Consider the following 288358-nt stretch of genomic DNA (forward strand, 5'->3'; position numbering starts at 1 on the left):
AGTGTATTAGTTATATATAGTATATGTATGTAGTATATATAAAATTGCTCGGATTCCGAACCTTTGGTTTACGTTTTAGGCTTTCATTCTAGCAAGTTGCAAAAATATGAAATATTCGGTTGCGTCCGAACTTAGCTCTTCCTTATTTTTTTTTAATATGAACATTTGTAATCAAAAGCACCAAAACTCCACGTTTCTTTTTTAAATATATGACCTTTTTAATTAATAAAAAGAGCTCCCCTAAATACCTAAACCACAACTTCTCATAAACTTGACATTTCTTAAGGAAATATCGCAATGATTCTTGCACTGCATCGCTCTCTTTATTTTGTATAAAAGCTTACCAACTTTACCAATCCAAAACATCAATCATTCAAATGTTAGGTTAGTGAAAAGAACTCATTTAAATATTAGGTTGACAAATATCTCCCTTCCGCCTTTTTGCTCTTTATTCAATGCTTTATAAAAAGTGTTACAGTAATCAGATTTAGTTCAAATATGCGCCGTTTCGTTCGTTAATCTGTTTCCATCTAGACGGCAACTTCAGAAAACCCCCCTCGTAGAAGCACCCCTCCTTATTAGCGAAGAACTGGGACAGCCACTTTGCACAAGCCTCTTTTGAGTTCAACTTTACACCAACAAGCGCGTTCGCCATAAACAGGAACAGGTACTAATCACTTGGCCCTCTATCCGGGCTATATGGTGGATGCGATAAAACCTCCCATCAGAGTTCCCGTAGCTTCTGACGAGTCATCAAAGAAGTGTGTGGTCTGGCGTTATCCTGGTGGAACACTACTCCCTTCCTGTTGGCCAATTCTGGTCGCTTCTGGTCGATCGCCTGCTTCAAGCGCTCCAGTTGATCGCAGTAGATGGTAGAATTAAGCCTCTTGCCATATGGGAGCAGCTCATAGTGCATGATTCCCTTCCAATCCCACCAAACACACAGCAAAACCTTCCTGGCTGTCAATCCCGACTTGGCCACTGTTTGGAACGATTCACCGGCCTCCGACCACGACCGTTTTCGCTTGATATTGTCGTATGTGATCCTTTTATCATCGCCAGTTACCATACGCTTCAAAAATGGGTCGAGTTCGTTCCGTTTCAGCAGCATATCGCTGGCGTTGATTCGGTCTAGAAGGTTTTTTTGCGTCAAATCACGCGGCACCAAACATCAAGCTTTTTTGTGTATCCAGCCTTCTGCTGATGGTTTAAAATGGTTCGGTGACTAACTGCTATAGTATCTTCTGGGCGATGTCACAAGATGCCACATGCCGGTCTAACCCGATTTTTTCCATGATTTGATCGGTATTCGTCGTCACAGGTCTTCCGTCTGCTGGCTTATCCATGCTGTCGTTTTCACCCGCTTTGAATCGTCGAAACCATTCCTCCGCAGTTCGAAGTGATAGAGTACTATCCCACAAAACACCATTAATCTCACGGAACGTTTCTCTAGCGGATTTGCCTTTATCGCAGAAAAACTTTAAAATAGCGCGAATTTCGGCGTAAGTGAACTCCACGTTTACACGTCTATAACTATTGGACGCAATATCCAAATTAATCATGCATAGCGTCGTTTTGTAGGTTATGTCAAGACTTTTCCAAAGATGTATAGTATTGCCAGATACGAGCTCTGTAACGCTTTATACATAGTCGCGAAATTCAAAAAACAAAAAGGCGGAAGGGAGATATTTGACAACCTAATATCTAAATTGGGTCAATTCTTCAAAAATAGAAAGGCTAATCAATTCATAGATTATTTAAGAAAAACACAAAAGGCTATTTAAGGAAAGGAAAGATAAACACTTTAAGATAGGTACTTAAAACTTTTTATTCAAAGAGCGATTCCTCCGAATAGAAATATTCTTAATTAAAATTAGTAGAATGTCTTGCAAACTACATCGATAAGTGGATACGTTAAATTCTTCTGAATATCACTAGCTATGGGGTTAATGGCAATTACCGCGATTTGGAAATGGTCGCACTATTCATAGCTTGTAGTTTACATACTATATATCTGAGAAAAGAAAAATCCCAAAGAAAAATGTTTAATATCTTCTCTGCTCTCTAAGAATAAGAATAATTTTCGATATATGTATTTCTAAAAAAAACTTCAAAGAAAAGTTCGGGCATACATTGCTCATATGCATAAAGGTAAAGAGCAGAGAATGTTTAACTTCTCAGGCAAGTATTGCGTCTTTTTAAATTAGCTAGGCGAATTATTCGCTCCCGAATGATGGAGAGCTTTTAGTTGGTTGTTTTGTTGTTAAATTATTATTTGAAAATATAATTTAAATACATTATAATTCAATTTACAAAATTTTTCTATGAACAATACTTCTTTACTTTGTAGTGCAATAACACCTGTTCTTGTGGACTTTATTGGCGTCTTTATTTATAAACATTTCATTAATCTTATCTTGTAGACATGTGACAGGTTAGTGCTTTTTTCAGTTTGTTCATTCTTTTCCTTTGTTTTCTAGTTCAAAGTCCAGTGGGAATTTCTAATTGGACCTGTTGCCATTCAGTCAGTTAACTAAAAATACAATTGGTTGCATAGACATTTTGTTTTTGCTGATTATTACCCAGTGAGCAAAATAATTGATTTCATATTTTTAGACATTTTTTTCAATATTAACAATAATAATTGCTTATATATCGAATGTACAAATATATTTGAGAATCTTAAACAACAACTTAAAATTAATTTGGTTAATAGTTTTACAGACATGGGCGTATTTGTAATTTTTGTTTTAAACTTAGTGTAAAAGGCTCCCAAAACGACGTGCTTTTCGCACAACACTGTTTCCAAAGTCCGAAAGGACAATTTCACCACAGCTTAACCGATCGTTTTGAAGTTCAGCTGTGAGGAATGCAAGTGAGGAAAGTTTCCTTACTGCCATTCACTTGAGAGAGGCCATAAACGATTCTTTTACATATGACTCAAGCAGCAAACGACCATAAATCTACCGCTAAACCTTTCTCTCGAAAACTCGTAACGCCGACTCGTCTAATGTTATCATCAACAATGCCTCTACATCATATAGCAGGACAGGGATAATGAGTGACTCATAGAATTTGGTCTTTGTTCGTCGAGAGAGGATTTTACTTATCAATTGCCTACTCAGTCCAAAGTAGCACCTGTTGACAAAATTTATTCTGCGTTGGATTTTGAGGCTGGCATTGTTGTTGGTGTTAATGCTGGTTCCAAGATAGACTACGAAGTTACTACTGTCAATAGTAACGTAGGAGACAAGTCACGAGTGCGATGACTATTTATATGATGACAAGAGATATTTTATCTTGCTCTCGTGCACTGCTAGACCCATTTACTTTGATTGCTGGTCCAACCTGGAGAAAGCAGAACCAACAGCGTGACTGTTATGAACAATGATACCGATGTCATCGGCGTACGCCAGCAGTTGTACACTCTTGTAGAAGCTTGTACCTTCTCTATTTAGCTCTGCAACTCGAACTATTTTCTCCAGTAGTAGATTGAGGTAGTCGCGCGATGGGGTCTCTCTTTTTGCCTTATCTGAAATCTCTTTTTGGTATCGAACGGCTCAGAAAGTTATCCTTCCCGATCTGACGATAGCCATGCAAGACATAGCGGCCTGAAGGGCAGCTGTTCAAAAGGGCAAAATCGGCCAACTTTCAAATCTGTCAAAAGCTACTTTAAATCCTCTTTTCTCGGGTCTTTTCCAAGATTTGGCGCATGGTGAATATCTGGTTAGTTTTTGATTTTCAAGGTATAAAGCCACACTGAAAAGGTCCAATCAGTTTTTTAACGGTGGGCTTTAATTTTCCACACAATACACTCGATAGAACCTTATATGCGATGATGAGAAGGCTTATCCCAAGGTAGTTGGCGCAGATTGTGGGGTCTCTCTTTTTGTGTATGCTGTTTTTTCTTTTCATTTTTTTTTGGTATTTTTTTACGTGGCTAGTCCGAAACCCAGCGCACAACCCGGAAGAGGGATGTATGACACTTTAGCTCATCTTCAAACGGATGTTTTTTGGCTGCTCAGAAGATATTTAGCCTCAGACCGGAAGCTCGAGCTGTCCACTCCCAAATGAACGGCGCTCAGAGAACTTTTCTCACTTGCGTGAACTTCTACATATGGCTCCATCCTCCTTTCTTTCAATCAACCAACAATTTTATGCGGTTTTTCTAATATAACTTGTAACCTTTAGTTCCTGGTAAGACTACTTCCCATTTTTGGGTCCATTTATAATAAAACCAACGATTTTTCGTACTCTCCTTTCTACTCTCAATTTGTTGATAAACCCACAAATATGGTTTACTAGGTTATTTCTGATGACTCGGACGATTTATTGTTATATTTTAATCGCAGGCGTTTTACAATCCATTAACAGTTATCACTCTCAACAAGCTATTACCAATTAATCGCTATGTGTACAACAGGTATATGAAAGCCTAAATACATACATACACACATAAATATAAGTGATATCACCAGAAGTCCGGTGGTGTGACTTTTTATTTGTATTCCGGTTAAATTTCTTAAGGCAAACTTCTTTATCTTTGCTTTTTTACTACACATATCCTTCAAGTACACACAATTGTTCATATTATATACATATATATAAATACGTAGATAAGCAAAAATTATGAATAAGCAGCCTTGAAAACATTTCACAGTTCATCGTTAACAATTATATTCGCAATAAAACAAATACAAGGTGCTTTCCAAAGTAAACAGGTCTTAAAAAAGCAGAACAAATGGTTTTTTCGGCAAAATCAATTTATTTTATTCAAAATTGTCTCCTTCTGCTTCAATACAGCTTTTTGCACGGTCCAAAAGCATGTCGAACGAGTGTTTTAGCTCGTTGGCCGGTATGGCCGCCAGTATGCCGGTGCAAGCCTTTTGAATGGCCTCTACGTCTGCATAACGTTTTCCTTTCATGGGCAAATGCATTTTTCTGAAAAGGAAGAAGTCGCACGGTGCCTTATCAGGTGAATACGGGAGTGGTTAAGGGTTGAAATGTGATTTTTGGTCAAATAATCGGTCACAAGGTGTCCTTCGAATGTTGGATTCTGAGCAATTTTTGGTCGTCAGTCAATTTGTGCGGAACAAACTGTGCACACACCTTTCGTAAGCCCAAATGTTCTGTCAAAATGCGATAAATCGATGTTTTAGAGATGTTCAATTCCATTTCCATGAATTTCAATGATGATTTCGGCTGATTTTTGATGAATTCACGCACAGTTTCGATGGAATTTTCGGTGATCACGGATTTTGATTGGCCCACTTGTTGATCGTCATTTATGTCCTCACGACCATTTTGAAAACGTTGAAACCACTCATGCACTCTGCTACGGGATAGGCAATCATCGCCATAAACTTGTTTCATCAATTGAAACGTTTCGGTAAAAAGTTTACCAATTTTAAAACAAAATTTAATGTTGGCTCTTTGTTCGAAGCTCATTTTTGCACCGATAACACAAACATACTGACACTTGAAACGCAATAACTTCACTTCCAATCAATGAAATGTCATGAAACTCTCACTGGACAATCGATAAAGATAGCAGATTCACGGCGCCGCCAGGGGCGCTAGATTCAAAAGGTCCTGTTTACTTTGGAACACACCTTGTATTGCGATATAAATATTGTTAGCGATTGAACCTGCCCGATTACGAATTTAGTGGCAGACAAAAATGTTCGACCCATGAAATTGTTCGTATCTTCCATTTGTGATCTTTCTCAAAGTGGAATTAAATATCCGAAATTATGGATACTCCACTACATATTCTCCTTTTAATTCGAGAGCCTTGATGCAGTGATGTCTGAACTTCTTGAATCCGTCGGGAAAAAATGTTTTTTTGGAGATCTCGTAGTAGACGTTAATATCATCACTCATCATCAGCCAAATTTCTGCCCGTCGGCGGACTTTTTCAAGTGTGGGATATACTGAAGACTGATAGAATACGGTCGATGTGGTGTAGTTGCGATTGTTCTTCGGTGTTCTCCAGTGAATCGATGTTTCGTCTACGGTCACGAAACGATGCAAAAAATCCTTTGTATTACGCTTAAACACTGTAAAGAAATAGTCTCGTGGTTGCGTTTGTTATCTGTAGTGAATAAAAGAAATAAGCATCGTGTTGACCGCTTCATCAGCTCCAATATTTAATTTAGGATAAGAACTATACGGTTTTCTGCGATGCCTGAGCATTACGTAGTATTTAATCAGCGATCTGCCAATACGAGATCGTGAATTTTTGTCACATTATTCTTCGTGGTAGCCGCTTTCGGGTCTGCTAGGTCTGACACATCAGAAACCAACATACGAAAACCCATTAAAGAAATGTTTGGCAGAAGAAGAGCTGCCGTATATAGCAGAATCGTACAAATTCGTCTTCAATTCAGCATGCAATTTTTTGTCTAAAATCAAGAATTCAACAACCAAGCGATATTGCGATTTCCTTTCTTATACTTAGGTCGAATAGAACTGCTATTGCATTCGCAAGAAATTTTGTGAGAAGTCATCTATAGTATTTTAATAGACGTTAGAAAATTCCTCTTGCAATAGTGTCGACATCGATCGGCTAGGAACACATTTACCGCTATGTAAACGACTATAATGAAATAAAAACTAGATCCCGAACACACAAAGTATTGACGACACTCGATGCGGTAGTATGGCGTGTCTCTAAAATAAATCGTGTTAGTACAGATATCAAGAAGAATTCCAGTACTGCTGGATTCAGTTGAAAAAACTTATGGAGTCTTGATATTTTTGCTGAAGGATCAGAGTTGGCTTCGTGCCCCTAAAATGCTTACTTCTTACTTTTAAATAACTCTCTTTCAACTGCGAAATTAAAGTGGTAACCACTTGATTGCGATACCTACAACCTCAAGATAAACTTTCATTTGCCAATAAGTGTACCGAAATGGGTTTGTATGAACATAAGTAGATCGGATGTTGATATTTCATTAACATTACATTAAAATTATAAGCAAAAAAAAAAGATAATTGTATCAATAATGTGACTGTACGAAGTCTCTGTTGTGAAACTACCGACAAAGTGCATAGTTTTTCAGCGTAGTAAAATTCAAAAAGCCCATAGACCTTTGATCTAGTGGTTTGTGAACATAGGTATATTGATTACAGAACTTCCTTTTCAAAGCTATCGCAAAAACTTAACTAATGACGTTATTGAACTTCGCTAACAATATTGTTGCAAAAACTTTATAGAAAATGGAAGTTCTATTTATATTAAAATTTAAAAAAATGTATGCAACAACTTTTTATTGTTCAATGTATGGAGTTAACACTATGGCGAAAACTACACAAGTTGGGTAATGCTTTATAGTTTTGCTATACAAAGTATAATTGCTAATTGAAAGCACGTAAACTCATTAAATTAATTAGCTAAGCATATAACCATTACTACCTGCTAAATTAAAAAAGGTGTATATTTAGATAAGGCCATCATAAAATATCTGAAAAGGCAAAAGAAAGTGGCGCACCTTGTACCCAACCCGTCATACGAAAAAATTAATAATCATTCGATGTCATATTACTTTTGAAATATGGGGGGTTACTCATTCAGAATTGGTTGACGCAACACTTTGAATATCTCTTATCTTTGTTATACTTATTCTGAAAGGTTGGACTAGTAGAATCTAAAATATGCTTTCAAATAAATCGATCTAATTTAGGATCAAGCATCTACCTAGAATGTAAATCAATTGTCGCTTAGCCGGTCTACAATAACAATTACAGTTCTGGAGGTACTTTACAAACTGTAAGCTTTCGTATTTTTATAGGTACTGAAAATACTTCTTCTTTACTGGCGTAAACAGTGCAGTTTACAACAGCGCGCCAGTCGCTCTTCCTTTTCGCTGTTTCATTCCAAAATTTCTTTCTCTACCTTGTCTTTTCAACGGACTATAGGTTCTTCTCTTCCTCTGCCCGGTGGGTACACCATCGAATACTCTCAGGGCTGGAGTGGTTTCAAACATTCGGACGACACAACCTAGCCAGCGTTGCCGCTGTCTTTTAATTCACTGAATTACATTTGTCAATGGCATCGTATAGCTCGTACAACTCATCGTTTCATCGACTGCGGTATTCGCCGTTGCCGATACGCAAAGAACCATAAATCTTCCGCAGAACCTTTCTCTCGAAAACTCGTAACGCCCACTCATCAGATGTTGTCATCGTCCATGATGTTGAGGGACTTACAGAGTTTGGTCTTCGTTCGTCTAGAGAGTACTTTACTTTTCAATTGCCTACTTAGTCCATAGTAGCACCTGTTTGGCAAGAGTTATATTCTCATCAAACGTATTATTACTAGAGATGAGTCTTGGATATATTTTTACGACCTGGAAACAAACGAAGCAGGTCAAAGCAGGTCAAAAGTCAAAATTATGTTGACAGTTTTCTTCAATTATCGAGGTGTGGTGTACTCCGAATGTCTTCCGACCGGCCAAACTATCAACAGGGAATACTACGAGGGCTGCTATATATATTCTGGTCTAGGCAACACTAAGTGTTGCCAGGTGTAATCTACCATTTCCATTGGAAAGTTTGACATTCTTTAGCATAACATCACTCAGAACGTTTTGTCATTTAATCGTGAATTGTTTTATTTACAGGAAATTAAAAAATTCATCTCGGCCAAAAAATGGAATTAACTCGTGAACATTTTCGTGCGATCATTTTTCACAACTTTCGACGTGGATTATCACGACAAGAATGCATCGATGAACTAAAATCTTTGTATGGCTATGAAGCACCATCCTATAGCACTGTGAAAAACTGGTACAACGAATTCAATCGTGGCCGACGCTCGCTCAAAGACGAATTCCGTGAAGGTCGTCCAAAAACAGCCGTTGTGCCAGAAAACATCGATGCCGTACGTGAACTGATAATGCAAGACCGTCATGTAAGATACCTTCAGATAGAGGCATGCCTATGCATTTCTCCCACCAGCATACATTCCATATTGCATGAACACCTGGCCGTAAAAAAGGTTTGTTCTCGTTGGATCCCGCACAATTTGACAATCGCTCAAAAAAAGGCTCGTGTGGATTGGTGTAAAGAAATGCTGAAAAAATACGATCGCGGTGCTTCAAAAGACGTTTGAAGCTATTCGCAATAAAGGGACTGAAATATGGGCCGACAACTCTTAGTTTTTGCACCACGATAATGCACCGTCGCATACTGCATTGATTCTTCGTGAGTTCTTCGCCAAATTTTAACCAATATCGTGCCACAACCACCGTATTCGCCTGATTTTGCTCCATGTGACTGCTCCGCTCCGAGGAAACCATTGAGAAACCAATTGCAGGCATTAAAGGTGAATCGCTAAGCGCATTGCAGACTATTCCGGAAATTAACAACTGTTTCGAGGATTGGAAAAAAAATTGGCACAAGTGTATTGGGGCCAAGGTCATAGATTTTGAAATAAGAATATAATAAGAATTAATGAAAAGAATTATGAACGAAGTCTTACAATATTTTGCTCATAGTTGTATAACTTACAAAGGAAATTTAATATGTAGATAAAGATGATCTACATTTCTGATTCATTATTTCAGCGATTTCTTAAATTTTATTAAATAAACTTTTAAGTCGAGTCAAGCCAATACTTTGCAACCCTGTTTTGTGCAATAAATAAATATTTTAAATGCGTATACAGCAAGGCATATATACATAGTATACCTATGTTAGCTATTCTATCGCAATTATACACTTGAATTATATTATTCTACTTCCCAGCAATTTAAGTGCTCAACATGTTCCTATTTCCGTATGTACTGCATACAAACATATGTATACACTATGTACTGTATATATATCCATATACAAATCAATACATTATAGCAACTAAATCAATCGAATGTATGTACCATTTACATAATTTAGAATACGAACAAACAATAATCTATGCACTGACCCAGTATTTAATAACCTAAAGTAAATAGAACATAATAATATATAATTTTCGCTTTATTCCATTTTATTTTATTCTGTGCTTGTTTCTTTTACATTAATTATCTATTTTTAAATATTTAATTTTAAGTTTATTTGTTTTATTTATATTTTTGTACCTTTAGCAAGTTGTATTAACTTTGTCTAGATATTTATAACTCTCAGAAGGAGCATGACGAGTTGAGTCAATTTAGCCGAATCAATCGGGGAGTGTGTCCTTACGCTAAGTAGTTCTTCAGTTTTTGACTGACCTTTACCTCCGAGATAATATTATAAGAAGCCTTTAATTGAGCTGGGATCGAAATTGGACGACGGGCGTGCCACCGCCGACATATCTTTGAGTGTGAAAATGGGCGAAATCGGACTATAACCATGCCTACTTCCTTTATAATACACTTTTTTTCCTTTCGAGTGTACAAATCAAGAATAAATTAATACAATAGGATAAAATATTGGCGCAATAAGTCCTTTAAAGTATGCCACCTTATTACCAAAAATTGCCCAAACCAACCAAAACTGTTCAAGCTACTTGCTACCGAATATGTGGACCACAGTATCTATAGTTGACTTTTGATCGGCAATATCGGTCAGTGCATGCGATATAAAATTGATATTCAGAGAGAATCCTTTCATGTCAGTAATAATTCTGTGTATCAAAAACGGTTTGAATCGGGTCAATACTTCCTTGAGCCCCCATAAACCTAATATAAAGATTTTCCAACTTCAATGTTACTTTATGCTGGATGTAACCACCAACATTTGAGTTATCTCAATGAAAATTACAAAGCGTGTTTTACTCATAACAGTGTAACTTTGTGCCGAAAATAGATAAAATTGGGTGAAAACTTGACCTAGCCCTCATATAACCAATATCAGGATTTCCGAACATCTGGCTAGCTTCATTCCATATATGATTATTGATTGAATAAGAGGTACCTTAATGAAACCTAGGGTAAATTTTTTTATACCCTGAACAGGGTATATTAAGTTTGTCACTAAGTTTGTAACACCTAAAAGGAAACGTCGGAGACCCTATAAAGTATATATATAAATGATCAGTATGATGAGCTGAGTCGATTTAGCCAAGTCGGTCCGTCCATCTATCTGTCTGTATACATACGAACTAGTCCCTCAGTTTTCAAGATATCGTTTTGAAATTTTGCAAACGTCATTTTCTCCTCAAAAAGCTGCTCATTTGTCGAAACTGCCGATATCGCACCACTATAACATATAGCTGCCATACAAACGGAACGATCGGAATCAAGTTCTTGTATGGAAAACTTTCACATTTGACAATGTATCTGCACCAAATTTGGTATAGATTATTTTCTAAGGCAACAATGTAATCTCCGAAGAAATTGTTCAGATCGGTTAACTATAGCATATAGCTACCATACAAATTGAACGATCGGAATCAAGTTCTTGTAAGGAAAACTTTCACATTTGAGCAGATATATTCACGAAATTTGGTACATGTTATTTTCAAAGACAACAATGTTATCTCCGAAGAAATTGTTGAGATCGGTTAACTATAGCATATACATAGCTTCCATACAAATCTGGACACATATGTAGTTACGTTATTTCTTGTTGTGAACCGATTTCACCCATATTTCGTACATGTTATTAGGGTGTTAAGAAAATATTAAGAAATGCACCTGTGAAGGCCATTTCTTACATTAGCTTCGGTGCAGTCGGAATTAACATTTTTTCTTGTTTAGGTATGATAAGAGTTAATTCTTATGGAGCCAAGAAATACGTGTACCAAGTTCCATCATGATATCTCAATTTTTACAGCTAAAACTGGGTCGAAACGACCGGATTTCAACTCCCATAAACTATTTTCGTTTTTAGTTTTAAAACTTATGTCAAATATAATGTCCTTAGTTTGTGTATAAAAAGTTATATATAGTACATATATACATATATAATTGTTGGGATGCCAATCCTCTGGTCGATGTTTTACAGCTTAAGGTATTTCCCTGACTTCGATTCTTGCAAGTTGCAAGAGTATAAATGTTCGGCTGCACCAGAAATTACCCCTTCTTTTCTTGTGCTTTATTTTTTTACTTTGATTTCATTTGACTATTATTTTAATATTTTTATTTATATATTTTAAGTTTATTATAAATAAATTTTGTTTTGTTGTGAGTTCTAAAATAGCTTGTCGCTTGTCTCGTGCTGAAAACGTGACCACTAAGGTAATTTCTTGAGTTTCAACATAAAAATAGGTTTGTTTACTTTATTGAGCTTCTATTTCCCTACATTATTCTAAACAAATTCTCAAATTACTCACATTCCAAAGTGCAAATAAGCAAACAACATTTTATTTAATTATTTTTTATTTTCATTTTTATTCAATCTCACTTACCGTAATGCAAAACCGCCTGCAACGCGTGACACTTAACAAAAGAATTATTCATAAACATTGCAAACATATTTTTGCACATACATATGTACGTTTAGTATAAGAAAGCAACAGCGATAAATAAACAAATTAATCAGCTAATAGGTTTGCATGGCACGGGTAAGCGCTTACTTAATACTATATATTTTGAATTGATGCAGTCGCTGAAACAGGTATGAATGCAGGTATGTGTGTGTGTGATATCGCACACCTCATTTCAACTCATTTCAACAGCTGAGCCGCATATTTTTCAATGTTAAGCCACAAATACAGTAAAGCGAAGCTTCAACGGAAACCGGGGCTTAGCAGCAAATAACGGCATCCACAAACAAGCTGCATAGCGCTAGACACTAGCCACAACAGCAGCTAGTTTCCAACATGCCAGTCTCGTTTTTGTTTTGGTCGAGGCGGGTATACGGAGTGACAAAAAAAGCTTTGAAAAACGATAAAATTAGAATAGAATTAGAATTATAAATAAAGATTTTCGAGAAAAAATTGTAAATAAATAATGATAATTGTTTAAAAATTAATTAAGCGCAATTTCTAAATGTAAGCAAGAGCTAAAATATACAAAAAATATCTAGAAGTGGTTATAACGAAAAACATATATGTGTATATACAGATCTAAATACATATACATACATACATCGGAATAAATAACTTTTTTTCGCGCTGCGCTCTAAAATAATAAAAAAAAAAATCGGTAAATGTTAGAAAAGCAATAAAACAAAGCAAACATTAACAAAAAGCAACAATAAAAAGCTTATAAAAAATTCTAAAAAGGCATTGCCACCCGTTTGTGTTTCAAATTGTTGCTTAGAAATGTCACCAAATATATAAAGATCGTGACATGTGAAGCATCTTAAGTGTTTGAGTGTGCGTGTCAGTGCAATTAAGTGTGTATTTGTGTATGTGTAACCGGCATATTTAATTAGCTTAAGCCAGTTCTATATGATTGCACGAAAAAAAGTAAATATTTGACGAAAAAAATTAATTATTCATAATCCAAATGGGATGTCGGGTGTTTGGTTTAGGAATTCTGGGACTTTAAGTGCAAAGTACAAAGTACGAAGACCTAGTCTGTTATTATAAAATAAAAACAAAGCTAAGAAATAAATATTTTTCTACAAATTTAAAGTCGTTTTAGTTAATTGCGGTCGCAAAAGAATTGAAGCGAGAAATTATGCTTGTGTGTGAGAGAAAAGTTAAATATCATGCTTTGAGGAACATGTAAATTGCCATTGAAGCAGTTATACACTTCACAGTTGAATTTATCATCGCATAAATTTCCTTAAAAGATCTTTACCTTGATTTTGATCGCCCAGTTTGTACAGGGTCCGACACTCGAAGTGTAAATGTTCGAGAGCCATTGTGTGGTCGTAATGAAGTTCGGAACGTTGTTTTTCAGCCATTCTTGGTTCACTCGCGCTTTGTGAGACGGTGCTGAGTCTTGTTGAAACGTTCATGGTTTGCGACCGAAATGTTTGTTTGCCCATGGCTTCAAAGTAGAACACTTTCCCGGTAATCCCCACTTTGTTTTGTTCAGCGATTGTAGCATGTAAAATTTGGTGAAGTTATCTCGTTAAGCAAAAACGTTTTCCATACTAAGACTAAGACTCTACAAATGGCAAGCTTTTTGGAGAGAAAAGGACGTGTGCCAAAGTTCACATCGATATCTCAAAAACCCATAGACTAATTCGCGTACTACAGACAGATATAGCTAGATCGGCTGAACTCGTCTTGTATCTTCTTCTTTATTGGTCCTTCTCCGCCTGTTCTTTCCAACGAAGTGGAGTTCTTCCTCTTCATTTGCTTCTCCCGGCGTGTACTGTGTCGAATACTCTCAGAGCTGGAGTTTTTCATCCATTCGGACGACATGACTCAGCTAGCGTTGCCGCTGTCTCTTAATTCGCTGAACTATGTCAATGCCGTCGTATATTTCGTTTATCGTTTCATCGACAAGGACCATAAATCTTCCGCAGAACTCTTCTCTAGAAAACTCCTAACGCCGACTCATAAGATGTTATCATCATCTATGCCTCTGCACCATATAGTTGGACGGAGATGATGAGTGATTTGTAGAATTTGGTCTTTGTTCGTCGAGAGAGAACTTTACTTCTCAGTTGCCTACTCAGTCCGAAGTAGCACCAGTTGGCAAGAGTTATTCTGCGTTGGATATCGAGGCTGACATTGTTATTGGTGTTAATACTGGTTCCAAAATCGACGAAATTTTCTACCACTTCAAAGTTACGACTGCCAACAGTCACGTGCTAACCAAGTCGTGAATGCGATGACTATTTGTTTGATGACATTAAATATTTCGTCTTGTCTTCGTTCGTTCGTCTTGACTTCCTTATTCAGTCTGAAGAAATCAGAACTAACGGCGCGGTTCTTGAGAGCAATGATATCAATAACATCGGCGTACACCAGCAGCTGTACACTCTTATAGAAGATTGTGCAGTTGTCAGGTGGGTCTCCCATCCGAGCATGTTTTGGCGTTACAACCGTGGATCGGTGTGGTTCAAAATAGCCTTTATCCTTTGTGAAGTCACGTATATTGTACATTCCAGGTCCCTAAGCAAATCCTACCTCATTGTACCCTTAAGTTAACATTTGAACAAAAATATTTTCTTGTTCGTCCCAATATTATGTCAGATCTCATTGGGCTTATTCTTTCAAACGAAAGGACCTTGCCTAATTCAGCTATCTTAAGAATTTTGAATGAAGCCTCCGCGAAAATGTCTATTATTTTATGTTACATACAGAAATACGGCAGTCGAAAACTACAAGTGTGAAAATTTTATGTACTATTATTAAGGGGTCAGTACGGTACTCTTTTTCCATTTTTTTTTTGCATTTTCTGTTCCCTTATACCCTTAGAATTAATGTGGAAGTCAATCCGAGTCAATTCCGGTGCGTAGAACCGGCTGTCGAAGTAGGTAAGAATAAATTGAGTTTTTGTGTTTCAGATGATCCAGACATGAGAAATCGTGTACCCCAGTGAAAAAATTCCATTTCTCCGACAGATGTCATCAAAAAATTCCGAAAAAATTTGTTTATACACTCCACGATATACCTCATGATATGTGAAAAAGTTCTATTGTAGAATAAAAATTTCTATGAAAAAAAAATTTCAAAAAAAAGAGGCCAGATTAGCCTACTGACCCCTTAAGAATGACATAGATTCGGAAAGTCACTCTCAGTCTCAGCTGTTTTTCAAACAACTGTCCAGTTTTAAGTAGATCGTGTTTGTGTCCAACCACAATTTTGAGTTCATTGTTTTACCGGCATAATTTTTTGCAATAGGTCATCAGTTGATATAATAATATATGTAAATATTATTTTCTAATGCTTTACATATCCATCTGTTTCGATGAGATCTATAATATACGATTTTTATAATCTCGCAACAAAGTTGCTAAGGAGAGAGAGAGGAGAGTTCACATAACGGTTGTTTGTAAGTCCTAAAACTAAAGGAGTCAGATATAGGGTTATATATATCAAAGTGATCAGGGTGACGAGTAGAGTTGAAATCCGGATGTCTGTCTGTCCGTCCGTCTGTCCGTCCGTCCGTGCAAGCTGTAACTTAAGTAAAAATTGAGGTATCGTGATGAAACTTGGTACACGTATTTTTGCTCCATAAGAAGGTTAAGTTCGAAGATGGGCAAAATCGGCCCACTGCCACGCCCACAAAATGGCGAAAACCGAAAACCTATAAAGTGTCATAACTAAGCCATAAATAAAGATATTAAAGTGAAATTTGGCACAAAGGATCGCTTTAGGGAGGGGCATATTTGGACGTAATTTTTTTGGAAAAGTGGGAGTGGCCCCGCCCCCTACTAAGTTTTTTGTACATATATAGGAAACTACTATAGCTATGTCAACCAAACTTTATACAGTCGTTTCATTCAGGCATTTCCATATACAGTTCAAAAATGGAAGAAATCGGATAATAACCACGCCCACCTCCCATACAAAGGTTATGTTGAAAATCACTAAAAGTGCGTTAACCGACTAACAAAAAACGTCAGAAACACTAAATTTTACGGAAGAAATGGCAGAAGGAAGCTGCACCTAGGCTCTTTTTAAAAATTGAAAATGGGCGTGGCGTCGCCCACTTATGGACCAAAAACCATATCTCAGGAACTACACCACCGATTTCAATTCAATTCGGTATATAATATTTTCTTAACACCCTGATGACATGTACGAAATATGGGTGAAATCGGTTCACATCACGCCTTCTTCCAATATAACGCTATATCGAATTCTATCTGATGCCTTCTCTGTATAATATATGTATTTATTAGGAACCAATGATGATAGCGGAATAAAACTTTACAAAAATACGGTATTTGAAAAATATATAAATTTCGGATAATGAAATCTCGATTATCACTTTATCATGAGAGTATAAAATGTTCGGTGACACCCGAACTTAGCCTTTCCTTACTTGTTACATTTCGAAATCATACCACATAAATATAAATAATAAATTCAGCCTATGCCAGCGAGCTGAGTAATAAAGGCGTCGCACTGTCTGACCAAATAAGACAAATCTACACTTCTGTATAGTTTACAATGCAAATATTTACATTAGAGGTGTGGCATATTTCCACTGAATTGGACTTTGGAGCAAAGTATGTAGCAACAGAAACAAAGGAGCTCCCATAGGTAAATACTAACTACATAGCCATACTATGATTTCATATTTTTCTGGTAGTTTTCTTCAAAATTTTGCCAGCTGTTATATAGTACAAGTATGTAATTTGAGCTTTGAGCACAATCTCGCAACAAAAGAGACGCTGACACGTGAATGAGTAATCTATTGAAAACCCATAGTTTCTAGTTTTAAGAAATATTAAATTTGACCCGAACTGACAAAACAAAAACTACGTTTTTACATATTTTAATACAAAACTTTATTGTCGCCGTCAAAATAAAATTCGTATTATAAGCCTTGGCTGGATGGCCTTCAGTAATTTTCGGGAGATTTTAGTTTTGACTCGTTTTTGAAGACGTCTTGATGTTGATGAGTATAGAGTCCACACTTGTCAAGCAGCTCCCTTGCGACCTCTACTCGGCGTCATGCTTCAAAATATTGAGGTATTTTGGTAGCAGTCAAACTCCTACCTTGTACTAATCTTCTTCTTTAATGGCGTAGACACCACTTACTTGGTTGTAGAAAGCAGAACTAAAATCTAGAAAAAAAATCGCTTCGATTTGTGTGGTCAAATTTGATCTGATGGTACAGAAAGCATACCAGGTCTTCCTAACAGCTGACTCCGGATCTGTTTTATGACTGATGAAGAAATAATTCCAAATTGGAATCATATATAAGTTAACTCTCTACGGCAATAACAATCTTTAAAAAAATTGAGTACCCGTGATACCCCTTAGCTACCTTCTTTGTACCCCTTGTACACACGACCATGACGTTTTTCGTTCTGCTGCTTCGCGGCATGCAACGTTGAACTAGTTTTATTTTTGTTTACAAATCAATGTCATAAGCCTTCAACAACTGAAATTTATGCACATAACAATGTTCACGGCTGCACCGGGCAATTGACATTCGTAAAACTAAGTATTTTGTATAAATAAAATATACACTAAGCAAAGTTCATTAAATACATAAACTGTAAACGAAAAGTGCATTTAAGGCATTCAAGTGCATTAATGCGCACTAAAGGCTTATTAAGAGGGGTTTTACAAAAGTTCGTTGCTTTTCTAAAGTAATAGGAGCTCAAAGACAATCCTGTCTTATGGCTAGAAACTAAATCCCAAATGTCGTAGCGTCCATATAATTAGTGAGAAATGATTCTTGTTCAGGCAGGCAAGGAGTCAAATCATCCAAGCCATACAAGGTCTGTCGCAAAAGAAACAGAACTTTTTAAATATAACTGTTTCTGGTGGCGCCACCTATTGGTGGGTATATGAAATAAAAAGCTTGATCTCTTGTTGACATTCCGAAAAAATTTTAAGACAATTGGATAACTACAATCGATGTTATCGATCAAAAAGTGACAGCAGCTTTTGGGCATCGGTCGTAAGAAGCCGAAAACAGTCGCCTTCAGAAGTCAAAAATAAAGACAATGCTGATTTGTTTTTACGATTCCGAGGGTATTGTACACCGAGATTTCGTCCCACCTGGCCAAACGATTAATGCTGTGTTTTACCTTGGTGTTATGAAGCGTTTTTTATCACGCTATTTGGAAAACTTCATTTGCGCATGAAAGGACACTGGTTTCAGGACATTTCAGCTATCCAAAAGGCGACGACCGATATTCTCAAGAGCATCCCGAAAAATGACCTTAAACACTCATTTGAAATGCTAATTGACCGGGCTAAACGCTGTATCGAAGCACAGGGAAACTACTTTGAATAAAAAAATATAACTTTTGAAAAAAATTAATTTTTTGTTGTTTCTTTTAACAGTCCTGTTTCTGTTGCGACGACCTTATATAACTATGGCTCCAGGAAACGAGTTGTTTCGAAAATTAGGTAGTAGAAATAGAGGCGTTCAGTAAGAGTTTGGTTTATCTAGCCGCTGGCTTTCGTTGCATCCTAATATACATAATAATTTGGATGATGATAGAAAAATTTTTCGTTTTATTTATAAATTCCCTATTCTTGACAGGGTCCACTTCTATATATAGGTCTAGTTCTATATATAGGTCCAAACGTATTTGATCAGGTATTATATATTCAACGCGCTAACCCTACTTAAATCAGTAAATGCTGGTTAGGTTAGGTTAGATGGCTGATCGCACGTGGACTACTATAAGTAGTCCTTTGAGAAGAACTCCTATGTTCGAACTTATAAATTAGGAAAACGCTTAGCAACAAACACAAATTTAACAAACGTTTATTTCCATTCCCGAAAGCTCGTTGGTATGTCGGAAGGTATGCGCTCTCAAGTGTTTAAGTCTTGACCTCCCAAACGCGGGACAGTCAAAACGAAAGTATTGAGTTGTTTCCACCTCACATTCTTCCATTCAGCTTCTGCAGATGGCGACTGGTAGAATTCCCAGCCTTACTGCGTGTATACCAATAGGGCAATGGACTGCTAGAAGCCCCAAAATTAGAGAGGCTAGCCTTATTGATCTTTTTTTTGAGACAGCGCATGAACCGATGGTGATCCACCGCTGGGCAAGCTTCCGCGAAGCCTAGCTATTCAGTAGTAGAACACAAAATGATACGGGAGCACCAGCCCTCTCTCATTATACCATAGCGGTTCTAGGGTGCCTTTTCTTGCTAGCTCATCAGTTTCACAGTTTCCAGCGTTTACGCTGTGACCTGGGACCCATTCCGGTCGTTTCTAGCGATTTTAGCATTTCCTGTACTGGTTTGGAAGCCAAGCTAATAGCATTTTTGTTTCCCAGAATACCATTCTGGCCTACAATATACGCAGCGTCCACACCACAGCCATGTGATATTATTGCTTTAATTGCCATTCGGCTTTCGACTTCAGTTTTTCTGTCCAAAAAAGTATTCAAATTGAATAGTTGTGACGCTGGTCCACCGTAATACTGAAAAACTCTTATGTATTGATCAAAGAGACCTTCAAAAATCGCCAAGGCGCTTTGAGCCTGTCAACATTTTTTTGAGGCTGCTAACATCGATTACAGAGCTTCAAGCGCTTATAAAGCGTCAGTTTTACCGGTTATATCACCAGCTTCATCAAGATGTGACTACCAAGATATTTCAACTTAAGTCTCAAAAAGGCTTGACAATAATCATGCAAAGCTTTGAGTATCCACCTCATCTTCCTCTATACTATTACACTTTAATAGTTAGCGTCCTACAAGATTTTCGGCCTCACCGCATATATGCCTATTAAATGTAATACAATAAGAGAGCTCCAAAGTGAGACAAGATGAACAGTGCTATGAGCAAGTAACTTAGTGAATCTTCTGAGCTCTACTCTGAGCCAAAAATATATCGCAGTTGACAGGAACTAGCTATTAACCAGCGCCTACTAAACTAGTTCAGCGATCCAGCGCTAGAACTCTAGAGAACAACTAAGACCCAGCTCATTCCCAAACCAGTGTAATCTTTGCAGTTTCCAACGACCCAGGCATCCAACGACATTTTGATAACAGTAAAACTTTCCAATGAGGTAACAAATCATTAAGGGCTCAAGCTTTGATCAGATCTTGGTAGTTTTTCGAATTCATTCTAAAATGCTGTACATTTTAATACGAATCTCAGAGCAATAAAACCGGACATAACTTAAAAACCTATAAATCTGCAATACATCATTAAATGCTGAAGTGAGTACAATAAACTGTCGTGCGGAATATAACGGATTCCATTAAAAGCTTTGCTGCCAGACTCATTTCGTTAACGATTGAAACGTGTTGAAAGCAGTAATTATTTTAAATAATCATCTATATAATTAAAGAATTACAGATCTGCTGTGAAATAATACTCACAAGCGGGTAATAAGTATAAGCAATTAAAAATAAAAATTATGTAATTGTAAGGAACTTGGATGGAGCTTTCATTAAGCGTTTAATTAAGAAGCAAGTAATGGAAGCAATACGGTAAATAGCAAAGCGGTTGTAATTCAAAGTATAAGGAATATTATGTAAAAATTATTAAGCAAAATGTGAGACATTTAATTGCCTTTTGAAATGTTACAATATAATAATCTCAGAAATGTTACACAAAAACATATATATTTTAGTAAATACATATATTCTACGATTACTTATTTATAAACGCGTGATCTCAGTTTTAAATTGCTGCTATGACAAGCTCTTTGTGTAGGAGTCATGATACGTATGTACTTAATATAGTTAAATATTTACAATGACATAAATAGACATATAATGATGACTAAACAATGGAACATCGAAGAATAAAATGGAAGTAATTATATAGATTAGCGCAATTAAGAAATGAAAAATAATCGATTTGGCAAATAAGTTCACAGAGAGCTACGAACATTTTTTGAAGCCCTTACGGATAGAAAACAATCTTAGAAAAAATTAGATTTCCTACCTGAGTATTTTAGAACTAAGCTACGCTTTGTGAAACTTCAGAATATACAAAATTTATTTTTCATGATGTTCACATTTGAAGTCAAAAACAAGAAAAAACGTTAACTTAGGCTGCACCGAAGCTAATATACCCTTCACAGGTTCATTTCTTTTAGTAACTATGTGTTCAGTTTGTATGGAAGCTATATGCTATAGTAATCCGATCTGAACAATTTTTTCGGAGATTACATTGTTGCCTTAGAAAATAATCTAAACCAAAGTTGGTGAAGATACATTGTCAAATGTGAAAGTTTTCCATACAAGAACTTGATTCCGATCGTTCAGTTTGTATGGTAGCTATATGCTATAGTTAACCGATCTGAACAATTTCTTCGGAGATTACATTGTTGCCTTAGAAAATAATCTATACCAAATTTGGTGAAGATACATTGTCAAATGTGAAAGTTTTCCATACAAGAACTTGATTCCGATCGTTCAGTTTGTATGGTAGCTATATGCTATAGTTAACCGATCTGAACAATTTCTTCGGAGATTACATTGTTGTCTTAGAAAATAATCTACACCAAATTTGGTGAAGATACATTGTCAAATGTGAAAGTTTTCCTTACAAGAACTTGATTCCGATCGTTCAGTTTGTATGGTAGCTATATGCTATAGTTAACCGATCTGAACAATTTCTTCGGAGACTACATTGTTGCCTTAGAAAATAATCTATACCAAATTTGGTGAAGATACATAGTCAAATGTGAAAGTTTTCCATACAAGAACTTGATTCCGATCGTTCAGTTTGTATGGTAGCTATATGCTATAGTTAACCGATCTGAACAATTTCTTCGGAGATTACATTGTTGCCTTAGAAAATAATCTACACCAAATTTGGTGAAGATACATTGTCAAATGTGAAAGCTTCCCATACAAGAACTTCATTCCGATCGTTCAGTTTGTATGGTAGCTATATGCCATAGTTAACCGATCTGAACAATTTCTTCGGAGATTACATTGTTGCCTTAGAAAATAATCTATACCAAATTTGGTTAAGATATATTGTCAAATGTGAAAGTTTTCCATACAAGAACTTGATTCCGATCGTTCAGTTTATATGGCAGCTATATGTTATAGTGACCCGATATCGGCCGTTCCTACAAATAAGCAGCTTCTTGAAGAGAAAATGACGTTTGCAAAATTTCAAAAGGATATCTTAAAAACTGAGGGACTAGTTTGTATATATACAGACGGACGGACGGACGGACATGGTTAAATCGACTCAGGTCAACATACTGATCATTTATATATATACTTTATAGGGTCTCCGACGCTTCTTTCTGGGTGTTACAAACATCGTGACAAACTTAATATACCCTGTTCAGGGTATAAAGAGAGTGGCGGAATGCGTGAGTACGAAGAACCCTCAGTGGTGATATAGTGACGGATACCCACAGCGTACTGAAATTATGGAGGAAAATTTCACCACCTTGCTTAATTCGGCGGAGAATAAATGGTAAAGAGCATGCATCAAACTCTTTGTAGAATATGGTCGGACGAAAACATGCCCGACGATTGGAATTTTAGTGCGCTTAGCCCAATCCACTAAAAGGGATACCCCACAATCTGCGCCATCTACCGTAGGATAAGTCTCCTCAACATCGCATATAAGGTGCTATCGTGTTTACTGTGTGAAAGATTAAAGCCCACCGTCAACAAATTGATTGGACCTTCTCAGTGTGACCTTAGGAATTGGAAATCAGCAATTGAACAGATATTCACCAAGCGCCAAGTCTTGGAAAAGGCCTGTGGTAAGAGGACCGGCACACATCACCTCTTCGTCGATTTCAAAGCTGCATTTGACAGCACGAAAAGTAGCTGGATTTATTGCGCGATGTCTGAATAAACTGACGTTGAGCAATACCAAAAGCTATACGACGAAATTTACATAGTTGACCGATTAAGGCACACGGCTGCAGTGGCTAGGGCAGGTCGTCCGAAAGAATGAAAACACTCCAGCACTGTGAGTATTCGACGCAGTACTCCCTCGGAGAATCAGAGAAAGAGAAAGACCAGATTGAGAGACCTGGCAGCACTTTGAATCTTCAATTGACACCAAACAGTGAAAACAAAGAACGACGCACCGTTGTAAACTCGGCTATAACTGCGTAAGCGGTGTCCACGCCAATAATGAAGAAGAAGATATGTTATACATATTTTAAAAGTCCCACTTTAGAAGCGGTTGAAAAAACCATCTGATAACCATCTGCTCAAATGCTCCTGAATTCAGGATATACAATACGCTAAAACATTTGAGATGTATGCCTTCTGACATTCTTGATTCAGATTGCTCAAGACATGTCTGACTTAAGAGGTTATATCCACATATGAATTTAAAAAAATCGATTTTTTATATTTCGAATGAGGTGTTCCTGGCTGCCCTCGAGTGGGCCAACTTATCTGTCTTTTCCTATATATCTGGGTACTTAGATGATAGCATAAGGGGTTTCGTAGGTTTACGGGTTTCAAAAAATCGAATTTTGTTTATGGTCTTATTAAATTTTACAACACCTCTAGAATATTGTCCTAAACTTTCAAGTTGATTCGAGTAATATTTTCAGAGATACAGCCTTGATAACTTCTGCGCTCGAGGCTAACTAGGCTAAGTGCGCCGTCTTTATACGCGAAACTGTGTTTTTGAAGTCGGCTGTAAAGATTTTTCGAGAACCACTTAACCGATCTTCATGAAATTTTACTCAGATCTTTGAGATACAATTCTTAAAGCCTTGGACGAAGGATTTTTTTCGATTACAAGTATTTGAAAAAAAGTCGCGTAATTTCAATTTTTTTGTAAAAATGTCTGCCAAAAAACCAATTTTAAATTTTTTTTCCTTCATCCAAGTTCTAAGTTAAGGTTTTAACTAAAACTCGTATTTTTCACTTTACATTATCCTTTAAAGAAGTATCATGCCAACAAGGATGTATCTTTTTTTTCGAGGAGTCACCGGAAAAGACCGAGTTTTAAATATTTTTTTCAAAAATTTCAAAATTTCTTTGTAATAAAATGTTTTATGTTTTATATGAGAAAAAAAATTTTGAAAAAGTACAAATCTTCAAAACAATCTTACGATAAACAGGTGTACTTCATTTGAAGGAACTTAAATTTATATTCAACGGATGCATGTAACCTCGATAAGCATTGGTACTTCTAGTACAACGAAACAGCAAATATTATCTGATTATAATCAAAAACTCTCCAGTTTCTCCACACAAGCCAAGTCATCGTTTTATCATACTTAAACCTATAGAATTGACTGAGCCAATAATACAAACTACAGAACATAAATTAAAGTCAGTGAAAAATACGTCGTTACACTAGGAAGGCTTTTATTTCTACATGACCCATTTAATACGGGTACATACTATATTATATGCGGAGAATATAGTATTCAAATTGACACACATACATATCTCCATGACCACTTTACGCCTTTTGCGATTAACGCCAATTAATGAAATCGTCTATTAGATCTCACACGTCAAAGTAATGTCATCACCTAATAATATTTACTTATAATAATGCAGGGGTCTTTTATGACCAATTAACCTTGTGTGTTATCAGTAGCTAGGAAGCGAATTTATTGCCTATGAGCAATCTGATAAGGCAATTTGAACAAAGCCTTTTATTTCACATTGATTATATAGTAAATCACTTCATATAATATAGTATATATGAATAACTGTATTTGTATAATGTTTCATTCACCATTTGCGATATTTCTATACCCTCAACATGGTATACCATTAAATTTACAACGAAGTTTGTATCACACAGAAGGAAACAACGGAGACACTAAAAAGTAGATTCGGTGCCGTTCGCCTGGAACTCGGACTGATGTATGGAATGACTTGACGCATTTTACGTCAAGCTCTTAAATTGAAAAAGTAGAAAATACAGCATGTGCGAGAACTGAAGCCGCTCGACCTTCCCAAGGTAGCTTCGCTCTATGTGCTCTTGAAAAGTTCCAAGAAGATCCCACGTTTTCGAGCCAACTTTTATTAAGCGATGCGGGTCATTTCTGGCTCAATGAGTATGTTATATCTAACAGTAAAATTGCCGCAATTGGTACGAAAAGCAAACTGAAGAGATTCATCCAGAAAAAACAACGGTTTGGTGTGGTTTGTGGGCCGGTAGAATCAGCGGTTCATATTTTCATCTGAGTCGACGATATACTTTTATCTCTCCGTCGGTCTGTCCATCTGTCTGCTTGTATATACATAAGCTAGCTCGCTAGTTTTCAAAAGATTGGTCTGAAATGTTTAACACGTCCTTTTCTTCTCAAGGTGCTACAAGTTTGCCGGAACCGCCGATATCGGTGCATTTTAGGATATAGTTTTCATATAAACTGATCGATGGTAGTCAAATTCTTGAATGGAAAACCTTATTATTTTATTTGTTTATTTTACCTGAATTTCTTTACGAAATTTCTTCAGATTATTACCCAAAGCAACGGTAAAATCTTCAAAGAAAATCTGAAGAACGGACCACTAAAGCATACAAACTAACCAATCCAAACCAAGTTCTTGTAAGGAAATTTTTTTTTTATTTTTTGTAAAGGGTATTTTTGCTTGGACTCTGCCGATCTTTGTTTCTGTTTTTTTTTATACATATGTATTTACTATCATTTTCAAAGTCTCAATAAAAATATTGACAAATAAGTTTTACAGGAAGTAACTTAATAACTCTGACGTAGTTTGTTGTATAAAGAAATTAGAATTCCGCGCCACCAGAGAGATCAACAGTAAGGTTAACTAAAAATAGTGTGGTCACGTTTTTATTTGATATTTTCGCCAATTGTATGGAAAACTGCTATTGTAAAGAGAATCAGATTGAAAATTGCAAGACCGCTAGAAATTTTAGAGGGTATATTCTTCAAAAATTACATACAAAAAAACAGTACAAAATCAGTCTCTCACACGTCGTTCTCAAGCATTGGACATCTCTGTGACGTCGTTGAGATCAAATTGACGCAAGAACTGAAGCCGCTTGACCACCAGAATCGTCGTATGTTCATTAATTGGGCTGAGCAACAACTTGACATTGATTCGGATTTTCATCGAAAAATTATCTTCAGCGATGAGGCTCATTTCTGGCTTAAAATAAGCAAAATATGCGTTATTGGTCAGGCAGCAATCCACACGTACTTCATGAGTCACCATTTCATCCCGAAAAAATAACGATTTGGTGCGGTTTATAAGCCGCCGGCGTCATTGGGCTGCACTTCTTCCACGATGATCAAGACCGACACGTTACTATGAATGGGAATCGCTACCGCTCAATTATAACCGAAAATTTTTGGCCCGAATTGTATGATATGGACGTCTACAATATGTGGCTCCAACCGTCCCCTGTAACAAGCCACACAGCGAATGTCACAATCGATTTATTGAAAACCAATTTTGGTGAACGTATTATTTATGGTCTATGCCAACAAGCCAGTGACGATTGATGAACTTCGTACGAATATCGAACGTGAAATTGCAGCAGTATCGGCTGATTTATGCTTGAAAACCGTCAAAAATTGTGTTTACCGTCTAGACTCCAGCAAGCGTGCCCGTAGAGACCATGCAAAAGAAGTCGAGTTCCATACCTTTTGGCACCGAATGTACTTTCACAGGAATAAAGAATTTCATTAAAAATAAAATTGTCTCAAATCTCAAAACCAACTAAAAGCATTATTCTTTTTTTATAAAGTTTTTTCAAAGTGGAAGATTCCCAAAAAAGTCGTTTCGTGTAAAACAAATTTGGAGTATAGAAAATTAAAACTGTTATTAAAATATTATTCCTTCGATTATTACCTACAATAAGAAATAGTAACTATATCTGGGAAAGTTTGCGAAAATTTCGAGTCTATCGATCCTCACCAAAAACGCATTTAAAGTTCTAACCCAAAACTTCCTATACCTTCATACGTAGTCATAGTTAAAGATTGCAATGTTGAATTTTATAGACGAGAGAATAACAAAAAGTTGAGTGACAAATATGTTTCCAATTTTTAAAATATTTCTCACAAAATGAGAAGTTGATTTTGAGTATTTTACTTATGACCTTTCAGTGTTTTGATATTGTGTAAACGAATTAAACAATATTACTAATTTAAATTTGCATATTTAAGCATTATTCTTCACTAAAATTTAGTTATAAAAAATCAATAACAATCTTAATAACCCATTTTCGATTAAAAAACCTGTAAAACATGATTTTTGGTAAGCAAAAGCAGAGAATAAATGCTCTTGAGACAATGACAAGACAAAATTAAGATACTAAATTTGTTAATTATTTGGCTGAAGTACTGGTTTTTATACTATATGTCTTTGTACATATATACAAAAATTTAATATTAATTATATACTACCATATGAATATTTATTACATATTTTAGTAAACCTAACATACGTAAACAAACACTTCAACATATATGCACATACATACAAATTTACTTACACAAACAAGAAAACGAAACCGTCTCCAATTAGTGACCGCCGTCTAATGAATTGATTCATTTAATCTCCAATGAGAAAATCACGTTTCAATGAACTATGCAAAGTCACCTGCACTATGATACATACATACACACATATGGTGATGAATTTCACAAATTCGCTGTGTTATCAGTAGCCGACAGCAAAAGTTCAAAAACCGGCTGCACTTTTCCTCACTCAATGCTTTTTTAGCTTTTTATTTCACATGCTTCGGAATGTGTGCATTTCGACATACATGTGCATATATTACATACAAACATATGTATGTATGTACATATTCATTTGTATAACAGACGCTGTGTCTGCTGCTTAATATGCCATACACACATATATACATACATACGTACACATTTGCACTTATGTATATAAAAATTAAGAAAAAAATGCCTTCAAAGTTATGCTACGAAGACAGGCCTCTTTTGATGGCACCTAGTGGATATATAATAAGTATTTTTGTTGTTCGATATTCATTGGTACATAACCGTCAATGATCTGCCGAATTTTTAAACACCTTTTACAATATTTTATGGTGTAATTTAATAGCAAATTAGTATTTAACAAAATGAGAGCGCCCACCAAAAATTCACTGATTTTAGAAAAATCTTTATGGCATTAATTTTGAATTTCTTAGAGAGAAACTCGAGGCCACATTCCACTATCTTTCTTTCGATTTGCTCCGGATTTTTTTACAACTTCTTAAGGGGTTCCTTTCGTCCACGTAAAGTCGTAATAATATCCAACAAATCTGGCTTTATTCACAGTATATGAAATAGTATAGAATAAGTCGCCTTACATACCAACTACTGGGGAATATGCACATAGTCGTACCCAAGATCACGCTCCTCTCATTTGGCTGACCTTACAACGTGGTATAGACCTGGTTCAAACGGATGATCCAAGCAGAGGTACTTTTTCAATAGCCGCTTTTTAACAGATCACGCGATGTCGTGTCAAGCTGTCATGTTATTTTTGGTCAGTATTGTTTGGCATTTCATCATGGAAAGACTTACGTCTGAACAATGTTAACGTATGGAACGATTAGGCGAATTTTACGTCGAGATCTTAAACTGAAATACAACTTGTGCATGAACTGAAGCCGTCCGACCTTCCCAAGCAACATCGCTTCGATCTAAGTATCTCCATCTCTTGAAAAGTTCCAAGAAGATCCAACGTTTTCAAGTCAAACTTTGTTCAGCGTTGAGGCTCAATGTGTAGATAACAAGCGAGATTGTCGTATTTGAGACGAAGAGCAACCTGAAAGATACAAGAGCTGCCACTTCTTCCAGAAAGAACAACGTTTTAGTGTGGTTTATGCGCCGATTAAGTCATCGGTCCATATTCAACGGATAATGGTGATTTTTGGAAACCATGTTTACTGAAGCCAAATTAAAACTGAACTTAATCTACATTAGACTTACCCGTAAAGCAAGAATTGAAAAATGTTTCCAGAACACTAAAACGGAAACCTATTTTGTTTGAAAATAATACACTGGTCTAACCCATTAAGCTTTGAAAGTAACATATCGGTTTAAGTGAAAATATTAAAACCAAATTGCTCAACTATAAAAAAGTAAGTAAAGAAGACTAAATTCGGGTGTAACCAAACATTTCATACTTATTAGGATCAAAGAGGTACGAGTATCCTCAGGTTTAGGCGAAATCTTAATTTACAATTGTTGCGAAAGAATTCAGCATTCATTGTTCGAGGAAATCGTAAACGGATTACAATCGAATTTGTGTCTTATTAACAAATATACGAGCCTTCAAAGACGGTCGAGAGATCGTTGAAGGCATGCCTCGTTCTGAACGATCTTCGCCCTCTTCAACTGATGAAAATATATCATAAAAACGTGAAGGATATGGCGCTTGAAAATCGTCAGGCAAGTTTATGAGAGATGGGATCAAGGTATGAAACGCGTTCTTGCTTGACTCATTCCGATAAAGCTGAATTTTTTCAAAAAGAGTACATGTTTACAAGTCTCTTTGGACATGCATGATCGTGCGAATTCCGATTCCACATTCATGGAGAGCATTCTAACTGCCGCTGAGACATGGGTTAATGACTTTGACATACAAAGAAGGCAACAATCATCGGAATGGAGGGAAAAAAACGAGCCGAAACCAAAAAAACCACGCCAAAGCCGCTCAAAAATCAAGGTTATGCTCTTTGTTTTTTCGTTATCTGTGGTTTGGTGCATCATAAATTTGTACCGGAGTACCAAATGATCAATAAGGAGTTCTATTTGGCCGTATTGAGGCGTTTTCGTGAGAACATCCGTCGAAAACGGCCGGAATTTGGAAGAATTTCATAGAACTTACACGATAATAATGCAAACCAAATTTAAGACGTTAATGTTACCAAATTTAAAACCAAAAACGCAATGAATACCATCGACCAACCACCGTATTCACCAGCTTTGGCTCCGTGTGATTTTTTTATTTTTCCCCAAACTGAAATTGCCGCTCCGTGAAACCCGTTTTCAGTCACTCGAAGAGATAAAACAAAATTCGTTGAACGAGCTGCAGGCCATACCAAAAAGTGCTTATGAAAAGCGTTCCGAGGACTAAAAAAAATCGTTGGCATAAGTGCATTACATCTGGCAGGAATTACTTTGAAGGTGACAAAATACATATTAATGAATAATTAAATATTTTTCGTTTTTTTTTTTTAATTTCTGGGTACCTTTTTGCCACCATGTACATAAGTATATATTTTTTTCGACCATAGCGCTTAATTAATACATAAGAGCAATGACCGAGTTCTTGTGTTGACTGCTCTCTCACGTATTCGGGTGCATTCTTGAGGATTGTCAGTGCTGTTTTGATAATGTCTTTTTGTGGTTTTCGTATGTAAGCTGGAAGCTGTTATGGTTTGAAATCAATAATTCATATTAAATAACAGAAAAAGTGTGATGAATATTATCTGTGAACGCCGGACAAAACTATAGTTCGCGAAAAATGCTTTGGCTCAAAAATGTACATATATCTTACGTTAGTTATTGAAATATAAAAATATAATTTTGTATACGCGCATTCTTTTAACCTTCTATCCCACCACCAACAACAACAAGTAAACAGTGCAGGTAAAATACAAAGATCATTCATAACCACTAGCACATTAGCAGTCTTCTGGTACCTGCCAGCACCTTTGCGCATATTTTAGCGGCCACACGCCACAAATCGCTTGATTTTAAGATTTACGCGTAATAAAAGTGAAGTAAAATGTTCTCGAATAGCAAGAAGAGGTCAGGAAGGTTAAAAGCGATTACTGTGCACCCTGAAAATCAGCGAGATTTCTAGCAAAACTATGAATTTATGTGTGCAACTTCTAACTCATTGCGTATACGAGTAGGTAAGGAACTTCTTGGCGCACGCACACAAAGTCAGTTCAGCATCAAAGGCCAACAATAACGCACACACCTCAAAACCGCGCTCGGAAAAAATATTATCAGCATATATTTACAGGCATGCTTATAATTTAGAATATAAAGGAAACGAAATAGTGAGAAAAATTGACACTGCGTAAGTGAATAGCGAAATAGCGCTTGTTTGGAAAATGATAATGCATTATACATGTATGTATATATGGAAAAGTGTATGTAAATATGCATATTTAAGTGACGATAAGAAATAAAAATAATTAATGCAAGTGCTTGTTATCGCTTTAAAATATTAAATCGGACTAAAGTAATTAAAGTGCATAATGAAATGAAGTGCATAGATGCAAAGTCAACAAAGTAAAATTTTTAATAAAGTGTAATGACAATTGGAGAATCAAGCTCTAATTTGCTGATGGGCTTACTATATGAAAAATATTACTGTTATTTGATTATAGATATTAGTGTAAAAGAAAGAAAAATCGTTGAATTCAGCCGCATAATACCCTGCACAGGTGGATTTATTATTGCTTATAGCAACTACATTTTTCGATTTTCAAATTCTGCTTGGCCACTTTGTTTGATATAAACCAACTTCAAGTCGAATGATGGCTTATTAATAAGAAAAAACAAGAAAAAACGTTAACTTGGGCTGCACCGAAGCTAATATACCCTTCACAGGTGCATTTCTTTTAGTAACTATGTGTTCAGTTTATATGGTAGCTATACGCTATCGTTAACCGATCTGAACAATTTCTTCGGAGTTTACATTGTTGCCTTAGAAAATAGTCCATACCAAATTTCGTGAATATATCTTGTCAAATGCAAAAGTTTTCCATACAAGAACTTTTTTCCGATCGTTCAGTTTGTATGGTAGCTATACGCTATGGTTAACCGATCTGAACAATTTCTTCAGAGATTACTTTGTTGCCTTAGAAAATAATCTATACCAAATTTGGTGAAGATACATTGTCAAATGTGAAAGTTTTCCATACAAGAACTTGATTCCGATCGTTCAGTTTGTATGGTAGCTATACGCTATAGTTAACCGATCTGAACAATTTCTTCGGAGATTACATTGTTGCCTTAGAAAATAATCTATACCAAATTTGGTGAAGATACATTATCAAATGTGAAAGTTTTCCATACAAGAACTTGATTTCGATCGTTCAGTTTGTATGGCAGCTATATGTTATAGTGGTCCGATATCGGCAGTTCCGACAAATAAGCAGCTTCTTGAAGAGAAAATGACGTTGGCAAAATTTCAAAACGATATCTTAAAAACTGAGAGACTAGTTCGTATATATACAGACAGACAGACAGACGGATATGGTTAAATCGACTCAGCTCAACATACTGATCATTTATACATTTAGTTTATAGGGTCTCAGACGCTTCCTTCTGGGTGTTACAAACTTCGTGACAAACTTAATATGCCCTGTTCAGGGTATAAAAATATGGTTTATGCAGTCTTGACTTTCTGATCAGTTTGTGTGCCATAGAAGTCCACTCCGAACAATATGTTAGGAGATTATACCATTATCTGGAACAATAATCTGTACTAAATTTCGTGTAGATATTTTGTAAATATAGTCTTCCATACAAGGACTACATTTCGATGGGTTAGCATGTCGACTTATTTGAGAAAAATGATGTGTGCAAAATTTCCCAAGAATATCTCAAAAATTAAGGTACAAGACTTAAATAGTAGCGAACAGCATAAACCAGTTGTTCCAGCAAACTGGCTGCAGAATATCTCTTGCCAACATGTGTTACTTCGGACTGAGTAAGTAATTGAAAAGTAAAGTCCTCTCTCGACGAAAAAAACCAAACTCTTTAAGTAACTCTTTATTCCCGGGCTGCTATATGGTGCAGAGGCATGGACGATGAGAACAACTGATAAGTCGACGTTGCGAGTTTTCGATAGAAAGGTTTTGCGAAGGATTTATGGTCTTTTGCGCATTGGCCACGTCGAATATCGCATTCGATGGAACGATGAGCTGTATGAGATATGCGACGACATTGACATAGTTCAGCGAATTAAAAGACAGCGGCTACGCTGGTTAGGTCATGTTGTCCGAATGGACGAAAACTCTCCAGCTCTGAAATATTCGACGAGGTACCCACCGGGGGAAGCAGAGGAAGAGGAAGACCTCCACTCCGTTGAAAAGACCAGTTGGAAAAGTACCTGGCTTCGCTTGGAATCTTGGCGCCACATTGCGTAAAGATGAAACTACTGGCGCGCTGTTGTTTTGTTCGACGAGAGAGGACTTTGCTTCTCAATTGCCTACTCAGTCCGAAGTAGCACCTGTTGGCAAGAGTTATCCTACGTTGGATTTCCAGGCTGACATTGTTGGTGGTGTTTATGCTGGTTCCCAAATATACGAAACTATCTACAACTTCAAAGTTATGACTGTCAACAGTGACGTGAGAGCCGCAGCAGCTGTACACTCTTATAAAAGATTGTACCTGCTCGATTAAGTTCTGCAGCTCGAATTATTTTCTCCAGCAGCAGATTGAAGAAGTCACACGATAGGGAGTCGCCTTGTCTGAAAGCTCGTTTGGTATCGAACGGCTCGGAGAGGTCCTTCCCGATCCTGACAGAGCTTTTGGTGTTGCTCAACGTCAGTTTACACAGCCGTATTAGTTTTGTGGGGATACCAAATTCAGACATCGCGGCATAAAGCCAGCTTCTTTTCGTGCTGTCGAAAGCAGCTTTGAAATCGAACACAAGGTGTGCGCCTTAATTATATTTTATCAAACAACAACACCAATAAATATACATACATATGTACATATTATCAAATTACTTACACTTACAAGTACTAATCGACTAATCGACCTCCACAAAAACTAAGTCCGTACATACAAATACATATGTATGTAAGTACATGTATGTACATACATACATACATACATATATGCTTAGGGACAAACCCACTTTTTTATCTCTGAATGAGTTTTTGTTATGATCAAGAGTAGGCTCTATAGTACATATCCTGCTATCAAATATACGTGTAAATATATTTATGTATATTTATATAAGTACTATATCCGCATATGTATGTATGTATGAGAATAGAATTGTAATTTGACCTAGTAAACAATGAAATTATTAATCGCACATTTTTGATAAAAACTATTGCGACTCTTTCTCTCTTTCCTTTCAGATCTTTTACAATTATAAAATGCGTAATTTAATAAATATATAAATGACAAAGCAGAAATAAATCTACTGTGTATGCACATATTTACAAACATGCATATACATATATACACTAATGCATTATAATTAAGAATGCAGTGGCTGCGAGTTTCGCAATACAAACTGTGACAAAAAATAAAACAAAAATAGTGTGTGTGTGTAAGTAATAATAGAAAATATATACAAATTTAAAAATAAATAAATTAAAAAACTTGTTTTGTCAACAACACACTGAGCCGCCAACAATAATTAAGTAGTGAGCGCAACAAGTGTAATAGCCAGATCAACAACACACCCACTTTACTGCAGAGAGAATGGTGGGTGTGTGTGAGAGCGTGTAGTGGGAGAAGTGTCCATTATACTTGTAGTTATGCGCCACAGCTGAGCAGTTGCTTGCTGTTCATATTACAATAACAATAAATATGAAACCGAAATATGTAATTCACAGTTGCGTGCAGAAAAATAGCAGTGAATGCGAAATTATTTATGTAAACTTTATGCAAATTGGGAAAAATGGTACTTATTGTACATAAACATAAAATATAAGAAAAAAACATATTTTTGAAATAACAAAACAATAGGAAAAACTCTAACCAAGCTTTCGTAAATCATTTTATCTTCAGATGTACCTTATTGGAATTTAAAAAAAATGTTGTTTTTTATTAAATATTTAAATTCTTATGAAGAGAAAGAAGATCAATAATGGAAATGAATTATTTTCAAATTAAATAAGACAAAGCATTACATAATTAAACAGATTAATATATTTTTATGCCCTACATACATACATATTTTATATATACATTGTTTACATACATACATATGTACATACATATGTAATTAAACTTTTTTAAACACAAACATTTTGTAAATTTTTTACGTTTTTGCTACCATAGGTATGGAGAATTTATTTTTCTTCATAGTTTTTATTAATAGGTAGCGTCGTAAATCGAGTGTCTCAAAATCAATTTAATTGTTTTACTATTATCAAATATGTATAAATATACCCTTAAAATTTACAAAGGATTAATGAAAACGTTTTTTTTTGTTCCCAAAAATCACCCATTTTTAGGCTGTAACAATAGGTGTGGCCTTAAAAAGCCATATTTTTTGAACAACTGCTATTTTTCTGCCCGCAACTGTGAAATTATATATTTTCATTTGATTTGAATACTAATTAAACTAACAGCAGTGTACACTACAGTGAAAGAAAGTGTAAAAATCACAAAAGAACAATAAAAAGTATATTTCTTAGCAACGAGAAAAAACCAAATAAGAGCCAAAGCGAAAATGAAAAATTCTCTGTCAAGAAATTTCTATAAAAAATCAATAACACAAAAAGTAACGGTTACATGCAACAAACCAGCTGAAAGAACAACAATAATTACCTAAAAAACAACAACAATAACCTACAAAGCAGCAACAACTACCAGCAACCGTGAAGACTTAAAAAACCCACTTCAAAAATCGCTCCAAAAAAGTGTTTACAAAAACTCTTACAACGAAAAAAAAAGAAATACAAAAAGCAATCAAACGCAGAAATAAACAAAACACACACAAAATAATCTAACGCCAAAGCCAAAAAATAACCAATTAAATTATCGCAGCAAACGCGATAGAAGTAATACATACTGGCAACGAGTCAACAACAACAACAACAGCAGCCAATGTGTGTGAGAGCCCGCTGTCGACGCAAAGCACTACGCCGAAGCCAAAACAACAGCACTAGCCATTAGCGCACAACAGTCGAACAAGTCCGGCCGTGGCAAATAGTCAGACAGCACGGGCAAACGCTAGAGTGTTATATTTAGTAAATTTCGTGTCAATATTTTTAGTGTTATTACAAATTCAATTGAGACGCGCTAAACTTAGTACACAGAGCAACAGAGTAAGTAGGTCAGTTGCTTAGACAACGACGCGGCACAACCAGCTAAGGAAGAGGTTTCATTGCAAGTTTCGGAGTTCGTGAAGTCAACGAGTTGTGGAAAGGAGAAATCAGCAAAGCGAAGCGTGAAGGACGGCCAGTTTTGCCGACCAAAGGCGCAGGTGACTTACAGTGTGACCGCACATAATTGGTGGAGCTGAAGTTTGGTCGATTGTGCGTTCGTGTTACAAAATATTAGGAGGAGTAATAAGCAGCAAACACCAGACTGATCCAGAAGATTGAAAGCGAGTCGCAAGTTTTTACAGCGAAGTTGTTACTACGAATGTAATTGAATATAAGGGAGTTTTTGAGCGAGTTTAGTGCTAGTAACTTCAAGGAACCCATAATAATCTACCAAAATCTGAAGTGTAAACCAACGGGGAGTCGGTCTGAACAAGTAAAACTGAGTAAAACAAATTCAAATTACTTAAAACACAAAACCTCTCCAAAGCACCAAATAATAGGCTGACTAAAACGCTGTTACAATTCTAACTTAATATACAATAACTTTAGATATCAACGATTTTAAGATAATTTTAATTTATTAATAAAATATATGCCAAAACCGACGTTCAAACGAAAAAACCAAAAAATAAACGCTGAGTAGTAAAAAAACAATGTATCATTCGATCGTATGATTTATTTAATTGTCTCATAACTGCCCGCAAAGTAACGTGCCGTTAACAGCTGATCGCTAAAAGAGCGTAGAGCAAAAGAGACAACAAAAAACACGCCATATTACAAGAAATACCGCTATTTACAAGCGCAGAGTCGCAGAAAAGTGAACGTGAAGACAAAATACGAAATAATTAATTTTTAAATTGAAAAAAAAGAAACATTTTGCGTAAACGTCAATTATTTGTGAGCTTACCAAATAAATTATCGCAAGATAAGTGGTAAATGCGCGTGGCAATAATAGTGTTTTAGACACACATACAAACATACAAAACTAGTGAAGTAACGTGAAAAATTTGCACAATTTTTTAAACAAAACAACGAAGCACACAAATTGCCGAAAATTTTAGTAACTTAATTGTCAATTAACTATTTTTACCTACGAGCAACTGCTACGAATAATTCTTTTTTAATTTCCAAAAAAGAAAAAAAAATACGAAAAATAATAAAAAGTGCACAATGTCACCAACGCACAACAGACTGCAGCGCCTGCTTGCTAAATACAGCAACAACAGTGTGCTGACATTTCTCACAGTTCTCTTGGTGCTCTTCGATATGCAGTTTAAGCGAGCGGAAGCGCTCAAAGTGACGGTAAGTTGCAAGCGATTGTTATTTTATTTATGTTTTGTTGTTATTGCACGTAATTTATGCATTCCTTAAATACCGCTGATTACGTACCTACAAACATTACACGAAAGTAAAAGAAGTATGGCAAAAAAATAAAAATTCAAATAAAATGCAACGAAAAGTGAAACAGATCAAAAGGCAGTAAGATAGGCTTAAGTGCGGTTGGTAACCGAATATTTTATACCCACGTACCTTGCAGGTACATAAAAATAGTTTGGAATGCTTTTTAAGAAGTTGCATCAGTTTAGAGCTCTTAAAAAACACGCAATTTTGATATTTTACTCTGAGAGTAAGGAAAATAGAATAGATTTTCTATCTTCAGGCTTTACTAAACAGTTATTTGGGTGCCTAAAATCATTACTTGTCGACATTTTGATATAAAATGAGTAAAGCATCTGATTTCTTCAAAGAGAGAAGGAATTTTTCGAATGAAAGTTGTTTTAAAGAAGATACCTAAGTGTGGTCAGTGATTTTAAAAACTCATGTTTGCACTATTCTAACAATAAAATAATATTTTTAGGACCCCAAACGGTAAATTAATCGACAAAAAAATTATATATTCCTTCTATAAGTCTAGCCTTCATTTTTGCAGATTTTAGAGATTGTTTAACCTAACAAATAATTGGTATAAATGAATGCTATATACTGGCATAATAAAAAGGAAATAGCATGGCAAGTGTTCATACGATTTTAGCGCGATATCCACATATTTATTGGTTCTGAATACACCTGCAAACTGTGCTGTTTTTTAGTAGTTAATTACTAGATAAGAAAAAAGAACTCGAAAATAGTGCGCTGAGAAAAACCGTATTTAATCACGTGTGTTGGCGTTTAATAACCTGTCAAATCAAAGTTTGCTAATTTCATGTGCATATTATCAAATAGTCGTAATCAAAAAGATTGCGTATTAATGAGATTTATACATACATATGTATGTATACCATACGTATGTGTCATTTTTTGAGAAAATATACACTCAATATTGTTCATATTTAGATAAAAAAGTATGCATATAATGCTATCCGCTAAAATTTTTACATCCAATAGCTGTTTTCAACAACTTAATTTTATGAAGGCCTCTTACAAATTCATATATTTTTCCTGTCGAAAGGTAACCGGAATATTGACTTCGGTTCCTGGACCAAACCGATTTTATACACTTCATTTCATAAAAAAAATCTCAGAAGTTTATCTATATTTTCGCTATAAAGTCAGCTATAGGCACTAAGACCGGCATATTCAGTATCTGAAAGCTTGAAAAGTTAAAGCGCGATTTTTTAACTGTATTTCGTAGGCAAACAAAATTTAGAAAACTCATTATTGTAGGAATTCTGAATTTTGTATTAAATTTTTCAACTATTCAGCATAAATGGAAAAAATTATTTTAATGCATTTTTAAAAGGGTTAACATAAATACAAACAATAATTTTCCCGCATATGTATGTATTTTCATTTTTCATATAAAAGTAAATACTTTTCTCTTATCAAAACTTTTGTGACGCCCAATACGTTTTTGTAAAGGCGCATAATCGCTGTCCTTGATTGCTAAATTCCATTGATACACACACCCATAACCATTGCAAGCAAACAAATATGTAAACAATTTTATAACACCCTATGCAGCAACTAGCACTTGGCTAGAAAACAAAAACAATTTCAAGTACTTCCATTTCCTGTTGACTGCTACGGCTGCTGCAGCGCAATTGGTTGATATTTGGGGGCCTGTTCGTTTACATGCGCACACACGTACACACATGCATAGATATGCTATTATGCTCGATATCGCGTGTTGTGCGAGAGCGACTCTTGCCTACAAGAAAAGGTCGCCACTTGACGTGTAGCGAATGATCTAGAAAATATGTGGTCGTGTGACTCGTAAACGAGTTGAATGAATCGGTCTTACAGCTCATGGTTAATATGCATGTACTATGTATAGATGTACATATACATATGTGTTGGTATTCTTATTTTGGTGGAAATATTTTGAATGTGTATACATACTAGTTCTTACTCGAAAACTCACGATAGTTATACATATTTATATGTGTGGCAATATCAGACATATTTATGTGTGAAAATAGGTAATGAAAATACGTTTATGTTGACAAATGTTTGAAATACCTACATATACATATATATTATTTATTATTTATTTTTTTAATACTTTTGTATAAAAATGTCAAATATACAGTATTATGTATGTATGTAGGTATAAAAATTAAAAAAAATTGCTTTAATTTATAGTTAACGACGACCAATCGTTTGAAATACATATGTTACATATGTATATGCATATTTATTATTTATTATTTATTTTTTTAATACTTTTTCTTATACAAAAATGTCATAATATACAGTATTATGTTATATGTAGTCGCTTGTCACCAAAAAGCGACTGTATAAAAAACAAAAAAATTATAAAAAAAATACTTATGTAGCTTAAAAAATAATTGTTTTAGTTAAACATATAGTATGTAAAATCTCCGATGGCGCTGTAAAACGACTTCAATTAACACATTAAATTTTACACTCATACATCCGCCTATGTAAAAAGTTTAGTTTTACATAATTTTGGTAGTTTTGGCCTTCCAAAAATCGATTTATGATCGGTCGACCATACTAAGGGGAACTCTATATAAAACATGCAGATGCCGATCATTTATTTTCAGGTAATCACTGAAGGAAGTTTGAAAAATTTAGTTTTTGGAAAATATAGTTTTTTACATAAACTGATGATGCTAATTGAACTGAGTGGTTAAAATTTAGAAGATACAGTTTCAGAAGCTACTTGAGATATTCATTTATAATTTACCGAAAAGTTAAAATGAAAAATCGATTTTTTTTAATTTTACCCTAATCAAGAGTGCAAATTTTATAATTCAAAAATTTTGCATTAAAAAATAAATTTTAATTAATTTAATTTAATTTAATTTTAAAAATTGATTATTAATTAAATTAACTAATTTTAATTTTTTAATTACATTAATTTTAATTTTTTAATTACAACTAATTTTAATTTTTTAATTACATTAATTTTAATTTTTTTTAATTTTTTAAGAATTTTAATTATAAATAATTTATTTACTTAATTATATGTTTAATTTTAAATTTTTAATTTAATTTTAATTGATTATTAATTAAATTAACTAATTTTAATTTTTTAATTACATTAATTTTAGATTTTTAATCCCGATGTTGGTGTTTAAAATTAGATTTTAGTTTTTCTCCTCATGTTGGAATTAAAATCTATTTTTTTTGTAATCCAAGATGTTTGGGATTAAAAATTTAAAATTTTATTTTTTAATATGAATGAAGTACGCAAACGCGAAGAATTTTAATTATAAAAATTTATTTATTCTTAATTATATGCGGGGTAAATTAAATTAAAATTAATTTTTTTGATGATGTAATTCAAAAATTTTGCATTAAAAAATAAATTTTAATTAATTTAATTTTAAAAATTGATTATTAATTAAATTAACTAATTTTAATTTTTTAATTGCATTAATTTAAATTTTTTAATTACATTAATCTTAGATTTTTAATCCCGATGTTGGTGTTTAAAATTAGATTTTAGTTTTTCTCCTCATGTTGGAATTAAAATCTATTTTTTTTTTTTGTAATCCAAGATGTTTGGGATTAAAAATTTAAAATTTTATTTTTTAATATGAATGAAGTACGCAAACGCGAAGAATTTTAATTATAAAAAATTTATTTATTCTTAATTATATGCGGGGTAAATTAAACTAAAATTAATTTTTTTAATGATGTATTTTTCAGTTAAATCATAAATCGATGAAACTCAAGAGATTTCGAAATTATTTATGAACAAATTTTAGCTTTTTGAAATATTTTAATTTTTTTACTAATTTCTTTACTATCTCATTATAAATATTATTTATTTTTAGAAATCGTCAAATTAATAATTAAAAAAAAAAACAATTATTTTACTTCGAAAATATATTGTATATTTAGAAATGTATTTTAAAACTAATTTCATGAAAACTTTACCTAGAAAAATAATAATTAAATTAGTTTTTTAATCACAAATTCAAAAAAATAGTAAATTGTGTTTTTTTTTGTTTAGAAGCAATTATAAAAATAATTATAAAACTACCTTTGATGAACCGAATTTCAAAGAAAAAATATTTTCTTTTGATTTAGAATAGTTAATTATTGCCAATTTCCACACTTTGCATAATCGAAAAGCGTGCTCTTTCCAAAAACTGCTACAACCAAATATAGCAGTTTGTTTCTATTTCAGGAAAATTCTGACATATGTTTATACCTACAAAAATATTTATAATTATTCGCTAAAGTATAGGTATTGAAAATTAATTTCCTGCGCGCCGATTGCTGACGACAATTCGCTAATATTATTTTATATTTAGTAGCACTTTGCGGCAACAACTCATTTTGAGATTTGAGTTTTTATTCTCGCATGAGAGAAAAATATTTATAAGCGTGAATTTTGCACACATGAAGTGTAAACAATTATTATATGCGATTCGCAGTGAAAATTCCAAGTAAATAAAAATAATAATAATAAATTTTGTAAACAAATATGGAAAATAGGGAAATACTATGTGGCTTTATATGTAAGTTATGAAGAAAAATAAATAAAAGTCAGAATAAAGTAGCAACAAGAATAATAAACAAGCATTTCCTTATAAAACGTAAGTGATAAGTGATAGCAATTGAAAGGCAAGCTAAGAATATCAATTGATATGAGGCTTGTGTGTATGCTGTTACATACACAGATATGTACATAAGTGCAAGTAGGTGTATGTATGTACATACATAGGTATCAAGAGTAGTCGTGTTAATTTATGTTTATTTCTCTAGAATGTTAGAAAATATTAATACCTTGCTACTTTTTAAAAGTTTTCTGACAAGTCATAAGGCATATATGAATGTACATACATACAAATATATAGAAAAATAAAAAATACGCATACATAAAAAAAAATAAATAATTTTGATAAAAACACTTCAAGGTCATGTAATACGAAAGAAAATATGAAAGGGTGCGATAATTTGTACGATTTCTCCTATAGTATAGATGTATGTATGTATGTAAGTATGCATCTACATATATATACTATAATATAATATATATGTATATATATATATGTATAGAACATAATGTACATATGCATATATACATATAAAAATTGAAACTTGCATAAAATAAGAGTAATAAATCCTAACAAAATTGCATAATTACATAAATACATATTAGCATATGAATATTATATGATATAAACACTTCTATATATTCATACATACAAATATTCTAATAATCTAATCCACAGCAGAATATTCACTGCTAATCTCTCCCATCACCTTTCTATGAATGCTTCATAAATTACTTTTTTATTAAGTTTTTTTTACACTTTTATATGTACATACATACATATGTCTCTTAAACTTTGCTCCTTTGCGAAAAAGTCGCACGCCACTTTATCTAAATATGAAATTATCGAAAAAAGTTGGAAGTGCGTCAAAAGGAAATTATAAATACGTACATATGTATGCCTTTACCAGGTTTTATGACTTGTACATATGTATATGTATGTGTATATATAATATGTTTGTGGATATGTATGTATGTTATCCGTCTTAATTTGCCAATGTCACGATGATCATTCTCATCGCTATGTGCTTACATAATTACGTGCACATGTATGTATATACTATATAGTAAATGTAAATATATATACATACATATATGTATATGTAAATATGTACATACATATGAGTGTATAATAGTTATGTATGTATGTATGTATGTCTCTGAGCGCGTTGGCAAACTAATTTTTTAAGCTTAAATACTAATTTAGATACATACATACATATGTATGTCTGTATATATTTACTTTCGCGCACATGCTCCAAAGTGCATATTTATAAGAAAAGTTACAGTCTTGCGAAAAGTTTTTGAATAGATCGCCGATATCTGTTGTCGAAATACCATATGACATTTTTGTAAAAAAAAATCGGATTCAATATTAAAATATCAATCAGTCTTATAAAAAAAAATGGACAAACTTAAAAAATTCACCAAAATTAAAAATTTTTGTAGTAAAATTTTTCTTTCCTTTAAAATTTTGAACTAATTATTTTATTTGCGTATTTTAAACCAGGTGGCAGCACCATGAAGCTATATTTTTACAATAATATTTAGTTGTGTGCTATACATCGATAATATCATGCGACATGAGAATGAAATAGTAATATAGTACATATATTTTAAAAGTTGGCAACTCTGTTACAAGCTGCACAAAAAAATATTTTCGAATTGTGATTATTTAAATGTTCGTAATTAACATACATATGTACATATGTATGTACATATATACCTTTAGTTTCACTTTTATTTAAAGTCAGTTGGCAACTCCAAAAACTATACTGAAAATTTAGTGTGTTATTTGTCACTAAAATTGTGCCCTTTTGGCACTAATATTTAGTTTTTTAATATTTAACTTTTTTATTTATTATTTCAGTTTTCTCAATTTAGTTTTATTAACGCGTGGCAACATTATGAATTTTATAATTAATAAAATACATTTATTTATATTTATTGTTTGACCTCAAAAAAGCAACTAATACATAAAGATTCCTAATTATTTTCGCTGCTATTTTTTTACGCAACACTGTAGACGTAAACAAATTGATTTCTAGCGTTTAAGTCATTGCGAATACAAATAGTCTGCAGGTGTTTAAACAAAATTAGCCAAGAAATTGTTTGATTAGCGAAAAAGTGTGGCAATAAAATGAATTTTTATTGCTTTAAAAAGAAAATTAATTGAATGAACATACACAGAGTTACATATGTATGTACATATGTACCGATGGTACATACTATATACTTTGACACACTTGTGCGCAAATTATATGTATTAAATATTTAAGGTGTGAAAAGCATTTTGTTTTAACGATCCCCCTTATATACATATGTACTTACATACGCATACATACATACTTATATATATAGTACATACATATTTTCATAGATTTATATGTATGTATATTGTAAAATATTTTTTAAAATAGTATAAATTATAAATTTTCAATCGATTATATGCATATTATAAACACAAGTTTAATAAATTACTGAGACTCTTTTGATTTAATCAATTATATACATATGTACATACATTTATACATAAGTACATATGTATATGTACATATTGTTGCTGCAATTAGGTTAGTAGTACGTATGACTTGTAGTAAACTTTATTTCACAAATACAAGGATTTTTATAGCAAAAAACCACATCAAGAAATTTTTTAATACTTTATTAAAATGCATTCAACTTAATCTTTTTATGAAAAAGTATTTTGTTTGATATACATACTTATGTACATATATACATACTTATGTATGTATATTATTATTTAAATCATTGATAAAATATAATATGTATGTACATAAGTACATATGTAGATTATTATAACGTTCAATAATTTATTATTAAATCATTTGAGATAAATTAATCACAGCTGTGCACTGCCGTGCTCTTGAAATTGTTAAGAAAACCAATAAAAATTAAATAACACCGCGATAAATAAAACAAAAACACCAACGAATAGTAGGAAATGACATAATAACTAAAAAATAAAATAAATAAAATTATACTCAAGAGTGCACAGCGCGTGAATATGTACAAAAATAAAAAATACGCGAATAACGTTATTTGTGTGCATGTATGAACACGCTACGTCACATAGAAGGTGAGAGCAAAGCTCAACTGAGCCCGTGTGGCCAGTGTGACAAAGGTGTATTTGCATATGCACACTTACATACATACATACATAAATGTAAACAAATTTAGATGTAGCCGCATAAATAGACGTCTGTATAAGAATGTCTGTATATACATATACAGATATTTACTTCCATATATACTATACATCATTTGTGTACTTCCTCTCGTTTTTTTCTTTCTACTCTACCCTTTACTATAAATTGTCACAAACATTTTGGCACCTTTGCCATAATTTTAAATTGCTCGACTCGCGGCGTGCTGCTTGGACTTTTGGCCGAGCCCCCTGCGCACCCAATGCCTCGCACACGCCACTCTGCATATGTGATGCGCCATGTGTGGTTTTTTATGTATGTATTTATTTGATTTATTTTTTGGTTTCGCTTGCTTAGCTTTCGCACTTGGTTCGGCGCTTGATTAGTAATCGTCAGTTGGAAATTGTTATTGTAGGAATATTTTATAGTGTGCGCGACTTTTTGGCGAATATGAGCGTGCATTTACATGAGTATATGTATGTTTGTATGTATGTTTGTATGTTGTGTATTTCATATTTACATAGTATTTATATATTCATATCTATGCATGGGCACATATTTTAATATGGCGCTGTTGTATAATTTTTTTTTGAACTTGGGTACTTTAATTGCGGCTTCTCTTGCGTATTTTATTTAAACACTTTACTAAATTTAAGTAATATACATTTTTTTATACATGTATGTATGTACGTCATTCATATTTTATTGTGTTGTAATGACTGTCTGCTGCTGACTTCGGCATTTAGTTAAATGAAAATTTAATAGCGCTCGTACATACTTATGTATTCAATTAAAATGTAACGCGTCAATGATTTTATTAAATTTTTTGAAATATTTAATGGGGTTATTAGCCTTCGTACCTTTTAACGAGCAACTTTAACCTGGTATATCAAACACTTCTCAATAATTAATATGAATAAAATTTTTAAAATTGATACAAAATAAATACTATGTAATGAAAATACATTATTTATAAGCAAAATGTTTATATTATAAAAAAAAAATTTAAAAAATTCTACATTGTTGTAGAAGGTGTTTATACATACATACATACATACGTACATATGTATGTACATATGTATATGTATATGTTTTTTTCAGAATTTCAGATTTCTTTTATTATGAATCTTTATACAAAAAATACGATTACTTCTACTGTTTTACTTAAATGTGCAGACATTAATTTTTTATGCCATTTCAACTAATTGTCAATAACCTTACCAACAGCACTTAACCTTTGGTTAGTGACGCCTTAGAGTAATCCCATTAACCTCTATATTTTACACTTCTTTACTTGAATTAGAGGAATTAAAAAATATATTTACGCAACTACTAAAAATCATATTTAATAACAGGAACAAAAATATAATTAAATAAACTGCAGAATATAATATTCTCATAATTTAAAATAAGTCAGGATAGCAACAAAACAACTCAAATTTGCTATTTTGATAAAAATAAAATAGAATCAGTGCAGTTCTCAACAAAAGAATAATCATTGAATATGTCATAAGCTCATGGAATCTCTTTTTTTCGCTTTCAACAATTTTAGCATTAGACTAAATGAAATATCACTTTCATTCAACTTTCATATCGAACCAAATTTAGACTTACATTCATATGAATATGTGTATGAATCTAGTTAGTAAATCTAACTGTACTTAACTGCAATTTTTAATTCACTCTTATTTCTCTCTTCCCTCTCTTCCAGGCCAAAATGATATCCAACCACAATTATCCAGTCGAAGAGCACACAGTACACACACCCGATGATTACATACTCACCGTATATCGAATACCCGATTCACCAAAATTGCGCGGCGCCGCCAACACAACGGCCATTGCACGCACCTCCAAACCGGTAGTCTTTCTACAGCACGGCATACTCTGCGCCTCCGACGATTGGATACTCAACGGTCCAGACACTTCGCTGGCGTACATGTTCGCCGATTCCGGTTATGATGTGTGGCTGGGCAATGCGCGTGGCAATACATACTCGCGCCAACACAAACACAAACATCCCGATTCATCCGATTTCTGGAATTTCAGTTGGCACGAGATTGGCGTCTACGATTTAGCCTCAATGCTGGATTACGTGTTGGTCGAGACAAACGATACAGCGTTGCATTTTGTTGCGCATTCACAAGGCACCACCACATTCTTCGTGCTCATGTCCACGCTGCCGTGGTACAATGAGAAAGTGAAGACGGTGCATCTATTGGCGCCCATTGCCTTTATGCGCAATCATTCGTTTATGCTCTCGAAATTGGGTGGACTCTTTTTGGGTTATCCGTCGTTTTTGAGTTGGGTACTCGGCGGTATGGAGTTGCTGCCGATTACCAGCATGCAGAAACTGTTATGCGAATATGTGTGCTCGGCGGAGTCTAGATTTCGGTTTCTATGTTCGGGAATTTTAGACTTTCTCGGCGGTTGGGGTACGCGGCATTTGAATCATGTAAGTAGAGGAAATTTATGTAAGAAGAAAGACATGAAAAAATTAAAGAAATGAATTGAAGAGAGATCTGAGCCCTATTTATAGATTTAATTACCAAAAATTAAAAAAACCGTCAGTTTTGCTTCATGAATCTATTTGAATTGAATTTTTTTTCAATACACTGAAAAAAAATTAAAAATTTTCTTTCCACATATTTCAGAAGAAAATTATTTTAAATTGTTTTTTTCTTTTCTTATCTTATCTCACATTACACTGAAAAAAATGCAGAAACTTCTCTGCCATATTGTAGAAAGCCTGAATTATTTTTTTATGTTAAAATGCACTGAAAAAATAATAATTTTCTTTTAGATATTTTAGAATAACTTATTTTAAAATTTTTCATATCTTATTACACTGAAAGAAAAGACAAACTTAATTTACTTTTTATTCTTTTTCATATCTTATTTTACCTTACACTGAAAAAAATAAATGCTTTTCACTCACTTACTTTAGAAAAAGTACTTTTTATTTTTTAATGGCTTGAAAACTTACTTACACTGAAAAAAATGTAACAATTTTCTGTTACTTTATTTAAATAAATTTTTAATAATTTAGTATTTTATTTTACATTACACTGAAATTGAAAGAATTTCCTCAGACATATCTGTCTACATACATACATATGCATGTATGTATGTCTTTCAGAAAATTTTATTTAAATATTAATTTTTTCATTTTTTATTTTTCATTGCACTGAAAAAATGGACGACTTTTCTAAAACATTTTTGTAAGATCAATTTTGAAAATTGTTTTCTTCCTTCTTCATGTTTATTTTACATTACACGGAAAAAGTAAAAAGAATTACCTTAGAAATGTTCAAAAAATATTAATTTCTTATTTAACAGTACACTGAAAAAAATTAAAATTTCTGCTTGTCTAATATTTTATTTTACACGGAAAAATTAAAAGGAATTTCCTTAAAAATATTTTAAAAAACTGTATTTTTTATTTTACATTACACTGAAAAATTTTTTTATTTTTCAAATAAATTTATAAATGCTTCACTTTTTTATTTTTATTTGCAGACACTGCTGCCACACGTTTGTGAAACTCATCCCGCCGGTGCCTCCACAACACAAATTATTCACTACTTGCAGCTGTACACATCCGGTGATTTCCGTCAATACGATCACGGCATCGAATTGAATAAGAAGTACTATCAACAAGAGACACCGCCATCATACAATGTCCACGAGATATCCAGCTGTGTAAATATGTATTACAGCAACAATGATTACATGTCCGCCGTTGAGGATGTGGAATATCTGGCAACGCTGCTGCCTTGTGTGGAACTCTATCGTATACCCTATGACGATTGGAACCACTATGACTTCTTGTGGTCAATCAATGTGAAAGAAGTGATAAACGATAGAATAATTGACAAAATCGCCAGACATGAGCTGCAAAATTTGTGAAATTGATTTTCCTCTAAGGAAAATGCTGAATAGTCACAAATAAAGTGTGTTCGTTGTATAGGTTTTACCATAAGTGATGTTTGTAAATATTTTATTTTTTGTATGATTCTAGTATTATTGCAATATTTAAGGTATATAGGTAGAATAATCAAGCTAAACAAATTAAAAACAAAACAAAAAACGAAGAAAAAATATTTAAATATTTAATTAATATATGACATTTATATGTACCTTTCATAAGCTGTGAGACCAAAAAGATAAAAACGAAAACTAAGTGAAGGAATTAAAAGAATGGCGTTTTATATACGCAAATACTCAAAGGTTTGTGAACTTTTCGCTTAAGAAGTTAGACAATATTATTTAGTGTTTATTGAATATGTATTCTAAAATACGTATGCATGTGCGAATTGTATGTACTTGATGTAGGTATAACGAATAAATTATTTTTAAGTATTTACGCTGACTAAATGAAACGCTTTTTACGAGTAACTAATAAAAAATATATAAAAATAAATTTTTTAATAAATTCCGGTTTTTTATTTATGAAAATAAATTAAAAAAGGATTGTACATTTGGTTGAGTAAAATAAAATACTGGTTCTTCAACAATATGAAACCTAGGAAAGTTGTGAGAGTGAAATTGATTCCAGGTTTCCGAAAAATAAATAATTTCTACAAAAATTCAAAGCTTTAGTAAGGTTATCGAGCGAAATTGATTGCCACATTTATGAAAAAAAATCTAAGTTATTAATAATATTTGTAGAGCAAAAATTTGTCAAAAAATAACATAAAAAATAGTTTGTTTTCCATAATAAAAAAATAATAAAAATATAATAAAAATAATAAAAAATATAATAAAAAAAATAACAATAAATTTTGTAAATTTTCACCATGTACCTACCTCATTAATAAAAACAGAAACGTTCGTTGCGTAACTTGCTGCTGGCAATGCCGCATTCGCTCAGTGCTCTCCCAATTGGAAAATCAAATGAAATGAATACACACAACGAAATTGACGTTTGCTTTATGTAGTCTGCCATCTTTGATTTTGCACAGCTAGTGGACGGACGGGTAGATTTTTTAAGTGTAGAAAATTTGATAAGCATAGATTTTTCACCAATACAAAATTTTAAAAGTGTAGTGCATTTGGTGAAACATGAACTTATGAAAAATTCATATATAATTTTTTGCAGTGCGATAGTTGTTTACATTTTTTTCTATCATATGTGCACGTTTGTAACTAAAAAGAACGCGTAGACATGGAAAATACAACAAAATAAGTAAATACAAATTATATTGTGGAATTTGCGTATTTTGCTTTTAACGCAAATCAGGCTTTAATTAAGCAAAGTTCTTATTAAAGTGTGGAATTCGGTGAGCAGCAGGTATTTATTGTTTAAAGAACTTTGGTTTAGTTAACGTTATTAATATGAATAAATGCAGTAAATGCGGCTAAACAATGTTATATATGGATTATAGTTAAATTTATGTGTGTCCTTCTATACTTGTACCTCGCAACCTTTAAACTGTTGAGCGCGAAGCTGTATATTGTTTGCCATTGTGATTTCAGCAACGGCATCGCAAATCAGCGACACCACAGCAACCAATATGGCAGCTGCCAGTACGACTGCAGCAACACCAGCTCCACCATCAACAAAATCAATGTTAGTGCAATTGACCACCGACGGTGTACCCAAGCTGCATTGTCCTGTATGTGATAAGGCATTAGTGTCGCTAAGCGGTTATGTGAAGCATGTAAAGAAACATGAGCCACCCGGTGGCTTCCTCTGTCGTTATTGTGACGAACGCTTCTGTTCGGAGGAAGAATTGAAGAAACATCGGGACAAAGTGCATACAACAATCGTTTGCCGGCTCTGTACAGAAGTCACTTTTACAAACGAAGATGACTATCGTGAGCATATACGGGTCGTACATAATGGCATCGATAGGGAAATGCTGAAATGTGACAAATGTGGCGCAGAATATAAGACAATTTATCCATACAAACGACATATAGAAACGGAGTGTGGCAAAATTAAACCTCACAAATGTGAGCAATGTTCAATGACTTTCGTAACAAAATATAATCTTAAACAACACATGGTGCTGCATACTGGCGAGCGGAAATATTGTTGTAGCTATTGTGGCAAGAATTTTCTGCAAAAAGGACGTTTGGTGGAGCATGAGCGCTCACACACGGGCGAGAAACCGCACAAGTGTGATGTTAGTAAAAAATAATTTTTACATATTTAGATTTTAAATATAATTTTGCTTTAATTTAGGTTTGTGGTAAGTGTTTTGCTCATCGAGAAAGTATTGTTACGCATTCCTCGATACACACCGGTGTGCGTTTGGTGGAGTGTAAATGCTGCCTTACACGTTTCTCTTGTCATTCGAATTTGATAAAACATCGACGTACGCGACCAGACACCTGTGGTCTACCACAATTTGATCCACCCAAACAGCGCACGCGCACGCATCGGCACAGAAGTAAGTTTCAACATGCAGTTTGTACGATATTATTTTATTCATAAAACTACAAAAATACTTTTCAGTACCACCAACACTTAATCCTACCTCTGAAATAAAAGTAAACAATTCCAATCGCATTATCAAGCCAGATCATAAAGAACAAGTGCGTAAGCCATACGCAAAGTTAGATGTAGACAGTACTACACCCACAAATTTGAACGCCAAAAATCGTGCTAATGGCAGACCAGGCAAAAGAAAGCGGAAAATATCTGCTACAGATACGGAAGAAGACGATGAATATGAGCAGGAGAAATGGCTTAATGAATGTGTTGAAAAAGTGGAAATTAACGGGCTTGAGACTGCCACAATAATAGAAACGCAGGAAGCAACTAACCCTGCTCCACCGCCCAGCTTACAAAATGGTACGGAAGAAAAAACTGTTACCGACGTCGGTAAATTCGAAACAGACTCGGAAGACGATTATGCCGATTTTGATCCAGCCGAAGATAGTGCTAGTGAAGATGAGCATAAAGAGAATGTACAATTAACGCTTGCAAAATTGAAAGATATCAAAAAAGAAGAAAACATCGCAAGAATTGAAAACTATATGGATAATGCATATGATGATGACGAACTAGAATTTATCGACTCGCGTGAATTTGTTGGTACCGAGTTCGAAGTCAAATCAGAAGATGCCAGTATTTTCAAAAATAAAGATAAACTGCTCGATTCGCTGTTAAAAGATAAGACGACGCAAAGCGTTATGAAGAGAGAGCAAGCGGGCTTACATGAGACTGAATTGATATTAATCAAAGCGGAGGATAGCGCCGACTATGTGGAGGAGACCGACATTTTGGACGTTGATAGTGATGTGAGCTTGCAATAAATAAATATAACATTGCAATTTTTACAATTATTTGTATATATTTTCTATAGCATTTAACCGCACCACTAGCTCCTTGTAAAATAATGCTACGAGATGTACGCCAACGGTACCCCGCATTGAAGGATGAGTCGAGTGTGAAAGTTTCACGCAATGCTGTGCCATTCCCCCGCCCAAGACGTCACCAACAAACTGCAGATACGGACAACGAGCTTGCAAATGACGCTGATAGACCGGATAGCGCATTGGAAGCACCGAAAAAATCACGTAAAAGCATCAAAAAAGTTGCACAGCCGCAAATTGAAGATAATGCAAAGGTCACGAAACGTGGACGCAAGCCACGTCAACTGACGGATGACGTAAATGTGCCTAATAATGCCGATGAAAATGTAGAAAGTGCAGTCGCTGATGATGAGGAGACGGAAGATAAACAAAAAACTGGTAAAACCTGTAAGCAGGGACGTATGGCTAAGCTTTCACAAAAGGAACTGAAAGCGCGTTTGAAACTATCAAGGCGCGGTGAGAAGCCTTGGCAGTGCCCATATTGCATAAAAGTATACCACATACGCAAACCTTTTGAGAAGCATTTGCGTGACGATCATCAACGGCCAGAGGAGGAAATCAAGGAGACTTTTAAAACCGAAGAAACGTCCATTAATGATGGTGAGGTCTTCAAGTGCCATATTTGCGCCAAAATATATCTGATGGAGAAACGTTTGACCAATCACATCAAAATGCATGGTGAGCAAAACATAAATAATCTTTGAATGCAGGGTTGCAATTAATGCATTAAAAAATTATTTTATTAACATTTGAATTAATTTTTTTATAAACCGTAAAATCTTTACTAAAAATAATTTTTAAGCCCAACTATCGGAATGAAAAATTAAAAAAAAAGTTTAATGCCAAATACCGGCATGAAAATTAAAACAAAATTTAATTCAAAAAATCCGATTAAAAATTTAGAATTAAATTTTATAATTTATTTGTAATTTAAATTTTATAATTTATTTATAATTTATAATTTTTAAATTATTTTGTAATCCCGAAAAGTTTAATTAAGTTTTTTTTTTTAATTTTAATCCAAATACTGGAACCATAAATTAAAAAAGCTAATCCAAAAATTTGTACTAAAACTGTTTTTTAAACCTAAATAACGGAATGAATTTACTATATACATACATATGTATATATTTATTTTTTTATTTTTTTTTTTTTGCGCAGGTCCCGACGGCAGTTTGACCTTCAAGTGTCCCTGCTATTGCTCCGTGTATTTCGCAACCAAGGACGAGGCAACTGCGCATGCGCGCAAGGAGCATCGTGATCTCATTTTTTGTAATATTTGTGAAAAATTCATGACCGGTCATGATTCGTTGAAAAATCACATGAGAAAACATGAACAGGAGCGAGACAGCAAATCTGTGGCGAATAGAAATTTTGTTTGTGACAAATGTGGTAAGAAATTCTCTGGACGCACCTCGTTGACCGATCACGTACGCTCCGATTGTGGCCGTAAGCCGCTTTATCAGTGCAATGTGTGTGGCAAGCATCTAACCACAGCAGGTATATTGAAAACACATCTGCTTTTGCACAAGGATGATACGCCCTATCAGTGCGACAAATGCGGCAAGACCTTCAAAGTGAAAGCCCAGTACAAGACGCATATAAAAACGCGGCATACGGACTTCAAACCTTTCCAGTGTCATGTAAGAGACCGAAATTCGTTTACATGTGCTTTTTTTTTATATAAATAATATAACTTAATTTCCATCCCGCAGCTGTGCCCTAAAGCTTATCCCTACCGCGAATCACTGCTCACACACATGACCGTGCATACGGGCATCAAGCGTTTCCTTTGCAATGGCTGTGGCAAACGTTTCACTTGTGTTTCCAACCTGCAGGCGCATCGTAAAGTGCACTCGGATACTTGTGGCCAATTGCCACTCAATGCAAAAGCGACACAGTATATGGGCGTGCAAAAAGGCAATCTACTTTTAGGCGCTAAGCCAGAGGCTGGCGTGGATTATAAGGAAACCAATACGCTAATAGCAAAAGAAGTAATTGATCGTGATCGTCCGATGGCGCAAGAGATTAATTATCCCTCGGAACCGTCTGCGCCTTTGGCAACTGTGCCCCTAAACTATACACAAACCGCGACACCACAATTATTGCTGCCACAAGTCATCACGCAATTTATAGATGATACGCATACATTGGCGTCTACGTCGACCGCATTTCCTTGAGTGCGGAAGTGAGGGCATTATTTAGATTTAATTTGTATGTTTAGTTGTAAATTTAAGTTGCTTTTAAAGTGTCATAGAGTTTGTTAGTGATACGCTTAACTTAAGCAAATTTGCATTTTAAAATGTATTGTTTTTAGTTTTAGTCAATAACTGCTTAAATATGTATAGAGTTAAAAAATATATGAATATTGAAATAAATTTTCTAATATGCAATAAAAAATAACATTTTAGTAAAGTGCAATATTATTATGCATAAAAAAAAACACTAGTAAACCTTGTTTACAAATGCCTTCAGCTAAAATTCACGTTGCATGAGTAGTACCAGTGTATAATAACGAACGCCTGTCAAAACAAATAAAATTGTATGTTTACTTTACAAATGCATACACGTCAACATTTTACTGACTTTGCTTTAATACATTTTGCTTCGCTTAATATATTTATAATTTACATTTAAACATACAATACATCTTCATGCCTAGACTTATTGCTAAGTTTTTAGAAACTGCTAAATTAACTTTAATGTTTATCATATTTGTGTGGAAGACAGCCTTTAATTTAAGCGAAAGTATGGTTTTTGAAATTTCCCTATAGGCATACGGCCACGTTGTCGTAAGCGGCGCACCGCTTCACGTAAATATTTGGGCTGCAAAGCGCCGATCTCACCTCCCGACTCCATAACATCTAAAGCTGAACATGTAAAAGTGTACATGAAAATAAATGTTTCAAATAAAGTAAATTTTTGGCCGGCTTACCCTCCTCCACAATTTCACCAACAAATACCTTCGCTATACCCGACATAGCGATCACAACATTTTGTGATACGGAGCAGCCGGTTATGGTTTGCATGAGGCGCTTCACTGCCGCTTTGGGAAATGCCGAACGGCGATACATTTCATAGCGATCGAGCTGCTCTTCGGTGAAGTTGGAAACGAGCACTCTACATTGCAGTTATAAAAAAATTAATCTACATTTTTATGTATTTCCAGGTGTTTACTTACTGCATTTTTTCGCGCTCCTCTTCTTCCAACTCCTTTTTGGTTTTCTGCTTTTTGGATGGCGTATCATCGTTTAATTCTGCACCTTCCAATTTTGGCTCCTTCATATCCATTCCAAGCTCATCTTGAAAACGTACCTTGTTAGCACCTTCATCACCGGAGTGATCGCTATTAACATTGCCATCACCATCGACATCGCGCGTGCGATTTTCCATATCGCTGCTAATCTTTGCTTTGTCAAATAACTTTAAATCGACTTCATCGTGTTCGGTTTGCTTTTGCGAACTTGAATTTGTTGTTGTCGTAGTTGAGACAGTTGTTGTTGGAAGCAGTATTTCATCCATTAGAGTTAATTTATTTTCAATAAATAAAACAAGTTGCTTACATATAAACAGTATACAAAAGTATACTTTTTTTCTGCAGCCGCTAAAACAGCTGTTTGACAAATGTCAATATTTAGTTTTATCTACAAAAGCAGGGTTGCATGATTTCTTTTTTTTCTTAAGTTTTACAATAAATTTCAAAGAAAATAATGGCAATAGAAGTGTTAATAAAATTCCAAATATGATTTTAAAAGTTACAGGTTAACTGAAAGATTTTCGTTTGAAATAAAAACTCATTTAGTATGGTTATGAGCACATCTCGAGTTAAAAATAATAATTTAAAATTTAGTTCAGCTGCCACAGCACTGTCGGCTGTCAAATGCATTGTTATTTTTTTGCTATTTTCGCACCGTGCCTTTTTGTCGTTTTGACAACTACCTCGTGTTTTTGTCTTCCCTTTTTCTGCAACACTCATCCAGCACGGAAAATTTTACAGCATTACTTTGCGCAAAGTTCATTTAATAACCAAATTGGATATTCATTGTGGTTGTACAACAAAATGTCAGTAGAAGTAACAAAAGTGGAAGCCACAGTCAATGCGGAGGAAGACGTAGAAAATGCGGCAACCGATGCGACAACTCCTGCCGCAACTGGAGAGGAGGTGAAAAAGCAAAAGAAGCCTAAACCAAATAATAAGAAACTGCGACAAGGTAAGCTGCGCTACAGAATGGACAATGACTTTTTTTCTAAATTAGATCACCTAACCCTAATGCAATTATCACACTCTCTGCGCTAGCTGAGGCAGCGGCGAAAAAGGCAACGGATGGTGAAAATAGCGAAACAGTAAATGCGGTGGCTAACGGTGAGTCCAAAGAGGAAGTTGAAAATGCCACAAATGAAGGCGATAAAAAATCTGCATCTAAGAAGAAGAATAAAAACAAAAACAAAGGCGGTAATAAGAAAGTGCAAACGGATCCACCGAGCATACCAATTGCGGAACTCTTCCCTGATGGACAATTTCCAGAGGGTGAGATTTTACAACATCCCACACCTAAAGATCTGCCCGACGATCGTACTGCCAAGGATCGTTTTACATCGGAGGAAAAACGTGCTTTGGATCGCATGCATAACGATATCTATCAGGAATTGCGTCAGGCTGCCGAGGCACACAGACAGACCAGGCAGTACATGCAACGTTACATTAAGCCGGGCATGACTATGATTCAGATTTGCGAAGAATTGGAGAATACAGCACGTCGTTTGATTGGTGAAAATGGACTGGAAGCCGGTTTGGCATTTCCCACCGGTTGCTCGTTGAATCATTGCGCTGCCCATTACACGCCTAACGCTGGCGATACGACTGTCTTGCAGTATGATGATGTTTGCAAAATTGATTTCGGCACACACATCAAGGGACGCATTATCGATTGCGCCTTCACGCTGACATTTAACAATAAGTACGACAAACTTTTGCAAGCTGTGAAGGAGGCCACCAATACAGGTATCAAAGAAGCCGGTATTGATGTACGTCTATGCGATGTAGGCGCTGCCATACAGGAAGTTATGGAATCATATGAATTGGAGTTGGATGGCAAAACATATCCAATCAAGTCTATCAGAAATCTAAACGGCCATTCCATCAGCCCATATCGTAAGTCGCAATCAGTGCTTTACATATTTGTGCGGGCATATAATTGCTTTCATTTTTATGTTGTACACAGGTATTCACTCGGGCAAGACTGTGCCAATTGTCAAGGGTGGCGAATCCACACGCATGGAAGAGAATGAGTTCTACGCTATCGAGACTTTCGGTTCAACCGGTCGCGGTCTAGTGCATGACGATATGGATTGTTCGCATTACATGAAGAATTTCGATGCCCCGTTCGTGCCATTGCGTTTGCAATCATCCAAACAGTTACTGGGCACAATCAATAAACATTTCGGCACATTGGCGTTCTGTAAACGTTGGTTGGATCGCGCCGGTGCCACTAAATATCAAATGGCGCTGAAGGATCTTTGCGATAAGGGTGTTGTGGAGGCCTACCCACCACTGTGCGACATTAGAGGTTGCTACACAGCTCAGTACGAGCATACAATTATGTTGCGCCCATCATGTAAAGAAATTGTATCGCGTGGTGATGATTATTAGTACATACACATATACATACAATAACACTTGAAGAAGAATGCAAATTCTAAATTGTTTTCATAATTATAATTTTATCTAGTGCTCAATGGAATTAACACTTGAAATTTACCCCAATTGAAAATTATTTTCCTTAAATGTGTATAACACTCAAAATACTAAGATTTGGCCAAAGCAAACAAAATAAGCTCTAATCATCTAAAAATTGCATACATTGTTAAATTATTATTCGAATGAAAACTTCTTTGCGCCTAATGTACCAATTCGTTCTAAAAAATGTTTATATCTGCTTCTAGTAATCGATTTTGTAATACATACGTACATACATAAAGCATTGAATTTAAAACGTAAAAGTAAAATAAAGCATGTTTATCAAAAACCCAAAATAAAAAGTTACATTCAAAAGATGACAAGAGTCTCAATTTTTTTTTATTTTTCAGAGCCCACAAATAGGTTCCACAGCACTTTACTGATGATAAAGTCCACTTTACGGTAAAGAGAATCCACAAGAAAAAAATAATATTTTGATATTTTTAACAAAATTCATATTTACAACAACAAAAAAAACAATAACTAGAGTCAAATAAAAATCAATTAAATTTACTGCGAGAGTATACATTTCTCGTTTTAGATTAAGGACACCGATTTACAAAATGTCAACAAATAAGAAGAGACATTAAAAATATGTTCACATTTCTGTCGAACTAATCACTGAAGTTGAATGACAACAAGTCATCATCTTTTTCAGCATTCTCTTGATCAGCGAAAAAATCCTCATAGTTGCTGTTCGATAAGCCGTTATTTTCAGCAAAATTCAAATCGAACTGCAGTAGGTCGCTGTCCTCCTCAGTGGGTGACAACTGCAAAGCAGCGCTGTCATCATTGCAGCCCTTGAGGGTCTCGCGGAAGAAACTCTCAAAATCCATTGACGACTTTTTACCCCTGCGTTTAGATTTTTCACTTGTACCCGTGGACTCATCAAAGCTTAACATAGCATTTGGGTCTTTAACGGCATTTGTACCCACCTCGGAATCTGTTTGAGAGGTTTCTACGCTAGATTCCTTCAAAAAGTCGTCGAAGAAGTTGTTACGGTCTGGTATTTTCTGTTGCTTTCGTACTTTTGGTATTGGGGGTGTTTTGAACACTTTATTCTTGGTCGACTGTAAAGGTTCTATGGCAATTGTTGAGCTTGTGGTTGGGGCCTGTGGCTCTGGTGTGAGAACTATGGGTAATTTCTGAAAAAAATCAATTTAAATTATTAAAAAACAAGTAAGTAAGAGCGAAGTTCGGGTATAACCGAACATGTCATACTCTTGCAACTTGCAAGGATTAAAGCGAAGGCAGTACCTTCAGGTACGTAAGGCCTGTTAGTTATATAGGGTCTAGGCAAAGTCTGATTCCATCTGCCTGATTTGTATTCTATAAAGGGAAATGGGTCTGGTAGTAAACGAGGGAAAGACGAAATACATCCTGTCATCAAACAGTCGTCGCACTCGCGTCTGGGCTCCCACGTCACTGTTAACAGTCATAACTTCGTAGTCATAGATACTTTCGTCTGCCTTGGAACCAGTATAAAGACCAACAATAATGTCAGCCTGGAAATCCAACGCAGAATAAGTCTTGCCAACAGGTGCCACATACTTCGGACGGAGTAGGCAATTGAGAAGTAAAGTCCTCTCTCGACGAACAATGACCGAACTCAACAAGTCACTCATCATCGTCGTCCTGTTATATGGTGCAGAGGTATGGACGATGAGAACATCTAATGAGTCGACGTTACGAGATATACGACGACATTGACATAGTTCAGGGAATTAAGAGACAGCGGCTAAGCTGGCTAGGTCACGTTGTCCGAATAAATGAAAACACAACAGCTATTAGTATTCGACGCAGTACCCCCCGGGGGGAGACAAATAAAGAGGAAAACCTTTACTCCATTGGAAAGACCGGATGAAGAAATACCTGGCTAAACTAGGAAACTCCAATTGGCGCCAAACAGCTAAAAGGAAGAACGACTGTCGCGCTGTTGTAAACTCGGCTATAACTTTGTAAGCGGTGTCTACGTAAGTAAACAAGAAGGAAGTGAAAGAATCAGATTGATTTTAAAAAGTTGTTATATGAGAAGTAGGCGTGGTTGTTATTCTAGTTTCACAGATAATGATAGGAATGTTTGGGAGGTAGGCCACCAGATTTGATTGGAATTCGTCACATAGTTCCTGAGAGCTTTTTTGTCTTAATAATATTCTCCGTTATACACTTTTTTGCATGATTTTGAACCAATTGTCGCAATACTTTTGCCACACTGATTGGGGTATCTCAAAAATATGCGGTCTGAATGCTTCAACCCCTCTTCAGATATAGAAAAATGATGAGCTCTTAGATTATTTTTTACGTCAGGACTACGGTGGATGATTCATCAAATCGATGTTTTGAGTGCTCAAAAATTGTTTCAGTCGAACTGTGAGAGCTCGCATTGTCCAGTTTTCCCGAAAGCAAAGCAGGCAACTATTTGCTTGGAAATGCTTCGTTTGCGAAGAACTTTTGTCGCATTCGGCTCATCTTGAAACCCCCGTAGAGTCGACTGATGTTTACCTTCGGGCTCATACGAGAAAATCTACGTTTATTCATCTCACACAATTTCATAGAGGTGTATGGAACCACCGTTATCGTACAAATGTTTTTTACAGTGGACGTCCTTCCCGAAAGGCTGTTTGCTTTTCATTGGGGGCGTTTTTTAATTGGCGGGTCCCAAATCCAGCGCAACCCTGGGGAGGGTTGTAAACTTGGCTATAACCGTGAAAGCGGTGTCTACGCCAATAAAGAAGAAGAAGACGTTGGCGAAATTCGTTTTGGAGTGATCTACAACCTCGATTGGATTTACCATACCATCGATAAACACTGCTTCTTGATGGATCTTCATCGAATAAAGTTCATCGATGCACTGTGGCTATGTTAATCGAAATAAATAAAGAAGTTTTCAACATGCTTATAATCACTTTGTATGAAGAAATACTAATAAGCTTCTTATCATCAAGTTTGGAGCACTGAGCAACACTATCACCTCTCATTTGGGACGAAGAGCAACCTGAAGAGATTCAAAAGCTGCGCCATTTCATCCAGAAAAACAACGATTTGATGTGGTTTGTGAGCCGGTGGTATCATCGGTCCATATTCTTTCAAAAATGATATCGGTGAGAAGGTAACCGCCCATAGAGACCGTTATCACCCCATGATAACCGACTATTTGATGCCTGAAATTGAAGGTCGTGATCTTGGCGACATTTGGTTTCAACAAGACGGCGCCACTTCCCAGACATCGCATCAATCAATGGATTTATTGAGAGAACATTTTGGTGAGCATATAATTACACGTTTTGGGTCGGTCGATTGGTCACCATGATCGTGTGATACCAAACCGTTAGACTTTTTCTTGTGAGGATATGTAAAGCCAAAAGTCTCGGCGGACAATCGCGCTTCGATTCAGACCTTGGATCAAAACATCACGCGTATCATTCGCCAGTTACCAGTCGAAGTGGTCGATTAGTTTTAGGTGACAAAAACAACCGTTAGGTGAACAAAACAATATTACTCTGTGTCCACATGTTGCAAAAGTATAAAAATATTGAGATAATATTAAACAGCAATTAAAATTAATTTCCCCAAAAATTTGATTTTCTCATAAAATACAAATATTAAATGAATTAACAAAATGATAAATTTAAAAAACCTCACCGTCGGCAATTTAGTGCCTGCTGGTTTAATGATACGACATTCTCGAATTTCGATTTTTGACTTTTTTTCGACAGCACTGGAAATCGTGTGCACTTTGCTTTGCCTTTGCGAACCCTGTAATCTTGCTTTCCTGAGCAATTTCTTCGCCGTAACGAATTCCGGCCTGGTCTGTTTCTGTCCGGATAATTCTTCACTGTGCGCGTTCTTATTTTCATTTCTTAAGACTTCATCCGTACTGAAAATTTCAATGGTCTCAGTATCACCATTAAATGTTGGCACGTTATCATCAACCAAAAATGTATCATTTTCAATTTCTTCACCGGTTCCGGCAACAGCATCACATTCAAGCGGATTGAAGCTCGCATGGCGTGTTGAAATGAAATCCAAATTATTCTCTACACTTTCGTGAGTGGCAAAACGTACACGTTTTTTGGGTATAAAAGCAGCACCCACATCCTCCGCAATATTTGGACGTCGCAGTATGGATTTTGGCCCACTTTCGGGTATTGTATTCGTGTGGTCCGTTTCAGAGTCATAGCTTACAGTCAAATTTGGAACGATGGAAGTGAAATCAGAATATGCAGTAGTGGTTACAAGCTCTTCGATTTGTTTTTGTTTCTGTAACTCCCACTCTTTGAAAAGATCTAAGAAACTGATTTCTTTCGGTTTTACATCTGTGTTCGCATTAATGGTATTTCCAAAAATAGGAAATGCATCAAGCTTCGTAGCGATGGATGGCGTGAAATCGTCGTTTGTGGCGGTTTTCTCTAGACTCGGCTCCAACTCATTTGCATTGACGTAAACGGGGAGCTGAATTTTAACGAAGACTTGATTATGTATACGGAGTTTCATGGTGACTTTACTTACCTTCGTATTGAATGTCTGCATTTTTGAAATCAATTCCTGCTTTTGTGCCATCAAATCCTTTCTTTGGGCATTATAAGCGTTTTCCAAAGCTGCAAGCTGGAATATGAAAAGTGATGTCGTGGTAGAGTTTAAATTATGACTTTACAAATCGGATCCACCCTTGTCAGACAGATTTTCCGCGATCTAACTGTTTTAGGATTGGTAAGCAGTAAGTTGTAAAGAATATCCAAAAAATCCGAAACCCATGAGTTCGCTGTTTACTGAACTGAGTTTTTAACTGGCGAAAACTGTCCGAGGGTACTACTCACTCTTTTTTATGACTTTAATAAAAGTTAGGCAACGGCTCGGTAAAGTAATACGTGAATTGCACCCAGCGGGTCCGGGGATTTTGGCTTGGAATACGAAGAAGCCGTCCAGGACGGCCAAGCAAGTTTGAAGATGGGGAACTGGAAGGGCTGGCCGTATTTATGAAAGTCACTTGAGCCGCAATTTCAAAACATTTAAAAGCGGTCGGATATATTCAAAGGAAGGAAGCTGAGAACATTATGACAACCCTGAATGCAAAAAATCATATTTGAAACCTGGCCAAACGTCAAAATCAACGGCAAAGCCGAATATTCATGACGCAAGCAAAAAAATAATTTTCCATCATGACAAAGTTCAGCTTCATGTTGCAAGACCGGTTAAAAGCTATTTAGAAAACAGCCTCACCCACCTATAGTTCAGATTTTGCCCTTTTTGACTACCACTTGTTCCAGACGATGGCTTCCTTCATTGCTGTCCGCCAAATCAGGGCGGTCATTTTGGAATGGAAGCCAAAAATTGCCAAAAAGATGGAAAAAAGCTACAGCTTAAGATAGGTAATACTTTGATTAATACTAGTGGTCATACATATTTCTTAAATAAATGTTTAAATTTTGAAAAAATCTCACGAATATATTTATGGATCCATTAATTTATCCTTTTCATTGATAATCAATTGATATTTTTTATATTTACCTCTGCTTCTTTTTCTGCTATTTCTTTGCTTCCTTTTACTAACAAAACGATTATAGCATTTTGTTCGTTTTGAACCTTGTCTAATTGCTCCAATAATTTCCTCTGGTAAGCAGTAGCACGTTGTTTAGCATTGTCTATTTTTGCTTGAATGTTGGCAACCTCTTTTTCAGCAGCACGCACTTTTTGAACTGAAAGTAAAATTTTTGTTAATTATAACATTATAATGTGATATTAAAATATAATGAATAAATAATAAAAAAATTAAAATAAATAAAAGTTTAAGATAAGGAACTTTTTTTTTTGATCGGTTAGTTTGTAAGGCATGCTATAGGTATCCGATCTTAATAATGGATCGGTCAGTTTGTATGACAACTATATCATATATAGGCCTGATGTCGCCAATTCCGACAAATTAGCAGCGTTTTGATGAGAAAAGGGCAGACGGACAGACAGGCAGATTTGGGTGAATCAACTCAACTTGTCACTCTGATCATTTCTATTGATTTAATTCACAAAAGTCCTTTTTTTAGGCTGTCGGAGTAGGCATGTCTCTTATTAAAAACTATAAACTTAAATAAATACTTATTAAGATAACCAAATAAAATCCGAAAAACAATCAATAAATCTAAATTAATTTCTAACATCCAGTCTCAGTGTATTATTATCGCTTAATCATCTCTAGTTAACAGTATAAATAAAACCATACCCACCTATTGGCCGCTGTTCCAACGCTTTTCTACGCTCCTTTTCCTCCTCATATTCTTCGCTCAGTTCGCGTATCTCATTCTGACACTTTAATTGCAGTAGTTCCAGCTTACAATGTAATTGCGAATTCCAATCAATATTTTGTACTTGCACACAAAATTCGACAGAATGCTTGTAAACGGTTAACATTTCTTCTTGTACCGCGCATTGTTGTTGGTATTGCAATTTTAACTGTTTCAGAATGCTTTCCAATTCATAGACGTCCATTGTGTTGATTAGCGTCTCTTGTAATAATTCTAAGCAATGGTTGTTGTTGTTATTAGTTGCAAACAAATTTCAGTTGTGGAAATATGTAAATAATTTATTATGTTTTTACTTTATCTATTAATTTTCCTTAGTGCTTACCATTCTCCAGTTTACGTTTCTCTTCTTTGCGCACCAAACACTGTGCCGTCTGGGCCAACAGTTCTTGTAATTTGCTGTTGCCTACCGCTTGCTGCTCCAAATAGTTGATTAATATTAACGAGTTCATTTTTCTGTGTGATTTATTTTCGTATACACAACAATTATGGTAAATAATTTTAATACCGAACAAATAATAGCCTTGTACGAAAATGCTATATTTGCACAATTTTTCACCATTTAATTTTGAAAGAGTGAAATTGAAATTAACAGTTCTTTATATCCGTTCGGTTAGCTTGTGTTGCCAGACGGTTGTTGCGTTAAAAATAAAGCAGGGTTGCATTTTTATTCACAAATTGTGATCAACATATAAAGTTATTATAATATTACAAATATCAACGGAAAAAAGATATTCAGCAAAATAGTACTACAATAATTATTGAATTTAAACATTTGCTTTTATTGCTTAAATTTTTTAAAATTATTTTTATATATTTTTGAAACAAATAAAAGATTTATAGTTTATAGGTTTTTAAACGTTTAGAAAAACGAAAATCATTATGCATATGTAATATATGGAAGCGGGGGTAATTCATGGACCAATATGAGAATTTCGGCATTAAACTGCCTTAAAGTATGTTCAATATTAATGTTCAGAAATAGGAAGTTTGAAAATTATATATTACAAATATTGGAGATAGAGGCAGTATTGACCCGACTTTATCTATCTCTGGCATTCCTCTTCTTCTTGATTGGCGTAGACAGAGTTTACAACAGCGAGCCGGTCGTTTTTTCCTTTTCATAGTTTGGCGCCAATTTGAGATTCCAAGTGTAGCCAGATCCTTCTCCACCTGGTCTTTCCAACGGATTGAAGGTCATCCTCTTCTACTACTTTCCCCGCCAATTACTGCGTCGAATACTCACAGAGATGGAGAGGTTTCATGTTATGACGGTCAACAGTACCGCTCTGTAAGTGTTGTGCATATGCGGACGACCTTCTTCTTATGGTCGAAGATCACTCTAGGTCTGCGCTAGAGCGCGCGGGAGGACATCTCTTAGAGATTGTAAATACTTGGGGTGTAGATGTGGGGGTTGACATATGGAGGGAAAAAACGGTGGCAATGCTTCTTAAGGGCAGATTATCACCGGCTCGTCCACCGATTGCCCATGTGAATGGGGTCAACATCAGATATGTATGTATGTGATGCAAGTCAAATATCAGGGGCTGACCATGAGTGAAAGGATGTGTTTTACTCCACACTTGGCGAATGTGAAGGAGCGACTGCAGGCAACCGTAGGCAAAGTACGACGCATTTTGAGGAGTGATTGTGGTCTCAGTCGTCGTGCTGTCCGCACCATTTAGCGTGGCTTGTTTGTGGCATGTGCCACAAATGCAACCGTTGTATGGTGGGAAGCAGCCACGACTGTCTTTGGGTGCCAAAAACTCCTATCAATTCAGCGTTGTATGATGCTTACCTGTATGTCGCACTGTCTCAACGGACGCAGGTTTTGTTAGGTGCATGTAACCTCTTGATCTGATTGTCATACAGCATGCTGTTGCATTCAGGTTAAGAAGGGGCTTCAAATTTTTCTGCGAAATGATTGGATTTCCGACGATGATGTGGAGAGGGAGAGATATCTAGTGAGCAAGAGGCTTCTAGATGCTATGGGTTAGGTGTAGGTAGCAATAACGTTCCTAAACGAATCCTAAGGGCCGAGTGACCTACGAGTACATTCGGGACGCTGGGTTCGTTGAGGATAACCCAGACTTCAGATTTTGTCTGAGTCTGTGTTTTCTGCTTACGGGGCATGGGCCTCTGAATGCATTTTTGCATCAGAGGCACCTACATATCTGATAGGTTGGGTTGTTTTTGTGGGACGGGGGTAGAGGATTGGGTGCATTTAATAGCTGAATGCCCGTTGTGCTTGGACATTAATGATCTAGGTAGTATGGAGATTAGCTAGACTGATAGACGATTAGATGTTAGTGGTGTGATCTCCACTAGTCAGAATACCGAACAGTTAGGGTCGTTTACGTGGGTTAGATTTTCTATGAGTGGTGTGTGTATGGGGTCCAACCCCTGGCCACCAGTCCAGAGCCGTATGAAAGCTCAACTGATAGTAGCTTCGGCTACGAGGTCTGCTCGAAGACTTAATTCTGGTACCACAGGGAGCAGGAGCCCTTGGAGTTTACTCCTGGAGTTTTTAGTTAAAATCCAAATGCGGGAAGAACTGACTTTGTCAGCTAAACGTGGAGTTATATTGCAACAAAGTGGTTAGTGTGTCCATTCCCCACTGCCAATTGGCATTCGCAGGGCGCTGATCAACGCATTGACACACCGGACGTTGTCAACAGTAACATGGAAGCCAAGTGCAAGTGCGACGACTGTTTGTTTGATGACAAGAGATATTTCGTCTTGCCCTCGTTACTACCCATTTGCTTCGCTTCCTTAGCCAGTCTGGAGAAATATCATCGGCGTACGCCAACAGCTGTACACTATTATAGAAGATTGTACCTACACGATTAAGTTCTGCATGCTCCTTATCAGTTCTTCGCCGCCGTGCTTGAATAGCTCGGCCGGCAATCCATCGGCCTACGCCGCTTTGATGTTCTTCAGAAGGGTAATTGCCATTTGAACTTCTTCGTCGTTGGGCAATGGAACGTCTGCTCCATCGTCATCGATTGGGGAATCGGATTCGCCATCTCTTGATGTTATGCTGTCACTGCTAATCAGCTGGCTAGAGAAGTGTTCCCTTTTTAATTTTAGTATGCTTTGGGTATCAGTCAGTAGATCACCTTTAAAGCTTTCTTTTAGTCGCCGAATCTTTTCCCTCTTCAAATCTCGGTTCAGGCATTACTATAAATTTTTAGCGCAAAAATATCGTATCTGAGTTTCATTAGGCTATCTCCCATACCAGCGCCAATAAGGTACGAGTATAAAGTCAACTCGATGTTTGAAAACTCTGATATTAATTATATACGGTTTAGATCAAGTTTTCACCCAATTGAATAATATTTAGGCACAAAGATACATTATTGTTAAAAAACTCGCTCTCTCATATGCGGTATAAAATCACCTGGAAGTTCGAAAATCTTTATATTAGGTATATAGAGGCTAAGGAGATTATATATTGATCCGATTCAACCTATATTTGACAAATATGTCTGTCTTTAAAACATACTATTATCAAAAAAGGATGCTCTCCGAATTTCTATAATATATCCCATAGATTGACCGATATTTTCGATCCTCCAGCAGATCATTTACACACACATACATATATAATTCCATAACTAACTTCATTGATGTTAGGCGTACAAATGTATTATACTCTGTAGCAACATTTTGTAAGAGTATAAAAAAACCCAAAAATAATCTTGTCCCAACAAATGAAAGCCCTAAGTGATAAAATACCACTGGCTCTTCTTCCAAGGGACCAAGATTTTACGATTGCTCTAATGCTAATGGATAGTACTCACAATCAAGTGCCTCGAAAACGTCGGAGGAAATTGGAAAATGAGTCGCAGGACTGCGTACCAAACTCTCCATACTTATGGGAAGTTTTCATCTTCCAAACAGGGGTCTTTTCTATAAGTCGGTATTTAGAAATAAACTTCTGAGGCAACTATCGTAACGAAAGTATCGTCATACTCAGCAATAGCCAAGTGGCACTTAAAGCTATCTCTGCTTATGAAAGTAAATCGCTAAAGGTGCAGGAGTGCATAGAACGGCTGAAGAACCTATCAGATTCTAACCAAGAACACCTTATCTGTGTGTTAGATTACAAGGATATAGCCTAGAATGAACTGGTGTCCCGCTCTGCAGCTTCCATTGGAATTGTAGGACCAGAACCCTGTATTGCATTTGGTCCTCATACCTAAATAAGCTTTTCTATATGGAGGAAAGAATAGGCAGGAAGAAGTAACGACAACAACTCCAAGGCATCCGCAAGGCCAAGTTGCTAATGGGTGGTTACCAGCTCAACAGGTTTAAAAAGGTAATCAACATCGCAAGAAACAAATTCCGATTATTTATTGCACTTTACCTAGGCTATTGTAAAATCAAGAAGCAGTTATTCAGCATGGGCCTAGCCTCTTGTGCAAGCTGCCGGTTCTGCGACATGGAGTCGAAAATTTGCAGACTAATCCTTGAATCCATGTTTCCGAATAGGAATCACCTATTACTATATTGGAATTTATCAATGTGCTTGGGCTAGAGAGTCGTTGTGACAGAGGGAAGGTCACAATAGATCTTATGTTGCGGTGCAAGCCGTTGCAAACCAATTCAGCCACAAAATGTCAAGACCAATTCGATCCCCTCTGTCGTGCGATCCCCGCTGTTGTCTCAAAATGTTTGCTTTTCATCGGCCTTTTCAGGCAAGGAAAAAAACAAGTCCGGGGGACCACATCTGAGCTGTAGGACGGATGCGGACACTTGGGATGGGATGCCGGCCTTGGTTAGATATACGTAGTACAGTCGCGGTGGAAGAAAATCAGTCCTATTACTTTCTGGAAAACCCTGTAACCGTAACAGAGACGGATTTATAATCAGCCATCAGACAGCAAACAGCAAACTCAAACTTACACATCAAAAATTTTTGTAAACGTGTACATTTTTAGGTCAAGGTTTAAATAAGTCTTCATATTGTCACAATATAGAACTTTGATTTATTGTATTTTTCTATTGGTGCCAACATTTCTCGTTTAAGATTCTGATTTTATCAAGTGCCATGCTAATAACTATCATCATAACGATTTTGCCATTTAATATTCTTTGGGTATCTCTCCAACATAACAGTTTTCGGCTGCAACTCATTCCAATACAACGAATATACGCGGTTTTCAGCGCTCTTCTCCAGCGCTCGGCTGTCACGCCGCTCTTTCGGAATATACGCCAGCTGCCAGGCCCTATATATAAGCACAAACCACTTACCACTCATGAAGTAGAAAATCTCGACATAACTTAGTATGCTAAAGCCGTAGAAAAGCGATAGAATGCCACCGAAACGGCCTGGAATACAAAATTTAAATATTTTCTTATTTTTTCTACTTTTATGTTGTAGAACACTAGTGTGTGGTACTCACTCAACAATGCAACCCAATCGCCTACAATGTCTATGTACGTCGATTCCGCATACAATTGCTTGAAAAATAGTTTCACCAGTGCCAACGGCTCATCGCTAGTAAGACCTTCTCTATAACAACAAATAAAGTAACTATGACGAAATCTCGCATAAATTCTGTTACGCACAGCAAACCAAAGGTGTACGTATCATTGCCGTGTTTTTTACGCAGTGGTAGGTAATTCAGGTAAGTTTTATAGTCGACACCCTCACAGGTCGGCATACAAGAGTTGCACTTATCGAAACCATCCGGTGGGTCGACATACTCGAAGTAAGACCATTGATTGAACACACGCAACCAGTTTGAGAGGCAAGGCAACTGCAGTAGAGTGCAGACGCTCGCATTGATGAGTGGCGGCGCGAGGAAGGGACTAACACAACCACAATACCGTTGCATACTTTGCATGCGACAAATGAGTAGACATTCATCATGCGAATAATAGGATCTGAAAAGGTCAAGAGTTAGCAGAGAAATACTTAAGTAATTATAATATTTTAAATAAACGATAAGAGACGATCGAAATTATTCTAGAATAGATTCTTTAATCGCTATAATTAGGAAGAGAATACCGTTACGTTCAGTATTTACAGATCCTTCGAGTGACCTAGTAAGCTGTTTCAGAAAAACCAAAGTGTTTTGAGGCATATGGACCGCTACAAAAGGTCTCTGTGACTTTTAAAGTTAAATATTTATTGGGTTCGGATACTACTACGGTACTTGTTTGTACTAATCACGCGATACAGACCTTTGGAGCATAACACTACGCCCACCGCGTACGCGGTTATAGTCGATTTCACAACAGCCTGCCAGTCGTTTCTTCTTTACGCAATTTGGCGCCAATTCGAGTGCAGCGAGGTCCTTCTTCACCAGATCTCTCGACCAGAGTGGAGTTCTTTCTCTTCCAGAGTGGAGTTCTTTCTCTTCCTCTGCTCCCCGGCGGGTACTGCGTCGAAGACTTTCAGAGCTGGAACGTTTTCATCTATTCGGAAGACATGATCTAGCAAGCGTAGCCGCTGTCTCTTAATTCGCTGAACTAAATATGTCAATGTCGTGGTTTAACTCATATGTCTCACCGTTCCATCGAATGCGTTATTCGCCGTTCCTAAAGCGCAAAGGACCATAAATCTTCTGCAGAGCCTTTCTCTCGAAAGCTCGTAGCGTCGACTCATCAAATGTTGTCATCGTCCATGCCTGTGCACCATATAGCAGGACGGGAGTAATGAGTGACTTATAGAGTTTGGTTTTTGTTCGTTGAGAGAGGACTTTACTTCTCAATTGCCTACTCAGTCCGGAGTACCACTTGTTGGCAGAAGTTATTCTGCGTTGGATTTCGAGTTTGACGTTTTGGTTGGTGTTAATGCTGGTTCTAAGATAAAATAAATTATCTACGGCTTCGCAGTTACGACTGTCAAGAGTGACGTGGGAGTCTAGTCGCGATTGCGACACTTTTTATTTGATGACAGGATATATTTCGTTTTGTCCTTGTTTACTATCAGATCCATTTGCTTTGTTTCCTAATTCAGTCTGGAGAAAGCAGAACTAACGGCGCGGCAGTTGAGGCCATTCATATCAATATCATCGGCGTACGCCAGGACCTGTACACTATTATAGAAGATTGTACCTGCTCGATTAAGCTCTGCAGCTGGAATAATCCAGTAGATTGAAGAAGTCGCACGATAGGGAGTCGCCTTGTCTGAAACCTCGTTTGGTTTCGAACGGCTCGGATAGGTCCTTCTCGATACTGGCGGAGCTTTATGGTATTGCTCAACGTCAGTTTACACAGCCATATTAGTTTTGCGGAGATACCAAATGCAGATAAATATAGCGGCAGCTATAAAATCGACGAAGAGGTGGTGTGTGTCGATCTTCCTTTCACGGGTATTTGTCAAGATTTGGCGCATGGTGAAAATCTGGTCGGTTGTTGATTTTCCAGGCCTGAAGCCACACTGATAAGGTCCAATCAGTTTGATGACGGTGGGCTTTAATCTTTCACACAATATGTCCGATAGAACCTAATATGTGATGTTGAAGAGGTTTATGCCACGGTAGTTAGCGTAGATTGTGGGATCTCCCTTTTGTAGTTGGCTCTATGATAGAATACAATACATTATCTATTTCTTCAGTTTTGAACTGAACTATTTGGAATTGGAATCAATCGTTTCAGTAGCTAGTGATGGAATCAAAGCTGTCTCCCAAAGCCACTCTGAATTGATTACAAATACTACTAACTGTACTAAATATTAGGGAATGGCTAAAGCTTCTCTGAAAATCTCATTTTATAACTGTCTTTGAGGTTATACATAATACAATACGATTAGAGCCCCTATCGGAATATAAGGAAATGGCACTATAGAACTCAGATATATATGAAAAAATAAATATATTTATAGAATATTACTCTGCCTTTAGTGCAATCCCTACTTCCGAAAAACCAACAAAATATAAAAAAAATCCAACATTAAATTTATATGAACAATAAACTAGTGACTTCATGGCATGACTCACTTATTTAACAAACGTTCTCCCTCATCCTTAAAATAACATTGCCTTAGCTCTGGTCTAAAGTTGCGTATAGCATCAGAGGCCTCATAAAATGTCGGCTGTATTGCAATCTCTACTAAGGTTCTACGGTTCACCAAAATCTCACCCAAGGTATTTGTCATTACGGTTGGATAATCGTTTTGTAGAAAAAAATAAAGCTGTGAAAGAAATCGCGAAATTAAGTGAACTATTTAAACGCGCTCAAGTACTCACACGAAATGCATAACTGGCGAACTCGGTATGCCAAAAATCATTCGAATCACTGTGTAAAACAAATTGTACCGAGCTAAGCAGGGAATTAGACTCGAATGTAACATTTTCCAATAACTTGCTATTAGCCTTGGTAAAGGCAGCTCTCATGCTGAAATACAACAATAATAAAATATGCACATTTTTTTCGTCTTACTCACATACCTATTCGTGGTGTAAGTATCGCGACGATAGTTGAAGAGGCAGCACGCACCCACCGATATCGAACGTTTTTGAAAATATTTTGTTATATTTATTGGCTTACCGAAAACCATACCGCTCATGATGAGTTCGGGGCAGTCGGGTGATAAGTCGAAAAGTATGTCGCGTGTGGGATACTCACTACCATTGTACATGCTCGTGAGTATATTATGTAGTTGATCAAGTCGGGGATCGTTATCGGTATAGGTGTCCAAAGGATAGAGAAAGAAGCCGGTAAGCAGCTTCAAATGTTCAGCCATTTCACTGACGTTTGTTGCAAGTAAATCGGGTTGAAATCTTTGCTGAGCTTCGTAGCTAAAAATATGAGTTTGGGAAAAAATAGGTTTTGAATTTATTTGGAACGAAATTATTTAGAACAAAAGCATATTGAAAGTGCATAAGATGGAGTAAATAATAGAGTTATGAGTACAAACGAGAGATTTTACTCGTATATTAGGTAACCACAGAAGACAATATTTTTTTATCATGACAACGCTTGGCTTCATGTTGCCGGTAGATAGGTAGAGTGGCTGTCTGACGATGCACCTAGGCCTTTAGGAGCCCATTATGAGACTTGGCGTTGTTCTGAGAGCTCCCCTGATGCATATACTAGCTGCTCTTTATATGCCTTCCATACGCCTTACCGCGTATTTCTTTGCCATTGTCCAAAGCTTGTTTTATTGAATCACGCTATTAGTACTACATATTATCTATTATTTGAAAAATAAATTATTCGAACCCAAAATAAACTAACGGCATTTTCTAGTCATGAGTATGATAGATGCATATATACATTGTGACAAAAAAGCAACCGGAAGTTGTAATTAAATTCGCCAGGTAAATAATTTTTAAAAAAATGTATTTTGCTTAGTGTGTAGGACTGTCCTTAATTACTATGCCAAATATGAGCGCAATCTGTCCACTAGTTGGTTTACAGCAGCTGCTTAAGTGAGATCACCTCAGTAGTGCGTTGTGGTGTTTTCAATAGATAAAAATATGGAACAAAGAATTTCTCTAATTTTGTATTTCTAACAAAATTTCGTCTGCGGAAAAGTTGCAAATGTTGAAAAAGTCTTACCGTGATTCAGTTTTATCAAAAACACAAGCCTGCTGGTGGTACAAAGTCTTCAAAGACGGTCGAGAGATCATTGAATACATGCCAAGTTCTGGACGACCTTCGACCTCTTCAACTGATGAAAATATTAAAAAAGTGAAAGTAATGGTGCTTAGAAATCATCAGGCAAGTGTTAGAGAGATGGCAAGAGAGCTCGACATTTCTCGCGAGTTCGTTTGAATGGTTTTGATGGATATATTGGGTATGATGCGCTGTTGCACGACTCTTCCCAATAAAGCTGAATTTTGTTCAAACAGAGCACCGTAAATAGATCTTTTGGGACATGTTTGATCGTGTCAATTCCGATCGCATATTCATGGAAAGCATTATAACTGCCGACGAAACATGGGTTTATGAGTTTAACATGCAAACCAGTCAACAGTCAACAGAATGGAGGGAAAAAACGAGCCGAAAGCAAAAAAACCACGCCAAAACCGCTCAAAAATCAAGGTGAAGGAAAGAGGTTTTTTCGATATTCGTGGTTTGGTGCATCATGAACTTGTTCCGGAGTGACAAATGGTCAATAAGGAGTTCTATATGGCCGTATTGCGGCGTTTGTGCGCGAACATAGGTCGAAAACGGCCGGAATTGTGGAAGAACAATTCATGGATTTTACACGATGATAATGCACCATCGCATCGAGCCACGATTGTGACCGAATTTAAAGCCAAAATCGCAATGAATACCATCGATCAACCAACGTATTCACCAGATTTGGCTCCGTGTGATTTTTTCTTGTTCCCCAAACTGAAATTGCCGCTCCGTGGAACCCGTTTTCAGTCGATCGAAGAGATAAAACAAAATTAGCTAAAGGAGCTAAAGCCATCTCAAAAAGTGCTTACGAAAAGTGTTTCGACGACTGGAAAAATCGTTAAAATAAGTTTATTACATTTGGTGGGGCTTACTTTAAAGGTGACAAAATAAATATTGATGAATAATTAAATATTTTGCGTTTTATTTACAATTTCCGGGTATTTTTTTGTCACAATGTACACAAACATCTAGCTAACTCTATATGTTTTATAAATTACGATAGTTTGATAGTGAATAATTAATTTATCTACATTCATACAATTACATATATGTACAATGTACATATGTATATACACTAGGGTGTTTTTTTTTTTTTTTTGAACTATTAATTTTTTTCAGTCCTGTCACGAAATTTGCTTGGAAATACCCTTAAAAAAATTCCTGAAAATTTGAACTCTTAATATTAACATTAAGAACTGGACCAAAGCCTGTAAAAATTTTCCATAGAAAATACACTGCAATCGTGAGTTTTTACCTTTAAATTCCTACAGATCAGAGGTATTTTATGGCATCGCTTTAACTTGAGACGCATATTTCTCAGAATTGTTTACTCTACAAAAGTGCCAAGTGCAACAAAGTCGTAACTCACACCGGCGAGGTAATACGGGGCTCTAAACCCGATTTTTCCAAGAATTTCGCATTTTTTTTTTAATGGGTTGTCAAAAAAGTCTTGCGGTATTTTTATTGAATTTTTTTTTATTGAAATTGAAATGAGTTTTTGATGACTCATGCGCAACTCTTGACCGATGCTACGGCTGCTACTATGCCGGTCTCTTTCGACCAATTCAGCGATTTTATCGCAATTTTCGACGACAGGCCTTCCGGAGCGTGGCGCATCTTCGACCACCTCTACACCAGAACGAAAACGTTGAAACCATCTTTGTGCGGTGGAAATGGAAACTGTATCGGGTCCATAAGCTGCACAAATTTTATTGGCGGCTTGAGATTCATTTTTTCCTTTATCGTAGTATTATATCTCGTAAATGACAGGAGCTATAGAAAAAATGGGGTATTCCCCCCTATATATCTATATACCACAAGCTTGAGGTATATAATCTTGAAATTTGTTTTGAGTATAATATTTCTCGTAGCAAACACAGCACGAATCGGAGATAGAAATCTGTATTACTTAAGCGAAGTTATTCAAAACTAAATATTAACTTATTAACTGATATTATATTCTCAAAATGTGTAATTCTATTTATAAATTTTGTCATTTTGGGCAATAAAACCTCCCTAACATATGTAAATATGTCTAAGCGTAAACTTCTAATCACTCTTGGCACCAAAGTTGTTTGCTCAAAATATCTACAACTCAACATCAACTTATTGCTCTCATTGTCTGCTAGCCAACCAGCAACTTTTTTGCTTTATCATACCACCGTTATATGCTACTAAATGCCCCATGGTGCTACAGTACCTAAAACCTATAAAATAGCTGACACCATAGGTGCGCATGTTCATTTGCCTTCAACGCACGCAACATGTGGCAACAACTGGGACTGATAGTATTGCTCGGCTTGGCAGCCGTTGATAACTTCGCGACTGCAGAGCGCGTACGCTACGACAACTATCACGTCTATCAATTGCAACCGAAGACGACAGCACAATTAGACGTCGTTAAAGAGCTCGACGGTACGAGTGACGCATTGCTCTTTCTGGACGCAGTACACTATGTAAATAACAAAATTAATGTGCTTGTGGCGCCGAAACGTGTAGCTGATCTTTTGGCTGTACTACAACGTGCTGAAGTACCTCATCAACTGGTCGAGGAGAACGCGCAAAAGAGCTTAGATTTGGAGGAGGAGCTTGTGGCAGATCCCAATCGGCGTGACGGTGATTATACTTGGAGGGAATATCATGAGTTGGACGACACATATGCCTGGCTGCGTACGCTAACGGAAAAGTATCCCGAGCAAGTGAGTCTATTCGTAGCGGGCAAGTCGTATGAGGGACGTGAAATACTGGGCGTAAAGATATCGTACAGTAGCAGTCGCGCTGATGAAGCAGCTCGTGCTACGAAACCCGGCATTTTTATCGAAGGCGGCATGCATGCGCGTGAATGGATAAGTCCGGCTACCACAACATACATCATTAATCAATTGCTGACGAGCACTAACGCCGATGTGCGCAAAGTAGCCGAGAGTTATGTGTGGTATTTGGTGCCGCATAGCAATCCAGATGGTTATGTGTACACGCATACCACAAATCGGTTGTGGCGTAAAACACGCACACCATATAACAATTGCTACGGCGCAGATCCAAATCGTAATTGGGATTTCCATTGGAATGAGGTGGGCTCCAGCAATAACCCCTGTTCGGATACATATGCTGGTCCCAAGGCCTTTTCAGAGATTGAAACTCGCACTCTAGCCGACTATATTAGCACGCTGAAGGGACAATTATTTTTGTATTTGTCCTTCCATTCGTATTCACAACTTTTACTCTTTCCTTATGGACATACCGGGGAGTTGCCACCAAATTATAAGGATTTGAAGCGCGTTTTTGATGTCGCTGTTTCCGCGGTTTCGAAACGTTACGGCACCAGATATACTGGCGGTAATGTGTATGATGCCATCTACCCGGCTGCAGGCGCCAGCTTAGATTGGGCTTATGGCAAAATGAAAGTGCCCTACTCATACTGCTTTGAACTGCGTCCTTCGGGTAATGCACTATGGTCTGGTTTCCGTCTACCAGCTGCTCAAATTATACCTACTGGTGAGGAGATAATGGATTCCATGTTGGCTATGATCAACGAGATTGGTACTTCGTCTAAAATGTAGAGTTGATATTTTGTGTAATTAATATTTGAAGGTTTCTTATATTTAACATACATATTTCGTGAATAAAAGTAAAAAAAAAAATAAAGTAGGAAGTATTTATATCACATAGCGATATAACCTAGATATCTGGAAAAATATTTTCAGTATAATATTTTAATAACTAAGAACTGTGTTCGTATTCATTCAATTGAAATCAGCGCCGTCTTCAGCAACTCCATCTATTGCCACTAATTTTGAATTTCTCTAAGAGGTGAGGACATTTTGCAATGAATTTCGCTAAGTTATAGCACATGGCCATGACAATATTCATAGTTTGAATTTTATGGAGACGATGTTGTATGAGTTCGTGTAGCACAACAATGGTTCGCTCGCTTCCTTTCTGGAAATTTCGATGTGAAAGATGCAACTCGCTCTGGTCGACCTATCGTTGAAAAAGTCGATGAAATTATGGAAAAGATTGACCAAGATAGGTCACATAGGCAGCCATGACATCGCTAAGGAACTTAACTTTCATCATTAAACGGGTTTGAACCATTTAAAAAAGGCTGGCTACAAAAAGAAGCTCGATGTTTGGGTACCACATGAATTGTTTGTGAAAAATTTAATGGACCTAATCAACATCTGCGATTCTTTGCTGAAACGAAATGAAATCGAACCGTTTCTGAATGGTAACAGGAGACGAAAAGTGTATCAAATGCGACAATAATGTGCGAAAAAGATCATGGTTCAAGCTTGGTGAAGCTCAACAAATGGGTCGCAAAGCCAGGATTAAACGCTGCGAAAGGTTATGCTTATGTTTGGTGGAATTTGAAAGGAATCAACCATTATGAGCTGCTCCAGCCTGGTTGAACGATTGATTTTACATTTTTCTGTCAGTACTGATCAACAGAGAGGACTTCGTCTTCCATCAGAACAACGCTAGACCACACAAATCTTTGATGACTCGGAAAAAACTGGGAGAGCTTAGCTGGGAAGTTTTGATGCATCCACCATATAGCCCTGACCTTGCACCATTGACTACCATTTGTTTCGGTCCATGCAGAACTCCCTTAATGTAGTAAAGTTGGCTTCAAGAGAAGTGAAAATTACTTGCAGTAATTTTTTCGCAGTTTTTCGCCGAGAAACCGGAAACGTTTTACACTGATAGAATAATATCTCAAGCGGAGAAATGGCAAAGAGTGGTCGAAGAAAATCTATTGACGACTTTATAAATTCTTACTTCATAATCGAAACATTTCTTCTAAGGCTTCACTGTTACATGGGGTTTTATCGGTCAACTTTGAGCAGTAAAGTTCTTTAATTCGAATACCATCCAAAGATCTACAAAGATTAAGTGCTACATAAGTCCAGCAGCAAACAGTCGAGAGCCCAGATAAATTACTGCATGATCAACTGCACAACCTTGCGTCTTAAGAACGGTTGACGCCCAACTCAGTATTATTGGCAACATTCGTCTTTCAGCAATTCCATAGCTGTGTGTTTATCATCTGAACCGAAATTAATACGAACTGACGGGATATCTTCCGCATATACTTGGTCCTTGCGAAAATTTGACCAGATAATTTCTGTAACGAAGATCATGTTACCATTCACTAAACTTTTTGACACGTGACTGTTCAACAAATTCCCATCACTTTTGCTCCAACGAATATTTTCAATACATTACACCTCCTTCTTTATTGATATCATTAAGTATTATAGTATTTAAGTCCTTATTACTTAAATTTCATGTAGCATCAATGAGTTGGTCTTGTGCTTTAATGAAATAAATAACAGCCCTTTTTTTCTTGAAAACTCTCGAGAACTTTTTCATTATGACTAACGACTTGGCCATTAGTTGGGTAAATTCTTAAAGCGCTCTCAATCGAGAATTCTTCAGTGGTATCTGTTGATACTTTCCAAGAAGAACTTCAAGATACTTAGACGTCAACTTTCCAACTCTTAAAGCATTAAGCACATCTATAAATGTCGTGTCTTTTTGTTTAAGCATGTTTTGCTGGAGTTCAACCAGGCGGAATTGTCGCTACAGATATGTAGTGGGTTTCATATGTTTGGCTCTTGAAATACTTGAGGTCCTCGGACAGGTGGTAACTGCATTAGATTACTAAAAAGTAAGATACTATACCACCAAACAAGCGTTCGGTCTCTTCAGCTGTCACAAACGAGAATCGATCATGCAAAGCATCTCATAAAGTTCCATAGAAATTTCGTCTATAAACAGAAACTCAACGTTTTGCCATAACTGGCGCATCCTTATCAAATAATTTTCTTCAAACGATACTCTCGATGTAAAGGCTTCTTTTGCATTATTCAGTTTCCATGCCACTTCTTACGGGTAATATTTGAGTGACACTGTAAGGAGGCGATCACAAGTTTACGCAGCCCACCAAAAAGATGCACTTAAAACTATGCAACGTTTAAAAAAAAGTTTCAACTATTGTTAGAGAGTTACAAAAAATATTGGGTTTGAGTAGCGTTGAAACTGTGCGTGCTGCTCTCGATCGATTTCGGTATTGTTTGAAGCCTTGGCGCATTTTATGTCGAGATTTTAAATTGAAAGCGTATAAAATACAGCTTGTGCAAGAACGGAAGTCGCTCGATCTTCCCGAGCGACATCGCTTCGCTTTATGGGCTCTTGGTAAGTTCCAAGAAGATCCGGCGTTTTCAAGCCAAATTTTGTTCAGCGATGAGGTCCATTTCTAGCTCAATGGGTCTGTAAACAAGCAAAATTGCCACATTTGAATCGAAGAGCAACCTGAAGAGATGCAAGAGCCGCCATGTCATTAAAAAAAAACAACGGTTTGGTGTAGTTTGTGGGCTGGTGATACATTAATTCTTCTTCAAAAATGATGCCGGTGAGAATGCAACCGTCAATGTCGACCGTTATCGCGCCATGACAGCCGACAATTTGATGTCTGAAACTCGTGATTTCGTCAACATTTGGTTTCAACAAGACAGCGCCACATCGCATTAACCAATGGATTTAGTAAGATAACACTTCGGTGAGCATATAATTTCACGTTTTGGGTCGGTCGATTGGCCACCAAAATCACCAGTCGAAATACTCGAACTTGTCATCGAAAATTGGACTCAACGGGTGGACCATCTGAGACGTACCTGCGGCCAAGATTTGAAAGAGATAATCTTCAAAAAATAAATGCCAAAAAATATTGTTTCGGATGATAATAAATATTCCCCATTAAGTTTAAAGCTTCTGTTATTTTCTTATTTAAAAAGTAGAGAACCTTCAAATGGATCATCCTTTATTTTTATATAAAATTATCTTTACTTAAAAATGCATTATAGTTTTATTTTTATAACGGCCTGAAACGGTAACAGTCCTGCCTGGACTACGATAAGTATTTGCAAATCGATGTTATTGCTATGTTTATCAGCGCCGCAAAAATTAAACCTTTTCCAATACTAGCTCAAAGTAACTAAGTATCCAATCCTCAGAGAGGTCTTTAGTTGCATATTTTTTTAAAGTGAAATTAACGAATTCTTGTAAATGCTATCATTAAAACTGTTTTAGTACTGCACTTATTTAGAGGTACGTAATATTCACGTATTACTCAATCAATTTGCAACTCACTACATTCACCATAAATTATGTACAGATAATAGATTATATCAGCAATAAAGTTAGCTTATCAGACATAACTTATTTAGCGCGCACATAATTCATGATTAATTCGATTAAAAAAGAAATTAATAAAGTTAAGACTGGCAATTTTGATAATGCAAGAATTTTAATCTATAAATGTGCGACGTTTAATCTAAACCAAATTAGTTTCGAATACCTTTTCAAACTAAACAAACGAATGTCGGCGAAGTTCGGTTTAATAACGCTGCTCTGCCTAACGGTGGTAGCGCTAGAGACGTGTACCGCTGAACGCGTACGCTATGACAATTATCGGGTGTACAAAGTCCAGGCGACCGATCGCCAAGGCTTGGAAGTGCTCAAACAAATGGAGGACACAGACATGACTCTACGCTTCTTAGATGGCGTGCACAAAATCGAGCGCGCAATAAATGTGGTGGTACCGCCAAATAAGGTGGCCGATTTCCTTCCCATTTTGACCAACAACAAAATTACATATAGTCTATTGGAGGCGAATCTACAAAACGCCATAGACAAGGATTATGCGCAGCTTGCGAACCGCGCTACCACGGACCGTTGGACCGCATATCAAACTTTGAATAGCAATTATAATTGGCTGATAACTTTACCATCGTTATACCCCGGTGTGGTGACACTGATTGAGGGTGGTAAATCGTATGAGAAACGTTCGATTTTGGGCGTAAAAATATCCTATCAGAATGCATTGAAGCAGAAACCGGGTATTTTCTTGGAAGCCGGCATACATGCACGCGAATGGATTGCGCCTGCGACAGCAACATATATTATCAATGAACTTTTGACAAGCACTAATACGGAAATGCGTGAGTTGGCGGAGAGCTACGATTGGTATATCTTACCTCATGCCAATCCCGACGGTTATGAGTACACACATACCACCGATCGAATGTGGCGTAAAACGCGTCAACCATACGGTACCTGCGTCGGTGCAGATCCCAATCGTAATTGGGATGCTTATTGGAATACTGTAGGCGCTAGCAGTAATCCCTGCAGTGAAACATATGCCGGACGTGCAGCGAATTCCGAAATTGAAGTCAAATCGTTGTCCAACTATATTACTTCGTTAAAGGATAAAATCCAATTGTATATCTCTTTCCACTCCTACTCGCAGTATTTGCTCTATCCGAATGGACATACCTCCGAACTGCCCGATAACGTTAAACACTACCAACAAGTTTATAATGCCACCGTAAAGGCGATAAGTCAACGTTATGAAACTGTCTACACTGGCGGTAATATTTATGATGCCATCTACCCGGCAGCGGGTTCCAGTGTGGATTTTGCTTACACCAAATTGGGCATACGTATGGCTTTCTGCTTTGAATTGCGTCCGAATGGTAGCTTCAATGGCAATGGCATGGAATTGCCCGCCGAGCAAATAAAACCAACCGCTGAGGAGCTTGTCGACGGTTTGCTGGCTATGGTGGCGGAAGTCAAGTCTTTGGGCTATTTCGAACTAATTAATGGCGAAGAAGTTGAGTTTTTGTAAAGTGTAAACTAAATAAGCGCTAATAAATGATAATGCTTGATAATAATGAACACTTTTGAGGCAAAGTTTTTAGTGAGTGGTTGAAGGTATAATTTTGGTAAGATTACGATAAGATATGGATTATAAAAATGATCATAAATAATAATTATAATATGGTTCTTACGTTTTTATTAAGTGTTTATCTAAGGTTGTCCCCAAAGTGCTTAAATTTTCAAGTGCATTTTTCTCTTATCGTAAATATTTAGGTTTGTATGTTCAGACCATCAAGTTAATTAGAACTCGACGAACTAAATTTGATTGGTCCTCCATACAATTTTTTCGGTAAAAATAGTAATGTGAAAGAGCTGGAAGTTTATTTTACAGAGCTGCTGGATGCATATAAAAATTGATTATTGAAATTATACTAAAACAAGAAAAAACAGAGGCATTACTGTTAGCATAAAAGGTAATAAACAGATATTTAATCTGTCAGTCTGATTAAGAAGAAAAAAACGCATTAAGATTTTGGACCGGAATATAGTTTAATTATAAAGGCGTACAATCTTGACTTGCCTTGTCATTCATCTTCTTCTTTACTGGCGTGAAAATCGCTTACGCGGTTATAGCCGAGTTAACAACAGCGCGCCAGTCGTTTCTTCTCTTCGCAAGGTGGCGCAAATTGGATATTCCAAGCGAAGCCAGGTCCTTCTCCAACTGGTCCGTCCAACGGAGTGGAGGTGTTTCTCTTCCTCTGCTTACCCCAGCGGGTACTGCGTCGAATATTTTCAGAGCTGAAGTGTTTTCGTCCATTCGCAAAGGGCCATAAATCTTTCGCAGAACTTTTCTCTCGAAAACTCGCAACGCCGACTCATCAGTTGTTGTCATCGTCCATGCCTCTGCACCATATAGCAGGACGGGAATAATGAATGATTTATAGAGTTTTGATTTTGTTCGTCGAGAGAGGACTTTACTTCTCAATTGCCTACTTAGTCCGAAGTAGCACCTGTTGGCAAGAGATTTACTGCGTTGGATTACGAGGCTGACGTTGTTGTCTAGGTCTAAAGGCACACTGATAAGGTCCAATCAATTTGTTGACGGTGAGCTTTAATCTTTCACACAATACACTCGATAGAACCTTATACGCGATGTTGAGGAGGCTTATCCCACGGTAGTTGGCGCAGATTGTAGGGTCTCCCTTTTTGTGGATTGGGCAGAGCACACTTAGATTCCAATCGTTGGACATGCTTTCATCCGACCATATTTTGCAAAGAAGCTGTTGCATGCCACTTATCAGTTCTTCGCCGCCGTGTTTGAATAGCTCGGCCGGCAATCCATCGGCCCCGCCGCTTTGTTGTTCTTCAGACGGGTGATAGCTATTCGAACTTCTTCATGGTCGGGCAATGGCACGCCTGCTCCATCGTCATCGGTATCTATCTCATCCCGCACGTATTGTGATCGATTTTAACGTTGCGAGGTAGGCGATCTGTTTTCTCTCCGCTGCGGCACGGCACTCCTCGTCGTACCAGCTGTACTTTTGCATTTTCCAAAAACCAATGCTTTCGGTTCCAGCTTTACGTAAAGAGTTTAAAATGCCGTCCCACAGTTCCCTTATACCAAGCTGTTGACGAGTGCTCTCAGAAAGTAGGAGGGCAAGTCGAGTAGAAAATGGATGTAAGGACCTGGGAGCGCAATCAAAACATGATCGGTCTGGTTGGTGGCTTTCCGATCCGGAGACACCCAGGTAGCTTGATGTATTTTCTTGTGCTGGAATCTAGTACTACAAATAATTATATAAATATATCAGCCTCAACCCATTTGGGGATGTTTCCTCGTGGAGGCTGAATTTACCGACCGTTGTGCCAAAGATACCTTCTTTGCCCACCCTGGCGTTAAAGTCGCCAAGCACGATTTTGACATCGTGGTGGGGGCAGCTCTCATAGGTGTGCTCATAGAAGGCATCTTTGGTTACGTCGTCCTTCTCTTCCATCGGGGCGTGGGCGCAAATCAGCGATATGTTGAAGAACCTCGCTTTGATGCGGATTGTGGCTAGACGTTCATTCACCGGAGTGAATGATAGTACTCGGCGACGGAGTCTCTCCCACCATGAATCCCACACCAAACTTGCGCTCCTTTATATGGCCACTGTAGTAAATTCCACAAGGACCTACTCGTCTCCGTCCTTGTCCCGTCCATCGCATTTCTTGGACGGCTGTGATGTCAGCCTTTATTTCACGAGGACATCAACCAGCTGAGCAGCGACACCTTCCCAATTAAGGTACCGGACATTCAAGGTGCATTCCCTCAATTCGTAGCCCTTATTTCGTTTGCCATGATCGTCATCAAAAGGGGGGTCTCTCATCCGAGGCTAATTGGGGGATGTTTCGCCTTCTCACTTTAGCTCGCCTTCAAACGGATGTTCTTAGGCTACCCAGAGGATACTTGGTCAAAGACCGGAAGTAGTGAGCTACTTGAGCCATGTGTAAAAGAATCGTTTCTGGCCACTCCCAAGTGAATGGCGATGAGAGAACTTTCCTCATTTGCGTGAACTTCTACACATGACTCTATCCTCCATTGTCGGCGCGGTTGGCTAGAATAATTTCCAGCCGAGAGACCAAATTATCGAACTGTTTTTGCAGTAATTTGGACCATATGTCACCTATAAAGCGTCAATCATATCGACCTGAGTTAGACACACACATAACCCTACAAAAATTAGTCCAGCGATGTAACATCGCACGCGCTTGTAGGCTACCCCGCCGTCCCACGACGCAAAGATAATGCGCTTATCAAAAGTTTCCTTCAATGAATTGATGGTTTCGTTGGCTGTATGGCTTGTAGTGCCATCTTGTTGAAAAGAAAGATCGTTCACATCAACATCCAATTAAGGCACGAAAAATCAATTAATCATGGTTCTATAGCTTCCCCCATTAACTGTATCATTATGTCCGGCTTCATTTTTGAAGTAAATGTGAAGAAAATGTGTCCATGAAGCACACCAAACAGTGACTATTTGAGGATTTAACGGCGTGTCAACAATGTTTTTTGGATAATCATCACTCCAAATGCGACGCGTCAATTTTGCTTATCAACAATTACAACAGTTAAAAAGTACTCTAGCACTTGAACTCTAACGAAAATGTAATCCAATTTTTTATACCAAGGGAGTCCATACTATCACGAACACAAGTATTTGAGTTCCACAAAGCAACCAGTGAGGGTTGTGAAGTCATTAATATCATCAGCTTGGCATTAAATATAATATATAGCAGAGGATCTCATATGGATATTGGTTAATATGTTAATATTAGTGTCAATGTTGAGCTCCGACCAAAGTACGTTTTTTGTAAAAAACCCTATATTCATCAAATGCATCATTAATGGTGACGAGGCACGGACTTATGGATGTGACTTCGACACTTCCCAACAATCCGGTGAATGATGCTCCAAAAATGAATTAAACCCGAAAAAAAACAAAATTTCGCTGAAGGCAATGAAGGTGAATGAAGATTATTCCAGCTCAGGCTTATAGGAAGAGTATAGAAAATTGGTTGAAGCGTTGGTAAGCTTTGTATTGTAGCGTCTTTTGAAGTTGGTAATAAATATTTATAGTAGTTAAAGCGGTTTAGTTATCTATGTATGTATGTATAGATTAGTATAAATATGACCTATTTAAAATGTAATTGAAAAAGTATGGCAAGTAAACATTTGTTTAAAAGCTATTTGATAACCACATAAAAACGGTTATATGTCGGTTTGTGTATGTCTGAGGTGCAACATACGTGTATGCAGTTATGTTGTACTTACACCTGTTCCGCAAAGCGCATCATTTTACGTCGACTTATCTTATTTGCACCGCAAATTGCGACAGCCGGGAATGGACTATTGGCAACATGCACTAGTTTAGTGGATAGGCGGACCTCGGTTGGTTGATCTAAAAATTCCTTAATTAAATTTATAATTATCACATGAGTGACGATAATAAGGCTAGATAAGAAGATAAACCAAAGGTGTCTAAAAGAAGATGGAAGAAATTGAAACAATAAATCATGTTATTGATTTGAAGTAAAAATGTTTATACATGTATTACATATGGGGTATTCCATTCCAAATCGACCACTTTTGAACCCGACCCCTTTAGATTTTGCTGAAACTTATCCATCCTTTTCTACCCTTTGAAAAACATTTTTGAGAATTTTTTCAAATTTTTTTGCCCAACTTCAAAAAAGTTATGAATTTAAAAAAAAAAATGGCTATTTTATTTTCAAATAGCCATAATTTTTGTAGAAATTGACTTTTGGGGACCTTTTTTTTAAATTTTTGGTTTTGAATGAACTTTTCGAAAAAATACACGAAAAAAATTTAATACGATCAATTATATAAAATAATCGGTTTTTTTTAAGTAAAATCGTCATTTTTTTTTGGAAGTTCGCCATTTTTTTTTCCTCAAAAAAAACTTTAATTAATTTGACAACTATACCTGCTAATCCCGGAGTGGGCCGATTTTTTTTATATTTTTTTTATTTATTTAAAAAAAAATTGTCAAATTTTCAAAAATGAAAAATTTTTTTCCGTAAACTTTATTTCTATCATAAAGAAAATATGATTTTACGATTTTATGATATATTTTTTTATTTTTAAAAATTTGACAATTTTTTTTTAAATAAATAAAAAAAATAAAAAAAAATCGGCCCACTCCTGGATTAGCAGGTATAGTTTTCAAATTAATTAAAGTTTTTTTTGAGGAAAAAAAATGGCGAACTTCCAAAAAAAATGACGATTTTACTTATTTTTTTCGTGTATTTTTTCGAAAAATTCAATTTTAATAAATATAAAATTAAAAAAAAGTCCCCAAAAGTCAATTTCTACAAAAGTTATGGCTATTTGAAAATAAAAAGCCATTTTTTTGAAAAATTCATAACTTTTTTGAAGTTGGACAAAAAATTTTGAAAAAATTCTCAAAAATGTTTTTCAAAGGGTAGAAAAGGATGGATAAGTTTCAGCAAAATCTAAAGGGGTCGGGTTCAAAAGTGGTCAATTTGGAATGGAATACCCAATATACATATGTATATTAATATTATTACAAATATTGTGTAAAATTTTTCTTAAGATAATATTATTAAAAAAAAAAAACAACTTACTTGGCATAGCGTATCGCTGATGTGGATAGGAATATTTTCATGCCATGTATGCCACTTTCCTGCAAAAATTCACGCACAAGTTTACCATATACTACTTTTAAAGAAACTAAAGTTTTATTCATTATTGTGCCCAATGTTGGATGACACCAAGCAAAGTTTTGGAAATAAGACTGCGATTTTTTAACTCCGTCATGTCTAGTTATAGCTGAATTTAGATAAATAGGTTAGTGTGTTTTGAAGAAAAATGTAGCATTAAGCACAAATTCATACCTATAATTGTGTGTTATTAGTGTTTGGATGTTATGATAATTATGTGTGTAACAAAATGATTGACAAATTGCTGCCTTTTAGTCAGACAATTTAAGGGAAATAATATAGTAAGTACTTTTTAATAGTACACACATAAACATTTATATAATTGATTTGGGAAAATTACATAGATATACCATCTGATCAAATTAGAATCCGCTTGTCATATATATTTATTATCGCTTTCCATGTATGATCTTCGGGCAACACAAGCATGCCTACGATTAATAGAATTTTCTGTTTTTGCTTCCTATAAACCTCCATTGGTATGGCTTGAGTACGATTAGAGTATTTTGATTTTTTCGGTTTCAGCTCAGTTGTGGAGCGCCATTTGCTAGATTGTTGGATCGTTTCGTAAGCACTTATGTTTCGTCACCAGTAGTGATACGTTCGATGAATGTTGGACCCTCAGCTCATCTATAAATCAATTTGGCCTACTAACAATAAAGATACAATTGTCTAAGAAACGGAAGCTCCAGTATTACCTAGAAGGGTAAGGAGTAAGTGTCTTGCAATTATATTAGCTGGTAATCGAACAGCTTAAGTTCCAGCGTAAAGCATCTTTTTTACAATCTCTACTCACCATCGTTTTTGCAAAAGATTCAGAGATTTTGATACGAGTATAACGTTAACACGCTTCACAACCAAAACTGTAACCAAAATGTGCAGAGCTGATCGAAAAGAAATATTGAGATACTCTGCTAACTTTTTCGATGTTATCGCCATTAACCGAGGTGTATGAGCGATTCGCATGAGACAAGTTTTCGATGACTTCACGACTTTCACTGACTGCTTAGTACCACTCAAATACTTGTGTTTCTGTTAAAGTAGATTTCCCAAAATACTTTCGTAACTTTTCAATTGTGATTCGATTGAAAATACAAAATTCGTTCCTTCTTTCTTTCAGTTTGTTTCATGGTAAAACATTGTCAGGCAAACTATTCGCGTTGTAAACAAACTATATAAGGCTAAGTTTGGAATATATTTGGACATGTCGAGAAAACTTTGGAGGGTAGAAGTAAAAAGGAAATTTGTGTGAAATTCGATCTTGATCATACTGCTGTTCCGCGCATCTACAGTTTTTTGAGTATATAAATTCGTTTTTTTTGTTTCTGATCATTCCCTACAAAATTTTCTAGACATTTTCAAATGTTCTCAAAACTGCGGTGGTGTATTAAATATGGGGGGGGCATACTACAGCATTCAATCTTAATAATTTGTGCCTACTGCCTTGTATCTTAATCATGTTGTAAGATGAAATGAGATTCAAATTATCCACTGAAGGTTTCTATTTTTTTTCCACGGAGTCGGGAACTTCTAATGATCCAACTTACTCAAATAAAACTCAATCTTTCAATATCAAAGGCCACGCTTCACAGTTGCTTTGTGACGGTTCGGTTCAAACGTAGGCAAAGTAAACAGGACTTTTTGAATCTAGCGCCCCCTGGTGGCGCCGTCTTTATGTTGACTGGTGCGTTAGAATCTGTTATCTTTATCGGTTGTCCTGTGAGAATTTCATGACATTTCATAGATTGGAAGTGAAGTTATTGCGTTTTAAGTGTCAGTATGTTTGTGTTATTGGTGCGAAAATGAGCTTCGAACAAAGAGCCAACATTAAATTTTGTTTTAGAATTGGTAAAACTTTTACCGAAACGTTTCAATCGATGAAGCAAGTTTGTTTTTTAAAGTGGTCATGAGGACATAAATGACGTTCAACACGTAGGGCCAATCAAAATCCGTGATCACCGGAAATGCCATCGAAACTGTGCGTGAATTCATCAAAAATCAGTCGAAATCATCATTGAAATTCATGGAAATGGAATTGAATCACCTGATATGGCACCGTGCAACTTCTTCCTTTTCGGAAAAATGCATTTGCCCATGAAAGGAAAGCGTTATGCAGACGTAGAGGTCATTCAAAAGGCTTGCACCGGCATACTGGCGGCCATACCGGCCAACGAGCTAAAACACTCGTTCGACATGCTTTTGGACCATGCAAAAAGCTGTATTGAAGCAGAAGGAGACTATTTTGAATAAAATAAATTGATTTTGCCGAAAAACCATTTGTTCTGTTATTTTTTTTTAAGTCCTGTTTACTTGGAATTCACCTTGTATTCCTCCAAACCCTTGCTTTTCTATGTTGAACTTTAACTCAACAATTCTTATTACAAGAATTAATACTCTATGTGATGTACATACCTATTTATTATGGGCTTGTGTAATTTTGAAGCAATTAGTTTTAAATTTTGGTCCACTTCTTTGAGAACCAAGCTAACGTTTCTACAAGAAAATATTCGAAGTTTTTCACAATGGTTTGTACTGTTGCTCGACTTAGGTATAAAGTTTTCTGCTTTTTATCACCGCTTTTCTGACGTCAACTGATATTTCTTTTAGGTTAGTCAATGCAGTAATAAATAAAATGAGAAACACTGAAAACAAAGAATGTATACACCCAGTCCAGAATGTATCGGGAATTTTTCATTTAAATCTCCCGCTTATATGGAAGACAGGTAAATTTTTTTCCTAGATTGGTACAACTGTCCTTAAGGGCTCAACTCACCCTAAGTTGGTCTGTTTTTTGACATTTTTTTCATAAAAATTTTCTTTCTACAATAGAACTTTTTTCACATATCATGAGGTATATCGTGGAGTGTATAAACAAATTTTTTCGGAATTTTTTAATGATATATCTGTCGGAGAAATGCCTAGGTGAATGAGATGCGTTTTTTCACTGGCGGACACGACTTAAAAAGTACGTGAATGTTTATCGTCCCTACTAGAATCATGAAAAATTTTGATAAATAAAAAAGCTTTTTTTTTAATTTTTCCCCATGCTTTTTTAAATAAATTTTGTCATAACATTGTCAATAAGTTATAAAAAAAAATATGAATCTAGTGAGGACGTAGTAGTAGGAACATTAAAAAAAAAATTTTGTTGAGTAGTTCGACCGGAATCATGTCCGCCAGTTTAAAAAAGTGTGCTTTGAGAAAAACGCGTTTAAAGTTTGAGGTGTGCACTCCGAGCGCTCCGAACACGAGCGGTATTATTACTTTTGGGTCTTTTTCGAAACCTTCCAATGGTAAAGTGGGTTTCTACATTAATTCAGGGAACAGAAAAAGCAAAAAAAAAAATGTTTGAAAAAAGATTACCCTACTGACCCCTTAATTATGATGCCAAAAATTAGCGCGATCTGTCAACCAATGTGTTTACAGCAACGGTTTATGTCAGTTATTATATTATATATATAAATGATTACTATGACAGTATGACGAAACGATCTGTCGCCTGTCCGTCCTTCCTTATCGCAATGAAACTTGGCACATGACTTCCTTGTCTAAAAAACGAGGATGAGTTCGTAGATCGGACCACTGTCACGCCCGAAAAAGGCTATTAAACGTAACCCTATAAAGTAGCATAACAAAGCATGACCATGTTGGCTCAAAGACACCGGAAGGTATTAGAGCAGGGACCCATACCAAGATATCCGTACCAATGGGATGATTTCCGAGCATTTTTCAAGCAGAAGTCTTTACTATAGGTCAGTGTGTAGAAATTAATCTTCAACGCAACTATACTAACCAGCGTATCGCTATACTCGGCGACAGTCAAACAATACTAAAAGCGATCTCAGCCTATGAGATTAAACCGCTAATAGTGGAGGAATGTATAGGAAGGCTGAACTGCCTATTAGTTTGCAGCCGTGTACACCTAATCTAAGGGAAGAGAAGGAGGGGTTGGAGGGGGAGAGAAGTTGCTCTGTATAGAGAAAAGGGTAGGAAGAGAATGGCACTGGCAGCAGACAAAAACAATTCGCCCCGCCAAGTTGCAAGTCGGAGGTTACAATCGAGCAAGGTTCGGAGATATGATCAACCTCCGCCGAAATAAATTCCGTTTTCTTGTCGCTCTCTATAGCGTTGGCTCAAGAAACACTTGTCCAACATGGGCATAGCCTCTCGTGCAAACTGTCGGTTTTGCGACATGGAATCGGCAACTCCAGAACACCTGATTCTAGATTGCCCAGCAATTTGTAGAAGCAGGCTCAAAGCATGTGAACCATACACACAAGGGCTAAAATCCTAAGATACAATAACCATATTCGCACAGAACAAATCTCTTAAGCACTCCTATTGAAACTATAAAAAGTGATGAAATTGGATGGTAACCCTACCCCTACTATTAAAAGCGCGATAAATCAATGAATAAATACGCTAGAGAAATTAAATTTTACATTCAAGATGGTACAAAAAGGGTTTATAGGAGTCAGGTTCAAAAAAAGACGATCGGCGTGGCACCGCCCACATTTAGGTGAAAAGCCATATCTGAGGATCTACGCGACCGATATCCAGCAAATTTTGTATGTAATGCTATCAAGAAATACTTGCGTTCCAATGCAAAAAAAGCTACTAAAGCCATCCCTACTTCCCATTTTAAATTCCATACGATTTTTTTCCTTTCCAAACTTTCCAAATCAAGCAACAATGAAAATGTCGGGATAAAACTTTGCGCGAATAGTGCTATTAAAGTTAGCCACTTTATGTCCAAAAATGGTCAAAATCGTACTACAACTGTTCCAGCCGCAGATACCCAATATGGGAACCCAGTTTCCATTTCCGAACGTTTTTTCGAAAATATCTGTCAATCTGTGAGATACTCGTACTAAGTATGTTACTGAAATTCGGAGCACCAACTATATACTTTTTCTCATTATGGCGAATGATTTTTCTGGAAAAAAATGTGCCACTTGTGAACATGAAATGTACCGGTTTTTTCCACGAGGATTTCTATGAGAGTAGCATTCTGAAATTAAATGGGCATTATACAAAAGAAACCTTAGATATCCTGACATTAGACATTAAATAAAATATTAAATTTATATTAACTCAGTGACACAAATTTTTAATTTATTTATGTATCTTTTTTTTTTTTGTTTTTTACATTCAATTTCACAAGCAAAGCTGAGCAAAATAAAGCGAGGTGCATATTATTAAACATCATTGAAGTAATTAAAAATCGGTCGAAATGTAAGAAAGTAAATGAATTCGAAAGCTGTCACTATGCTAAAACCCATTATTAAGCCCAAAAGACCGCCGAAAGATGCTAGAATGAAAGAAGAATAAAATATTGGTATATATTAATAAGACGTATAAAAAATAAGAAATAAAGTATTCTAGAAGCGTATATATGTATATGTAAGTATATATCCATATGTAAATTATAATTACGACAAAAAAATGTATATATTCTTTCGTAATTTTGAATTTTTTTGCTGTAAAAAATACGAAAAGTTTACCTAATGATGATAACCAATCTTGAAAAATATCCTTGCGATAACGCTTGGCCATTAAATCGCTGAAGAAAACATGTAGCAGAATTTGTTCATTGGTATCCATCGTTTTGCTGTGAAAAAAATATTTAAAGAAAAATTATAAAGACAAATGCAATATTTTAAGTTTGCAGTAACAGCAATTCTTTTCTGAAAGAAATAGCATTATCATAATTCTCGAAAGATATTCAAGTACATCGATACGAACAAGTAAGATCTCAATTGCTTAGAAATTTCACTGTAACCATTTGCATAACTTCTGCCTTCTACTTGATGATTTTATACGTTTCTCTCCCAAAGAATTTCCCTCCAATTCCAGCGGAATATAAATTTAACTAAGAAAGTTTAAGCAAAATATTTTTAGAAACCAAAAGATCTAAGGTAGGGTTACGATAAGTAAAGAGACTTGGTCTTGAGGCTACCAATAACCGCACTTGGACAGCTAGAGACGCCTGTCCATTCTGATGCCCAGATCTCCTATGTAGATATGGATAAAAAAGAACGTCGCACATCGAGAAAGCTCTTGAAGACTGCCACAAATTTATTGAGGCGGGTAATATCAATACCAGCGAATTCGCCGGGTTCGTAGTAAGATTAACAACTCTGGCGAAAGCATGTCTACATATGTAGTTATAACTCATCTTTCTCCTTGCTAATTTGACAAGTTGGCTTCTAAAAAAGCCCAACCGCGTAAGTGCCAACGGGACAGTGTCTAGTTAGGATTCCTATCATTGCGACGATGTTCACCTTGCAAGTAAGTAGTTTAATTGAATCTTTACGTGCCACTCTGGGCCAGAATGCTTTCGGAAACCAAAAAGTGCTTAACTCACGCGAGGTCCAAAGATCTAATGGACGAAGACAGAGGAACACCCGTTCGTTCCCATCCTGATAAGTTTTTGGTAAAGGTGAGCTTTCTGGTATCGTTAAATCTCGAGGAAAGTAGAAAAATTGGTTGAAAACCATTTAATATTTTGTAATGTTATCGGTTAGAAACAAATGTATTTCGAAATAGACATACATTCCCGACTCCCTTCCAAAAGTACTCTATGCTGGCCCAATTTGGGCGGTTTTTATCAAGTTTTTATAAGAAAGGCCTTTTTATTTGACAATATATCTTTACAAATTTTGTATCGATTATTGTCAAAGACAACTTTGAGAAATGCACCTGTGAATGGTATTATAGCTTCGGGGCTGCCGGAGTTAACGGTTTTTATTGTTTTTCTGTACGAATGGGTTTCTCGAATTCGAATATATTCAAACTTGATGTTTGACAACTATTTCGAACATTTTATTTAATTATTGAACATTTTTTCTCAAGCCAGAAATTAAATTAAAAAAAAACATATCACAACCTACTTACTTTATATTATTGATCGTGGTAACTAATTTCATATCCAATTGTCCCATAGTTATTTCGGACGGATAACTGTTAAATTCGCAAGTGGGTAAACAGTCGCAGGGAAATTTATCCGTAGTTTGCACCACCGATAGCGTCGTATTTTTTGTTGGCAATGCCAAAGCGAAGATCTCTTTAAATTTTGTTTAATTAATTACAAAAATACATACTTGCTTTAACATTATCCACTTACCTCGTGTATTTAATATACAATATATCTCACTCAAACCACAAATTCGGAAACTGCCATTGTTTGGCAAGCTCATCGGGACGCAGCCACAAAGTTTGTGCAGATATCTTGTACGACACTCAGCCATGCAATTGACAAACGAGTAGCGTTGCATTGTTGGCAAGGCTCGCTCATTGTAAAATAAACAGTTACGCAACTCTACATCCATATTCCTAACCACATTTGTCGCATATGTCGATTCGGGATTTATGCGCACGAAACTCTCGCGACCCGAAGTGATTACTTTCGTTTCGGCATTTTCATCGGGGAAATTATAAGCATCATGTATAAATAGACGAAACCCATAACTGCTCAGATAAGTGCCGAAGTAGTCATCGGTTATGGGATTGAGTATCACAGAGATGCCAGTGGAATGACCACAGCCGGTAACGCGATAGGGTTGCTTCGGCACTTGATATGCGATTTTTCTATAACGAAAAAGTTGTGTTTTAAGGCAATGCCATAGCGTAAAATAAAATAATATAAGTTTACTTACTTTGGAAAATTATTTGTTGTACGTCCATAATAGTTAAAAGAGCAGCAGACTTCTTCGAGCGCTTGTACTGGCTGAAATAGACTGTCACAACGCAAGCTATCGCCTTTCCAAACACATTTCGAAATCATATCCATGCAGCTAGGTGTAAGTTCTTGCGTTAATTTAGCTATTGTAAAGTTGTTATCACGGAGTATATTACCGAAGATGTGAAAATCTTCTTCGGTGTGATTTAAGGCGAAATTGAAGAACATTGTTATGCGAAACAGATTTAATAGTTTCTCCTCAGAAACGTTTGGTGGCCGTTTACTAAAGTTTTTGCGAAAATATTATAGTTGGAATAAGCAATTTTATAGATACATATATGTACATATATTATATAGCGAGATATATGTATATAGGTGCAATAGAGCGGGTCGATTTTTTTTTATAAACAACATTTTGAACAACTTTGTCTAAGAGACTATAGGCCTAAAACCGGTTTTGAGCCAGCGATTTTTCAGGCGAAATTTAAAAATCTAAATAATCGGTTGTATGGAAATATGTGATATAGTTTTCCGATTTAGCCGCCAAACCGAACTCTGACGACTCCTTCTCTACCCATGTACTGGCGAGGAAGTTGTGGGTTGAAAGAAGCCGTTGGAAGAGAGGGGCTGTGAGCTTCTTTACGGATGGGCTAAAGGTTACGGGAAAGGTTGGTGGACGGGCTTACTATCAGAAGCTCTCTAACAACTACAGCTTCAAACTTTCTACCTATAATAGTCTAATCTAACCTAACCTATCTTAACCCATCAGCCGATTCCGACAAATGATCGATGGAATATAAAAATGCACTTACGTCATTCGGATGTCTGAAAAACTGACGCACAAATATTTATAATCCCTGAAAAACTTCGCTGGCTCGAAACCGGTTTTAGACCTAACTTGACTCCTGGGCAAAGTTGTTCAGAACGGTCCGTAGAATATTTCCAGCATAAGCGGTTTTTCCTTTTTTTGGCCCCTGTAAATCGACCCGGTTTAATATATCAGGCTGTCGAGTCTGAGGGGTACCATATTCTTTTGTATTTTCTGATAAAACTTAACTTAGCAATGTTTGATATATATTTGTATACTATCAAACGGTACAGATTTCAATGAAGAAAAAAACTTTCAAAAGTGGATACTTTGACGTGAAAATTTTCGGTTGATAATTAAGATCCTTTTCCAAAATTTGGTCAAAATAAGGCGAAGAAGGTTATGCTTAAAAAAATTAGAGTGCAAGTTTCTTTAAGCAAATTTTGTTTTGATTTGATTTTGATTTTATGTACAAAAATTGTTTAACTTTTTATGATCTACTACTTTGCCAATTAACGTTTTTACATAGGACACATAGTTGTGCCGCCAATCGGGATAAAACTGTCGGCACGATGGATACTGCGTTTGTTCATAACAATTATATTGGGGAAGAGTCGAAAATGCCGATAAGAGAAATCTATCGAATCTAGTGGAAGTATGCTAAGACTGTCATATCGCATGAAAAAGTGATAGACACCGTATTCTGAGAATCACAATTTATGTTATACACTGACAAGTCGAACAGGCAGTGTCAGAAAGCTCTATACGTATTATGCTGCCATATTGGGTTGCAACAAATTATATCTCTTAGAAAAAGTAGTCTTCACCACGATGTCACCATGTCATATAATTGCCCTCTCTGCATACATCTACCGTTTTCTCCAGATTTTACATCATAAGACATCTTTTCAAACTGTTATTCGTCGTGCAGAAATTTGAGTTGACTGAGCGCATTGACGCTGCCACGTGTCTATAATTATTGGCGCTGCCATGGAAACCTACTTTGCAGACTTTCATAAAACATATTTTCACTTGGGTTAAAGAAGTTGTGGTGTGCTACGTCAAATGTTACGAATTAAAATGAGACTAAGCTTTTATGGGACCGTTTTCGACTGTGTGTGTTTTTACCTCAATTTTGGTCGAAAAATCGGCTAAAGCAATTTGCTTACTGTTCTTCATTTGTTTGTATTATTGCAAACTCATAATGCAAGGTGCGTTCCAAAGTAAACAGGACTTTTGAATCTAGCGCCCCCTGGTGGCGCCATCTATATGTCGACAAATGCGTTAGAATCTGCTATCTTTAACGACCGTCCAGTGAATTTCATGACATTTCATGGATTGGAAGTGAAGTTACTGCGTTTTAAGTGTCAGTATGTTTGTGTTATCGGTGTGAAAATGAGCTTCGAACAAAAAGTCAACATTAAATTTAATGAAAAAAGTTTGTTTTTTAAAGTGGTCGTGAGAACATAAATGACGTTCAATACGTTGGGCCAATCAAAATTCGTGATCACCGGAAATTCCATCGAAGCTGCGCGTGAATTCATCAAAAAACAGCCGAAATCATCATTCAAATTCATGGAAATGGAATTGAACATCTCCAAAACATCGATTTATCGCATTTTGACCGAACATCTGGGCTTACGAAAGGTTTGTTCCGCACAAATTGACTGACGACCAAAAATTGCTCAGAATCCAACATTCGAAGGACATCATTAAAGAGGTCAAAAAGGACAAACTTCCTTTACAATAATGTAACTGGTGACGAAACGTGTTGTTTTCAATTTGATCCCGAAACGAAACGCCGGAGTGCTGAATAGAAGGCACCGGACGAGCCGAAACCCAAAAAATCGCGCATGGAGAAGTCAAAAGTTAAGACAATGCTGATTTGTTTTTATGATTCTAAGGGTATTGTCCACAAAGAATTTGTTCCACCCCGGCCAAAACGTTAATGCGGTATTCTACCTTGGAGTTTTGAAGCGTTTGGTGCGCCGTATTCGACGTGTTCGGCCCGAATATCGCGAAGATGAAAGTTGGCGTTTGTTGCACGATAATGCGCCGTCTCATCGATCGACGCTTGTGACCGATTATTTGACCAAAAATCACATTTTAACCATTAACCGCTCCCCGTATTCACCTGATATGGCACCGTGCGACTTCCTCCTTTTCGGTAAAATGCATTTGCCCATGAAAGGAAAGCGTTATGCAGACGTAGAGGCCATTCAAAAGGCTTGCACCGACATACTGGCGGCCATACCGACCAACGAGCTAAAACACTCGTTCGACATGCTTTTGGACCGTGCAAAAAGCTGTATTGAAGCAGAAGGAGACTATTTTGAATAAAATAAATTGATTTTGCCGAAAAAACCATTTGTTTTGTTTTTTTTTAAGTCCTGTTTACTTTGGAATACACCTTGTATTGCATTGGGTTCAGCCTAAACTATGGTGTTACTATAAAGAGTAGAGTACTGAGACGAAATTCCGTTGCAATACCCTGTTTCGTGGGGATCCAACGTTTTAACTAAAATGTTTAATTTCAAAACTAATTTCTTTAAGCAAGGCAACAATATTTGTATGGAATTAATATCGTCCATCTTTTATAAGAAAAATGTAATATTAAGTAATTCTCGCTTGTTTGCAGAGGCTATATAAGGCGAGTAGCCAGAGGCGTGTGAAGATGAGACCTATTTTCGATGTAGCGGGGAACGGTAGAAGAGATTCAGTTGAATATATTTTATTATGGAGACGAATTTTTCATCAACAAATTCTTTCATCATAGACAGGCACAGGTAATAATCACTTGGTGACGGAAGCTCAGATTCATATATCTAGCATTTTGTTGTAACCAGTCTTACCTAAATAGTTTTAAACAGTATTTGGTGCAATGGTGAGCTCCTGGAAAAACGTTACAGTGCTTATGGAACGGCCGACCCTATAACAATTAGCCATCCAAAGTGTACAGCATTTTTGACAACAAAATTACTGAGACGGAATCGACGAAACCAATATTGTTCATGATTGATTACTGCAGTCCCAGACCATAAACATTATTCATATTTCAGCCGTCTAGCTTGTGTACTTATAGAATATGACGTATTTTCTTTTGTTGGTGTCCATCTTTGACTCTTGCTCAAACAATACTGAGTCAAGCGATTACAAAATTGTCTAAGAAGTTTTTTAGAACCAAATATTATCTTTCTAACTCCATTTAAAGTTTCCCGACCTATCTATAAGAAAAATAATGTATTTCTTTTTTAGACCTTATCATTTACATTTAACTTAGTGTTGCAACAGCGTCTGAATTTACAGATTATATTGGAGGAACGAAACATAAACATTTTATAGTTGCAAAAATTTCACTAAAACATTATTGCTCGTAAAAATCACCCAATTGAACTTTAATGCCCTCAACAGCCTTCCATATATTTACTTTTTTATTTTCTTAATAGTTTTTATATACTTTATCAATTTGTATTAGTTGCCACTTACAGTGTTCTCGCCAACTTCAGCGCCTTCATTTTCGAAATCTTATTGAAATTGCAAATTGTGACCGCTGGAAACGGTATATTCCATGTGGGAAAATGTGCGCTCTCAATCACGGTCACTGTGGGTGTTTCACGATTCCAAAACCACGAAACAATCACCAAAACAATTGAGATTATAATCGATATGATAACGACGGCAATCCAGAAATGTCGCTCATTCGCCGTGGAGCCTTTCAAAGTGATGTAATTGAAGCCGTGCAGCGATGTGCTATTACAATAATTGCGCATATTTTCCACTAACCAATGACGTACTGGCGACAAGCTGGCCAATTGGCGGAGACGTGAAGCTTTGCGTGGTTGCAGCTTGGAATTAGTTTTGTTTGAGCTGACTGGTGATACAAGTATGCTTTTCGGTTTCATATTTTGTTGTTGGTGGTTTAGTATATCAAAAACGCGATTATGAGACGCTTGAAATGGTGAGCGTTTCAAGTTAGACCGAGAGGACATTGTCGGCGGTTTATGGAAAAAATAACTGTAATATTGAGTAGATATGACTGCAGTGCGCCGTGTCGCGTTAATAACTGACTCTTCGAGTTAACACAAGCTAGCTGGAGCAAGCATAATTCTATAATATTTCTTAAAGGCTATTAATTTGCGGCGTTAATTTAATTATAGACACTTGCAGTGAACATATTTTGTGTGACAATAAAGTGCGCATATCAATTACCGTTAAATACAATGAACACGATGAACATCTTACGGCGTTGGGAGCCAACAAGAGTTAATGACTCAAAAAAGTTAACTCATTTCGACTTACATATGTATGTATGTGAGCTATATTGACCTCGTTTGTGAACAAGCAATATTTTGACTACAATTAACCTACACTTCCCACCTCTCGCTACCGCTTGCATTAGTTTCTCATGACTTTATGATTTTTGTTTAGTTCCTTTTGCTTTTTCATAGCTTGCCGTCGCTTATTTATCCTCGTTAGCAGATGGGCCACTGGTCGTACGGAGAGAAAGAAAATTATTTCAAAGCCAGAGATGAAGTTAATACCCATGAATAGGCTGGTTATACCGCCGAACAAACCTGTGAATTAAAGTAATGGGTATCTCGTTAGTTTCTCCAATGAGTTACTATTTAACATACGAACCGAAATAGTTTTGCCAATGATACACAACATCGAGGCGCATGTAAGCACCAAACATATCGGCGTAGTAGGCATGTACCACCAAATGATTTTTTAGCTCAAAACCGCGGCTATATACAAGCGAAGATGAGAATTGGAGGAAAACAAAAATTAATTGGCATGGAATTATGAATAAATAAATTTTTGTATTTTAATATATATGTTATATGTATGCATGTGAAAAGTAAAAATTAATATATTGACACAAATAACAGCAAATGCGTTTTATAAAGCTTTTACTTAATCACTGATACTTACTATGAACAGAAATGTATGAAACATAACATATTTTAGGATATGAAAAAAAAGAGTAAAGAAAAGTTAAATTCAGGGCTTCGAAGAATCAACTGCTTTCTCTTGCTTCTCTACATCAGCCCCACACAAAATATATTCACCACTAAACATACATATGTTTTCAAATGCTGATGCCAGAGAAAATCTTTTTAAGGTAGTAGTCTGGTTATGCCTATTTTCATGACTTCTTTGGTGGGTGGTTTTTTATAGGAAAATAAAAATGAATTATCTTGAATATTTAGTGTTTTTATTTACATATTGAAAATAAAAAAAAAAATTATTTGAAAAAATTTAATACTTTATTACTATTATTAATGTCACTCAAAGTTGGAACCTCAAAAAAATGCACGTGGGTGGCCCAGGTGATTTTGGCTCTTGATGTTATCTGAAATCAAATATTCTTGATAATTCTTAATCTATAGACATGTCATTCTGGTCGGAACTGCTGAAGTTAAATTCCAAGGGTAAATAACAAAATGGCGGACTTTGAAAAAAAAAGTCCTTAGCAAAGAAAGAGTTGTAAAATGAAAAGTTAACAGTGAAAAAAATTCTCGTTATTACCGACGAGAACTATAAGTGTGTAGAACAGCCTGTTAAAATTTGAAAGCAATCGGTTCTGTAGAAAAAAAGTTAGGACGCGTTCAAAGTTCAACAACTCCGAGAGAGAGGACTCCGAGGCGCTCTAGGAAACTCGTTATAACTTCCGAAATATTTTGAATTTCTGTCTGAAATTTTCACAGTATATTCTCAGGACATTGTACTTTCAAATTAACAACAACAAAATTTTCGATTTTTTGAACACAAGTTACCAGACTACTACCTTAACGCAAAGGTACATGTTTTTAACCAATTATGCGGAGAAACCAATTAACCGGGTTCAATTAAACGGAAAAATTTACACGAATTTTGTAGGAAATATATTTTTGACCGATCAGGTGATTCAAATAAACTGGAAAATCAATTAACCGGAGGTCAATTAATCGGGCAATACTAGGCAGATGAGATATCATCAACGAGAAAATGACTAAACATTGTGACAGATTTTGAAAATATTTCGCTCACAGGTGCCTTAAGGTGGTATTCTGGTCTAGAAGCATGAATTTCAGGTAATTTTTAAAGTGTCGTAAAAAAAAGGCAATTAATATTTTTACTATCCATTTTTTTTTATTAGTTATTTGTTAATTTTAGAAGAGTACAGAAAAAAATTAAAAACTAAAAAAAGTAAAAAATTTCAAAAATTATGAGCCCTCTAAAAATTTCCACGTGACCATACCCATGATTTCAACCCTCCTAGTTATCTGAAACCAAAAAAAAAAGATTATTAATCTAGAATAATGTCGCAATGGCCGGAACTACGGAAAAGTGGGAAAAATTTTTTTCACAAAATGGCGACTGCCTGAAAAAAAAAAAGTTTTTTGGATCACTTTTTCTGACTATTTCGAATTTTTTAAAAATAATAAAAATAAAAATTTGGGGATGGGGCTAGTTCCAACCATAGACAAGCCTATAAAGAAGACTCTATAAAAATTTCAAGTAAATCGGTCCAGTAGAACCTGAGAAATCGTGGGTATCGTTCCGAAAAAGTCAGTTTTGAAAAACGCGTTTAAAATTTAGGAGACAATTCTAGTGAACACGAACGCCACGTCACAAAATCGGCTGTATCTCCGAAAATAAGTCGAATTTTGAAAAATCCTTCCAAGGTCATATTTTTGAAAGTCTAAACTTTCAAGATATGCAAAAAAAATCGATTTTTTCAAAATCCTAGACAAGAATACCCCCTTAACATACCAGTGTGACAATTTCAACACAAAAAAAAACATGTATTTTTGCTTCGTTGGTAGTTTATATCTCCAAACATATCCTGTGAAATCGGCAAAGTCGTATCTTGAATAGTTTTTGGACAGCAGCGTTCTAAAGAGCGACCGCTCGGAGGTAGAAACATTTTTCTAAATTACTGACATCATAACTCAACGAGAAATTAACCGATCGTATACACCGTATACACAAAATCTGAAATCTATATGATTTCGGAACTTAAGCGGTTTAAAATTAGTAAATCATCTGAGGGAAGCAAGAACTTTCAAATGATTATCGAGGACTTAAATATTGGATATAAATAAGAAACTTCATATTATATAGGTAGTATATAGTGCTCAAATATAAGAAGACACGGAAAAAAATTGTGGAACCAAAACCAAAATAAGTAAACATTTATTATAACTAAGACTTACTATAAATCCATATTATTTATTGAATAGTTTCTATCTAAACTCATACTATCGAAGTTCGCTTTATACCCTTGAAACTCACATTCCGGATAACAATCACAAATGTATCTTTCAGCCTTGAGATCACTTTTATAATCCGTATTGCTAGGGTAAATTGTTGTAAAAAGCGTATCTAAATGAAGGAAAGATGCAATATACACTGACAGATATTGAAAAAATCAAAGTATACATATATTAAAAGGGAACTATTTTAAGTTTTTCACAAATTGAGGTTACTCAAATGAACAGAAGAGTTGTTTTCCGATGAAATGATGCGAAATTTCTCTCTTCAACTAACAAATTCTGCCACAATTTTCAACAATGAACCCTTTTTACGCGTATTCACGCTATGTAGGAGTGTTGCCACCTCAGGCTCCATTAGCATTTTGATACAATATATATAGGCCTTTATGATCTTATTATCTTGTTTTACTGTTGCGCTCAAACCATTTGGTGTTCTCAATGAAAATACTTACATCCGTTATGCTTTTTGTGAACAGTTATTCAAGGTTTGGTGTCTGATGGGTTCCGAGTATTCTTAGTCTGGTTTGTGTTAGAGTTGGGCATACACAGAGAAAGTGAAAAGTATTGTTCCTGGACCAATGTAATAACACCTTAGTTCTGATCTTGTCACACTTAGTTCATATTTGCTTCCTTATCTTGCAGTTGGTTATTGATTGTCATCTGCTCTGAGCTATTTGTTCTCTTTTAATCGTTCCCAGCGGGCATGGTATTAACTTCGCCTCATATACGCCTGAAAAAGTTCTTAGTTTGACCAACTGGAGGTTTTTCATGGCAACATGACGTAGTCAGCGTACCTATAGCATCTGCATCTTGATTCGCTGAACTATATCAGTGGCTACAGTTCATCGTTCCATCGACTACGGTATTCTCCGTTGCCAATACGCTTAAAACCATAAATCTTCCGCAAAACCTTTTTCTCGAATACTCCCAACACCGACTCATAAGATGTTGTCATTGCCATGCCTCCGCATCATATAGCAGGACGAGAATGATGAGGGACTTGTAGAGGTTGGACTTTGTTTGTCGAGAGAGAACAAAGTTTAAGTAGTTGCCTATCATCTTTTGGTAAGAAGATTTTGCATTGGATTTCAATGCTGATATTCTTGTTGGTCTTAATGCTGTTTCCAAAACGGACGAAATTATCCAAGACTTCAAAGTTATGACTGCCAATAGTGATCTGTAAGCCAAGAAAGCGATGACTAGTTTTTTGTTGACAGAAGATATTTCCTCTTGTCTTCGTTCACTTCCAGACCCATATCATCTTATAGAAGAATGTATTCTCTACTTTGCTCTGCTCTCCTTGTCTGAAACCTCGCTTGGTATCGAACGGATCGGAAAGATCCCTCTCGTTCTCGACGGAGCTATTGGTGTTGTTTCACGTCAGTTTACACAGCCGTGGTAATTTTGTAGGGAGACAAAATTCAGGCATAGCGGATAGAGCCAGCTTTTTTTCTTGCTATCAAAGACGCTTTTGAAATAGACGAAGAGATTGTGTGTGTCGACATCTTTTTCGAATCTTTTTTAAAATTTGCGCGCTGTGAATAAATGGTCAATAGTAGATTTTCCAGGTCTAAAGACACGCTGATAAAGTTCAATCAGTTTGTTGCCGGTTGGCTTAGGTCTTTCACAAACTACGCTCTATAGGGGCTTATATGTGATATTAAGGAGGCTTATCTAGCTAAGATTGTGAGACTCTCCTGTTTAGTACACACTTAGGTTGTGCTCAGATCAAGTCAGTTCTTCGCCGCTGTATTTAAATAGCTGCCGCTCTCTGTATCCTCCCGTAGTTATTCAGTAGAAATTCACAGTATATCTTCTATGGTATGGTACTTAGTACCTCTGCTTGGAAGATCCTGGCTGAGTTTTGTAGTCGGATAGAGAAAGATAGTTGTCACAATCATTGGTGTAAACACCTTACCTTACTCCGCAGTCCAGCGAAAGGTAATGTATTGTTTTTTTTTTTTTTTGTTAATCCAGATCAAGTTAGATTAGATCAAAAGGTAGTCAATACTATTAAATTTCGGTACAAAAATACATACATCTAATAACTCGGTACAAAAATACATACATCTTTCTTACCAATTTGAGCCATTATACAACTCGCCTCCAATAGGGTGCATACTGTCCAATTCTGCGCACGAGGCCATAGTGGTGGCACACAACCGCAAATCTTCAACACTTTTCCACTACGACATTCGGAAAAACAATTCTGTTGTGTATACTCAGCAAACGCAAGAAGTTTACGTTCGTTGCGTAAATAGCACCGACGCAGGTGCAGATCTTGATTCTTCAGTAAAGTCGTGGCTTGAGTGATGAGTGGTGCAGTATGAATATGAATGGAGTTGCCAGTCAAAACCAATTGATGTGGGTCATTGATATTGAGAAAATCGTATACACCGTGTGCGTATACTTGATAGCCACCAAATTTATTTCTAGACGCATAGTAATCCTCTATCTGTGGATCGAGCACCACCGATAGACCCCATTTTGGGCCGAAGCGATTGCTGTGTATGCTTAACTCTTCCGCTGTTTGATTTCCATTTATAATGATATTATAGTTAAATGAACAACAGAAGCCATGCTGTGTTTTCACACGCTGAAAGAGTACATTACAGGGATGTACTTGACCAAGTATTTTACAACGTACAAGTTGAGTTTCGCAATCTGGTGAAATTTTTTCTAAGAAATCGCTGTGTGTATAATTTGCGCTGGTCAAAAGCCTATGCAAGGAACGGTAGTCAGCAGGCGTGGCATTTACCGGCAATGCGCTGTATAAGACATATGGAATGAGGGGACGAATTTGGTCGGCGGTTTCGGAACTAAAACTGAAAAGAAAGCAGAATAAAAATAAAATATATATATATATATATTTATTACTTCTGTTTTTGTTAAATGTAGGTGTAGTTTAGAGGTGATCTCAGACTCATTATACATATTAGACAGTCAAATTAATTTTATCTATTGGGTCCGGTTTGGTAACCAAGAATGAACGAAGCCACTTTTTAACTAGTTAAAACAAGTAAGGAAGGGCTAAGTTCGGGTGTCACCGAACATTTTATACTCTCGCATGTTAAAGTGATAATCGAGATTTCATTATCCGTCATTTACATATTTTTCAAATACCGTATTTTTGTAAAGTTTTATTCCGCTATCATCATTGGTTTCTAATGTATATATTATACAGAGAAGCATCAGATGGAATTCAAAATAGCGTTATATTGGAAGAAGGCGTGGTTGTGAACCGATTTCACCCATATTTCTTACATGTCATCAGGGTGTTAAGAAAATATTATATACCGAATTTCATTTAAATCGGTAAAGTAGTTCCTGAGCTATGGTTTTTGATTCATAAGTGGGCGACGCCACGTCCATTTTCAATTTTTAAAAAAAGCCTGCGTGCAGCTTCCTTCTGCCATTTCTTCCGTAAAATTTAGTGTTTCTGACATTTTTTGTTAGTCGGTTAACGCACTTTTAGTGATTTTCAACATAACCTTTGTATGGGAGGTGGGCGTGGTTATTATCCGATTTCTTCCATTTTTGAACTGTATATGTAAATGCCTGAAGAAAACGACTCTGTAGAGTTTGGTTGACATAGCTATAGTAGTTTCCGAGATATGTACAAAAAACTTAGTAGGGGGCGGGGCCACGCCCACTTTTCCAAAAAAATTACGTACAAATATGCCCCTCCTAATGCGATCCTTTGTGCCAAATTTCACTTTAATATCTTTATTTATGGCTTAGTTATGACACGTTATAGGTTTTCGGTTTTCGCCATTTTGTGGGCGTGGCAGTAGGCCGATTTTGCCCATCTTCGAACTTAACCTTCTTATAGAGCCAAGTTACTCAAGTTATAGCTTGCACGGACAGACATCCGGATTTCAACTCTACTCGTCACCCTGATCACTTTGGTATATATAACCCTATATCTGACTCTTTTAGTTTTAGCTTTAGTTAGTTTTAGTTTTTATGTGAACAAAACTATAATACTCTCCTTAGCAACTTTGTTGCGAGAGTATAAAAACCTGTTCTGATGTGAATCCTATTCCAATAATGCGTCTGCAGCATCCGCTGATTTCCAAATTGCTTCTAACTGGTCTTGCGACATGTGACAGTCGGAAATAACGAATAATTTTCAACAATTGCTCTCTTCAAGTTGAAATTACTAAGAGTTTACTACCAACAACAATGTAGCGTTCCCTTTTAGTAATTTCACCCGATAGCTCATAATCCAGCATGTCTTTCTGTTCCCGCCCCATACAGAGTGTTATCCCGGATAATCGGATAATCGGCTTGCTGTTGATTTGAGGTACACATATGATTTTTATACTCTTGCAACCGGTTGCTACAGAGTATTATAGTTTTGTTCACCTAACGGTTGTACGTATCACCTAAAATTAAGCAAGATAGATATGAGGTTATATGCATACACTATATAAATGATCAGGATGAAGAGAAAAGTTGAAAACCGGTTGACTGTCTGTCTGTCCGTTGAGATATCTCGCTGAAACTTGGTATGTGGGTTCCTTAGTACAAAAAAATTTAAAAGTGCGTAGAACGCGATAAATCATTAACTTAATATGACAGAGAAATACAATTTTACCACCGAGATCGTATGATAGAGCTTAATGTGAGCCGGTGTGAAAATCAGATGATAGGTGTGGCACCGCCCACTTTTTGGTGAAATTTCATATGTTGGGATCCGGTCAACCGATTTCAACAAATTTTAGTACCTGGTATTTTTTGTACATTCTTATTCACAGTGTGAAAATGGACGAAATCGGACAACTACCACGCCTACTTCTCATATAGCGCAGTTTTAAATTTCACTTGATTCGTTCAGTTACCAAATCACAAATCATAAAGCATTTAATATAACGGGATAAAACTTTATACGAATATTGTACTTGCATCCAATAAAGACTGTGCAAGCCCGTAAGTAACGAATATTTAGACCCCAGTACCTATAGTTGACTTTTGATCGAAAATACCGCAATATACTTAATATAAAGATTTTCGAACTTTGTGGTGACTTTGTACCGCATATATCGCTCAATATGTGAGTTATCCTAATGAAAATAAGAGAGCGTGTTTTAATCATAACAGTACATCTTTGTGCCTAAAATAGGTCAATTTGAGCGAAAACTTTGCCCAGTTCCTATATAACCAATATCAGGATTTTCGAACATCCGGCTGACTTTACTCTATATGATTGGTTTTAGACCTTAAAGTATTTCGCTGGCATTGATTCCTGCAAGTTGCAAGTGTATAAAATTTTCGGTTGCACCCGAACTTAACCCTTCCTTACTTGTTACGTAATTGGTTGTAGTAAGACAACCAGTTGCTATACTAGCCACCGAAGCAAACAACGACTACTTTTTGTAGCGGTCAAGCAACATGGACATGCAAATCGTCTTCTTACGTCTCTGGGCTTCAATCAATATGACACCCAATTAGCGTGCTCTTTAATCAGTCTTCAATTACACTGTGGAACATTTTTGGGATTATTGTCTGGGGGGTGAGAAATTCCAAGTCAGAGTGATGGTACTAGGTCAGTATAGTAAAACCCTCAAAGGGTTTGGCGTTCGTATGTGTCAGTTTTTTTTATGACCTTTTAAATTTTTTCCTTATCTTGATGTTTTTTCGCTTAGTTGTAACATTTTGGCAAAAACGTAGTTTAACATAACTCGATATGTCTCAACACATAAAAAAGGGGAAATTTCAATACTGATTTTGTTCAAACATACGAGATGTACTTCAACCAAAATGTTATAGTGAACGAAAATTGGATACCAAATATAGTGTATAAAAGCTGCTACAACCGTCTAATGGATTGGAAAAATAGAAGACGTGAAAGTATGCCAATCGGTCTCCCAATGACTTGGACTAATCCTGGCGAAGGTCACAATTCATTGAATTGCTATGCATGTGCGAATAAAGGAGCTGCAAAAAGGATAAGAAAAAAAATTTAAAAGGTCATAAAAAAAAACTGACACATACGAAAGCCAAACCCTTTGAGGGTTTTACTATACTGACCTAGTACTATCACCCTGACTTGGAATTTCTCACCCCCAGATTAGCTGTTGTACTGTGTTATTAATGCTTCCAGTTCTTTATCTTCAAAATTGCTGATAGCCCAGACCGATCTTCGTCCTCCAAGAAAAAAATCACCATTCTAAAATCGTGCAAACCACGTTTTGCAGAATCACTCAGCTAGACTATTGTCCATGAAGTTTATGAGAAAATAATTTTACAATTTTATCGTCCTCTAAATTTCAATCTTCAATAACTGTAACAAAAAAAAGAATTTTGACGAAATATTTATATCAGGGGGTATGCGTCTGGTCCCCCTCCTAATGAACTACTAAATTTAAAAATCGGTGATTTTTCGAAATTTACCTGCATGACCTGACGTGGTTTGACCCTTCTATTATTCAACATAGTTTCCTTTAAGAGGATATATTGATTATAGTGATTTAGTACGATTTATCCCTTATTTCAAAACGTGCCTCATTTTCGGCCACCACTATTGTGTTGGTGAAATAGCACTTGCTTATTCTTCAAATGCGACCGTTTTTCGTATCCCAATATATTTAGAGTGTTTGCTATTTTATTCAATTTCAATTTTGGTCATCAAAAATCATTTTGTGGATGTTTTTATCGGTAACAACCTTTTTTTGCAGTCCACTGATTTCACAGTCTTCGGTGCTTATTTCACCACTTCTAAACTCAGCGTACCAATCATTGATGGTTGATTTTCCTGGGGCAGTGTCCGGAAACTTGTCATAAAGTCAAGTTTTTGTTTCAACTGTGTTTTTCTCCTTTAAAAAACAAAATTTTATCCACACACGAAATTCCTTTTTATCCAGTTTTTTCACAATAACAAAAGTGGCTTTACTCAAAATGATATAATTCACAAACTAATGGTCTGATAGCTATAAGTAAATTTTATACACACGCCTTTTAAACACTACGGCTAACTAAAAATCATACCGAGTCTCAAAAGAACAATCAGCTCAGATAAAATCTTCATAAAGGTATGCAACCACATTGAACCTCAAACTCTTGCTATATTATAGGCCATATTTGGTACAAAAAAAATCGTACATTTAGATGGTATGAAAATATAGGAAAAAGCTGCAATCCAAACTTAGGAAAATTTGAGAAATTTAAATGTAACGCTTAAAATTTTTTATACGAATAAATTAATAATAATAATTGAAATGCTTCATATTCATACCATAATCTTCTTATATGTACAGTGACTCAAACGCAAAATGGGACACCGTACTGTGCTCCAGTTTGAGTGAAAACGATACATTTTTTTAATAAAAAGTAAGCAACATATTTTAAACTTATATTAACTACTAATTTCTCGTAAACTGGGTAACCAGCGCCCTACTTCATGGCAACTAAGCCAAAAAAAAACATATCGTCAACTGAAATGCAAAATAACGTAACAACATTTTCGGAAATTTACAGTGGCATGAATTAAACACGACATAAAATGGAACAAGAGTGAAAAACAATTTTAATATTGGTTAAAATTGGTTCATATATGAGCGCAGAAACTGAAAATGTTGGATATATGTAATATTATGTTTGTAATTTGAAGTAGTGAATCATAAGCAATAAGACGCTCAATTTCGAATTTTTTGATGATACGTTATTTTGCATTTCAGGTGACGATATACACATACGTTTTGAATGTCAAATGCAAAATGGGACACTTTTATTTTTGTTTGTATTTGGATTTATTTTCTTTTAATTAATATTTAGTAGCATAACCTTTTGCGGTTAAAATGGCTTGGAGACGTCTTGGCATAGATTACACTAATTTCTTCCAAAAATCTGGTTGGATTTTTAGCCACTCTGCCATTATTGCAGTTGTCAGGTCATTGATTCAGCTAAATCGGTTTTTGTATACAAGTCTAGCCAATCCTTCCCATACATGCTCAATGACATTTAAGTCTTATACTTTTCATGAGGAAAAGTCGGAAAATTGGACAATTCCAAAAAGTAACTTTTCCATACAAATTTTTTTTTTAATTTTTGTTTGTTTTGTTTTTCAATATTTTGATTTGTAAATTATTTGAATCGTTCAATTTCGGTCGCTTGCTTTTTTATTCCGGCTATTCAAAAAAAAAAAAATATTGAAAATTATTCAGTGAAAACTTTATGTGTGTTTCACACGAAGTGATCATTTACAGATTGAATATTTTTACGAAGCCACGAATAGGTCGCTCTAATATCGGTCGGCCTTATTTACATATGCCATCAACGTATGGCAGGCCAAGGCAAGGCAAGGCAAGATGCGATGACATACGTGCGGAATTATGGATCGCGGTCAGTTAGCAAGCGATCACGATGTCAAAGCACGACATTTCAAACAACACTTACGATGTTTGATGGACTTTATCTTGAAGCAACGTATGGTATATATGGTGCTGTTAGATGCTGGATGTATTCTGTTGAGTAGCAAAAAAGAGTGATTTGCCGCACGCACACATTCTTCTTTGGATGGGAATAGTGGTTCTTCTTCTTCTTCTTAATTGGCGTAGACACCGCTTACACGATTATAGCCGAGTTAACAACAGCGCGCCAGTCGTTTCTTCTTTTCGCTACGTGCCGCTAATTGGATATTCCAAGCGAAGCCAGGTCCTTCTCCACTTGGTCCTTCCAACGGAGTTAAGGTCTTCCTCTTCCTCTGCTTCCCCCGGCGGGTACTGCGTCGAATACTTTCAGAGCTGGAGTGTTTTCATCCATCCGGACAACATGACCTAGCCAGCGTAGCCGCTGTCTTTTAATTCGCTGAACTATGTCAATGCCGTCGTATATCTCGTACAGCTCATCGTTCCATCGAATGCGATATTCGCCGTGGCCAATGCGCAAAGGACCATAAATCTTTCGCAGAATTTTTTTCTCGAAAACTCGTAACGTCGACTCATCGGTTGCTGTCATCGCCCAAGCCTCTGCACCATATAGCAGGACGGGAATTATGAGGGACTTATAGAGTTTAGTTTTTGTTCGTCGAGAGAGGACTTTACTTTTCAATTGCCTACTCAGTCCGAAGTAGCACCTGTTGGCAAGAGCAATCCTGCGTTGGATTTCCAGGCTGACATTGTTGGTGGTGTTAATACTGGTTCCTAAGTAGACGAAATTATCTACAACTTCAAAGTTATGACTGTCAACAGTGACGTGAGAGCCAAGTCGCGAGTGCGACGACTGTTTGTTTGATGACAGGAGATATTTCGTTTTGCCCTCGTTCACTGCCAGACCCATTTTCTGTGCTTCCTTGTCCAGCCTGGAGAAAGCAGAACTAACGGCGCGGGTGTTGAGGCCGATGATATCAATATCGTCGACATACGCCAGCAGCTGTACACTCTTATAGAAGATGGTACCTTCTCTGTTTAGTTCTGCAGCTCGAACTATTTTCTCCAGAAGCAGGTTGAAGAAGTCACACGATAGGGAGTCGCCTTGTCTGAAACCTCGTTTGGTATCGAACGGCTCGGAGAGGTCCTTCCCGATCCTGACGGAGCTTTCGGTGTTGCTCAGCGTCAACTTACACAGCCGTATTAGTTTTGCGGGGATACCAAATTCAGACATCGCGGCATAAAGGCAGCTCCTTTTCGTGCTGTCGAAAGCAGCTTTGAAATCGACAAAGAGGTGGTGTGTGTCGATTCTCCTTTCACGGGTCTTTTCCAAGATTTGGCGCATGGTGAATATCTGGTCGGTTGTTGATTTTCCAGGTCTGAAGCCACACTGATAAGGTCCAATCAGTTTGTTGACGGTGGGCTTTAATCTTTCACACAATACGCTCGATAGAACCTTATATGCGATGTTCAGGAGGCTAATCCCACGGTAGTTGGCGCAGATTGTGGGGTCTCCTTTTTTATGTATTGGGCATAGCACACTTAAATTCCAATCGTTGGGCATGCTTTCGTCCGACCATATTTTACAAAGAAGCTGATGCATGCACCCTATTAGTTCTTCGCCGCCGTGTTTGAATAGCTCGGCCGGCAATCCATCGGCCCCCGCCGCTTTGTTGTTCTTCAGGCGGGTAATTGCTATTCGAACTTCTTCATGATCGGGCAATGGAACGTCTGCTCCATCGTCATCGATTGGGGAATCGGGTTCTTCTTCTCCTGGTGTTGTGCGTTCACTGCCATTCAGCAGGCTGGAGAAGTGTTCCCTCCATAATTTAAGTATGCTCTGGGCATCAGTGACTAGATCACCTTTGGGGGTTCTACAAGAGTATGCTCCGGTCTTGAAACCTTCTGTAAGCCGCCGCATTTTTTCGTAGAATTTTCGAGCATTACCCCTGCCAGCTTATCAAGCTCTTCGTACTCACGCATTTCGGCCTCTTTCTTCTTCTGTCTGCAAATGCGTCTCGCTTCCCTCTTCAACTCTCGGTTTCTATCCCATCCCGCACGTGTAGTGGTCGATCGTAACGTTGCGAGGTAGGCAGCCTGTTTTCTATCCGCTGCGACACGGCACTCCTCGTCGTACCAGCTGTTCTTTTGCTCTTTCCGAAAGCCAATGGTTTCGGTTGCAGCTGTACGTAAGGAATTTGAAATGCCGTCCCACAGTTCCCTTTTACCGAGTTGTTGACGAGTGCTCTCAGAGAGCAGGAGTGCAAGCCGAGTAGAAAATCGTTCGGCTGTCTGTTGTGATTGCAGCTTCTCGACGTCGAACCTTCCTTGTGTTTGTTGACGTGCGTTCTTTGCTGCACAGAGGCGGGTGCGTATCTTGGCTGCAACAAGATAGTGATCCGAGTCGATGTTAGGACCTCGGAGCGTACGCACGTCTAGAACACTGGAGACGTGTCTTCCGTCTATCACAACATGATCGATCTGGTTGGTGGCTTTTCGATCCGGAGACTGCCAGGTAGCTTGATGTATCTTCTTGTGCTGGAATCTAGTACCACAAATAACCATATTTCGGGCCCCGGCGAAGTCGATCAGCCTCAACCCATTTGGGGATGTTTCGTCGTGGAGGCTAAATTTACCGACCGTAGTGCCAAATATACCTTCTTTGCCCACCCTGGCGTTAAAGTCGCCAAGCACGATTTTGACATCGTGGCGGGGGCAGCTCTCATAAGCGCGCTCCAAGCGCTCATAGAAGGCATCTTTGGTCACATCGTCCTTCTCTTCCGTCGGGGCGTGGGCGCAAATCAGCGATATGTTGAAGAATCTCGCTTTGATGCGGATTGTGGCTAGACGTTCATTCACCGGAGTGAATGATAGTACTCGGCGACGGAGTCTCTCTCCCACCACGAATCCAACACCAAACTTGCGCTCCTTTATATGGCCACTGTAGTAAATGTCACAAGGACCTACTCTTCTCTGTCCTTGTCCCGTCCATCGCATTTCTTGGACGGCGGTGATGTCAGCCTTTATTTTCGCGAGGACATCAACCAGCTGGGCAGCGGCACCTTCCCAATTAAGGGTCCGGACATTCCAGGTGCATGCCCTTATCTCGTAGTCCTTATTTCGTTTGCCATGGTCGTCATCAAAAGGGGGGTTTCTCTTCCGAGGCTGTCGCTTTCTTTTCATGGGGGTGTTTTTTACGTGGCGGGTCCCAAACCCAGCGCACAACCCTAAGCAGGGGATGTTTCGCCTTCTCACATTAGCTCGCCTTCGAACGGATGTTCTTAGGCTACCCAGAGGATACTTGGTCAAAGACCGGAAGTTGTGAGCTGCTTGAGCCATGTGTATGGTGGTTACAGCAGATCAAATTGATGAAATCATTTTCATCAATCTGCGGAAATTCCTGATCCAGAGATAGATCCAGAATTATACGAAGTGGTGAAAACCAATAGGGTTCATGGACCTTGCGGACATCACAATCCCACTTCGGTTTGTATGTCTGACAGTAAATGCTATCCACGTGCTTTTCTTTCGAAAACGCAAACTGGAAATGATGGATATCCACTGTATTGGCATCGCTCACCAGACGACAATGGCAGAACATTTAGCAATTAATTTAGAGGCGTGAATATCGAAGTTAACAACACATTGAAGTTGACTACACATGGATCGTACCATATTCGCCACTGCTGTCTAATTCACATTCAAAACTCATGTCAATGTTGACTATTGCAGTTTGGTGAAATCGATCAAATACGTCATCAAAGAAAGCAACATGGCGATTATTGGCAAGTATCAAATGGGTCGATACGTGAACTGCAATAAAGCGCTTTGTAGGATATTTATTTTTGCAATTCATGAAAGTTTTCCGACTTTTTTTCCAACTTCATTTAAGTCATTGCGTATTGTGAATGGTCCAGTGTGTGCAACCTTTTGAGAAACATGCCAGCAATTGCAATTACTGGAACATGATAATCACTGGAAACAAACGATGGACAGTGCGATAGATACTTCACATGCCACTTAAGTTCACATACTTTTCGTGAAGATCATTTCGACATATCAGCCTTCAAATTGGCGGCAGTTATGGAATATGAAAAAAATTACATTGCCGATGACATTTTACATTTTTTTCGCTAAGAATTGGAAATGGGCAAATTTCGGTTGATACTTCCAGTGGTTTGATATCAATTTCAGCTGAATTTCGTCAAGGAATGTTTATCCGAACATTGGCCAAATTATCGTAACTGCGATAGCTTTTATACACGCGCAATTTTTGCTGCCAAAAATACCGTTGGTAATGACTTAATCTGGAAGATTCAAAGTCAAATTCCGGGATGTTTGTGCTCATGCAAATCGATCCATCGTCTTGACAATGAAGACGGCGCCGTGAATTATCCAGTGGAATTTCTAAATTCTATGGAGAGGCTTGGTATGCCGCAGCATTATTTGCGTCTCAAAGTTGGATCTGTCATTATTTTGTTTCACAATCTTCATGCGCCGAAACTGTGTAATGGAACCCAACTGATTGTGACGCAGTTATCGAATACAAGGGACAGCCATTTCAGTTCAAACGTATTCAGTTTCCAGGGAAAATTGCATTTGCTATGACAATCAACAGGACACAAGGATAGTCGCTGGAAGAGTGTGGCATAAATCTGGAAATGCTATGTTTTTCACACGGCCAGATATACGTGGCGTGTTCACGAGTTGGAAACCCATCTTCTCTGTACATTTACGCAACAGAACAGAAACCAAAAAATGTTTTTTATTAAACTGCATTAAAAAAATATAGAAAAATCGCAAATAAATTATTTTCAACACAATAAAAATTCAACTTTCTTTTCATTTCAAAACACATAATTTCACGCAGGACAACGGCTGCGGGGTTAGCTAGTTATTAAATAATAATCTTTAATTTCATCTTTATGTTAAAAGAAATTCATAGATTTACAGAAATATTACAATAGGCATGAGCACCATATATAAACGGTATAATAATTATTCTAGTCCAGGATATTTTTATAAGCGCTGCCACCTTGTATGAAACAAGAAAGCAATGCTAATATCGGCTGCACAAGTGCATTTCTAATAGAATAAAAGTGTATAAAGAACTTTTTGTTTTAATTTTAATTGTTCGGCTTTTACGGCATCTAGAGGTTATCTAAAGGGTCTACCAACAAGATCAACGTGATGTTAAAATAAAATAAATCACTTAAATTTTGTCAAAATGGGTTCTGTTTTTTGTTGTTGTGCAGATAAATTTATGCGATTTATGATTTGAAGAAAATGTTGGCCAAATGGGCAACGCGGCTCCGCTTACATATGTCCATCCGTTTACGCCAAATTTCAATGGCCCGGTGCAACATTTCGGAAACTTTTGATTTAACATGCCTAGAGAAAATAATGTAAAAGCTTTAAATCACATGATTTTGGAGTCCAATGACTGGGCCAATTCTCTAAAGTAACGAGTTTCGTAATTTGCAATGTGGCCATGTTTAGACGTGAAGCATGAGACACGACTTGTCTTGTTGGATATAGAGATCTTCCGCGTCGATTTCATCAAATTTTCGAAAGAAATAAGATCCAATGGTGCCGGTGATCAGTAAATTTTTGGGAAGTCACGCACTTGCGTGGATTTTACTCAACCCAATAGCCACAATGAAATGTGTAAAGTTTACAGAGATGATGCTGTATCAGTTTGTGTAGCACAGCAATGGTTTGCTCGCTTCCGTACTCAAAATTGCGATTTAGCGGAAAAATTGCAACAAGTGATCGACCAAAATGGTACATACCTGTCTTTGTTTATTTATTTAGTAATATAAATATAAAGAGTAAGTTGAAGTTTGATTAGAAATACGAAAAGAAATTTTCGACTACCCAATAGTTCATTGCCGAAATTAATTTTTTATGCAATAAAGCTACTTTTTATAAATACTCACTCCTTTATTAGCAATTCATTGAGTTTCTTTTTCGAGATGCGATTGAAATTGCAGAGCGTAATCGCCGGAAATGTTTTACCCCAAAATATGCCTGTTTTTGTGTCCGTATACAAAATCGTGGGATTATCGGCATTCAAACTTAATGAGTTCCATAATGTATAAACGGATAAAGTCAACATACAGCACAGAATAAAACACCAAAATATGCGTTGCCACTTTGAAGCACCCATTAAATATTGTAAACCGTGCACACTCGCCAATTCGCAATAGATTTGGAAGCTGCTCTTCGGTTTAAGCGCTTTTTGTTGTATATTAACTTTTTTTGTGTCGATAATTAAATTATTCAAAGGTTTCACTTTCACCACACGTCGCTGGGTAAATTTCTCAGCCAGTAGACGCCACTTTTCACGTATGCTTTCGTTCAGAGTTGGTGGTTTCCAGTGCGCACCACTGAATTCCAACAGTTCCCGTGTTTTTTCAGAAAAAATTAGTCGGTTTTTAGGTCGCAAATAATCGTCGAAAATTACGAAATAGTCACACGGCTCAATTTTAGTTGCATTTTTTATTGGCTTGGTTTTAAACTTTTGAACTGGCATATTGTCTTCTTAATATTTTCGAGTATGAAGTCGACGCGTGCTCTTCAGTGCTTAAATACTTTGCGGAGAGCTGAAAATATTGAGGAAAAGTGCAGACAAGCTGAAGTTTGTAGTACGCGCCGCCTTTTCGCTGTTTCTTGGGTTGACACCAAAACACTTCCAATAATTAAGGCGCAACAATTGGCGCCTAAAAGTATGCTAAACATACACTATTCATATTAAATGGGCTTGCTTATACACAGTGAAAATTATTTGTAATAAATAAGAGATAAGATATTTAAAAAAAATTATAATAAAAGGAGGCTTTTGGAATTATTATTATTATTACTCAAAGTTATGATTTGGTCTTGTATAGCTTAAGATATAGGTCTTTTTACGGAATATAGTTGCGCTAATTTTCAATATAAAAGTTTGAAATAAAAGCGAGTAAGTAATGGCTAAGCTCGGGTGCAACCGAACATTTTATACCCCCGGAAATTGCAAGTATGTAAGCCGAGGAAAACTTTGTAAAAACAAATTTTGCCAAAGAATTCGACATTTATTATTCCAAGAAATCGAAACCATATAGTTTACCTTATTAAGTCATGTATATTATAAGTCGTAGACTGTTTTAGTTATTAGAGTGTGATGCTCTTTAAGTTATCTCACATATTTATCGATATGTTACTGTGATCAAATTGAAAGGTGAATTTTGTACATTCCATGTCTTTCAAAGTATGCCCCTCCCGCTGCAATACACTTATGCCAACGAATTTTCGAGTCATCTATGCACTTGGAAAAATCTTCCGTCGTGATGGCTATCAGAGGCTTCGTCGATTCAGCTTTTATATCCTCAATCGTGTCAAAACGGTGTCCTCGGAGTGGTCATGTGAATTTGTTGAATAGCCAGAAGTTAGACGAAGGAATATCAGGCGAATGCGGTGGTTGCCGCGCGATGTTAGTTGAAAATGTTGCAAAATGATCACGCATAACCAATGCAGTATGAGATGGTGCATTATCGCACTTCTTTGTTCAATAAATTCAGACATAGTAAAAATCGAAAAAATTCACTTTTAGAGCCTTACAAAACGTTAAATATAACCTATAAAATTTTTATAAAATTTTCAAATACTAATGAATATTTTGACGTGAAATTTAGCAAAGATGTCTTTAACAGCACTACCAACTTACAGAAAAAAATTTACCGATTCGAAAAACGCGCGAAGTATAAATATAAAATTCACCTTTCAATCACAGTAGGTGTGGTGGCCAATCGACCGGCCTAAAACGAGAAATTATCAGCTCACCGATGTGTTCTCTCAATAAATCCATTGATTGATGTGTGGGAAGTGGCGCCGTCTTGTTGAAACCAAATGTTGCCGAGATCACGAGCTTCAACTTCAGAAATCAAATAGTCGGTTATCACAGTGCGATAGCGATCGCCATTGACGGTTACGTTCTCACCGACATTATTTTTGAAGAAATATAGACCGATGATTCCACCGGCCTAAAAACCACACAAAAACGTTGTTTTTTCTGGATAAAATGGCAGCTCTTTAATCTCTTCAGGTTGCTCTTCGTCCCAAATGCGGCAATTTTGCAAGTTACATATTCATTGCGCCAGAAATGACACGCATCGCTTAATAAAAGTTGGCTCGAAAACATCGGATCTTCTTGGAACTTTTCAAGAGCCCATAAAGCAAAGCGATGTCGCTTGTGAAGGTCGAGCGGCTTCAGTTTTTGCACAGTCTGTATTTTGTACGCTTTAAATTTACGACGTCGACCTAAAATATGCCAAGTTGTTCCCTACGCCAGTACGAGTTGCTGCGAGCGGCGCCGAAACGACTCTCCACGGTCCTCGTGTACATTCTCAGCTAAGGCTGCTATATTTTTTTCACTGGGTGTTAGATGCGGTCTATTCGGTCGAATAATATCCTATAATGAATGCTGGGTCTCAAGATGGGTTATGGTGTTGTGAATAGTTAGCTGAGTAGGCCGATTATGTTGATCATAAGTTGAGTGAAGCACGAAACACATTCTTTAGAGAACGTGAATTTTCGTATTAAAATTGAATGATTTGTAAACGTTGTTCAGGCTTATCTGATGAAATACCAAACAATACTGAACATAAGTGACATGACATGAGTCGTGTCAAGCGCTCACATGTGAAAAAAGTTTCTCTTCTTGGATTACTTGTTAGTAGTATTGAACCGATATTATACGTTTTTAGCATCATGATATATTACTTCCACAAAAAGATGCTTTCCGACTTTCAATAAGATACTACAAATTTTTATTATTTACAATTTTAACTATTAGAAAAATTTAACGCGATAGAAAAATTTTTGGTTTACCATAATGCTTAGCAATTTCTAATGTAATACTGTTTTACAATTAGTAAAATTTTTAATTATTTACAATTTTAACTATTAGAAAAATTTAACGCGATAGAAAATTTGATGAATGTAGACTCTCAGCTACGCTGTCAAGCATCTCTTTTGTGATTGTTTTTGATGGAAAATTCAGTATTTTAATTATTTAATACGGACTAATAAGAGGAAATTTTATTGCATTTTATACAAACCTTTAAAATCGCCTTCAAAATATGGTTCCAGTCTAGCATTGACATGCTTCATACATTTACATTATATTTATTAACAGAGGTCGGTCGATGGATGACTAACAGGAGGAGAGTTTCGATAAGTTCACGACCATCACTTTGTGATAAAGTCGAGTCCACAAAGTATTTCTACAAAATTTTCAACGATTCCGTGGTCGTGATAGTAAAAATCGTCAGATAAATTTTTCGCGTCGTAAACAAATAGCTGCTAGACAAACACACCTTAATTGACATATGGTAATCAAACTTCACGCGAATATAAAAAGTTGTATCAATCCAGAAAACAAATATGTTTATCGATTCGGTTCGGTCCGGGTCATATTTAATCAGATAGCAACGAGCTCAAAAAATGCGAAACAAGGAATCTGAGTACTTCAAAGTGCTTAAGTATAAGGCTTCAAAAAGTAGCGAAAATAATTTTCTGCATCTCTGGTCGATAACGGACAATGGCAACCATAAATTTATAAGATCGAGCCCCCTAGCGCATTTATCTATCATCAGTGGGCTATATACATACACAAGGCGCCAACTCAGAAAAATAAATAGTACAAGTATATACTCGTATAACTACATATGAATGCATATTTTACATAAGGAAAGACGAAGTCTTAGATTACATAAATAAATATTAGAGAAATGGTGAATTGTTGTTTTCTTTATCAGTTTGCAGATACTTGCAAAGCCTTCAAATTAACTAAATAAACAAATCAAGGTAAATAAATAGGAACACAAACACACAAATGTACAAATGTAACTATATAAGTAGGTGACTAAAAAGCATAACAAATGCACAGAGAAGCCAATTTACAAGGGTATATGAATGCCTAGAGATTAGGCAAGATAAGCGAGATTATTTCTATTATTTGATAAACAAAAGTGTATGTAGTTTGCAATAATAACAAAAATACACAATTGCTCAAGGTGTCTGCGTGCGAAAAATTGCGGTTTATTTACTTTATGGTATTAAATTGAGTTGCAAATGTATTGGCGGGAGCTGATAAACGAGGTTGTCAAAAAGTGGGCGTTGTCAGCCACCTAGAGAGAGGAATGCATAAATAAATATGTACATATGTATGTATGTATGTATGCATGTACAGGAATATATACAACTACAAAGTATTTCAAAAAAAAATTAGATACATTTTGATCTCCATTTATGGATAATATAATGTTCACTTTTAGACGCGTGGTTCTCAAAGAGGTGGAATTGGTGTATTTGATAGCTGTTACCTAATTTATATTCAGCTTGGCTTGCAAATTCATAATAAACAACGAAACGCAAAATGTGTACATTTATTACCATATTCACCCACCGATCCCGATTGTTACAAGAAACTAAATTTGAGTGATGATAATTCACAAGTTATTGTTAAGGGGGTATTCTGGTCTAGGATTTTGAAAAAATCGATTTTTTTGCATATTTTGAAAGTTTAGACTTTCAAAAATATGACCTTGGAAGGATTTTTCAAAATTCGACTTATTTTCGGAGATACAGCCGATTTTGTGACGTGGCGTCCGTGTTTGCTATGTAGAATTGTCTCCTAAACCTTAAACGCGTTTTTCTCGAAACTACTTTTTTTGAGGTGGTTGACATGATGACATGATATCGCAAGTTCTACTGAACCGATTCCTTTGAAATTTGGTATATATCTTCTTTGTACAATACTCTATCGCGTCTGCCTTGGATTTCCAAAAATTTTGATTTGAAGTTTTTTTTTTAAATTCGAAAAGGTCGAAAAAAGTCGGATAAAAAAAAATTTGTTTCAAGTCGACGGCATTTTTTTGTTTTTGAAAATGGTCAACCCGATAACGACATCCTTACTAATGAAGAGTCTTCTTGGTTTTTGTGTTTTAGATCTCTACAAGGGTTGAAATCATATCATCCAGGACACACCGTTTTTTTTGAAGCCGCCACTCCACCGGCCCGTATCTTGACGAATTTTGTTTTTTTTTTGCAATTTTTTTTTTATATTATTAAAATGTCAATAAAAAACATATAAAAAAAATGGATGCTAAAAATGTTTTTCATTTTTTTTTATCTTAGTTTAAAAAATGTCTAAAATTCATGCGTCTAGACTAGAATACCCGCTTAAGACGCCATAACGTCCTAAAATGCTGTTTGGTGTGCTGGATGGCCAGAGAAATTCATTGGTTCATATTTAAATATAATAAAGCCGGCCATAATTTTATGGTCCATAGTTTACGTTATAGAGAAATGATTAATGACTTTGTCGTACCGGAGGATGTTGATTTGGACGATCTTTAGTCTGAACAAGCCTGGGCTACATGCCCTTCAAACAACGAAATATTCAATTTATTGAAGGGGGTATTCTTGTCTAGGATTTTGAAAAAATCGATTTTTTTGCATATCTTGAAAGTTTAGACTTTCAAAAATATGACCTTGGAAGGATTTTTCAAAATTCGACTTATTTTCGGAGATACAGCCGATTTTGTGACGTGGCGTCCGTGTTCGCTAGAATTGTCTCCTAAACTTCAAACGCGTTTTTCTCAAAACTGACTTTTTCGGAACGATACCCACGATTTCTCAGGTTCTACTCGGTACGATTTACTTGAAATTTTTATAGAGTCTTCTTTATAGGCTTGTCTATGGTTGGAACCAGCCCCATCCCCAAATTTTTATTTTTATTATTTTTAAAAATTCGAAATAGTCAGAAAAAGTGATCCAAAAAAACTTTTTTTTTCAGGCAGTCGCCATTTTGTGAAAAAAAAATTTTTCCCACTTTTCCGTAGTTCCGGTCATTGCGACATTATTCTAGATTAATAATCTTTTTTTTGGTTTCAGATAACTAGGAGGGTTGAAATCATGGGTATGGTCACGTGGAAATTTTTCGAGACCCCCATTTCGTCAGCTCATAATTTTTGAAATTTTTTGCTTTTTCTAGTTTTTTATTTTTTTCTGTACTTTTCTAAAATTAACAAATAACTAATAAAAAAATGGATGGTAAAAATATTAATTGCCTTTTTTTTACGACACTTTAAAAATTACCTGAAATTCATGCTTCTAGACCAGAATACCCCATGAAGTAACCATTTGGTGAGCTCATTATTTCGCGTTGTGGCTTCTTGGAACGTACGATTTAAGACTGCAAGGAAAGAAGGAAAGGAATATTTTTAATATTTTTTTTTTGTGAGGTATTTTGTCGTTCCCTATATATTCAGATATGTTCGAAACAATTAATGTCTTGGAAGAAGGTTTCGTTGTGCTATTGCAAATATACGGCCCCAAGTGCATCAAAAAATTATAAAAATTGTGCTTCTTGGCTAGATATATTCGAGCCAGCACCTGTTTTTTGAAACGATGGCAAACTCTTATCTTTATAATAAAGCTAAATTCTTTACATTAACATTTATTTTTCTTGAAAACCACATGCCTAAAAAGCAGAGTATCGTATTTTGTGTCGATATTTAAAAAAATCAATGATTTTGTATTTTAAAAGCCTTATCTTAAAAGGATTTGTCAACAATTTAATTATTTGTCTAGATAAATTTATTTTAGTGACACCGTATACTCATCACGTGAACCTGAAACTTTTTCACGATTTCTCAATTTTTACCATACTACTGTTGGTAAAGAATATTATGGTAAATCCATTCGTCCAAATATATTTTTTCTAGGTTGGTATGACTGTCAGTGACATCTGTGCGAAATGGTCACATCAAAATAATTATTGTTTAATATACGCTTGTCTTTCTGAAGTACATAAAGTGCATTCGTCGATATTTACTATGAGTAAATTAACAAAAATTCATTCCAACTCATCTTTTCGTGGATAAACGTCAGAAACGTAAGAGAGTCGTAGAATTCCTATCTTAATCTAAGCCAAGAGAAAATTCATATACCACAAGGTTAAACTTGGCAATTGATGTCATTAAAGCGGCCAGATGGAAACCACGATCTATTGTACTTTAAAGAAGTGAGTGGCAAAAGAATGCTAAAATAACGGTTAGTTAACAAAGCAAAGTAAGAAATAAGGCATGTTTGAGTTATTATTTTATCGAATTTCGGTAAGTTGAAGACGTTTGAAAGCACAAAACTAGTTAAAAATATGCAGACAATCGCATCTTTAGTTTAATGTATTTGACCACTAGTTTGCATTTGAGGAACAATAGAGCATAATAAACTTTACACATAGGGTATTTTTACAATTTTTTTGAATGAATTTTGCGTATCACCCGCGGTTATTTAACAAACAAGATAAAAATTTGTCAGTATTGTAAAACGTATTCAGGATTTTTTTGTCTAGTATAGCATTATTTTCATACTTGTCCTCAGAAAGCCTATTTCTGAAAGATTTGGAGATTATACAGGGTCCGGCACTCGAAGTGTAACCAACTTCAGGCCGTTCGTATAAATTTGCTGAATGACAGTTCGCAGTATTATTCACAAGTGTACAAAAGCGTTTTGCCAAAAGTGAACGCCAAAAAAAGTCATCCACGATGGAATTCAAACGTAATAGTGTGATTGCTTAATATTTATCTGGAAAATCACAGCCAGCAATTATTCGTGTGCTTAAACACCTTAATGTGAATAAATTTTTTGTTTATCGCACCATCACTCGTTACAATGATATTTGTAGCATCGCAAAACGCCATGGAGGTGGTCATCAAAAGACTGCAACGTCACGTGAGATGGTTCGGAAAGTGAAGAAGAGACTTGAGCGAAATCCACAACGAAGTGCCAATCAAGTGGCTAATGAACTGAAAATATCCGACCGCAGCATCCGACGCATATTGAAAAATGAGTTCAAGGTCACACATTTTGTACTTTAAAACAAATAAAAATAAATTTCCAAAAAGGGATTTATGGCTTTTTAATTGGTTACACTTTGAGTGCCGGACCCTGTATATTCATGTACTTATCAAGCCTTCGTAAGATCTAGAAGGCACATCTATTACATAAAATAAACATCTAAGTCCTGTTGTGTGGAAACTTTTCAAACGAAATATCATACAATTAAATTATTATAAGCTAAAATTTCTTACGATTCAATTATTATCGATGTTCCATAACATTTGGCTGCTTGAATTACTATGTCATGATTGTACTAGTTTTCGAAAGTGCAAAACTCATTCTGTCATATAATAATGACTTTTCAGAAATCTTAATTATAGCTTTGTGGCGAGCCCGCTTTTTCCATTACCTTCATGTGGACACACCCACCAAAATCAAGGCGAATACGTCATACATAATTAAATTAATAAGTTGTTTATATTTCTTGTTGTAGTTGTGGTTTATATATGAATGTATATGATAATTATGCAAACGAATCGCCAAGTAATTTTATTTTAATTTGTAATTTGTTATTATAATTTTTTTATTGAAAGTAAATTGACGTCAATGCTGACTGTGTTGATGAGTGTCTCTGGGCTGTTTTTTGTATTTTTATTATTTTTCTATTTTTTAATTGCTTAGCGAAACGTGGCTTATCCATTTGTCATCTTAGAGTTGTGGTTTTTATTTTATATTTTTTTTTGCATTATACATACATACATACATATATATATATTTTTTTTAAACCGAATATTGAAATAACTTTTTGTTTTCCATTTTTTTGTACGAGACCATGGCACACAGTGTATTATTCACGTTTAAATCGTAGAAGGGAACTTAAGTATTATATGCCAACATCGTTTGTAAACATTGCGTGTGTGTGTGTATAGATTTATTTCTAATGTTCTTTGAAAATCACGTGATATCATGATTCATATGTGTATTCTGTACTTAACGGTTTACATAATTATTGGGAACTTTGTCAAATGAACTGCTGATGTGAAAAGAGATTGTTATTTTCGAAGCTGTAGTGTTGTTAAGTAGGCTCTTAAAAATAGTATTTGAAGAACACTTTACAAAGTTCTAAGTTTTGAAACCACTTTATATACCAAACCGCTTCATCAAATCTTAAGCATTTCTTATGGATTTTATCTATTCTCAATGAGGTATAATTTCATGAGAGAAAAATTTTTTATCATTTTTATATCTTATTGAGAATCTTTTTGGCTAGGAGACAATGAACCTTTCAAAGGAAGATTGGTATTTTGAAAATTTTGAAAAATTGTCTTAAATAATTGTCGGTGTGTACATACAACTGTGGACAAAAAATAGCAAAACTTTCTAGTTTGTCTTTTTGAATTACATAAAGTTCATTAGTGGATTTTTACGTTGAGTGAAATTATTATAAAGAAGTTCCATTAAATTTTGTGTGCGAACTCAAATTTGTGGTGCTGAAATGAGTGCCGAGATCATAATGGCATCGTTGGAATATCGGAAGGATCAGTGAAAGCCATTTTGAGAGATCATTCGAGCCTAAGAAAAGTGAAAGCACGATTGGTTACAAAATCACTAAATTTTTCGAAAAACTGCGGCGCAATAACGTCTGTGAAACCATGCTTTCCGACTACTAGGATATCATGAAACAATTTATTACTGGCGATGAGTTTTGGATCTTTGCTTACGACCCGGAAACAGACGATTTTCATCTTCTTTACCCGCGTAGACACCGCTTACGCGATTATCGCCGAGACAGACGATCAGTCAGCTGAATTTCGTGGCAAAGGTGAGCGAAAGCCATAAAAACCACGTTAAAGTAAGTCAAAAATCAAGTTTTCTTGACAGTTTTCTTCGATTATCGCGATAGGGTGCACTCCAAATTATTTTCTATCAACCAAGCTATCAACAAGGAATACTATTTGAGTGTTATGCGTCGTTTTTGCGAAGCTATTCGTAAAAAGAGGACGGAATTGTAGGCCGACAAATTTTGATTTTAGCACAACGATAATGGACCGTCGCATACTGTATTGATTCTTCGTGGGTTTTTTGGTTTCAATTTCCAATATCGTGCCGCAACCATCGTATTCGCCCGATTTAGTTCCGTTATTCAGCAAACTCAAAGACTGCTTCGGCGAAACCGTTTTAAGTCAATTGAAGCCATGAAACGTGAGTCGCACCGCGCAGTGAAGGCTATTCCGGAAATTGACATTAACAATTGTTTCGAGGAATGGAGAAAACGTTAGCATAAGTATATTGGGGCCAACTGGGATAACAAAGATTTTGAAGAATAAATTAAGAGTTTTCAAATTTATTTTTTTGCTCATGGTAGTATGTTTATTTTACTTAATTTATTAGTAGTACGAATTTTTCGGAAGAATAGTTTTTAATTAAAAGTAAGTATAGGGTTTGATGCTGTTATCGAAATTGAGATATCTTATGACATTACATATAATGTGGAATCTTGATTGAAGCCATTACATCAGGGTGGGAGAAATCTGACAGCCATAACTTGGGTAAAACACCATGCTCATATGCATTCACACCTAAAAAAGAAAATATAACTAATGCTAATCTTTACAAAGTTGCTTGGTATAGATAAAAATCCCACATACATAATTACTCTCTTCACAAATCAATAATATGCTGCATAAATGTGGACGATGGCAGCCTTTCAAATAGAGGATATTCTAGATATGCACTACGATTGAGACAACGAAGTATGTTGGACTTTTGAACGTTAACTACCGTAATATTTCAGAAGATGTTACTAGAAGATGGATCATAAAGCTTATTAGAAACCAGAGAATAGGCTATATTGAACATATTATTCCAATATAAATTCTTAGATCAATAAACGTGTTCTGGAAACTGGTAAAGAAGTGCGTGCCCACTTTTTCAGTCACTTCGAGCTATTGTGAATATTTATATAGTTTTAAGCGGTCTAAATCACTAGAAAAACTACATGGCCGCACAGCCATGATCCATTTATATCAAATTGGTTGTAGTTCCCAAATTGGTTGTAGTTTCATTTTAGTTTGAACGTCTTGGTTTTTGTTGAGCCGGATAGCCGTTAGAGATCAGCGAACCAGCCATTTTTCGATTCACATCAACAGGGTTAGGCTTAAAAACTTGCAGATTCGAATTGTCCAACTAAGCACGGGTATGCTTTCTGAAGTACTCTTGAGATCTACTGCTCGACAGCCGGGTATTTCGTGAGCTCACGGACTATTGAGAAATTACACGCATTTTTGTGATCAAAACGACATTTTGAAGCATTGTAGAGTTTAAGAGATCTAAATAAGTCTGCGCCTGAACAAAATACTCTGTATGTTCAAACTGGTCATATCTTTGTTCACAAAAAAATACCATTTAGAATTTTTGCGAAGATGGTGAGGTGGAATTTCATATCTCAGCATTGTGCAGCACATTTGAGACCTAATTTGTCGATCGGTATTGATCTCAACGCCAAGACTTTCAAAAATCCAAAAGCCTCAAAAATCACAGCAACATATTCGCTAGCAGCGATTTCTGCCTGGCTGCCAAATTAGAATTATGACCAACGGTAACAGCTCTCTTTTCTTCACCAATTCTGAATCAATTCAATTTCAATGGAAATTGAAATTTATGAAGTGAAGTGTTTTTCATCACAATCATAAATCTTGTTAGTATCTTTTCGCAAGTTCTACCTGTTCAAAGTAGCTGTGAATAATAGTTGACTATAAATTTTAAAACTTAGCAATCAAGCCGACATAAACATTCTTACATATCTACATATATTTCGCAAAAAATCGCAGAAAAACCAATATCTGGTCGAAAGCGGTTTCCCATGAAAATAAATGTTTACATTTGCTAAACAATAAATTCCGCATTTTTAACCTTAAAACCCCGATTTTTACTCATGCGTCTCATGAATTTTAGTGAATTCTACCGAATTTAATTAAATCCCGCAACAAATATTGCTTCACTTCAATAAATTAAAGAGTTCAAATGGAAGAAACAGCGCAAACAGGTAGCTGATAAATTGCCATAAACAAACAGGTTGATAAAGTTATTATTTCAACTTACTACTTTGTTTACTGCGATGCATGAAAATTCGCATGACGGTCGCCGGAATGAACATCTCTGCTTTGCAAATATCGGGCAAAAGATAAGCAGCGGTAAATAATAAATATGTCTGAGTTTAAGTATAAACAATGGAGTGCAAATGCACTAACATGTGTCCGTAAGGCATAACCGCTTAAGTGGAGTTAAGACTCCACTGAATTGCGTGTAACGAATTTATTCGGTGTATTCAATTAAATCGGACGAATTTCGCAATCACTGTTGTTTTGAAAGAGTGTATAAATTGTGAAAATAGAATAATGCTAAAGTCGTTAATTTTGAAACTCACTTTCAGAAGTCTTCAAACCCGAGATAAGCAGTTATGAGTTTGCACCGTGAATGAGTATGGGCTTTGCCACATATTTTTCAAAAAAAAAAAAATGGAGTAATAATTTACAAAAATAATAATTTATAGAAAGCCATTTTAGCTTCTTACAAAATTTTAAGAGGGTTGCCATCTGATAAAATAAAAGTAAACTAAAAATTAACAAAAAAATTTTAGTCAAAATAATTTAGTACCTACTAAATAAGAAATGTCATAGAAAATGTACATAAAAAATAATTTTTGGAAGGCTATGATTTTAAAAAAATTTATAGATTTTGGTCTTACAAAATTTGAAGAGGCTTGGCATATGATTACAAAAAATTAACTAAAAAGTTGGTCAAGATAATTTAGTTACCATCAAATTAGACTTGTCCTATAAAATGTACATACAAAAATATTTTTTGAACAATATTGCCACCTTTTTTAAACTAAATTAATTCACTAAAATAAGCAAAAAAAATCTGAATATAAAATAAGTTACTATCAGACTATGGTTCTTCGGAAACGCATAGTTAAAAAAATGTTTGGTGGAATGTTGCCACCTTTTTAAATCAATTTAATTTGTTAAAAGTGCAAAAAAAAATTAATTAACTTGCTAAGAAACTATAGAAGTCTTTTAATCAGTTACAAATATTATTTAAAAAAGTGTTGCCACCTATTTAAATTAAATTTATTCCATAAAATGTGCACAAAAAGACTCCATATGTGATTGAAACTAAAATTATTTGCAATTAAAAATATTTTTATAAAGAGTTGCCGTTTATTTCAAAGTTTTTATTTCAATCAATCGATGACATAAGCTAATTAAATTTGATATCAAATGAAAGATCTGTTAGAAATTTCTAATCTGTACACATAGGTATATTTTTAATGGAATTAGCTATATATGTATTGAAAAACAGATTTCATGGTATCTTGGAACATGATGGCAAGTACAAAATATGCCAAGTTTTGCTTATAAAATTCTTTTAGAGTGGTTAACTTCTGACAAAAAAAATATTAAAAATTTTATCTTGACTTAAAAAACTTACAATTAAAAATATATATTTTTGAGGAATGTTGCCACCTATGTTAAATTAAACTAATTCAGTAAAAGTGTGTAAAAAATTCTAACCGTATTTCAAAAAATGTTTTTTAATTAAAAATATTTTTGTAAAGAGTTGCCACTTTTTATCTAATTAAATTAACGACAAGAATTAAATATACAGCAAGCACATAAAAAAGCTTAAGAAGTGTTGCTGTAAGCAATTTTTGTTTTGAATTGCAGTGTGATTGAGAAATTTACTGCAAACAAGCTAATAAAGTAAACTCGATATTACAACATTTGTGGCAAACGAAAGGGAATTTAGAAAACGTTGACGGAGTACATGAAAATATTTTCAATGAAATTATAATTTTATGTATTGAGCCATACTTATTGCAACATATTGAATGTGTTAGCAAATAATAAATATGATATGTACATATGTCCATTTTTGCTTATTAAATTTTTTTAGCAAAGTTGCCACGTGTTCAAAACATTAATTAAAAATTTTGTGACGGATATTTGGTTACTCTCAAGCCTTAGAAGAATTAAAATTAAAATTTTTTTGGAGGAGTGTTGCCACCCTTTTCTAAATTAAATTAATTCAATTAAGTGTGTAAAAAATTGCAAATGGGTTTTAAATTATAATGATTTTTGATTAAATATTTATTCATATATATATATAAATATTTTGTAAAAGAGTTGCCATTTATTTTAAAGGTTTTTTTTAACTAAATTTATGTCCTAAAATAAATATTAATATATGGGCATAAAAGGTAATGAAAACTTAAAGAATGGTATTTGTATTGCCTTAAATTTTTATTTTAAATCGTAATATTTTCCTCCTCCTTAATGAACTCAACTTTTTTGATATCTCCAGCGCTAATGCGCTTAATTCTGCGCATACAATTTAATTTTCGATTTACTCGCTAATTACTGTGTTATTTTTAAGATCACAGCATCACATTTTTAGTTCGTACACATGTCTCTAGAACATTTGACACTGTCTCTAGGACGTTTACGTTGTCACGTCCACCATTCGCTACTTAATGAAATTTTGTTGGCTATGTTCGTAATTTTGGATACACATACACTTATGTTTGTTTTATTTAATGCCAGTCTGCTCCGTATAGACATTATGGGATATATGTACATATATACAAATATATTTGAAGTGAGAGTGTGGTTAATTGGGGGCAAATGAAAGAAGCTCAATGTGACAGTGGCCGATAAATTATTTCTTATTTTTGGAATTTACTTGTAACCGCATTCAAATTAACCATCCGTCCTAATTGAGTTAATTTTGTACTGAGATCGACTCTATTATCACATTAAAACTCCTTGCTAACATTAACTTAAAAAATATTTATTCTGTCATTCGAGAGATTTCTATATTGACAGCATCTACAGACATACATTAAAATAAGATTTAATTTAACCATTGAAATTATTTCTAGTACTCTAAGTAAATCTAGAATTTTGATTGGCTTTTAGATTGGATAAGAAAATTGAAAAGTTGAGTTAAACTTAAAACTTTGAAAAAATTTTTAATATATATTTTTAATATATTTTTAATTTTGCTTATTTTTGAACAAAATTATTAATTTAAAAATATCCGAATATAGTGCATTCAACATTTAAATAATATCTTCAAAAAGTTGAACCAATCTAACGTTTTTATTCAACTCTCGTTTTTTTTTTAGTTTAAGTTTAACAAACAATATGTACACCATGACGTATACGCAACGTAACTACAATGTGCAATTGTCTAATATTTTATCTTCAAAAATTTACAAATTAACTATAAAAAAATTTAACCTCAACTTAAAAGAAATAAAAAGAACGTTATCTTATTTTTGGTGATCTATCGTGAAGATATCTTGGCAAATAAAAAATTTCCTAACTTTATTTGAATTTGTGTGGCAGCTATATCCTATAGCGGGCCGATATCGGTGATTCCGACAAACGAGTAGTTTCTTGGGGAGGAACAGACGTATGTAAAATTTGAAATTATAAAAAAATTAAAAGTTATACATTTTTTCCAGTGAGCCACAAAAATCATAAGAAATCAACAATTAAACATTCGCTAATAATATTACCGAAAACAGCATATTATAAAAGTTACCGCTTTTCCATCATAAGTGACACTCCGCGAAGAAAAGGACTTTTAGTTGCTAATATATTTCATTTACCCTATGAGGATTCAATTAGCATATTTCCGCGGTTGCGCGTTCTCAAGAAAAGAGATAGTGGCATATCTTTCTCTCTCTCTCTCACCGCGTTGAAGCTACAGCGCTGAGCCAGAGAACATAAAACAATGAGGAGGTGCAGATTCGACAGCGAACATTTGTAAAATGTCAACCGGGAAAGTCACCTCACCTTGATAAAATTCACCCCGTGAAATATTAACATTGCTTTGATTTTAACAGAAATGAATCTATAGAATTACAGCTTTGTTAACATGATCAACCAGGGAATATTGTTGATCAACGGAGAAATGAATATATTTATGCCATGCGATTTCTAAATTTTTCTAAGTTTTGTTTTTGTTTTTTTTTTATTTCTCATCATAATGAGTTAAAAAAATTGTAGTTATTTTTCAATTGTTATAATATGTGTATGTATTTCCTTACATAATTCATGCAATGACACCATGAGGAAATCAAACAAGCAATTCCATTGTTTTGCCGTGAGCATTTTCATATCTAACTATGCGCAATGAATATTTTTCTAGTTATGTTTAGAGATCAGCATATCTTGATTTCTTCTGGACCAATTAAAAAGTTTCGATAATTACGAGAATATCAAAAAAGTTTTTAATACAATACCTATCAAGTAAAAATGATTTCTATATTTAATTTTTTAAATTATAATTTAAGAAATTAATTAACTATTTAAAAATACATACAAAAAATTTAACCTAAACTTAAAAAAAATGATATATGTAACTGAACTCATTGAATGCGTAGTTAGACTTTTTGGGAATATCTTCCCAGGAAACAAGGAACTGTAAAAATCGAAGCTCAAAGCAGAAGTAGCGCTTTGGCAACAACAATGGAATATGCAAATGACTACGAGAACGCAAGTACTTTCTGCCTTAAAAACCTTCAGCACTTGCGATAAGGATATATATCCGACGATCCATGCTCTTCTTCACGTACTTTGCACTTTGGCAGCCACAAATGATAGCGCTGAAAGATTATTTTCTTTGCGCCGATTCAAGGCTTGAGTCAGAGTAACGATGCTGCAGAAGAAATTTAACGACTTAGTACTTCTCAACATACTCAACATATGTACTTATGTTGATATTGCTGTGGAATGAGCAAACACCATATTGATTGATTTATGTTGTTAAATAAATGTTGAAATATGCATCAAAAATAAATTTATAGCCTACAGTGGCATATTTCTCATATCAAGTACTAAATTATATACTTGGTTCTCCCCCTAAAATTCTACTCTGGATCCGCCCCTGACTCAGTCTATTGCTTCACAGATCTTCTTACCGAATGATATATTATGTATGAAAATTTAACCCGTTATATGCACTATTACTATTCTAAAGTAGTAAATATGACATTGTTATAAGGTTGATAACACTAGTTTACAGTACATTTGTTGCCGAAGGAATTTTAGCTGTTGCTGACTACATATAATATGCTATTTCCAAAAATATAATTTAAATATTTTTATCAGCTCTAGTTTCAGAGTTTCAGCTATGTAGGTATTACACAGAAAAAAACATGTATTTATTAAGAAAAAATTTATTAAGAAAAATAATTAATCATTAAGTTCTAAAAAACTTCGTTTGAAAGCTTTCTCCGTTGTGTAGACTTTGGAAAATGACGTATTAGAGACCAACAATAGTCAGACATCATATTTGTATCCCAGAAACCCTGATAGCGCTCTTCCATGACGCGTAAGTCTTGATGCATACGCTCTCCCTGCTCTTCGCTCATATCTCCTAAATTTTCCGGAAACCTCTCTAGGTGACTATGGAGGAAGTGGAGTTTTATACTCATATTGCATCCCATATTTTTTAATTGTAGCAGAAGGTCTTCTACAAGTTCAATATAATTTTCAGATTTTTTATTTCCGAGAAAATTCTGCATCACAGATACGAATGCTGTCCAAGCCTTCAGTTCTGACTCAGTCACAGAATTTCTAAACTGAGTATCTTTCGTAAGGTGTCTAATTTGGGGTCCATCAAAAATTCCGGCTTTAAACTTTTTCATAGTGAGCTGAGGAAATTTTTGGCACATGTAAGAAAAGCAGTTTCCATCTTTATCTAGTGATTTTACAAACTGTTTCATGTTGCCCAGTTTTATATGTAATGGTGGAAGGATAATTTTGTTACGAGCTACTAATGAATTGTGGACTATATTGTGCTTTCCTGGCTCCATTTTTTCTCTCAAGAGCCAGTTTTTTCTTACCCAATGCTCTTGTTTAGCTCTACTGTCCCAAAGACATATAAAACAGGGAAACTTGGTATAACCACTTTGTTGACCGAGAAGAATGTTGACCATTTTTAAATCGACACATATTTGCCACTCAAGGTCATTTTATTATTTTTGTTCAAGACTAGCGAAATGTTACAATATTTCTCCTTTAACTTTGTACTGTGGGCAATAGGTACCCCAGCGTATTTATTTCCATTATGTAATAGAATACATTTAAGGCTACGTTTTGAGCTGTCAATGAATAAACGCCAGTCGTTTGGTTCGTATCGCTTCAAGCCCATTTTTATCAACAAGTTTTTGATATCTGAACAAAAGGTAATGCCGTTTTCTTCGGAAAAATAACGCCGTAATTCTGCATCTCTTTCACGATAAAAACTTATTTTAGTATCGAGGATAGCAAGTTTTTTTCTCTTAGTATTGATGCTAACAATTCTGAAGCTGGTTTAGAAAGATTTAAATCTCTTACAAGATCATTCAACTCATTTTGGGAAAAGCGTTTTGGCTCATTAGACATACCGTCAAAATCAGCATCATTTTGTGATGAGCTTGGTCCTTCAATGTCTTGCTCTAATGGTTCAGATATATTTTAAGGCTCTGAAGAGTTAGGTGAACGCTGCACTAGACGTTGAACACAACTAGTACTTGGGTACTGCCATTTAGCTCGATTTTTAGTGTTTAAACCGTTTATGTTCACACTACAAAAATAACAGTCTACGAGATGATTTCGTGGTTCTCGCCAAATAGTCGGTGTTCCAAATTTAAAGGCACTTCTTTTACCAATTTTCCATAATCTTAAATATTCCACACAAGATTTACAAACACAATTGGGAGCCCAAGAATTCTTATTTTTATCCAAGAGCACCCCAAAATACTCAAAATAGGTATTTTTCACCAACTCTGATATAACTTTTCTACAATTTTTAAACACATATTCTCCGCATATGTAGCAAAAATGATCTGGTTTATTTAAACAACGTCTTCTTGAACTACTCATGACGCAAAAACTTGAGAAACTAATCTTAACACAGTAAAATACGCCTGTTTTCGATTAATATATATGCTTAAATGATAAAAATAAAAAAAAAAGTAACTCGAGCTGCTCAAAAATTTTTGAGGGTAGATTTGAAAAAAACAAGTAATAAGTGAACAATATCAATCGCAGAATTCGCGGCAACAGAAAAAAAGTTCAATACTGTAAACCAGTGTAATTGAATCAAGATTTAGATAAACAAGTAAGGAAGGGTTAAGTTCGGGTGTCACCGAACATTTTATACTCTCGCGTGATAAAGTGATAATCGAGATTTCAATATCCGTCATTTACATATTTTTCAAATACCGTATTTGTGTAAAGTTTTATTCCGCTATCATCATTGGTTCCTAATGTACATATGTACATATATATTATACAGAGAAGGCATCAGATGGAATTCAAAATAGCGTTATATTGGAAGAAGACGTGGTTGTGAACCGATTTCACCCATATTTCGTACATGTCATCAGGGTGTTAAGGAAATATTATATACCGAATTTTATTGAAATCGGTGGAGTAGTTCCCGAGATATGGTTTTTGGTCCATAAGTGGGCGACGCCACGCCCATTTTCAATTTTAAAAAAAGTAGCTTCCTTCTGCCATTTCTTCCGTAAAATCTAGTGTTTCTGACGTTTTTTGTTAGTCGGTTAACGCACTTTTAGTGATTTTCAACATAACCTTTGTATGGGAGGTGGGCGAGGTTATTATCCGAGTTCTTCCATTTTTGAACTGTATATGGAAATGACTGAAGGAAACGACTCTATAGAATTTTGTTGACATAGCTATAGTAGTTTCCGAGATATGTACAAAAAACTTATTAGGGGGCGGGGCTACGCCCACTTTTCCAAAAAAAATTACGTCCAAATATGCCCCTCCCTAATGCGATCCTTTGTACCAAATTTACCTTTAGTATCTTTATTTATGGCTTAGTTATGACACTTTATAGGTTTTCGGGTTCAGCCATTTTGTGGGCGTGGCAGTTGGCCGATTTTGCCCATCTTCTCATGATATCTCAATTTTTACTCAAGTTACAGCTTGCACGGACGGACGGACAGACGGACGGACGGACAGACAGACATCCGGATTTCAACTCTACTCGTCACCCTGATCACTTTGGTATATATAACCCTATATCTGACTCTTTTAGTTTTAGGACTTACAAACAACCGTTATGTGAACAAAACTATAATACTCTCCTTAGCAACTTTGTTGCGAGAGTATAAAAAAAATCTCATTAAAACCTGAATGTTTTTACTTTTCTATCAAACTGCTTATATCTCTGTAACAAAGCACTTTTATGACATACAAGTACATATGCGTACATATATACCTTTTTGTCCGAAATTTAATTTCCTACAACTTTTCTTTAGAAAGTATTTCGTAAGACCAGTATTTGACTAAGTTTTTTCAAAAATACCTAATAATCTAAAAGGAAGTACTTAAAGTCAAAATTAAAGTCTCAAATTTTCAGCAATATTTTTTCAACATAAAAGCAAAATGTTCATATGTCCGCAAAAAACAAAAAAAAAGTTTAAATTAAACACTCTAACATAAGTACGTACGTACTTATATGCAAATATTATACAATATCCGAATGTACATATATAAGCATGTACAAAAGGATGCTCAAAAGCATCGTGTTTTTATTTTTAATACCCTGCACAGAGTATATTAAAATTGACACGATGTTTGTAACACCCAATAAGAAACGTGAGAGACCCTATAAAATATTTACTAAATACGACTACCCAATATTAATGAACAGGGTGACTAGCGTTGTCCACTTGTATATATGCGAATGAAAAAACCGGCAATGATGCCATCTTCGAAGAAATTGTTGATATCGAGTCACTTTAGCATATAGCTGCCATAGAAACTGACCGATCAAAGTTCTTGTAATGAATCTTTTGTATTTGATGCAATCGAAGTTAATATTTTTTCGTGTTTTTAATTAATATGGAAAATATTTTTTTTTGTTTTTAGAAAATACCAAATGTAGAGAAAAAACTTGAGAAATAAATTGCTATAAATGTATAAAAATAATTTGTCTCATTTTTCACAGATGCATTGCTCATATGTTAGAATATCATGGCGTAAATCTTTATCTCGATTTTGATGAATCAGTTTGAATGCCAGCTATATCTTATAATGAGCTGATAACAGCGATTTCGACAAATGGGTGGCTTTTTGAAGAGAAAAAGACGTGTGAAAAATTCGATATCTCAACAAATGAAGGACTAGTTCCAGTATATACAGACCGACGAACATGGATAAATCCACTTTGCTCGTCACGCTGATCATTTATATATAAATACATCCTTTAATTTTATGGTAAGCTTAGGGTATATTAGGAGTCAAAAGAGTATTTCCTAAGTTAATTAGGGGGTATTCTAGTCTAGAATTTTGAAAAAATCGTTTTTTTTTTTTGCATATTCTTAAAGGCTGGACCTTTAAGAATATATTTCCCAAAGGAATTTTTAAAATTCTTATTATTTACCGACTTATAGCTATTTTAGTGACGCAGCGTGAAAACTGCCTGCAGTTAGACTCAAATCTTTAATCGCGTTTTTCTCGAAACTACTATTTTCAACACTTCTGACATGATTTCTCAAGTTCTAATAAACCGATTTACTTGAAATTTGGTGTGGACCTTCTTTATATATCTCACTATGGTTGGAACTAGGATTATTAAAAAATTTTGATTTTTACTATTTTTAAAAAATTTTGATCTATGCCAAAAAACGGGCAAAAAATTCAAACAGTCGCCATTTACTGACAATTTTTTTTTTTTATTTATCCTATCGGATAAATTATAACGGCATTTGTACTGATTAAAATTTTTTTTTTCAGATCACCCAAAGTGTTGGATTCGTGACAGGAAAGGCACACCCTTATTTTCAACCCCCGCCACGCCACCACGCCGCAATTAATCAAATTATCACAAAATTTTTTTTTTTATTTTTTTTTTGTATTCTTAAAATATCAATAAATATCTGATAAAAAATTGGATAGTAAAAATGTTCTTAGTTTTTTTTTATTGGTCTTCAAAAAATGCCGTTAAATAGCATTTCTAGACTAGAATACCCCCTTAAATTAGATACCAAAATAAAAAAAACGCCCACTTAGTGTTGAATAATAAAGATCATGTTTAGTGATACTTATTTTTACAATAACTGCAAATATTTAAGAAGGTTAGAATTGAAAAAAAAAATTAAAATATTTTTGAATCACCCTAAAGCACATACCACTTGCCTTGCGTACGCCAATTTTATGAAAAAATTTATTGACCACATATGTTACTCCAATAGTTGTTTAAATGATGATACTTATGTATCTGAAAGTGCTGTTATTTTTTTTTTGTTGTACGTAATTTGTTAACAGCAGTCAAATTATTATTACTACTTGTATGCCGCTCTTGACGTCATCACACGTTGAAAGCGGAAAGAGAAGTTAGACAAATGAAAACTTGCAAAAACTTTAAAACGCGATACAAATCAACACAACAACAGCAGCAACAATTGCATGAGCAAAGTAAAACAATTAATATTTAAATAATAAAAAAGCGCGCACACACAAACAATTGAAGCAGAAGCTCATTTATCTTTGCAGCCGCGTCGTCACATTTTGCTAAACCAACATAACAGTGTCGCTGTTGAGCATTCTGTTTTAGGCCATTATTTTCATATATGTATACAGACACACTTACAAACATACATATATGAGCTTGACTTTTAAGATTTATTGGCTGTGGGTGCGTTTTATGCATTTACGTAAGCAGTAAGCGGCAAGCGGCGGTGCTGAATAACCAAACTAATTGTGGATGCTTGGCGTCGCTTCCGTCTATGTAGCGCGTCAGCATAGCACGATTTTGCACATACTTGTATGTACATAGCATACTTAATACAATACTAGCTTGTAGTGCAAATATGTATGTTTAAAATGTGAATTGAAAGGGAAAGCACATGGTCGCAATTAGGTCAAAGACATTTCTCGTTCGTAAAGGAATTTTGCTACTTTTGAGTTTTACATTTTTATTTGCAATTATGACTTCAGTTACTCAGCTCTCAACAAACAAAAAAAGCATTTGCCCTTTCCAATAGTTGTTCTTCTACTTCTTCTTCTTTATTGGCGTAGACAGCGCTTACGCGGTTATAGCCGAGTTTACAACAGCGCGTCTAAAACACTGGAGACGTGTCTTCCGTTTATCACAACATAATCGATCTGGTTGGTGGATTTTGGATCCAGGAACAGCCAGGTAGCTTGATGAATTTTTCTATGCTGAAATCTAGTAAGTACCATGCACCTTGTAAAAGGAAGGACCGTCAACAGCGACTATTACATAGCGTTATTGGACCGTTTGAAGGACGGCCAAAACGCCAAAAAACGGCCGTATTTGAAGAATAAGAAACTGCTGCCTCACCAAGACAATGAACCGTTTCATAAGTCAGCGAAAACGATGAAAAAAATCCATGAATTCATGCTTCGAATTGCTTCTGCATCTGCCATATCCTCCAGATCTGGCCCCAGCGACTAATTCCTGTTCTCAGATCCCAAAAGAATGTTTGCTGTGATGAAATTTTCGTCGAATGAAGAAGTAATTGCAGATACTGAGGTCTGTTTTGAAGCAAAAGACAAAACGTACTACAAAAATTTTATCGAAAAGTTGAAGCGTCCCTTTATTCAGTGTTTCACCATTGAAGGAAACTATATTGAATAAAATAAAAACGTATTTTGTAAATCTGAACGGATTGCATCAACTAGACTAGCTAGACACATTATTATTCAAGAGATATACTCTCTAAACTTCAATAATAAATATATCCCACAGATTGATCGTTATTTGGTGAAAATGGTCAGCCATAGGCTTTATATCTGCCGTTCCCACGACAGTCGATATAAGTACGGACCCGGATTTTTATCCTGCCAAGGACTGTAAACTTGGCACCATTCCTCGAAATTACTGCAGGAATGTTTTATGCCACAACAACAACAACAGAGCTATATCTGGGGGTTAAAAAGCATCTTTCCGATTTTGACAATTATGAAACAAATTATGGCATGCTTTGAGTATAATATTTGTGCAAAGTGTTATTTCGATAACATTATTGCTTCTTGTTTTTTGTTTTGTAAAGTGCATCCAATAAAATCTCAATTTGTGTTATTTGAGAAGTAGGTGAAGTTCGCTCATTTTTAGAATGGTAAACCTGAATGTTAAGAGAAATGTTATGTACCAAATTTGCTTGAAATTCGTTAAGCTGTTCTTGAGTTATAGAATTTCTCCTAAAGGAAGATGATCATTAGGAAGTAGATAACTAGCACCTTTATAAAGAAATACAAGATTGTTTCCAAAATTCGATTCAACCGTTGGAACATACCATCAGGGTGTCATTTACCAGTTACAAGTCGAAATGCTGGAACGAGTCATCGAAAATTGAACTCAACGGATGGTTCATCTGATACGTAGCCGCGACCAACATTTGGAAGAGATAATCTTCAAGAAATAAATTGCAAAGAATGTTCTTTCGAATGATAATAAACATTCGCCACAAAATTTGAAAGTTATGTGCTTTTTCTTTGAAAAAGTAGGAAACCTCGAAATGGATCACCTTTTACATTAATTCTGCAAAATAATTTGATTAGAAGATTAAAATTCACTTACGCAAAGTCGTTAGACAAAACGGTGTTAATGCCTTTTGACATTTAACACTATATTTTTTATCACAATCATCAAGTGTTTACTTTGCTATACGCATTGATAATATTATATTACGTTTATATACATATGTACATACATACAAAATACATTTTTTATACTTCCATACATTTGTACACTTAAATTTTTATGCATTGATTGGCGTCATTTGCCAGTGATCGTGTGCGTTTATCAATATTCGTGGTTTACTTGCTGCAGAAGCAATGATATTGGGTGATTTTTTAATTTGATAAATAAAATTTGACAAAATACAAGATTGTTTCCAAAATTCGATTCAACTTTTGGAACATACCATCAGGGTGTCATTCGGAAACCAGTTACAATTTCGAAATGCTGGAACGTTGTCATCGAAAATTGAACTCAACGGATGGTTCATACTTTAGACTTGACGTAGCCCCACAAAAAATAGTGGCATGATCTTGGTGGAAACGGGTCCATTTCTTGAGATGAAATCAAAATGGCCATAGAATCGCGTTCTGTTGGAATGTAGCGCCATCTTGTTGAAACAAAATGTCAACCAAGTTCAGTTCTTCCATTTTTGGCAACAAAAAGTTGTTAGCATCGAAATGGATCGCCATTCACCGTAACGTTGCGTCCAACAGCATCTTTGAAAGAAGGTCCAATGATTCCACCAGCGTACAAACCACACCAAACAGTGCATTTTTCGGGAATGGGCTTTTGACACCAAGATCATGCGATTTAACGCCTAGACTATTTTTTATGGGGCTACGTCAAGTCTAAAGTTACAGAAATAAGCCAGCAACTGGAAGATTGATAATATTATCGGGCTATTCCGGCCGTTCGAAAAATGTACATACATACAAAATACTTTTTTATAGACGCATACATTTGTACTTCAAAAAGTAAATTTTTGTCATGATTAACGTTTCAAATAAAGTGATCCGATGAGATTTTCAAATTTTTCGTTTTTTTTTTTTTTAAAAAAGTTATCAACTTGCTGCAGAGAAAAATCACCCGATACAATTGTGCCAATTCTGAAAGCAAAGATATGCTGGGTTCATATACGTAAGGGATATCCTTATTTCTTGAAATTAGGAATTGTAATTAAGTTTTGAGCTTTTTAGTTATACTCTTTTAAGAAACTTTCTCACTTTTCAAATTTGCAGACTCCAACGAGTTTGTAAGAAACTCGCAACAACTTATTAGGGTTTTGCAAAAACATTACAGTCGAGGTGTAACAAACTTCAGACCGTTCACGCAGCTGTCGCACTGGAATCAGCTGTTTATAAATTTGCTGAATGACAGTTCAGAGTATTGTTCACAAGTGTACAAAAGCGTTTTGCTAAAAGTGAACGCAAAAAAAAGTGATCAGCGATGGAATTCAAACGTAATAGTGTGATTGCTTTATATTTAGCTGGAAAATCACAGCCAGCAATTGTTCGTGAGCTCAAACACCTTAATGTGAATAAAGTTTTTGTTTATCGCACCATCACTCGTTACAATGATATTGGTAGCATCGCAAAACGCCATGGAGGTGGTCATCAAAAGACTGCAACGTCACGTGAGATGGTTCGGAAAGTGAAGAAGCGACTTGAAATGGCTAAAGAACTGAAAATATCCGACCGCAGCATCCGACGCATATTGAAAAATGAGCTCAAGGTCAAGCCTTACAAGTTCCAAAAGGCCCATGATCTCACACCGAAGCAGCAACAAGTAAGGCTTGAGAAAGCGAAGCAGTTGCTTGCAGTTCGCTTGTCGAAAACTGTCAAATTCCGAACATTGTGTTTTCTGACGAAAAAATTTTTCCAATTGAGCAACTCTCAAAACGATAGAGTTTACTTGACCGACCGTTCATACGGGAATCTAAGTCATCGGTTGGCCACCAGGAGGCAGCACCCGCCACAAATAATGGTTTGGGCCGCTGTCACCGCAGATGGGCGCTCTCCAATTGTTTTCATCGAGCCTGGCGTCAAAGTAAATGCGACATATTATCGGGAAAGTATTCTCGAGGCTTTTTTGAAGCCGTGGGCAAACAAACATTTCGGTTGCAAACCATGGACGTTTCAACAAGTCTCAGCACCGTCTCACAAAGCGCGAGTGAACCAAGAATGGCTGAAAAACAACGTTCCGAACTTCATTACGACCACACAATGGCTCTCGAATTCACCAGATGCGAATCCAATGGATTATTCTCTCTGGGCCATTTTGGAGAGCAAGGTCCGAAGTAAAAAATACAACAGTCTCGAGATGCTGAAGAAAGCCATTGTCCGTGAGTGGGCCAAAATACCGGCAAGTCACATTCGGGCAGCTTGCGATTCGTTTTTTGACTGTCTCAAGGCCATAGTTAAGGCAAAAGGTGGTCATATCGAGCAAAAGTGAATTGGTCCTGAATTTATGATTATTTTCACACATTTTGTACCTTCAAAATAAATAAAAATAATTTTTCAATCCGAATTTACGGCTTTTTTAATTGGTTACTTCGAGTGCTGGACCCTGTACTTAGGGGTCTCATAAAGTTATAAGTTATAACGAACAGAAAAAAACACAACATGTGTAAAAAGCGATTTTATGATTTTATGTTGCGTTATGACAAGATGTGAGTCCCCTAACTATTTATAATGAATCATAATCTGTTAAAACAGCAAATAGTAAATTCTGACCGTCTTACTAGTAAATCATGTGATTCATATCTTTTCTCGGAAAATTTAAAACTAAATTGGTGTATTTATGTGTGGAATAGAGCTTGTACCCTTTCACCTATAAATAGCATCATCTGAGTTATCATTTAAACGTAAATAATTATTATATTTAGCTTAGGGTGGTTCTTAAATCATCCAGCCAAACCGTTGTTTTTTCCGTATGAAATAACAGCTCTTGAATCTCTTCAGATTGGTCTTCGTCCCAAATGCGGTACTTTTGGTTGTTCACATATCAATTGACGTAAAATGCGCCAAGTCGTTCCATACGTCAATCCGAGCTGCTGCTCACTAAGCTTTCGCTACATATGTATATTTAAGAACCTTCCCAATAATCTTAAGACCTACTTTATATCAACTACGTCATCGGTTGTTATTAAAATAATATTTCATTTTGTTGCTTATCCGTTCCACATTTTTCTTCTCGCCCGTTAATATTACATACTTTTATTATTTTTATTTTTACAACAATAAATACATACTATTTATGAATAAAAATACATTCTTTCAATATTTTTGTATAAATTTATTAATATTCTAAAAATAAATGTAAACTTTATGATGCGTAAAATTGTCAAAACAATATAATTAAATTGAAAATATTGTTACATCCGCTGATAACAAACGATTATTCTTTGTAATTTTGTAGAAATTTAATTTTAATATACGCGTTTGTTTTTCATTCTAAAAACAATGTGGGGTTACTTTTTCATATTAATTTAGGTGCCTATATGTTAGATATACATTGTGACAAAAAAGTACTAGACACAATACATTTATGCCAACAATTTTTCCAGTTCTCGTAACACTTTTTATAAGCGCCTTTTGGGATGGACTTCAGCTCCTTCAGTGAATTTTGTCTTATCTTTTCAACGAGTTTTCTTCCAATGATTGTTGACTTGTTTGTATGTCAAACTCATAAACTCATCGGTAGTTATAATGCTCTCCATGAATACGGGATAGAAATTCGCAGGATTAAGCATATCCAAAGCGACCTGTTTACGGTACTATTTTTGAAAAAGTTCTGCTTTATAGGGTCGAGTCGAGCAAGAACGCGTTTCATACCCAAAATATCCACCAAAATTATTGGAACGGACTCGCGTGAGACGTCAAGCTCTCTTGCCATCTCTCGAACACTTCCAAGTAACATTTCCTATACTTTTTGATATTTTAATCAGCTGAAGAGGTCGAAGACCGTCCGGATCGAGGCAAGTCTTCAACGATCTCTTGACCGTCTTTGAAGGCTTTGTACTAATCGTAGGCATTTGCGTTTGATAAAACTGAATCACTGTAAGCCTTTTCCAACATTCGCAATGATTCCGCGCACGAAATTTTCTTAGAAATACTAAATTTGAAAAAAATTCTTGGTTCGATATTTTTTATCCATTATGAAAACCGCAACGGACTACTGAGGTGTACCGACTTAAGCAGCTGCTGTAAACAAATTGCTTAAAAGATCGCGCTCATATTTGGTATGGTAGTTAAGAACAGCCCTACCAACTTAGCAAAAAAAATTTTTTGAAATATCATTTATCGGGGAATTTAATTACAATTTCCGGGTTCTTCAATGTCACAATGTATTTTATAAATGGAACATGGAGGCTCAGTAAGGCAATATACTAAAGATACCAAATCGAGTTCAGTTAATTTCGACAGTTTGAATTATTTTGTTAAAATTATTACAAAATCAAACTTATAATTTTGTTCAATCATAGTATTGAGTTCGGAAGCTTTAAATTATAATCATTTCCTGTTTCAATACAGAAGCGTAGGGCCTCATGTGATTTCTGCTAAAGAATTCCGTTGTGCACGTTGTCGGAGCAGCAGGATTTCTCGATACACGGTTATCTCACGGAGACTTACCAATCTTGAAGTTTTGATTTGTGGACGATGCATTTGTCTCACTGAGAGCTTCTCCACTGCCGTGTCTACGACATGAGCCTACCGACTTGTATGGCTATTGGTTAGATAAACTTTGAACTTTATTTTACTGGTTAAAGCATAGATTGCTATCACTAATAGTAATTGCATGGCGACGAAATATCAACCATTTCGCTAGAGAAATCATTGGCACTCCAAATTTTTGAGGAATTCAGTGCAACCCAAAGTTGCTGTCCGGTACTGCTTATTGGCTATCCGCAGCTAACCCTTATAATATATCTAAAAGCCTTTCGCTATCCGCAACCTGTGACCCGTTCGAATTTTTAAATCTCGGCTCTAAATTTTGATCTGAAATAAATATAAAATAAGGAAAACGTTATCTTCCTCTGCACCAAAGCTCTAAAACTCTCAAAGGTAGATAAGCATTCCTCCCAAAGGGTAAGAAAGATCTTTATTCTGATTTCGATCAGTCAATTAGAATGGCAGCTATATGTTATAGGTCGGAACTGAACAATTTGTTCGGAGATTATACATTTGGAGAATCTATGCTAAACTTTGTTAAAATGTCTGGTTTTCCATACAAGGACTTGATTTTAATCAGTCTATTTATAACTTCTATATTAAAGAATCGTTCGATAACAGCGATCCCGAAAAATGAGCAGCTTCTTGGGGAAAAGAGGAAGAGTGCAAAATTTCAGATCGATATCTCAAACACTAAAGTTCTAGTTCGCAGACTCAACTCGTCACGCTGATCATTTATAACATTCATATATATATTTTATTTGTTCTCCGACGTTTCCTTCTGGATGTTATAAACTACGAGGCAAACTTAATACATATTACCTGTTCAAAGTATAAAACCTGACTTTCAACATAAACGGAAAAAATTCTGAATTATGTAAGTGTTTTAAAGGTATTGCCATCTTAAAAATTATTTATCTCTCAAAGTCGAAACAGACCACTTGTTGGTGGTCACGCTTAAGCTATAGCGCTCTCCAGGGAGTAAACCTATTTTTGATAACCCCAAGCGGCCTCACGTCAATTTAGAGTATTAAAATAAAATTATATTTTTACACACATGTGTATATGTATATATACATATTTATATTTAAGTGCATAGTGAATAAATTATCGCCACTCGTAACTTGTGAATGAATGATGGCTTCATTTTAATGGCGCGATACAACCATTTTTTAAATAGCCTGAGTTGATAATCGAGGCATTTTTTTAATTATAGAAAATCTAATTAGATGCGAAATAGATGGTGTACTAAGCATATTTATATTTTTACTGATAGAAATAATAGGCCAATTAAAAAGTCCCCGGCCTATCATAGTACTGGCCTACAAAAAAAAAATGTTTGGTCGAAGGGTTCCGTCGCCCCGGACGTCTTGGGGGCGGCAAAACGATCTTCGCTGTTTTTTAAAACTCCAATTCGGGCAAAAATTCCTGAAAATTGTGTCAAAAGTGTACAAGATGTCTTGTAAATTTACTATCAATTTCCTCAAAACCCGTATTGTGAGAATTTTGGAACTTCAGAATTTGCGTGGCCTTCCTAAATTTTATATGCTTAATATCGAAGATATTTAGGTACGTAGATAAAGGGGGGCGGCAGAACATCCTTGGCCCCAGGCGCCCGAAGTTATAGCTACGCCACTGATCGCACGAAAATGTTCACGAGTTAATTCCATTTTTTTGGCCGAGATGAATTTTTTAATTCCCTGTAAATAAAACAATTCACGATTAAATGACAAAACGTTTTGAGTGATGTTATGCTAAAAAATGTCAAACTTTCCAATGGAAATGTCAGATTGCACCTGGCAACACTTAGTGTTGTCCTAGGCCAGAATATATATAGCAGCCCTCATAGTAGGTAGCTACTAGATGTTTTTTCTTCTTTCTTATGAACAAAAGCTGATATGGAAAATGTGACTTGTTTTCTCATACATATGTGTCAACTCATAAAATACATCCACAATCAGGTATAAAATCTTAGGCACCAAAATGAGTGTAGGCCAGATAGTCACTGTTCACAGTCTTCGGTCCGTGATGTTTGATTTTCCAGAGATTTTCCCCTTCAAGAAGCTATATTTTATCAACACGTGAAATTCCTTTTTAGCCATTTTTCACAATAAAAAAAGATGCTTCACTCCAAATGAAGCCATCTATGTGTGAGGCTGGTAACTTTTCAACTGACCTGTTAGCTATCAACAAATGTTCAGAATTGACAGCGAATAAGACGTAGCTGTTAGTATATAAGTATGTATATATGTACATATGTGCATGAACAAAAATATTTGTAAGTGAGGCCGATGGAAATTTTCCTTATTACAACTTTGCAATGAAAGTCACAATAAATAATACGAAATTAAAATATATTTCCATTAAATAATATACTAATGTGTTTAGTAAATATTTTTATTTTAAAAAATAATAAAATTGATTAATTTTTATGGCATTTTAATAAGCCCATACACGCTTATTTCGAGCGTCTAATACAATAGATAATGTCTATATATACATATAAAAAATTTTATTTTTATACGCCAATTAATATAATATGTATATGTTTGTATGTAAATTCTCTATCAGCCTCGAGCTTCACACCCCCACACGTGCCAAACAAAGCATAAATCACGTTTATTCAATCGCGTGAAATATCGCTCGTTGCTCGTGAAGCGAGTGGGTGAATCATTCATTAAATAGCACAGCTGTTGTGCTGAGAATGCGGTACATATGTACGTAAATAAATTATTGAATACGATGCTGTAATTATTATTTGAAAATTAGGCAGAAACAAAATTTATAATCAAATACATTTGGATTCAAAAATAGGTAATTAAGTACATTATTATGGAAAATAAAACGCGCAACTTCTTCGATTTTTATACTCTATCTTCACGATTTAATTCAATTTTTTGACTGAGATGAATATTTTTAGTTACTGTAAACAACACAAATAGCGTTCAGAATGTTGGAAAAGGTCTTCGGTGATAATTGTTGGCCGCGAGCAAGTATTTTTGATGGCTACAAATTATTAAAAGAGAGTCGCGAACGCGTTGACGACGAACCAAGTTCAGAACGGCCGTCAACATTAACTGATGATCAACACGTCAATAAAATAAAAGAATTGGAGCATTAGAGTCGACGATCAATAGTCAGAGATCTCAATGGTATTGTTGAAATATCGGAAGGATCAGTGAAAACCATTTTGAAAGATCATTTGGGCCTAAGAAAAGTGAAAGCACGAATGGTTCCAAAATCACTAAATTTTTTCGAAAACCAGTGTCGCATTAACGTCTGTGAAACAAGTCTTTCCGACTACCAGAATGCCATGAAATGTATTATTACTGGCGATAAGCCTTTGATCTATGCTTACGACACAGAAACAGACGATTAGTCGGCCGCATATCGTAAAAAATGTGAGCCGAAGCCGAAAACAGCACTTCAAAGCTAGTTAAATGTCAACGTTATGGTGCACTCCGAATGTCTTCCGACCGGCCAAACTGTCAACAAGAAATACTATTTGAGTGGCATGCGTCGGTTGTGCGAAGCTATTAGTAAAAAGAGGCCGGAACTATGGGGCGACATGGTTTTTGCACCACGATAATGTACCATCGCATATTGCATTGCTTTTTCGTGAGTTTCTCGTCAAATTTTCAACCAATAGCGTGCTAAAACCATCGTATTCGCCCGATTCGGCTTCGTATGAATTCTGACTGTTCAGCAAACTCAAACGAGCGCTCTGGGGAAACCGTTTTGAGTCATTTGAAGATATTAAACGTGAATCGCTACGCGCATGGAAGTTTATTCCAGAAATTAACGTTAACAATTATTTCTAGAATTGGCACAAGTTTATTGGGGCCAAGGTGATTGCTTTGAGGGTAACGACATAGATTTTAAAGAATAAATTAAGAATTTTAAAATTATGAACAAAGTCTTACTATTTTTTCTAAGAGACAAGTAATACGATAACTATGAGTTCTCTGCGTGTTCTATATAAATATATTTATCCATATAGTGACCTACCTTCAGTAATTTTTTTCTTTATTCTCTCTGGCTTTTTTAAGTTGTTACAAGAATTAATTTCTTCAAAAATTTATCGCACGGAAGGGAACAAAACCTCTTCAAATAAAGACAATTCATGCTCAAAAGGAGCATCCTTTTTTATTTTGGATTTGCCTGAAAACGCCATATGATTGAGGATGTTGAGCATCAATAAGGTATTATCACTTAATGCCGCTTATACGCTTTTCTGAGTTGCATAAAGGACTAATACCTACGAACTTAAGTGCTATGAAATACCTAGAAATATATGTGACCTGGTCTACGAAAAGGGGGCTAACGGGCGAAAACTAGTTTTCTGGGAAAAGCTGTTAAAAATAATCGTCAGTTTCTCGTTATCTCATTAATTGTTCTCCTTTTTTTTGACACCTAAGCCCCCTTTTCGTAGACCAGGTCACATATAATGAATTTCGAAGAATTTCTGTGGAGTGAGAGTCTGCTGTATTTGAAGGTGAATGTGTAATATGTGGTATGTAATGCTACTTTTTTAGACATGAGCGTCAGTGAAGTATGATCTGTCTGATCTGAATAGTTGTATATAGTCCAAGACTTTTCCAGGGAATAATTACTGGGGTCCACATAATCGGTATCTTGGGGCTCGAATAGTTTTGTTTGGATTTAGACAATTTTTGGTCATAAGGTATCACACCTTAATGGAATTAGTAATATATATAACTACTGCTTGATTTGTATACTGGAAAGTGAGAGAATCAGAAGGAATTTAAAATAGTGTTATATGGGAAGTAGGCGTGGTTGTGATCCGATTTCAGCCATTTTCACACTATGACATAGGAATATGAAAAAAATGCCACGTACTAAATTTAATCGAAATAGGTTGGTCCGGACCCAAGGTGCCCCGGCCGTCGTCCAATTTTCACACCGGCTCCCATAGAGTCCCCTCATGCCATCTTGTAGGTAAATTTTAACGTCTCTGGCGTGTCTAGTTGTTGATTTATTGCGCTTTTAGTAGCTTTGAACAATACCGTTATATGAGGAGTGAGCGCGGTTATCTTCCAAGTTCATCCATTTTCACACTGTCGGTAGGAGTTCTTATAATATTTGCGTTTATCAAATTTGGTTGTTGTAGCTTAAGTGGCTTAGAAGATTTCTACATTTACATTTTTTTTCACACAGGTGCCCCTTGCTACTATGATCACCTGCGCAAAATTACAGTTGCATATCTTAAGTTAGTGCTTAGTAACAACACTTTATAGGGCATGGTATTAGTTCGATTACGATCATCTACGAACTCGTAATTTGTTTGTACAAAAGATCCTGCATACCAAGTTTGGTCAAGACACTATTCCAACTCGTCTCGTCATCCTGATCATTTATATTTGTATATACATAAATGACAGTTTATACGTACAACCGTTAGATGAAAAAAAAACTATAATATTCTGTAGCTGTTGGAGCAATCAGGTCATGTCCGACTGACGCGCTCAATGTGGTCCTGCATCAATTACCCATGGATATCTTTATTCACGAAACAGCAGCACCTGCGGCTATAAGAATAAAAGAACTGGGTGTTTGGAACCAGCAGAACTACGGACATAGTGTAATCTTAAATAAGCTCTTCTTCTTCTTCTTAATTGGCGTAGACACCGCTTACGCGATTATAGCCGAGTTAACAACAGCGCGCCAGTCGTTTCTTCTTTTCGCTGCGTGGCGCCAATTGGATATTCCAAGCGAAGCCAGGTCCTTCTCCACTTGGTCCTTCCAACGGAGTGGAGGTCTTCCTCTTCCTCTGCTTCCCCCGGCGGGTACTGCGTCGAATACTTTCAGAGCTGGAGTGTTTTCATCCATCCGGACAACATGACCTAGCCAGCGTAGCCGCTCACCATCAATAAATCAGACTACATTCTCCCAAAGCTGGATTTCAATAGACACTTCCAGGTGAGGATACCATCTAGACGAGAAAGAAGAAGAGGCTCAATAAGGCAGGAGGATACGATCTCAGTCTATACCGACGGGTCCAAAATGGACTGCGGAGTAGGCTTTATACGTCTACCGAACTCAACTAGCATCTTTCAAGCAGAAGTACTGGGCATAGAAAAAGCCTTCAAAGTTCTATTGAAAAACCACGAGAATATACATAAAGCAACTATATTTACGGATAGCCAGACAGCGCTCCTGGCTTTGTCTTCGCCCATGACAAATTCCAGTATAATCCACAACTGCAAGAAAGCACTAAGCTCAATAAAAAACAAGCTCCAACTAGACTTGATCTGGGTTCACGGTCACAGGAACATTTGCGGTAACGAAAAAGCAGACGAGTTGGCAAAAGCAGGAGCTTTCCTGAACGAAGCCGAGGCGGAGCTAATACCAAGCCCGCTAGGATCGATCAATAGAGAGATCAATGGACAATTTCAACAAGTTGCAAATAAAAGATGGAGAAACATTACAAGAAGCATCATAACAAAACAATTATGACCAACATATGACAGGAAAAGAACCAATGACTAATTAAAGTATCTACAGAGTAACAGCTACCACAACAGGGCACTGGCCATTTGCGGAACATGCGGCCAAAACGGATATGCTCTACAACAACATCTGCCGAGGCTGCGGAATAGCAGGGAACAAGGAAACAATTTTCCATTTTCTCTGTGAATACCCAGCCCTAGCACAGATCCGACACAAAACACTTGGAATCCATCAAGCACCAAACCTTGAATGAATTTCTACTAAAAGCATATCGCACATAAGTAGTCTCATCGAAATCTCAAAATGGTTTGAGAGAGAAGGTGAAACGTGATAGCAGATACAGAAGGTTCTACGAATAGTGCATGAAAATAGCACATCAAGTGCTAATTGAGCCCGGTAGACAAAAGGGCAGCACTCCTACCTACCTACCTGTAGCAACATCTTGCAAGAGTATAAATATTAAAACAAATTTACGATCAACATTTGTCCAAAAAACACGACGAACTTTCCAAGATGTTGCATAAAATGAATCACGATTTATGTTTTGGCATATTTATTTGAAAACTATTATTTATTTGCATTTCCACCAGCTAGCAAATAAAAATGCTGTATTTTTTCGAACTAAATGCTTTCGCAAATGTTGACAACCAAATCAACCCAGCGACCGAAATAAGCCAACACATCATCGACAGACTTTACTTAACATCTATATTTGCAAACTAGCAATTCAAGCAAAATATTTTCTTTCCAAAGAAGTAGTCAAATGCGATTTTATTTTATAAACGTCACAGAAAATGCGTCTAAATTCGAAAACACATCAATAAAATCAATAAAATATTGGATATTTGCCCACGCAAATTGGCTAAAACGCAGCAAATAAACATTGCGTAATCGAACTGCCTACCAAATTGGCACCAATCAACTAACGCTTGGCTGTTGTCAATATCAAAATAATCCAAATTGTGTTGTTTTCGAAATTCAGATGTTCCATCACTGCCGCAAAGACAAAATCACTGAGAATTGTATACATTTCGGTAAGTGCTTACGTATTCATTGGTACTTGCCGTAAATAAAATGTGTGTGAATTCTTATTTTTGGGTTGCAATTAGCCGAAATAGAATTTCTGCTGAAACTAGCACAGATTGTTTCAAAATATTATAGTAAACAACTTACATAGAGAGTATCGAAATAGAACTGCATCATTGCGCCGAAGGCCACAATGACTTCATACAAATATGTCATAGTGCCACAACGAGGCAAGAAAAGAGTGTTACTTTTTAGGCTGCACCGTAGCTATAAAATAATAAAATGGTATACAAATTGTAATAGAATTTCAAATCTTCCAAGCGCTAACAACAGTTTTAATCAAAAACTACTTACCCGTAGCTCTCCAAGATTTCATTTCGTTTCAAGCCTGTTAACGGTTGTTTATTTCAATTACTAATCGATAGTACAAATATTTTCACTTCTCATGAAACTGAAAAAGTCCCAGAAGCCCAATTTGGGTAAATATTTTGCTCTGTAATAGTGTTATTCACATCGTGATATGTAATAAAGAAAAAAATACAAGTTTTTCCCCGAAATTCTGACAGTTCAGTGGTTTGCGTATACACAGGAACTTGAATAAAAATTTCGCAAACGACTTCAATATTGTGAAATTCGTAAGTGTAATCATATAACTTAAGGGGGTATTCTGGTCTAGAAGCATGAATTTAAGGTAATTTTTAGAGTGTCGTAAAAAAAGGCAATTAATATTTTTACTATCCATTTTTTTATTAGTTATTTGTTAATTTTAGAAGAGTACAGAAAAAAATGAAAAACTAAAAAAAGTAAAAAAGTCTCTAAAAATTTCCACGTGACCATACCCATGATTTCAACCCTCCTAGTTATCTGAAACCAAAAAAAAAAGATTATTAATCTAGAATAATGTCGCAATGGCCGGAACTACGGAAAAGTGGGAACAATTTTTTTTCACAAAATGGCGACTGCCTAAAAAAAAATTTTTTTTGGATCACTTTTTCTGACTATTTCGAATTTTTTAAAAACAATAAAAATAAAAATTTGGGGATGGGGCTGGTTCCAAGCATAGACAAGCCTATAAAGAAGACTCTATAAAAATTTCAAGTAAATCGGTACAGTAGAACCTGAGAAATCGTGGGTATCGTTCCGAAAAAGTCAGTTTTGAGAAAAACGCGTTTAAAGTTTAGGAGACAATTCTAGTGAACACAAAATCGGCTGTATCTCCGAAAATAAGTCGAATTTTGAAAAATCCTTCCAAGGTCATATTTTTGAAAGTCCAAACTTTCAAGATATGCAAAAAAAAATCGATTTTTTCAAAAGAATACCCCTTAATGAGCCATTTTGATCAGCAAAAAATTCTTTCAACTGAAATGCAAGAGCATTAAGATAGAAGATAGTAATTGAATAAGAGAATGAAAATATTCAAACCACGGACCGACAGAGCTTTGAAAAAGAAATTAGTTTCGGCTCTGACATATTTCTATTTGCACCGATAGTCCAAAGGTATACAAGCTTCACATACAAGTACATATAACTTCTACGGTAAACTCATAAAATGAGCTATATACATATGTATGTTCAACCCTTGCGGTAGTTTTGCAATTTGGTTTTAAGTTCTTCTTTTCTTTCGGGGTGTTATTTACGGGACGGAGGTATATTCGCCTTCTCACTTTAGCTCGCCTTCAAACGGATGTTTTTTGGCTACCGCAAGTATCCTTGGTCTAAGACTGGAAGTCGTGAATTGCTTGAGCCATAGTAAAAGAATCATTTCTGGCGATTCAACAGTTGCTACTTCGGACTAAGTGGGTAATTATGAAGTAAAGTTCTCTCTCTACGAACAAATACCAAATTCTACAAGTCACTCATCATTCCCGTCCTGATGCAGAGGCATGGACGATGAAAACATCTGATGAGTTGTCGTTACGACTTTTCGAGAGAAAGGTTCTGCCGAAGATTAATTATTCTTCGCGTATAGGCAACGGCGAATACGGCAGTCAATGGAAGTGTACTCGTAATCCTTATAATTTGGTAAAAAAATGTAACTAGTTTATTTCTTTAATCTGATGGCAATCATTTTCGAATCATTTTATGATGGGTTGTTATTCAGCAACTTACCATATAAGATAGCATTTGAAAGCAGTGGGATTATTATTATAGAGATGATTCTTTGCTATTTAAGTTTTCCAGGAAAGCGAACCTAATTGTGAGTGACAAATTATGTAGAAAGAATTAGGAATTAACAAGTAAGAAAGGACAGAATTAGGGTGTTACCAGGCATTTTATAAACTCATAGATGCCATGGATCCAAGCCGTTTCAGCTGCTCACAAAACTTCACTCAAACTTTAATCGGATAGCAATCATATTTGGTATCATGTTAATTTATGTTATACATATGTCACAAACTAAGTTTTATTATGCTGTTCTGCCTCATATGGGCGATATGATCATATATCGGAAGTTCAAAAAGTGTTGACCAAATTTTACCCATTTTTTTGGAATTCTGGTAAAAGATTATTTCTGAATTTCAATAAAAAAATTGTGGGCAAAATATAGTAAGACTTTTTAATTTAAATTTCGAGCGAATATAATAGTCGAGATTTTTTTTTCTTTATTGGTATGACTGTCAGTGATATCAGTGCCAAATGTCACATCAAAATAATCACAAGTGTTTAGCTTGCCTTTCTGAAGTATATAAAGTGCATGCGGCGATTTTTACGATGAGTCAATTATTCAACAAAGAATCTATTGAATCAAATTTCTGATGTTGAAAATTTCGGAACGTTAGAAAAGGCCTTCAGTGATAATTGTTTGTCTCGAGCAAGTATTTTTGATTGGTACAAATTATTCAAAGAGAGTCGAGAATGCGTTGACGATGTTCAGTGCGGCCATCAACATCATCTGATGATCAACACTTTAATAAGACAAAGCAATTTGTGCTTGAGAATCGACGATTAACAGTCAGAGATCTTACTGAATCGAAAGGATCAGTGAAAGCTATTTTGAAGGATCATTTGGACCTAAGAAAAGTGAAAGCACCAAATTTTCTACATTTGTTTGAAAAACAGCGTTGCGTTAACGTTTATAAAACAATGCTTTCCGACCACCAGGATGTCATAAAATTTATTTTTACCGGCGATGAGTCTTGGATCTATGCTTACAACCCCGAAACAGACGATCAATCAGCCAAATATCGTGGTAAAGGTGAGCCGAAGATGAAAAAACCACGTCAAAGCAGGTCAAAAGTCAAGGTTATGTTGACAGTTTTATTCGTTTATCGAGATGTGGTGCACTTCGAATTCCGTTCAAATGGCTTGCTTGTCAACAAGTAATATAGTTTTAGTATTAAGGGAGTTTGAGTGAAACTATTCGTAAAAAGAGTCCGGAATTGTGGGCGGACAACTCTTGGTTTGTACCACGATAATGCACCGTCGCCTTGGGTTCTTCTTGAGTTCGCCAAATTTCCAACCAATGTCGTAGCGCAAATGCATCGTAATCGCCTGATTTAGCGCCGTGTGTTTTCTGGCTATTCAGAAAATTCCGGGGCGACCGTTTTGAGTCAATTGAATCCATTGAACGTGAATCGCTACGCGCGTTGAAGGCTATTCCGGAAATTGACTTTAGCAACTGTTTCGAGGATTGAAAAAACTTTGTCACAAGTGTATTGAGGACAAAGGCGATTACCATGAGGCCGACGCGAATAAATTAAGGATTTTAAAATTATGAACAAAGTCTTACTATTTTTTGATCATAGTGGTATCTCAAGGATATTAAAAAACAAAAAAAAAAAAAAAAACGGAAGTAGACATAGACATACATATTCGGTGCAGGGGCCATGAAAAGTTATGGACGAATTTTGAAATTTTTGGAGTCGAGATGGCATCCTTTGAAGGCACATTCATTCACAAAACATCATCTGTGCTTGAAAGGTGCGTAAAAGAATCAGACAGATTTTAAAAATGTAATATATACTTTTTTGTGGCTGAAATTCTAGAAAGAAATCATTCGAAAAAGTTTATCTGAAGTAGCCTTAAAACCTGTTGAGGCGCGCGAACACGCCCACTACACAAAAAAATTATAACCACAGTTACCGCTTCTCAATTTGGTCCTCTGACTTAGTTATACAATTTGAAACTTTTTTCAACTAACGGTATTTTTAAGCTCTAGTCCGGATTTTCATATCTGCAATGCCAACTCTTCATGCGGCCAAGGAACATACAAGTCCAAGAAATAACTCAAAAAATAAAATGGAAACAAAACTTAGAACAGAAGAAAAGTAAAAAAAAGAAAAAAACAGAACCTGTTCTGTGGACGATATTTTTAAAACTCGCTTATTCATAATAGTATTTGCAGCGATTACTTCATCACTTTTGAAAATTCTTTTTGAAATTGATTTACTTGTTCTTCTAATACATTACACTGTTCTACAGTCGTTTTGTTGCCCCAGATATAAGATCGATTTTGGATATATTTGTGGCCACAGTTCATGAAACTTTCTATAGTTAATATAGATCAATTGTATATCATTTGTTCTCATTTACTTTTAAATCTTTATTATACGCTGAACAGGGTATATTAAGTTTGCCACGAAGTTTGTCGGAAGGAAGCGTCGGAGACCCTATAAAGTATACATATAAATGATCAGTATGTTGAGCTCAGTCGATTTAGCCATGCCCGTCTGTCTGTTTGTCCGTCTGTCCATCTGTCTGTATATATACGAACTAGTCACTCAGTTTTTAAGATATTTAAGAAACTGTTCAGATCGGCTTACTATAGCATATAGCTGCTATACAAACTGAACATCGGAATCTAATGCTGGTATGCCAAACTTTTGCATTTGACAAGATATATGCACGAAATTTGACATGGATTACTTTAAGGTAATATTGTAATCTCATCTGTTCAGAAGAAATACAAACTGAAAACATAGTTACTAAAAGAAATGCACCTGTGCAGGGTATATTAGCTTCGGTGTAGACGAAGTTTTAGTTTTTTCTTGTTTTTATTTTATTTTGTAAAAATCAGAAAGCATGAAACAGCTGAAGCCTTTGTAATGTCAGTTTTGTTTTGAAAAATAAGGAGGCATCGAAGTAAACAGAGAAACAAATATCGAAGACATATGTTATATTTAAAAAAAAAACTTGTTTTATGCGCTTCTCTTTTATAATTTTCCAGTCGACAATCTTTTTTTAAGAACTAGCAGTAATCTGCCATGATCATGTGACGATCGCATCAGCATTGATACCGTTCTTTCATCACTTTTAGTTCCCAGTTAAATCGCTCTCCCTGTTCCTCACTATCATTACCAAAAATTATTTGAAACTTTATCCAGATTATTACAGATAGAGTTTAACTTGATATCCTTGTTTGCACCTAGAATCTGACAGTTTGTCAGAATATTTTTCGCAATTTATTTATAATTTGGCACTTAGTGGAAAGGAAATGGTTCCAAGGAAATTTTCGACTATCAGCACAAACCTTACCAAGCTTTAATTTCCGCAATATTCATAACTTTGAAAATGTTTTTATGAATCACCGTATTTGAGGGCTACGAAATAGTACACTTTTCTATACCAAGCTTAGGAAAATTTTTACAAATGTAATTAAAACAATATTCTTGTATCATCAATTGTTTTATCTAAGCTAACTTGATCACGTATAATCATATAATTAAATCACTGAGTTCATTTTGAGAAAAAATCTTGGTATAGATGTTTCATACTACATATTATTCATATCATTTGGTAGACTGCACTGGATTCTGTGTATTAGGCGACATTATTGTCCAACCGATTTTAACAGCACGAAAAGTAGCTGCCTTTATTCCGCGATGTCTGGATTTAGTATTCCCGCAAAACTAATAAGGCAGTGTAAACTTACTTTGAATAATATCAAAAGCTTCCTCTCCGTCTCAAAGTGACTCCCTATCGTTCGACTTATTCAATCTACTTCTGGAGAAAATAATTCAAGCTACAGGGCAGAATGGATAAGGTACAATCTTCTACAAGAGTGTTCAACTGCTGGGGTACGCCGATGATATCGATATCATAGGCCGTAACAAACGAGCCGTTCGTTCTGCTTTCTTCAGGTTGGACAGAGAAGCAAAGCAAATGGGTCTGGTAGTGAACGAATGCCAGACGAAATATATCCTGTCATCATACAAACAGTCGTCGCATTCACGACTTGACTCCCCCGTCACTGTTGACAGTCATAACTTTGAAGTTGTAGATAATTTCGTGTATCGTGGAACCAGCAACAATATCAGCCTCGAAATGCAACGCACCAACAGGTGCTACTTCGGACTGAGTAAACGATTGAGAAGAAAAGTTCTCTCTCGACGAACAAAGATCAAATTCTACAGGTCACTCATCATCCTCGTGCCGCCATATGGTTCAGAGGCATGGACGATGACAACATCTAATGAGTCGGCGCTACGAGTTTTTGAGAGAAAGGTTCTGCGAAAGATTTATGGTTCTTTGCCCATTGACAACGGCGAATAACGCATTCGATGGAACGATGAGCTGTACAAGATACATATACGACGACATTGACATAGTTCAGCGAATTAAAAGGCAGCGGCTACGCTGGCTAGATCATGTCGACCGAATGGATAAGTACCCGCTGGGGAAGCAGCGGAAGAGGAAGACCTCCACTTCGTTGGAATTACCAGGTGCAGGAGGAACTGGCTACACTTGGAAAAACGACCGGCGCGCTGTCGTAGACTCGGTTATAAGCTCGAAAGCGGTTTCTACGCCAATGAAAAAATATAGACTACAATTTTAAAAGCTTAAAACCTGCCGCATATTTTTTGTCATACTTCCGGTAAGGAGCTTGAGAGTAAGGTTCACGTAACGTTTGCATGTGCGAAAAAGGTGCGCAGAACACTAAACCCCGACTGGTAAACTAATTGGTTATTATTAACAGGCCGATATTTATCAAAATATTAGATATGCAATTATCTCAAAAACAAGAGCACGTCCAATATTTCCATAAAAAATATTGTGATCTGAACAGTAAAAGTTTCAAAATTTGCTAAATGAATGAATTGACTCTGGGGCAACAAAAAATAAAGTTTCTGTAGAGCGGTGTTGTCTACTTTTACTGTTTTCAAATATCGACTGCTCTCATTTTGAAGCATCTTTTCCAAAACATCAAAGCCATTGTCATTTATTTATTTTATTTAATCGGCAACAAAATCAACGCTGTTGTTGAGAGACGACGCATTAGAGATTTGTCTTTGCTTACGTATGGAAGATTGTATAAAGAGATTGTTGGCATTGCAAATATTGTAAATTGTTATTATTGCAAAGATAATAATATACGTATAACTATAAGCATTAAAGACCAGAGAAAATGAATAAAAAAGCACGTTTGAAGATTAGCGACCGGAAGGGTAACCAACCACGTAAGCGCTGAGAAAATATAACAAAAATAATAGCAAAGCGTCAAAAAAGGGGTTAAGTTTTTTTTATTTCTTTTTTAAGTAACATGGAGAAACGTGTATCGCGCTTGGCTCCCATCGCGCTGTCAATGAATGAAATGCGTCAAAACTTGGAAATTTGTGTTGGTGTTAATTCAGTATATTTTTTTGACACAACTCTTTATTGTTGTTGTACATTCGGGTTTGCTTATTACGAAGCGTAGCGGTGTTAATATCGCGCTTATTTCACACTTCAAGCTGGTTTGTTGATTAATCATTGATTAGCATTTCAATTGGCGCTTAGGGTTTTTTTTATTTTTTATTTTTTTTTTTTGGTTTTGTATTAATTTTGTTTTTGTATTTTTGTACATAATTTTTATATATGTATTTCTTTATATTGTTGCTTTTAGTTTTTGGTTGTGCCCACTTTTGATATTTCAACTTCGCCGAGCGCATTCACCTCAAGCAAACAGAAGAAGGCAGGCGGGCATATTCATTAGCTATGCAATTAACAGAGGAAGAGAGTGAGAGAGTAGGCAACCAACTAAATTTAAGCTTAGAAAAGATGCGCTTACACATACATACATACATGCATATGAACATATAAATATATTGGCAAAATAGGAAAGCACACCGGAATGAAAGCATCTTTAAAGATGAGACTCACTGATTGTTAAATTACGCAAATGGCAAACTCATCTTTTATCAAGGAAAGTTTGATGACACATGCAATTCGACGAAACTCGTTAAATGAGTGAGTAATATTTAAATTATTATAATTTTTTTATGCAAAAAAGTTTCCATTGACAATTTTTGAAAAGTGCCGATACCCTACAAGTATATATCGGTATATTATAAAACCCTTAATTTTGGATTTTTTCACAAAACGTGATACAAGAAATTTTTAATATTTACATTAAAACATCAGTTACAATTGTTAGTAATAATTTTATATTATATTCACTCAAACTTATTTACTATTCCTTAACCCTTAATCGGGCAAGGCCACAAATTTTGAATATTTTTTTGTTTAGATTTTATTTTTTTAATTTTTTTTTTTTTATGCTTGTTTAGCACAATGCAAATTTTTATATTATATTCACTCAAACTTATTTACTATTCCTTTTTTTGTCCGTATTTTAAAAGTGTTTCCACGATCTGTAAGCGAAACTCTGCCAGGCAAAAACTTTTCTGTGTTATTGGATCAATTTTTTTTTATATAGAAAACTTTCAAAATAGGCTTACCATTTTGTACTTCGAAGTTTTATTTTATATCTTCCCATGATGGTCGATTACACCACCCATATGCGCGTTGTATTCACCAACAGTAGACGGATGATCAATTTCAACGTACTTCTTTTGAAATCGACTTTACGTTTTGGTGTTTCAAGCGAGATTTACAAAACGTCACGAAACTGTTGATGTCATTCCTTCAGCCTGACACACGTACTCTATGCCAGATCCTCTCTCTTTTTCGATTTCTTTTTCGGTGGGCATTGCTGAATATACCTTCATTTGCCAAGTATTCTGTCGTGACTCAAAGATGCTTCCAAATCCGGCTCGTTATCCCCAACGATATTTTCTTTGCCAATTTCCGGTTCAATTTTGTAAGCAAATCCAGTTGTCCCGCAGAGAACATTTTCAGTCAGGTAGCGTTTCAAAAATATTTGAAAGCAAAATTCTTATTTAACTCATCCAGGATCGGGCGTATTTTGTACATTCTGTCAAAAAGTCCGGCAAAGAACGACCGTAAACATCCGCGCTGTACCAAGGGCGACTGGGTACAGTACTAAAGCGTTGGATTGCCGGGCTTGATCATTATCGTCCTTTTGGGTTTTAGCTATTCACAAGAAATATTCAAGGCGGTGTGAGCCGACTAAATTCTTTTTTTTTTTTCGTGGCCAAAATGCATCTTCGACAATTGTCATCAAAATCAGTGTACCAACTCTTCATTATAATTAGAATCATCCACATCATCATCATCATCATCAAAATCGGTCCATCTTCACTCTCGTGATCGATTGATATTCCCAACCCGTTGCTCAAAGTTTTAGACATTCTGTAAAAAAAGCTGTAAGGCAATGTGACATATATGTAACAAACAATAAATACAATATAGAAAAGACGAATACATAGTCGCTAACGGTTTTTCTGAGTTCACCAAACTTTGCGCCTACGAGTCACATTGTCGGTGTTTGTTGAAGTCGCAGGTCTCCAAGCACGGTCTTCATCAGTGACCTCTTCCCGGCCCTCCAAAAAGGCCTGGTGCACACACCACACCATTTCTTGCTAATGTAACATCTGGATAAGCATGCTTGATCATATCAAACGACTCTGTTGCAGATTTACCGAGTTTCACACCGAATTTATTCGCGTACCTCTGCTCTAACGAACGCTGCATTTTCGGCTTGCACCACTCACAGAAACACGTCGCGCGAAAATGTTTGTCTTGACTTTCCAGTTGCTCGAAGACAACTCACAAGCCGCTCGTTCGTTAGCTAGGAACGCCTGATGTGGTAAACAAGGCTGTTTTTTGTTTGTGTTTCGCGTCGAGAACCACTTTTTCATATCTTCTCGACTCTTTCCTGGTAGCAAATTCGGTGGTATTGGCTCGGCTTGAATAATTTTTAGAAGTGTGAATCGTAAACGAAGTTACTGTAAAAATTTATTTTACTGTTTACTGTTATGTTTATTTTATGACGTAATCTACATATCATTCTTTTATTTACTACGTCCGATGCTAAAACCTTCAACCAAAATAATGATTCTAGTAGAGGTACTTTTTTCACTAGCTTTTTTTGACAGATAACGCGTGAGTCGTGTGAAACTGTCATGTTATTTTTGTTCCGTATTGTTTGGCATTTCATCATGGAAGGACTTACGCCGTAATTTTGGCGACATTTGGTTTCAACAAGACGGCACCACTTCCCACACATCGCATCAATCAATGGATTTATTGAGAGAACACTTCGGTGAGCTGATAATTTCAAGTTTTGGGCCACCGTTAGATTTTCCTAGTGGCGATACAGGGTGTAAAATCTAAACAATCCCGCTTCGATTCAGACCTTGGAGCAAAACATCACGCGTGTCATTCGCCAGTTACCAGTCGAAATACTCGAACGAGTCTTCAAAAATTGGACTCAACAGATGGGCTATCTGAGACGTAGCCGCAGTTAACATTTGAAAGAGATAATATTCAAAAAATAATTTGAACATTCTTTCGAATAATCAGTTTAAAGTTTCTGGGTTTTTTTTTTAAGTGAACCTTGAAATGGATAACTGTATACAAGCAGTTGATTAATATAGAATTTTTGGAGCCTCTAGTATACTTATTTACTTATGATAACAGGACAGTTTTCCAACATAATTTCTTTTTCTTTTCAATATAACCGTTAATTGTCATATTTATTCAAAGTCGGTGTCGTGGAAAAACAGAGTTCAACGCAAGATTCGTTTACGTTGTGATTACGTGAATTTTTTTCGCATCGTTTGACTTATGGTTTATAAGTACAAAGGTTTTAAAAAATGTAATAACATTTGTGGACCCCCTTACATAGGTTTGTTTTGTTGTTGCTTAAGACGCAATAAGAAGGCTTTTAGTGCATTTCCATACTCATTCCTCAAAAAAAAAAAACGTCATTGACCTTTCAAACGCGCTCTTATCAAGCAATTTCCTCTAAGTACAAGTGTACTGAATCATATATATAAACAAATATATTATATATGTATAAAAATTTATATAGTATAAGTATCTGCACTTAAAATTGTCTATGCTTACGACTGTCAAGTAATTCTCAAATCAAATTTCTCTAGAATCAAATAACGCGACGTGTTCCAACTTGACGCTAAAAATGCACAAGCGAAATGTAGATCAAATGATAAAGAAAGTCACTCGGTTCATTGAGGTTATGGAATAGCTGATATTTATAAATCCAGTTAAAACTAGTTTATAAAATTTAAAAGTGTCACTATTTTAGTGATTATTCAAATTCACATAACTTCATAAAAAATAGCTGACAGCTGTTCTTAAGGTCATTTCATCATGCCGAAGATGAGACTAAAGCTTCAGAATTTTGTTACAAAATGTCTGTTTTGTCTAATGTGAAACGAAAGCTCATCGTGCCGATAATGCGTTACGTTTGCTTGGCTCCTCCCCCTATTAAAAAAGTCTATTGATAATGCCGACATATGTATGTAATGTCTAAAGGGAATATCCGTTCGGCTGATGAATCAAATGAGAGATTTTCTAATGTCAGCATTAAATTTGGATTACATAAAAAAAGATTAGCTGTGAGTTTAGATGCTACAAATCGAGCAAATGAGGTTCACGCCCTAGGGTTTAGGATGAGATAACCCATTTCTTTCGCTTTTCTTCAACGCTTACAGCCATTTGAGGATGATAGGACTTGTTTGTTTCCAGACTTCATAAACTTACGTCTTGCCACCAGTAATAATGCGTGTCATGAGTGCAGAGTTTTTTGGTATGAGTCTAGCTTTAGCACTCTTCAAAGCCAAAACATTAAACAAAATGAGTTGAGTTGACCATGAGATGTTGGCATCCTATGTTAACTCGCTGATGCCAACCGCCGCCGAGCTCATCTCTAAGTTATTGCATTAGTAGGCGATTCCAGAGTTGACACCAAACTAGGTGGAGAGCAAAGCAGCAATCAAGGCATTAAGCTCGTTTCGCATATCGGCCAGAAAGTTCTTGGGAAGCCGGTATCAATGGAGAGTAAGCAAAACGATAGATCAGAAATACATAAAGTTCCTATTTACTCTTCATAGTAGGGTCTGTAAGAACAAGAAACATGTTTGGAATACTCACTGGACACATGCCCGCAGAATTAGGTTGACTAATCGATGTAGCTGCCAGCAATTTTAAGGGCAAGGCACCAGAGATACTAAGGAGTGGAGCATATTTTGTTTCACATTAGCAAGGCAACGCTTCATTTAGTGACCCAGGGTAGTAAACATTGGAAGTAGTATCGATAGCGAGGCCTACTGAAGCGCACGTGCAGCGCTGGCATCCTGAAGAATGATTACTTTTCATGAACTATGTAAGGGCACTTTATCTGGCATCGCCAAAAACCAAAACTGGTGTATGCGTGGCTCATTAGCTCAGACTAACCTGACCTCTGCAGGCAACAGGATGATTTCAAAAGTTCAAAAAACTAGTTGTCAATGACATCACGTCTTGACCACTTTGAAAAAGGATTGTAAAAGACAGAATGGTGTTTATATTGCTCTCATGATGGCTTTAGATTCTATTCGAACTAAATGCTAAAAAATTTTCTAACTAATAGACGCAAAAGTTTTATGTGAACCTTTAAACGAAAACCCTGTTATATTTTAGTCCGCTAATTTATTTATAAACTCAATACAGAAATATTTTATAATCATCATACAAAAACTCCCATGAACAAACTGCTGCGAAAACCATCAATATGGAGATAACTAATTAATTTCCAAATAAATGTCAGGCGATAAGATCAAAAGCTAAATCTAATTAAAGAAACAAGTGAATTGCATAATTTCGAATCTAAATTAATTTTTTGCGACGCGAAGTAGACTAAACTAATTACTTCCAGTTTTATTTTATTGAATTAATTTGCTGCTACATCAGACATTTCGAAAATATACTCGTATATATATAGAAAGTTAATTCATAAATGTTATATACTTACATATACAATGTTATATACTTACATATACATACATATGTATGTGTTATACTAATATACTTATTATATATATCAAATTTCCTGCAGCTTTCTTTGAATGAATTGAAATTTACTTTATAAAATAAGAAGGCACCATCTAGAGACTGATCTTTTTCCACAGATTCACAGTTTTGTACGTGTATCTCTCGCAGGAAATGCGAGAAAGTATGAGTTTGAGAAATATATTTATTTATTTTTCATTATAACCAACTATCAACTTTAGAAGATTCAATGTGTGAAGTAGTGAAGCTAGAAGCTCTAAACTTTCCACTGATCATGACGAAGTCAAAAGAGGACGGAACATGGCAAAACATTAAGTGAAGTTTGCATTGCCCTACCTTTGCCTTCAGAATTTTTTTTTTTTTACAGAAATAAGATATGCATTGTATTTCAAAGTCGGTAGAACTCCTGTATAGTTTTGATTTAGAATTTTTACTTACTACTTTTATGACGATCATTATGAAAAATTGCAACCACTCTTACAAAGCCACATATCAAAACCTGACACTCACACCTCGTTGCCGGATGAATCGGAGATAATGGCTACCAACAGCACATTAAAAGCAACAAAGCTCCTAATTCCAAAGCTTCTAATTCCTGTCGTCCATGGATGCTTACGAATATGACAGCAAGACGTGGAACATCACAGCGGGTGTTCTGTAAACGCTGCAATATTTTTTCAAAACTTTGAAAAATTATGTAGGTATTTTGTTCAAGTGTTATTAGCAATAATAACCTCTGGGCCGTATCCAAACAGCTGCCGATCCATATCGAAATTAGAAGCCACCCAAACATGGAGTAGGAAATTCGAGGCAGAAACGCAGGTAAGCGGTCATTTTTATCACTACGAAAAAATATATGTAAGTATGTGTTGACGATCCAAAGCGATCGTTTGTCAACCTAACTTCGTTTAAATGTGAAAAATAAAGTTTTTGCCGAATCTCAAATAAAATTCGAACTTTTTGTGTAATTACAACCTTCTAAAAGCTAACCTGTGCCGAAGAGCATGTACTGGGATTCAGAAGGTCTTAATTGACTACATAGCGGAAGATAGTCACAAGACTCAACGAGGCCGAATTATTGCGTCCACTATTTGCAGAAAAGTAGCACCATTTAGCGAAGAAAAATTGCAATCCTGAAGCGGTCATAACCGGTCAGAAATTTGTGCCTAAAGAAGAGATTATAGCCGTCACGGTGGTCTACTTTGCGACCTCCAGAAAACGTTTCTTTGCATGTAAAAGAAATGGAGATTCGCTGGGTCAAATGTATCGAGCTAAAAGCAGACTAAAATGAGAAACAATTCGCCATTTTTCCATTTTTTTTTTTGTAGTCTAAGTAGTAAGAAAAATCTTTGCCGTAAAAATTGTATGACCACTGATAACAGAGGCACTTTACTGCAAAATTTACTTAAATCAGGTTACTGCGTGCTTGAAGTATCATTATGTCACACTAGATGGGGAGCAAATATTTGTTTTAAGACTACTTTGATATTACGTACTCGTATAACATTTAAGTTGCGATGCAATATTCGAGCATGTGAGTTCAACACACAATTTTAAGTACTCTTAAAACAACGTCAGAGCCATCTTATTCTTATAACATGATGATATATTTCCAAACAAGCGGCGCAGCTGATGATGATGATGTGATGACAAGTAGATAGCAAAGAATGAGAAATATGTTGTGTTGAAAAAATTATAATTACTCTTATCTATGGTATACACGTACTTTTGAGAAACTTAATAATAAGATTACATTACAAATACTTATATGTTCATGTATACACACATAGACGTTTACGAGCTGGATACCATACTATAATCTACTTAATAAAATACTCGTGTTTACTTGAAAATATAAATCTTCAAAGACCTTGCTCTGTGCATTAGCCGCAGGGACAGTTGAAGGTATTCATGGCTGTCATGATAAAAATATGCATCTTAAATTCTTCTCAACTTATCAGCAGCAGTGACAGTTCAAGGAATGCTCAAAAACAAAATTTACTCTTATAACTGTTGTCAGTTCAGGGATCTGAGACGAAATTGACCAGCCGTTATAGTTTTTTGAAATTATTAATATATTACTAATGACTTTATTTTTCGCTCACTGTGAGAGTTTGTTTAAAGGTCAATGTACTAAAAAGAAATTTAAGTTCATATTATCAGTTTTAAGTAAACTTACGGAAGACCGGAAATATTAAAACATTGCCAAGTTCAACAAGAAAACGCCTAATGGATCAATTGAGACAAATTCATCAAATTCAATATTAATTCTTCCTAGTTTATCATATAAGAGAACTTTTAACCATTATTAAAAAAACTCCAAAAACCCTGTCGACTTTCTTTAAAGATGGGAAGTACAAGCTGCTTTCCAAAGTAAACAGGACTTTAAAAAGAAAACACAGAACAAATGGTTTTTTCGGCAAAATCAATTTATTTTATTCAAAATAGTCTCCTTCTGCTTCAATACAGCTTTTTGCATGGTCCAAAAGCATGTCGAACGAGTGTTTTAGCTCGTTGTATGGCCGCCAGTATGCCGGTGCAAGCCTTTTGAATGGCCTCTACGTCTGCATAACGCTTTCCTTTCATGGGCAAATGGACATTTTTCCGAAAAGTAAGAAGTCGCACGGTGCCATTTCAGGTGAATACGGCGAGTGGTTAATGGTTAAAATGTGATTTTTGGTCAAATAATCGTCCTTCGAATGTTGGATTCCGAGCAATTTTTAGTCGTCAGTCTATTTGTGCGGAACAAACCGTACATACACCTTTCGTAAGCCCAAATAATCGGTCAAAATGCCATAATTCGATGTTTTGGAGATGTTCAATTCCATTTCCATGAATTTCAATAATGATTTCGGCTGAGTTTTGATGAATTCACGCACAGTTTCAATAGAATTTCCGGTGATCATGGACTTTGATTGGCCCATATGTTGATCGTCATTTCGTCCTCACGACCACTTTGAAAACGTTGAAACCACTCATGGACTCTGCTACGGGATAGGCAATCATCGCCATAAACTTGTTTCATCAATTCAAAAGTTTCGGTAAAAGTTTTACCAATTTTAAAACAAAATTTAATGTTGGCTTTTTGTTCGAAGCTCATTTTCGCACCGATAACACAAACATACTGACACTTAAAACGCAATAACTTCAATTCCAATCAATGAAATGTACTGAAGTTCTTACTGGACAATCGATAAAAATAGCAGATTCTATCGCACCAGTGGACATATAGATGGCGACACCAGGGTGCGCTAGATTCTAAAAGTCCTATTTACTTTAGAACGCACTTTGAAACATTTCTTTAATAATTAAACTCTTACTCTTCTTCTTACTTATTTTATATTTCGAGATTAGAAAACAAAAAAATATTAATAATCGACAATTGCTTTATTATTTTCATAATATTCTCAATCAGGATCCATTCACTTTGCATACGTTTGAACCAATTGTCAGCAATTTCGCCTCTCAGATTGAGGTACATCCACAACCTGCGTTCACAACGTATCAACCGCCTCTTGAGGTGTCGAAAAATGTTAACCTCTTAGTTTATTTTTTACGAACGGGAATAAAAAGAAGTCATACGGTGCCCAGTCAAAACTTTACGAATGATGACTAATCAAATTAATATTTTAAGTGCTCAAAATGCACTTGTTTCAGTTGATGTGTGAGAGCTAACTTTGCCGTGGTGAAGAGTGATTCAGGGCTGATACGTAGATGTTAACTTGGTCCATGAGGTCTCTTTTATACTCTCGCAACAAAGTTGCTAAGGAGAGTATTATAGTTTTGTTCACAAAACGGTTGTTTGTAAGTCCTAAAACTAAAAGAGTCAGATATAGGATTATATATACCAAAGTGATCAGGGTGACGAGTAGAGTTGAAATCCGGATGTCTGTCTGTCCGTCCGTCCGTGCAAGCTGTAACTTGAGTAAAAATTGAGATATCGTGATGAAACTTGGTACACGTATTCCTTGGCTCCATAAGAAGGTTAAGTTCGAAGATGGGCAAAATCGGTCCACTGCCACGCCCACAAAATGGCGAAAACCAAAAACCTATAAAGTGTCATAACTAAGCCATAAATAAAGATATTAAAGTGAAATTTGGCGCAAAGGATCGCATTAGGGAGGAGCATATTTGGGCGTAATTTTTTAAAAGTGGGCGTGGCCCCGCCCCCTACTAAGTTTTTTGTACATATCTCGGAAACTACTATAGCTATGTCAACCAAACTCTATAGAGTCGTTTCCTTCAGGTATTTCCATATACAGTTCAAAAATGGAAGAAATCGGATTATAACCACGCCCACCTCCCATACAAAGGTTATGTTGAAAATCAATAAAAGTGCGTTAACCGACTAACAAAAAACGTCAGAAACACTTAATTTTACGGAAGAAATGGCAGAAGGAAGCTGCACCCAGGCTTTTTTTTAAAATTGAAAATGGGCGTGGCCTCGCCCACTTATGGACCAAAAACCATATCTCAGGAACTACTTGACCGATTTCAATGAAATTCGGTATATAATATTTTCTTAACACCCAGATGACATGTACGAAATATGGGTGAAATCGGTTCACAACCACGCCTTCTTCCAATATAACGCTATTTTGAATTCCATCTGATGCCTTCTCTGTATAATATGTATATGTATACTTACATTAGGAACCAATGATGATAGCGGAATAAAACTTTACACAAATACGGTATTTGGAAAATATGTAAATGACGGATAATGAAATCTCGATTATCACTTTATCATGCGACAGTATAAAATGTTCGGTGACACCCGAACTTAGCCCTTCCTTACTTGTTAAGATATTATTTTTTTATCTAGCCTTACTTAAATAGTGCTAAACGGTTTTGTATGCAATGTCGGCCAGACTCGTCGATTTTCATTATTTTATCGGTACATTGGACAATTGGCCTTCCACGACGAGGTGCATCTTTAACATCAACATTACCGGAACCGAATCGATGAACCCAAAACTGCTCTTGATTGATCCTCTAACGAAGTAAAACTGTAAAATATGGTGTATTTTCTCTTTTTTGCTGTCCATCATTGACGCTTGCTCAAATAATACTGAGCCAAGCAGTCATAAAACTGTCTCAACATTTTTTCCTACAAAATCTTATCTTCGAATCCTGGAAGTCCAATTGATATTATAGCGTGGATTATTTCTATGGACCTGAAAGTTTGGTTTTTACTTGATTCTTGATTAATAATATGAGAAATTATACCAAACCCCGGAAAAATTAAAATGTTAACTTTTGGGTGTCCAAAGAATCAAAAATATGTAGCATAACTCGATCGCACTTATACAATGCGACATACAGTTCAATGGAAAAATAATGTCATGTACAAGATTTGAACTAAACTTTGGGAGAGATGTTGCTTAATTGAAAGGATTTTTTTCATTACTATGGAGCAAAATTTTATCAGGAAAGCGCATATGATAGCTGGATATGATTGGAACTCCAAGAAGTTCCGTAGCTAGTGACTGCTTACACGTCGAAATTATAATTACAGGTTTCAGATTGGATTTCTTTTTTATACACTTCACACAATTCACTGAGGGTCATATCGGTAAGAGTTGAAGCAAGTTTACTTAACGGCTCAACTAAGTTCAAAACCTCCTTCTAGCATGTATTGAAATCCAATGAGTTCACTGACAGCTTCATGTCGATGCCTTTGATATTTGTTTATCGCGTGTTAAGAACCCCTTTAACTAAGTGATCTGAAGACAAGTGCACATTTTGAAAAGTTCACTGTCTGAAACGTTAACATTTGGAGTAAATATTTATGCATGATATGTATGTATGTATATGTGATGATTTAAAAACCGTTCAAACGCATATTATACTACACTCTTGGGCAAATAAAATTAAAAAAATTCATAATAAATACAAATAAACAAAATTTGTGAGGTTAAGCCGCTGCGAAGTAAATATTATTTAAACAAAAAAGCCACACATACACACAAATAAAAAACCAAATATTATTATTTAGAGTAAAGTAGCGGTTAGATAAATATTGAAGACTTGTGGTCAATACGCGAAAGCAGACGGTTCATAAACAATGAGTAATTCTTAATGTGTCTGACTCAAATTTAGCGTACAAACTCATAATTGAAGTAATAATAAGCAAAGTGGGTTTATTGGTACTGTACATACATATAGCCCATAAAATGTGCGTTCACCGGAGACATTTTTTTAAGAGAAGTGAAAACTCAATATTAATAAATAATTCTGTTTAAATTTTTTACATGTGTTTCTTCTTTATATTCTTCAATTCAAAATACAAAAACAAAAATGTATATTCCTATTTTCATTTTTGAGATAACGGGATTTTTAGTGTAACACATAAAGTCTGCGTTCAGTTTTAAAATTATTTACAAAAGCATTAAGAATGATAAAAAAGTTAAGTTCATTATTTTGTTGGATAGCCACGTTGTTTTAAAACCTCTCGCAATCGATTTGACATATCTTAAAAACTTATCTTTTTCCTCAGCTGTAATCCGGGAGCATTCTGCCTGCAAAACACTTCGTAAAGCCTCTTTACTTGTTATCGTATGCTGACGAATTCTTTTTTCTAACAGATCCCATAGATGCTCAATAGGATTGAGGTCAGGTGATTGAGAGGGCGTTTTAAGCTGTCTAGGAGCATTGTATAAGAGCCAAAGTCTGACAATTTTAGCAGTATGTGTGGGATCATTATCTTGTTGGAACCAAAATGTCGAAGATAATCCAAGATTCTCTGCACTTTGTTTCAAATTATTTTTTAGAATGGTCAAATAACCCCATTTATCCATTGTAGATTCAATAAATTCAAGCTGACCCACACCACCAGCCGCTATGCAACCCCACACCATAATACCTCCACCACCGTGTTTCACTGTACCAACAAGATTTTGTTTTTCAAGGGCAGTTCCTGATTTACGCCACACAATTTGTCGACCTTTTATGCCAAAAATACAAAATTTACTTTCATCCGAAAATATCACTTGATTCCAGAATTCCGGAGACTTATTTATATGATTATGAGCAAATTCAATGCGCTTTCGCCTGTTTACAAGTGAAATATATGGTTTTTTTCGAACGACTCTGCCATGATATCCAGCTTTTCGTAAAACTTTTCTAGGAGTTTCGGCACAAATTCTTTTCTTAAAGGTTATATTTACGTTTTCAATAATATTTGTGGACGTAATTCGAGAGTTAACTTTCACCATATTTATTATTTCGCGTTCTTCCCGGACTGATAATATTTTTGGACGGCCAGATCGCGGCTTTGACGTTAAAATTCCGTTTTTTTTGAAATTGTTTACTACACGCTGGACCGAGGAATACGTTCTTCCAATAGTTTGCCCAATTTTTCTGAAACTTTCACCATCTTTCCACAACTTCATGATAAATTTTCTTTACGACAGACTAATTTCTTTGCCTTTGGTTTCCATTTTTTTTAAATATTATTAAAACGCGTCACGAGCCCTTTAAACGATTAATTATATTAAAACACAATAGAACCTACGCAAATAGAAGAAACAAATTCACGAAAAGTAACGGTATTTCCAATTTAAGCAAACTGAACGCAGACTTTGTGGTGCCTATGTTTACTTGTTGTTACACTAAAATCCCGTTGTTGTTGTTGTTGAAAAGAGGAATACATATTTTAGTTTTTGCATTTGGAACCTAAGAATAAAAGGAAGAAACACATGTAAAAAATTTAAACTGAATTATTTATTAATATTGAGTTTTTACTTCTCTTTAAAAAATGTGTCCGGTGAACGCAGACTTTATGGGCTATGTGTATGTATATGTAAATATATTTGTTTGTATACACATAACGCACACGTTTATTACAGTTACAGCATGACCCAATTGTATTGGGTGGTACATATGATTTCACGGTTAATTTAAACACACACATCTTATAAGCAAATTAGTACATACTTGTACATATGTATGTATACAGACATATACTTAAATTGGTATATACATATGTACTTTCATTACATACATATGTTTACAAAGTGCATATTTAACGAATTACTTAATCATCCCAAAAAGTAGCGATTACGTTAACCTTTCAGTTACACAAAAGAAAGCCAATTGCACACACTTTCTTCCGGTTCCCTTACATTTTCTTCTTTCGCGTATTTGTTCAACTGCATCATTGCTAGGTTGGTTTGATAACACAGTGACTTTTCTTAATGGAATACCCATAAATTTAATCGCTTGTAACATTTCTGCTAAAGCCTTGTGCCTTCTCATATGGTTCGTATAACAAACACGTTGTCCATCCTACAACTTTTATTGTACATCTCATGATTAACCTGAGGTATTATCCCTATAAAAAAAGATCCACATGTTTTGAATTTACAGTTGAGACGTAATATTTATTCAGTCGGATTTTATTGAGAAGACTTTTGCTGTCGCATACGAGATTCTTCTTCTTCTTTACAGTTATAGCCGCATTAACAACAGCGCGCCAGTCCACCTGATGTCACAAACAGGGTAGAGGTCTGCCTTTTACTTTGCTTCCGCTGGCGGGTACTGAATGGAAAATTGATTAAAAGTGAAGTGTTTTCACCATACGGTCAACATGACCTATCTAGCTCAGCCGATGTCTCTTGATTCAGAATTACTTATACATATGTCAGTTTCGCCGTATATCTCGTACAGCTTATCATACCATCGACTGGGGTACTCGCCGTTGCAAATTCGCAAAGGACCATAAATCTTTGCAGAACCTTTCTCTCGAGCTCTCCTAAGGCCGACTCATCAGATTATGTCATTGTTCATGCCTCCGCACCATGTAGCAGAATACGAATGATCAGTGACTTGTAGAGTTTGATCTTTGTTTGTCGAGAGAGAACTTTGCTATAGTGTACGCTTTCATTTAATTTTAAAGTAGGAGATAGATGGTTACAGGTTTATCAGGAAGATTTCTTGTCAATTCGGAATTATGCATCTTATGGGGCTCGTCTACTTCAGCGGTAACTTTAGAATAAATATAAAAGGTTCCAATATTCCGAACAATTTTCCGAAAGCTACTATCCTTGTGACTCTTTTTCAGTAAATGTCATTCATTTCAAGCGTAAACAGCAACGTTTTTTTACTTTTAGCTTGGCAAAGGAAGAACATCCTGGGTGACCAAAAAAGTTTGACCTCATTCTCACTGAAAGTATTACTCGATGGAAATTGTTGCCAAATATGTACTAGAACTGCTCGCAAAATCTTTGGGAGTCACTCAAGCAACCATTTCGAAACGGTTAAAAGCAACTGAATACATTTTAAAGCAATGAAGTTGAATGTTAAGCCGGTAGGTATTGAAAGACGACTTTGCTTGTCAAAAATGCTGCTTGAACGCTAGAAAACGAAGTCTCTTCTGCAAGGAATTATCAGTGATAATGAAACATGGATCCAACGTGACAAGCATAACTGAAGAAAATCATAAGTAAAACACGGCCAACCAGCCAAGTCAATGACAAAGCCGAATATTCATAATGCCAACGTAATACTCGCATTTGGTGAAATCAGAAGAAAGTGAGTGAAATTATTAATAAGCAGGCAACGCTACCGACAACAACAGATAAAATTCAAGAGAGCGATTGCCCAAAAATAATGAAAAAACGCGGCTAGACACGAGACAATACTTTTTTAAGACCGTCTAAAAACTACTTAGTAAATTGAAGAAGTTTTCCTCATCCGCCTTATAGTCCAGACCTTGCATCTTCTGATAATCATTTGTTGCGATCGGATGTTTTTTTTTTGGGATGGAATCCTCAAATTGACAGAAAGATAGGAAAATGACATACATAGCTTCAGATGGCCAATGCTTTGTATCGGGTTTTCCAATAGGTACAATATGACTGCTAAGGGTAGTTTTGGTAATTTTCATGATCTGTAATTTTCTTTTTTTCATTGCATTCAGTAATGTTTACAATTTCAGCAAGGAAAGATATGCGCAAGAAATTTTCCATTTTTTTATCAAGATAATCGTTCTCCAATTGCAACTTTTTGTGTGCTTTTGCCATTTATGGTCGTAATAATCGTCCACCTAGGCTCGCTATTTGTCGAAATTTTGGACATTTCGAGCGTAAAATAAACAAAGAACCACTCGAAGTAATAAAAATATTGCCGCCGTTCAGGCAAGTATTGCTGAAGACCACAATTTGTCGATTCTAAGATGTTCTCAAGGATTGGGACTGCCTGGTATATTGTGAGAAAGTATTTAGGCTTGTATTCGTATAAAATTGTTCTCACTCATGAACTGAAGCCATTGAAACAACGTAAAAGCGATAACAAGTCTTTTAAAAAAGTCATCTTCTCCGATGAGGCTCACTTTCTCCTAAATAGATATGTAGTTGGGTGAGGTTTTTGGTCTGGTAGAATCAACGGTCCGCCTGTAGAGCGGTATAGATCGATGATAACTAACTTTTTATAGCTGTTGGAAGACTTTGATCTTGGCAACATCTGGTTCCAACAAGACGGCGCTACATGCCACACAGTATGTGCAACAACCGAATAATTGCGAGAAAGGTTTAGAAATTCGATTATTTCAAAAATTGTGACATTAAATGGCCTCCAAGAAATTGTATTTTAACAGCATTAGACTACTAATTGTGGGGTTATTTAAAGTTATTTGTCTTTAGCAATAAACCAGACCTCTTCAATCTTCAGAAGTCAATATTAAAAGTGCCGTTCATGACATATGACTTGATTTAGTGGATGAAATACTAGAAAATTACTTGATTTTCTTCGATAACAGCTTCCAATTGTTTTTAAATCCTTAAAGTTTAGTAAGCCGTTTGTTTAGCAACAAAAATAGTTACAGCAGCCAGACAAATTAGTTAGTTGGAATACTGTAAGAATGAGCTAATTTGGCTCCAAGTAACGTCTTTGAACTTATGTTGATTATGATGTGGTGAACGATTTGTTAAGGTCATACGAAACTTTTCATAAATAAGATTAATATTATATTTACATCTGCTATACGAATATACTAGTCCTCATTTAACTTTTCTAAACATAACATAAATTTGAGTTTGTTTGCTCATTTTATGCCACATCTTCTTAAACATTAAAAAATATACCGGTGGTCTTAAAATCGTTCCTAAATTTTATTTTATTGCTTGTTTACTTTTTTCAGACCTTTAAGACTACTCTGCGAAGCCAAACATTATTTTGTGTTCAAAAATACTGTCAACACAGACTCACCAAACTATCCCCGTTTCTTCGCACATACTTGTAGTACCCAATATTTACCCAAAATGCATTTAAACCGAATATACACGTAACTTTCTATGGACTACAGCAAGACAGTGTGTACTTAAAATATTTGCGCGAATTTTCCCACCCGCTCATAACACAAATCGCATAACTGTTGAGCGCAGCGAACTTCACACGTCAGACACGCAGTGCCATTGTTAGTCGGTCGGTAGGTTTTCTGGGTTTATTGTCGTCGCTACTGATCAATTCAACAGACTTAATTGGCAATCATCGCCGTCACAATTGACCGTGCCATTATTGCAACCGCATACGTATTTATTCATCTCTTTATATAATATAATATGTTGACACGTATGACTTGTACTTTTACCGTCATTACGGCATGTCATTTCGGTTTTATAAATTATGCAGTAAAATCGAAAGTGTGATTGCTCACACTCGCTCGAATATACACGAACATACCGGCTGCAGTCGATGTGGTTTTGCATGGGCGGAGCTGCACTTCACAGTGGGAGCATATGTGGGGGTGTCAAAACCCCACGATGTTTTTATTTTGGTTTCGGCAACTGACAGTATTTTTTGTCCTATTGCCATATTTAATGTAAGGAAGCTTTTAGTAAATTTTTTCAACAAACACAGTTTTTACGACAATCAAGGATTTGATAGTCATGTAGATTAGATAGATAGACGAGAAACTCACACGGACCTTAGGTCTACTGGGCCCACTCCTAAATCGCAAAGACTGATGTAAGGTAGTTCTATAATATCACTTTATTAGAAACTTCATTCCTTTGGACAAAAAACTTAGACAGCCGATTTTCACAAACTTCTCTTGGGGTGAATTTTTAAATGGACAAAAACAGGCTGTAATCAGTTGGTGACCTGAACTATAAGCTGCATGTATAAGAACCTCAAAACCAAGCTTCTGACGAGTCACTATCGGTGCGAGTGGCTAAGCGTTGGAACACAATTCCTCTCCTTTTGGCCACATTCGAACGATTACTTCCTTCAGACGGTCCTATTGTTGTCAGTACAAGTATAAACTAAAAGTTCGGTCAGAGGGAAGCAGCTCATAATACCATCTCATTTAGAGAGTTACATATTACACAAATCTTTTGGAAAAATAATGATTTTCTTTTTATTGGATCGATTATTATTACCAATTTGGATAAGTTATGTAGAAAACAATTTATAAAGAACCCCTTTTCTTCTCTTCTCCCCAAACTAGCTCCTTTCTCAAGTGTCTTCTCTCGAACTTCTGCATTCTTAGCTATAACTTATAATGTAAAACATCACCAAGGGTCAACAAAAGTATCTAGAAAATTCTCGGTAGTGGTCGAATCAATTTTTTGGTTCTAGAAATGTTCACTTCAAATTTTTATAAGCAATATTCGTTCTCATTTTCAGATAGGTCGTAGAAGAGAAGTCGTAAAAGTCATGGCTCGAATAGTGCTAAATATTGATTTCATTTGACGATCTCCGAGTTTTGGTTTCTTTCATCACCACGGTGTTCAAAATGTCTAATAGAATGTATTCTCAGTCAACCAATCAAAATAACAGTCATCTTAGAAATGTTGTCCAGGCCGGATCACTTTGGCATTATAATTTTTTTGTTTACTTAGGGAGCTTATTATGAGATATTTTAGTCTACTGAGCTTACTTCTAATTCTGAGCTCTTGAGGCGGAATATTCTCTCTGTGACGTTCAACATCAGAAGCCATTTGAAAGCATCAAAATACTGTTTCTCTTAAAGTATGACTAATACTAAAGAAACAATGCATCCCCTTCTATCTACACCTATGGTTTTAAGTACGTCAGCATATGTGCAGTTAGTCAGCGGTCTATGATGTTTTTGCATAAGTTTGTCTAAAAAAAGGTGTGTCAAGACAGCGTACGAGATTTTTACTCATGCTTTATGTAACGTCATTGGAAAGCGTAAGTATAATTATTACATCATAGAATATGTGCTTAGATCAAGTTAACTCGGTATACATAGTACTTGTACACGTGTTCTTATGTGTTACGTCATAACTTCTACTAATTAGCGCTTAAATGTCAAGAGCTGCTAAAAAAAAACACAAACGCTCGTACTTCATGGAAGCATCCCAAAAATGTCTGAATAAAATAAGTACTGACAATTTAGAAGCGCTCATGCATTTCGTGACATACATAGATTAAAGTTAAACACGATTAGCAAATGTGGGAAATTTTTAAATATTAAAAGAGTAAGTCGAGTTATTAAAATTAAATTGCTGTATGAGATAATATTTCTCTAATACACACACATATGTACATATACATATATTATATATGTAAAAAAATATTGTGAAATAGAATATGCATCATTTGAGAACTGACTAACAATGTGGGATTGAAATATTTTCTAAGGCATACTACTATATAATACTTTTTTTTTTCTAAAAATAGGCATAAGGCAAAATCTTTTAAAATATTTTCACGAACCGACAGGTTGATGAGCTTTAAGCTCAAGAGGGTGCTGCATATGAAAGTGATAAACCTTTTGGAATACAATCAAACAGAAAAAAGTAGAAGTGATAATTAGAAGACTGAAAGGAGCAGCGGGCTTAAAATTTCTCTCTACAACATATCGAAAACGCAGCGGTTTGCCGATAAATTTTCATCAGCTTCATTCAGAGAAAGAATTATGAAGATGAACGCACCTTATCACCTTCCATGAGGACCAGCAAAAGTACGAATTAGAAGCCACACCCGAGCTTAAAAATGTAGTTTGATTCATCATAATTCTAGAAAATCCAGATACAGCGGAATCACACGGAATTCTAAATTCTAATCCTTCTAGATTAAATTCTGGAATCTTGTGAAGCGATATTAAATATAATAGGGCAGTCCGATTGGCATCGAACTTTTGCTTCGAGAACTAAGAATTGGAGCAGGGTAGAAAAGAGAAAAAGTTTTTTTTTTAATAAACCAAATTGGGATATCAATGATATTCTTTGTTCCTGTAAAAGTACATTCAATGCCATTATGTATGGAGTTCGATTTCTTCTGCATGGCCCCCACGGGCACGCTTGCAGGAGTCCAGATGCTAAACCCAATTTTCGACGATTTTCAAGCATAAATCGGCCGATACTGCTACAATTTCACATTCGATATTCGTACGAAGTTCATCAAGCGTCACTAGCTTGTTAACATAGACCACAGACTTGACGTAACCAAACAGGAAATACTCTAACGGCGTGAAATCGCACGACCGAGGTGGCCAATTGACTGGGCCATTTCGTGAGGTAATAAATAGAATGTGACATGCGCTGTGTGGATTGTGCCGCAGTCCTGTTATTTTCCAAGTCTATACGTATATCATTAAATTCGGACCAAAAATATTCGGTTATCATTGAGCGATAGCAATTCCCATTCACAGTAGCGCGTCGGTAACCCCGTCAAACCGAAAGTTTTCGGAATGCAATGGTGAGTCATGGAATACGTGTGGATGGCTGCCTAACCCATAACGCATATTTAGATTATTGACGAAGCCGTTCGCTAGAAATGAGCCTCATCGCTAAAGATGATTCTTTGATGAAAATCCGCATCATATTCAAGTTGTTGCTCAACCCAATTCACGAACATACGACGACTGGTGGTCAAGCGGCTTCAGTTCTTGCACCAAGTTGATCTTGTACGGATGTAGGCCAAGATCTTTTCACAAAATTCGACACAACGACCTCACAGAGATGCCCAACGCTTGAGAGGGACGTGTGATTTGGGTCTTTCTCAATTGATGCGCTAGCTGCAGCAATATTCTTGACACTACGGGCACTTCTTTGTCTCACTGGCACGGGAATATTTTGTACTGTACCTGTGGATTCAAATTTTTCCACTAGACGCTCGATTGTTGATCTGACAGGACGATTATGACGACCTTAAGTTGGAGTCCGAATTTCGTTAGTAAATTTTAATAATTTCGACTCGTTGTTGGATCATATATCTTTCCATAATTAAATGGCAAACTTTACTGAAGAGAAATGCCAAAAGAACGGAAAAATATGGTTTACTTTTGTAGGGTTATTTTTGAAAAAATATTGTAAGGATGCTCAAAATTTGAGTCTTTGATTTTAGACCGAATTGCATGTTTATCCAGTTCCCACTTCAAAGAAAGCAGGCCCTGCTTTTGATAGAGCCTCACATAGCACAACATATTTAAAGTGGATCGATAGTTTATAAAGGTTTAACTCTACTCTACTTTTGAAGGCTGAATCATAAGGTCCGAACTAGTAGTTAACGCTAAGTAAAGTGCGACTTTTATACCACAAGTAACTTGGGTGACAAGCCTTTTTCATTACTCTACACGCGTCAAAAACTGAATATGGTGTGAGTCAAACAGAAGGCTTTAGTAAACCGCACTCCTTGGGAATACTGTAGAATAAAAAATCTTCTAAAGAATCAATTAGACCTACGCAATAAACTTTACTCATACTTTTATTGATCAGTGTGACCACAAAAGGAGCTTACAAACAAATGTGTGAATAGCCACACAGTACTTAACGAATGTCGCAGAAAACAAAGGAACACGCCCACATTTCATTGCAATTTCTCGTAAGTCGGCGTTAGTCAGGTGAGATGTATCATCTTGAATAACAACAATGCGTCACTTAAGTTCAATGCCAACAACAATAATTACAGTAACAGTAAATAATCGAGTTCATCGAAATAAATGTGTCATGGCTATATTTTTTTGTACGTAAATTGCCCATCAATGGACACCAGTTAACGGAGTGGGCTGGGTTAAGACGGGAACTATTAATTCTATCTAAGGCTCTTTCGATAAGATTTAAATATTATTGAGAATTGATTGTTTACAGACGATTTTAACCTTGACCTTCCACACGCTGTTTTATGGTGTACAGCTTTTTTTTCAGTTGATGAGCTTTAAGCTCTAAGGGATGCTGGATATGAAAGTGATAGACCTTTCGGAAAGCAATCATACACACAAAAAAAAGTAGAAATCATAATTAGAAGGCAGAAAGAAGCAGCGGGCTTAAAATTTCTATCTACAACATATTGAAAACGCAGCGATTCGCCGATAAATTTCATCCGCAGGTCTAAGTTGGCCTTCAGCGCACATGAGAGCCTTTCAGGTCCTTCAGGTGGTCCAAGTGTTTATAGTACACGCACGACTTAAGGACTTGGACGTAGGAGAACAGCTCATGATTCCCTGCCGATCCCATTCAATACGTAACAAAACCTGTTTGGCTTCGCCTCTATAAAAATTAAGCGAACTTTCATATATATTCATATTTCTTACGGTTTTTTTGTACAACATTTTTCGAATAACATTTCAATTTTCTGCTAACAACAATAACAAAATATTTTGTTTTTGCCCTCAATTAATGTCGCGTGCAATAAGATCGGCATTTAAGAGAGAGCAGCGCTAACTAAAAAGCGAAAAAATCAAAACACTTTAATAAAAATGCAATCAAAAGTGTTTACAACAACAAGCTGTAGGAATTTGTGTGCCGGCGAGACGTCATAATAAACAGCAATAAGCAAGATTTAAATAACCGCAAAGTAATATGCAGAAATTGGCAATTAGTAAACACGACAATATGTCACCAAAACATAATAACAATAAAAACTGGTTAAAATTTTGTAAGACAAAAAAATATCGTTGGATATTATTGCATTTAAATATATGTATTTATTAGACATACGGCTGCATATTTATATTTTTCAACCGCAAATAATACTGATAGAGCAAACCTATAGAAATGCTACTAAATATAACTCTCAGACGCATACAAAATGCTAAGCGATAAACTATTGCTATCACCCGATCCGATCGCAATGCGTTTCAACCGTTTTCTGTGAATATCGGCTGTTATGCTGACGTCAAAATAGTTCAGTCACGTGTTCTTTATCAAGCTGGGCCGGCCCGAGAGATTTAATCGTCCTAGGAAAATGCAAAAAAAGGTATAGTTTGCTTTAACGACAAAATACTATGCCATATATGTAACTTGTGAAAATTATTCAGAATTATTTCAAAAGTTTAACAAAATTATAAGATTATAATTCGCTTTTTTTTGTTAATTTTTTAAAATGTTGGAAAAGGCTTTTGGTGATAGTCGTTTGCCACGAGCAAGTGTTTTTGATTGGTACAAATTATTCAAAGGGGGTCGAGAACGCGTTGACGACAACCATGTGCAGGATGGCCATCAACATATCAGTCATGATCAAAAAGTTACTAAAATAAAGGAATTGGTGCTTGAGAATCGACGATTAACAGTTACAGATCTTACCGTTGAAATATAGGAAAGATCAGTGAGAACTACTTACTAAGATCATTTGGGCTTTCATGAAACTTATTATTATTGGCGAAGAGTCTTGGATCTATGCTAATGATCGGGATACAGACAATCAATCGGCAAAAGTGAGTCAAAGCCGAAAAAACACGTCAAAGCAGGTCAAAAAACAAGACTATGTTGACAGTTTTCTTCAATTATTGAGGTGTGGTGTACTCAGAATTACTTCCGACCAGCCAAACTGTCAACAAGGAATATTAATTGAGTGTTATGCGTCACTTACGCGAAGTTATTCGTAAAAGAGGTCGGAGTTATGGGCCGAATATTATTGGTTTTTGCACCTTGATATTGTACCGTCGCATACTGCGTTGATTATTCGGGAGTTTTTCCCCAAATTTTCAACCAATATCGTGCCGCAACCACCGTTTTCACAGGATTTAACTACGTGTGACTTCTGGCTATCCAGCAAACTCAAACGACGGCCCAGGGAAACCGTTTTGACTCAATTGGATACATTAAACATGATTGTGAGGGTTGGAAAAAACTTTGGCACAAATGTATTAGAACCAAGGGAATTTACTTTGAGGGGGTTATTATTGTTGTTGTTTTAACGATTATCTAGTCTCCGTTAGGTTGGTAAGGATTATCTGAATTGTCGTCGACGTCATCTAACGGGACTTTGAGGAGGGTCGACATACAGTGTTTGTACAGAAAGTAATAGGACCGATTTTCTTCCGCCACGACTGTACTTCGGAGCGTGCCCGCACCTATTGGATTCGGTAGAGGGTGTTCCTAGCTAACGAACGAGCAGATGGTCAGTTCTCTCCGAGCACCTGGAGAGTCAGGACGAACATTTTCGCGCACGACGTGCTTCTGTGAGTGGTGCAAGCCGAAAAACAGCGTTCGTTAGAGCAGAGATACGCCATTAAATTCTGTGTGAAACACGGTAAATCTGCGTCAGATACGTTTAATATGATCAAGCAGTCTTACCCAGATATTACTTCAACAAGAAGTGGTGTTTTGGTGGCACCAGGCCTTTTTGGAGAGCCGGGAAGAGGTCGCTGATGAAGACCGGAAGAATAAGAAAATCCAAAGTGAAAAGGATGCTCATTCTCTTTTTGACATTAAAGGCATCATCCAGCATGAATTTGTTACTCTTGAACAAACCGTCAACACCAAGTTTTACGTGGAATTCCTCAAGAGACTCAAACGAAGGGTCAATTGGGTCCAACAAGACATCACAGCCGATTGAAAGATGCACCACGACAACGCCCCGATTCACACCGCCTTTCTTGTGAGCAGCTACCTAACCAAGGCCGGCAATCCAACGCTTCCGCAGCCGCCCTACAGCCCAAATGTGACCTCCCTAGAATTTTTTTTGTTTCTTGCCTGAAACGGCAGATGAAAGGCAAGCATTCTGAGACGACAGAGAGGATCTAAGCAACATGCACCGGAGAATTCCTTCAGTGACGCTTTCAATGCTTGGAAATTACGGTGGCAGCGCTGAATCGACGCAGAAGGAGGTTATTTTGAAAGTTTTTAAAGAATTGTAAGGATTGGTTCAATCATTTTTTCAAATCGATTCAGTCCTATTATTTTACCGAAAAACCCTGTAGATTTTGATGAAAAAAAATAGGAATTTTAAGTTATGAACAAAGTCTTAATATTGTTTGCTCATAGTAGCAAATACGACAAAATATGGCCGCGAAATGGTCAAATGATCAGCATGACGAGACGAGACATGATTTTATTCACGAAAGTCTCTCCGTCAAATCGTTGGAGTATATCTGTCCAAATCCAAAATACAAGGTGATTTCCAAAGTATACCGGACTTAAAAACAAAAAACAGAACATATGGTTTTTTCGGCAAAATCAATTATTTTATTCAAAATAGTCTCCTTCTGCTTCAATACAGCTTTTTGCACGGTCCAAAAGCATGTCGAACGAGTGTTTTAGCTCGTTGGTCGGTATGGCCGCCAGTATGCCGGTGCAAGCCTTTTAAATGGCCTCTCTGTCTGCATAACGCTTTCCTTTCATGGTCAAATGCATTTTTCCGAAAAGGAAGAAGTCGCACGGTGCCTTATCAGGTGAATACTGGGAGTGGTTAATGGCTAAAATGTGATTTTGGTGAAATAATCGGTCACAAGCGTCGATCGATGAGACGGCGCATTATCGTGCAACAAACGCCAACTTTCATCTTCGCGATATTCGGGCCGAACTCGTCGAATACGGTGCTTCCAACGGCGTCAAAACTCCAAGGGAGTATACCGCATTAATGTTTTGGCCGCGTGGAACAAATTCTTTGTGGATAATACCCTTAGAATCATAAAAACAAATCCGGATTGTCATAACTTTTGACTTCTCCATGTGCGATTTTTTGGGTTTCGGCTCGTCCGGCGCCTTCTATTCAGCACTCTGGCGTTTCGTTTCGGGATCAAATTGAAAACACCACGTTTCATCACCAGTCACAATATTGAAAAGGAAGTTTTTGTTCTTTTTGACCTCTTTAATGATGTCCTTCGAATGTTGGATTCTGAGCAATTTTTGGTCGTCAGTCAATTTGTGCGGAACAAACCGTGCACACACTTTCGTAAGCCCAAATGTTCGGTCAAAATGCGATAAATCGATGTTTTGGAGATGTTCAATTCCATTTCCATGAATTTCAATGATGATTTCGGCTGATTTTTGATGAATTCACGCACAGTTTCGGTGGAATTTCCGGTTATCACGGATTTTGATTGGCCCACATCATCCGTCATTTATGTCCTCACGACCACTTTTTAAACGTTGAAACCACTCGTGCACTTTGCTACGGGATAGGCAACCATCGCCATAAACTTGTTTCATCAATTGAAACGTTTCGGTAAAAGTTTTACCAATTTTAAAACAAAATTTAATGTTGGCTCTTTGTTCGCAGCTCATTTTCGCACCGATAACACAAACATACTGACACTTAAAACGCAATAACTTCACTTCCAATCTATGAAATGTCATGAAATTCTCACTGGACAATCGATAAAGATAGCAGATTCTAACGCACCAGTCGACAAGCTCCTTGTACAATAACCTGCAAATCTTCGGCTGACTGTATATCAAAAATGTTAGTAAATTCGCGTGACATCTTAGGGAAACCAGTTGAGCATCTTATCCCAAAAATAATGTGTCTGATACTGCTGATTTACTATTTTCCTAAAAATAATATGTCTGATACTGATGAATTTTTTTTACAACACGGCATAGAGAAACAGAGCTGTCACTTTCTTCTTTCAGTTGTGTCTTCGTCAAGCTAAAACTTCTACAGAGTGGTACCGGTCTAGTTTGGTTGTAGTATCTTTCTGATCGAAGTCTTTTGTTAACTAATTAGATTCAAGTTCTGAAATAGTATAAAATTAGTGGATTCGTTTGCAGGGTAAATGTGTTTCAAATAAATAAATAGTTTAACAACCATACATACACACAAATTGATCTATTAAGCTATTACAATAAGCGAGCAGCGCAATAAGTGGCCGACAATGAGAATGATGAATTAGCAAATGCAAAACACTTTTGCTAAATTATTTGTAGCATGCGTTCCGCTGACAGTTTAAATGTAATATTGTAATGCAAAGCAATTTAACTAATTTTACAAGATTATAAATAGTAAATATATGTGGCTAGCAAATCATTTGTATGTTAGTTTGAAAAGAAACTATTCTAATAGCTTGTACATACCCTTGTATCAACAAAGGGTATGTAGATCTTTCAAATTGAAGCCACCGCAGTATTTAGGTACTAGAAATTAAGAGATTTGAACTAGAGACATATCGAAACTATTGTCTTTACAACTATTTACTACGAAAAATTATGTAATTTTTTTATGATATTTGATTTTTTTCTCCAAAACACTAAAATAGTTGATTTTCACAAACTTTTCTTGTGGCGGGTTTTTCACCATCAATAGCATTCTAAATAGCAAGGAACAGGTATATCACTTGGTGTCGATGCAAGTGGCCTGGCGTTGACGAAATGAAACGCAATTCTTTTTCTGTTGGCTATAGCTGGCTACTTCTGCAATATTGCTTTCGTTAAATGGTTCAATTATTGCAAGTATAGGTCCGAAATAAGAGTCCCAACAAACACATAGCGAAGCCTTACTTACCGTCAATTTTGGCTTAAGGGGGTATTCTTATGTAATCACTTTGAAAAATTGTTTTTTTTTTTATATTTTGACAGTAAAACCTATTGAAAACATGCTGTGAAAAATTCAGACCGAAATTCATAGTATTTGATAAGTTACAGTTCATAGTTGCCGACTGTCGTAAGCGACTGTCTACCAGGCGCCATGACAAGTCAGCAGTCTCTGGAAGCTTTAAACGCATTTTTCTCGAATCATCATTTTCTGAAACTGTCATGGTCCTGAAAAAAAGTATTCAACCAATTGCTTTAAAATATACATATGTTCTTCTACTCATTTACAGTTATCGTCCTACCAGAATTGTTTATTTTTGAAAATATTTTCATATTTTTTTAAACGATTTTTAACGAAAAAAAACATGTTTTTCGTGACTTTTTTTTGAAGTTCGACATTTTTTTTAAATGAAATTGATTATATTTAGTAGGGACGATAGCCGCAGAACTACTGAATAATAATCCATTCGATTTTTTTATTTCAGACAACATGAACAGCCGCTATCACCATGACCAGTGAACTACTTTTTTTGTTGGGGCTACTTTGATTTAAAAAAAAAATATATTAAAAATATAAAAAACGAAAAAAGTATTTTTTTGTACATTTCAAAATACAAATAAAAGTATATTAAAAAAATTCAAATGATTGAATTTTGTTGTCGCATAAAAAAAAATTTTCCTAAAAAGTGATAAAATGTATGTGTTCACATGAGAGTACCCCCTTAAGCAAATTAGCCTTAGTAAGTGACCCTCTTGACATAAGCAGTAAATTGTGATTCAGTAACAATTCGCAGATGGATGTTTGAGTCATGAATATCTATATAATCTTACTTCGGACCTATGCTTTCAACAATTGGAACATTGAATGGATATTCGATTCATGAGTATTTTTATGTTAATCCATGTGGCACCCATACACCGAACTTCTTCTTGTAACCAACTTTATTTAAATGGTTCAAATGGCTTTTTTGCCGTGTTTAACTTAAGAGCAATCAAGACAGGGCTTCAATAACGATCGTATTCCACGATTTCCATTATTTTTTATCGATATTCAATAATTGACTATTCAAAATCTGATTCAATTTTGACAACAAAGTTACCGGAACGGTAAAAACTTAATAATTTAATAGATTGTTAACAAAATGGCTCTGCATAAGTTGAATCTCTGAAGGTTTGGCTGGAAAATCCATCGGAAAAAGAGGATCGAGGTTGAGAAACCGACTGTGGAGGACCAAAACACCAGCTTGAAAAATTGACGAGAAAAACTTCCTTCCAATTTCTAAATATGTTTGAAAAAACTAACTGAATACTCCCGCGATAGCATATTGTAACAGAATTGGCGACTAACGTTTGCTCGTGTTTTATTCTAGTTTAGCTTATTAACTTTCAAATTGAAAGCTTGAACTTAATAAAGTTGAAACTAATTTTATGCTTTTCGCAAACTATAAAATTAGCTAAATGGAACTCACAACTGCATATCATTAATTTTAAAATAAAGCAATTAAATGCCTAAAATTAAATTGAAAAGTTGATTCATTAAAACGAAAACATCACCGGCGCTCAAGAAATAAAATAAATTGCAAGCTAGTTGCTGCGAGAATATTTAAATTAATGGTTGGTCTATATATAGAAATACAAATTTTGCTACAGTATACTCGTTAAAGGATGGATTAAGGCTGTTCTTATTTATATAAGATTTTGTAACAAGATACTTTTAAACAACAACAGACTGGTTGTTATTGCTTTCGTGCTCATAATAAATGGTGTTTATTTCAATATGAACTTCTTCATAATTTCAAAATCATTTCAGCTAGAACTTAATACGGGTCCGACTAGAAACTCGGCGACAAAAATTACTAATGCCATAACTCAATGTGGATGCGACTAGAAACTCGGCGACAAAAATTACTAATTAGGAGCCGTAAAAATGCACAGAAAAAGTTGTAGGCGGAATATTATGTACGGTTAATATATTAAACAACAGACCGGATATCAATTGGGTGTGCCAGATCAACTACAACTGAAATCATTTCTGATGAATATTCAATTATTTTTGTCTAATAATAGCTGTCTTCGATTTGTTGAACGTTGGAGAGTGGTGAAACGAACAAACTATATTGGTTGCTGAAACAAAGTAGCAGGACCCTGAGCTAATTCGTCCTCTGACGCATGCATCATTAGCTTAGCTCTCTTTTACCTCACTTAGAACAGTACGGAGCAAATATCGTCCGCTTACCCTAATGAAACCTTTTTTCAATATTTTATGTTCACGTTTGATATGATACTTCTGTCGATTAGCGACATTTTAACTTGTTTGAACTAGACTTCATCTCAATTTTTTTTTTTATAAGTAACTACTATTTCGATTATACCTGCTGTTAAAAAACCTACTAAACTGATTTTAAACGAGTTCTGTGACGTAGTTGATGTGGACTAATTAATAAATGACATCTCATCAAGGATACACTCGTAACTTGAGCTTAATTATGCAGACGCGAAGCTAAAAATAAACTTTCATTCGTGCCAAATCAAAGGCAATTTGATCATGCCAAATTAAACTAGATTTAGACACACAAATGTGGCGAATTGAAAAGTGTTTTGTATGTTGTTTTTTTTTAATTTTTAATTTTTAGTGAATAATGAAGATACCGGAGCTGTGGAAAACCAAAATTTTCAAGCCTGACACCTAGATGGCGTTACTAGAAATAAGTCCATATGAGTCCTGACCTTCAAAAAAATTGGTGAGTAAAGCAACTTATGTTATCATGAAAAAATGTATAAAAACGAATCTCGCGTGTTCATAAAATATTGCTTTTTGAAGGTAAACAATACAGTTAAAGCAAAAACGTGGCTTGATGACGAGATTCCGACCACTGCCATAGGAAAATCAATCATCAAGAATTGGTAAGCTAAGTTTGGACGTAGCGAAAAGAGCACAGAAGACGGTGATGGTGGTTGTTACCGACGAACACATCAAAAAAGCCTACTAGCTAATTTTGGATTGATTGGAAAGATATCAACTGAACATGTACACCATATAATTCGGGAATATCTGGGTATGAGATAGCTCTGTGCAAAGTGGGTATCGCATGAGCTCATTTTTGACAAAGAACAACAACGAGTTGATGCTTCGGATCAGTGTTTGGAGATATTCTAATGGAATAAACACGCGTTTTGGCGTCTATATGTGACAATGGATGACACATGGCACCGTCATTTCACTCCAAAGTCCAATTGACGGACATCCGAGTGACCTGCACACGTTGAACTCTCCACAAGGCGTTGGAAAACGCAACAGTCAGCTGGCAAGATTAAGACGTCTGTATTTTGGGATGCACATGGTATAATTTTTATTGACTACCTTTAACAAGGAAGGATCATCAACAGCGACTATTACATAGCGTGATTAAACCGTTTGAAAGACGAAATCGCTGAAAAACGGACGGATTTGAAGAAAAAGAAAATGTTGTTTTACCAAGGCAATGTCAGAAGTCAATGAAAATGATAGTAAAATCTCATGAATTGGACTTTGAAATACTTCTGCATCCACCGTATGATCCAGATCTGGCCCCAGGACTATTTCATGTTCTCAAATCTCGAAAGCACTTTTGCTTGGAAGAAATGTTCGTCGAATAAAAAAGTGATCGCCTAAAGTGAGGCCTACTTTGAAGCAAAGGACTAATCGTAAATGGTATCGAAAATTTGGCGGGTCGCTATACGCTCATCACTTTTTTCCCACAGTACCAATCCGCTTCAGAAATAGATAGATATTTTTGCGATTCTGATTGGAAATTCAATGCATGAAGTAAACGGTGATATGATGCTTAGCTCCTGGGCAATCAAATAATTTTCAGTCACACTTTGATCTTTCTAGTTTCCATCTTTGACACTTGGTCAAAGAACATGCGATGTGTTTAACGTACCCACGTCTGCCGGCGACGGCCTCACCCCACGGTGCTCAAAAGCACAGCGGATCAAATCAATGCGTTAATCAGCAACTCGAAAATACAAGGCATTTTTCGTTACCAATGGCAGTGAGTAACTGACACACTAACCACCTTGATACCACCCGGTTACAATGCAACTCAAAATTCCTGATGTTCGAGTACATTAGACAATCTGCAGTGACATGTACCCAATCCTCAATGCGTACTCCACACACACACACACACACATTCAGACCTTTCCGATAAGTTTCTCTTATGCAAAAATAATTCAAAGGTTCATGCCCAGTAAGTAGGAAGCCCAAGCTCAGACAGAATCTGAAGTCTGAGATTCCTTCTACATTCCGAATTTACTCGCAAATCACCCGACAGTTGTGGCTATTATCTCAAGATTTTGGCACTTACTCCTAACCCTATCATCTAGAAGCCTCTTGTTCTTTAGATATCTCTCCTTCTTCTCTATCTCCACATAGCCAGTCATTCTGCAGCAATGACACACTCAAACCCCTCCCCAACCTGAAAGCAACAGCTCGCTGTATGACAATCAGATCAAGAGGAGGTGCTCTTAACAAAACCCGCTTTGCATCCGTTGAGACAACGCTATGCGAAAAAGAGTTTTTGACGCCCTTAGACTCTCGTGGCTGCTTCCCACCATACAGAGGCTCCATAAGTGGCACAGGCCACGATATATGGTGTGAATAATACCACCTCTGACCTCAATCACTCCTCAAGACGGACCTAATCCTACCCACGATTGCCTGCAGTCGCACCTTCACATTAACCAAATGTGAAGTGAAACACTTTCTTCCGCTCATGGTCAACCTTAGGTATTTGAGTTACGTCACATACCTGATGCGGACCCCATTTACCCGGTTAATTGGTGGACGAACCGGCGACAATCTGCCTTTAAGAGGCATTGTCACTGTTTTGTTCCTCGATATGCCCACACCCACACCTACGACCCAACTGTAGACAATTTCTAAAAATTGTCCAACCACTTGGTCAAACAATACTAAGCGAATCAATCATAAAACCGATTGGATGAATAAAGCCGATATTTTTGTTCGATCTTATTTCATAGTAGGATTAAGCAACCTCTAATTCACTGTCCACAGTACTTGCTAGCTACTAAAAAATACACCTATTATCAAATAGCTGATGTGATTCTTTGGAAGACGTCTATATGGACGTTCGAAGTCAAACTTCAGATGCTTCGGCTAGTAAGATACAATACTTTTTTTTAATTTTATATTTATTACTCAGAAGTTGTATTCGTTAAATCACTTAAAATAACCCAAATCATTAACCTCGCTAATCATAGCCACAAGGCCATCCAGAGTTTCTTCGCCGGTGGGAATAATCTTATCAGCTGGCAGCCTGAAACCTGTTATCAAAGAATTTGGACCTGGACGCAATTCAAGGCAGAATGACATGCGAACGCCGACATTGGCGTACGCCCAATCCACACTAGCACCCGAAGCAGGGTAAATAGCATCGTAAATATTACCACCGGTATATTTGGTGCCATAACGCTCCTTTATAGCATCCACAGTAACATCGAAGACACGTTTGTAATCTGCGGCATTGTCGGGTAGCTCTGAAGTGTGACCATAAGGATACAACACATACTGTGAGTAGGCATGGAATGAGACATACAATTGAATTTTGCCCTCCAACGATTTAATATAGTTGGCCAACGATTTAGTTTCAATTTCAGAGAACGCGCTTGGACCGGCATATGTGTCAGAGCAAGGATTAGTGCTAATACCGACAGTACCCCAGTAGAAGTCCCAATTACGGTTGGGATCGGCGCCATAGCAGCTACCATGTGGTTGACGTGTCTTACGCCACAAACGATCGGTGGTGTGAGTATAAACATAGCCATCGGGATTGGCATGTGGGAAGAAATACCAATCGTAATTCTTTGCCAAATCTTGTAAAACTGCATCATCAGATGTCAACAATTGATTGATGATATATGTAGTGGTTGCTGGTGCGATCCATTCACGTGCATGGATACCAGCCTCAATAAAGATACCGGGCTTTTGCGCTTGACCGTTGTTGTAGGCGATTTTAATACCCAAAATAGAGCGCTTTTCATAGGTCTTGCCACCTTCAATCAGTGTCACAACGCCTGGATATAATTTAGTCAATGAAATCAACCAATTGTAGGTATCATCTAGTGTTTGGTATGCAGTCCAACCATAAACATCGGCACGTCCCTTAATTTGAACTTCATCTTCTTGATCCAATTGTGCCTGCAAGTTATTTTCCAATAGCACATAGTCGATTTCATGATCGCCCATAGCTTGCAGGAAGTCGGGTATTTTATGTGGCGCTACGACCACTTCAATATCACGATCCACTGAATGTACACCCTCCATGAAGATGAGCGAGTCACTTGTGTCTTCCATATTTTTTAAGAAAGCCAACTCTGCGGCATTGGATGCGGTCACACGGTACACCCGATAGTTATCATAACGCGCACGTTCAGCACTGTTTAGGGCCACTGCCGCTAGGCAGAGTGCCAAGATTAGACTAAATTTCAACGACATTTCGCAAGATCGCGTAAGCGAATAGCTTTAGCTAGTACTTCGAGGTCATATTTATAGTAGAATTTTTAAGTGATAATAGTGGTATTACGGACAATTTACCACTGTATGCTATACCCTGATTGTCAATGAATTATAACTGTGGAAAACTCACCACGTTTTCGATGTTGCGTCGCCTGATAAAACCGTCTAACGGATATTACTCGCATGACATGTAGCCACGTATATGTGCTAATCTATCAACCTTTAAGTCGAAATTGTAAATTTTGACCGAGATTTCGTGGTTTAATTGGCATTTTTAACCATGTATGCCTCGCTATCAGTTTTTATGGACTCTTTCGATTTCGACTTTGAAGAAATCTCATAAAATCAATTTCTTATCAATTTTCAAATACCATACGTATTATATATCAATATCGTTGACATATCGTATAAATTTATGGCTGCAGAATGTAATATATCCGTGATATGTGTAATCAGTCAGGGGCGTAAATTTATCAGTCTCAAAGATTGATTTGTATATATAGCCGTTATCAACGAGCTACTTCAAATAATCATTACTGTTATAGATTAAGCCTCGAGGGAAACCCTGTTTAGGAGGTAAAATTTTTAGAAGATTATAATCGAAGACAAAAGACGATCACCAAGTTAGGTTAGATTGATTTATTATCAGGACTCCATTATACTAAGTAGTTTTTTACTTTAGAGGATACAAAATACTTTAATCCCATCTTCATAGATGACGGATATTTTTCGAGTAAAAGTAAAGCTCTGAGACTGATTTTCCCTTGATATATAGATCATAACTTGTGAATTGCAAAACACGGCGGCTTTCACCTGTTTGACCGAGAGAACAGTTTTCGTCCTCTTCAGAGCAGGTTCGCCTGGTGAAATCCAATATTTTAAGGTTGATGTGTTTCGATGTATTGTAGTCCATTTATGCTTCGGCAGCGGCTACAAAACGATGCAGAAACTTTTGCAGATTTGGCTTACATACCAACATGCACAGCTGTAAGGTGATCGATTGGTTGCGCTTGGTTGCTTTGCCGAAATGGAACAGAAATTACGCAAATCGCTATAAACAATACGAAATGAAATTTCCGAAGGGGCAGAGAGGCGGATTAAAATGAGATGGAAAGCATCAAGTATATGCAGAACCACCAAAATAAGGTGCAATGGAAGGAACACACGCATGATTTTTACTAACACGGTATCGAAAAGACTGCAGGATGGTTTTTGGCATAGTCGAAGATCAAAAATGCAGAGATATAGGCACGTTGGAACACATCCTGTTCCGCCGTCCGGCCTTATATAGAACCAGTTTTAGCGTGAAAATCAATCGATGATGCAGTGAGGTTTATACTGAAATAGAGGCCGCATTTACAGATGCACTTGACTTCAATTAATTGCAGTGTCAAATAGCAAGTCTTCAAATTTCTTGTTATAGTAACAGCCGATTAAGTGGACGTACTTTTTTAAATTCTCTTGTTTTGTCATGTCATGTTATTTTTGTCCAATATTGTTTAGCATTTATCATGGAATGACTTACGCCTGAACAACGTTTACAAATCGTTCAACTTTACAACGAAAATTTACGTTCTGTAAAGAATGTGTTTCGCGCGCTTCGCTCAACTTATGGGCAATATAATCGGTCTACTGAGCGAACTACTCGCAACCTCATCACTCATCTTGAGACCCGGCGTTCATTATTTGATAATACACGACAGAATCGACCACGTCCCGGGCATCATTGCTTCGCTCTATGGGCTCTTGAAAAGTTCCAAGAAGATCCGACGTTTTCGAGCCAAATTTTGTTCAGCGATGAGGCCCATTTTTGGCTCAAAGAGTATGTAAAAAGCAAATGTGCCGCTTTTGGGACGAAGAGCAGCTTCAAATTCAGAAGCTGTTATTTCATCCAGAAAAAACAACGGTTTACTATGGTTTGTAAGCTGATGGAATTATCGGTCCAAATATCTTCAAAAATGGTGCCGGTGAGAACGTAACCGTCAATGGCTACCCTTTTCGCGCCATTACAACCGACTATTTAATGCCTGTAATTAAAACTCGTGATCTCGGTGACATTTGATTTCAACAAGAAGGCGCCACTTCCCACACGTCGCATCATTCAATGGATTTATTGAGAGAACATTTTGGTGAGCATATAATTACACGTTTTAGGCCGTTCGATTGACCACTAAAATCGTGTGATATCACACCGTTTGACTTTTTCCTGTGGCTATATGTAAAGTCCAAAGTCTGTGCGGACAATCCCGCTGCGATTCAGGCCTTGGAGCAAAACATCACACATGTCATTTACCAGTTACCACTCAAAATGCTCAATCGAGTTATCGAAAATTGTACTCAACGGATGGACCATCTGAGACATAGTATCGGTCAACTGTTAAAAGAGATAATCTTCAAAAAATAAATACCAAAGTATGATATTTCAAATGATAATAAACATTCCCCATTAAATTTGAAGTTTCTGTGTTTTACCTTTAAAAAAGTAAGGAACCTCGAAATGCATCACCCTTTATTGGGGTATAATTTTTGAGGCGATTTGTCGTTGGTAGCTTAACTACTCAATAAGCCACACGCCTATAAGTAATAATCTTTATAATACTCATATCGGCCCTAGGCACTGATGACCGCCAACTCTTACGACGCTACGCAATTTATAACCTATCGATGCGTTTTCAGTTTTTTTCTGTTTTGCTTTGTTTTACTTCATTTCCAGTACCGTCCAGTTCAGTGGCCACAAGAGAAAACTTTTTTAATGTGTATGTATCGGCACATATATAATTCAATTGACGTCAAACGATGAACAATAACAAAAGCATCGCAAGAAATCGCCACTGTTACAAATGGAGTAGCAAAACAAAGGTCTAAAAGCAAAAACAAAAATGCGAAAAAATAAAAATTTAACACACTTTTGTTTTGTCGATTTTTGTAGTTGCTTTGATCGTTTGATTTAATTTACTTTACGAGTATACGCTTTAATTTTATCATTTTGACATATCAATTTCGTTTGATAAACATACATATGTACATACAAGGTCTGTCGCAAAAGACACAGAACTTTCTAAATATAACTGTTTCTGGTGGCGCCATCTATTGGTGGGTATATGAAATAAAAATTTTGATCTCTTGTTGACATTTCGTAAAAATTTTAAGACAATTGGATAACTACAATCGATGTTATCGATCAAAAAGTGACAGCAGCTTTTGGTCATCGATCGTAAAATACAAAGAGCAAATATTAAATTTTGTTTTAAACTTGGGAAAACGTTTACTGAAATATGTCAAATGATGAAAAAAGTTTACGGTGATCAGTGCCTATCCCGTAGTAATGTGCATGAGTGGTTTAAGCGATTCCAAGAAGGTCGTGAGGACCACTGTGACGTTCAGAAGTTGGTCGTCTTCAGAAGTCAAAAATAAAGACAATGCTGATTTGTTTTTACGATTCCGAGGGTATTGTACACTGAGAGTTCGTCCCACCTGGCCAAACGATTAATGCTGTGTTTTACCTTGGTGTTATGAAGCGTCTTTTGTCACGCATTCGTCGTGCTCGACCACAATACCGTGAGGCATGGTTCTGGCGCCTGTTGCACGATAATGCGCCGTGTCATCGGTCATTGATTTTTTGACAAAAAACTCCATTTTAACCATTAATCACTCACCCTACTCACCTGATCTGGCACCCTATGATTTTTACCTATTTGGAAAACTTCATTTGCACATGAAAGGACACTGGTTTCAGGACATTTCAGCTATCCAAAAGGCGACGACCGATATTCTCAAGAGCATTCCGAAAAATGACATTAAACACTCATTTGAAATGCTAATTGACCGGGCTAAACGCTGTATCGAAGCACAAGGAAACTGCTTTGAATAAAAAAATATAACTTTTGAAAAATATTAATTTTTTTTTTTTTTAACAGTCCTGTTTCTTTTGCGACAGACCTTGTACACATATATAAGTGAAATAAATGCTTAAGCATGAAAATGTTAGATATATAAATATTTATTTATATTTATAAACATATACATACACACATCAATTGAAAAATGTTTAAATTTCGTTTGCGTTTTGATTTTCTGATATCTGTAACGCACGGAAACGCGCAAAAGTTCATTGCATTCCACCAAATGAAGGCCTCAGTACTGGGCAGGCCGGTGGGCATATATACATATAATATATATGTACATACTTACAAGCATAAAATAAAAATGCATGAATGCGCTTACTCACTATTATTCGCATTGCACGTTTCAAATGCTTATCCAGCGGCAACAACAAACGCGCATACAAAAAAGAAAAACTTAAATTCTCGAAAACCCAGAAAAACACATTGCACAAATTTGATTTGAATATCTTCTATGAATTTTACTGACAATGAATGATTGCTGTTGCAATTCTTTGATTTGCATATGCAACAGCAACAGCAACAACTCGGCGCATTGCATTGTTTTTGGCGTTGGTTGGCATTGTTGTTGCCGATGGCACATGTCCAGTGCGCGTGCAGTACCGCTGTGACTGCGCTTACGCACACGGCATTGCACAGTGGACCAATTAAAGTGTTCTAAAAGACAAAATTTTAATAAGTCTTAAGTTGCTTAGAGAAATATTTCGCATTATTATAAAGAAGTAATTAAATTTTTGTAAAAAAAAAAATTGATAAAATAAGTATATTTTTTGTTGGCTCATAAATATATTGGGTCGAGTATTTTTTCCAAAAGTTTAAACAAAACACGTACAGTGGTATTATTCAAATTATTGCCCATCGAATGCTATAACACTTTCCCATCTGGCAATGTGTGGACTCCACTCCCAAAGAATTGCCCCGGCTTAGCGGACTAGCATCAATCAAGCCAATTTTTGCTACTAATGAAACAAATGGCTGTCAGAAGGGACAAGATCTGGGTGATAAGGCGGATAAGGTAAAAATACGCTGCCACTGTTTTCCAAATAGATTTTAACTGGTCTTGCAACTTAAGGGAAAATGGTGTCTTAATGGGATTATTGCTATTGTTGTAAGAGTTATCTGGTCCCCGTTGGGTTGGTAAAGTTTAGATAAAGATCGAGGTTATCTAACGGTAGGCCCAGGAAATGTGCTGTTTAGACGGGTGGGACCATAGGGAGAGGGGTGTCAGACCTGTATGGTTAGCTTTGCAGGGCTGGTTAGGTATTTAACCTGCTACAGTATCCAGAACGAAGCTGCGCAAGGGTCACTCTCGATTCTCGCGGCAAGTCGAGCTCTTCGTCTGCAATGGGTGGTGATTTTCTACGAAAGCACTTCAGCAGAAACTTCATGTCTAGTGAAGAATTCCGTGAATTCATTTCATTGATGAGTTGTTGTCGGGTTGCATTACCCGTTGAGAGCTTCAACTGGATTTCGAAGCTCTTAGCACAACATGCCCTTTGGATCCCACCAAATGCAGAACATTATCTTGGCCTTATGGATATTGGGGTTGGTTGTGGACTTGGCTGTTTGGAAAGTGTTCATGTATGACATCGTATGTCGCAATGGATCCTCTTTTCAACACCAGTGTCAATCCCATGCAAATACGACTTGTTTTTGGAACATTCAAGCCTCTTGGCTTGGATTCTTATGATTGCTTGGGTGATTCCCGCAAATTCTGCGAGCTCGTTCTATGCTTGGCAACATATCTTCATAGAGTAATGGTTCGAGTTTCTCATTATATTGAAATATACATACGAAAAGTTATTTTAGTGTCAAATCTACAATGTTTGTTCTAGTGCTTCTAGGTTATGAATAGGAAAACCATTTCTGACAGCGCTTTAATGCCTTTTGAAGCCCTACATTCTATCTCAGCAGTAAGAGAAAGCTACCTGACATTGTTCGGTGATGCAATATAACTTATAAGCGTTAATGTCCCAAATGAGCTTCTGGCCTAACCGTGGCAGATACCGTTGCTGTGACGACAACTTTGATGATCCGTAAAATATTTTCCACCCCTCACCGGCAAAACAAATCTAGGAAACCTATATATTAGCGTGTTTTTTTTCTTTGAACTATTAATTTTTTTCAGTCCCGTCACGAAATTTCCTTGGAAATACCCTAAAAAAATTCCTTGAAAATTTTAGCCCTTAATATAAACATTAAGAACTGGACCAAGGCCTGTACAAATTTTCTATAGAAAATATACTACAATCGTGAGTTTTTGTCTTTAAATTCCTACAGATCAGAGGTATTTTATGGCATCGCTTTCACTTTAGAAACATATCTCACAGAATTGTTCACTCTACAAAAGTGCCCAGTGGAACAAAGTCGTAACTCACACCGGCGTGGTAGTACGGGGTTCTAAACCCGATTTTTCCAAGAACTTCGCATTTTTGTGTATATATCTCGTAAATGACAGGAGCTATAGAAAAAATGTACACGACAAATTTGTAGGAAATTTTAATTGCTATAAAAAAGGTCCACGGTCAAAATCGCTATCATTAATACTTCTCGAGATATTCGGCTTTTAAGTAAGGCTATATGCAATTTTCATAGATTTTTTAATACGTACCATCTATAAAAATTCTATATAGCCCTACTTAAAAAGCCGAATATCTCGAGAAGTATTAATGATACTTGTATATGAATTTTGGCATTTATGGGATATTTTTGACGACCGATCATGAAGGAGATGATCGGATTTGGACTACTGTATGTAGTGCTTTTTAAAGCCATAAAAATATAACTTCTGCATCCGTACTTATAAGTCGACAAGCGCCTTGCGGCCAATAAAAATATGCTTAGGTGTTTAATATTATATATAATATATAATATAATAATATTAGGTTTAGTAGCTTATCTGAAAGTGTGAGCTCTTAAGTATTTAAGTCTTGAACTGAAGAATGCGGAGGCTAAGTGTTGAGATTTTTCCACCTCGTTTTCTTCGCTAGAGAAGCTCTCCCGAAGCGACCTACCCAAATATTTCTCGCCGAATGGCGGTAGAAGCTTTCAAACTAGAATACTTAAGCAGAAGCAATTCTCATATGGTCGTATATGTAACTGGTCGGGGGATTATGTACACGATTTTTTGTTAATGGAAAGTTAGGTTAATCTTTGCGAAAATGGATATGGATATTTGAGATCATCGATCTCACACTCTATTATCTTTTGTTGAAATTGTACGTATGATCTTAACTCTTTTAGAAACGTTTCAAAAACAACTTAAAAAAAACTAAAGAGAGTAAATATTGCTTCATGCTCGAACTAGCATTTACTAGTGAAAGAAAAAACAACTGACACGCCGCTGTCGACATTGCCAAAAACGCTCAGTTTATTAAAAGCTTGTTGAAAAAATATTTTAGAGAACTCGCTTTTGAAAGAACTTAACAACCTCCCCGATTTGGAAAATGTATGTGATCCCAGCGCACAATATTTTTATATACTACCATTAAAATTCAATAAAAAAGTAAGAGCCTAAAGGATGGTTACAACTTATCGGTCTATAATTATTATGCCACGGCCCACAGTGCATTTTTAATGGCATTCTAGAAGAGTTTTGGTATTTCTTAATGCAATAAAATGCAACAATGAAAAAACTTGTAGGTTAAAATACGTTTCCAAGGATACAATTTTGCAAACGAAACGACGCCAATAAAAATATGAGGAAATTTTTGCCAAAGTGCGAGTTTAAAAACCGATGCGAAGGCCGAACGAAAGTGGTAATAATGGTAATTTCGTGTTTTCTCTTATGTTATGACGTTTTTATGAGTAATTTTAAAGAATGCTTTGCTCTAATGCATTTCAAGTGGACTAACCTATAAATGATTCGCTGAAAAGAAAATAATAAAAAAGAAAATTTAATTTCTCCTCCGCTAAGTCCGAACTTCTAGAAAAAATTGCAAACCCTTTTATCTGAACTTATACCTGCTTCAAGTATGTAACTATATGCTATTCATTTGCAATGCCGATAGTGATGTATTCGATTACGAAAGCGATTTAAAAAACATCAAAACAGAAACGAGGTCATTTTTCAGCAAGTAAAGAAAACAGCAACCGAATTGTGCACAATGTAGATGGCAATTGGAAGAGCAAGTCGACTACTTAGATATGTACATATTCCAATTACACACAAAATAAGTAGGGGAAGGTCGAACACCGATAATACCGGCTGGCTAAACAAAATGCAAATAAATTGTTTGGATGGTTTTATTTTCGCATGCAACTTCTTCGGTTATATAAAGCGATTTGATTTCTTAACTTTTGATTGATGAGATAGTCGATTTTGTATGTAGCAGGTCATAAATAGGTCAGTGATGACGTCGAGCATTTAAATTTAGAAACTATAACAGAGGTTGTGGATTATCATCACTCAAAATGCGACAATTTTGTTCAGTAACATACTCATTCAACCAAAAGAGAGCTTTATCGCTGAACATCTTGTGACAATCGCGATGGATGGCCATCTTGGTTTAGGCCCATTTACCGAACATGTGAAGCGCTTGTTGGTCATTCAATTTGATTTTGTAAGCCCGAAAACTAAAAACCTTCCACAATATCTTCCATAAAGTGGATGAAGGCAGCTGCAATTTTTGCGCGCGATGGCGGACGGACTCATTCGAGTCTCCTTTGATAAACTGCTTCACAGCAGTATTGGCGTCTTCGGTGCGCATTGACAGCTGGAGTAACTAACTCGTCGCTATTGGCGAATAAGTGAGATAGTCGATTTTCTCAAGCTTTTTTTTGCATCAGCAAAATCGTCCGCCATAACAGCAGCAGGTAGTAATAAATTGATGCCTAGTCCGAACTATAAGGCTCTCGGATCTTCTGGCGTATCGTCTGCCATTGACAAAATATATTAGAAACTCTCTTCAAACAAAGCTGATTTCTTCTGGGCCATTACTTCATACAAACTGTCCAATTCTAGACATTATATGTCCGAATTAAGAGCTTGGCCGTAAAGTAGTGGCTCATAGTAGATGATTCGCTGCCAAATCCCTACAAAAATATAACAAAACCTTTCTTCCCGTTAGTTATGACTTTGCCACCAAATTTGGACTAACACCGACTACATGACCCCACTTTTTAACTGAGAAAAAATGTTCAAAGTAAACATAGCAAATGATGACTGGTGTAATGGTATGTTAGCTACGCGCAACACTCTAAAAATCTATATGGATGGCTCGCAAAAGAACCATGTAGTTGGTGCGGGAATATACTGTCCAGAGTTAGGCCACTGCAGTATATTTCAAGCTGAGGTCCTTGCTATTGTGAAAGCCGCGGAGTTGGCCTCTAATGCTCATGCAGGCAAATCCAGAGTCAACATCTACGTAGACAGTCAAGCAGCAACCAGGGCAGTAACCTCGCATATCGGTCAGAAGTATCCTGGGATGCAGCAATGGAAAGTGTTGCTAGAAGCAAGCAACTTCACTTCTACTGGATGCCGCGTCACAAAGGCATTGAGAGCAATGAAATAGTGGACGACATTGCCAAGAATGGTGCACGGCTAGCACCCGAAAACTTGATCAATTTTGGGAAATTCATGCATTGTATGTACGACAATCTCCACAGAAAATGAAAATCAAAAACAGTAGATCGGAGTAAACGAAATTCTTATTAGCACTCGAAAGTAAAGGATGTGGGAACATGATAGGGATGCTAACTGGTCACTGTCTGGTGGCGACACACGCCCGCTGGATGGGGCTGACAGATCGAGAATACTGCAAAAAATGTTTAGAGCATGGCACCTGCAAAGCAATGGATCATATATTGTTCACTTGTCACGCATTGGCAAGACTACGCTATAAGCATCTGGCATTTCCACAGCATGATGCATTGCAGGAGGTATCGCACACAGTCTGTTAAAATTCGCGTCAAGCGCAGGAATCCGAAAGGGTGTCTACTCCTCCAGGACTTAGTAAATGAACTCCACCTGGTATCGCAAAGGACCAATCTAGTCTACATGGCTTATTGGCCTACCTGATTAACCTAACCTAACTCTTCAGCCGCCTGAAATGAGTTTTCGCTTTTATCGGAGAACAATTGTAAAAAGCGGTGCATTTTCTCTCTGATGCGTGCTCAAACAATACTGACTCCAGAAATCACAAAACTATGTATATGAAAAGTTTTTAGAACGAAGTCTTATTTTTATAATTGCCAATTTACTTTTTATACCCTGAACAGGGTATATTAAGTTTGCCACGAAGTTTGTAACACCCAGAAGGAAGCGTCGGAGACCCTATAAAGTATATACATATATAAATGATCAGTATGTTGAGCTGAGTCGATTTAGCCAAGTCCGTCTGTCTGTCTGTCTGTCTGCATATATACGAACTAGTCCCTCAGTTTTTAAGATATCGTTTTGAAATTTGCAAACGTCATTTTCTCTTCAAGAAGCTGCTAATTTGTCGGAACTGCCGATCGGAATCAAGTTCTTGTATGGAAAACTTTCACATTTGACAATGTATCTTCACAAAAATTGGCACAGGTTATTTTCTAAGGCAACAATGTAATCAAAAATTCTAAGAAAAAATGCGGCGGCTTACAGAAGGTTTCAAGATCTAGTCACTGATGCCCAGAGCATAGTTAAATTATGGAGGGAACACTTCTCCAGCCTGCTGAATGGCAGTGAACGCACAACACCAGGAGAAGGAGAACCCGATTCCCTAATCGATGACGATGGAGCAGGCGTTCCATTACCCGACCATGAAGAAGTTCGAATAGCAATTGTCCGCCTGAAGAACAACAAAGCGGCAGGGGCCGATCTATTCAAACACGGCGGTGAAGAACTGATAAGGAGCATGCATCAGCTTCTTTGCAAAATATGGTCGGACGAAAGCATGCCCAACGATTGAAATTTAAGTGTGCTATGCCCAATCCATAAAAAAGGAAACCCCACAATCTGCGCCAACTACCGTGGGATTAGCCTCCTCAACATCGCATATAAGGTTCTATCGAGCGTATTGTGTGAAAGATTAAAGCCCACCGTCAACAAACTGATTGGACCTTATCAGTGTGGCTTCAGACCTGGAAAATCAACAACCGACCAGATATTCACCATGCGCCAAATCTTGGAAAAGACCCGTGAAAGGAGAATGGACACACACCACCTATTCGTCGATTTCAAAGCTGCTTTGACAGCACGAAAAGGAGCTGCCTTTATGCCGCGATGTCTGAATTTCGTATCCCCGCAAAACTAATACGGCTGTGTAAACTGACGTTGAACAACACGAAAAGCTCCGTCAGGATCGGGAAGGACCTCTTCGAGCCGTTCGATACCAAACGAGGTTTCAGACAAGGCGACTCCCTATCGTGCGACTTCTTCAACCTGCTGCTGGAGAAAATAGTTCGAGCCGCAGAACTAAATAGAGAAGGTACCATCTTCTATAAGAGTGTACAGCTGTTGGCGTATGCCGATGATATTGATATCAATTGGCCTTAACAACCACTTAGGTGGCAGTCAAACCTTGAAGTCATAACTTTGAAGTCGTAGATAATGTCGTCTATCTTGGAACCAGCGTAAACACCACCAACAACGTCAGCCTAGAAATTCAACGCAGGATAACTCTTGCCAACAGGTGCTACTTTGGACTGAGTAGGCAATTGAGAAGTAAAGTCCTCTCTCAATGAAAAATGACAAAATTCTTGAAATCACTCATAATCCCCATCCTGCTATATGGTGCCGAGGATTGGACGATGTCAACAACGGATGAGTCGACGTTGCGAGTTTTCGAGAGAAAAGTTCTGCGAAAGATTTATGGTCCTTTGCGCGTTAACCACGGCGAATATCGCATTCGATGGAACGATGAGCTGTACGAGATATACGACGACATCGACATAGTTCAGCGAATTAAAAGACAGCGGCTACGCTGGCTAGGTCATGTTGTCCGGATGGACGAAAACACTCCAGCTCTGAAAGTATTCGACGCAGTACCCGCCGGGGGAAGCAGAGGAAGAGGAAGACCTCCACTCCGTTGGAAGGACCAAGAGGAGAAGGACCTGGCTTCGCTTGGAATATCCAATTGGCGCCACGTAGCGAAAAGAAGAAACGACTGGCGCGCTGTTGTTAACTCGGCTATAATCGCTATAATCGTAAGCGGTGTCTACGCCAATTAAGAAGAAGAAGAACAATGTAATCTCCGAAGAAATTGTTCAGATCGGATTACTATAGCATATAGCTGCCATACAAACTGAACACATAGTTACTAACAGAAATGCACCTGTGAAAGGTATTTAGCTTCGGTGCAACCGAAGTTAACGTTTTTTCTTTTCATTTTAATATTCTTCCTTTTTTTTTGCTCGCATTATTTAATATCTAGACAAAAATTTAACTTTATTTGAAAGCAATAATAAAATGATCCAGTTCATTCCTAAGAAAGAGTGTTTATAATACTCATTCAACTTACATATATAAACTCTTGATTTAATATTTCTAGTCGATTTCGCCAATCTGTGTGATTTATAGCAGCTTTTTTTGAGACTTGCCAAGGTTTGACGAATATAAAACCGCGAATTTGCACACGCCTCCGTAAAATTGTATTTATTTCCTTTGGAAAAAACGTGTGTAAATATGTCATTAATTATCTTTGTTACTTGTAAACAATTACATCTAAAGTAGCAAACTCGAAATCACCTTTGAATCACTTAAGTATTTTATACACAAACAAAGAATAATTGATTGTATACAAATTGTATTTTTAACAAATGATGCCTGACTTTAAGAAGATCAAACAATTGTTCAACAGATGTTTTCATTCAATAGTATGCTAAAAACAATTAATAAATGATGCGTTCTATATGTTTGTTTATAAATACATATACAATGTATATACATACATACATATGTTCGTTCACTTGCATTAGCGTGTGGTTAAATCAACTAGTCACTTTCAAAAATTAAAAAAAAAGCTTAAAATCATTAGACCTCAGAGGGTGACGAATCAAACAAACGACTATGAGCAAAAAATAGTAAGACTTTGCCCACAATTTTAAAATTCCTAATTTATTCTTCATAATCTATGCCGTCCCTCTCAAAGTAATGGCCTTGGCCCAAATACACTTGTGCCAACGTTTATCCCAATGATCGAAACAGTTGTTAAAGTCAATTTCCGGAATAGCCTTCAATGCGCTTAGCATTTCACCTTTAATGTCTTCAATTGACTTGAAACAATTTCCACGGATCGTTTGAGTTTGCTGAACGGCAAGTAGTTACACGGAGCTAAATCAGGCGAATACGATGGTTGCGGCGGTGCATTGTGTTGCTGCAAACACAAAGAGTTGTCGGTCCATGCTTCTGGCCTATTTTTACGAATAGGTTCACGAGAACGAAGCATAACACTATAATAGTATTCATTGCTGACAGTTTGGCCAGTCGAAAAGATTTCGGAATGGGCCACACCTTGATAATCGAAGAAAACAGTCAAATTACATGATTTTTGACCTTCTTTGACTTCGTTTTTTCAGCCTCGGCTCACCTTTGCCACGATGTTTGGTCGATTGATTGTCCGTTTCCGGCTCGTAAGCATAGATCCAAGATTCTTCGCCAGTAATAATACGTTCCATGGTCATTTGACACAGATGTCACTGACAATCATATCAACCTGGAAAAAAAATATTTCGACGAATGGGTTTTGGCCCGAAATTAATATTAAAAATGTCTTACTATTTTTTGCCCACAGTAGTGATTGTACATATAAGATTGGTATAAACGTGTGTAGAATAGTGAACGACTAACAAACTTAAAAGATAATAGGGACTACCTATGTACCTTTTTGCTGCTTTCATAAATAATCCTTTGACAAGAAATCACAACCGGAGCTTAGGGAGCAGAGAACTTGGGTATCGAAGAGAATTTATGTTGAAAATATTGTTTATCAGGTAAGTGGCTCGTGAATACGTATGTATATTTATGTATGGTTTTTTATATAACGGTATTATGAAATTCACCATTTTTTTTAGAATACGTCAAATTGGGGAGAAGACCCACGAATAAAGTCGAACACCCATCACCTTTTTGTCGACTTCAAAGCCTTTTTCGACAGCACTGGCAGGAGCTGCCAATTCGACATTCTATCTTAAATTTAGTTTTTCTTTGAGACTATAGCGGTTATGCAAAAACATGTTGAATGCAACATCTCTCCCAACAGTCGATACCAAACGAGGTTTTAGTCAGTGTGATACTCTCTCGTGGATCTTCTTTAATACCACGCTGGGAAAACTGAGCAATCTGAATCGCTGTGACGCTGTTTACTTCAAAAGTACAATATTATGCAGATGATATTGGCATCCTATGCCTTAAAAACAGAACCGTCAGCGCAGACTTTTTCAGACTAGGACAAGAAGCGACAGAAGTTGGTCTTATCCTAAACAAAGTTATAACGAAGTACCTGGAGCCCATACACAAATATACCTTACGCCTTAAGAACTATGTCACTGCTGGGTGGTACAAAATTGAAAAAATTAAGGACTTGGTCTATCTCGAAACCAGCATAATTCACCAAAAATCTAAGCCCGGCGATCAAATGCAGAATACCTCTTGCCAATACGTGCTACCTTAGGATCGTTTGGCAAATAACATCAGATCAGATCCCTCTCTTGACGAACAATAATTATACTCTATAAGTCTTTTATCATTCCCGTCCTTGCGCTTGAAGTAGAGAGAACTTATCTCCGCAAGATTTTTAGAGCCGTATTCGTGAGCTATGAGAACGAACTCTTTACGGCGAAGTCTTCATCATTTCACGAACTGTTTGAAACGATGCGATATGGTGTCGATTCGATTCCCCAGAAAGACCCAGTGGAAAGACGAAACAAGTTTCATTAACTTTCTGAATGAGAATGGGCTATCTTACAAGAAACGGTACAACTGGCGCGACTTCGAAAACTAGCAATGTCTCTGGTACAGACCGACTCACGGTTGGAGCTACCTTGATTACGAAGATGATTTATATTTATATTTCGAAATATATTTTTTTATATTTACAATTTTACTTTTCTTTAATAAATCTATTATTTCCGAGGAATATTTAATAGAAATTTTTGACTTATCTTTTCGAATTTTTTAATTTTCGTCTATAATAAAATTTAGTTAAACATACTGTGTAGCCATGGTTCTTTCAAGTTTTTTGGTGATTCAGAAAGATGATTGGCGTAGACACCTCATAGCGCGCAGTCGTTTCTTCTATTCGTTACGTAGCGCCAATTGGATATTCCAAGCGTTGTTTTCGCTGATGTACTTTCTCCTTTAGCCGCCGGCTTAATTCGCGTGAATACTTTCCATGAATGCGATATTCGCCGTACCAACGCGCAAAGGGACTCTTTCGCCATGTCTCGCAACGTCAAAGTTGTTCGAGCGTTCGTTTGGTATCGAACGTCTGAAGTAGCACCTGTTGGCAAGCTCAGGAGAGGCTTGACTTTCAACAGTGACGTGAGAGCCAAGTCGCGAGTGCGACCTGTTTGTTTGATGACAGGAGATATTTCGATATTTACCCTCGAACTTTCTACCTTGTCCAGTCTGGTGTTGAACTTTTAAACGTCAGATTAAGTTCTTTCCAGCAGCATCAACAGTCGGAAAGCCTTATATAATACCAAATTACATTTGGTATCGATTAAAACGGCTCCCTTTCGCTGCGAACGGCGAGCAGCTTTGAAATCGACATTTCACGATAAACGTCAGTGTCACATTCTCCTTTCACGGGTCTTTTCAAGATTTGGCGCATGGTGAATATCGTGGTGGTTTGTTGATTTTCCAGGTTTTTTAATGTCCAATCAGCTTTGAAATTGACGAAACTGGTGTGGGCTTTCAATCTTTCATTTGGCGCACAATAATTGAACCTTATATGCGAGTTTGTTGACGGAGGCTTTATCCCACGGATAGTTGGCGCAGATTGAGAGGCTTATCCACGGTAGTTGGAGGTCTCCTTTTTTGTGGATTGGGCAGAGCACACTTAAATTCCAATCATTGGGCATGCTTTCGTCCGACCATATTTTACAAAGAAGCTATGCATGCTCCTTATCAGTTCTTCGCCGCCGTGTTTAAATAGCTCGGCCGGTAATCCATCGGCCCCCGCTGCTTTGTTGTTCTTCAGGCGGGTAATTGCTATTCGAACTTCTTCAAGGTCGGGCAATTGAACGTCTGCTCCAACGTCATCGATTGGGGCATCTGGTTCGCCTTCTCCTGGCGTTGTGCGTTCACTGCCATTCAGCAGGCTGGAGAAGTGTTCCCTCCATAAATTAAGTATGCTCTGGGCATCGGTCACTAGATCACCGATTTTTTTTTACATATAATGGAAACATTTTCGAGGTTAAGAGTTGAAAAATATTTTTGGAGTACCCTGATATATGCATATACTTGTACATCTATATATGTATATATTCCAGCGACTAATGAACGCAGCAAACCCTGAATATGGTTTTGAAAAAAAAATTGCTTTTGCATTCCCTTCGGATTAATCATTTTCATTACCTCTAATGAGTTAAGTTGTTATTTCCTCCTTTTTTTCAATAACGGAATTCCCAATGTCATTAGCAGTAAACACAAATATGTGCAAAGTGCTGATAAACATTGTTTTCGTAAATATTTGGTAAATACGATATCGGAGTGTTCGGCAATTATTTACAAACATATATGCGACGAATAATTTCTAATATGTATATAATTCTAAGAACGATCAGACCAGTTGGAAAAAAATGTATGCCGTTGAAAAATATTTTCTTACGTACACATACTTATGCACATATTTATACTTCGATTTGGTAGCCATGAGGAATAACAGCTGGATATGCTTTATAAAAAGCTCAAGTCGAGGGAAGTCCTTTGTCAATCTTATTGATTTATGAGCGCTACATGGCGTATGAGTAACATTTATTTACACTATTTTCAAAAATCTATTGATTGGCAAACAAACATATTTTAAAAGATAAAATAGTATATTTAGTATGGTCTGTACTAATCCAGGAAATATGCCTCAGAATGCTATAATTTTAAAAGGAGAAGCAAAATTGAAACTTAGTAGAAATTTGTTATGGATTGCTAATCTTTCGTTTGACATATGAAATACTGCCGGACTGTTCTCTTTTTCCAATTAATGTGTTTTTTTTATCGAATTTCGCAAAACTAATCAAGATAACTGAATTTTTATATTCAACTGAAAAACTAAAAATTTTTTTCTAAAATTGAATAATCAAAATATTACAATATACGCAGAATAAGTATAGTCTATAGTAAAACTTTTTTTTTGGCAAAACTCGTTTTTTTAGAGTTCCCTTAAATAGTAATGCACTGAATATGGCGACCCTTCAACTTTTTGGTACCCATTTTGTAGTACGATTTGTCCTTTGCTTCAAAAAGGTCTCAGTTTCGACGATCACCTCTTCATTCGACGTAAATTTCTTCCTAGCGAGCATAATTTTGAGATCTGAAGACAGGAAATAGTCGCTGGGGGTCAAATCTGGAGAATACGGTGGATGTGGAATCAATTCGAAGCATGAGTTCACTGATTTGTGACATTGTGCTTTGTCTATGTGAAACAGCACTTTTTTTCTTCCAATGCAGCCGTTTTTCGGCAATTTTGTCATTGAGATGATTGATGGTACTTTCTTTTTCAAGGTAGTCAATAAAAATTATTCCATGTGCTACCTCAAATCACAGACGCCATAACCTTGTCAGCCAACTATTGCATTTTTCCTCGCTCATTACAGCGTGTGGCGGCTGGTCGTGTGGATTCTGACAACCATTTCCGCGCGACGTGTTTCTGTGGTGCAAGTCGAAAATACAGCGTTAGTTAGAGCAGAGATACGCGATTAAATTCTGTGTGAAACTCAGTAAATCCGCAACAGAGTCGTTTGATATGATCAAGTAAGCTTCCCCAGATGTTACTTTAGCAAGAAGTGGTGTGTTTCGGTGGTACCAGGTCTTCGTGGATGACCGGGAAGAGGTCGCTGATGAATGAGCAAATCCAGAGTGAAAACGATACTGATTTTCTTTTTTGACATCAAAAACGTCATCCACCATAAATTTGTTCCTCCTGGACCCAACGTCAACGCCAATTTTTACGTGGAAATCCTCAAGAGACTCAAACGAAGGGTCAATCGGGTCAGACATCGCAGCCGATTGGAAGTTGCACCACGACAACGCCCCGGCTCACATCGCCTTTCTTCTTTCGCACCCGCTCTACAGTCCACTGGACTTTTTTGTTTTCTTGCCTGAAAAGGCCGATGAAAGGCAAGCATTTTGAGACGACAGAGTGGATCCAAGCAGCAGGCACCTCGGCTCTCAAAACTATTCTGTAGAATGCCTTACGTGACACTGCGCTTAAAACGCTGCATCGACGCAGAAGGCGCTTATTTTGAAATTTTTAAAGAATTGTAACGATTGATTCAATAAATTTTTTTTAAACGACTCAGTCCTTTTACTTTCCGGACAAACCGTGTTATGTGGACTGGGCTGACTGTCACTTCGAAGGGAAATGATGAAACTATGATTCATGAATTGTGACATATTGAAGCAAAAACTCTGGTTTATTACGCTTGAATATCTCCATAAACTGCTCGGAATCATCAACTCGTCGTTTTTGGTCAAAAGTGAGCACGCTTGGCACCCACTCAAATATTCTTGAATGATATGATGGTCCAGTTGATATCTTTAGAATGCATGCTATCTCGAACAACTTCTCTTTATGGGCATCAAAATTATTTTCTGAACTTGTTTGATGTTTTTGTCGGTAACAACCTTTTTTGGGCACTGTCTTTGTGGCTTATTTCACCATACATTTCTACTGAATACAGCAACAAAAAGGTTCGAAAAAGTTAACAAAAAAAATTAATGATAAAATCTACTTTTATTAAAAATTTTGCAGTTTCACGCTCTGGCAAAATCGCTTTGGAAATAAAATTGCATTGTGTGAACCGTGCCTTAACAAGAATTTTATCTTATCTTTTTGTAGTAAATGCGATGATTACACTTTGATAAATTTGTGTGTGTGTGTAAGTGGCGCGGGCATTAGCACTCCAACGACATGATACGATTTCCGTTTATTCGATGCGGAAATATATTCTTTACATATAGTATGTATGTATGTGTAATCGCTGTTATCGCATCACAACATTTGCATATCTTTTATGCGCCGCTTTTTCTTTTTTGCGATTCTTCGAATTTGCAGACACAACTATCAATGTGCTGCCGTGCCATGCCTTTACCTCGCGCAGGAGTCATTAACCGATGCTCGGGTGGTAAATAAATGTTTTACCTTGAATTTCGGAAATTTCTCCATATCGGCATGTTTGAATTCCAGCGAAATGTCAATAAACATATAAGGGAACATGCTGATTAATCGGAGAAAGACAGTGCAGGCAAGCAACTGGGGAAAGTCAGGAACAAAAATTTTTTTTTTATATGTACATATGTATGTACATATGTGTGTTCGGTAAGTGCGCTTGCAATGCAAATGCCTTGTAAGTGACAATAATTGCCAATGTTAATGATTATTTAATTTGCAAATAGTATGATTGACGTCAGAGCATTTGGTATATTAAGTAAAATGTTGGGAAAACCCAAAGTCAATTAGAGATGCGTTCAATGACTTTGTGCAATGAAATCCGGGGACTGTTTTATTTACATTTGAAAGGTGTGGCTGAGCTAACTCTATGTGCATAACTTAATAGGAATTTCGTAATATTTACGAAGGTAAGTGAAAAGGTGGGAGTGAACAGAAAAAGGACAAAATTTCTTCAATAAATCGATTGCTGCATGGCATATAGTGTCATCTTGTTGAAACCAAAGGTTCCTCACATCAACATCCTCTAATTCAGGCAAGTAAAAATTATTGCATTATAGCCGGCTACATTTTTTAAGAAATACAGACCAATAATTAGCTCAGTCCATAGAGTACACCAAACATTGACTTTTTGGGCATGTAACGGGATTCCACGATTAAACATCCCCAAATGGGTTGCGGCTGTCGACACCGCCGAGGCCGGATATATGATATATTATCTGTAGTACCAGATTCCAGCTAACGAAATTCATCAAATTACCTGGTTGTCTCTGGATCGAAAAGCCACCAACCAGATCGATAATGTTGAGATAGACTGAAGACACGTCTCCACGTGCGTAAGCTTCGAGACCCTAGCATTGACTCGGACACTATCTTGTTGCAGCAAAGATATGCAACCACAAGGAAGGTTCTACGTCTAGAAGCTGCAATCGAAATAGAGAACCGAACGATTTTCTACTTGACCTGCCTTCCTGCTCTCTAAAGGAGCACTTATCAGCAACTCGGTATAAGGGAACTGTAGGACGGCATTTCAAGCTCCTTACGTACAACTGCAAATGAAATCATTGGTTTTCGAAAAAGGCAAAAGATTAACTAGTACGATGAGTTGTGTCTTGTGGCAGTTAGGAGAAAACAGACTGCCTACCTCGCAACGCATGACAATGAAAACATAACACCTGGAGATGGTGAAAGCGATTCCCAATCAATGACGTTGGAGCAGACGTCGTTCCATTGCCCGAGCATGAAGGAGTTCGAATAGCAATTACGCGTCTGCGGAACAAACCGGCGGGGCCGATAGATTGTCGGCCGAGCTATTTAAATACGGCGGCGAAGAACTCATAAGGAATCAAATTTTCTTTGACCGGTGCATATCCCGTTTTGAACACCTTGCTATGCGCTTGATGGTCGTTCAGCTTCACTTTTTGCGCGAGTTGGAATTTGTAACCCGCATACTAAGATCCGTCCGCAAAATCTTCCATAAAGTGGATGGGCACAGCTCCAATTATTATGGAGGAACTTCGATTTACTCGGTTAGGAACTGCCGCTTCGATAATTAGCCCTGCAAATGAAAAAAACAGTTCACCGATTTTTGAGAAGTACCGGATTCGTTGGAATGATAAGCTGTATTAACTCTTCTTTAGCATAAAAAACAGCGATGAAAAGGCTCCAACTCTCAATATATACTCTTCGGCCTACTTCCCATATAACACAATTCTAAATTCCATCTGATTCTTCATCTTTTCAAAACGTAAATCAAACACTGTTCGAACTTCCAGATATGAATGAAAAATTAATAAAAGTAGGTCGTTATATTAGGTTGTCAAATGTCTCCCTTCCGCCTTTTTTCTCTTTATTCAATGTTTTATAAAAAGTGTTACAGTGATCAGATTTAGTTCAAATATACCCCGTTTCGTTCATTAATCTGTTTCCATCTAGACAGCAACTTCAGAATACCCCCCTCGTAGGAACCCCCCTCCTTATTTGCGAAGGACTGGGACAGCCGCTTTTCACAAGCCTCTTTTGAGTTCATCTTTTCACCTCACTTGGCGCTATATCCGGGCTATATGGTGGTTGCGATAAAACCTCCCATCCGAGCTCCCGTAGCTTCTGACGAGTCATCAACGAAGTGTGTGGTCTGGCGTTGTCCTGGTGGAACACTACTCCCTTCCTGTTGGCCAATTCTGTACGCTTCTGGTAGATCGCCTGCTTCAAGCGGTCCAGTTGCTCGCAGTAGATGGTAGAATTCAGCGTCTGACTATATGGGAGCAGCTCATAGTGGATGATTCCCTTCCAATCACAATAAACACACAGCAAAACTTTCCTGGCCGTCAATCCCGGCTTGGCCACTGTTTGGAATGATTCACCGGAATACGACCGTGAATCGTTTTCGCTTGATATTGTCGTATGTGATCCTTTTATCTTCGCCAGTCACCATAAGCTTCAAAAATTGGTGGAGTTCGTTCCGTTTCAGCAGCATAACGCAGGCGTTGATTCGATCCAGAAGGTATTTTTGCGTCAAATCATGCGGCACTCAAACATCAAGCTTTTTTGTGTATCCAGCCTTCTGCAGATGGTTTAAAATGGTTTGGTGACTAACTCCCATCTTCTGGGCGATGTCACGAGATGCCACATGCCGGTCTAACTCGATGTTTTCAATGATTTGATCGGTATTCATCGTCACAGGTCTTCCGCCGGCTGGCTTATCTATGGTGTCGTTTTCATCCACTCTGAAACGTCGAAGCCATTACCCCGCAGTTCGAAGTGATGGAGTACACTCCACCAAACCACCATTAATCTCACGGAACGTTTCTCTAGCGGATTTGCCTTTAACGAAGGAAAACTTTAAAATAGCGCGAACTTCGGCGTTAATGAACTCCATGTTTACACGTCTATAACTGTTGGACGCAATAGCCAAACTAATCATGCATAGCGTCGTTTTGTAGGTTATGTCAAGATCTTTCAAACGATGTATACGATAATTCGCGAAATTCAAGAAACAAAAAGGCGGAAGGGAGATATTTGACATCCTAATGTAAAGAAGAACGTGATGGAAATCCTAGATGACTCTACCGAATTTCAAATAATTAAAAGAACATATAATTACTAAATATATAAAAATTAGAAAATATAAAAAAAAAATATATTGAAACAATCATTTAAATGAGAAAGAAATCTAAAACTAACCTACTTTAAATGAAATGATCAGATAAAAATGAATAAAGAATAGTTATAGAAACTAAAAACATAAATTAATTATGTAAAGCCAAAGAAAAATAAAACAAAATAGCTAAATAAATAAAAATGAAAAATAAAAAAAATAGTTTTTAACAAGGAAAAAATTATCAAATAATAAATAAAATAAAAAATAAAAAAACATAATATAAAAAATCAAAACAATAAACGAAAAACAGAAAAGAAAAGTAATATAAAGAAATGTGAAAAAACAAAATTTAAAAGTAAATGGGTAAATAAATATAAAAAATAGCTTTAAAATTCAAAGGGATGAAAAAAAATAAATAAAATAAAAAAAAATAAAAATAAAAATAAAAAGAACAGTAAGAGTAATAACAAAGGGAACAAAAAAATTAGATAACAGAACGTAGAAAGTTTACAACACACTTAAAAATGGCGCAGTTAACTCGAAAGAAGTATACTGTTGAACCCAAACCATTTGTACTTATGACCATGAACTCCTATAAACTTCTAATGTATGCAGCAAATGTACAACAATCAACAAGAGACTGGCGGGCGTAAGGAGTTTGAAAAAATAACATTTTGAACTGGAGATAAGTACTAATGTAGATTACAAAAGGGAGTAAGTAGATTTACTTCAGTTTACAACAATAACTTTGGTAAACTATAGATATATATACACCTTTTTTCTTTTCCAAATTCTCATCACTAATTTTAAGTTGAGAGAACGGTTTTAAAATTCATACCGTAAAAAACAGGTAGAAAAAATTACCAAGATAATGTTAAAGACGCGAGAAACGCCAAAAATCTAATAATTAACATATATATTACTATTTGTGACCTGGTCTACGAAAAGGGGGCTTAGGTGTCAAAAAAAAGGAGAACAATTAATGAGATAACGAGAAACTGACGATTATTTTTAACAGCTTTTCCCAGAAAACTAGTTTTCGCACGTTAGCCCCCTTTTCGTAGACCAGGTCACATATATGTTTTTATTTTCTTCAAATCATGATTTGAAGAAAAATAATGACAAATAAAAAATCTGTAGTAGAAATCTAATTACGGAGAAAAAAAGGGTGGATTAGAAAAAATGGTGCACAATCTGCCCGACGATTGAAATTTAAGTGTACTCTGCCAAATCCACAAAAAGGACACCCTACAATCTGCGCCAACTACTGTGGGATAAGCCTCCTCTACATCGCATATAAGGCTTCTATCGAGCATACCTGGAAAATCAACAACTGATCAGATATTCACCATGCGCCAAATCTTGAAAAATACCCATGAAAAGAGGATCCACACGCACCATCTCTTCGTCGATTTTAAAGCTGCTCTTGACAGCATTGATATCATTGGCCTCAACATCCGCGCCGTTAGCTCTGGTTTCTGCAGGTTTTACAAAGAAGCGAGGCAGAGGGTTTGGTAGGGAACGAGGGCAAGACAAAATATCTACTGTTATCAAACAAATAGTCATCAAATTCGCGACTTGTCTCCCATGTCACTGCTGACAGTCATAACTTAATAAGATAGATTATTTCGTCTATCTTGGAACCAGCATTACTGGTGCGCTGTTGTACACTCGGCTATAACCGTGTATGCGACGGCTACGCCAATAAAGAAGAAGAAGACAATTTAGAACAATTTACAGGGATGCTGATCTATTTATTTTCTCTAGAACCACTTGGGAGTGTGCGATGAAATACACTTCTCGCACGATTTCTAAGTCACTGAACCGGATTCAATCATAAAGTTCTCAAGCATGAACCATCCGAATAACGAGATCCACTTATACGAACCATTTTACCAACTAGTCTCGCCAAAAGTGTGCTGATATTTAAATAACGAATTATTCGTATCAGGACTAACGTTTCGAAGCCTTTTCTGAAGCATTGAATTGACCAGACATTGTTGCTATTAAAAATTAAAAAAAAAAAAAAAAACATATGGTATGGTGTGTATTAAACTTCAGCCCTGCCCAGAAGTAGATATAATGTATGATAAGAATATATCTACTTGATATATACTGTAATATTAGTTTAAAATTAAAAAAGTGTAGTTACGAGCTTTTATCGAAACGCACCAGACATATGTCTATGTTTGATTTTAGAATCAAAACAACAGCAGTCAGCAGTGAAATCAAATTCAACCACGTTGCGATACACCACACAACCACACCCTTTAGCAAACTCATAGGACGACGGCTGGCTAGCGATTTCGGCGCCGCGATCACGTTTTAGCTCAGCTGCAGCATGACTTAACATATTTTTACAATGCAAATTACAATTGTCTTCTAAAGCATTAATCTTAGCGCAATAAATCTTCTATATTACTATGTAAGCTGGGGCGGGGGTAATGTGAGCGCAGTGCGGCGGAGTGCGGCTTTATTTGTTTCGCTTGCCTGATGTTGGGAGATCAATAAACGCTTATGCTAAGCAGCAGCACTACAATGTTGCGCTTGAGTGATCGTGTGACCGATGTGTTGAGAAAGAGATGGTCGTAGCGTTGAGTTGCAATAAGGCTATGATGTGTTGAAGAAGGTTTGCTTGAATATTTTATAATTGTAAAATTTTATTCTGTTTGCTATTGTTATTTTTATTTTATTTATTTTTATTTTTTAATAGGTTCCCGCCATGTATTGCTTGAAAATTGCGTTTATTGTTTATGGCGGGAGCCAGTGACATTGACATCGTACGATCACAGATATGCAGACGTCATATAGGTAGCACAAGAAAATGTCTGCGCTAGCGATTCTGAAGATAGCGCCAGAAGTTGCCGGCTTCGCAATACGATAACGTCATAGTATTCATGAAAAATGCTAATTGCAAGATGTTTAAAAAATGGCAAAAGCGATATGATCTTATTTTTTTCTTTATTTTTTTGTGTTTCGCATTTTGTTTCATTGGCGTTTTTCAAGAATCTGTGAAGGAGTAGCCCTTGAATATGATCGATTTCTGAGAAGCTCACCTTCATTTATTTGCAAAAAATCATAATAAAATCTTAAACAAGTGTGGTGGATCAAGTACATTTGTTAATGTGACATCACAGCGCTATATCACTTAGAACATAACACAACAGCACATCACATTATATGATGTGAGATCAAAAAAAGAAGTTATTCGCAATTTCAAGGATTGTATATCATTCTGGAAGCTTTGATTTTTTAAATTTTATATTTTTATCATTTACGTATAAATATATCATTTATCATGTGCTTTTGAAGATATCAACACATCACTTGATTATTATGTGTCTAAGTATATTCAACAAAAATCTCGCAGTATTAATAAAATATTTTTTTGCTTATTTATCATATCATAGTCTCGAATTACTTATATGGGATCACATCACATCACTTCAAAATCACAATATTTTTTATCACGTCATTACATCAACTCATCGGCCGAACGCATTTGATATCGTCGACACAACAGCAATAATTTTCTACCCAGCAGCCATATCACGTTATCGCTAGAGCACATGATATCCAATCGCATTATTATTTAAACTTATCCAGAAATTTCTGATCACGTTCGGTGTACTCAAGATAATAGCATTAATTTTTTACTACCAGTCATAGCATATCATATGACATCCTATCATATCATATCACGTTGTGACTTGATCACGCGATTTTCAATCGCAGCGTTATACATATTATAAAAAGTTAATCAATAATTTGTTGTCACATATTTTTGCCTATCTGCCATAACAAGTCCTCACTTGAACACATGATTTACATATATTCGCATTCTGATTTCGATCGCTATATAATTTTAAATTATAGTTTATAAATTATAATGCATGTTTGTTTTCAAGTGATATCACTTCCTCACTAGCGAATACTAGTAATGCTTGTAATGAACCGCTTGAACAAACACAGTGATATCATATTATAAATTTTTTTAAATCTATTTATGTCATATCATGACATCACATCAACATCATTATATCATATCATATGTTTCTCATATAATTATGCATTATATCAAATCATTCGAACCAGAGTCCCAAATATTATCACAAGCAAATTACTTGATGTCACAAAACTTTATGATCACGTTATTTGATTATATCTATGTATCATCAATCATCAAATCATCATAATTTACATTTTAAGCAAATTATTATATCAGATGATCTGCATAGCTCCATATAAATGGTAGTTCAACTCAATTCGCCAGACTTTATCACCTTTTCTCATATCACTACGATATCACATAAGCGATATAACGTCAATTATATGCCTATCTTATTTATAAAAAATCATAGAAAGTTTAATGAAGTGATATCATCATATGTATATGTATGTACATAAATTCTTTTGAAAACATAATATATATGGCGTATTCCATACCAAATCGACCACATTTTAATTTTTACTATTTAAAAAAAAATTGTAAATTTTCAAAACTGAAAAAAATAAAAAAAAAAATAAAAAAAAATCGGCCCACTCCGGAATTAGCAGGGATAGTTGTCAAATTAATTGAAGTTTTTTTTGAGGAAAAAAAAATAAAAAAAAAATGGCGAACCTCCAAAAAATTTTATTTAAAAAAAAACTGTCAAATTTTCAAAAATGAAAAAAATAAAAAAAAATGCACTGCGGGAACTTACAAAAAAAAAAGACGATTTTACTTAAACAAACCGATTATTTTATATAATTGATCGTGTTAAATTTTTTTCGTGTATATTTTCGAAAAGTTCATTCAAAAGAAAAAATTAAAAAAAAAATCACCAAAAGTCAATTTTACAAAAGTTATGGCTATTTGAAAATTAAAAAGCCATTTTTTTTTGAAAAATTCATAACTTTTTTTGAAGTTGGACAAAAAATTTTGAAAAAATTCTCAAAAATGTTTTTAAAAGGCTAGAAAAGAATGGATAAGTTTCAGCAAAATCTAAAGGGGTCGCGTTCAAAAGTGGTCGATTTGGTATGGAATACCCCATATAATTATGGAAATATCATATGGTTTTTAATGATTTCAATGCATGTACTAAGTATACAAATAACAGCTGTAGCAAAAAATCCAGTGTTTTTCCAAACTCGCGTTGTGAAGTGTGATCCATTTCGAGGTTCCTTACTTTTTTATAAGAAAAACAAAGAAATTTCAGAATTTAGTGGGGAATATTTATTGTCATTAGAAAGCACTTTCTTTGGAATTCATTTTTTGAAGATTATCTCTTTCAAACGTTGGCCGCGGCTACGTCTCAGATCGTTCAATCCTTGAGTGCGATTTTCGATGACTCGCTCGAGCATTTCGACTGGTAACTGAGGCGTGATGGTTTACTACAAGACCTGAATCGAAGCGGGTTTGTGCGCATAGACTTTAGACTTTACTTATCGCCACAGGAAAAAGCCTAACGGTGTGATATAACACGGTCTTGATGGCCAATATACCAGCACAAAACGTGAAATTATCTGCTCACCGAAGTGTTCTCTCAATAAATTCATTGGTTGATGCGATGTGTGGGAAGTGGCGACATTTTGTTCTTGTTAAAACCAAATGTCACCGAGATCATGAGCTTCAATTTCAAGCATAAAATTCTCGTTATAATGGTGCTATAACGGTCGCCATTGACCATTACGTTCTCACCGGCATCATTTTTGAACAAATATGGACCGATTGTACTGAATACAAACCGTTGTTTTTCCTGGACTTGAATTTTCTTGTAAACATACCTATTAAGCCGTAAATGGGCCTCATCGTTGAACAAATTTGGCTCGAAAACGTCGGATCTTCTTCGAACATTTCAAGAGGCCCTGGAGCGAAGCGACGTCAGTTGGGAAGGCTTCAGTTCTTGCACAAGTTGTATTTTGTACGCTTTCAATTTAAGATATCGGCGTAAAACGCGCAAAAACGTTCCTTACGTCAGTCTGAGCTGCTGCGAACGGCGGCGAATCGACTCTCCGCGGTCTTCGTGTACGTGAGTTTAAAACAAGAGATGTCCTACAAAGAAAACTTCTCAGATTTTGAGATGACTAGAAACAGCATTGTTTGAGCAATGCGTCAAAGCTGGACCCAGCAAAGAGAAAATATGCCAAATTTTATTTTTTTTTTTTTTATATGAATAGTGTCCATGGTTTTGGTTCGTAGATTGACGTCAAAAAGGCACCACACTCTAATTGATGGTTATTGATGATGATAAATATTTCACTAACGACTTACGAAGAAGATCGTGGAGGAATCTAGACAAGCCGGAGAAAATGAAGGGAAATCCTGGATTGACGGTTTGGAAGATTTTTTTTATGTGTTTGGTGTGTTTAGCTGGGAATTATCTACTGTGAACTTCTGCCCAACGGCCAAACTCATCCGAATTAAGAACAGTGCTAACAACAATTGGAACGTCCAACGCAAGTACATGAAGTATGTGAGCTTGACTGGTAAGTTCTTATATACCCACATCGGAGCTTGCGTCAAGTGAACACTACTAAGGTCTGTGTATGGCGAATGATTTGCTGTTGAAAACTGGCTTAAAGAAAAGTTCAGAGAAAAGTTTATATTGAATTGCAAGCTCAGATTTCAACCGAACAGTTCCATCATGTTGTACCGTCTTTAGATCATTTAGCTGATTAGCTCAGTATTTCTAACAGTTCCGATGAAAGTATTGATGTGGCGCAAATGATTTGCTGTTGATAGAAATGACATGCCATTGCTTAAAAAATGTAAAACGATGTGATTTTCACGTAGAGCTGAGAAGTACAAAACATTATTATATTGGGAGTAACTATGGACTTGTATATCTGGGAGTAACACAAATTGTAATTGCTACTTAGTTTTGTTAAACGTTGGTCTGATCCGCTTACCACAAAATTTCAACCTATAAGAATATGATATCAAAACATTTTTTACTTTTTTTAAATCATTTGCATTGGGAAGTTTAAATCTCCCCCATCGTTTGTTACATACCGACACTAGGGAGATCATTTCTTTTAAAACTCATGAATGGGGTTAGCCCATCTCTCTTATCTGATATTATTTCTAAGGCAGTTTAGACCCTTACTTTTAAAATTTTCTAGAACAAATTTTGATGAAAGTATTAATTGAAAACAAAACAACTTCTTTACCATTAAAAAAATTATTTTAATCTTAACAAGTAACATTTAATAATTATAAACTTTAATCTAATTTTTAATTTCTTTTTGTTTCTACGAAAAAACGCTTAAAACTCTCTTGCCTTTTAGAGCTTCAAGTTTTTTATATTAAAATAATTCATTGGGAATCAACGTTTTTAGCGCTTAGTTCTTTCGACAGCTTTTATAAGCTTTTCTGATATATTTTAACTAAATATTACATTTATTTCTATCACGATTGTTGAAGTAAGTCGAACTGTTTCTGATGGTTACTTTTTCCACATTTTTTTAGTGATATTATGGATGAGCACAAAGCAGTGTTTAACAGAAGAAGCGAAATCTCTTAATTCCAAATGGAACAACCGTTAATAAAACGCACTATTTCTTTGACCATAACTGTATAGCCATGTTTTTCGCATAAAATTCAGTCATTTACCACTTTGATGCTTTTTTTGTCTAATTTCTTAGTATCCAGAGCGTGATTGCATAAAATCATGGTTCAATCGCCACAGTGACGCCAAGCCGAATCTGCGTATCCTTTTCATTTGAAATTAATTCGTAAAACTCTTTCAAAGTAGACATCCTAACATACATATATAGTACACCACCACATATGCACTTATGATGGGTCGGCGACTAATTTCAAATAAATGTTCATGCTAAACGCGTCTGAAATGCAACGCAGACGCGATTGATTTACATTTGTCACTGACATTTGATCGCCTTGACTTCGGGCATTTGAAAGTGGAGGGAAGTAAGAGCCGCGCCAAACTTTTTTTCTTGATTTATTTTACCACATTTGGCATCATGCGCAGCATTAATTTGTGCGCTCTTGCTGCATAATAACAGTTATTTTTTAGACATAAAATATGTGTTTGTGAGGTTTTAATGGAAATTGCATTAGGAATTCAGTGGAATGTACATATTTTGCACGCAATTCAATTTCAAATCAATTCAGTCGAAGTCAGGCTCTACGAAGAAAGATTTGCTACTCGTACGTTTCCCTTTCTCGACGAGTTCAAGGCTAACAAAAAGTGTATAACACACGAATCGATTGAAATCTCTACACGAAAAAGTACAAAAAATGTATGAATATAATGGGTTGTCAAAAAAGTCTTGCGGTATTTTTATTGACTTTTTTTTATTGAAATTGAAATGAATTTTTGATGACTCATGCCCAGCTCTTGACCGATGCTACGGCTGCTACTATGCCGGTCTCTTTCGACCAATTCAGCGATTTTATCGCAATTTTCGACGACAGGCCTTCCGGAGCGTGGCGCATCTTCGACCACCTCTACACCAGAACGAAAACGTTGAAACCATCGTTATGCGGTGGAAATGGAAACTGTATCGGATCCATAAACTGCACAAATTTTATTGGCGGCTTGAGATGCATTTTTGCCTTTATCGTAGTAGTACTGTAAAATATGCCGTATTTTCTCTTTATTTTGCTCCATGTTTGCGACGCTATAACTCACGAACGACTTAAAAGAAACGACAATCAATCAAACACGTGTTAGCGCGTGAAATGAGCTTTCCAAAAAGGTATAGCATGACCCGATGCGACGAATAAAACTGGAACTACGCGCTTTCAGCGCCAACTAGCGAAAATACCGCAAGACTTTTTTGACAACCTAATATGCAAATATGTATAAATACTTATATGCTTAGCAACAGCCGAGATATTTTAGTCGGTTCTCAGATTAATTTAGTTGTTGGTTAGAAGAATTATAAATACCCATTCACAGCAATACAAAATTAGCACAAAAAAATTCATCAAAAATTCAAAGTAAATACAAGTAAGAATGGGTGAAGTTCGGGTTCGGCCGAAAATTATATACGCGCAGAAATTTTAAGAATTAATGGCTTGAAAATATTATGAGAATATGACGATATTGTACCGGTTTCATGCACTTTTTATAGCATAAATTCAACTTTGACTATTTTTAAAACAGATATATGGACCTAGAAAAAGTACTGAACCGATTTTAAACACTTTATTATTATATTCAGGAAAAGCTGCTGATTTCAGTTCATAATATATTTCATAAATACTATATACCTTTTTTTGTAACATCAAACGCGGACATGCTGGTTCTCATATTCAATTAAGTTAGGTTAGGTTAATTGTTCGATCGTAAAAGGACTCTCAGTTGGGCAGCTTAGACAATTGGTCCGTTTTGGTACCTAAACATAGATATTGTTCTTGATCATAAGACAAATTGGCAAAGCGTTTTGAGCCGATCATAAATTGGATACGACAGCTAATGTTAGTTTTCGCTCTGCCCCTTGGTTCGCAGTCTAGCTGCTTCTTCCTCATGTATGGTAAAAACTGGACAACGGACGAGAAAACGACTGGATGTTTCCACCTCACTGTCTTCCATACTACATTAACAATTTGCGTCCGACAGAGTTTTTAGCCTTGCAGCATGAATGCTTATTAGACCTTGCCCATTAAGAACATCTACGACTACGACAAGATGAACTTTATTAAGAGCAACCAGTTCAATAGATCTCTTACGTTGTACTCTGTGCCAGAAAGGTATCACATTCGCATAGAAGCTGGTCATCGGCCAACGTCTGTTAAGTATACGCAAGGTACATAGATCCAGTGTTAGAACGTCAGATAACGTCGGATAGCCAACTTATATCGGGTGATTTTTTAAACTTACTTTTTTTAAAAAAAAAAGGCATAAAATTTGCAAAATCTCATCGGTTCTTTATTTGAAACGTTGGATTAGTTCATGACATTTACTTTTTGAAGATAATTTCATTTAAATGTTGACCGCGGCTGCGTCTTAGGGGGTCCATTCGGAAAGTCCAATTTTGGGAACTTTTTCGAGCTTCGGAAATGTTGTCTTAACGAATTTCGCTTATAGACTTTAGACTTGACGTAGCCCCACAAAAAGTAGTCTAAAGGCGTTAAATCGCATGATCTTGGTGACCAACTTACGGGTCCATTTCTTGAGATGAATTGTTCTCCGAAGTTTTCCCTCAAAATGGCCATAGAATCGCGAGCTGTGTGACATGTAGCGCCATCTTGTTGAAACCACATGTCAACCAAGTTCAGTTCTTCCATTTTTGGCAACAAAAAGTTTGTTAGCATCGAACGATAGCGATCGCCATTCACCGTAACGTTGCGTCCAACAGCATCTTTGAAAAAATACGGTCCAATGATTCCACCAGCGTACAAACCACACCAAACAGTGCATTTTTGGGATGCATGGGCAGTTGGCCACAAAGATCATGCGATTTAACGCCTTTAGACTATTTTTGTGGGGCTACGTCAAGTCTAAAGTCTACAGAAATAAGCCAGCAACTATTCCAGCTTTGGAAGACAACATTTCCGAAGAAATTCGGGCTATTCCGGCCGAAATTTCAGACTTTCCGAAACCTAAGACGCAGCCGCGGTCAACATTTAAATGAAATTATCTTCAAAAAGTAAATGTCATGAACCAATTAACGTTTCAAATAAAGAACCGATGAGATTTTCAAATTTTATGCGTTTTTTTTTAAAAAAAAGTTATCAAGCTCTTAAAAAATCACCCGATACAAGCTCCGGTTTGAACAGGAACCCTCTTTAGTTGACTCATCGACTGGCTGGAAAGCTTCCAACGATTTTGCTATGACCAGGCACCCAAAGGAATCTTATAATTAAGTGCTTGATGCTATTTATAGTGAGGACAGACACTTCTTGACTAACTTTGGGCGCTTAGTTTGGGAGCTCCGCGCTATTATTGCCGCTCTGTTATCTGAGGGAATGCTACCCTCAGTGAAAGAGGCTTCGATTCGGAGCAGTTCGTCTGCTCCTACCTTAACAGCAGCCACTTCTGCCTGAGAATCACTACAATAGATCGGTACAGTTTAAAGCTAAGCTAAGCGAAAAAAAACTCAATAAAAGCAAGGTGGTAACAACATTTATACTTTAGTCCTTTTTGGACCATTTTAGGTACTTGAATTATTGTTGCTTGATTTATCATTTGTCAAGTTAAATAATTTGATGGAATTTAAATCGTATATTTTGGGAAATAGCCGTGGCTTTTGAATTTCTCACATTTTCAAATAGAGAGAAAATGTTATGCATCAAATTCGGTTCAGCAGTTGGTAAGGTTAAATATTTCACCCAGAGGTGGATTGTGTCACACCCGTTGTCAATGTTTTCACCATCTTCTTTTTTACTGTGTTAGAGTGTGTGAGATTCTCATGCGAAACTGTTTTGATTTTTTCATTGCGGGTGTTTTTTTAAGTGGTCCGTCTCACTTTAGTTCGCCTTCCAACGGATGTTTTTTGGCTACCCAGAGGATACTTGGTCGAAGAGCAGAAGCCGTGAGCTACCTGATCCATATGTAAAGGAATCGTTTCTGGCCACTTCCAAGTGTATGGTGCTCAGAGAACTTTCCTCACTTCCATGAGCTTCTACACATGATTCCATTTTTTTACTACATCATCTAATAAGAGACGAGGCCTCGCGCATTAAAAAAAAAAGAAAAATTACCACAGTTGTCTTTCCCTACTTTAATGAAAGATTAGTTTGTATCTTAGTTATAGCCCTGCATAATTTTCCAATATCCTCAGAGTGTCCAGAAACACGTATATAAAAAGCGGTATTCAAATCGTCTCGTCCTCATCATTTATATTTAAATAATAGAAATCGACTAATTTTTTTATTTTAGGTGTTTTGTAGAATCGTTAACGGCACAATGAAATTGTATTCTGTGTAGCATGTTGCGCTGGTATAAAAATATGAAATTATATATATCAGCCATATTTGACGCAAACCATGCGATTCTACTATTTGTCTTATCTTTTTTTTTGTGTTGCGACAGTGAGAAGTAGGCCCTCCATGGCGTATGAAGTGCAAATGTCAGCAAAGTAATTGCTATTTTTAAATTCACCAAAATTAAAAATACGTGTACTATAAAAAACTTGTTGTAAATAACACCGTACAACAGCTGTTTTATAACGTAGAAGCTATAATATTTTTAATTTTTTGAAAATTTCGACTGTGTGCGCTCATACTAAAACATACTGAAATGGTAAACTAATATTTCAAACATTTTTAATTTAACGGGCTTTTAAAGTGGACAATAAACATGCTTTTTTCTCGAAACAGAATTTTTTCATTCAGATAATTTATTTTGAGGTTTAATCCACGGAGAATACCGGAATCACTACAGAAGTAGAGGATCTTGTTTTCACTGTCGTCGAAGATCGCGTGTAACTATTGTAAAATATTTCATACTTACTAAAAGTTTATTGTGTGTCTTAAACATAAATATGAATATATCATTAAAATTTAAAAGAATTGATTTATTAGTTTTTTCTTGTTTGAATTTCCAAAAATCGTCTTTTTACGCTGTCACACTAGGTGTGCCCCTTTAATTGGGCTTGATGACTTTGATAAATGATTTACCGGTATTTTTCGCTTAACTATAGCGTACCTTATCCGAATGAGGATTTTTACTTTTATAACAAACTTTTACATTTCCTATCAAGTGGTCAGAGATCATGGTGTCCAGGTATGCAAAGAAACAGGTCGTTAGATGAAACCCCAATCTAGACCCATATCAGACTTCCAATAAAGCTAAAAAGAAGGCTCATTTCAAATAGTTAGTAATAAATTTCAGAAAAATAGGCAACACTTCACTTATGGATCCAGTTCGAGCAGATATTACATGTTTTTTAAATAAATTTTTGTGTTAGATATAAATCGCTAAAATTTCTCTCTAGTTGCTTTATTCACCAATAGTGCCTATAACCTACATATCCGTAACTTTTCTGAAAACAATGTTTAATGTTTAATTTGAAATCATTATCGTAGCTGAAAGTGTACACGAAGACCAGTGCCATTCACACTAGCTCAAACTGACGTATGGAACGACTTGGCGCATTTTACATCGAGATCTTAAGTTGAAAGCGTGTAAAATACAGCTTGTGAAGGAACTGAAGGCGCGCGAACTTCCCAGGCGACATTGCATCCCTCCTTAAGCTCTTGAAAAGTTCCAAGAAGTACGGACGTTTCATTTTTTGTTTTGCGATGAGGCCCATGAAGCGATTCAAGAGCTGATATTTCTTCTAGAAAAAAACAACGGTTTGGCGTTTGGTCGAATCAACGCTCCATTTTTCTTCAAAAATGATGCCGGTGGCAACGTAACCGTCAATGACGACCGTTATCGCGCCATGATAACCGAGAATTTGATGCTTGAAATTGAAGCTCATGATCTCGGCGATATTTGATTTCAACAAGATGGCGCCACATCCCACACATTGCATTTAAATGGCGATCGCTAAAAGAATTAATAATTTTTTCCTAAACTATTACAATTTGTTTGTATGTTCGTGTGTTCTATGGATGAACAAAATTTACGCTCTATACATAAATCTCTAATCATTACCGTCCTATTATACGGCGCAGAAACATGGACGATGACGAATCGGGGAGAAAAAGCACTTAAAGCATGCGAGGGAACTATTCTAAGAACACGACAGTGGTAATCTTATAAAGGATAGAAGTTGGCGAAGTTTTGTGTTCTCGACACAGACTTTCCAACGGTTATTGAAACAAACTATAAGAAGAACTTGAAGCGTCGAGTTAATCACTTTAGTTAATATTTTGGTTATGAAGCGTGTCAGCACGTTATGAGAACTCTACGTTCATTAAACGCACTGATGAGGAGTCGTAGGGTTATGAATACGAGGGCTGCTATATATATTCTGGCCTAGGGCAACACTAAGTGTTGCCAGGTGCAATCTGACATTTCCATTGGAAAGTTTGACATTTTTTAGCATAACATCACTCAGAACGTTTTGTCATTTAATCGTGAATTGTTTTATTTACAGGGAATTAAAACATTCATCTCGGCCAAAAAATGGAATTAACTCGTGAACATTTTCGTGCGATCATTTTTCACAACTTTCGACGTGGATTATCACGACAAGAGCGCATCGATGAACTAAAATCTTTGTATGGCTATGAAGCACCATCCTATAGCACTGTGAAAAACTGGTACAACGAATTCAATCGTGGCCGACGCTCGCTCAAAGACGAATTCCGTGAAGGTCGTCCAAAAACAGCCGTTGTGCCAGAAAACATCGATGCCGTACGTGAACTGATAATGCAAGACCGTCATGTAACATACCTTCAGATAGAGGCATGCCTATGCATTTCTCCCACCAGCATGCATTCGATATTGCATGAACACCTGGCCGTAAAAAAGGTTTGTTCTCGTTGGATCCGCACAATTTGACAATCGCTCAAAAACAGGCTCGTGTGGATTGGTGTAAAGAAATGCTGAAAAAATACGATCGCGGTGCTTCAAAAGACGTTTATAAGATCGTCACAGGTGACGAATCATGGATCTATGCGTATGAGCCCGAAACAAAAAAGCAATCGACAAAAAAAAAATAAAAAAAAATAAAAAAAATACATTGAACACGAGTTTAATTTTCACACAAATGAAATCTTTGAATAAATTTCAAATACAAATTTCTTCCAGCTAGTGACATTTTTTTGCAAGCTATTTATTTAAAGACCGCATTTTATGGAACTATACTGTTTTTGTAAAACTGTGGACGAGTACTTGGTTCCAATTTTAGCATAAATTCCAGCTAATTTGGAGAATTTCCTGTAAAATTGGCTGCGGTTGATTAAATATACAAGAAATATCTGTAGTATTTTCCAAGAATTTTTATATACAAAAGAGGCTCTAAAATTTTCGGTAAAGTTATTCATTTTTTTTTTTTTTTGCTGCACAGTGTAAGACTCTGATGAAAAAAATCATATCAAAATTTGTATTTGAAGGCACGTCGCGTGATTTGTGCTGAAAAAAAATATTCTCTATGATAATAAATAAATTTGGTAGTAGATACAGGGTGAGTGTTTTATGTGGAGTAGAGTTTAAGGTTTTAAAAAAGTGATGTTGAAAAATTTTAAAATATAGAAAAAAAACTTTATAGCAAATATTTAATTTTTGTATTTTTTTTTAATTCTAGCTTGAATTTTAATTTTCACTCCAAAGTATTGTGTCTATAAATACTATATCTTGTTTTTAATATTTTACTAACTTGTTTATTTATTTTCTTTAATTACATTTAATTACTAAACAAAATCATATGAGCTTCTAATGACTTGTGACTATCTTCGCATACGTCAATTCAGTTTCTGATACTCACCAGCGGAAAAATATCGGTGTTATCGCCAGTAATGTGACACAAATTAATATAAAAAAAGTCACAATCATTGCGTGCTTGACCGCAAAGTCCACATCGCGGGGGACAAAGTACCAAAATGCGCTTTGTCAAACCTATATACCTATAGTTTTGACGCAAACAAGCAGTTACTCGGAATGCATTACTTCTATAAATAACGATATTTCTTTGACATCATTTGTTTACAGCAATTACTTTTTTTTCTATAAATATATTCTTGAACAAAAGCATTAGATTTGAGTAACAGTGGAGTTCAAAGAAATGGTACTGTTAAAGTGAAAGCGAATACAAATTGTAACTATGCTATAGATTTGGAACTATGGTGGAACAAGAAATACTCGCTTTCCGACGGCGTTACAAAGGGGTTATCCACTGTTGTATTGATTCCGGTTAAAAAAAATTCGACCAGAAGATATTGTCCACACAGAGACTTTCGATGAAAATATGATCAAAAATTGACAAATAAACGACATTTTGTGGGCGTGGCACTGGTCCGATAAAACGTGTATCAAGTTTCATTACGATATCGCAATGTTTACACAAGTTAAAGCTTGCACAAACGGACGGACGAAGAGCTGACATGCAGATTTCATCTCGTCTCGCGATCCCGATCATTTATATATAAGGTGATCCATTTCGAGGTCCCCAACTTTTAAAAGAAAAACCGCAGAAAGTTCAAATTTAAGTAGTAGTTTATTATCATTCGAAATAACATTCTTAGGCAATTATTTTTGGAAGATTATCTCTTTCAAATGTTGGCCGCGGCTACGTCTCAGATGGTCCATCTGTTGAGTCCAATTTTCGATGACTCGTTCGAGCATTTCAACTGGTAACTTTAGACTTTACATATACCCAAAGAAAAGAGTCTAATTACACACTAATATCACACGATCTTGGTGATCAATCGACCGGCCTAAAACGTCAAATTGTATGCTCACTAAAGTGTTCTCTCAATAAATCCATTAATTGATGCGATGTCTAGGAAGTGGCGCAGTCATATTGAAACCAAATGTTACCGAGATCACGACAACAAATAGTCAGTTATCATGACTAATGGTCGCCATTGACGGTTATGTTTTCACTGGCATCATTTTTGAAGAAATATGGACCGATGATTCCACCGGCCTACAAACCACACCAAACCGTTGTTTTTTCTGCATGAAATGGCAGCTCTTGAATCTCCTCAGGTTGCTCTTCGTCCCAAGTGAAAATGCTTGTTTACATAACCATTAAGGCAGAAATAAGCCTCATCGTTGAAAAAAATGTAGCTCCAAAATATCAGATCTTGGAAGGGCGAGAAAAATATTCTTTAAAGAAAGTGAATTTTCGTAATAAAGTTGAACGACTTGTAAACGTTGTTCAGGCGTAAGTTTTTCATGATGGAATACCAAACAATACTGAACAAATATAATATGACAGCTTGTCATGACTCACGCGTGATATGCCAAAAAAAAGGATATTGAAAAAAGTACATCTACTTGGATCATCTGCTATAACAGTGAGGGCGTTGTCCTACAATCGGAACAAATGTTAGATAGGAGGACAAGATCTACATATAAGGCGAGTGAGGCAACCGTTGTTTGCTGAATAGTTCCTAAAGGCTCTTGTAACATGGAAATTATGGCCTCGTGTTTGGCCGCAAATTGCCGTAGTTTTTGGGAATCGCTCACTTCAATTCAATGAGTTGTTGTCGATAGCGTTCCCCATTAATGGTTTCACACGCTTTTAGAATCTCATAACACTATACGTCCTTCTGATGCCACCGAAGTAAGAGCATTACCCTTTCGTCATGGATATTCAGCTTTGGTGTTGATTTGGCTGGTTGTCCAGGGTTCACATATCACTCTTTGAGTTTTGATATGTCTGCTTGCGTAACTCCCAAGTTTTCTGCATGCTCTTCTTGCGTTTGATAACAATCTTCAACGAACTAAGCTTCCAATTCCTCATCTTCAAACACGTTTGGCCACCAAGGAACCACTTTTGACATGTTCGCTAAGCTAGAGCATGTTCATCATAAGCTTCCATCAAAATAAATAGTAATAGACCTAATATTAGTACTTAATAAATAATACTTGTCAATGTTCTTTGGCATCATAATAGTTTTAGGAAGTTTTTAATAGATTCTTTGTAAGTGAAAAAATTTGTATACGGTATTTGTGAGAAATACTTTTCAAAGCCACGTTCTCCGTAATAATATAAAAATGCCAATTAGAGTCATTATATTGTACAATGAAGTTTTACATAAAATTGTATTACTTAACTGATTTGCATTTGAAGATATTCAAAACCAGTAGTTTTCTAAACTTTTGACTAAAGTCGTTAAAAGAGAAAAATAAAGGGATTGTTTTAAGAGAATGATACTTTATCGATGTTGCGCTGCTAAAATAAGTCAAAACAATAATTTCGACAAAAAAAAACAAATAATTAAGTCAAGCGTTTTTATTGAGTGTGTTCCGACGCATTTTTGAAAAAATTTAAAAAGCGAAATGGTCAAAAAAATTAATTTACTTTTCTTCACCAGAACGAAAACGTTGAAACCATCGTTGTGCGATGGAAATGGAAACTGTATCGGGTCCAAAACTAAAAGAGTCAAATTTTATTGGCGGCTTGAGATGCATTTTTGCCGTTTATCGTAGTAGTACTGTAAAATATGCCGTATTTTCTCTTTTTTTTGCTCCATGTTTGCGACGCTAAAACTCACGAACGACTTAAAAGAAACGACAATCAATCAAACACTAGCGCATGAAATGAGCTTTCAAAAGGTATCGCATTAGGGACCGATGCGGATCAAAACTACATAGAACTACGCGCTTTAAGCGCCAAGTTTTTTGCGAAAATACCGCAAGACTATTTTTGGCAACCTAATACAGAAGTTTTACATAAAATTGTATTACTTAACTGATTTGCATTTGAAGATATTCAAAACCAGTAGTTTTCTAAACTTTTCACTAAAGTCGTTAAAAGAGAAAAATAAAGGGATTGTTTTAAGAGAATGATAATTTATCGACGTTGCGCTGGCTAAAATAAGTCAAAAACAATAATTTCACAAAAACAAAAAAAAAAAACAAATAATAATAAGTCAAGCACGCTTATGCCCGCTGTTTATTGTTGAGTGTGTTCCGACATGCATTTTTGAAAAAATTTAAAAAGAAATAAATAAATCATGTGAAACTAAAAAAAAATTAATTTACTTTTGTTTCTTTCGTTTTATTTTGTTTACCCTGAAGGGGGTATACTAAGTTTTTTTTTGTTTTTAAACGGTGTGTTTGGTTTGTAATACCAAACGATGACGAGGTATGCAATATTAAATTACCTCTGGTGAGGGACTGAAATTGATTGATACGTCTTCTGGTGAGCAATATGTCATTCTTATATTATTTGATATTCTTAATATCACCCCGACTAAGTGGGCCCTTCGGTACCAACGCCATGTTCATTTTTAAACATACTCCCAGGCGACAAAAATTACTGCTGGAAAGATGACCGCAGCTTGTGATCGTCTCATATTCTTCAACTAAGTGACGTCGTAGCTGGTGACTTCATATTCTTATTGTCATGTCACATAACGGTTCACGAGAACTATTCACCTTCTTGTGTTGTATTAGTGAAAGTTTACTCGTAACATTTTGTTCATTTTCGTTGCAAAGGTACCCTGTCGATTTTTCCTCTTTCTCATCGGACGACGTTGTACCTTTGATGTTATATTATCTTTTTTGTCCTTAATTAACTTCGAATTTTGTTGAGCATGTTTTTTTGACGGACATCCCATTTGTTTCTTCTCCTTGACTGTTGGGTCCAGTGTTGCTGCCACTTTGGACTTACTTTTATCTCGTTTAATCCTAGCACCACTTTGAAAACGTTTCTTTTTGGTTGTAGTACTATCTTGTGGTCTCATATATCCAGCCACTTTAATTGCCATGTCGTCATTTGACTCGTCGTCAGCGGAATCAGGGTCCAATCTTGCATCTATGACAACATAACCGGCTTCTCTAATTCCTCCGAATTTGGGACACTCCCGCAGAATAAAATTCTAAATAAAGTCTTTTTTCTGTAATTAGTGTAATCGCTCGATTCAAATCTTTGTCCAAAATTCTAACTGCTTCCACAATGTTGTACTTTCGTTAATTATGGAGGTGCTTGCGCTATTCTTCTGCTTTCCTCGTTTCTTCTACACTTCTCACTCCCTTTCTCTTTACGCCTATCTCACCGACGTCTTCAAAAATGTGTTCGGTTACTTCAGCTACATCTTCGTCTTCAAGAGTTTTGTCTTCTATGCGTAACTCGCATTCTTTCCATATGTCCCCCACTCGTAGCTTACCTTATTTTTGTTACCTATTGTATTAAATCAATGCTCGATATCTCAGATTTTTCTTTACCATATAATATTTGACCGATAAAGAGAAAGATCTTCCCACAAGATATTAATACTCGTACCACCTGCGTAGACTATTATTGCTTCGACACAACCATATTGAACGTGTTTTCCAAATGTCAAATTTCGTGAAGATATCACGTCAAATAAAAAAATGTACTATATAAGCACTTGATTCCGATCGTTTAGTTTGTATGACAGCTACATAAATGTTATAGTGATCCTATCTGAACAATTTCATCGGATTTCTTGCTATATGCTACAGTGGTCCAGTATCGGCGGTTCCGACAAATGTGCAACTTCCTTATGGATAGAAGGGCGTGTACAAATTTTCAGATCAATATCTCAAAAACTGAGAGACTAGTTCGCGTATATGCAAATGGACAGACAGAATTGGCTGAATTGACTCAGCTCATCGTACTGATCATTCATATAATGGGTTGTCAAAAAAAGTCTTGCGGTATTTTCGCTAGTTGGCGCTGAAAGCGCGTAGTTCTAGTTTTATTCGTCGCATCGGGTCATGCTATACCTTTTTGGAAAGCTCATTTCACGCGCTATCACATGTTTGATTGATTGTCGTTTCTTTTTAGTCGTTCGTGAGTTATAGGGTCGCAAACATGGAGCAAAATAAAGAGAAAATACGGCATATTTTACAGTACTACTACGATAAAGGCAAAAATGCATCTCAAGCCTCCAATAAATTTGTGCAGTTTATGGACCCGATACAGTTTCCATTTCCACCGCACAACGATGGTTTCAACGTTTTCGTTCTGGTGTAGAGGTGGTCGAAGATGCGCCACGCTCCGGAAGGCCTGTCGTCGAAAATTGCGATAAAAACGCTGAATTGGTCGAAAGAGACCGGCATAGTAGCAGCCGTAGCATCGGTCAAGAGCTGGGCATGAGTCATCAAAAATTCATTTCAATTTCAATAAAAAAAAATTCAATAAAAAAAAATTCAATAAAAAAAAATTCAATAAAAAAAAATTCAATAAAAAAAAATTCAATAAAAAAAAATTCAATAAAAATACCGCAAGACTTTTTTGACAACCCATTATATTCTATACAGTCTGTGACGTTTCCTTCTGGACTTCAGTTCAGAGTATACAAATTTGCTACTGACTTCGGAAACGGAGACGAAAAACCAACTAAATCACTTTAACAGTCCTCGCTTACGCCGTGAATATATAATATATAGTATATACATAAATATTCATTCTCAGCGCATTAACTAATTATTGAACTTTGTTTAATTCGTCTAATTACGACTTTTTCAATATTTAACACTCTATTGAAACAAATTTCACAAGAAAGCATTAGGTTTGCAGCCGTATGTAGTACTAAGCTTGAAACTACTAACCCGACGACGTTGGTTTTATTATAAAAATCACAGTTATATAGTATGTTTACCCACATTTGTAAATAATTAAGTAATCATATAGCAGTACACAACACAGACGATTTTGATTTCATTATCAGTTTTCCTTCGCTGACGTCAAACAGCTGGTTCGTATGCACTATCGTCGATTTTGACACAAAGGGAATTCTCTATAGACGTCTACATTACATACATATGCATGAATACGCCCGTGGTGTACATATACATATATACGCAAGTAATTATGCATTATATTACAATAAATACACAAGCACATGTTTCTTACATATAAAATTATTGTATTTTGATCCATAATTCCCATTAATAGCCAACTCATTGCAATAATAAGCTTTATTCACTCTGTGGAAAATCGGATTTATTTGCACAATAACAAGTGAGGTGTTTTTGCTTAATGCAAAATGTTAGTGAACTTTGAGCGGATTTAGTGTAATTATCATACTTTTTTTATTTTTTGAATGACAATTTAAAACAGCTGATTCACCAAAATCTGTAAGTACTGATTAAAAGGTCTGGCTATGGAATTAAAATTATGATATAGTACCTTTGATAATTAATTTACAAAGCAAGATTACTACAGCGCCATCTAGTGTAATTTTAATAAAATACGTTAATTTTGGTTACACCAAAACTATAAACCCTTCAAAAAATATAAAAGTTTCCATACAAGAACTTGATTCTGAACATTCAATTTGTATGTATAGCAGCTATCGTAAAGTGATCCGTTACAAACTATTTTTCAGAGATGAGATGAGGCCCATTTCTGGTTCGAAGAGTATGTAAACAAGCAAAATTGCGCGCACTTGGCATTAAGAGCAACCCGAAGAGATTCAAAAGTTGCCATTTCATCCAGAAAAAACAACGATTTGGTGTGGTTCATGAGCAGAGGGAAACATCGGTCAATATTTCTTCAAAAGTGATGCCGGTGAGCATGTAACCGTCAATGGCGACCATTATCACACCATGATAACCGACTATTTCATGCCTGAAATTGAAGCTCGATTGGCCACCAAGATCGTGTGATATCACACCGTTAGTTTTATAGGGAAATGTAAAGTCTAAAGCCTTCATACCAACAATTAATCGGGTTCACAAGTTCCTCGACTGTAATACCTTAACTTTAAAAAATAGCAAAAAAAAAACAAGCCGAAATACTCATTCCGATTATGTTAGGACTACTCTAAACTTTTTTCGTTTTTTTAGTTTTATCATATATTAAGGACCTAGTCCTATTTTGTAAAAGAACCAAACATAAATTCCATCAAATTCGAAAAGAACGTGGTACATGATACTTGATACTAATCGTAAATTCGGTCTCTGGTGAAATTTGCGTTACCAGATAGGTTAAAAAACATCCGCATTCGACTATCCAATTTTCTGTGAGCAATATTTTCTTCCGATTGGCCTTAACCCTAACCAACACTAATCTTGTCGACCAGACACTTCTTAACCTAACACTTTGTATTTCTTCTTCTTAGTTCTTTTGGCAACGGTTGCTACAACAAAGTATGTCCCATCCAACCCCATTAACGTCTGCATATTTCCTCAGTTATTGGCGTTTGTGAGCATCTTGCACTTGCACCATGTTTGACAGGACCAAATTTTATTGAGTTGTAGAAAGGCAATATGAGATTTGGAGTTTCTGGTACGTTCGTCGTCGGTTGCACCGCGTTCCCAACAGCTGCGGTTTCTGCGACGTATTATCATTGCTGCCAAAGGCATTAATTTTCATTACTTTGGGCTTTGAGGCATTCAGTTTTAGACCAGCTTTGTTTGACTCGGCGATAAGATCGTTGATTTTGTCCTGTTTGTCGGACAGAGATTCCCTCGGAGATATTATGTTATCTGAATAATAAATATCTTTAAGGTATTCGGCAAAGTTTCATGATAACGCAGTTACATCGGTCGATGGCTTTGGACATGGTCTCGTCAAGAACTATTAGAATCAAAATGTAAGACAACGCATATCTGGCAGCACAAACAATGTTCACTAAGTTCCTTACTTCACAATATTAATAATAGCCTTTTTGCAGTGAAAGTAAAAATTTAAAAACCTTGCAAGCGAAAGGTAGAGCTGGAGCCACTATGCTCGAAAAAGAACGCTGAATCCGTGGATTCCTCAAAATTTAACTAACCGATGAAAATGTGGCTTATACCGTCATTGATATCTGGACCAATTTTTTTGGTATCAAGGAAAAGTTGTTTTTGTCTCTGTTATATGTCTCATTTTCTTGGTGACGGCCTCGTCTTATTGCAATTTGGACCAATTTCCTGCTGAGAACGGAAACGGTTTTTAGTGACTCGCTAATAAGTCTCATTTTCTTTATGGTTTTGTCAGAGTCTTGTTGCGGGATCCTTCGTTCCCATCTGAACCAATTTATCTGTTATGATAGAAAATGTTGTTTCTATCTCGCTTATAAGTCTCATTTTCTTGTTGACGGTCTTTTCGGCGTATTTTTAAGGGTTCTGCCGTTCCTACCAAACCAATTTTTCTGTTTCGAAAGAAAAAGAGGTTTCCATCTTGCCTTTTTGAACCATTTTTTTTATTGTTGTAAAAAAAAATATTGTTTGTGGCTCGATCTCTCATTTTCTCGGTGACGGTTTGGTGAAAGTCTTGTCACCGGATCTCTTGTTCTCACCATTTTCTTTTTGTTTAAGAAAATGTTGTTTCTGTCTCGATCACGATGTCGGTCTTGCCAGAATCTTGTCGCGGAACACAGTATAATCTTTCGTGAACTAAGCCTTGTCTTAATTACCGATCACTTTGACAATGATAAAACAATTTTTTAACGTTTCACTTATTTTTTATTTTGAAGCTCGTTTATTTTGCGCTTTCATTTCACGGCTCTTATAGGTCAATGTCAACATTCACTATTATAGGGTTGAATGCACAACTTGCTTTCACTGATTGTCTCTTACTACGTGCCCAATTTCAAAATCCTGTACATTTCCGTAGTTTAACTCTCTAATCTGCTATTACTCTAAAAGAACAAGGCTTGGATTCGCATGTCTGGTTGACTTACTGTGCTCTAAAATCGCAGATCTAAATATATATATTGATTAGCATTATACAAAACCAACCGTTTACTAACACTCTATACTACATAGAGCATGTAAACTACATAAAAACAAATTAGCTGCCATTACTAGTCGTGTTTCCATCGCATGCCTCGCTTGAATGAACACATAAATTAACGTAATAATCGTGCGCTTGCCTAAATGAGCGCATTCCAGTGAAGGGCTTGTAAATGCAAATTTTTTCTGCGAGTACTCGCAATTTACTGAAAGTAATGCAATGCTATACCCATAACACGTGCGTATCAATTATAGTGAAAATTCATCAGGCATAAAAATTGCTGATTGGAAATGCAGCTTGGGTGTTCGAGTGAACCTAACGATCTTGATTTAGATAATGATGAAATGCAATAAATGCGAAAATATATTGAAATTCAAGTGCAATCTGATTAAATGCATGCCTGAATGCGTCTCTCTTTGAAATATATTTATTTCGAACTGAATATTGCTCTATCAGGTTTTTGTGTATTTTTGGATTATCAGTATAAGTATGTGTTTAAAGTGGGCGAGGCTGCTGAAATGCTGATAGGTTACAGTATGAACCTATCACAGCATAAACCTATCAGTTCAGTACGCAAATTAGAAAAACGTAGGAATTTTTTTGTAATTTTTCCTAAGTGCTTTTACAACACAATTTTCCAAAATTTGAATAAAAAAATATAATGTTTGACAAAAAGCTGCCTCCAAAAAATTTAAAAATATTTTTTTTTTATGTTTGGATTACTCAATGTTAGAAACAATGAGTTTTTATTTTCAATTAATGATTATTTTCCCATTTTACAATGCTAAAGCGTGAATAAACCAACTATAATCTGCTTTATTATGCGGTAAGATATTGAATTCCCTCTAAGAATGCCCTCAATTCTGTGCTTTGGCTTACCGCCTCCAAATGTTGGCTAGTCTCCAGCGTCTTCATCCTTCTTTGAGGATTAAAGTCTAACGCTGTTTTCCGCTGTACTGTCGATCCATAAACACGGATTTATTGCGCTCGAATATCTCCAAACACTGCTCCGAATGATCAACCCGCACACGCGGGTTTCTGCTATCTCGAACAACTTCAACTTACGGTCATCCAAAATAATTTTGTGGATTTTTATACTCTCGCAACAAACAGGAGGTATATTATAGTTTTGTCACGAAGTTTGTAACACCCAGATATAGTTATATATACCAAAGTGATCAATGAAATCCTGATGTCGGACCGTCCGACCTGTCCGTCAATAAAGTATATATATAAATGAGATATCAGAAACTACATGTCCTTGGTTCAATAAGAAGGTTAAGTTCGAAGATGGGCAAAATCGGCCCACTGCCACGTCACAAAATGGCGGAAACCGTCTAAAGTGTCATAACTAAGCCATAAATAAAGATATATATACAAAGGATCGCATTAGGGAGTCTGGACTCAATTTTTTTGGAAAAGTGGGCGTGGCCCCGCCCCTATAAGTTTTTTGTACATATCTCGGAAACGTAGCTATTTTCTCTACAGAGTCGTTTTCTTGCATTTCCATATTGTCAAAAATGGAAGAAATCGGATAATCGGGCCACTCCCATACAAATATGTTGAAAATCACTAAAAGTGCGTTAACCGACTAACAAAAAACGTCAGAACACTAAATTTTCGGAAGAATCAAAGCTGCACCCAGGCTTTTTTGGAAAAATTGAAAATGGACCAAAAACCATATCTCAGGAACTACTAGAGCGATTTCAATGAAATTCGGTATATAATATTTTCTTAAAACCCTGATGACGAAATATGAGTGAAATCGGTTCACAACCACGCCTTCTTCCAATATAAAGCTATTTTGAATTCATTTGAATGATACGAGTATAAACATTAGGAACCAATGATGATAGCGGAATAAAACTTTACAAAAATACGGTATTTGAAAAATATGTAAATGACGTATAATGAAATCTCGATTATCACTTTATTGTGCGAGAGTATAAAATGTTCGGTGACACCCGAACTTAGCCCTTCCTTACTTGTTTTTAATATTTTCGTCGGTAACAAGCTCTTTTGGGCACTCTGTTCACCGTTTTCGGTGCTTATTCCATCACGTCTAAACTTAGCATACCAATCCTAGATGGTTGATTTTGCTAGGGCAAGTTTTTACTTCAAATGTATTTTTCTCCTTTTTTATCAACTTGGTTTGTGTACCTTTTTATTATTTTTTTCACAATAACAAAAGTTAAGTCACTTAAAATTATATAAATCACAAATGAATGGTCCGACGACTGTCAAATTATCTTGGTATGTACCCATACCATATATTCAAATCAAAAAAAATTCGAACAAGGAGTTAACTTGAAATTTTTTATTTCCATTGGAATCAGTGGCGTAGCTACAACTTCAGGCGCCCGGGGCCAAGGATGTTCTGCCGCCCCGCTTTATCTACCTACCTACAAGTTTCATGAGGTGGTTCGAACAACAGTGAATTTTTACAAAATATCTTCGATATTAAGTATATTAAATTTAGGAACTAGAAGCCACGCCAATTCTGTAGTTCCAAAATTCTCACAACACGGTTTTTGAGGAAATTGATAGTAAATTTACAAGACATCTTATTGAAAGCCATAGAAAACACCCATCAACCAACTATCAATGGAAATATCCACCCGTTTCACAAATTTCGAAAAGCTTAATGATCGTTTCGGTTTTCTTTCTGATTTTGAACAAATTATAGAACTAACCAGAGACTCATATAATGACAAACTCGTCGAAATTAAAGAAAAATGCCAGCAACTTGTGACAACAGTGACATTAGAGACGTCCTACTTTTATTAAAGAGAGCAAAGAAAAACGAAGAACAAATTGGATTTTCGCCAGAAAAAGTTTTATTATACATTTCTTCAATGGGACTTGAAGCATACAAGACGTTAGCGACAGCTTTAAGAATACTACTCACTATACCTGTATCAGTTGCATCTTGTGAAAGATCTGTTAGCAAACTTAAATTGATCAAATCTTACTTGAGATCGACCATGAGTCAGAGTAGACTGTCCAATCTTGCGATTCTCTCAATAGAATATGAAACTTTTAATTACAATGATATGATCTGTGATTTTGCAGCGATCAGAGCTAGAAAAGTGCATCTTTAAGTTCTATCACTATTTTTAAGAAAGATATAAGCCAAAAGATGTAAGACAAATTCATAGACTGAAGAGTATTCGAGTAAAAATTAATATTTTTCATTGTTATTCAGATTATTACATTGTGAGTGTACAACTTTTTATCTTTTATAATAAATTTTATAAAAAAAATTGGTTGAAGTATTTTTCTGAATATTAAAAAACAGCGAAGATCGTTTTGCCGCCCCCAAGACGTTGCGCCCGGGGCGACGGCCCCCTTCACCCCTCCCTAGCTACGCCACTGATTGGAATCATGGCTCCGGAATTGTTAAAAGTTAAGTCTTTTGGATAGTCTAATTTATCACGAATATAAGAATTCGAGTAACACAAAGCATTTTGTGAAGGTCGGGAAGTCATCGTGTTAAATACGATAACATCGAAATACTTGTAGTTAAAGAAGCAGATATACAGCAAAGAATCTCAACATCTCTTATGGATGCTCACAAACTTTGTCACCAATAACGATGTGTATGATAAATATAGGGCTCTCAGTTAGATGAGCCGAAGCCGAAAAAACTAGAATTCATAGAAGGCCATCGAAAGCGTGCTGATATTAACTTATATTGAAGGCGATAATAAAAATTTGTATTAAAATACTTGAAAATCTTGTCTGTCTAGTCAAATTTGATCAGATGTATAATTATATGTATGTATGTCCGATAAGTGGTAGGCTGACAGCTTATTTAAAAGATGGAGATAACGCTATATGAGGGCAAATGAGTTATATTGTCTCTTGTAAAAATCAAGATGACTTTAAATTTGTATCTCTGTAGCAGAGGGAATTGAATATACATACATATAAACCTCTCGAATGAAGAAAACTTCAATTCATTTACATTTCTACAGGCACGATGTAAGTTGAGACGCAACAAATTTTAATAATTTTTGTAACAAATTAATTTAAATTGCTTCAAAATTTGATATTAACCTCAAGAAAGACTTTCGAGTTTTGACAATTTGTTGTTAGGGTAGGATGTAAGGTAGGATGTAGGGTGCAAACCCCACACGTTTACTTTCAAAGGCCCTGCTATATTAAAATATATAACCACTATCACAAATCTAATAACCAATTCACATAACCGTAAGTTCCCCCAAACTTAAAATATATATTTTGGTATTTCTTATATTAACAGAAAATATAAAACAATTATTACTCATTCAATTAACCCATTTTTAAGGTAAGCAAAATAAACAGAGATTATAAATATTTTTTCACAATTATTATATAAACAGCTTGCCGTTTTGTGCATTCTCTGCGACAATTAAGTCATTCTTCAAACAAAATGCTGGTTCAATAACCTCTACAAATATACCTTAACAAAGATAAAGAGTCATATTGAGTGACTTTATCAAGAAGGTATTCAGATTTCAAGAAATAACGGCGCCCACCACAAATTTGCTGAGCTCAAGGCCGTTATTTGGATTAATAACTGGCCTTAATATCGCTAAAGAAGTATCGTTAAATATGCAGTTAAGTCATTAGAAGAAGCTAAAATTAAAATTTTTTATAAGCACGGGGCCATATAATGTTTCAAAGACTGTTTGTTGAGTTATTTACTCAATTTCGGAAAGAGAAAAAAATTATTTTTTTTTTGTTCACCAATAAAATAGTGTAGTGGAAGAGAATTAACGAGGATAACTTCTTTTACGTAGGTTGCTATATATATTTCTGGCCTAATAATGTAAATAGGCATATTTATCAACAAAAACGGTTTTTTTATTATTTTTTTTTTTTTTTTTTTTTTTGTCGATTGCTGTTTTGTTTCGGGCTCATACGCATAGATCCATGATTCGTCACCTGTGACGATCTTATAAACGTCTTGTGAAGCACCGCGATCGTATTTTTGCAGCATTTCTTTACACCAATCCACACGAGCCTTTTTTTGAGCGATTGTCAAATTGTGCGGGATCCAACGAGAACAAACCTTTTTTACGGCCAGGTGTTCATGCAATATCGAATGCATGCTGGTGGGAGAAATGCATAGGCAGGCCTCTATCTGAAGGTATGTTACATGACGGTCTTGCATTATCAGTTCACGTACGGCATCGATGGTTTCTGGCACAACGGCTGTTTTTGGACGACCTTCACGGAATTCGTCTTTGAGCGAGCGTCGGCCACGATTGAATTCGTTGTACCAGTTTTTCACAGTGCTATAGGATGGTGCTTCATAGCCATACAAAGATTTTAGTTCATCGATGCACTCTTGTCGTGATAATCCACGTCGAAAGTTGTGAAAATGATCGCACGAAAATGTTCACGAGTTAATTCCATTTTTTGGCCGAGATGAATTTTTTAATTCCCTGTAAATAAAACAATTCACGATTAAATGTCAAAACGTTCTGAGTGATGTTATGCTAAAAAATGTCAAACTTTCCAATGGAAATGTCAGATTGCACCTGGCAACACTTAGTGTTGCCCTAGGCCAGAATATATATAGCAGCCCTCGTACCAGATTAAGACTAAAATACCTTAGATGTCATACTTTTAGACACTCAGATGAAATAGCGGCAACCGAAGTATCTAAGCAGTTTTGTTTGAGACTCAAGGCGTTTTATCAAGAGTTAATATCCAACTATAGGACTTCTTGTGCGGCTCTACAATGGCCAATCAGTTTAAGTGTGATCAATCTCCCCTTAAGGTATCAATCACGTATGTATGCTTGATAAAGACTAGCTAATGTGGCAGCTCTACAGAAGAATATCCTAAAAATTCGAAGATATTGCTTCCAAAGGGTAATCCAAATAGAAGTACTTTTTTCAATAGCCATTTTTTGACAGTTCTCGCGTTAGTCGTGTCGTTATTTCTGTTCAGTAATGTTTGGTTTCGATAAGCAGATAATTTCACGTTTTGGGCCGGTCAATTAGCCATCAAGATCGTGTGATATCACCACGTTAGACTTTTTTCTGTGAGGATATGTAAAGTCTAAAGTCTATGCTTCGATTCAGGCCTTTGAGAAAAACATCACGCGTTTAATTCGAAAACGAACTTCTTCAATTGAGGCTCAAGCGATTCAATTTCATGTTGCCGACGTTACGGTCGCTTATCAAATCCTTACAGTACTTCAGTTTAACGAAGTGCGTTCATTGTAACTCATGCTTCCACGTTTACTGTCGGTTAACAAGTCCTAGAGCTCTCGAGTTAAAGAAAACGGATTCTATTCCTTTTCTAAACTGGACTCTTTGCGCCCTGTTGATTTTCCGATTTCTGAATGCTTAGATTTGCGGATTAATATAGCGATCATTATTAAAATGCGGCTTTATACCAATTTATGGATTCATATCAATCTAGTAATTTGAAATTTAAAATACTCGAATACCCATCTGTGGAACCTCAAAGGGTGTGGAGTTTCTTAGTATGTACTTATATAGTTGTACTGAATCATCAGTTGCTTAGAAATCATTACAACTCACACCGCATTTGGTTTCCATTTAGAAAAACCCTGAAGTCTAAGCTGACCCAAAATTAATTAGGTATAATTTCAATACATTGATATATAGAGTATTCAACATATTTCCCTTGAAATTTCTCAATGTTCATATAGAGATAAGCGCAAATATATTCAGTAGTTGTAAGAATTTCAAATCTACATACAAATAAAAATCATGCATTATTTACCGTATGCCTTTTGCAAGTAAGTTCGCCCATATATTGCGTCAAAAAGTATATAAAAATCCCCGTAAAAGACGCGTGACATATTTGGTACTATGAGTGCTTTGAAAATTCCATAAAAAGAAATTTTAAACATTCATTTCTTGTAGCGTATATTTACAGAGAAATTTTTTTCATAAAACACTAATTGAGTTATTCAAAGAAATAATTGCCGTACTTTCCAACAAGGTATAGGTAATTTTAATGGATGTGGGAAATTTGATACGTCTAAATGACTAAGAGTTTGACTACCCATTTTAGTATTGATATGACATTGAAGGTTCAAGGGCCAGACTTTTTAATTGTGTTCTTTTCACAGTGCTCTTCGATCGCTATCCGATAATATAGTTACAACCGCCGAGCATATTTTAGACGCCAATATTTGCATACAGTTTTTATAAGAGCTGAATGGACCTCTTACTGTAGGTTGAAGTCGAAACATGTAACCAAAAAAGGCAAAAAAATAATAGATTTTTTGATACAAAGTATTATTAGAGCCTTTTTAGAAACATTGAAATAAGCCCAACATTACCATATGCTCTCAATAATTTAAAAGTATGTAATCGTAAATATATGGTCAAACTAATTAATAAACTCCTATTCCAGAATTGTAGTTGTAGCGAAGATACGCAACCGCCTCTGTACAACAAAGCAAAGCCCGTCAACAAACACAAGGAAGCTACGACGTCGAGAAACTACTATCACAACCGACAGCGAAACGGTTTTCTATTCGACTGGCACTCCTACTCTCTGAGGACTCTCATCATCAAATCGGTATAAGGAAACTGTGGGATGACATTTCAAGCTCCTTGTGTACAGCTGCAAACGAAACCATTGGTTTTTATAAAGGTCGAAAGAACAGCCGGTACAATGAAAACTGTCGTGTCGCAGTGGAGAGAAAGCAGACTGCCTATCTCGGAATGTTGCGGCCTATACATACCGTAAGTAGAAGAGGAAAGCGAGACGCATTTGCAGACAAACAAAGTGAGGCCGAAATGCGTGAGTACGAAGAGCTTGGCACAGCATGCTGGCCGATGATGGTAATACTCGAATATTCTACGTAAAGATGCGGCGACTAACGGAAGTTTTCAAGACTCTTATAAGGTCCAAAGTGGTGATCTATTGACTGATGTACAGAGCATACTGAAGTTATGGAGGGAACAATTTCCCAGCCTGTTGAACGGCACGGAAAGTATAACAACATATGGCGAACCTGATCCCCCAATCGATGACGATAGAATAGATGTGCTATTGCCGGACCATGATGAGGTTCGAATAGCAATTACCCGCCTGAAGAACAACAAAGCGGCAGAGGTCGATGGATTACCGGCCGAGCTATTTAAATACGGTACATGCATCAGCTTCTTTCCAAGATATGGTCGACTGATGGCATGCCCGACAATTGGAACCTAAATGTTCTCTGCCGAGTCCACTAAAAGGGAGACCCCACAATCTACGCCAAGTACCTTGGGATAAGCGTCAACAACATCGCATATAAGGTTCTATCGAGTGTGTTGTGTGAAATACTGAAGTCCACCGTCAACAAACTGATTGGACCTTATCAGTGTGGCTTTAGACCTGGAAAATCTACATTTTCACCATGCGTCAAGTCTATGAAAAAACTCGTGAAAGGAAGATCGATACACCACCTCTTCGTCGATTTTAAAGCCGCCTTCGACAGCAGAAACTGCCTCTATACCGCTATGTCTGAACTTGCTATCCCCTTTAAACGCTACATCAACTTATTTCTCTAACCTGGACGAATAAATATAGGATATACAGCGAATTTTAAAGTCAACGTATGCTCAACTTTTTCCAGTTAATATATTTATCGCCTTTCTTCGGAACTTTTTTTTGCATAAAATACAACATTGTCTGCACTTAACCTTTACGAAGACGGCGGTGACGACATAAAGTCATTAAACGGAAATATTTCAAATAATTAAGAACATCTCGACAAGAACGAAATGCCTCTGCTCTTTTTGAGTTCAATGGGAAAGTATTTCCAAAGCAGAAGTAAATGTTCGATTAAGTAGGAAATGTTACGTGAGGTGTGAAAGTACGAAAATGTAAACAGAGCTAAAGTTTAAGAAACGTTGGTTGTTTAGGAATTCCTGTAGCAGAGGAAGACAGAAAATAAGCTCCAACTTACGGAACTCTTTATATAACTTTTATGTATCTTTGACTACTGCCGAAGATATCCGCTAATTTTGTCCGATTCATGATTAGTAATACCTAGTCAAATGAAAACCATTTCTTCTTCTATAGATGGCTTTAAGCCATCTCACGTTGTACAATGAGATTTGGTTAAAAATGTGGCATTAGAAAGATAAGATTTCATACTCTCAGACGGTTTTATGACTGCCTGACTCAGTATTTTTTGAGCATACCTCAATGAAGGACACCGACAAAGAGAAACTACACCATATTTTACGGTTTACTGGTGATGAAGAATGCTACATTTACGACAACGAAAAGCAAAATCGGTCGCTTTCGAACCGTTCTGGCTAGGATTGATGGTTAGGAACGTTTTCCTATGTATTTATTGGAATCGGCAGTGACAGGCAGCTGCTCCTCTAAGGTACTCATTTTGGATCTGTACTGTCAACAATTATTCAATCGTCTGAAGAAAGCTATTGGTCCGAAGTGACCACTTTGGCAATTAGTAGAAGAAATGTGTTCCAAGTCATACACACCGATAGTGGCTCGCCACCAGCTCCGGAAGTTTGGTTGGAATATTCTTAAACATCCAACTTGTGGTCTTGAATTGACACCAAGTGATTATTACCACCCCTCAAGAGGAGGTTGTGAAAATTGTTTGTAACAGTTTTTTGCCAATAAGGACGAGAGGTTCTATGAGTGTTGTATTAAGGAACTACTTTCAAAATGAAAACCTTTAATTTAATGCAAAAACAATGTTTTTTACTAGACCTGATATATACTGAGATTGTCGCTAACATGGATCTTCGCATAAATTCTCAAGCCTTAAGTAATATCGAAAGAGGTTTTAAGAAAAAATGTTGGACGCATATTATTGGTAGGTCAAATTGATGCAAATATTATGAGAAGACCAAATTATCTATAGAGCAGACAATTTGTTGTACTTTCATAACGACTAGAATAGTGCATAATAATTTTGTATCGAGCTACCATGTAAACCCCCAAACATATGCGGTTCCTACCAATAATATTACTCGGAAATTGTGACGTGAATCAGATGGATTTCGTCACGAACTTTTATTAGAACTACATATGTATTTAGATTTCTAATTAAATTAACAGCGCCGAAGCATATGTTCTTGAACTGTAGATCAATAGACTTCAAATTAAAGTTTCAGTTATTTAATTATCTCGTGTATTTAATTAATAAAAATATATATGTATGTACATAGATACTTGAACTAAAATAAGGCGAGCGAAAATCATTCCATTAAAAAGTTTAGTTTACTCAAATACCAGTTTGTACATAAATACAGGTACATATGTATATAATGTATTTTATATGTATACATATACTTACATATCTACATGTTACATTCCATTCAGTTTGAAACGCCCAGTAATCGCGTGGCTTGGCTCTATCAAGTGTTTACTTTTTGCTTGGTGATAAAAAAAATGAAATATAATTTTCAACTGCATTCCAGAGCAATTCACATACATATGTATGTGTGTATTTAAATATACATATCTACATACATATGTATGCATATATGTATGCACACACAAGTATTTACACTTATTTAAAACTTGGAGTAACTTGAGAAAATTTTATATGAAATATGTATGTTGCATGGAGCGTGAGAAAATTGAGTAAAAAAAGTTGCTCCAGCGCAATAAAAATATAGAGAGCTTTAAGAATATTGAGCATTTTATTATTGCAATTAAAATTGCTTAACACAAGCATAAAGTGTTTTAATGCTGCTCACTTCAAAACTTAGTGCCGGATAAGTACTATAATGCAGAGCTACTGGACACTAAATACATAATTGGGAGAGTATTTAAAACTGGCGAGTATTTCAGGCTGAAGCGCATTTATGGTTGGCGAGTATTGAAGGCTGGAGAGTATTTAGTAGTAGAGAGCGCTGAGCGTTTATTAAATTATTTACAATTATTTTGAAATATAAAGCTCATAGAGAGTGCGAGAGTTTTTATTAATAGTGGCTAGAGAATTAACAGCGTGCTGTTAATGACACGCCAATCGACGATCGTAAACTGCGCTCCAATTAAAAATTAATGCTTAATATATACATACATAATTTAATTATTAAAAACCATAACACAAATAAAAAAATGTCCATAAAAGAATTTTGATGGCACAGTTTGTATGACAGCTACATAGTAGTATATGCTATAGTAGTTCGTAGTCGAAAATTTCTTCGAATATCATAGCGTTACCTTGAACAATATTTCAAACCAAATTTCGTAAAGATATCTTGTCAAATAAAAAAGCTTGCCATACAACGATTTGATTTTGATCGATCAACTTGTATGGCAGCTATATGCTATATTGGTGCTATATACATAGGTGGTTTCTTCAACTGAACACTTATTTATGGAGAAAAGGACGTGTACAAAATTTTCGAACGATATCTCAAAAACTGAGACTCGACTCAGCCCGCTAATCGTTTATATATAAACTTTATAGGATCTCCAACGTTTCCTTTTGGACGTTACAAACTTAATATACTCTGTTCAGCCTAAAATTATTTTCAGTAGCTTCCTTCGGCCACACTAGGCTTAAGGCGTTCTAAAAACTTATTACTTTATTTTATAAGTAGATCGCCTGTACGCTGCCCACGCGCCTGTTAACAGACAGTATTTAACAGCAGACGATCGCCGTTCGCTCGCACGCGCACTCAGCACTGTTAACGCTGCCACTGAGCAGCCAACATTAAAGTCTCGCTAATATAAAGGTATTCGCAGAGGCGACGGAAACCAGTTCACCGTGAGATCTCGAACAAATTGCAACGCTAGAAAAGAATTCAAAATAATTCTATTGCAAGAGCAAAAGTAAAAAATGCAAGCGTATGAAAAAAGCATGACATGAGTGACGCGCGTTAATAAAGAGCAAGAATTATAACGCTTAGAAAATTAATTTTGCAAAAAAGTTCGGAATCGAAGTATGCGCATTGTGCATAGATTGCAAAGATTTACAATAAAATAACAGAAAAGCAACAAATATAAAGTGAAAACTGGCAAAACCGGTTTTTGGGTTGCTAAAGTGTACGCGACAACGGCAATAAACGTGACTTATTGCTGGGAACATATCAAATAAAAATTGAAAAGTGCATAGTGAGCGCAACTACGTGAAAAGTATTTGAAAAAAAAAATTTACAAAAATTAAAAATTTTCCAAAAAAAAATCAAAGAAGTTCACAAACAATTGTGCAAACTCAGAAAACACTGAGAAATTAACAAAAACAACAGCAACCTAAATTGAAACGGTGAAGTGACGTTAAAACTGCCAACAGTTTTACATAAACAACAAATACAAATAAAAGCAAAAAAGTTAATTTTTTTGCGCAATTCTTCTGTTTTCTTAACGGTATATGGAAACTATGACTTCAACACTGCTACAACAACACGCCACACAGACAGCAACAACCACAGCACATCATTATCAACACCGCAGCCATCATCATCCTCACAACCACCACAACCACAACCACAACCAACAGCAGCACCACCATTTGCATTCGCATCACACAACGACGACGACCACACAAGCCGCTGCCGCAGCTACTGTCGCCGCCGCCGCCATGGCGTGGTCAACGGAGAAGTTACGCTTCTCCTGCGTGGATAATATTGGCTTGAGACAATTGTGGAAATTGATTGCATTGGATAGCAGCAGCAGTAGAAACAATAATAACAATAACAACAACAACAGTATCACAACAAATGGCGCTAATATTAATGAGTGCGTCGCAATGCAACACAGCAAGCACAACAACAATGTGGATACTGTACAACAAATGCAAGAGAATTGCCTTAGCAGCAATAACAACAACAATAATAATAATGAGGTGAGTTTTTAATGGTTCATTAGTGTATGTTATCGTATTTATGTAATGATAAGGCGAGTTAAGGTGGTGCAAAATGGTGGAGTTGGGGTTAATTTTTAGTTTTGTGGGTGGGGAAGTGTTTATCAGCGTAAATTTGTTGGAAATGTAGGCGTCTGTAATCATTGCTGGAATTTGTAGATTTTGCATTCCAAAATAAAACATAAAATTTCCAAACAAAAACAAAACTTTCTTAAATTTTCCAAAAAAATTCTCAAACATTTGAAAAAAATGCCTAAAAAAAATCTGAAATTTCCTAAAAACGAAACGAAATCTCCTAAAAACGAAACTCCCTAAAATCTTAAAACAAATCGTTAAACTACAACAGACTTTTAAAATTGAAATTGCTGAAATTTCAAAAAAGGTTCTAAAATTTCAAACACAAAGTCGTGATATTTCGAAAAAGTGACAAAAATGAAAAATTTACCTGAAAGTTCAATAAAAAATATATAAAATAAAAAATTTTAATTTTTTTGAACAATATATTAGAATAAAAAGCTTTGAATTTATATATATGTACATATATTTTTTGAATTTTTTTTTTCATTTTTTACTATTATTATTATTTTTTTTTTGGAATTGTAATTCATTATTATTTTTTTAGACTAATTTTTTAATTTAATTTTAATATTTTAATTTTTTTTCAAAATTTTTTTGACAATATTATTAGAATACAAAAAAGCTTTGAATTTTTATATTTTTTATTTTGAATTATTTTTTTATATTGTTTTTAATTTTTTACTATTATGATTTTTTTTGAAATTTTAAATTATTATTATTTTTTTAGACTATTTTTTAAATTTAATTTTAATATTTTAATTTTTTTTCAAAATTTTCCGCATACCTGACTACCAAATACATTACACCAATGCCACCAAAAAAAAATAAATTTTTATAAATTTGTTTACATTCCACATTCCTCGAAATCACACGCTTCCCAAACAAAAACAAAAATGAAAATAAAAGTAAAAGTAAAGTAAAATAAAATAAAAAAAAAAATAAATGAATAAATATTACAAAAATTCATGCAGTCAGTTCAGTATATCCAGTCACGCTTGTATACACTGTACAAACAAATATTGTCGACACGGCGTCTGTCACTCAAATCGACTGCCCATTGTTCATTCATATCTACAGCGATCCAATAGACCCTAGAGCGGCAACTTTTGGGCATAAGCTCTCTGTAAACCTATAGTTACATAAATATAAAAACATATGTACATATATATATATAAATGCGGCAAAAGCCGCTTAAGAGCCGGGCGCCTGAGTTCATGACTCATATCATAAATTCATTAAACGTATGACAGATAAGTATGCAGACAAATCGTAAGAAAAGCGAAAACGCCGTCAACGCCCCGTCTGTGTTTAATAAATTTGTATATGTATGTTTGTATGTATGTGTTCAGGCGCTTCCGTTATAAAATCTTGAAATTAATGTACGCACTGCGCCTTTGCTTTTTAAACTGTTTATAATTTGCAAAGATTTCTGCACTATATTCATTCCGATTGTTATTTATTTTGAAGGTGTTAACATCTGTTTATTTTTTCTGCCATGTTTTGTAACGTTTTGTGGGAAGTTCAGTATTTTTTTTTTGCTTTTGTTTTTGATTTGCCGTTTTCATTTCTCAAGGTGTTAACTTTTATTTTTTGCTTTGTGTTTTTGCATGAACTCTCGACTGTTTTTGTAGAGGTTATTAAGTTTTGTTATTTTTTGCTTTAATTAATTTTTTTTTATTCTTCTGTATATTTGTTTATTTTCTACCTTGCGCTTTAAGCAACAAATAACTTATTTGCTTTCCTCTTGAGTGTATATTTTCTAAGTCGGAAAATTTTCGGCGCAAGCTATCTGTAGTTTTTCAAAATTTTTGTTTAATTTTCTTGAATTTTGTTTTTAAACAAAAAATTGGAAATTTTTCGGCGCCCTAAATCTGCAGTTTGTCAGAATTTTTGTTTAACTTTCTTTAATTGTTTTCAATATTTTGAATAGCTTTTGCTTGTACCTTTTTCTGTTTCTTTAATTTAGTTTTTCATTTTAATTTATTTATTTTAATTTTGTTTTTCGTTCTTAGTTTAGTTTTTTTTGCGTTATTTATTTTATGTTTGCATTATTTATTTTATTTTTCCATTATTTTGCCCCCACGACTCATCTTTAGCTTAATAAACTATTGATCAGCATTTGTTGTTGCACAACTTCACGGTTTTTTCCTTTTATTACGTATTACTTTTCATATCTAATAGCTTCGCCTTTCTTATTATGTTTTACTTACCTTCCTTTTAGTCTTCCAGCTACCCTTATCAATAAAAAGTTCCACTTTTTGTTTTACTTACCACTTACCTTCCTTTAAATCTTCCAGCTACCCTTTTCAATAAAAATTTTCCACTTTTTGTTTTACTTACCCACCTTTTCGACTTGCATCTATCGCTTTCCCTAAAAATTTTCCACTTTTTCTTTTATTTACCCACCTTTTCGACTTCCATCTACCACTTTCATTAAAAATTTTCCATTTTTTATTTTACTTACCTACCTTTTCTACTTACTTACTTACCCATATCACTAAAAAATTTCAACTTCATTTACGTCATTTGGTTTTTGTTTCATCAAATCGCTCCATTTCTTTTCATTTCATGTTATTTCTCATAACTACGCTCTACTAACTCTCTTTTTGCATTTTTTTAATTTGTTTTAAAGGTCTACCATAACCATTACTCACCTAGAGTTTCCCCAAAATTTTTACGTCGTTTTCACTTCTCTTACTTTCTTGGCTTTCTTTATTGACTTCGCTAACACTGTTTGCCCAGACACTTCATTCATGGACAAAAGTGCATAGCAACTAGCATATAAGACAAAAAAATTATATAGTTTTGCCTTATATTCATCGCGTTTGGAGCGACTTTCTTTGCAAATTCGTTTGCCGACGTCAGTCTCACGGTAGTCAATTTTGTAGTGACGTCAATTGCGCTCACCAAAAGAGATTTATGTTTGCCTACCTTCAAAGGCAAAAAAGAAATAGGTATGCGGATATCCGGTTTTCTCTTGCACCATTAAAGGTGAAACAACGTCAGCGCTAACCTATGCATAATCAATTAGAAAGTCTGCGGGTTATTTGCAGAAATAATTTATATGAATTAGCATTTAGTGACTAACAGATATCTGTTTTTGAAAAAGTGGTTATCGATTTCTTGGAAATTATTACAAACGACAACGTAAAGCATGAAATACAGCTTTTCAAGAACACTTTGACTGCTTCTGTTTTTAGTATAATTGAAGAAATATTATACAAGCAGCAGTAAAATATTGAAACAAGCGATTTCTAAGCCAACCCAGACACTGGTGCACCTGTTTGTGGAAAATGGAAATTCCGGCGGCATTATGAACGTAAATGCTTGCCTTGCAAAACAGTTGAAAATATGTGCAAATATTTGCATAATGAATGGCTAATTGTTACATTTACAAATTAAAAAATATATATACAAATGCATTAGAAGACTAGGTTAAACCATGCAATTGCATAAGTCTTGGAAAAAAGCTGATTATTAGCCAAGTATGACTTAATGAAAGCTGGTAACACAAGGCATTCGATTACAACGCTGCATTTAAACTCAAACCGTTAATCTATACTTTGCAATTTTTCTCGCTTCACAGCAGCATTTATTACAGCTGATTGGGTTCCAACACGATCCGTTGCCTGAAAGTCGCACTTTATCATAAATCGGAAAAGTAACCGTACATGTAAAGGTTTATCCGTTACTCAATACTTTGCAATAATTCACACTTTCCTTTCGCAGCTATTGCGAATCGTTAGACGCCATTATATTTTATTGCCTTAAAGTCGAACTTCGTCGTAAATTTGTACCGCAATCAACACACGCTGAAATCATGAAAGTCGTGGAGCCATGGAGGCGTGTCGCGCCGTAACAAAAATTATGTCACATGCAAAAATCCAGTTTGTGATCACGCAGTAAATGAATACTTCACAATGCAAGTGAGGTTATCACAAAGTTGCGCTGGCAATAATAATAATTATAGAAGTCATAAAAGTTGCTATATTTAAAATAATTTTACCTTCAAAGTGCTTATAAGTATTTTTTATATGAATACTTATTGGCATATGAAGCACCCCCATACTACTAATATGGCACACAAATATAAGCGATATAGCTTATCGGCAAATAATGTACAATTGAGTGCGCTGGTGAACGACGGCAGCTGAATTTTTCAAATACCACCAAAACACCTGATAAGATGGCAAGCTAGTTTTGAGGCAAAAATAAAATCGGAAACAATGAATTGCGCTTGCTGTATGATTTCATAAATTTTTTATATTTTTTATATATTTGCAGATTTTTTCTCTATATTTTTTTATAAATTTGACCACTGATAAGATAAGGTTATGTAGATTATTAGTGAAACACGTGTTTTTGACAACTAAATATTCTAAAAAAATAAAAAGTACTTAAGTTTGGCAACCTTTATGAAATTTAAACGGTTTTTTGACAAGCTAAAATATAAAAAAAACTTTTAATGTTTAATTAAAATTCTTTTTCATCGAAAAAACCACAAAATAACATTTTTTTTCTCGATAAAAAACTACAAAATAACATTTTTTTCTCGAAAAAAAAACTACAACATAATATATTTTTCTCACGCACATAATAAAAAAATACATACAGTCACCACATTGACACATGACACAATTTCAGACAATGCGCCACTCAATAAACGCATTTGACAATACAACTGTCTGTTATTTATAGAAAATTCACTCATTATACGCTTATTTAGCGTAAAAAAGGGTAGCAATAAAGACCACTAAACTTTATGTATGACAAATCAATTAAAATAAGTCAACACATACAATTCATTCATTAAATTTTCAATTTGTCGGCAGCATTATAAATCGTTATTAGTTGCGCGCCGTCGTGGCCGGCAATGATGTTGCGCTCGTGTTGTCACATTTATGTAATGTCAATGACATATGGCGCAAGCAAACGAAATAAAAATGATTGATGTGTGCATATTTGTATTTAATTAAGAGAATTTTGAATGCTGTCACTTAAAAATTTCGTTTTCTATACACAAAATATGAATTCAAATGTATCGATTTCATTATAAGCCGTTCTCATTGCGCTCGCTCTAATTCGCTCTAATTACACTGTGTTTTCATGTAAGCGCAAGTGATGTAATAAATTTATTTGTCTACACCTTTCACATTACAATAAATTAAGCAAACAGCAATGGTACAACAATTTTTATTATAAAAAAAACTCGCTTGCAAATAAATATTTAAGGCTTATATATAATAAAAGTAAATCAGCTGCGTTGACAGACGTCAAACATCATGTGTTCATGCAATTAATTATAACAAATTGACATTTGTCACATGCCGGTGACAGACAACTGTAGCATGCACGTTGTTGTGCAAGCAAATATTGCAAGTTGCGAAATAAAATGCGGTCGGTAAAGCAGTTACCATACTTTTAAGAAATATGTTTGCCGCTTGCAGTTGAATGACACTGCTGTCAGTTTTATTTGGCAAAATCATAACAAAACATTTATATGCATATAATTATAATATATTTAAGGCATTTTGACGGCCTTTATTTGCACGTTTGCACTTATTTAGTGGCTTTATGATACCGTTGAACGCCTGCGCAGACTGGGTATTTCCGGCAATATGCACATACATTAAATTATTGCAGTGTCGGGTTGTTTATTTTTCAAAGCGATTTAGTCTGGCGTTTGTTATTAATTTGTATAAATCTTTATAACTTTTTTTATATATTTTTATTTTATTTTTTTTTTTATTAAATTTTAAATTTTTTATTTGTTTAATATTTTTCCAATTCTTTATATATATAACTTTTTTATATTTAATTATTAATTTTTTTTTAAATATGTTTTTTTATATTTTCTGATTATTTTTTTTAAATGTTTTTTTTTTATATTTTATGATTTTTTTTTAAATATTTTTAAACTTTTTTCTGCTCACCAACACACTTCAAACATTTAAACTCGTCTCATTCAACTGTCAAACAAGGTAGTGCATTCACATTTTAGCCCATATTGACAGTTGACAGTACGCATGATATTCTCACACTTGGCCGCGTTCGCCAGAGTTCATGAACTCCGCACACACACTCGTCTTATAAATAATTATTATACTTATAAACGGCTTAACGCCTGTTTAACGCTCAACCTACCTTTTGAACTTGATGCAATTGCGCTTGTTCAATGACGGTTCGTGCCAAAAGTTGAAAGCAACACTAAACTCATTGCTAAAAGTGCAAAAAAGTAGTTGTATATAAATATTTGACAAGGTCTTCTGCCATAACATAAAGTACTTACCGCTCGTTTGTACTTGTCTAAGGCACATTAGCATGTCAAAAAAGCTACTTAAGCCATTTAAAGCTTGTTAATTATGTTAATGTCAGCTGTTGTTGTTAGCAAATCACTTTATTATTGAATTTTATCTGATAAAGTGTATTAAACATGAAGAAAAGTGATTACTGCACGATTTTAAAAAGCTTGCTAAGTTTGTGGGGGGCACAAGGTTGCATGCGCTTTGTGTTAGGAAGGCAAACGTCGGAGACCTCGTCTATCATTAATATTATTATGGACTATTGTTTAAGATAACGGTAGAAATTGTTTAGAATATATAAATATTTCATTGGAGCTTTTATATTGGTATTAAGCTTAAAGCTTCGCTCTAGTAAAACCAATTACTCAGCCATTAATACACGCTACATTTTCAAACCCACTAATGAAAGATTTAGTATTTCATTTTTACATTACAAATGTTTAAAGTGCTTAGCATATATTCTCCATAAATTTTAAAATAATAAAACACTCATTCAAACTGCTTGACAGCCAGCAGACAACGTCAATTTCAATTGCGGCTTGACTTGATTGAATAGCTTTCGAACAGCACACACACTTCTTCCCAACGAACTTAGCACTTAACTTAATGCTGAAACGGGTTTGGCTATGAGAAACAAAAAATAAATAAGAAAAAAAATTGTAAAAGAAATATTAATACAAAAACAACACATAAAACACATAAAACACAATCGTAAAAATATATTAATGTGTTTTAATGCCAAAACCGCAAAGCGCCCGTCACTTTGTCTGGAAGAGCGAGCGACACATAAAAAAAATGTTCGCTTGAGTAATACAAGTCGTCGCTTGCGGTACATTGAACCGGTCCAGATGACGTGTTTTATGTATGAAAGCGCATGCGGCTGCACTATTTAAGCGTATACCAAAAGAAGCGCTTTGAAAACTGAGATTTTGAAGCCCTACTCTACTCTCCACTGCCGCCACTATTTTGTGCACACTTTTCGGCAGTTAACCGGTTGCCGAAGTAGTAAAGCACAACTTCAAAGCGTATGCCGCTCAACAAAATGCGTTGACAGTTAATACCGCGAGCGACTGCGATCTGACGCTAGCACGCAAAACAAAGCTACCATACAAGCTGTTGGATGTAAAGAGAGGGTCTATCTGACTACAATGTGGCGCATGCTGACGTCAATGCAAATAATTTAAATATAAAATTTATAAATATTAAATAGCAATAAGCTGTTGTTAGCACAGTTTCTTAAGCAACAATTATGTTGTAGAGCAAAGAAAAATGCGAAAAACGCAAAAAATCAACAGGCGAGGCAACCACAATGAAGAAGTGTGCAAGTTTCGCAAGTTTTAAAAAGTCGTCTAGTAAACGCCATTTAAAATCTAGAACTTGCAGCAAATTCTGAAAATTACAGCAAAAAAATTACACACAAAATTTTACATGTCAGGGTTGTGTCGTTGCCACATGTAACATTGTTGTAAAACTAGCTTTGCACCTTTTTACTAGCTGACGCACCTACAAACTCAAGGTCAGGCGCACTACGCGTACTGTTAGCTGAGTATATAAAAAATATGTACGTATGTATTAAAAATGAACCCGTTATCGTGTGAAATAGCAACAAAATATATTATAGAAATTATATGCATTTAAGTATAGCGCTTTAATTGCTATTCAATAGCTTGGTAATCACTTTCGCAAACGTCAAACGGATTTACATACGTAAATATGTAAGTACAAATTGACAGCGATTTACTTTGCTAAAATCTAATAATAAGACTCAGTAATTAGCAGCGACGCGTCAGGTGCATACATTAAAATTTTCCGCTTAACTGTATAGCATATGCGTATAAGAGTTAGTACTGGTTTTTGATATTTTATAAAAATTTTGGACATTTGGGGATACATTTTTTGACATTTCATTGATATACATTTTTTTCAATTTTTATAACATATCATTTGACTTTTAAACATTTTTGACATTTTATTGGCAAAATGTTAAGCATTTAGCTGTCAAATTTGTTGACACTTGAAGGATTTTTACAAATGTTTGTCAAATTTGTTGACACTTGAAGGTTTTTTACAAATGTTTGTCAAAATTTTTGACATACTATTTGATAGTCAAAACTTTTGACATTTTATTGCCAAAAATGGAAGCAATTATTTTTCACATTGACATACCATTTGATAGTGAACAATTTTTGAAATTTTATACCCAAAATTTTTAGCATTTAGCTGTCAAATTTTTTGACACTTGAAGATTTTTTGATTTTTTTTTTTTATTCAAAATGTTTGTCATTTAATGGTTACATTTTTGGACATATCATTTGATTGTTGAAATTATTTTTGACATTTGTCTGACAAAAAAAAAACTGAACAGCTGTTTTTTATGTTTAGTGTCATTTCTCGCTGCAAATTGTGAAAACCTCAACTCTAACGTAAAATTTAACGAAAAAACGCGCTTTAAGTTAAATATAAATTTGCTTTATGCTAAAAACTGTAGCACTTACAATTGCAAATTGCCGGCGCATAAGTAGCACACGTAGATGCGCATACTAAACTGAGCTTAATAAATGCATTTCGCAAACGCACATGCAAATAGCAACGCTGCGCACGCATTTACTCACAGGCATACGCAGACGAGTGACGTGCCAATGACGTACGCCGACGCTGAACGTGCCTACAACAACTTACGTACATTATTGGTTTACTATAAGCGCATAGCTGACAAATCTCGTATACGAACAGCTGATGGCTGACAGCTGACGGATGTGTAAGTGACACTTCCGCTACAAACGGGCGAAATTTGCTTGCTGCAGATACATTTTTATATTTTCTTTTTTAATTTTTGTAATAAAGTTTTTGGTTTTTTTTTCATTTAATGTATGTCTAAAATATACTATATATGTACATATAAATATATTTTGATCTTCATCAAAAAATTTAAAAATGTGCATACACCGCGTGTCACGCGAAAATGTTTACAAAATTGCCATGCACTATAATTTAGTGTAATTTAAAAAACGATTTCGTGATTAATATGCGGTAATTTTTGCAACCAAACTGTTGTTGTTTTGAAATAATATGTAATATTTACAATGTTGACACGGCAAAGCACGAAACTTCCTCTAGACACGTGGTGTATAAAACGCTATTTTCTAAAAAAAAAACTATTGCACGTCTGAAGAGTGCGCTGATTTCTCTTGGTTAGCGCTGAAAATTGCGTCTCGAATTAATGTTATACAATAAAATACGATTTTTTACGCACATACATACATATTAAAACACATTTAACACACGTGCCTGCATTCAGCTTCCTTTTGAGTCCACACTTTATGCGCGCCACATCCTCTTTGGCCGATTTCAACGCTGACTTCTTGTTGCATTTTTTCTTTTTATTTCTTTTAATTTGTTTTCTTTGCTTTTGTGGATTTTTTAATGCTCTTTTTTTATTTAATTTTTTTGGTTTTGGTAGTTTTTTTAGTTGTGCGGTTTTTTATTTTGTAAAATCTTTTTCTTTTGTTGATTTTTTTATTTTTATTGATATTTTATTTTCATTTTTTTGTTAATTTTCTTATATGTGTTGATTTTTATTCAATTTTTAAATATGTTATTTTCACACACTTTTTTCGCGCTTCTTATTTACAAACAACACACCAGTCTTGCCATAATTTTCATTTATCGACCACACAAGCTAAATACATATCTCTTATGAGTTCAATACAACTTTAGCATTTTTGTTGTTAATTTTTATCTTCCATTATTAATTAATTCGCATCACGTTGCAGTTCATTAATAAAATTTTACGTTTTCTACGTTCTGAGTAGCGTGGTTAGCCAACTTTATGTCAGACGCAGTCAACAAAGAACTTGCCGAGGCGTTAAACTCGCACACTACGATTCCAACTTAAATAGTTTATATACATATTTGATATTTGCATAGCATAAAATAGCAAAAATTATAGTTTATTGATTGTATAAACTATAAACTTCATTATATCAAGTTGTTGGCAAACAAAATTTGCTAATGTGCAAATACTAGGAGATCCGCCTTCGCGCGAGCAAGTTATGTTAATAATCGTCTGCTAAACAAACAGGACGTTAAAAACTAGAAATTTTACATTTTTATTATTTATTTCTAGTTTTTTGAAATTAAAATTCAATTTACTCGCTTAATTGTAACAACTTGCTTTCCTAGTGGCTGACTTTATTTGATCGATTTCCATTAATAATCGATTAATACTTTCGTTGTAGAGTTTATATGAAGAATAATGAAAAAGCAGAAATTATACAAGGGGGTTAAATTTGCGAAATAATAATGTAATTGGTTAAAATAAAATATTATAAACACTTCCAGCATGCGCTTATTAAAAAAACAACTTTTATAACCTCACTTTTTATGCAATTTTAAGTATAATTACGCAAATTTAATTATCATCAACTAACTGACTTGGCATATTATTTTGAATACAAGCATGATTCAACACTTTTCACGTAATATAATTAAGCGCTTTTTCACAAATGACTTCATGAAACGTCAAATGTTGGCGCTTATGAAATCTTGTCGAAAAACAACTAAATAAACATTAAAATGTGGTTTGCTTGCTAATAATAATAGTAATAAGCATTAAATGTCTAAAAATAACTTTCTATGTAAATATATTATATTATATATTTACAACAACAAAAAACTCATTAAAACGTCAACAAAAGGCAAAACCAGCAACAATTTCACGAGCATATTGTATAAATTTTCAATAATTTATTATGGTATTTTTATGCAAATTTTTTAGACACACACTGAACACGCACACACACATACAAATGTTTTGTATAAATACACAATAAGTTTAAGGTAATGAGAATGCTATACGTGATGGCATTTTGTTTTGCAATTATTTTGTATGATTATTGTTACAGCTGCTGCAGCATTTCAATATCAAGTTTAAAAACAATATGTTTTTCGATTGTCATTTCAAATTGGAAATTTTTAGCTTTTAGCTAAACATTTGTATAACATAATTTTTTGTTACAAATATTTTGTCAAAATGCTTGCTGCACGGAATTCCCCCCATAAATTAGAGATAGTGACGCCCGTTGATGTCGCACCGCATTGACTCAGTTAGTCATTGAACGCACATTTTGGGCATAATATACAAATATTTTTTTTCGCACAATACGTCAATTGATGCTAATTAATGCATGGCGATTTTGCTTAGTTCCCACAGTAGCCCGAAATTAATAAATTTTTGTGGTGATAGTAAAAAATTGTAAGCAAAAAATTTGAAAATTATGTATGCCTGGCAACTCATTGTCTGAGTTTAGCTCATAGCTAAAAATATAATAAGCTTTCGAAGCCTTAAAACGTTAATTGTTGGCTGCTAATACTTTCGACAAGCCTTTGTCGTGTGACACTTGAAGAAATTTATTTTTAAAATATACAAAATTAATAAATAATTTAATCTCCCTGAACCGGCTGGCCGGCCATTGTACTTTCCAACCTTTCATTAATACTGCAAAAATAGTAACACAACGGGTTTTCGAAAACTCGACTTATACTACGGCAGCATCCGAACAATATAAGCAGAAGCAACCGATGTGACAAATCTCACCAAACAGGTTGTCTATTCTCATATCATGTCACTTCTAACACACTGTACATTGCGCCGAAAAGATATAGCGAATTAAGGTCGCTATTGACGTCAGTAAGCCTAAAATGTGTAGACTAAATGTCGGTAACACGCATTGAGGTTTTGAAATGTTGACAAAACCAGCAGGGTTTTGTATTTGGTATTGAAAAGTCGGTGCGGTTTTGGTGGTTAATATTTTCAGAATTTCTAAAAATAAATTTAAAAAATTAAAAAATAATAAATTATAAAATGAATAATAAATTATAAAAAAAATTAGAAAAAATAGATAAAAAATATGCATATATAAAAAAATGTTAAAAATAACGAAATATTTTATACATATGTATAATAAAATATAAAAAAAATTAAAAAATAATAAAATATGTTATATGTATACTAAAATATACAAAAAATAGATAAAAAAATAAATATAAAAAATAAATATAAAAATATGTATAGCACAGAAAAAAGCAAACTTTCCCAACATAGAAAACTGCTTAACCACACTGTTATAGCATAAAATAAACTGTTTCATTAGCTTTGTATTGCAAAATGTAAGCCATTAATTTATTAGTCATTTACTTAATTAAATAGTCGTTACTGATAATTATAATACTTCTCGGTGCTTAAACAGCTGTTTATTAGAGCATATGTTACGCTTTACAGCTTCTGTTATTTTAAGACGATGCTTAAACAGCTATTTATTAGAGCATATGTTACTCTTTACAGCAGCGTTTACAGCTTCTGTTATTTTAACTCGATGCTGAATCACTGTTTATTACAGCACACGCTTCACAGAAGTGCTTACAGCTTCTATTACTTTAACAGCGGTAATGTTACATTAGACAGTAAACCAACAGCTTTTGAGAATCTGTGTATAATTTTGAATTTTCAAGTATTTTAGTGCTTTTTTGATTAAGAAAAGAACTAAATTACTAAAAAATAAAATCATTAATTTTTTAAAGTTTCAACATTACAGTCAGTCTTAAAAGTATACATATTAGTCAGCAATAGAAACAATAAGAATAAAAGCCAAGCGCACAATTTTTATAAACAACCAATTATGTCCACGTGAGTATGTGGCACAAAAAGCGTTTTATATGAATGAAAAGTGCCGTTGAACGCAGATCAAACAATGTTATTAGCTTCTATAAATATTTAAGCGTTGCAAATAATTAAAGAGATAAAGTTCTGTGCACATCGCAAGAGGCCCAACGTTAATCGTAAGGCGTTGACTTGCTTGCTGTACTTTCAAATAAGCCATAAAAAATTAAGGTAGTGGAAAAGTTCGAGTAGTAAATACCTTAACCCTACAATATACTGTTGGTTCTAGTGATTTTTTTTTTTTTTGCAATTTGTTTGAGCAAGCTTTAGCCTCAATTATGTGCATAACATTTGTTCGACCGTGTTAATTACCCGGCTTAGATGAGCTTGCGAAAAGTGAGCGCCGATAAGCAGAGGTTATCAACTGCATTTACTTTGAGGCAAATATTTGAAAAGGCTTATGCTAATAAACGCCCCGCTAAGCTGGCGTAAAGCTACCGTTGTGACGATATTTGAACAAAAATAAAAAATAAGCGTGTCATTTTATAGTATTTTTTTTAATTTTATTAAATTTTAATTTTTCCAACTGAAGCAAAATTCAATTTTGAATAGAATTTCAGCAAATTAACATGTTTGAACTGACAGCAGACTAGAAAACCGATTTTGTTAGACTCAACCTAGGCACACAGTGGCGTGAAGAAAACAGGCGCGCAATAAATAAGCCGTTTTAATGTCACTTTCAGCTATGTGTTATAATTATATGTGTTTATTTTTTATTGAACTACTCTATAATTTGCATTCTACTAATTAATTATCTATTATATGTTTTATTGCTAACAGCTGCTTTGCCAATAAACCCTTTTAATTAATAGCAGTGATTAAATAATTATATAATAAATATTTACAACATACTAAGCATTAAATGTCAAATTAATTATCAACACAACAACACCAAAAATATCAAAACCCCTACGTCCCTAATACCCTCCACAAATACAAAATTTCCACCCAAACACATGATTTTGAATGTTCGCTTTGTATGACAGCTATATGCTATAGTGTTACGATCCGAACAATTTCTTCAGAGATTACACCTTTTCCATGAATAATTATTCATACCAAATCTCGTGAAAATATCTCGTCAAATAAAAAAGTTTTCCATACAATAACTTGATTTTGATTGTTCAGTTTGTATGGCAGCTATATGCTATAGTTAACCGATATCGACGATTCCGACAAATGAGCATATTCTCGGGAATACGTGAATGTTCGCAAAATTTCAGTTCGATATCTCTATAATTGACGACTATTTCTCTTATATGGTATACAGTCAATTTTTCTAAAAAACTTCAACAATGAACTTCATTAATAACGAAAATTCCTCTTATTTTCGACTTTCTCAAAAACTTTCATTACATATGATGGACGTATTAAAGCTTCAATGAATTATCTACTACTATACAACTGTTTGTAAATATGTATGTGCTGTATTAACAGCTAACCGAGTGTCATGACCGCTCAATCGTTTAAACGCCGACTTACGATCAAAATTCGTGAATCACTCGGTCTTTGACGCTGTTTTACATTGAATGAGATTTTCTTTTGAACTTTGTATGAATGGCTCAAGCACTTTTTTGGGTCATTGGGTTACTACTTTCGTATCTAATAAAAGTTGCATGACGCTTCAATCATTTATGTATATCACTAGCGACTTTTATGAGACACCGGAAATCGTGGTGATAAATAATTCCTAGTTTTTTTGCCATTCTTCATTGTTTTTTTTATTTTGTTATATGTTTTTTTTTTTTTTGGGTCAGCACCATAAGCACTGCATTAATCAAATGATTGACGTTATCGCTTTTTGCGAGTTTGATGAATGAAAGAGGATCGTCAGCGAGTGTGAAAGCTTGCTGGTGCATTATTTATTGTATAAGTGGAATGAAGAAGAAGTGGAATGTTTGTGTAAAATTAAACTAATTTTTTTTTGTAATTTATTATTATTAATTATTTTACTTAGTTATAATTTTTTTTTAATTTTAATTAATTAATTTATTTTAAATTTTAATTAATTTATTAATTTTTTTTTAAATTAATTTTTTTTTAATTTTTTCTTATTTTTTAAATTAATTTTTTTTTAATTTTTTCTCATTTTTTTTGTTAAATTTTGTTTTAATTTGTTTTTAATTTTTTTTATATATTTTGAAATTTCGTTATTTACTTTTTTTAATCTTAATTTCTTTCTGTTTTTCATTTTTCTACTTGCGCTTGTCAAGCACACATGCGTATGTGCTTCAAAGCATTTCATCAATGAGACTTCGCCACTTAAGATTCATGTATTTACTACTCAAGCGGCACTTTAGCAGCTTCTTCGGCAACTTTTTGTAGTTTCGGGTTTTCCCTAAAGCTCTTCAAGCACAAGCCACACACGCTACAAAGCGTTTGATGAAAAAAAATTTAATGATTTGCTAAAATCAAATATTTCACTTTTTTATAAATTTATCTACTGCCTTTTACGCTTGACATCACACACTTTAGCGCACAACATGTTTTGACATTTCTGCTGGTAATTGTTTTTCAAATCTCACAATCTAACAAAATGCTGTCGAGTGTCTTGTCCCCACCATGCAAGGGTGTTGAAAAAGTCGTTTACTATCTCTTTTGTTTTTGTTTTATATAAGTATACATAAGTATGTAGTTTGTAGCGATTTTCGGCGTGTTTGTTTGGTGTTGTAAACTTTTATCATTGCTTATCAAGCAGTAAATATAAAAAATACCAAAAAATATATGACTGATAAGCGACAAACTGCCATATGCTCTCCTGGTAAAATACACAAGATACGCGACATTCATAAAATACTGGTCTGTTTTGTGTTGAAGATGGCGCAGTTGAATGCGTTAAACACAGCGTGACGGTTGAGTTAACTAGATGTGGGTGCGTCTTGCGTTTAACGTGGTAGTAGCAGCGCATTGGAAAATATTGTTAAAGAAATTAGTTATTATAATTATTAGAAACAAAAAATATTAATATAAGAAAATCAAAAATTAAACAATTTATATTTCAACAAAAATTAAACAAAAATATAAAAAAATTTCGAAAAATTTTTTGAAAAATTTTCAAAAAAATTTTTCGGAATTTTTTCAAAACATTTTTTTTTGTGAGAAAATTTGTTTTCAAAATATTTTTTCCTAAATTTTTTGTTTCAAAAAAATTTTTTTTAGTGAAAAAACTTGTTATCTAAATTATTTTTTTGTTAAAATATTTTTTTTTTAATTTTTTTTGTAAAGCAATTTTCAAACAATTTTTTTTTTCAAAAAACGGTTAAAATAATTAAATTTATTTCAAAAAATATTTGAAAAATTTTCATAAAAAAATTTTCGGAATTTTTTCAAAACATTTTTTTTTGTGAGAAAATTTGTTTTCCAAAATATTTTTTCCTAAATTTTTTGTTTCAAAAAAATTTTTTTTAGTGAAAAAACTTGTTATCTAAATTATTTTTTTGTTAAAATATTTTTTTTTAATTTTTTTTGTAAATAATATTTTTCAAAAATTATTTTGTGAATTTGAATTCGATTTTTTTTTTGTTAAATGTATATATTTTTTATTTTCCTAACTATTTTTTCAAACAAATTGCTAATTTTGCGCATTTTTTCTTACTCTCTTGCAGAAAAACGACTTTGAAAACTATATGAACGACTATTTGAGTCAACGTGATATACTACCGCCTCATCGCATGTCATTATTGAAATTTCTGGCCATCGTAAGTATTTACGCATACATAGCAAATATTTTTTAAATCAATATTTTTGTTTAGCTACAATAAATATTAACACAGTAAATGCAAAAATTTTCCATGCGCTTAAATCACAAGCTCATATCTACGCAACTTTGTACATATGTATGTATGTATGTTTGTATGCACAGCATACGTCACTCGCGCCAAAGAACTGAATTGCGTGCGCGAAAAAAGTGAATAAACGCGGCGTGCGAGATATGCGATTAAAACTGTAATTTTATTGCTGCCCGCGCACACAGGCGCAAAAATTCACACACTTTATATAATTTTGCACATTTTTGCTACACCAGCAGGCAATAAAAAAAGCATTTTAAAGAAATTTTAAAAATTAAAGGCGAAAGAAAGCGATCATGAAGCAAGACTTAAATTAAAAGGCTTGCAAGGGTGCAAAAAAAGCGCGAAATTTAAAGTAAAATATTAAACACTTTAAACTGTAAATGTCAAACAATAAAAGCGCAGACTTCCTGCTTTGCAGCAACAAAACGGCAGCAGACAGCAGCAATCCTACCACTGCGCGCTTTAGCTGAAGCGCACGAGTAGCAAGCTGGGTTGCCAACAGCGAAATATGTTTCAAAACACAATTCGAAAAGTCGAAAAGTTCAGTTTTAGTATTATTTTGTCGTATATTTAGCACAAATAATCAAACTTGATAAGCAAATGTCAAATGCCTTTCAGTATTTGCAAAGCAAGTGATGTTGCCAACACACCGCAATTGCATCATTTGTGTTTTCAAACTGGGCTTCACACGCTTTGCGGTGCGTTAAAATTGTTTCTTAAAAACACATTAAATTTCCTGATAAGCGCTACTGAAAATTGCAAAAAGCCGCAATTGCTGCCACTGCACACATTTTAGCAACAATTAATATGGTTAATTGTTGTTCATTGACATTTATTGACTGACAATCAGCTGTGTGAAGACAGTGTGAAGCAGTGACTTACTTTGGGTGGCAATAAAAAAAAATAAATAAAGTACGAAAAAAATTAAAGAAAGAAATAAAACAAAATATTTAAAACATTAAAGAAAGAAATAAAAAGACATATAAAAAATGAAAGCAAAAGTCATAAAAAGCACCCGAAAAAGCGGCAATATTAAACCAAGTGGGGTTCAATTAAAGGTTATGGAACTTATGCGCGTCATTTTGAGCATTCGCATCAGGCGCCGGGCGCGTGAAACATTTCTTCATTTTGAAACGACTGAAGAAGTACAGCAAGCCAAGCCGCTGAGCGCTTTTTCTTTCAAATGTTTTGACGTTTGTCTGGAAACTGCTCTTTTGTATGGAAAACTTTTGAATTTGATAAAATATCTTCACGAAATTTGGCATAGCTTGCTGTACAAGCCAACGCTACAATCTGCGTAAATTTTATGCAAATCGGACAACTATAGCATATAGCTGCCATACAAAGTGACCGATAAAAATCAAGTTTTTGTACAGAAAACTTTCTTATTTGACAAGATTTCTACGTAAAATTTGGCATAGATTATTTTCTTAGTCAAGGCTACGATCTCCATAAATATATGGCAAATCAGACTGATAGAGCATATAGCTGCCATACAAACTGACCGCTTAAAAACAAGTTAAATATTTTTATATACCCTTTAATGCTTTAAAAAGTGCAACTGTGAAGGGTATTATAGCTTCGGTGCAGCCGTAGTTAACGTTTCTTTTATTCTTCAACTTTATTTTAATTTAAAAATGCGCGGCGCTTACACTTCCTTGCACAACAAATTTCGGACTTTGTGCGCAACGCTCAACTGCGTCACTTGTGACCTTTAAAACAAATAAAAAAGCATACCCTTTTGTTGATGCTGTTGTAAACAGTGTGTATAGAATTGACAATCAGCTGTTCGCCGTTTAGTTGTGTGTTGACATTTCAATTAAGCGCGGTAATACCTCATTCCTAGCTAGGAATTGGTTATTCGAAGTTTACAAAGGGATGTTAGGTATAAAATACTTTTTTAATAGGATTTTAATATTTGAAATAAAGTTTTTTTTTGAAATTGAAATTAAATATATATTTTTTTAATATCATCTCATGCAAATCACAAATTTCCAAGCTTTTTCTAATCAACGCACTTAAACAATCCACAAATTACCGGCGTCTAGCTGTCGTCTAGCCGCTTCATTGGCGACATGCGTTGACATTCCGATTATGGCGCCCTCGAAAATTTTGATTAAATGTAACAAATGCCTATAGATTTGGCGCCAGTCATACCCAAACATACATACATAAATACAGCGCTGCCTGGCTTTCCTATCGCCAGCCACTTATCAACGCATTAGCTGTGTTGAGGTTTATTATGATTTGTCAGACTTATTAAAGTCTGTTTATAAACTCTTTGAAGTAAACAACTAAATATATATTTCAATTTTGCTTTATTTCTTTGTAGAACGCGTTGGAATTGAGTGCGCCCGCAACGCCCGCGCTGCTGGAACACAATCAAAACAATCAGCATTTTAACGCCAACGTCAAGCCGCCAGGTTGGATGCAATTGTCCGGGCACCCAGAAAGGTAAATATTTCATAACTTTTTTTTTTATTTATGCCACTGCTGATATTGCGAAAACCCTATACAATTATATGGCATCACTTTAGCAATAACACAAACTTTACTCATAACCGCTTTTTTCTCCTTTACAGCATTGTCCCTACAACTGCCGGCATTGTGCGCAAACGCGTCGCCAGTCTGGCCGACAATGAGGTGCTCGCCTACAAGCTACTCACACAGGAGCCGCAAACAGCCAAAATTGTGCCGCAATTTTACGGTGCACAAGCATTGAATGGCGAAAACTTTATCGAACTACAAGATCTTTTGACCGGCTTCAAGGATCCCTGTGTGATGGATATTAAAATGGGTTGTCGCACATTTCTCGAATCCGAAGTGACCAACAAGACGTTGCGTCCGGATTTGTATAAGAAAATGGTCGCAGTCGATCCATTGGCGCCCACAGCCGAAGAGGAATCGGTGCAAGCTATTACCAAACTACGTTATATGCTTTTCCGCGAATCGATGTCATCATCACAATCGAAAGGTTTTCGCATCGAAGCGTTACGTCTACGCGGTCGTCCACCCGTTAAAGATCTTAAGACGGTACGTAATAGCGATCAAATTACACAAACTATCGAACAGTTTCTCGGCGCAAAGCGTACGGTTACCAAGGAACTGATCAAGCGGCTGAAACATATGCGTATGGTGATGGAGAAGTCGGCATTCTTTCAGCGACACGAGGTGGTTGGCTCGAGCATTTTCATCGTTTACGATGATGATAAGGTGGGCGCTTGGTTAATCGACTTTGCCAAGTCGCGACCACTGCCAGCGGGTGTGAATGTAAATCATCGCGCCACATGGATACCCGGTAACTGTGAGGAGGGCCTACTCAAAGGCATGGATGAGCTGATCAATGCCTTTGAAAATGTTTATGCGAGTCATGGCAGTCGGAAATGCTTACAAATATAAGGAATTGCACATAATGCAAAATGCAGCAGTGCTGCAGGCAATTAGCAAATAACTGTAATTAAATTATAATTGGTTGGTTAAAGAAGCGTTGACGTTTCTACTTTCATATTAGTGGGGGTAAAAATAATATGAAAACGTAAAATTCTACATAAAACATACATGTATCTTTCCTTATTCGCGAAAAATATCCATTGTATAGTTTAAGTTTGTGTTTATACTGCCATAAGACTGATTTGCATTGCGTGCATTTAAACGAACATTTTCGCCACACCCACACATACACCCATATTACCTAATTCATCACCACTACTTTAACGTATATTATTATTTACTTTACTTGCTGACATTTGTATTTTCCATATTGGAAAAAAGCCTTAAAGTAAAAAACAAAAACAAAAACAAAAACCTCATAATCACGTTCTTAAATCATTTGCATACATATTTATAGAAGACTTTGTCGTCAAAGAATTTGTTACTAGATATGTATAAAAACCATGTAAAAGTATTTCTAGTTAGTTGCTTGATTTTCAAAAATTGTATATATATATATAAAATATCATGTGAACATTAATTGTAAACTGCAATTGTAACAAAAAACAGGAATTTTGCTTTAGTACACGCATATAAGCGAACATTATGTCTAAATGTCTAAAGCATATGACAGCTGTCATTTTATAGGCAAGAAAGTTACTTAAAATACATCATTGTGTAATCCTATTTATAATTAAGTTTTAAATTTACGATCTTTTTATATTAATAAAAAAGGATATTGAAAAATGTGTATGAAATAAAAATTGTACTTGAATTTTGAAAAAAAAACAACGTGTATTTAATTGAAAAATGCAAGGTTGAACATCGCTGAGAGGAATGGAAGGGTCTTGGGGAATTAACAGTGTGGCCGACAATAAGTATCATCAAAGCAAAGTATAAAAAAATGAAAGAAACTGTAGAATTATACGATTTTTTTTGATAGAGAATACTTCAAAGATTGTTGAATTGAAGGGTGATCCATTTCGAGGTTCTCTCGTTTTTTAAGAAAAAACACAGAAACTACAAATTGAATGGGGAGTCTTTATTATCATTCGAAATAACATTCTTTGGCAGTTATTTTTTGAAGATTATCTCTTTCAAATGTTGGTCGCGGCTACGTATCAGATGGTCCATCCGTTAAGTCCAATTTTCGATGACTCTTTTGAACATTTCGATTGGTAACTGGCGAATGACACGCGTGATGTTTTGCTCCCAGGCCTGAATCGAAGAGGCATTGTCCGCATAGACTTTAGACTTTACATATTTCCACACGAAAAAGTCTAACGGTGTGATGTCACACGGTCTTGATGGCCAATCTACAGGCCTAATAGCAGGAACAGTGAAAAACGTAGAATCGTGGCCCGTGTCAGCTGATACGACCTATCTTATGGGCGCGCAATGTAAGTGAACAGTGAAAGACGCTACTCCATTCTCTCTTTGAGTCCCGTGGATTTTTGCCGTGGAAACGTGTCCTGATTGCTCTCTCACAACGCAGGGTTGCCAATCTCGATATACTGTAGTAATTATAAATGTTGTCTTCAATATGTTTGAAATTTTCTTATATTTTCTATTTATAAATATATAAACTATTTTTAATAGTTTGTTTTCAGTTTAGATATTTTATATTATAAAAAATTGTAAATGAAAACATAGATGTGTACAAAACTATGTATGTATGCATATGCGCAATGGCAACATTGTTCAAATGAAAACAAACAAAGATGGCTGATTTCTGCGTTTTTACCACGGGCTCAACTTTTAACACATTTTGCTCGCTAAGGATGGAAAAGGAAGGAAGGGAGTAGCGGTTTTTGACTGTTTCTGCTAAAAAACATAAAATTATCTGCTCACGGAAATGATCTTATGTTAAATCCATTGATTGATGCGATGTGTGGGAAGTGACGCCGTCTTGTTGAAACCAAATGTCATCGAGATCACTAGCTTCAATTTCAGGCATCAAATAGTTAGATATCATGGCATGAAGAAATATGGACCGATGATTTTTTCTGTATGAAATGGCAGCTCTTGAATCTCTTCAGGTTGATCTTCGTCCCAAATGCCATTGAGCCAGAAAAGAGCCACATTGCTGAACAAAATTTGACTCGAAAACGTCGGATTTCTTGGAACTTTTCGAAAACCCATAGAGCGATGTCGCTTGGATAGGTCAGGCGCTTACGATTTAAGATCTCGACGTAAAATGCGCCAAGTCATTCCATACGTCAGTCCGAGTTGCTGCAAAGTGCGCCGAATCTCTTCTCTTCGTTTACACTCTCAGCTGCGGCTGCTATAGCATTGGAATGATTGAGCTTTGGTTTCGACGTCATAACCATACACCCATGATTCGTCACCAGTTATGATCATCTTCAGCATATCTGTGTCATTGTGGACTGAGTTCAACATCTTTTGAACAATGTGAAAGGGATGTCGGTTTTGGTCGAAAGTGAGCACTTTTAGCATAAACTCTGGGGCGACACGACTCATACCGAAATTGAAATGGCCGACCTTGTCAACATACTTGTATGTGGGGGATATGAGTACCAACATAACGCAACAATCGAAAAACAAACACACGTAGCCCGCCAAAATTCTAATTTCGAGATGCTGTTTGCACAAATCTCGTACAAACCTGTGCAGTTTTGGCCATCTAACGGTTTCTTGTAAAACTAGATATAAATAAATATTGATACAGAGCTATATAGTATAAACATAAGTGACTACGTGTCCATCCATCAGTCCGTACAAGCGATGATTTGAGTAAAAATGGAGATATCTTGATGAAATTTGGTACGTATGTTTCTTGGCATTCGAAGGACGTTGTTATTACAGATAGTCGGAATTCGACTATTACCACGGCCTCAAAATACTGTTAAAGGAAAGTCTAGTGCTATAACTAAGAAAGAAGATACAAAGTTCTAAATACAGTTTTCAAAGCTTGGAGGGAAATTTGCAGTTTGTGATCTTTTAAAAAGTTGTCGTGACCCGCCCCTTATAAATAATAGGTTGTCAAAAAAGTCTTGCGGTATTTTCGCTAGTTGGCGCTGAAAGCGCGTAGTTCTAGTTTTATTTTTCGCATCGGGTCATGCTATACCTTTTTGGAAAGCTCATTTCACGCGCTGACACTTGTTTGATTGATTGTCGTTTCTTTTAAGTCGTTCGTGAGTTATAGCGTCGCAAACATGGAGCAAAATAAAGAGAAAATACGGCATATTTTACAGTACTACTACGATAAAGGCAAAAATGCATCTCAAGCCGTCAATACAATTTGAGCAGTTTATGGACCCGATACAGTTTCCATTTCCACCGCACAACGATGGTTTCAACGTTTTCGTTCTGGTGTAGAGGAGGTCGAAGATGCGCCTCGCTCCGGAAGGCCTGTCGTCGAAAATTGCGAGATAAAATCGCTGTCATCAAAAATTCATTTCAATTTCAATAAAAAAAAAAATTCAATACAAATACCGCAAGACTTTTTTGACAACCCATTATTTTGTACATATCTCATAAACGCCCAAGCTATATCAACCAAACTTAATAAGGGCGAAGTCTATTGGTACCTCTCAGTCACTGTAAAATGTGTGAAATCGGACAATAACACGAGACTCTCCATATAAATTTTATGATGAGAACTACTAAAACTGTCATAGCTCACTAAATAAATAGATCAGAGTCCTGTCTGACTACTAAGATTCACAGGAAGTCACTTATGGTCATTCAGTTTAAATTCCACAACGTAAGGTCAACGATAATGTTCCTTAAACGTCTCACTAAAGTTATGTTTACATTCGTGCAACTTGCAGGAATTAAAGCCAGTGATATAGCTTAAGGTGTAAAACATCAACCAGAGAATCTGCATCCAAGCTATTTTATATCGGGTGATTTTTTAAGAGCTTGATAACTTTTTTTTTTTAAAAAAACGCATAAAATTTGCAAAATCTCATCGGTTCTTTATTTGAAACGTTAGATTGGTTCATGACATTTACTTTTTGAAGATAATTTCATTTAAATGTTGACCGCGGCTGCGTCTTAGGTGGTCCATTCGGAAAGTCCAATTTTGGGCAACTTTTTCGAGCATGCCGGAGCCCGAATTTCTTCGGAAATGTTGTCTTCCAAAGCTGGAATAGTTGCTGGCTTATTTCTGTAGACTTTAGACTTGACGTAGCCCCACAAAAAATAGTCTAAAGGCGTTAAATCGCATGATCTTGGTGGTCAACTTACGGGTCCATTTCTTGAGATGAATTGTTCTCCGAAGTTTTCCCTCAAAATGGCCATAGAATCGCGAGCTGTGTGGCATGTAGCGCCATCTTGTTGAAACCACATGTCAACCAAGTTCAGTTCTTCCATTTTTTCCATTCACCGTAACGTTGCGTCCAACAGCATCTTTGAAAAAATACGGTCCAATGATTCCACCAGCGTACAAACCACACCAAACAGTGCATTTTTCGGGATGCATGGGCAGTTCTTGAACGGCTTCTGGTTGCTCTTCACCCCAAATGCGGCAATTTTGCTTATTTACGTAGCCATTCAACCAGAAATGAGTTCATCGCTGAACAAAATTTGTCGATAAAATATTCCGGCCGAAATGCTCACTGAAAATTTCTTGATTGGACTTTCCGAATGGACCACCTAATACGCAGCCGCGGTCAACATTTAAATGAAATTATCTTCAAAAAGTAAATGTCATGAACCAATCTAACGTTTCAAATAAAGAACCGATGAGATTTTGCAAATTTTATGCGTTTTTTTTTAAAAAAAGTTATCAAGCTCTTTATATAAGTATAAACTATACAGGTATATGTAAATATAACTCATATACTGCCCGACATATTCGACATAAGATTTGTTAGAAAAACGACATGCCACATACTAAAAAAATGTTCCCTGGGTTTCATTTAGGTAACTTATATACAATCACCAATCAGATGGAGTAAAGTCAGCCAGATGTTCGAAAATCATGATATCAGTTAAGGGTAAGTGGGTCAAGTTTTCGTTCAATTTTTTTTATTTTTGGCACTTTTATGAGTAAAGCAAAATTATATAGTGCCCCCAATTCGACAACGCCCCCCTTCCCCCCCAAATTTGGATCCGCATCTGCTCTGTAGCAATGGGTTGAAAAAGTATAAAAAACAAGGAATTTTTTTTAGAAAAAAAGAAAGATAACATTACATTGGGATTTTCAACTGCTGTTTGTGATATTCCACTGACCATGGAATTAACTTATGCATTATGCATTTTAAGAAATATTTGCGGTCAAAAATATTGGGCCAACTTCAACTCGTTTTGTTTCAAATACATTAATATGAATTAAAGGAAATTCCGGGCAATATATTAACATTTTACTCATGCAATGACGTTTCATAAATCTCTGAAATACAACTATTTTAATTTTCAAGCCAGTCAGACAATGTGTTTGTAGAGAATGTAATCAAAATTCGCAAAATATATTTTGCCGTTCTACCTACTATAATAAGGGTTAATAATAATTGATAATATGCACAAGATGATAAAAGACAACTCAATTTCTTGCGGTAGGTAGTCGTTATCCACTGGTAATGTACATTTTTCGAATGCTTTTTTATAAAGAATATGCATATGAAGAATCTGATATGGCTAGGTGAATATTACTTTATTAATGATTATGTATTTATTAATTAAAATCTCTGGACCAATTTTATCTACAGCCCAGAGTATACAAAATTGGTTAATTTCCTATATTTGATATTTTGATCATGAAACGAAAAGGAGACTTTTACAATTATCCTTTGCAGACTTACCGAAAAATTATTTTGTCAGCTCCATTCGACTTACTAACACACTAAACGATTCTCCTCTTCTTCTTTATTGACGTAGACACCGCTTACGCGAGATATTTCGTCTTGCCATCGTTCACTACCAGACCCATTTGCTTCGCTTCTTTGTTCAACCTGGAGAAAGCAGTTGTTATGACCCAAGATATACATATACGACAGCAGTTGTACACTCCTGTAGAAGCTTGTGCCTTCCACCGATTAAAGTAATAAATTCGATCGACATATTGTTACATAAACTACGAGAAACTTTTGATTAACTAAAACACCATTTGAAATACGACAAACACAACTTTTTAATCACTAAAACTTTCAACGCCTTGACTTGCAGGTTTAAACACAGCAACAAATTGTGTATATAGACTTTAATACACTTGCAAGCAAATATGGTATATTGAAACACAATATCTCAAACAACACGCCTATCAAAGCAAATAACCTTTTTAATTACTTTTTTCAATTAAATCGTAAACGAACGTGAAAATTGTTAATACATTATTTGAAGAACAACGCACTTCTGCAAATTCGACTTTTAAACGGGCGAATAATTTCCACACATATGATGTCCACAAGCAAAAGGAAATGCGTGATACCAGATAACGGAAATCGATTTGAAATGTGTTTTGTGTATACACTCGCTTTGTACTTGCTTTTTTTTGTGGTAAGATATCAAGAATGATAGAATACAAGATTACGACAACCGCCATTATGAAACGTCATAGTTACGTGTTGAGAAGAAGAAGAGTGAAAAACTGTCAAATGGCTTGCAAATTGTAAACAGAAAAGTGAACACTTTTGTAAATTCGCAAAATATTATTAATTCTTTCGATTTTAATAAAAAGTTTTAGTGAAGCGATAGAATATTGTTGAGTGAAAAGATTTGAATCGTTTCTAAAGAAATATATCGGCCTATTGATAATAAAATTGTCTATTAAGTTGTGATTCAAATGGAGAAGACGTTTCTTGTTGTATATAAATATATACATATATTATAAGTTCAGATGTATCAGATGTATGAAATTATGATAAAAGAATTGTGAAATTATTAATTTAGTATTAAATATATCATTTCTTTTGCAAAATAACACCAATTTTTTGGCAACTTTTAAATCGGCCGGAAAACGGAAAAAACTCGTTTTCGATCCTTTAATTGCATAATAATTATTACAACAAGCCACTGCACATTTCATTTTAAAAAATTAATATATTTATGCTTAGAAATTTAAATAAATACAACAGTACACTTACACTGGTTTTCTTCATTTGAACAATTTCCACACATGCTACTCTATTTATTGTGGATGTGCCTAAAACTAATTATATACATATTTTCTCTCAACAATATTCTAAACATTCCACTGAAATTTTTCCAGCAAATACGAATGAATTAATATTATTTTGGGAATTTCAAAAAGTGTTTACTTTTCTGTTTACAATTTGTATGCATTTCTATGCTTGTTCGTCTCAACGCATAAGTGTGACGTCACGAAATTGTTGCACAATGTATTTGTTTTTGTAAGAATTGTCAAGAGCTAAACCGAAAAAAAAACTAACTGTAAACTAGTGTCGTAATCTTGTATTCTATCATTCTTGTAAGATATATAATTTTTTTATTTTTGTTTTTGTTTTGGAGCCAATATTTCAAATCAATTTTATTGTGTATATAAACAAATGTCAACGGAATATGTAATTCTACACTGCTTTCTAAGTGCAGCCATCTGGCAGCACATCATAGATATTCATAACTGGAATTCTGCTCCAATCAGATTGTTGTGTTGCTGCCGGCAATTGTATTTTTTGTTGTACGTCATCCCCATCAATGAGCGAGGACACAGTGGTACGTTAAAGTGCATAAAAACGATTCAAATAAATGAAATATGAAATTTTTTCCATTTCCTTATTTTGTGCGTGCATAACCAACGCGAAAATAGTCTATAATTGTCACTGTGCTCAATGGCGAAAAGTGGGTTGACAATTGTTTTCGGTCGATACTCCGACAATGCACAGCTGTGCATGAGCAAAAGCAGCAACAACAATCAAAACAAATGCAGTCAGCACAACACAAGTGGGAGGACGGCAATGGGTTGTTGAAGCATGTGACGTCACAGCCCGAAACAGAGGAAGTGGAAAGCAAGCAAAAGTTTCAAATTGAGGTTTGTGTCTTCGATGATTGCAGTACGGATGGCACAAGGGAAATGTTGGCAATTTGGCAACGCAAATTTCGTAGACAACGGATACGGATGTTTATAGTGCGAAATGAAAGTGAAAAGCCCAAAGGAGGTGCGTGCAAAATTTGTTAATTTTAAATAAATTTAATTAAAATTAAATTGTTATATTTATGGTTAGTGGGTTATGGCCGCAATCGCGCTATAGAGCTGGCGAGCGGTGCCTACTTGTGCTTTCAAGATATCGATGATGAAATGCTGCCAACGCGTGTGCAACAACAATATTTGCTGGCGCGCGCCAATAAGGATGCCGTGAGTATAAACAAATTTTAATTTAAAGTTAACATTTTTTCTTGTTGTTAATACGCACTACATATGTAATTATGTATTTCAAGCTCATTGGCTGCAAGTTCGTGCGCACGCCGCCAAATTCCACCTGCCGCTTCACGCGTTGGGCAAACGAACTGGATGCAACAAAGCTGCCGCTACAGATATACACTGCCAATGGACCGACGGTAATTATGCCTACCTGGTTATGCCATCGTCGCGTTTACGAACGCATACCAGGTGGCTTTTGCGAACGCGGCCGTGGCACACCCGAAGATCTTATCTTTTTCTTTGCTCATCTCGATCGCGGTGGACGCGTGCTACGTATCAATGAATGCCTGCTGCTCTATCGTTATCATGCGGCGGCAACCACATTCTCAATTGTTGCCGAAACTATATGGCAATTGCGTATGCAACATTTGCTCACGCATGTGTTGTGTGTGGAGCCGTGGCGCAGTGGTTTCACCATATGGAATGCGGGTAAACGTGGACGTAAGTTTTTTCGCGAGTTGCCACAAGCGTTCAAGTGCAAAGTGCGTGCCTTCTGTGATGTGGATGAGAGTAAGTTAGCGTTTGGCGAGTTCGTATGTTTTTAACCGTTATGAAATTGTTTTTCTTACAGAGAAAATCAACAAATCTTACAATCATTACGATGTGAAGGCGCACCGTTTCACGCACGTGGTGCCCATCGTGCATTTCACGCATGCGCGGCCACCGCTACTTATTTGTATGAAATTAGATCTCACCAATGGTGCTTTTGAAGCGAATTTAAGTAGTTTAAATTTGTGCGAAGGACGTGATTACGTATTATTCACGTAAATTGTGGTGTGCAAATAATAGAAAAAGTGCATTATTTTGTGCATTATTGGCGTTACAACATTATTTGAAGGTTATGTATACAAATATTAATATTCTAAGAAATATACAACCCCCTCCTGTGTTAAATTTGTGATTTACACAATATTATACAATTGTGATGATATTATATATTAGCAAACGATTTTATTAAAATAAAATTCACGAAAAAAAAATATTAAAAATTTGCATAAAATTATAAGCTTAATAAAAATAGACGGAGACCGGGAGAAAGGCGAAGACTCTCGGACGAGAGTTCTAATAGCGTTCTTATTGTAGCAATCCTCGCTTGGGTGGTAATGAGAGTAGTGAGAGTTGTCATCGAAGCCATCTAACGGTAGGCCCAGAAAACATGCTGTTTAGAAGAGGGCAGACCATATGGATAGCACTGTTAGATGATTTGGATTCTTTGAGCATGCAAAGAGGTGGTTAGAGACATATGGTGACTCATTGTACGCAGAACATATATTTGGTATGTCGGAGTCAATTTTAGAGAGACATATGCTACAAAATCCAGAACGAAGTTGCACTCGAATCACCCTATATTCTCCAGGCAACGGGATATTTTGAAGGTTTAACTCCAAGTACGTCATTCACTGGGTTGAAGTCGGTGAAGGTGTTAATGGCAGCTCATATGCACCCCTGTCCCCGATTTTCTCCCCGCAGCATCGATAATAGATATTTCGAAGTTAGTGGCTAATACTAATACTTTATTCAATTCGTCTCCACATTCAACCGCGACTTCAGAGCATTTGCACATAACGGTATAGCACATCGGTTTCTTCGAATTTCGGCACTGCATTGAAGTTACGCGGCACTTTGCAATATTCTGCATATATCTTCTGACTCGCTTCGCTCACGGTTGGCGGTTTAACTTGCAAGTACGAATCACTGCCATAATCACTTAATGGTTTTAATATGCTACGCTTTAGATTAGCCATTTCATTATCACGTTCACGTGGTGCTGCTGCAGTTGAAAGCGCGAAAGCGTTATTATTGCCAGTAGCCAATTTACCGAACTGCACATATTTCCGGTATATATCCATATTTGCTTTAGATGGATTGGTAATCTTGCAACCGTATACCTCGTCCATAGGCGGCAACACCGATTCCAGCGTGAATGGTTCCTGGTCTATCAATACAGTTTGATTGGCATCCTTAACAGCATAGCCGGCGCTTATATCCTCATCAGTAGAGCTATCATCCGCTTCGGAACTGGAACTCGATGAATTGCTATTCGTTGAGCTGGTGGAACTTTGACCAGTAAGATTAGGATTTTTGCGTGCTTTGCGATCTTGTATTTGCCGCTGGAATGGCGAGTAGTTGGTGCGGAATGTGGGCATATAACGTAGTGCCAATTGACTAATCTCGAAAGCTATGTGTTCGCTGAGATCGGTCCATTTAAACGACTGATGATAATTCGAGTAGGCATCGATCATTTCGAGACCTTTGGAATGCACACGAAATAGTTCTTTGACAATTTTATTCGAGTCTGAAGTGGAGTGCGGTAGACAGGAGCGCACTTTGTGACGCACCCAATCGGTAATTAGACGGGTTTCATTCTCTGGTGTGAGTGGTTTGTAGACGTTGTGCATGTAGTAGTCTGTTTGCAGCTCCCATATTGGTTGGTTCTCTACAAATAAACAAAAAAAAAAAATTTAAATTAAGTAAAACAGTTTGGACAGAAAAAGGGCGTGTGCAAAATTTCAGATCGTTATCTCATAAGCTGAGGGACTAGTTCGCGCATTGAAAACGGACCGACGTGGCTAAATCGACTTATAACTATTTATATTTTATAGGGTCTCCGACATTTCTGTCTGGGTGTTAAAAAACTTCTTGGCAAACTTAATCTTCTTTGTACAGGTTATAAAAATCAATCAAAAACACGGATGTTTGTATCTTTAGTAAACCTACGTTTTGTGTGACTTCCGCTGGGTATGTAATAGCCCAAGAAAAGGTTAATGCTATGCTGTTTCTCCGTATCGCTGAATGTATTACTGTAGTAGCGACTCAATGTTTGCATTATATCGTTGCCTTGGGAAGCCCACGCCGCCGTTTTACGGTAAGTTTTAATACGATGTACTAGCTGCGAGCCACCATATTGTAAGGCCAGCGTATCGCCATGCTCCTCATACAGATTCTCCAACATGGTCACACAATCTGAGTCGAACTCGAGTTTCGCGGACTTAACGAAACCCAAACGCTCCAACTGATGACCCAAGGCACATTTGCCAATAGCAAATTGTGCAGTGTTGGTGCGATCCAAGCAATCGACGCAATTCGTACGCACTAGGCCTGTTTGAAAAGTGCACTCACTACCCCGTGCCTTGAAAAACATGCCGGTCTGTTGTACTACGCTCTCCGCTATGTCGGCTAACATTTCCATGACATTGCCGCCACCACGACTCTTGCGCGCCATATCGAAATGTATGTGTTTCATACGGTGTTGCGGTGGCAAAAACTGATTCAAGTAACGTATGCTGTAGACAAGCTCTTTGGAGATGATCGATTCATGTTTACGTTTCTCGCGTTTCTTCACTAAATTCAACATGATTAGTGGTGAGCCATAGTGAAAAAGTAGACGATCGAAATGACGCGCCGGTGTTTGCGCAAATGGATCGCAAATATCCAACTGTATTTGTGGCTTCGGTACCATTTTGACAACATCTTGTGACCAGTGTGAAGGCACTGAGCCGCGCATTTGTGTAAACGAGCACATACGTTGACCGTCTGTGACTATTTGTTCCGTTTCCACTTCATTTGCCACATCACCCATACAATTGGCGCCGCGCTTAAGAAATCTTGTACCCGCAAAGCGTGTACTACGTCGTGCAATTAAACACACATTAACATGTCGTCCAAAGACGCTAATACACGACTGACTAATGTAGCCATGCGTCACTTCCAACATCCAATCCTTAAGCACAATGACACGCATCGGCTGCAAGAGGAAAGCATTCCAGACAAAGCGCGTACGTGAATTACTACGGAATGCATAGTTCACACGCTCATCCGGTGCCACAACATTATTGGTGAGTTTATCCCAGTCGGGCAACGGCTCATCGTTGTCCAAGTCTACATTTGGTCCTACAAAACGCGGTGCCGACTCATTATACTGTAGCGTGCGCGTTAA

General features: G+C 35.8%; 14 protein-coding genes and 1 long non-coding RNA gene across 17 annotated transcripts in view; 8 read left to right on the forward strand and 7 right to left on the reverse strand.

Annotated features, from left to right (window-relative positions):
* The first annotated feature begins 12768 nt into the window (after positions 1 to 12768).
* Positions 12769 to 49946, forward strand: LOC126754194 (lipase 3). Its single transcript, XM_050466157.1, has 5 exons — positions 12769 to 12919; positions 34448 to 34641; positions 35672 to 37672; positions 47223 to 47966; positions 49031 to 49946. The coding sequence occupies exons 3-5, from the start codon at positions 37541 to 37543 to the stop codon at positions 49418 to 49420; spliced, it is 1266 nt and encodes a 421-aa protein (XP_050322114.1). The 5' UTR covers positions 12769 to 12919; positions 34448 to 34641; positions 35672 to 37540; the 3' UTR covers positions 49421 to 49946.
* Positions 49947 to 50453: 507 nt separating this feature from the next.
* LOC126754180 (zinc finger protein 37) lies at positions 50454 to 55401 on the forward strand. Of its 3 annotated transcripts, none has more exons than XM_050466136.1 (7): positions 50454 to 50804; positions 50863 to 51642; positions 51702 to 51909; positions 51975 to 52762; positions 52828 to 53515; positions 53999 to 54480; positions 54553 to 55401. In XM_050466136.1, exons 2-7 carry the CDS (start codon positions 51028 to 51030, stop codon positions 55015 to 55017), a joined length of 3246 nt encoding a protein of 1081 aa, XP_050322093.1. In that variant the 5' UTR covers positions 50454 to 50804; positions 50863 to 51027; the 3' UTR covers positions 55018 to 55401. The 3 variants fall into 3 exon arrangements, with proteins under 3 accessions (XP_050322093.1, XP_050322095.1, XP_050322094.1); XM_050466138.1 differs by having other exon boundaries at positions 50899 to 51642; XM_050466137.1 differs by having other exon boundaries at positions 50990 to 51642.
* A 169-nt stretch (positions 55402 to 55570) lies between these two features.
* Positions 55571 to 56359, reverse strand: LOC126753711 (transcription initiation factor TFIID subunit 11). The gene is made up of 3 exons (XM_050465385.1): positions 56019 to 56359; positions 55773 to 55957; positions 55571 to 55707 (listed from the first exon to the last, which is right to left on the reverse strand). Exons 1-3 carry the CDS (start codon positions 56357 to 56359, stop codon positions 55571 to 55573), a joined length of 663 nt encoding a protein of 220 aa, XP_050321342.1.
* Positions 56360 to 56774: 415 nt separating this feature from the next.
* LOC126754188 (methionine aminopeptidase 2) lies at positions 56775 to 58897 on the forward strand. Its single transcript, XM_050466150.1, has 3 exons — positions 56775 to 57048; positions 57135 to 57989; positions 58060 to 58897. The coding sequence occupies exons 1-3, from the start codon at positions 56898 to 56900 to the stop codon at positions 58485 to 58487; spliced, it is 1434 nt and encodes a 477-aa protein (XP_050322107.1). The 5' UTR covers positions 56775 to 56897; the 3' UTR covers positions 58488 to 58897.
* Positions 58898 to 59063: 166 nt separating this feature from the next.
* Positions 59064 to 65378, reverse strand: LOC126754183 (uncharacterized). The gene is made up of 6 exons (XM_050466141.1): positions 65193 to 65378; positions 64793 to 65083; positions 64083 to 64270; positions 63084 to 63179; positions 62217 to 63026; positions 59064 to 59719 (listed from the first exon to the last, which is right to left on the reverse strand). The coding sequence occupies exons 1-6, from the start codon at positions 65317 to 65319 to the stop codon at positions 59189 to 59191; spliced, it is 2043 nt and encodes a 680-aa protein (XP_050322098.1). The 5' UTR covers positions 65320 to 65378; the 3' UTR covers positions 59064 to 59188.
* A 4545-nt stretch (positions 65379 to 69923) lies between these two features.
* Positions 69924 to 88383, reverse strand: LOC126753712 (sodium channel protein Nach). The gene is made up of 8 exons (XM_050465386.1): positions 88262 to 88383; positions 86928 to 87134; positions 73270 to 73620; positions 73069 to 73216; positions 72820 to 73013; positions 70442 to 70759; positions 70276 to 70385; positions 69924 to 70201 (listed from the first exon to the last, which is right to left on the reverse strand). The coding sequence occupies exons 1-8, from the start codon at positions 88381 to 88383 to the stop codon at positions 69924 to 69926; spliced, it is 1728 nt and encodes a 575-aa protein (XP_050321343.1).
* On the forward strand, positions 76717 to 78015 carry LOC126754192 (zinc carboxypeptidase A 1-like). Its single transcript, XM_050466155.1, has one exon. It carries the CDS (start codon positions 76717 to 76719, stop codon positions 78013 to 78015), a length of 1299 nt encoding a protein of 432 aa, XP_050322112.1.
* LOC126754191 (zinc carboxypeptidase A 1-like) lies at positions 81821 to 83194 on the forward strand. Its single transcript, XM_050466154.1, has one exon. It carries the CDS (start codon positions 81837 to 81839, stop codon positions 83142 to 83144), a length of 1308 nt encoding a protein of 435 aa, XP_050322111.1. The 5' UTR covers positions 81821 to 81836; the 3' UTR covers positions 83145 to 83194.
* A 5075-nt stretch (positions 88384 to 93458) lies between the features above and the next one.
* Positions 93459 to 100852, reverse strand: LOC126754184 (pickpocket protein 11-like). Its single transcript, XM_050466142.1, has 6 exons — positions 100333 to 100852; positions 96016 to 96321; positions 95484 to 95947; positions 95255 to 95423; positions 93862 to 93968; positions 93459 to 93668 (listed from the first exon to the last, which is right to left on the reverse strand). The coding sequence occupies exons 1-6, from the start codon at positions 100833 to 100835 to the stop codon at positions 93556 to 93558; spliced, it is 1662 nt and encodes a 553-aa protein (XP_050322099.1). The 5' UTR covers positions 100836 to 100852; the 3' UTR covers positions 93459 to 93555.
* A 388-nt stretch (positions 100853 to 101240) lies between these two features.
* LOC126754196 (pickpocket protein 11-like) lies at positions 101241 to 124707 on the reverse strand. Its single transcript, XM_050466160.1, has 5 exons — positions 124616 to 124707; positions 106185 to 106930; positions 104046 to 104214; positions 101485 to 101591; positions 101241 to 101420 (listed from the first exon to the last, which is right to left on the reverse strand). The coding sequence occupies exons 1-5, from the start codon at positions 124624 to 124626 to the stop codon at positions 101242 to 101244; spliced, it is 1212 nt and encodes a 403-aa protein (XP_050322117.1). The 5' UTR covers positions 124627 to 124707; the 3' UTR covers position 101241.
* A 70351-nt stretch (positions 124708 to 195058) lies between these two features.
* LOC126754193 (zinc carboxypeptidase A 1-like) lies at positions 195059 to 196421 on the reverse strand. The gene has a single exon (XM_050466156.1). The coding sequence runs from the start codon at positions 196399 to 196401 to the stop codon at positions 195127 to 195129; it is 1275 nt and encodes a 424-aa protein (XP_050322113.1). The 5' UTR covers positions 196402 to 196421; the 3' UTR covers positions 195059 to 195126.
* A 48364-nt stretch (positions 196422 to 244785) lies between these two features.
* LOC126754209 (uncharacterized) overlaps positions 244786 to 288358 on the forward strand; it is a 127165-nt gene continuing 83592 nt past the window's right edge. The window contains exon 1 of the long non-coding RNA XR_007666271.1: positions 244786 to 244945. This is a non-coding gene — a long non-coding RNA (uncharacterized LOC126754209). The remainder of the gene's footprint in view (positions 244946 to 288358) is intronic.
* Positions 254647 to 276453, forward strand: LOC126754186 (inositol-trisphosphate 3-kinase homolog). Its single transcript, XM_050466149.1, has 4 exons — positions 254647 to 255741; positions 272463 to 272555; positions 274981 to 275102; positions 275231 to 276453. Exons 1-4 carry the CDS (start codon positions 255268 to 255270, stop codon positions 276045 to 276047), a joined length of 1506 nt encoding a protein of 501 aa, XP_050322106.1. The 5' UTR covers positions 254647 to 255267; the 3' UTR covers positions 276048 to 276453.
* On the forward strand, positions 283636 to 285318 carry LOC126754198 (UDP-GlcNAc:betaGal beta-1,3-N-acetylglucosaminyltransferase-like protein 1). Its single transcript, XM_050466162.1, has 5 exons — positions 283636 to 283715; positions 283810 to 284158; positions 284225 to 284355; positions 284439 to 284931; positions 284993 to 285318. Exons 1-5 carry the CDS (start codon positions 283698 to 283700, stop codon positions 285187 to 285189), a joined length of 1188 nt encoding a protein of 395 aa, XP_050322119.1. The 5' UTR covers positions 283636 to 283697; the 3' UTR covers positions 285190 to 285318.
* LOC126754182 (polyphosphoinositide phosphatase) overlaps positions 285348 to 288358 on the reverse strand; it is a 3674-nt gene continuing 663 nt past the window's right edge. Inside the window, exons 2-3 of the mRNA XM_050466140.1 lie at positions 287140 to 288358; positions 285348 to 286858 (exon numbers count right to left, since the gene is read on the reverse strand). The exon at positions 287140 to 288358 is cut by the window's right edge and continues 408 nt beyond it. Coding sequence (XP_050322097.1) covers positions 285969 to 286858; positions 287140 to 288358 — 2109 coding nt within the window. The 3' untranslated portion in view covers positions 285348 to 285968. The remainder of the gene's footprint in view (positions 286859 to 287139) is intronic.

Source organism: Bactrocera neohumeralis, chromosome 3 (genome assembly GCF_024586455.1).
Source record: "Bactrocera neohumeralis isolate Rockhampton chromosome 3, APGP_CSIRO_Bneo_wtdbg2-racon-allhic-juicebox.fasta_v2, whole genome shotgun sequence".
Classification (NCBI taxonomy): domain Eukaryota; kingdom Metazoa; phylum Arthropoda; class Insecta; order Diptera; family Tephritidae; genus Bactrocera; species Bactrocera neohumeralis.

What these genes read in the sequence shown, in the direction of transcription:
- LOC126754193 (XM_050466156.1), bottom strand. Translation starts at nt 196,401, where the DNA reads ATGTCGTTGAAATTTAGTCTAATCTTGGCACTCTGCCTAGCGGCAGTG.
- LOC126754196 (XM_050466160.1), bottom strand. An exon ending in TTGTATAATGGCTCAAATTG is followed by an intron (nt 104,215 to 106,184) that starts GTAAGAAAGATG and finishes TCCTTCATTTAG; the next exon opens with ATACGCTTTTTACAACAATT. An exon ending in TCATTGGCAAAACTATTTCG is followed by an intron (nt 101,421 to 101,484) that starts GTTCGTATGTTA and finishes TTTAATTCACAG; the next exon opens with GTTTGTTCGGCGGTATAACC.
- LOC126754191 (XM_050466154.1), top strand. Translation starts at nt 81,837, where the DNA reads ATGTCGGCGAAGTTCGGTTTAATAACGCTGCTCTGCCTAACGGTGGTA.
- LOC126754186 (XM_050466149.1), top strand. Translation starts at nt 255,268, where the DNA reads ATGGAAACTATGACTTCAACACTGCTACAACAACACGCCACACAGACA. An exon ending in TATTGAAATTTCTGGCCATC is followed by an intron (nt 272,556 to 274,980) that starts GTAAGTATTTAC and finishes ATTTCTTTGTAG; the next exon opens with AACGCGTTGGAATTGAGTGC. An exon ending in TTGTCCGGGCACCCAGAAAG is followed by an intron (nt 275,103 to 275,230) that starts GTAAATATTTCA and finishes TCTCCTTTACAG; the next exon opens with CATTGTCCCTACAACTGCCG.
- LOC126753712 (XM_050465386.1), bottom strand. Translation starts at nt 88,383, where the DNA reads ATGAATAAAACTTTAGTTTCTTTAAAAGTAGTATATGGTAAACTTGTG. An exon ending in GATACTTACACCACGAATAG is followed by an intron (nt 73,217 to 73,269) that starts GTATGTGAGTAA and finishes GTTGTATTTCAG; the next exon opens with CATGAGAGCTGCCTTTACCA. An exon ending in GGAGAACGTTTGTTAAATAA is followed by an intron (nt 70,760 to 72,819) that starts GTGAGTCATGCC and finishes TGACCTTTTCAG; the next exon opens with ATCCTATTATTCGCATGATG.
- LOC126754180 (XM_050466136.1), top strand. Translation starts at nt 51,028, where the DNA reads ATGGCAGCTGCCAGTACGACTGCAGCAACACCAGCTCCACCATCAACA. An exon ending in GCGCACGCATCGGCACAGAA is followed by an intron (nt 51,910 to 51,974) that starts GTAAGTTTCAAC and finishes AATACTTTTCAG; the next exon opens with TACCACCAACACTTAATCCT. An exon ending in TCAAACCTTTCCAGTGTCAT is followed by an intron (nt 54,481 to 54,552) that starts GTAAGAGACCGA and finishes TCCATCCCGCAG; the next exon opens with CTGTGCCCTAAAGCTTATCC.
- LOC126754192 (XM_050466155.1), top strand. Translation starts at nt 76,717, where the DNA reads ATGTGGCAACAACTGGGACTGATAGTATTGCTCGGCTTGGCAGCCGTT.
- LOC126753711 (XM_050465385.1), bottom strand. Translation starts at nt 56,359, where the DNA reads ATGGATGAAATACTGCTTCCAACAACAACTGTCTCAACTACGACAACA. An exon ending in GAGGAGCGCGAAAAAATGCA is followed by an intron (nt 55,958 to 56,018) that starts GTAAGTAAACAC and finishes ACTGCAATGTAG; the next exon opens with AGTGCTCGTTTCCAACTTCA. An exon ending in TGGTGAAATTGTGGAGGAGG is followed by an intron (nt 55,708 to 55,772) that starts GTAAGCCGGCCA and finishes TTACATGTTCAG; the next exon opens with CTTTAGATGTTATGGAGTCG.
- LOC126754184 (XM_050466142.1), bottom strand. Translation starts at nt 100,835, where the DNA reads ATGTCCTCTCGGTCTAACTTGAAACGCTCACCATTTCAAGCGTCTCAT. An exon ending in ACAACAAATAATTTTCCAAA is followed by an intron (nt 95,948 to 96,015) that starts GTAAGTAAACTT and finishes TTTTCGTTATAG; the next exon opens with AAAAATCGCATATCAAGTGC. An exon ending in ACCACGATCAATAATATAAA is followed by an intron (nt 93,969 to 95,254) that starts GTAAGTAGGTTG and finishes TTTTTTTCACAG; the next exon opens with CAAAACGATGGATACCAATG.
- LOC126754183 (XM_050466141.1), bottom strand. Translation starts at nt 65,319, where the DNA reads ATGAACTCGTTAATATTAATCAACTATTTGGAGCAGCAAGCGGTAGGC. An exon ending in GTTGGAACAGCGGCCAATAG is followed by an intron (nt 64,271 to 64,792) that starts GTGGGTATGGTT and finishes TTTTACTTTCAG; the next exon opens with TTCAAAAAGTGCGTGCTGCT. An exon ending in TGCAGACATTCAATACGAAG is followed by an intron (nt 63,027 to 63,083) that starts GTAAGTAAAGTC and finishes GTTAAAATTCAG; the next exon opens with CTCCCCGTTTACGTCAATGC.
- LOC126754188 (XM_050466150.1), top strand. Translation starts at nt 56,898, where the DNA reads ATGTCAGTAGAAGTAACAAAAGTGGAAGCCACAGTCAATGCGGAGGAA. An exon ending in TAATAAGAAACTGCGACAAG is followed by an intron (nt 57,049 to 57,134) that starts GTAAGCTGCGCT and finishes TCTCTGCGCTAG; the next exon opens with CTGAGGCAGCGGCGAAAAAG. An exon ending in CCATTCCATCAGCCCATATC is followed by an intron (nt 57,990 to 58,059) that starts GTAAGTCGCAAT and finishes TGTTGTACACAG; the next exon opens with GTATTCACTCGGGCAAGACT.
- LOC126754194 (XM_050466157.1), top strand. Translation starts at nt 37,541, where the DNA reads ATGTCACCAACGCACAACAGACTGCAGCGCCTGCTTGCTAAATACAGC. An exon ending in CGGAAGCGCTCAAAGTGACG is followed by an intron (nt 37,673 to 47,222) that starts GTAAGTTGCAAG and finishes CCTCTCTTCCAG; the next exon opens with GCCAAAATGATATCCAACCA. An exon ending in GTACGCGGCATTTGAATCAT is followed by an intron (nt 47,967 to 49,030) that starts GTAAGTAGAGGA and finishes TTTTATTTGCAG; the next exon opens with ACACTGCTGCCACACGTTTG.
- LOC126754198 (XM_050466162.1), top strand. An exon ending in AAGTGAAAAGCCCAAAGGAG is followed by an intron (nt 284,159 to 284,224) that starts GTGCGTGCAAAA and finishes ATTTATGGTTAG; the next exon opens with TGGGTTATGGCCGCAATCGC. An exon ending in CTTCTGTGATGTGGATGAGA is followed by an intron (nt 284,932 to 284,992) that starts GTAAGTTAGCGT and finishes TTTTTCTTACAG; the next exon opens with AGAAAATCAACAAATCTTAC.